Below are 288358 nucleotides of genomic sequence, written 5' to 3'. Positions count from 1 at the left end.
TAGTAGTAGTAGTAGTACTAGTAGTAATAGTAGTAGTAGTAATAGTAGTAGTAGTAATAGTAGTAGTAGTAGTAGTAGTAGTAGCAATAGTAGTAGTAGTAGCAATAGTAGTAGTAGTAGCAATAGTAGTAGTAGTAGCAATAGTAGTAGTAGTAGCAATAGTAGTAATAGTAGTAGTAGTAGTAGTAGTAGTAGTAGCAGTAGCAGTAATAGTAGTAGTAATAATAGTAGTAATAGTAGCAGTAGCAGCAGCAGTAGCAGTAGCAGTAGTAATAGTAGTAGTAGCAGTAGCAGTAGTTTATTTAATGACGCTTTCAACTCCATAAATTATTTAGTATCATAATTCAACCTGGACTATAAATAGCCGAAGAAATTGTGCTTGGAATCGTCTACCAGGGGCAGTGTACTTTCACGTGCCGTAAATATTCGAGACGGGCCTCTCATCTTCACTTTCCAAATTAAGTACATGCATTAAAGTAATACTTTGTTCAATTTTAAAATTTCATAATGTAAGAAGTCTAAATTACAAAATACATAATTATAACAAGAATTTTCTGTTTAATATTTAATCAGCTCTCACAAATCCCCAGAAATATTTGTGTTCGTCGTGCTATAAATATTAGAGCGGAATTATGCAATATCTTATTTCCGACTTGAAAACATAAGATTTTGGATTGAATACATCTCTCGGAATTCATTAGATTGCCTGGATATTGATATTGTTTAGTATCCACTGGCATATTAATATTCAGAAAACCCGCCACTGGAAATCCGACTGTTAAGTACTTGTCCCGACAAAGTAATGAAAAAGTATGGTCCCTTGCATGAATCCTTTGCTTCTCTTAAATATTTTTTTTTTCTTTGTCATTTAATCGGTCGTCTAGACTACACACTCGTCCTTGAACGGGAATCAGCGGCCTTCCTCCGGTTATTGCGGGGACCTACTTTGGATATTAAACAGGACTGAACAGAGCTTGCTGGGCCAAATATCCGATCACGGCCCTCGCGGAATGAATGAAGATTTTCTGCCTATCGAATTAATTTATACACGTGTCTGATTTTAGAATTAATGTAAAATATTAATCTCAGTGTGGATTTAGGAAGGGGAGGTCATGCATTAATGCAATCTTCACCATAAAACAGATCTTAGAAAGGAAAAAAAAATAATTTGCCAACCTTTATCCTATGTATTTCTAGACTACGAGAAGGCATATGGCAGAGTTGTTGTTTTTTTATTGGGTTATTTTACGACGCTGTATCAACATCTAGGTTATTTAGCGTCTGAATGATATTAAGGTGATAATTCCGGTGAAATGAGTCCGGGGTCCAGCACCGAAAGTTACCCATCATTTGCTCGTATTGGGTTGAGGGAAAACCCCGGAAAAACCCCAACCAGGTAACTTGCCCCGACCGGGATTCGAACCCGGGCTACCTGTTTCGCAGCCAGACGCGCTGACCGGAGTTGTTGTTTAGTCAACTGTCCTAAGACAGATCTGAACCTCATAAGTGATACCAAGGCACCACTTATGAGGCAACTAGGCCAGGAGATAATGGGGTAGGGTGGCCAGTTCCTTTCCCCTTCCATTGCATACATCGTCGACTACTTACATATTGCACTAATGACAGAGTTCTAAGAACAAAATTATGTAACATCTTAAATGAATATAATTTATCTATGGACTTAATAAATGTTATGAAATCATTATAGCTTTGATTCAACAAATATAATAGTCAGTAGTGATAATAAAAATAAGATCCTAGAGAAATGAGAAATGACAAATCCGGAAAGCATATACCTTTGAAATAGTTTATAAATACTGTTTTATTTGAAGATGACCCGGTTTTGATAACAAATTTAGAAGATTCTCTACAGGAAAATAGAACTAAATTAAACAGATTATTAAGGACATAGAACAAGTTCATGAATTTAAATATCTTGGTTGTACTATTTAAACACATTCACTTAATACTGATCTAGAAGAGAATGTCTAAAAATACAATAAATTAAACAGATACAGTAAATAGATATTTCGGAAAGAAAATAAAACAAGATCTAAAATCATAATGCTTAAATTATATCTAAACCGGTCTTATGTTACGGAAGAGAAAGATGAGTGATTAGACGAGATGAAAGAATGATATAAACATCAGAAATAAGATTTTTAAGACACACTCTAGAGTAACATTAAGGGATAGAATGAGAAACAACCACATAAGTAAGGAACAAAACAAAAAATTTGGTGGAAGGAATTCAATAAGTATCGGCAGCATTAGTATGCATGTACAAAGGATGCCTTATGAACGATTTCCAAGGCAAGCATATTTATATAAACCCCAAAGCAAACGAGATATTAGACGTTCACAAATGAGATGAACTTCACAATTTAATTAGCCTCGGAACGGGAACTACCCATCCTTGATAGGAGAAGAAAGAAGAAAAAGAAGAAGTAGTAAAATGTCACATTCGCCTGAAATTCATATTGCATGAGAAGCGGCCGGAAGCCTAATGGAAGTCTTCAAATCTTGAATTGCCGCCTACTATCTGTTTTTTTTTAATCATTAAATGAAATCTGAAAAAAATTGCATAGTGATACTGCAATAGTACATTATGCAACGAGCCTATAATGGTAGTAATTAAGACGCGAGTATGTTTGTTTATGAAACGAGCGCAAGCGAGTTCTATAATTTTCATACGAGCGTCTTAATTATCATTATAGGCAAGTTTCATACGACTTTTTATGCTCGACCATATTTCTAACTTGAAATTATTCATAAGTATTCATGTTATGGTTATGTAAGTGAGAAGCGGAACTGACCTGAATTGTGAGATGTGCGCAGACGCGAAAGTATTGATTTTTTCCGAGGCACGAATGTCATTGACCTTGATATAATCTAGAGAATAACATGAACATTAGTCTTGATATAACCTGGAAATTGATTTAGAATTGAAAAACGAGATGACAAATTGAATTTATTTGAATATTATTTACAATTAACGCTAATTATTATAGTAACAGAACATAACGTTCTGCGACAGTGTTGGATTTCCAGCCTCCTTGACGTTTCACTAGTTATCTTTCGATTGCATATCCGAGAATAATCGATACTTGCGCTTTCATATTGCTACAATGGTGTTTTCTGATTGGTGGAACACCTGAACTTTAATGAATAGGTGTACTTTAATGAGGTCCATTAAAGGGCTGCTACCAGGTGTATAATTACTACATTTCGACTTGGTCGAGCATAAAATCATTACATGAAATCTGAAAAAAAAAAAAAAAAAACAAAAAAAACAAAAAAAAAACAAATGCATAGTGATACTGCAAAAATATATTTAGACATACTGTCTCTCTGTCTGTTTGTTTGTTTGTTTGTTTGTCTGTCTATTTGTTTGTTTGCCTGTCTCTCTGTGTAGCGATTTCTCCAAACTATTGGTTGATTTTTTTTTATATTCATTATTGACAAGAATTTATCTGGAAATGATGCACATAAAAAGTAATAACTTTAGCAAAAATTGATTCTTTATTTGAAATAAAAATTAGTGACGAACCAGTAAGCCACCGGCGGCGTAGCTCAGTCGACTGAGGTGCTTGCCTGCCAATCCGGAGTTGCGCTCGGCCGTGGGTTTGATGCCCGCTTGGGCTTATTGTCTAGTTGGATTTTTTCCGTGGTTTTCCCTAACCGTAAACTTAATGTCAGGTAATCTGTGGTGAATCATCGGCTTCATCTCCCCAAATACTATCTCACTATCACCATTCTCATCGACGCTAAATAACCGAGTAGTTGATACAGCGTCATTAAATAATCAACTAAAAGTATATATAAAAAAAAGAAAACGTACCAGTCTAAATCAAATCTGACGATTTTGTTAATGAATTTTCGTTTCATCTGACAATTAAAACGGTGTGATTCGGTTAAGAAACGATTCACTAAGAGTCTGAACCAAAATGTAAAACCAATGCAGCTTTTTATCATAGCATGAGTCAAGGTCCCAGATAATGAAACATTTTTTAAAACTAATTTATTGATCGATCAGCGCATGTAGCACTACACACATTATTTCTAAATAAAATATAAATATAATACATGACACTGAATTGAGGGCAGCCTAGATTGGGCTCCTCAATGAACAAAAATAATTGTTAATAAATAATTATTTACATAGGTTAATAATAATAATAATAATAATAATAATAATAATAATTTATTTATTTATTTAATCTGGCAGAGCTAAGGCCAGTAGGCCTTCTCTTCCGCCCAGCCAGACTCTAATTCTAATTGAATACAATTGCTTACATAGTTATTACATTAATATCTAGACCGTAAAACAACATGAAAGTAAATAATGAAAGTTGGATAACTAATGTTAGTGTGACAATAATAAACATTGGTAAAAATAGTTAATAATAATACTAATAATAATAATAATAATAATAATAATAATAATAATGAGATAATGGTGTGATGATAAATTTTGATTATAATATGAGGTCCATTGGAAGTCGGCTCTTGATTCTGGTGGGAAATGTGGATAAACAAATTTTATTCCAATAATATTTCAACCACGAATCCTCTCCAAATTAATAAAAAAATATAAAAAATTGTATTGGATTTATAGTTTGGGTTTAAACATATTAAACACTATTTAATCTGTATTCACTCTCAATTTTAATTTTTGTTTGTATTGGAATCCCCTCCTGAGCACGAGTCTTACTCATTCAGGAGTGGGCTAGTTTATCTTTCATTGTATTTATTAATTTGTATTCATTTCAAACTTACCAGTAATAAAATAAATAAATTAATTAATTAATACATTTCCAATAGCGAATACTTTTTGCGTCCTTCATCGGAGAGTGTTCATCTACTGGCTGTTCATTTCAAAGTGTGTCATGACGTCACTGTTGATGAGTCAGCGATTTTAAACGAGTTTCAGCTTTTATGTCAGAGAAGTTGCCTATCAATCAAGGCGTTCAATCTGAACTTGAGAACGTGTACGGTATAACTTGAACGTCGTAGCAACAGATGGCGGTGTGTGTGCTACCATAACCTCTTTCGAACTGTGTTTTGCGCGGGCAAGTCGTACGCAAGGTATGTGTTATCATCGGTTGCGTACGGCAACATTCCTCAGTACAAATCAAATGCTCCGTGTCCATGTTGACCGTCGAAATTAATGTCAACAAATACGTAAGTAATCGTCTTAACCCTCTCCCCATATCTCGACAGTAAGAAAAAAACTCACCTCAGTACATGTTTCGAAACAGTTCACATTCCTGCCACTACCGGGGTTACCGTTCGTATCGGTAAGTACTCTTTAGAATGAACGCCGTACTTTCTAGGCAACTTCTCTGGCACATAGGTAATACACCTCTGCGGAAGTGTAGGAAGATTGAATTCTCTAGGCTCATCGACTAGCCGCATGACGGCATACAGCGAGCCATGACACACTTTGAACTGAACACGCAGTATAAGCAACGCTCCTGAAGCTGCAGTTCTTTCTGTCGCCGTAGCTCTAGTCTTTGTGACACCTTCGGAGGTAAACTGTGTTATAACATCGTATGATGGTGATGATTAACGGAGCAAAGATGGAATGTCGGTAGTGGAAATGAGACTACTCCACGAAAACATATACCACCAAGCACCGTCTTTTTCCACCACAAATTCCAGTGAGACATGCCGAATCTCATGTTAAAATTAATATTTCTACACATAATAGGCCTATGTTATAATATCATTTGCAATGTTATTATAAGAACCTATCTTCTTGCCAAAAATTACTGCAAATACTAGTGTGATCCTTTCTAACGGATTATCGGTTACTAGTTGCAGAGCCCTCTTGGTAAGAGTGGGTAAATTTTCATAGGTGTAAGATATAAAGTAGACCGCTAGCAAACATGATCGGCAACATAGTTCGCGACAAGTCCGCTTGAGTGTGGGTTTGTTGCTACCAAGTTGCAGGCTCCTGAAGAAGTACCCAAAAGCCGCCTCGGACAGAGCATATCGCCGCCAACAAGTCGAAACTCGTTGCCAATGGACCAGAAAGGCAAAATTTTGAGCTACTGTAGATGAATTTCTCGTGTCAAACTACGATAAGAAATGCTAGTTGAAGTTGAGTTAAAATAATGTTATAGGGTAGAGTAGCATAAATCGCACCGCTTCCTAAATGGCACCACTGCTAGTTTAAAACAAGTTACTGTAGTAGTGTGGCATCTAGTGGTATTGTTACAATCTACAATATGAACTTCCACCATGTCACTTGATTTCTGCCACTTCTTTGTGCTAGAAACGTGGTGATAGAGTATTTAATATAATCGCTCAGGTGGATGTAAATTTAGCTAACATTTTGTAACTAAATAAACGGATTTGTATGCAAAGGAATCCATAATCTTAAGATGTTATTGGTTAAAAGAAATATTAAAGAACTTTTAACTTATTACGATTTTCGAACATATGGTGATTATAGGCTAGAATGAAGGAAATAATAACCTATGACGTAGTTTCTTAATTCGCACCACTTTATAGGTGCCTAATTCGCACCGGTGCAATATGAGCAACTGTAGCGATTATAGCCGGACAAAAGAAGGCCCAAAAATTTTAACTGAACGAGGAATGCATCAGGTGTGTGCAATATGAAGTGGTGAAAAGAGCGTTACTACAACAAGTGTATGTTGTACAAGCGTACCAGATATTTTGTGCCACCTATGAAAATTTTTAAACGTCAAACAGTGCATCCTACATTATCAGGTGGTGTTCTTCCAGGTTCGTTATTTGTTTGCTCTGATTCAGATTACATCAACAGTGAACTATTTGTCGAATAGCTCAAACATTTTATTTGCCACTCAAACCTGCCATAGAAAAAGGTGCTGCTTCTGTATGTCCATCTATACGACCCATTCGAAAAATTTAGAAGCTAGATTATCTCGGGAAAATGATGTGCTCCTATTTCAGCTTCCTCGTCATAATACTCAGAGGCCCAGCCTTTAGTCTTTTCTATCTTCAAACCATTTCAGATAGCTATATCATGAAGCAGTTCTTAGGTGGCTTCGAGATAATCGTGGAGAAAAGGTGACGCAGTTTGCAGTTTGAACTGCCTGGTGAAGCACATGGCAAATGTTTAACAATAAAAAACCCATTCAGGAAGTTTAAATGTTGGGTAATTTATGCTCTATTTTTTTCAATTTCAATTGAAGATGCGTTACTCTCTTTCATTAGTTTCAATAAACTTGTAATTTGCATTTGTTGCATTATTCATATCAAATACTGTTCAATATGTTCAATATTAAAAGCTTTCCTTCATCCTGTTCCCTGCAGTTAAAGAGGTGCGATTTAAGAAACCGCAGGTGCTATTTAGGAAACTAGTTGCGTAAATGGCACCACTTATAAGTGTCTCGGAAATGTCATTCTACTTCAAAAATATTAAATCAAATTCAAGGATTCTTTTTTACATGAAAGGTAAATGTTCTGGGAATGTATTTCTGTAAAGGAATGCAGAAAATAAAAATTGTATTGTTCAATAAAAATTATAAATGCTAAAGTGGTGCGATATACGCAACCTTACCCTACGTTATTTTCACGTATATATTTTTTTAATTTTGTTAGTTTTACATTTGTGTTGCACTAGAAAAATAATAAAGATTGATTTGACAAGGTGTTTCTGGAATAAGCTATCCTAGCAGCTGTGGCAGAATGATAAGATTTTCGTAATCTCTTCCCGTAGCAAAAACTTCAATGTTGCTTCTAATATTCTTCTGTGCTGACTGACTCTCCCTGCGTCTCGATGCTGGGCTCCACAACATTATTTAAGAGCGTGGCAAAAGTAGTATCATCCATTCTTAAATAGATCTGTAAGTTATTTGGCTCCATTGATTTCAGTCCTCGCAACTGATTCATGTGTGTATATTTTCTGTCATTTAAAAGCTATTGCTTTGTCCATATTCTTCCTTCATTTCTAGTCTTTTCCATTGCTATTTTCAGGCCTAGGTACAGTTATCAGTTTCTGTTCCTTTGACGTTCATTTTAAATAAAAACGGTGAGTGGTCAACAGAACATAGTACGTTGACTAACATGTTCGTTAGTAAGGAGCCTCCTTAACCCAGAATAATCTTGAAATCTCATTATAGTTCGCTAATATCTTTTTAACATTCATGTTATTTTTAAAATTTAGGTTTTCGTAAATAGGACAATAATGTTAAAAATTAAAATGTACGAACATCTACTCCATTTCAATTTGTACAAAATTATATAGATTTTCTTAAGCGTACTTACTTATTTACTTACTTACTTACTTACTTACTTACTTACTTACTTACTTTTAAGGAACCCGAAGGCTCATTGCCGCCCTCACATAAGCCCGCCATTGATCCCTATCCTGAGCAAGATTAATCCAGTCTCTATCATCATATCTCACCTCCCTCAAATCCATTTTAATATTATCTTCCTATCTACGTCTCGGCCTCCCCAAAGGTCTTTTTCCCTCCGGCCTCTCAACTAACACTCTATATGCATTTTCCGAGGCTTATTTGAAGGTTTCGTAACAAGCTGTTTTTTACTGTAATGGGTTGTTAGCCCTTCGCCCAACCTCCAAGCTGGAGGACCACCCCTCATCGGCTCTCCGCAACTGCTTATTCGATATATTCGCAGCTACCCTCCATATCTGGTGGCCGTCTCCTCGATCCGCAACCTGAGGACGTGCCATGCCGTGGTGATAGGGACCCAAAATACATGGTTTTCTTAAGCGTGCAATTTATAAATGAAGTTAAGTAGCTTTCTTGGGGATATTATATTTTCATTTAAGTCCATACTATATATTTTATTCATATATCTTTCGGAAATAGTCGAATAAAATAAACTACCTCGGTTTTTCTAGCCTGTCATTCAGAGACAGTATTACTTCACATACTACAGATAAGTCTTCGAGATTCACGGTCTTTGCGAAAAAAATATAAGTTTCTTACTAAAGATTTTACCACTTTTATTAGAACCCATTAGCCTAGGCCGGGCTTGAACTCGCCAAGTTTAAATCTAACAGCTAGCATGCTAAGCACTAAGCAATCGAGAGCGAGTATTTAAAATGGCATACTAAAATCTCTTTCGTCTCTATTTAAAATCGAATAATTTCTCATTGGGCCTACATAATGTTGAACATTTTAACGACAGCATGAGCATAATATATGAGTAATCTTATACTGGTGTTCATTTCAAAGTGTGTCATGACGTCACTGTTGATGAGTCAGCGATTTGAAGCGAGTTTCAGCTTTTATGTCAGAGAAGTTGCCTATTAATCAAGGCGTTCAATCTGAACTTGAGAACGTGTACGGTATAACTTGAACGTCGTAGCAACAGATGGCAGTGTGTGTGCTACCATAACCTCTTTCGAACTGTGTTTTGCGCGGGCAAGTCATACGCAGGGTATGACGGCAACATTCCACAATACAAATCAAATGCTCCGTGTCCATGTTGACCGTCCAAGTTGATATCAACAAATACGTAAGTAATCGTCTTAACCCTCTCCACATATCCCGACAGTAAGAAAAAAACTCACCTCAATACGTGTTTCCAAACAGTTCACATTCCTGCCACTACACGCGTTACCGTACGTTTCGGTAAATACTCTTCAGAATGAACGCCGTACTTGCCAGGCAACTTCTCTGGCACATATGTAATACGCCTCTGCGGAAGTGTAGGAAGATTGAATTCTCTAGGCTCATCGACTAGCCACATGACGGCATACAGCGAACCATGACACACTTTGAACTGAACACGTAGTATATTATTTATATCATGAAAGTCTACAATACTGAATTTATGAAAAGACGAGATATGGAAAAGAATATTGTAATAATTTATACCTGCCTATTATTTACATATGATAAGGTTCGTGCTGTAAGTAGAAAAGGTGAAAAAATAAAAGAGCCATGTCGATAAGTAGTATTTTTGAACATTTTATTATTATAGAAGAGGCACAAGAATATGATAGGGATAATAGAATATGTTGTGAATGTCATGCTTGGACGTAAAACTACGATTCTGTATTCTGATCAGTAGGTCGTCAAGCCTATTACATTAAAATCGCTCATAACTTTTGAACAAGAAATAATTAATATAGCGAAAATAAAAGTATATCACCGCGTACACAAAGGAGTTCTGCAATCACAAACGTTTTCACGAAACCAGTCGGACCCCCATAACCAGCGTAACTTGTAGGGTAAACCATGCCTCGCTGTTTTCCAGTGGAAATTGTATGCTGGTAATTCCGTGAACTCTGAACTGATCCGGACGTGTAAAGTGTCGATCAATCGAGCGTGACGAGATCTACTAAATAAAGACAAAGAAAATGATCCGGGGTACATTGGACACACAACTTAAAAAAATTAGCGTGAAAATTTGTGAACTTTCCATGTCTCGAAATTGAAACGTTGAGAGAAAGCAAAAGTGAAGACGAGTGCAACAGGAGGAAAGGGCATAGCAAGACGAATGAAATAAGCTCAAGATGACCGCTGCGAAGTATACTGATGTTCAAAGGTATCTGACATTACTACTGTTGGTGTAAGAGTGGATTGTTTAGTTATTACTTCTATGAATAGATGGCGAAGATAATAGTCACTGTTGCCAATCGTAGGTAAATATACCCGTGTTATATAGAATTCAATGTTTCATTCTACTCTATTGATTATAAAACAAGACTGAGTTTGGCTGTAAATTGCTGATAGTTTATGCTTAATCTACATATTCATTTTCCCTGCCACCTATTGAGAAGTAGCAAAACTCTTTCAAAGTTTGTCAATTTTTCATATCTTTGGTTATGGCTTATCCCGTTGTTAGAAAGTTCACTTATTTACACGATAAAAAAATCGTAGGTCGGAAACCTTTGAACGTCAGTGTACAAGTGACGACATAGAGAGCGGAAGAGAACTGTCGCAGCCGTCTACATCGGCTCAAACAGTGAATTCGGGTACTGTACATTTACACCAGATGGGGCATGATGGTTACCCAGACATGGAGACTGGCAAACCTTCCGGCTCACTTCACTAGTGAACCACAGCTGTACTTTCCAACGGTGAGTACTTCGAATTTTGATTATTCCCCTATAGGAGTAGCCCGTTGAAACCGCAGGTCACTTTGCCACCTACGACGTTGTTTGAGCTGAATCTACTTGGTACTGACATGGTGTGGTGGTCGTGGTGATGATGAAGATGAAGTAGTCAGTTAAATCTCGGCAGGTGAAACGTGAAAACTTGTCTCAGTAACCGTCTTTAATTACTCCTCCTACCAGGACTTCAACCCTGATCGCCGATATGAAAAATTGAACATTTAGCCTTTCAGCTAACGATGCGTCTACCGTGAATTGGATTAATGTCCACTAATAATGTAAAAGTGTCCGTCCGCCATTAAAGCGCAAAGAAAGCAGGAAGGTACATCGTCCATACTTTCTTCATCTTGGCTTTAGAAGGATATTATTTGGTCAGCACTACTCTCCGGCTCCCTTCATCTGTTAAAGGCTGGTACACAATAAACCGGGAACGAGAACCAGAGTGAAAACGAGAAGCAGAGAACGTGAATATGAAATTTTTTGATTCACAATAAACCGAGAACATATACGGCTATGCATATCGACATGCATGTCAATAACGATATGTAAAGTCGATATTACGCATTCTGATGTTATTTGTGTATAATTGACCAATGGCGTTCTCTCATGAGTACAAGGCAGCCAACATAAACACAGGTTAACCAACTTCAAAATTTCAACGGTACTATAAATATGCCCATGCATCTTTATTATCACAACCTATTTTAAGTCTACCATAACGTAAAATAATTAGAGAAGAAACATTTATAATAGAACAAAAATGAACACAACAGTAGTTATTGAATTGAAGCATGAATATGTACTGTAGTGTGTAATACAACCAATACAGTAATAAAATATGGTTCACTTACGATCGATGTTCAAAGATGCAGCTATTGAAAGTCACGTGTTCTCCTTCATTTTCTCATCTTTATACGAGGCGCGCCGCTTATCGTAAACTTGAGGATTTTCCTCAACACTCAATATTAGAATGTCATCAAATAAAACTTGCTCCATGATGCACAGCACAGAACAAAATAATGCATAGGTTATGTCACGGTCTTCTTGCTACAAAATATACGACAAAATAGCTTTCAGATGGCAATCAATGAGCTAGACTTCTAGCTCGTTGATGGCAATAGAATGAATCTAGTGGGCTGTGATCGGAAACGTGAACGCCAAAGTTGAAACTTGGCCAATTCTCCGTTCCCGATCCCGGGCTCCGGCAAGCTTTTCGTTAATTGTGAATGCTCACAGTTAACTGTACACATTTTAACAATTTTACCGTTTTCGTTTTCGTTCCGATTCTCGTTTCCGGTTTATTGTGAACCAGCCTTAAGACGCACAGGAAACAGAAGAAGGTTATAGGGTCAGAATCAAAGTTTGCCTTCCTTTATCCCAGTAAAGACCCGATACTAAGTTATGTATGTGTCTGGAGTCATTTTGAAAGTTACGAGATGATAAAAAAATCAGCCTTTTTTTCAGGTTTGAACTCAGCCTCTTCCATACATTAGTCTGTCGCTCAACGGACAGAATTAACTCGGCCCTTTGAATAGTGGTAATAGACTCTTAGGGCCATATTCATAGACATTCTTAGCGCGGGCTTCCGGTGGATGATCAGCGAACTAACGTTTTTCGTATTCAGAAACCAGTGTTAGCGATATGATGTATGATATGATATGATGTGATATGATATGATATGATATGATATGATATGATATGATATGATATGATATGATATGATATGATATATGATATGATATGATATATGATATATGATATGATATGATGTGATGTGATATGATATATGATATGATATGATATATGATATGATATGATATGATATGATATGATATGATATGATATGATATGATATGATATATGATATGATATGATATGATATGATATGATATGATATGATATGATATGATATGATATGATATGATATGATATGATATATGATATGATATATGGTATGATATGATATGATATGATATGATATGATATGATATATGATATGATATGATATATGATATGATATGATATGATATGATATGATATGATATGATATGATATGATATGATATGATATGATATGATATGATATGATATGATATGAATCCTGTACAATAATCACTCGATAGCCGGGGCTATCTTAGCACGCTCGTAGCGCGGGCTAGCGAAATGTCTATGCATAGCACCCTATAACTTTAGTAAATAGCCTAGGCCAGCGTTTCTCAAACTTTTTTGAAGTAGGGACCTTTTTTTTAAGTCAGAAAAGTTCCGCGGACCACCTTACTCTTGTTCCGTTCGAAAGAAAATTTATCATTTTTGTAGCATATTTTAATACCAATATACTTATATTTTAAAACAGAATTAGTCTATTTAATTACAATACTTTTCTAATTATGTTTTTGTAGCCAATCACAAGTAACTTATAACAAATTCTGTGCAATGTTGATTCATCGCTTGCATGTTAGCAGTTAGTTGCTTGAAATCCTTCTTATGTGGTACACGCTAGTAGTTGTCCATGTCTGTGTTAAATAGTGTCCATTATAAATAATGGAAAACTGGCTTCGATCCGGATCTTTGAAAAGAAAGGAACATGATGATACGCTTCATTTATGCAGTGATAATAGTTTAGAAGCTGTGTGTGAATAAATATATTAATACCAGTGATTATAGTGCCATTAAAGAAATATCTAGTCCTAATGGTACCTATTCAAAGAAAAAATACTTTCGTAAACATGATAAAAGTTATTTGGAATTTGGATTTACTTGGTGTGGCAATGAGAGTGAACCAAAACCTCGGTGCATTGTTGTTTGTTAAGAAGTGCTTTCAAACGAGTGTATGAAACCCTCGAAATTGAAACGGTTCTTAGAGACGAAACACGCAAGTGCAAAAAGTAATTCTGTCGAATTTTAAAATCGTCATCTGGGAAAACAAATAACAAATTAATGCAGAAACATGCCCGATTTTCAACAAGTAAAGATGCAATTTGGCACTTTCTATTAATGGTTTACGACGTATAGTACGTGCCCATTTCAATATGCAGACTAGGTGTCGGCAAAACTATTAAGAAAGTCATCAATACATGAAAAAGTTCGGTACTTTGGTCCTTTGATATGAATTCGGGTGGTCCCTGGCTGGGTTGCAGGTTCGGCGGCAGATATGCAGAGAAAAGATGGCGAGGAACGCCACGTTCATAGTGCTTTAAATCCCTCTTTTGTTGCTGAGAATAGAGTGGGAAGTGGGTAGACGGGTAGGGTAAGAAATTTAATACAATATTAGTACTGGAAAAAAAAATAAAAGGCGATTTCCATGTGTAATTTCCAAACTCTGAGATTTTCAGCTATAGTGTGATACACAATTGGTTTGAATTGTTTCTTCTGTTTTTTTTAAGGACCACAAGGGCAGAACTCGAAGACCACAGGTGGTCCGCGGACCATAGTTTGTGAAACGCTGGCCTAGGCCAATATTTTATTTGGAATATTCCACGCATTATATTTTTTAAAGAAGTGTATACATAGGTATTACTTACTTACTTACTTACTTACTTACTTACTGGCTTTTAAGTAACCCGGAGGTTCATTGCCGCCCTCACATAAGCCCGCCATCGGTCCCTATCCTGAGCAAGATTAATCCAATCTCTATTATCATATCTCACCTCCCTCAAATCCATTTTAATATTATCTTCCCATCTACGTCTCGGCCTCCCTAAAGGTCTTTTTCCCTCCGGCCTCCCAACTAAACACTCTATATGCATTTCTGAATTCGACCATACGTGCTACATGCTCTGCCCATCTCAAACGTCTGGATTTAATGTTCCTAATTATGTCAGGTGAAGAATACAATGCGTGCAGTTCTGTGTTGTGTAACTTTCTCCATTCTCCTGTAACTTCATCCCTCTTAGCCCCAAATATTTTCCTAAGCACCTTATTCTCAAACATCCTTAACCTATGTTCCTCCCTCAGAGTTAGAGTCCAAGTTTCACAACCATATAGAACAACCGGTAATATAACTGTTTTATAAATTCTAACTTTCAGATTTTTTGACAGCAGACTGGATGATAAAAGTTTCTCAACCGAATAATAACACGCATTTCCCATATTTATTCTGTGTTTAATTTCTTCCCGAGTATCATTTATATTTGTTACTGTTGCTCCAAGATATTTGAACTTCTCCATCTCTTCAAAAGATAAATTTCCAATTTTTATATTTCCATTTCATACAATATTCTCGTCACGAGACATAATCATATACTTTGTCTTTTCGGGATTTACTTCCAAACCTATCTCTTTACTTGCTTCCAGTAAAATTCCCGTGTTTTCCCTAATCGTTTGTGGATTTTCTCCTAACATATTCACGTCATCCGCATAGACAAGCAGCTGATGTAACCCGTTCAATTCCAAACCCTCTCTGTTATCCTGGACTTTCCTAATAGCATACTCTAGAGCAAAGTTAAAAAGTAAAGGTGATAGTGCATCTCCTTGCTTCAGCCCACAGTGAATTGGAAACGCATCTGACAGAAACTGACCTATACGAACTCTGCTGTACGTTTCACTGAGACACATTTTAATTAATCATACATAGGTATACACTTCTTTAAAAATATAATGCGTGGAATATTCCAAAGAAAAAGCTATGATGGGACATTACCGGGCTATTCATTCATTCATTCGTTCATTCATTCATTCATTTATCCATTCATTCATTCATTCATTCATTCATTCATATCTATGTAAAAATCCACTATATCTAAATTCCAATAGAAATGAGAATGAAAAAGTTCACAGGGTTCAATCCTTGATAATGATTGTATACCCCTACATACAGTCTAGCCATGCGTGGCTAACTGGTTCAATGCTCGCTTCACAGTAAATCACTGCAGGTAAACATTGCAATCAGAGTGATTCTTGTTTCGACTAGACACTTGTTTCCTCTCATTTATGCTGCTAAGAGGATTCAAGATCCATTATCAATTCTACCATTCCTTCTAAAATCTGCATCATTTCACAAATTTGCTCTCTGCGTGTGTCTACCTCTTTAGAAAAGAAATAAGCATCTACAGCCTGAATAGCTTATCTTCTGACACGCTGTCTCATACATATCTTGTGTCAAATAGTGGGCATGTCAAGGAATGGACAATTTTTAAATTTCAGTTGACCTATACTTTTGATCTCGCCACGCTATAGACAATAAATTATCCTCTACCAAGAAGGTGCTCGCAGAATATCTTCTCAAGATCACGGCGTGTGCAGTATTCCGTATCTGTGTCCTTCGTCTTGCAAGTACAGTTACGTCGCCTGTCCACGTAAACCGACACTTCTGCGGTGGCTACGTGAGCTACTCAATCAGCCTTATCATACAGACGGTCCGCATTCGAATCCCAGTTAGGCCAGGCATTTTTCATTTATAGTGACAGGCAAGGCCTCAGTTGCAGTTTTTTTTCGGGATCTCCCTTACTCCCTTAAAATCAATACATTTAAGGAAAGGTTGCGAAGATTAGACTGAAAATGTAATTGGAGGTGTAGTGTAATTATTTGTGTCATGTAACTAATTGAGTTGATATATAATTAATTAAGTTGATATGTAATTAATTAAGATGATATGTAATTTAGTTGATATGTAAATAAATTAGGGTGTTATGTAATTAATTAAGATGATATGTAATTAAGTTGGTATGTAATTAATTAAGGTGATATGTAATTAATTAAGATGATATGTAATTAAGTTGGTATGTAATTAATTAAGGTGATATGTAATTATTTAAATTGGTAATAGTTGGGTGAAATAGAAGTACTTAAAAGTTAGATTTACTTTTGCATATCGTAGGCGTTATTATAGAATAGTGTTTAGTTATAGTCCTAGGTTTATTGCATCTAATATTTATAGATTTACGTTTATTTTATTTTATTTCTGTAATGGTAATTAGGTCTATTGTATATTATATATCACTGCCACAGGGTGTATACCCAATTGTAGTATTAATAAATAAATAAATATACATACATACATACATACACACATACATACATACATACATACATACATACATACATACATACATACATACATACATACATACATACATACATACATACATACTTCAAATAGACCCAAAATCATTCCTCCAGCATCTTTGCACTATATTATCATATCCATCAGCATTTCTCCGATCACCGGTCGGCGACACGTGTCTGTAAGTTTGCCTCCATGCACTCTGAATAAGCAGTGGGCCTTAGCATAGTCGATGGGTGTGGATGAGAATGCGCCTAGCTGAGATTTAACACAATTGACCAGGAAATAGTCTTAAGTCCAAGTTGTCACGTCTCCTGTATACAGGGTAGAAGAGTTCAACTGTGCAAATTGAAAGGGACAATAGAATAAATTAATAGTACATTATGCAACGAGCCTACAATGGTAGTAATTAAGACGCAAGTATGTTTGTTTATGAAACGAGCGCAAGCGAGTTTCATAATTTTCATACTTTCATACGGCAAGTTTCATACGACTTTTAATGCTCGACCATATTTCTAACTTGAAATTATTCAAAATTGGGTCTTCTTATGGTTATGTGCGAACTGACCTGAATTGTGAGATGTGCGCAGACGCGAAAGTATTGATTTTTTCCGAGGCCGAATGTCATTGAATAAGATGAACATTAGTCTGATATAACCTGGAATTGAAAAACGAGATGACAAATTGAATTTATTTGAATATTATTTACAATTAACGCTAAGTATTATAGTAACAGAACATAACCTTCTGTGACAGTATTGGATTTCCAGCCTCCGTGACTTTTCGCTAATTGTCTTTCGATTGCATATCCGAGAATAATCGATACTTGCGGTTTTATAACGGTACAAAGCTGACTTGTCATGGGCTGAACACCTGAACTTTAATGAATAGGTGTACTTTAATGACATGCATTGAAGGGCTACTACCAGGTGTATAATTACTACATTTCGGCATGGTCGAGCATAAAATAAATAAAAAATTCTAGTATGCGTTTTGTAATTAAGTGCAAGGTTAATTAAAAAATTAGGGTGAAAGTTTGCGTAGTTTGACAACAGTGCATCGCCAGTTAACCTAGGATTACACACACGAACTCAGGTTTCAATAGCAGCATTCCATCCCTTAAATCACTGCAGTAGGATTTCCAGAATTCTTAATGGCAAAATCAACGATGTGTGTTAATATTTTCATTTAATTTGCAAGAAAACTGCAAAAGGATAAAGAATTATCAGTTTCTGTAATGATAAAAATAAAAGTCAGAATCGTACGAATAGTAATAGTAGTATTTATTCCATATTTATAAACCCTATTTTACATATACGGTCTTACTAATAAACCGTGTATAGTTTTTATACGAGACTTATGCAGAGTTGAGACAGAAAACTTTACTAATAAACCATGCATAAGCAATGGATGTATAAACAGGCTGTAACTATACAACGGGAATTGCTTTGCAGTAGTTATATACACGAAACCCCTTGTTTAAGAGTTGTATATAGAGAAAAAATGGCCGCCTCTCTAACAGCTGTTTGTATCGACTGTCATTTTGTGATGGCTGCCTTGTAACCACAGAAGAACAAACCAAAGATCACAGAATAATTAGAATAACATTGGTGTAGCTTGTACTCTTTGACCAAAATATAGTGTGGTAATCGATTAGAGCCAGTTGTTGTATCGATACTTAACATGCCACACTAAAGCGCTCTACCGGATGCAATAGAGAACCTCAGATATTCTATTACCTTTCGTAACGAAGTAATGACGAAACTATGACGTAGGTGTGTAACAGTTATACTGTTATACACAACGTATGTAGTGATTATTAGTAAGGAATTTACACACAACTTATAAACGAGCTACTCATTGTATAAGACAGTTAAACGTCTGTATATAGAGTTTTTATTAGTAAGACCGATAGTATATTAGGGTTATATTTTAAACTAATCATAACAAATTGAAACTTACAAAGTAGTACTTATCGAGTAAAATAGTGTTAAATTTTAGGGGAAAACTATTCATTTGGGACTATTATATAGCATTAGAATTTTTGTTATACTCTATTTAAGGAATAAGCTGTTAAAATCTGCACAGTTATATTATTTCCACTCTGTATTAATCAAATAAGCACTTCAAAGGTGCACTGAATGACCGCTTCATCACGAACAACTCACCGTTTACATCGCCACTTAACTTCAAGAATTTAGTCTATCGGTCCGTTTCGCTCACACCAATATAGGATTTTCATGGTCATCGAGACATCCTTGTCATGTATTCAGCACGGTGCAAGTTCATCGCACAAAGCAATGTGAATACTGTACATACTTGTAAATGTCCACCTTCTGCCGAGATTCGAATCCAGAGATTTTGCAGAACAAGAGTGAGGACAAGGGAAAGAAAATATTTTTAAATTTTTAAATAGAAGTGAGGGATATTTATTACTCAACGTTGTGGTCTGTGTAAAATTCAGAATGTGATGAAATTTTAGGAGCGAGAACTGAATCTGGTTTAAGATTTAGTGATACTGTTCGTTCAAAATATATGCTACTGATATACTCATATTACTTGTAGTTTAAAAGAACTCTCCAATGTCCAAGACTCTGTTAGTCGACAATCGTAAGTCTATTTCCTTGAAATGAATTGCTTGAAGTGTTTCACGTACATTGCATCTGTTATGTTGATAACTTAATTGATGCGCGACTGAATATTGGATAAACTTGAATCACTGAACTAAGTTATCCTACGTCTTTACAAAATTATACTCTCCAAATCATATTCGCATGCAATTTAGTCAAATAGAGTACTAGTTTAGTCATAAGTTATATATATATATATATTTAGCGTCTGAATGAAAAGAAGGTGATAATGCCGGTGAAATGAGTCCGGGATCCAGTGTGGTGTAGTCACATAAACTGTAAATGTTAGGGTTCGTTCGGAACCTAAGTCCCGAAATGATGACTCGAAGAAATTGTAGAGTATATTTATTATAATATATACAAAATACAGATACTGAGCTCAACTGTAGAGCTCCCAGTAGCAAAAGGCCCCTCTGGTAATGAATTCCATGCTTATATTATCCGAGGAAATGAAAAACTCCACCCTATGAGGTCATCAATAGCCAATAGTAGGCATGTATGGATAACATCTTTTAAGTTTATCACATGAGTGCTGTTTACTCTGACCATCTTACTTGTGATGAGAGAGTTAATGTTATTGTGGCCCTCTGCGCGTGATTTAAGATTGTTTATACACGTGCACTACAGACTACTCATGCGGGCGACTTCATTTCCTCGTGATATTGATACAACTAGACTCAGCTTGTTCCATGAACATAATACAGATTAATAATATATAATATTAATTCTAAATACAATATTAATTCGATAGATAGGTAATCATATCTGGTTATGCCTCTATATATGACACGCCCCTCCTTATTAAAAGTTTTACAATCTTTGTGAAGTTAAACTTTTCTTTTTGTCCAGTGAATTGGATCTTGAAGTGATTTTGTCATCCTACGTGACTGAGTGTTTGATGATAGTGATTCTAATGATTGAGCTTTAATCTGTTCTAACATTTCTGATACTTCTTCTTTTCGAATTGGTTGCTTTATTAGAGGGTCGTGTTTTTTTTTGATTTTGGTATTAGTTCTAATTTTATATTTTCATGTTCATCTTCCGAACTAGTATATGAATCATTTTGACAAACAGTAGTCTTTTGTCCATACTGTTGATTTTTAATTATAATAGGCCTGCAGCATGATGAACAACCTTTCTTACAGTCCCTAATTGCATCTTGCCAATTACAATATCTGAATAACCATAACCCACATTTACGACAACTAGAACAACAACAACAACACAAGCATAATGCAATACTAATTCCAAACACAGTACTACAGTAAAACCAAGTAGAGTATGAATACCAGAAAGATTGATATTCTATTTTATCTTCCTCCTTTTTAATTTGTTGTTGAATGTCATCTATTCTTATTCCCATGTACTTAAAGTCTGAGGTTGATGAAAGGATATTTGGATAAGGAAGTGACATTTTTATTTTTGGAATAACCTCTTCTTCCATTTTAGTGAGACAACAATCTATATCCATTGGTACAAGAGGAATAATGTCTGTTGTTGAGTGGTTCATTACTTCATGTTTTATTGGAAATATCATTCCAACTGACGTTATTCCTTTACACTGTATGGGAAGTACCAATTTACCTCTCTTATACAATTTCACTTTTTCCTTCACTTCATCGTCACACACAAAAGTTATATCATCTACTTGTGAGGTTACATACAACTATTCATTACTTGGTGCCAAAGGAATCCAAATGGTTTCGCTTAACATCATGTATTGTTCTAGATTTATACATTCTTCAGGATAAACTTGAGTTGACGGATGTATGAGCCCTGTCATACAGTCTCGTGTATTGAATAAATTTATGGGTATATTTTCAATGCATACTAAATATTTTAGTCCTGCCTTCTTACATTGATCAATTTGTCGTTGATTTAGATAAGCATATTTTGTCTTTATAGCGTTTGTAGCTATGTATTCCGTGCGAGGTTGAATAAATTTTGAAGTTTTATTATTCGGTAATTTTATTGGAAATGGAATCATATCATATAGACTGAATTTTTCTCTTTGCACAAGTGGTACCTTTACCCTATAAACTATCGACGTAGAAGATTTGAAAATTGTTGCAGTTAGAATTTGGTCAACCTGATCGTTTGAAAAAGGTGGTAATTGCAATTCTGGGGGAACTGCATTAGCCAAAAGATTCTTAATTTTTACGTAAGTTATTACCTGCGGCTGAATGATTCCTTGTCTTCCATTTACTACCATTGTTATTAGCAATGTGTAATACTCAAAGCAATCATGATATCCTAATTCTATATGTTTAATTATCAAATTAATTTTGGTTATCACGTCATTTTCATGTAACGTTTCTTTCCATTTCTCTCCCCATGTATTAGTAACTGTCTCAAAATTCTTTATTATTTCTTTCTCATTTAACGTTACTTCCGTGACTGTTTCGTTGATACTGATCAAACTAGACTTCAGTATTGTTAATTGATCTGAGCTTAATTGCAAAAACTTCAATTGTTCCGCCTGCATTTGATCCATTTTACTTTTATAGGTTTCAATTTCAGCTTCTGTTGCGGTTCCAAACAAAATACGAAATGTTTCTCCTACAAAACCTAACATTGATCTTTTGCGTCTCTGCTGGTTAGGACCAATAATTTCATCTAGAGTGACTTTTAATTGTTGGACACCAAACTTTCTTGATCTTATGTCAGTCAACCCTTGCTCACAATCGGTTTTATGAAACCATGTAAAATCCTTTATGGCTTTACATTCTTGTTCTAATCTTGTAATGCCCTTTTGCAATGTGTCATACAAATGTTGCACAGATTTTAAATCTACGTACGTGATTACGTCCCAAGAGTATGGCGTAAACCACACATCATTTACATGATTAAAATATAAACCTGTTTGTCCTGAAATTTCGTCATTCTGTATTCTAATACCTTCACTTACTCCTATGTATCCTAGAATCATTGCTATATAGAGAGTCATCAGCATGATGCTCTGCAACAAACAAAACAACATTGTCTTATTCTTTACTATTGTTACTCTGTTAATATGTACTATAGACCTCTTACGACCTGTTCCACCTATTTTACACAGTTCCACGTTTACTCCTTGTAAACCCCTTACTTCATATGGTCCCCTTATCTTATTCTTTACATATTTTTACTCTGTTAATATTCACTATAGACCTCTTACGACCTGTTCCACCTATTTTACACAGTTCCACGTTTACTCCTTGTAAACCCCTTACTTCATATGGTCCCCTTATCTTATTCTTTACATATTTTTACTCTGTTAATATTCACTATAGATCTCTTACGACCTGTTCCACCTATTTTACACAGTTCTACGTTTACTCCTTGTAAACCCATTACTTCGTATGGTCCCTCCCACAAAGGATCCAATTTTTTCCTGTTTTCTTTCCTAACGTAGACATTCATGCCTACTGTTATCTTTATTTCCTTTTGTTTCCCATTGAATTCTTGAACTCTATGTTCCTTACTCTGGATTAATAACTCTCTGGCTTCTTGCCATGTTATTCTCATTCTCTGTTTAAACGTTGCAACAAAATCATCATAGTTATACAGAATCCCTGCCTTTTTCTGTAACTTCCCTGGGATATTTGCTATCCTTCCGTACATTACTTCATAGGGGGTATATTTCGTACTACTATGGGGCGTAGTATTGTAAGTAAATACTGCGAATGGCAACCACTTGTCCCATTCATCCTGTTTCTTAGTACAATAACATCTTAAATATTCGACCAACACCTTGTGAGCTCTTTCGAGACTTCCATTTGACTCAGGGTGATATGCACTGGTATGAATTTTATCAATTTTAAGAAGTTTACATATTTCATGAAATACCTTACTCATGAACTGGCTTCCTTGGTCTGTTAAAATTACATGACATATTCCAAATTGTAAAATTATATTATTTACAAAGGCTTGAGTTACAGATTCTACTGTCATGTCTATCATAGGTACTGCTATAATATATTTACTTAACATGTCCTGACATGTTAATATATATTTATTACCGTCCAGTGATTGTGTTAAAGGACCCACAATATCTAGTGCTATTTTATCCCAAACGTTTTCTGGAGTGTCTGTTATTTGCATTGGTGCCTTAGGAATAACCTGTTGTGTTTTATTTACTTGACATGTTTTACAGTTTCTAATATAGTTAGTAATGTCTTTTAACATATCAGGCCAACTACAATATAACTTAATTCGTTCATAAGTCCTTTGCACTCCTTGATGACCACCAATAGGACATTCGTGAAGTTCTTTCATTATTCTGTATCTTCTGTCCTCATCCATTTCCAAAGTTTTCCTTTCTACATCTACATTGAAAGTTAGTCTACTCAAACAATCGGCATTCACATTTCTCTTTCCTGCTTTGTGAATGACTTCAAAGTCATATTCCTCTAACAAAAGCCTCCATCGTAATATTCTTGAACCTGGATCTTTTACGTTCATCATCCATTTTAAGGGCTGATGATCAGTTACTAATGTAAATTTAGTCCCTAACAAATATGGTCGAAAATGTTTACAAGCCCATATTATGGCTAATAACTCTTTATCTGTTGTGCTATAATTTAATTCTGCTCCATTCAAGGTCCTAGATGCATAAGCTATCGGTTTATCTTTTCTAATTATTCCTTGACTTAAGATAGCTCCTATTGCCACGTTACTAGCATCCGTAGTTAATACAAATGGTTTTGTAAAATCAGGAAATTGAAGAACGGGAGCTTCCGATAGTGCTCGTTTCAGTCTTTGAAAACTCTTCTCTTCTTCTTCAGACCATTGCCATGATTTACCTTTCTTTAACAGATCATTTAAAGATTTGGAAATTTTACTAAAATTCACTATAAATTTTCGATAATACCCAGCTAGTCCTAAAAACGACTTTACATCTTTAGCATTCTTGGGTGTAGGGAATTCTTGAATTACTTTTACTTTATCATTATCAGGGCTAATCCCTTCCTTGGTTATAATATGTCCCAAATATTTTAATTCTTCTTTCAGAAATTCGCATTTGTCTGGCTCTATCTGAACTTGATACTGTCGGAATAGGTCAAACACAGATCGCAATCGTGTATGATGTTCCTCTAATGTTTCTCCAGCTATTATTAAATCATCTACATAAACAAAACAACGTGTCCCTATCATATGTGAGAGAATAGTATTCATGAAGCGTTGGAATGTGGCTGGAGCCGATTTTAATCCAAACGGCATTCTCTTAAATTCAAAGTGTCCGCTAGTTGTACTAAATGCTGTTTTGCACTGATCTTCCTTTGCTAAAGGAATTTGCCAATATCCACTGGCACAGTCTAAGGCAGAAAAGTATCGTGCCCTTCCTAATTTATCTAAAATATCTTGAATATTTGGCAGTGGGAAACTATCCCCTATCGTCTCGTTATTTAATTGTCTAAAGTCAACACAGATACGCCATTTTCTTTTCCCCGACGCATCTATTTTCTTCGGTACTACTAACAGTGGAAAATTCCAAGGACTTTGACTTGGTTTGATTATGTCCTGTTCTAACATAATTTCTACTTGTTTTTGTACTTCATCCTGATGGGCTTTTGGTAACCTATAATTCTTTAATGTCAGAGGTTTATGCGGATTAATATGAGGAGTTGGAATAGTATGTGCCAAACCTTTTACTTCGGTTAGTCTATCTCCTGGCAATCTGAATATATCATTATATTCTTGACATAAAGATAATAGTTCCTCTTTCCCTTCTTTCACGTGTGCTAGTCTGATAGTTTGCTGTAAATGTTTTAGTCGGTCGGTTCCATATAGCGGTTTAAGATGAGTATTGCACAATAATTTCTCTAATACTGGGACTTCCGTTATGGTTTCTTCACTTTCTGACAAGTTAATTACAGAGACCATAAATGTATTATCCGTGCAAGATACTATACCTTCCGCGACATACACTTTGTCATTAAGTTGTTGTTTAGGACAATATCTGTCTCCTATTTCTTGGGTAGGAAATGCGATAATAGTTTCACTCATTTTAGGTATTAAGTATGTTTGTGGAATTCTTTCATTATTGGATTGCCTTATCCAATCTCTACCTAATATCATATGAATGTTTGAATTTGGTAATTTTGGTATAACATATAATTTTGTCTTAACTCCCGCTATTTCCATATCAACCCATCCTTTTATATTCATAGTTTTACCCGTAATCCCCTTCACTTCCATGGGTTCAACATTAATTGAAATATGTGAATGTACTTTGTCAGCTAGTATGAATGAAAGACCAGAGCCTGTATCAATTAATGCAGTGCACATCCCCTTTATGTCCTTATTTTCTAACTTTATTAGAAATTCGTGCTGTTGTTGACAGTCTTGCGTAGTACAACAACACAGCCTCGACTGCGCAGGTGTGTCGATATCTAGTTTCCCTGACTTGAGTTACTTCCCCTGGAAGATCCTCGGTTTCCTCGTAGACCACCCCTATTTGATCTACAATCCCTTGTATTGTGCCCTATGCGTTTGCAATAGTCACATACTGGTGTGGAACATTCCCTCGCGAAATGTCCTATCTTATTGCATTTATAACACCCCTTTGTGTCCACCATGTGAACATTTTCTCTTTTAATCCTATTTCCTTGAACGTTCTGTGGGAAACGTTTCTGTACGGCATTCATGCCCTTATCCTGTATTTTTACGTTAGACCTACGGTCACAATCCTCAATGACTGCTCTATCTATTACCTCTTTCAATGACATTTTCTCCGATACCATTTTAACTGCTTCTCTTACTGCATCATGCAAAATTCCATTTATGAATACATTTCTACCTAGTTTAATAATAATATTCTGTCCTCCTTGTTTCTCTGCATTACTCCACTCTGTTGTAAAACGGGCAGTACTATCAATTGTGGCTTGAATCAACTGTTCCACTCTAGCCCCCCATTGAGTTATGCTTTCATTGGGTTTTTGTTTCACTTGACACAATTGAGTAGTATAGTAAGCAAAAGTTCTTTGAACAGAAAAATGAGTTTCAAGTTTCTCTTTTATTTCAGCCCAAGACGTTATAGTGGATGGACGAATGTTCAAAGTACGTTTAGCATTACCAGTGATTTTGGCCAAAATGTATTTTACTAAAATAGGTTTTTGATCAACATGAACAAGTGATTCTGCTGCCTCTACATTGTCAATAAATTCAGTTAAGGTAGAAGGTTCGCCCGAGAAACCTTTCTCAAATAATTTAGCTGCCGCAGTAATAGAGAATTCATTTGTTACTTGACGTTGTCTTAACAAAGTTGCTATTTGTTCTTCAAGAAGTGCTATGCGTTCTTCATTTTCAGGTATCAAATTATTTGGTTCTGCCATTATTGTAGATCTAACGGGCCCTTTGTATTCTGTGAAATATACTATAATCTTAGGAAGATATATGAAGGATTGACGACGTTCCTCGGAACTAGTAGACAAAACTCACCCAGTAACTAGTGACTGTTGAACGAAGGCGCGCTCCCATCGAACGTGGATCCTCGGACTTCGGTTGTCAGGGCAGTCGTCCAGTGAGGCTGCTACGCGGGTCGCCAACGGCTGGAAGTGCCGGAAACCTTGGTGAGTGACGGGCACCCCGAAGAGGAAGAGCTGAAGCAGGAACAACCGGCTCGCAGCTAGGGCTGTTGTAACTTCTTCGTCGTGGAACAACCAGGATCGATGAAAACAGCAAAGTGTTGAAAAGAATATCCTCTACGATGAATTAGTTGTTAATATGTCGATCATCATCACACCGTCGCTGCCACCAAGATGGTTTATGTGGTGTAGTCACATAAACTGTAAATGTTAGGGTTCGTTCGGAACCTAAGTCCCGAAATGATGACTCGAAGAAATTGTAGAGTATATTTATTATAATATATACAAAATACAGATACTGAGCTCAACTGTAGAGCTCCCAGTAGCAAAAGGCCCCTCTGGTAATGAATTCCATGCTTATATTATCCGAGGAAATGAAAAACTCCACCCTATGAGGTCATCAATAGCCAATAGTAGGCATGTATGGATAACATCTTTTAAGTTTATCACATGAGTGCTGTTTACTCTGACCATCTTACTTGTGATGAGAGAGTTAATGTTATTGTGGCCCTCTGCGCGTGATTTAAGATTGTTTATACACGTGCACTACAGACTACTCATGCGGGCGACTTCATTTCCTCGTGATATTGATACAACTAGACTCAGCTTGTTCCATGAACATAATACAGATTAATAATATATAATATTAATTCTAAATACAATATTAATTCGATAGATAGGTAATCATATCTGGTTATGCCTCTATATATGACACCAGCACCGATTTTTACCCAGCATTTGCTCCTATTGGGTTCAGGGAAAAACCCGGAAAAAATCTCAACCAGGTAACTTGCCCCGACCGGGATTCGAACCCGGGCCACCTGGTTCCGCGGCCAAACGCTCTAACCGTTACTCTAGGTGTGAAGAAAACAATGTTATGTATGGCCTATATTGTATGGGTAATTTCAGTATCTGAGTTTGTAAATCAAACTGAATAAAGAAGTTTCTGTCTTACGTCAACGCACTATCCACGAACGTCTGTGCGGAAACCACAAACCGCAATACGACCACAGAACATTCCAGTCGCAGTAGACTGTCGTGAGCATCAAACCTCGTGTCTGAAATATGCAACTCGTATTGCACCGTACGTGCAAACATATAGCATACGTACAAGGGCGAGGGACTCCTCCCTGAGCCGTGGCTTCACAGTCAATCAGGTTTGATGTAGGGTCAACGTTTTGGAAATGTCGTGTAGTGTAGTCATTTAACCCCGCGGACGAGCACATGTGACCTTCGACCCCTCTCTGTGTCTTTCCTGTTGCAGAGGGGCGGATGGCCTTGTCCGAACGCTACTTCGGTTCACACTGGGACAAAAAGGACAAGTTTCCGGTATCTCAGTTAAGAGTTCCGACGGAAGAATAAAGAGCATTGCTATTTATGTCCCTCTCATTAATAATTTATTGGTCCTAAACGACGCTATTTGCAGAGGTTCCTCGGTGTCAGTAAGGTGACACAATGGTAGACTATAGTATTGAGCGTGCAAGGAACCGAAATGTTCGAACGAAATTTCTGCGTGTGTTACTACAAATTTCACACGATCTTCTGGGGGGCGTATACTGGTTAAAGGGTTTGGGCTACGGCTGACCCTATTATTACACAAAATATATCTAACAATTACTTTAATTTTAATTACTATGGTAAAACTAATAATACAAAATTATTACATTATGTTATATTATAAACTTTTCTTTTGTAATTTCCTTGGGCTACCGCCGGTAGCCCCGGTAGCCCGCAAAATACGCCCCTACCGGGTTCTGGGAAACATTAGCCATAGCTTAGTTACAGGACAGCTTCTTGCCAAAGAAATCGTAGTTCGGTTCTCGATATCCATTCATTCATAAAACTACTCAGGATGCAATTGAAGAATTATTGAGAACTATATATACATCCTCTGATAATAGAAATTATACATATGCTATATTTAATGATTTAAGTAAGGCATTTGATTCCATTCCCTATGATATATTGTTAATGAAACTTGCATACTATGGGATAAGGGGGATAGAACAAAAATTTTTCCGTTCATATTTGCTTGGACGTTCCAATATTGTTGATGTAAATGGAAAAAGAATTGCTGTAGCTCCAATTAAATGTGGTGTTCCTCAGGGCTCTATTCTTGGTCCATTCTTGTTTCTTATTATGATAAATGACTTGCCATACAATGTGTCGGCTAAAACTATAATGTATGCTGACGATACAACTTTTGTTATCACACATAATAATACTGCTGAGTTAGATTTTATGAAGCAAGCTGTATTTACTGAAATAAGAAAGTGGTTTCCAATTAATGGATTTATTATTAATGATGAAAAAACTCATGTGTTAAATCTAAGTTTGAAACAAACCCAAAATAATGTGATAAATGAATCTGTAAAGATGCTGGGTATGTATTTGGATCCTAAACTAAAGTGGAATAGCCATGTCAGTTATGTATGTAAAAGAATTTCTAGAGTAATTTATCTCTTGAGAAGTATCATGTACAAGATTCCCAAACATTATTTAAAACAAGTTTACTATGCACTATTTGAAAGTGTTATTAGATATGGATTATTTTTATATGGAAATAGTTCCGACCTTCCAAACATTCTGTTACTGCAGAAAAAGGCAGTTCGTATTATAACAATGTCACCACCCAGACTATCATGTAGATCTCTTTTCAAAAATGAAAAGATCATGACAGTCTACAATTTATATATTTTTGAACTTTTAATGTATGTAAACAAGAATATTACTAATTATACAAGTATAGTAGATCTGCATCGCTATGAAACAAGAAATAATGATCAATTAAATGTACCACATGTCAGGTTGCAAAAAACACAATCAAGCTACGTAATTACTGCAATAAAAGTATATAATAAGATACCTACAAATATAAAGACACTTAATGAAACACAATTTAAATTTCAGATTAAAGATGGCTACAAAATAATCCCTTTTATAATATGAATGAATTTTTTGAAAATGATGTAGTATTTTAGTTAAATGTTATTATTTTTACTCTTTTAATATTTTAAATATTGACACATTGTTTTTTATATTATCACATTGACGAGGCATTGAATATGAATATGAATATTCATAGTTTTCTGCCAAAGGCCAGGTCTTTCACTGCAAACCCAGCCTTTTTGCCTTTCTTGTCTCCGCATATGATCCATATATTTTAAAATATCGTCTGTCATCTGATATCTTCTTCTGCTCCGAACTCTTCTCCCGTTCACCATTCCTTGCATTCCATCATTCAGTAGGCAGTTTCTTCTCAGCCAGTGACCCAACCAATTCCTTTTCCTGTTCCTGATCACTCCCCTAAAGGACAAGCAGTGGTAGAGCTCAGTAGTAGAGCTTTCGGCTGCAGGTCGAGAGATGTCCGATTCGAACTCTGGTGAGATCTAATTCTTTTAATTACATATAATTCTTATTTGTTTCATATAGTTGTCAGTAAAATAGTTATTGAAGCAATTTATTTCATATTTGTGTACGTTTCTTAACCAAAAAACTAATTTTTAAAAGTAGACCTGCCATTGATGCATCATTATGTATGTTTGCGATTGTGACTTCTAATGTAACAGTTGTAAGTCTGTGTTAAAAATCATTTTTGCACTAGTGCTAAAAGTACTTTTCGCATGTCACTGCATAATAGTAAATTATAACACGCTTGCCTAGAATTATAGAATCTGTTTTCAAGAATGGCGTTCTAAAATCTTTTTCTAGAGTGTTGAATATTAGATGCAAAAAATATTAAAGCAAATCAGCAATAAGTTACAAAACTACTGGGTGTAGTAGGTCTGACGATTATTGTCTAATGCAGACGTCTCCAAAACCGTACTCGCGAGTAAGCCCCTGAACGGAACCGAAGCCAGTACGTAATGAGCATGCTCCGCCTCACCCATCCCACCTGTACTGTACTCAATGTTTATGCGCAAACGAAGAGCTGGCGGACTGCCATTATCACTGTATTGGTCGGCGTGTTCCACCGTTTCACAATATCTTCTAATCATGGACGTAGTACATTCGAAGAGGAAGAGAAATTTTTTGTGTTAGTGGGGAGAATGTGAATGCTTAATTTGTTCGAAAATTCTTAACGGTTTGTTAAAATTCAACATGCGACGACAATACTCGACTCTTCACAAAGAATATCATGTAATTATAGGCATGCTGGACATGTGAAAATAATTTATTTTGGGGCTATCTGTATAACTGTTGGTTATACATAATAATCAGTATATTACACTACGTTTACTCTCAGTTCCGCATGACATACTTATAGTTTTTTATTTAATTTTAGGTGAAATGCTTAGGCCTACAAATATTTTGATAAATATAAAACAAGAAAATAAAAACACAAATCATACACGTGTTCTCAGTCTTAAAAAAAAAAAAAAAAAAAAAAAAAAAAAACTTCTTTCTAGCTATGTTCTAGCTTGGAATATTAGAAAATCAATGAAACCCTTTACAGAAGCATCATTTGTAAAATCGTGCATACAGAACGCTACTGAAATACTGTGTCCAGAACAAAGTCAAAGTTTAAGAAAATTAAATTATTTCTAGTTACAGTTCAGAAAAGGAATTTCAAAATTGTAAATGTAATTTAATCTGAAGTGGAAACCACAATTAACCAGTTTGTAGCTTACTCACTTGCATTGGACGAAAGCACAGATAGAAATGACGGAGCTCACCTAGCCATTTTCATCCGAGGAGTTAATGAACATTTTACTGTGTCTGAATGTCTTCTAGATGTAATTACAAGATGTAACTGGAGAAGGTCTTTTCCAAGCACTGCAAGGCACCATAGAACAGAAGAGATTGAATTTGCAATGACTTGTGTCAGTAGCAACAGAAGGGGCTCCAGCTTCATAGTATGTCAAAACAATATACAAAAGTATGGTATTTCTTATTCTTTTGATGCTATTATTTGTAAACTTAAGCAGACCGTTGCCGCGATCCCCCACTGACCGCTCCCATCTGTTGAGGTACGTGTCTCTTCCCCTTCTCTAGCCTTACAGCACACTGTGTTCGGCGGGCAGCATCAAGAGCACGAATGACGATGCGCTTTTTGGAGACCTCTGGTCTAATGAAATCGACAAATACTCGAATGTGAAAGATCTGAATAATAATTATCAGGTTCCTGAAGTTTGTGAACAACATATTTGAGAAACATTCTGCATTGCATGTGAATGTTAGACAATGTCTATGGTATTGACTAAAGGACAAGTGTTCACGCATTATGAAATTTTTGTGTTAGTAGTAACGCACTTACACATGCATTGACTGACACGACGAATGAAGTTAATTGTCCATTTCAAATTTTCAGTTGACCTCCGCAAGTAGAAATTTCGTGATGATCCTGATGGTGACGAGAAATCCATGGGACACTTTAGAATGTAGTCTTTGCTGCAGCAGAAGAACCAACGAGTGGTAAGTAAATATTGTATTGTATACCTATTTAACTTGATTTGTACTAGTGGTATTACCTTTAGATTAAGTATGATAATTTAATAGCGTGATAATTCAAGTATGTTCGCTTTCAATTGCGGATAATGGAGACAGCGATTGGAATTGTTAAGATAGAAAACGATATTAATAATCCAATTAACATAAAATGCAGTATCAACAAAACTTCATTATTCCGCTACTCAGAAATGTTTCCGTCGGCCGAAGTATCAGCACAAGAAACATACAACCGCACATGTTCTTTTTTCACTGCGCTCACTAATGATATGCGCCTTGTTTGTAACATCGCCTGTCTTTACGAACGATCAAGCCGACATCGACGATGAATGGCGGTTAAGCAAACTTTGCTCATTCTAAATTTAGACAGGTAGACTACTCGTATATGCATTGCTCCTTTTTCTATTAAAAGTTTCCTTCGCCATTGCTATCATCTTTTTACCTTCCTGGCAACAGCTAATGTTACTTCTTACAGTACACCCATTCGAGCATTGAAGTAAATGGAGAGGGCATTCGATACTATTCTACCGGAAGAAATTGCCACCACAATAACAGCGCTGTCCGATCAGCTGATATAGGGCAAATCATTACACAGTGTACTTTACAAGGTATTACGAATATAGTGATAGCGTATCCTAGAATGTATTAAGTTAAAAAAAAATTGGTAGATCCTAATTTAACAACTCCCTTGTTTTATTGTGCGTACTGCTAGCTTGTTTTATAGTACAAAATGAAATATCGTAAAGATTTCTTTACTTGCTAGCACACCTGACGAAAGGGTTAAGGAAACAGAACAAGTCTTGTCTTTTTTCTAAGTATGAATCATTGAAATATTATATACGACTTAAATAATTTACATTTATGGTACATTCTCATGCTTCTGTTACGGGTGCTTTGAAGTTATTCTTCACAATTTATTATTAATAACCAACACAAATCAAATACAGCACAGGTATAGTTTAAAATGCATTAAACAGAACTTTATTAGAAAGCACAGTAATTACGCGCAAAAGTTCCATATTTTAATCAAACTTTATTCCATAATGTAAAAATCAATAATTCCTATAACTTATGTTTACTACATACATTAATGTTGAAAGTATTGTTTTGATTTATATAAATGTTTGATTTTGAAATAAGCATACATGAATGATCTATGTATGAAAGACAGGCAACGGTTAGATTAAAATATATGTAAAGATTACTAACAAGTGGCGTAAATAAATTGACATGAATAAACACAGTTTAAAGGCAATAGTGTTCTTTCTTTTGTTAACTCCTTTCTTTAAATCTTACTTAATACATTTTTCAGTAACTTCTAACTTCAATTTCCTTAAAAAAAAAGTCGATAGTAAAAGTGTCTCGTATTTTCATAAGGAATTTATGGCAAACTTAATCATTAAATAACATCATCGTGCTTTAATCCAGTGCAGTGGGGTTATTAATGCATCAAGTGTATCCGCCTATGAAATATGACCGTGATTTCTATTTGTTGTGCTCAAATTAAAACCAATATCTTATATTCCACTAGATGTACACTAATTTTCCCATACTCGGCCTCCATACCATACAGCTTCCCTGCCCTACATCAGCTGATTTATTCCGGTGCCACTACCCAGCAAGCCTTGTTTCTTCTATCTTCTTTTCGAAGGTACACCCCAAGTATTTGAAAATATTCACATGCTCTGCCTCATTTCGAATTCGCATATTTACTTTCTTTATTTTTCTCCCGATAACCATGGTCTTCATCTTTTTTACATTTATCTTCTTCCCATACTGCTGTCATTTAGCTGCGGTAACATATCCTTTACTACAGACCTGCACAAAGTTTGCGCTCTCTGAGCCGGCTCACAGCTCATGAGCGGAATGCAGATATTAGCTGCGCTCTGTATAAGGGTGGACTGGAAGAAGGGGTGATCTCGTACAAAATACATACAAAAGGAAGTACTATTACGAGTGTTTATGAAATGAATTCCCGTTCAGTCTTTGCAAAACTATCTTGGACTATTATTAATTAATAAGGAAATATTTATTTTACAGAAATAATAGAAATTCTATAGCTACTTAAATGTACAATATCATTTTGTTATATTTTTATTTATCAGTACCGGTACATCAAAACGAGGTTTATGCTGTTGGCAGCTGAAAGGAACAGTAGCCTACTGATCGTAATGAAACATCAGTTACAGATGTTCGAGATCTGCCTTTATTAAAGTTGATTATAGAAAACAGTTACTCACAAATATAAATGTTGAGCCAAACATAGCAATCATTTTCACAGCCAGCCTGTGTAGTCGTGGATATCATTGCTAATGTTTAGTCTTGAAAAACTCAACCAGGCTAGTAGTATTATTCAAATGATCTTTAGCCCTTAGGTCACAATGAAGATCAATAAGTTCGAGCTGTAAATCGTTAAATGTTAAATGTTACGTTCCGTCTTTTAGATTCCTCCATACTGTACTGTAGCAGTAGGTAAGCAACATGAAACAGTTACTGAGAATAGGCCTACACACTGCACTCCACTAGATAACAGTGGTCGTTTCCTCTCCTCTACCTATAGCAAGTCTATGTCATTCTGACGTATCTTCCTCTCCGTTTCGGAGAGCGGAAAACACGGATCTCCCGCTCCGATAGAGCGCGCGAGCTCGTTGAGCGCTGTTTGTGCAGGTATGCTTTACTATCATCTCTTCCGCTAATAACGCAATAATATCAGCAAATCTTGTGCACTTTATTCATCTTCCTCCTACTATCACCTCCCCAGTGTTCTGAAACCAGTTCTTAATAAATTCCCCAAGTAGATGTTGAACAGGGTAGGTGATAAAGGGCATCCTTGTCATATTCCTCTCCCTATTCCACTTCCCTCTGACATTTCTTCTCCTATCCCGATTTTGATGGACAAAATGAATTGAAAATGTCTCAGCCGGAAATCGAACCAGTGGAATGCGAAACAGAAGTCACCCCATGAACCTGTAAGCGAGAACGTGCATAGCAACAGAGAGGCCTACTCGTCAGCTGGGCTCGCGTGACCCATCAAGTGCGTCGGGAATTAACGAATTTTAATTCAAAGGGGCCTTGTACCGTAACATCTGATAACGCTGGTCAAGGGCGTTTCGTTAGGGGTTGCACGTGCCCACGGCAGTGTGGGAGGGGTATTTCCCCTTCAGCGTCTTATCCCGCTCCCTCTACAGCAACCAACTTGATTAACTGAACAGCTGACCTGAGGAGAATTTCGCACTAAAGTATTCCTTTTCGGAATGATTCATCTAACGCACTTACAATATTATATCAATTTAATATATTTGTGTTTGTATTCTGGTTTGCAAAACTGGCAGTAATCTGTACTAATAATAAATCTGTAGCCGAAATTTTTCTGGTAATTTTCGATTTTCCAAAAATAATTGGTCCTAACATATATAATTAACCGGCCTGAAACCGAAAATCGTTTTTTGTTGTTGACATTTTTGTTTGTATGTCTGGATGTTTGTTACCTTTTCACGTGATAATGACTGCACCGATTTATTTGAAAATTGGAATATAAATTAAGTTCGTTGTAACTTAGGATTTAGGCTATATGGCATTCAAAATATTTTATTTAAAAGGGGGGTTATAAGGGGGCTTGGATTAAATAAATCGAAATATCTCCCTTATTATTAATTTTCATCAAAAATATTACATAACAAAAGTTTCTTTAAAAATAATTTCCGATAAGTTTTATTCCATGCAAAATTTTGATAGGACTGATATTTAATAAGATAAATGATTTTCAAAATTACAATAACATCGTCATCTAAGGCGGTGTAATGAAATAAAAAACAAATGACTTCGTCTATAAGGGGCCTTGGACAACGACAATCGAAAGCTATGAAACATAGTCTACAGAGAATGTTTCTGTGTTTGTACGAAGTAATATCGGAAGCTAAATTAACCGATTTGTATAATTAATTATTAATTCACCATTGGAAAGTGTAGTTTCTCTAGATGGACAAAATTCTGTAATGTTATTACAGTAACTTCTGAGTGAATCGAGCACAGGAAAGATTAAAATAGCTTCTTATGCGCAGAAAACTTGATAGGCATTCGTTTCCTGTATTTCCTAAAATAAGTTTTATGACCAAATGAGTGGTCTCTGGATCAAAATGATTGCATTTTAATTTTTTTAATACAATTTAAATTAACGATTTATTCTTCTATCAAACACGAATGTTCCCTGGATCAAACGTCCTGTTTTAATTATGTAATTACTTTATATTTATTTCTAACGGGTGCAGCGGAGCGCACGGGTACGGCTAGTTTTAAATATAATTGTCTTCCATATTACACATTTATTCTAATGTAATAAAATGTGTTTTAAAAATTGTTCACTCATGAGATGATCGTATAATACTCTGTCTTAATTTCAATCTTCATCGCTGGGAAGCAAGAAGAATGTTGAATGTACAGCAAACGGACACTGCGGGAAAACATTAATTAATATACTGATATGTTCTTAAAGGTCTCGGTGTGATTATTTGACGTACTGTCAAAATCATTGTTGGGCTTCCTAATCGAATTGCTATAGACCCGTCGCTCTTATTTTCGGCAGCCAATCACTTTGGAGATCGGCTAGATTTAAACGTGTGCGTCTTGTGATTCGCTGATGATGACGTTATGCATTTCCTAAAGCTCGATAATCGCCCGCCATTTTGGCTCTTTCGTTGGCGTTCGCAGAAAGCACACGAAGACGTTATTTGCCGCTCAATTATGTGCTGAATTACAGTGCGTTTGATTGATTATCATAGGAGCCACGACATGATAATGTTTAACGGTGTGGCAAATAGATTCCTCGTATGGTAGCTCGGCAACGAAAGAACAAAAATGGCGAACGATACTACCTACCTAGACTTTATAGAGCCTTCACTTCCTAAGACGTAAGAAAAGAGGAGGAGTCACGCCGGGTATAACAGCGTCGCGACTATAGCTCTATTTGTAAATCATGTGGGTTCAGATTAGTTAACTGTACGTGGGAAGCTCCATTGCAGCATATTTCTGTAGTCCACAAATTATTAGAGCGTGATGATCCTCGATTTTGGAAAGTTTTTGATTCTAAAGAGGAAATTAAAACTAGCCTGGCTCATTTAAATGTTAATGAGAACAATCTTTTAATGAATGGTCCTCTTTGTCTTAGCAGTATATTGGAATACTGGAGTTAAGCATTTTGCTGAATACACGTAGGCTAATAATTTATGTCTGAAAAAATCACCTTAACTTTTTCAGAATTGGTTATTATCGCCGCGGCCTCATGCTTAACATGTCGGCATCATACAATAACGTGCGGTGTGCTTTTAAAACATAATTTTGCCGACCGATTGTTGCTCTGTAGGTTTCACTCTAAGCGTCACGTTGTCACGTCTACTTCCTCGATAAGAATAAGCACTATTTTGTTAGTTTGTTATATTGTTAAATGGCTATTATTATTATTATTATTATTATTATTATTATTATTATTATTATTATTATTATTATTGTTTCATATACGAGTACGTTGACATTCTTAACTCTTAATAATAATTTTTAATCACATACCTCAATGTTTGTCCTCAGCACAAGACATTGCAACCTCGGTTTTAATCCACGTGGATTAGACAAGTAGGTGTCATTTTATAATGGAAGCAGCGTATTGGTTGCAACACTGAAATTGAGGCGAGTGATTGGAGCGGCGACACAAGAAATTGAAAACAATAATACAATTAAATTTCAAAGACCTGTCGAATCTTACGTACGAGGCCGCTCAAAGACCTGCGAATGTTAAGCATGAGACCGCGGCGATAATACCTTTCTAAAATTGAATGTAAATTACGCCAACCTAAATGAAGTTCCAGGTAATAATGGAGGAAGAAATGACACTTCCCTTTGCAGAAGATGTGCGAAGGAGATTGAAACTCAAAGTCACGTGTTTGGTGCTTGTCTATTTAATTCTCTCCTAATTAACCAAAGACGCCACAAGATTAAACTTTCACTCTCCAAGTTGTTGAAAAAAAGAGGACTCGAATGTTATGAAGTTCATGCAGTTGATAGCAATGGCATGCATCGTTTTGTAAACATTGTGCAATTTCATCAAACTTTGTTCAGTAATCACAGGTAACATTTGTTTTGTAAACAAGCTTTCATTATTTTTGTGTAAAAGAAACTATCACATTATAGGGGTGAATTTAGATAAATTTAACAAGTATATTTCTATCCAACAAATTTTGATCAAATTTTGTGCAGAAGTTGAGGTAACTTATTTGTTTTGTAACAAGACACAACGCTTTCTCTGGAGTTAGTGGAGTAGGCTTTTTGGCAACTGATATATACAGTACACTCTTTTTATTTCGTGGCATGCCTTGATATAGCAACTGTAATGTCCTTGATAAGTTCAGCACCATCTCTTTTTCCTTGATCTCTCAAGATCATCTGTGAGAGAAAGGGAAGTTCTGCTTGTTTTGGGATTGCAGTATGTTTATAGTTTTGCTTCTCTCAGACATTTCAGAAGATTAAGAAAAAAGTTTCCTTGGTTTGCACTGTCTCTCACTTTTTCCAACAGATGATCGAATGATAACACTGACATTCTGGAGTTCTGAAAAAATGTATCTTCATAGACTCAAAGCTCGTGAAAAAGGCAATGAAATTGACCATATTGCGCTCGTTGCGTAAGAATACGATGTGTCGAATATTTTCTGTTTAACACGCCTCTTTCTACGACGGAGAAGAAGTAATAAAAGAAATTCTTCCTCGACGTCCATTTTTATAATGCGAGTGAATAATGACACACCTTTTGCCGTTCGTCTGCCGTCGGAAGCGACATACAAAGCCCGTATCGACTGCGTCGCTCATATCGACTGCTTCTGCCGTCGAAGAGTCGCACATGACTGCTTTTTGCAGTCGACCTTGGCGACTAAAACTCGCTTGTGTGTAAGGGAACTTAGTGTCGGAAAAGCACCGAACTTATTTTTAACTTAAGGAAATTTTTTGCAGGAACGTGTAAAATCGGAAAACGAAAGTTTCAAAATACTGAGTGGTTGTGCATATTAGCTTTTCTGACTGACCTTTTAGAACATCTTTACATTCTTAATTTCAGAGTTCAAGATAAGGAACAGAACTTCACAGAGCTTATGAGTCACAGTGTTTCGTTCAGGCAAAAGCTAATTAATTATCTTTAAAGAAGATGTTTATAAAAATGACACAAAACATTTCAAATGCAGCTCTACGATGAATCTATGAAGATGTTAATCTTTTTCCATTTTCTGAATACGTGGTTTTCTGATTTTGATGAACTAAAACCTAGATTTCGTCTGTTTAACAACCCTGTTGAAGCATCTCCCTTTGATGAGGATCCAGGTCTGCAGATGGACCTTTGTGATTTCTAAAGTGACTTTTCTTTTCTTATATCAATGACAAATTGTCAACAATTGAGTTTTGAAGACTAGTTAACAAGGAACAGTATTCAAAATTGCGAAATATGCTTTGAAAATGAAGTCCATATTTGATAGCACATACATGTGTGAATGTGCATTTTGTATCATGAAATTTAAGAAAAAAACCAAGCAGAAGAATAGAGTGCAACTTGCCACTACAGAGCTCAATTTTTTTATTATGCGCAGCTGATTGTTATCTTTATATTCTTTGAGTTTGTAAAATTTAATATAAGACAAAATTTATCATATTCATTTTCATATTCCAATACTTACAATAATTTAAAAGTTTTTGTAAAATTCCGGACTGCGAATTAACTTTCAAAGTTTCACCTAGCCCTTCAACCAAGAATAGTTGGACCTCACTGCCCTATAGTGTTTGTGATGCCACGAATTATTAAAGGCTGTGTGATGTATCTTGTCTCACTGTGAAAAGAGAGAGAAAGGAGATATGTTTTACTTCGTCTGTGTTGTTATGGCGATAGGGGGAGTGGAGTGGTGCCGTTCATCCATCCAGTGGTGGAAGGGACTAGCTGATACATTCTGTAGCGCAAAATAAAATAACAAAATATCTCTCTTCGTACTGTGTAGTTCCGTCACTGAGCTTGTCTTTCAAGAAACTGAGTTTCGGTAGTCTGTACAATAACAAGATTTTGAAAGGAATCCTGAAAATTTACACCCCTCCTATAATTTCCACCCCTCATTTGAAGGGACTTGGTTTTATTGCTACTGAGACAAGATAAACCTTACCAGGTAAAGATTCATTCACCTATCTCCATCCCAAATTATAATTGTATAATAGATTTTGAAGTTGCATTGCATAAGGGCTTCGATACGTGCTCTCAGAAAGGAAAATAACTGAATCTTACCACATGACAAGGGTGCTAAGCCCCATATCTGTGCTGGACGGAACAGTCTTAGGTACTCCCCTACCAATCCTACTTCATTGTTGTGTTATCGCATTATCGTCGCCCCGCTGGCTGTGAATAGCTTATTTAATTTGAAATGGTCGTTACATGAAGAGCTGCATTACTAAGCCTTTCCAGCGCTAGTCTGAAGTTCGCATCTTGACCGGAAAGATGCAGGAACTATACATAATAGCAAGTCACTATCGGTCTGATCGCAATTAAGAGAGAGTGAGCCTGATAACGCGTGCGTGTGTTGCATGTCTCACGCGGTGACCCAGTTAACATCTTCAAGGCAAGAGAACATGCCATCCAGTGGGGAGGGTCCCGGTACCGTCCCGGCACATTAATAAATTCTATTTAATATATTTTATAACTCCATTCTGTATACTTATACATACATACTTACTTACTTACTTATTGGCTTTTAAGAAACTCGGAGGTTCATTGCCGCCCTCACATAAGCCCGCCATTGGTCCCTATCCTGAGCAAGATTAATCCATTCTCTATCATCATATCCCACCTCCCTCAAATCCATTTTAATATTATCCTCCCATCTACGTCTCGGCGTCCCTAAAGATCTTTTTCCCTCCGGCCTCCCAACTAACACTCTATATGCATTTCTGGATTCGCCCATATGTGCTACATGCCCTGCCCATCTCAAACATCTGGATTTAATGTTCCTAATTATGTCAGGTGAAGAATACAATGCGTGCAGTTCTGTGTTGTGTAACTTTCTCCATTCTCCTGTAACTTCATCCCTTGTAGCCCCAAATATTTTCCTAAGCACTTTATTCTCAAACACCCTTAACCTGTGTTCCTCTCTCCAAGTGAGAGTCCAAGTTTCACCGACATAAAGAACAACCGGTAATATAATTGTTTTATAAATTCTACTTTTCACATTTTTTGACAGCAGACTGGATGACAAAAGCTTCTCAACCGAATAATAACAGGCATTTCCCATATTTATTCTGCGTTTAATTTCCTCCCGAGTGTCATTTATATTTGTTACTGTTATATTTGAACTTCTCCACCTCTTCAAAAGATAAATTTCCAATTTTTATATTTCCATTTCGTACAATATTCTCGTTACGAGACATAATCATACACTTGTCTTTTCGGGATTTACTACCAAACCTATCTCTTTACTTGCTTCCAATAAAATTCCCGTGTTTTCCCTAATCGTTTGTGGATTTTCTCCTAACATACTCACGTCATCCGCATAGACAAGCAGCTGATGTAACCCGTTCAATTCCAAACACTCTCTCTTATCCTGAACTTTCCTAATGGCATACTCTAGAGCAAAGTTAAAAAGTAAAGGTGATAGTGCATCTCCTTGCTTTAGCCCACAGTGAATTAGAAACGCATCTGATAGAAACTGACCTATACGAACTCTGCTGTACGTTTCACTGAAACACATTTTAATTAATCGAACTAGTTTCTTGAGAATACCAAATTCAATAAGAATATCATATAAAACTTCTCCCTTAACCGAGTCATATGCCTTTTTGAAATCTATGACTAACTGATGCACTGTACCCTTATACTCCCATTTTTTTCTCCCTTGTCTGTCGAATACAAAATATCTGGTCAATAGTTGATCTATTATGCCTAAAACCACAATGATGATCCCCAATAATTTCATCTACGTATAGAGTTAATCTTCTCAAAATAATATTGGACAAAATTTTGTACTCCGTCAACAAAAGTGATATTCCTCGAAAGTTACTACAGTTAGTCTTGTCCCTCTTCTTAAAGATAGGTACGATTATGGACTCCTTACATACTTAAGAAAAATTTGTGTAAGGCGTTTTGAAAAATATATTACATTTTTTGTTGTAAGGTGCTGGAGAAACGGTTTTTTATTCTTCAATTTTTGAAAATTGCTCGTTTGACAGAGTGAAAAATTTTATTCTCGGGGAGAAGAAATCTGTAAGAGGGATTTACGTGTATATCGAATGGCAAAATGTTTATCAAAAGATTGATAATTTGGTTTGTCCGTGTTCTTTTCCCTTCATTCAGAATGCAATGGTAGGTAATATTCTTCTGCTTTTCGGAAAAAGTACTTTAACTTAAATAAAACGTGATCCACAATAATTTACTGGTTTTCATCATCCTTATAATCACAATCTTCATCATTAACAGCAATTATGCATTAAACCTATAAAGCTCGATCCAATCTCACGAGGAATGACATTTTTTAATCCAAGCAGTTCGTTTGCCTTTTTAATCGTGCATTTAAGTTTTCGGTTTTCGATTGTGTTGCATTGTATTTACATTTTTCAGCTTTCTTTTGCCAATTACATAATTATGCAGAATTGCCCAAATCTTCAGGAAAACCAGTATATTTCAGACTTTCTGAACATGTCCCTCTACTTTAAATGTGGACGAGTGATTTTTAAGTTAATAAGAAATGCAAGCAAATATCGTATTTTATTGAAAACAGAGACTGTAGCTCAATCAGTTCCCGATTTATGACTATTTTATCTTTTTTTTGATACCGGTACTCAAAAATAAGCATTTTTTCTACAACCAAAGTATCTATATAACTTATAATTAAAAAACTGTTATAACACAGGATATTGATTGTTACTTAGATGCTAGGAGATACGAAAAGCTTCAAAATGACGGTTATTCTAAGTCTCTAAAGGAGTTTTGACTCATTTTGCTAGCATTTTTGTACGGAAGCAGCTAGCGCTGTACAGCTATCATAGCTGGATTCTTTGCAAAAGAAAACCAGAAAAATAGCCGCATCTGCAACGCTGTAACTTACTTACTTACTTACTTACAAATGGCTTTTAAGGAACCTGGAGGTTCATTGCCGCCCTCACATATGCCCAGCATCGGTCCCTATCCTGTGGAAGATTAATCCAGTCTCTATCATCACACCCCACCTCCCTCAAATCAATTTTAATATTATCCTCCCATCTACGTCTCGGCCTCCCTAAAGGTCTTTTTCCCTCCGGTCTCCCAACTAACACTCTATATGCATTTCTGGATTCGCCCATACGTGCTACATGCCCTGCTCATCTCAAACGTCTGGATTTGATGTTCCTAATTATGTCAGGTGAAGAATACAATGCGTGCAGTTCTGTGTTGTGTAACTTTCTCCATTCTCCTGTAGCTTCATCCCGCTTAGCCCCAAATATTTTCCTAAGCACCTTATTCTCAAACACCCTTAACCTATGTTCCTCTCTCAGAGTGAGAGTCCAAGTTTCACAACCATACAGAAGAACCGGTAATATAACTGTTTTATAAATTCTAAAACGCTGTAACTACTTTGATTAAAAAGAAATTGTACCGATTCAATGTTTGCCGTTTTTAGGCTTAATTTAACGAAAAAGACATTTTACTAAAATGCTGGAAAAATGACTTAGGAACTTGAAATAATCATCATTTCAAAGTTTCTATTATCTTCTAGCAATAAAGTAACAATCAATGCCCTGTAATTGTAAACGTTTGCTTCCTGAAACATATGCATACTTTTGGATGTGCAAAAAGACGAAAAAAAATTATAACTGAGGAAGTAATTGAGTTACAGTTCCCAAATGTTCAACAAAATATATTAGTAATTGATTAACTAGCGGACTTACTCGTGTTAATTATGTAACTCTGTGCGGCTTACACCTGTTTCGGTGCTTCATCACACCATCCTCAGAGCCTACTAGATCTCGGCGTCATCTCGAACTTCTCTGCCTGTTATGTGGGTGCGTTTGATTGTTGAAAGGTGTTGAAGAGTGGAGTCAAATAGTGTGTGTGTACTGAAATTGATTTGTGTGTTGAAAATTTGATCGGGGTGTGTTTTAGTGTGTTTGTATGTGTAGAATTTCCATGTAACTCAACACACTAGAACAATACGAAATATACAAATACACTAAAACACACCCCGATCAAATTCTCAACACGCAGATCAATTTCAGTATACACACACTATTTGACTCCACTTTTCAACACCTTTCAACAATCAAACGCACCCACATAATAGGCAAAGAGGTTCGAGATGACTCCGAGATCTAGTAGGCTCTGAGGATGGTGTGATGAAGCACCGAAACAGCTGTAAGCCGCACAGACTTACATAATTAACACGAGTAAGTCCGCTAGTTAATCAATTAATTATATTCAAGTGTTAAAAGTAGTGTACGCAAGATTCAAAATGGAAAATATATTAATTTGCGTCCTTTATTTTAGTAACATTTAACATCACTCATACGTAGGACACTCCCAGAATACCTGAAATACATATATTGGTGTCCCTAAACTTTCTGGCATTACTTCAGAAGAGCCAAAGCTACCATCGTCTTATAGAAACTTAATGACGGTTCTTTTCCTTCGTATTATTTAAATTGATTCGCATCATTAAAAATGTCTTTTAAGAAAAGCTACCGTAAGTTAGTTTTATTAATTTCGTTTACTCTTATTTTCCTGGAACTTATCGGTAACATCTCCAGAGCTATCGGCGTAGTTCAGATGCCAGCACATTTGCTTACTGATCCGAAGTTGTGTTCGAGCGTGTGGGTGGTTTTGATTTCCGTTTGGGTTGATTATGTAGTTGATTTTACGGTTTCCAGTCTCCAATGTTTTGGAACTGAAGAAAGGTTACATTTTCACGGAAAATTAGTACAACCTTCAGGGTCACCTAATCTGTTGAGTCCATTATGCCTGGATACTCTACACCAGCGTTTCTCAAACTATGGTCCGCGGACCACTTGTGGTCCTCGAAATCTGCCCTTGTGGTCCTTCAAAAAAGACAGAAGAAAAAATAAAATTCAAACGAATTGCGTATCACACTATAGCTTAAAATCTCAGAGTTTGAAAATGACAATCGAATTTCACTTTTTCTCCCAGTGCTGACATTTTATGAAATTTATTACCCTACACGTCTATCGGCTTCCCACTCTACTATCAGCAACAAAAGAGGGACATTTTTTCCCTGCACATCTGGCGCCGCGCCTGTAACCCAGCCAGGGACCACCCGAATTCCTAACAGAGGACCAAAGTACCGAACCTTAATTCAATTTTAAAATAAAGTATACTGGTATTAAAATATGCTATGAAAATGATAAATTTGCTTTCGAAGGGAACAAGAGTAAGGTGGTCCGCGGAACAGTTCTGACTTTAAAAAGTGGTCCCCACTTCAAAAAAGTTTGAGAAACGCTGATCTACACAAATCTGCTCTTTTACGTCGAAACTGATAATCAGATTGCACTCTTTCAATCTGCGTTGATTATTGTGAATTACCCACACGAATGTTTAGCAAATCCGAAAAGAATTTAGGTACCGGTAGACCATAAATAAGACATGTTATGGACTTTACAATGGTTTAAGTTATGTCCCTTCTTTAAGGATTTTTGGCAATCCATACAGACTGGAGATTCCTGAGGAATAATTTTTTTAATAATTTAACCTGGTAGTTTGGATTACTTTGTAAGTTAGATGGTCCTTCTTTCTACTTTTCATGTGTAACGTTTATAGATATTCAACTACCTACACTGATAGAAAAAATGTAAGGACTTGATTTTATGGAACGGAAATTACACTGACGTCATTCGACATTGGTTACCATGGAAATCCTTATGTCATATCCGGTAAATACAAGAATATGAACGAATCCATTTCTGTAGAAAGGGACAGTCTGTATGTGTAGGACCTATATATATATATATATATATATATATATATATATATATACCTATAGGTCCATACCTGTGGAGTAACGGTTAGCGAGTCTAGACGCGAAATCAGGTGGCCCGGGTTCGATTCCCGGTCGGGGCAAGTTACCTGGTTGAGGTTTTTTCTGGGGTTTTCCATCAACACAATATGAGCAAATGCTGGATAACTTTCGGTGCTGGACCCCGGATTCATTTCACCGGCATTATCACCTTCATCTCATTCAGACGCTAAATAACCTAAGCTGTTGATAAAGCGTCGTAAAATAGCCTACTAAGAATACACCTATAGAAAGTTAATACAAGTTTGACATTACTCACATAGAGATGGATAAATAACAATAAAAGTGTTTACAGGATATCCTCATATCATAACATCATACCAGTTAATTCTTAATAATCGGTGGCACAAAATAGTAATATGCGTTACAAGAGCGGTATGTTGAAGTTTTCATGCTTGAGGAAAAGTTTGAAAAAGCGAAACGTAGTTGAGCTTTTTTTAATTTCCGAGAATTGAAAGAAAACATACCGCTCGTGTATCGTACATTATTTTGTGCGAAGATCGTTTATTACATACATGAAAGAGGAATTTCTAATTAGTTGCAATGAAATCTCCATCTTGGTTTCTGTTCAATGACGGCAATTTTGGAAAACAAAAATATCTATCTTCAACATTGTTCCTTTAAAATGTTTTCTGTGTTTACTATACTCCAGCAAGCCGTGATATAGGCCTACGTCTGTCTTTCCCCCCCCCCCCCCAGTCTATAAATGCGAACTTAAAACAAACGGCTTCCTTAATGTTACATGCATCACGAAATGCAGTAACTTCAGTGGAGTTGTAGAGTTTACTTAATTTTTGCAAATATTTAAAAACAATAATTAACAGTGCAATTTAGGTGAAATTGCAGTGGTAAGTTTCCAATTTATAATTATTACTATGTTAAACGTCTCTAAAAATAATATGTTAAATACCTAAAGCAGTAAATTGAATATGTCGCTTAAGCGGTAAGAAGAGGGGAATTGTTATATGTGTTACGTTGGGAATACTGAATGTGGTATTTCACACTTACCGCGTATTGGTTCTGTGCGGAAAACAAGCAAATACGCACGATCTCGCACAAAAGTAACAATGCTTTCATCTGCCGAAAGAACCATAATATTATTATAATTTCTTAAGGCAGAAGGGCATATTTATGTAAATTGGATATATTGCTTCGAGTATTTGAGGTTTTCAAATTTTAACCTTTATTTTTCATTTGGGATAAAACTAGTAGCTTTTGCGTACAAATTTGAGGTAAATTTACAGGACTGAAAACGTTACCCATGGTAGAGAATTTTGGTGGATGGCGTTTGGTATTGGATGCAACAGATAGCTTCTCCTTTTCTTGTCTTCTCTGATGTTGAGTAAGCTACTTTCGAAACGTTCCACATCTAATAGCACGATGTAAAATCCTGGCAATCTCACACCAGTTAAACATCGTGAAAGTTCAAAATCATATTTAACACTAACCTTGATTGGTGCGCTTATCATTTTGATAAGTTTTAAGTATTCAAATTGTATTTAAGTTCCCACGAATATATACTATAATATTTATATACAGTAGAACTTGGTTATAGCGACCTCGTTTTGTGCGACACCTCGCCTATAACGTCAAATATTCTGTGGTCCAACTAATGCCCCATAAGACATATGCTTTTCTACCTTGCTTAATACGACAAACGCATATGCGTCTACCTCGCATATAACGTCACTTTCAACCTCAGTTTGGAATAAGATTTTCTAAGAACCAAAGTATTTTAAGAAATATTTTGTTGAAATCTGACCCTGACAAATTCTTTACAGTCTCCTTCTGTCATAGACCTCTGGAATACAGGCGGATTCCCCACCCCATTGTAACCTGCCCGAATTCATGCGGTATTAGATCAGTTTCGACAGGAAGTTGTCACTAAGTGCACGCATTTTAATGCAGTATGGCCACTAAAAGAAGTGAGTGACGCTTTAGTAGTCATTAGAATTATGAACATGTTCTATGAAGCTAGGAAAGGGAGCAGTGAAATTGCAACTTTAATTATGAACATAGAACGTAATTGAGCCCTAGAAAGTGTGTATTGGGCAAGTAGAAGACAACAGTGTAAAATGACTGATTACTTCACTTCTAAGTAAAGTAGTTTGGTGAGTACTGAACAAACTATTTTAATGCAGAATACTGTATTTATTTATAATTGTAGGTCTACGTGTATTTTATTATGTTCATTGTAAGCTTAAAAGTCAATACATAAATCTAAAATAATTTTGTTTTATTTTTCATTTTCCACCTCACTCGATTGATAATGTGAATCTCGGTTACTACGACACTCGTTTATAACAACATAATTTTTAAGGTCCCTTGGATGTCGTTATAACCAAGTTCTACTGTAATACATTTGTTGTAAAAATTTTAATGTCTTGGAGGGCGTGTCATATTATATAAAGATTTAGAAGGGAGTACATTAACTCAGGACAAAGTTGCTTTAATTTAAACTACTACGATTCTAAAATGGAAGGAATTGTTTTTATTGTCACTTTTCTTAGACAGAAACATAATTTCAAGCATATTTCCTATTTTTCCGACACATGGCTTATGAAATAAAACATAATCATTTTTTTCTATTCCTGTAACATTTATTTAGCTTTTTGTCGTAAGACTTTGATCTTGCTCGTCAGAAACAATTTTTTATTAACTTCCATTCATGTGTTGTGAAACAATTAACTGGCTAATAAAAGATTCATTATTTAGCTTTGTTTACATATCAAGAGAGAGTATAAATATACAGGGTGAACCAGACAAGACTAGACTCCTGACTGCACTCACGGCGGCTGATTCATACGTAGCGATGCTACCATATGAGGAGGATTCATTCCGCGCTTTTGAGGTTAGTATTGTGTAATGATGTACTTACCGAATTCACAATTCATGTTCGAAATGACGTCCTTGTGATATCTGACAGACTGCACGTAAGTTCGTTCTCCGAAATCACTATCCCAGTAACGACTGTTTTGAGTGTTCACGTAACCACTATGATGTAACCAAGCTTCGTCACTATAAAAATTAAGGTGGGGTCAAGTAGTCCATCATACACTGACTGTTAGAACCACATGCAAAACCTAAGTCTGCTTTGATAATCGGGTTCCGTTAACCTCTGAACTACACTAATTGTTTCGTACCTCTTATCACTGAAGACTGTGTCACACCTACCTGCTGAGCTACATGGCGGGATGATGTCGCAGGACTTCTCTCTAGTTGGTGGCCAGTTTCATCTAACATCTCAGTGAGAACACGCTTCACACATGTTCGTTTCTTATCCAATACTGATGCAGTTGTACGAAATTTCTTTACTAAATTCAAAATGATTGCTTTATAAGGCTCTGGCGAATCAGGGAATGATTGATGGCAGTTTGTTACAACTGTTCTCCAAGATTCGTATTTCACAAAGTAGTCGTAAATAAACACTCGTTGTTTAAGGCTATATTTCAGAATCGACTCAGTACTGCACTCTAAATGTGTGAATGTGTTTACTTAACTAAACATGAAGCGTACGCGAGCAAGAGATCTTATCACTGCGATGACGTAGCAGTTATTACGCATACGACTTTTAGCTGATGCCGGTCTAGCCCTGGCTGACTCACTCTGTATTATCTATGAAACAAGAATGTTAGATTTCACTTCCATCTCTTATTAGGAACAAGCTACCGTATACTTCCCTTTCAGAAACTGTAAGGCGAAGTCTCTTCACATGTGTAGGCCTACAGGTCATTTATGGTAAAAACATTTACACTTCATTTAATGCTATACCTGAAGAGCCATGGTAACACCAGTTCGAGTTCTTCCAGGACGTTTCACAGGCACATCCCACTGCAGACACTGTAGTGAGTTTGAATCCCTACCTCATGTGCTTGGGAGGTGTCCTCAGAGAGAAATCTTAAGAATAAAACGACATAACATCATTCGTTCCTTTTTTGCTGCTGCTCTCCGAAACAAAGGTTTGGGAATTTGACTGATCAAAATAGCGTACGGAGGATTGACAACATCGCCATCAGTAGGAAAAAATCTGTAGCAGAGATCATCGATCTTACAATGCGCTTTGAACAATCCAAAGCACAACCTATGGATGTTGATAAAGAGAAAAAAGAAATATACGAGTCAACAATACCTTACTTCCATAACAAATACAACGAGCAGGGTATCACAGTGATAGATCTGTTGTTGGGGTCCCGAGGAACAGTCCCTAAATTTTTTGTGACGTGGAAAGGAAAATATAAATTAGGCAAAGATATTGAGGACGAAATTTTTCAAAACATAATTAAATACTCAGTTGCCATGTTAAAAATCATCTATATGGTAAACACTCCACATAATTGTAAAAATTATATAATTGTGAATGAAAATCTGTATTTTTATCTATTAATTTGAGAAAAAATCGTTAAATTTTATGTATATATATATTTTTTCATGTCTTCATTCATCTACAACTATTATTGCAATTGTGTGTTATTCTGTATCTGTAGGTAAGCCTTGGAAGGTCAGATAGTAAAAAAGAAAAATACTTTATTAATTTTATGTTGTTTCACGAATAAAACTGAAAATTTGATCTTATTAAATCTGTTGAGAGCGGCAGTGAACAAAGTGCATGTCTTCAAGAGTTTTGTTCAACACTGCACCCTCGATATTCAGAGGACTTAGCAATTAAGAATAGCTGCTATATAAAGATATCAATTTCGTATCATCTGTTATTAGGCCTATTGCTTGTTCTGAGAAAATAAACTTTAAATTTGAAGCCTCTGAAATCGGAGATCTTGTCTAACGTTTACTAAACAGAAGCACAGGTCTTTATAACATAACATAACAATGTAGTTCGTTCTTTTATTCATTAGAGCAGCGTTTCTCAAACTATGGTCCACGGACCACCTGTGGTCCTCCAGTTCTGCCCTTGTGGTCCTTCAAAAAAGACAGAAGAAAAAATAAAATTCAAACGAATTGTGTATCGCACTATAGCAGAAAATCTCAGAGTTAGGAAATGGCACATGGCAATCATCTTTCACTTTTTCTCCCAGTACTACTATTTTATGAAATTTCTTACCCTACCCGTCTACCGACTTCCCACTCTACTCAGCAACAAAAGAGGGATTTAAGGCACTATGAACGTGGCATTTCTCGCCATCTTTTCCTGCATATCTGGCACCGAGCCTGTAACCCCGCCAGGGACCACCTGAATTCATAACAGAGGACCAAAGTACCGACACTCAGTCTGCACATTGAAATGGGCACGTACTGTACGTCGTACACCAGTAATAGAACGTCCCAAATTGCATCTTTACTTGTTGAAAATCGGTCATGTTTCTGTATTAATTTTTTTTATTTCTTTTTCCAGATGACGATAAGAAATTTTAGACTCCGCCTATTTGAAATCCAACAGGTCTACTTGCGTGTTTCGTCTCTAAGTGCTGTTTCAATTTCGCGGGTTTCATATACCCGTTTGGAAGCACTTCGTAACAAACAACGCACTCACTGTCATTGCCACACCAAGTAAATCCAAGTTCCAAATAACTCTTGTCATATTTACAAAAGCATTTTTTTAATAGCTACCACTAGGACTAGATATTTCTTTAATGGCACTATAATTAATATATTTCTTCACACACAGCTTCCGAACTATTAGCACTGCCTAAATGAAGCGTATCATCATGTTACTTTCTTATATAAAAATCCGGGTCGAAGGCAGTTTTCAATTATTTATAATGGGCACTATTTAACAGAGACATGGACAACTACTACCGTGTACCACATAAGAAGGACTTCAAACAACTGCTAACAGGCAAGGGAGGAATCAACACTGCACAGAATTTGTTATAAGGTACTTGTGATTGGCTACAAAAATATAATTGAAAAGTATTGTAATTAATTAATTCTACTTTAAAATATAAATAAACTGGTATTAAAATATGCTACAGAAATAAAAATTTTCTTTCGGAGGGAACAAGAGCAAGGTGGTCCGCGGAACTGTTCTGACTTAAAAAAGTGGTCCCCACTTCAAAAAAGTTTGAGAAACGCTGCATTAGAGTATTTCTCGGACGGAGATGATGGTTCAGTGTTAAGCAAATATTCCACGATGATAATGCTTTTCGTAGGAAAGAATGTACTGCATATATACGCAAATCTTACTAATGTACCCCACAACGGTGGTCTAGTGGCTAGAGGCTGCAATTAAAGGCTTAGTCCTATGAACTCAGATTCGATTCCCGGAGTATATAACTTGTGTTGGGCAAATGTGTGGTGCAGATAACACAGGGGTTTTCTCCGGAAGCTCCGATTCCCCTATGGCATCCTAACAAATCTCCACTTCATCTCATCGTGGGTATAGCGTAGACCAGCCTCCTACGGCGCACCCTGGGCAACGACTCTGTCGGTAAATTGGACATCTTGAGAGCATACAAAAAAAAAAACGGAAATCTTGTAAGCACCAAATTCATTAGTGGTGATTTCTTCAGTAGCTCTCTCGAACTAATGGAGAATTTATCCAGTTTCTTTTCACTCGTTAACTTATATCCATTTCAAAAGTTCCTTATTTCCAACTTATGCAACAGAAGAAACACACATTTTATCAGACTTCACTACTGATTTACGGAAAGTGATAAGGGAGGTAGAATAGGACAATCAAACAGGAGTTTCACAATTGTTTCATTTTTAAATTTATTTATATTCAAAAATGGTTGAGAACAAATTGTAAAAAATACTTTACCCTTTTACCAGTTTTTTTTTCTTACAAAAAGATATCACCATTCCGTGATTATGATTGATATAAGAAATAAGACAAAAATATTTTGGTTCTTTTTGTTGTAACACAACCAACACGCAGAATTTACTGAGACACAACGAAACGAATCACAATAATAGTATCCACAGTGACATGTATCACAATAATTGTTATAGCGAATTTCTGTGTTAGACCGACTATCGCTCTTGAGTGAAACAACTCACGGCAGGTGACAACAGGAGTCCACCATCAGGGTCTCTCTCTCGAGCCCTCGTTGAGACATTTGTGAGAGCCATCACACACATCTACCACTGCATTGGTTCATTGATTCTCTAATTAATCATAGATTATTATTATTATTATTATTATTATTATCATTATTATCATTATTATAATTAACATATAGTGAATCTGTCCGTCCTTTCATGTATCATATGTTTATAGCATATTGTCAAAAATGGATCAACGAAATTATTAATTTCTGTTAATTTTATTTCTACACAAATAATAATTCAACTATTAAATACAGAAATTTCTAAATTGCTCAAAGTCCAACGATTTGCATCGAAATATTCCATAGAAATGACACCTTAATTTCTTTGCATATAAGTACAGCTAGCCGATAATAATATTTTGGAGTATGAAGTAGGAATAAACTACAACATCTTGAATTTTTGCGGACAGTCCCTTAAAAATATTAATAGCAGGAGAAAAAGTATGACATGATATGTTACTTTAAACATTTTACTAAAGCAAACAGTGATAAAACGTTACTCTTTTCCAAAAACCAGTAGAGTACGAAATCATATTTTTATATTTAAAAATATTAATAGCAGAGGGAAAGGTATGGCATCATAAATTTCTTTAAACATTTTACTAAAGTGAAAACTGATAAAATCTTACTTTATGTACAAAATCACATTTTCACATTTTATAGATGTATTTTGTCGTATTACTTCTGCACAATGGTTTACAGTACTGCAAACTAAACATTATGATAAGCTTCATCATCATAATTTTCGTTATCATTGTCATTGCAAATATCATCAGTATTGTCATTATTACAATTATTATTTTAATTGTTACTATTATTTGTTTTATGACCTTCTGTCTTTGGAATCGTTTCTTCCAAACTAGGAGGCATTCTGTGAAAAGAAGAATTTAGATCGTATGCTGATTTTAACGTTACATGTGATAATTTTATTCCACTTTTAATTTATGTAACTCTGGTAAAATATTCTGTTACCAGTACAACAAAGTTCTTTTACAGATAATTAATTCTGTTCAATCGTAAAATCCCAGCTGTATAATGTGCATTTAATATAAAGTATATTTCAAGATACCGTATAACATTTCGTTAACAGACAAATAATGTTCATGTCTTAAATTAACATGTTATTGTTCACATTATAAGTACTAATGTAATATGATAAATAAATATAATTATCTTTTCACAAATTTATATCCTGCAGTTTTGAGAAAAATTGGGATAAACTACAATCACATTAATTCGCATGTAGACCTAATTAATTTTCACGATTAATGCTGTGAATTAATTATGACGGAAAACATCCTTCCTGGACAGGAAGAAATATTCTTATATAAACAGTTGCTATAATAATTTTTCATTAATATTGTAGGCCTACATAATTTTTCATACATAAATTCATGTTTCCTATGTGTGGTCACAAACTGAAAAAGGTTTCTAACAAAACCTGACTGAGTAACCAAAAGCTATTGGCGTCATGAGACGTAACTTCGTCAGGCACCTGACTCAGTAACCAAAAGCTATTGGCGTCATGAGACGTAACTTCGTCAGGCACCTGACTCAGTAACCAAAAGCTATTGGCGTCATGAGACGTAACTTCGTCAGGCACCTGACTCAGTAACCAAAAGGTATTGGCGTCATGAGACGTAACTTCGCCAGGCACAAGGGACTGGGGAATCTGATGAAAATATGCAGAGAAATTGAGTTTAGTAGATGCTAACGTCAAATTAAGATGCAAAATATGATTTTTCTTGTGCCACATTTCCCATCTTAAAATGGTAAACGCCGCGGCATGGAAGTTTTGCCAAGTATTCACGTAGTAGGGGAGAGTCGGGTAGTATCGGACATCAGGTAATATCGGACAGTGAGTTTCTTTCATCTACCACACGATGATAGTACCTGATTAACATGGTTACGTTTCTGTGATGTCACATAGAGAAACGTAACCATGTCATTCAGGTACTACCATTCGGTGGTAGATGAAAGAAACGCACTGTCCGATACTACCCGATGTCCGATACTACCCGACTCTCCCCTACGCAAAGTTTAACATTCTAACATGATAAAATTTCTATAAAACAAAGAAACCTGTCAAGCATGTCTGTTACTACAGGCTTCCTGACTCCTAAAAAAATGGTATATAATTTTAATAGTTTCTGTTTTACGAGAATTTAGCCAAAGTGAAGGATAATTTTTAATACCTAAAAAAAATATAGATTTTAAAATATCATATGTTATCCAGTTTTACTCTCCATTATCATTGACCCACGAGCGAACCTCGGCCTTTTGAGTCAGCACAATATTTTTCATTTACTTATGACCGCCTACTTTGTATGAATACAAATATATATATTTGTTATAGTTTCATTATAATTTATTTAATATAATATTTACAATTCAGTGTTCTTTTCTCTTATTTCTTTCTCATATAGATCAGTTCTTCTGATAGATTAGTTCTTTTTCCATATATTTACATTGTTTACATTACAATCAATAAGTAAGACTTAAATATTTTCATCCTCAGTGTTTCTTTTTAAATAAAACGATGTGATAAAAGTGGTGACTATATTTTACGCCATGTCATATTGAGAGTTAAATAGATTCTCAATAATAATGTTAACATTTATAATTAAATTTAGAGGGGTTAAAAATTCTAATGGTCTTCATTTTAAAATACTTAACATCAGGTATTCTTAACTATTCACAATTTTTTTCTGGAATAAAGCGTAGATTATATTCTTACTTTTTTTACAATATTAAAATTTCAATAATATAAACAAAGAAAGATAAAATTTATCATTGTGTTAAAATTTCTCGTAACAGTGAGTAGGCTATATAATCATTCAAAAATGCATGATAGGAGTTTGTGTGAAATTATTTTATGAACCAACGAGTAAAGCCTTGTAATGTACCTCACAGAAGGTCCCAACCCAAGTAAAAATACTGATTTCACTTTCACCAAATCATCTTACAGACTGGCATAAAAATAAATAAAACCACTTGTGGGAATTTGTCTCGAGTCGCTTGGTGGTACTGTGTAGTCCCTGCGCGAGAGCGGTCCTGGGTTTGACTTTATTTCTCCCATATTATCATATATTTAAAAGGAACAAGTTAGATCGTTTTATTATCACTATTATCTTAAAGTAGCGTTGCGCTGCACCCCGACACCAAGGAGATCTTATTCAGCCACAGGAAACTAATACATTATTAAGTATTCTTAACACTTAAAATTATCTTGGAAATTGGCGCCATCGTAGAGAGGAGAGGAGATGACGTCATTCCCTATACATAGCTAATGAGAACACAAACCGTGATTAGTTCTTTAGTGCTCCACTGGGTGGCACTACAAATGAACTCGAGCCCTTAAAAGCAGCCAAGTCGTTAAAAACTGTTGCTCGGTGCCTGTCTTACGACAGTGCGAACTGATCGAAATGGCTGCGTTCGTTTCTAAAACTAGCCTATCTTTGAGACAATGGTATTCCAAGTGTTTACGTGAAGTGTGAAGAATTGTAGTACGTGGGATCTCTATTCCAGAATAGGTTTAACAAACATACATCTAATTGCAGTCATTTTCTCTCCTTATCCATCAAGACATAAAATAGGCTACTCTTACGTAAAGTCATTCTCATCAATGTATGCGTTTCAGTTGATTAATATTTTTAAATTAATGTTTGAGTGAGACATTCATTAAAATTATCAATATTATATGTGCAAAGTTAGTAAAATGAATAAGACTGAAGTTTTGGAAACTCCAGTAATTCACAATTTAAACGTTCTTACGAGAGTGAAAATCAATAAAAATTAATTTCAAAAAAGAAAGCAAACGGGTAAGTTACTAATAATAAAACTTTAAGTTGATGAATCTAGGAAAAAGGTAAATGATTTTAATTACAACAAATTTACTAGGCCTATATTTTGTGGTAGGAGAATATTTACGTTGTAAATATCAGTCTTAAATCCCACAGTGAAACATACAAGTTGAGTCACATGACAGGCACCAAGCGGGTGTAGAACTGAGCAGTTTGCGATGAAGGCGATCGGCCCGCAAATACGTATCAACTCAAATCCTAGAAGCTTTGGTACGTTTCATAGTTCACGTGCACAGACACTTTGCACAGCGTTTAGCGTGGAATTACCTACATCACAGAAATAAGACAGCAGCAGAAAGAAAACGTCGCAAAGGCTGCCTCGCTTTGAAGGGCTCGCAGTGGACGGAACAGAGGGGCTTACCCAGTGATGTGCAGCATAGAAAGACCGAATTTGAAGTATTGCAGATCACAGATACATTAAAGCAGGATAAAGGAAAATGTTGTTCGGCCCCCTCACACTTCGCCGCCGCAGATATACACATTTTGTTTTAAATTACAAATCAGAATCAAAGTTTGTTTACTAAAATAATATCACAATACACGGCATTAACGATAATGCCTCTTTCCATATTTTTCTTTGCATCTGCTTTAAATGGTTTACCAACATGTCGAACAATAAATTGTGTAATCGTAAAGGCACACGTGTGGCCCGTCGCACCCCGAGTCGAGGTCCATCTTGAAGGAGACGATGTGCCCCCACGACAGACTCTGTCCGCAGAAGACATAAATTACGTATATCAATTAGAAAGATTGGCTCCTCGCCGCAAGTACTGTGTGGACGGACAAACTGCGTTGTGGTGACGTGCCCGGGCACCACCCCCGCGTCGTGGTGACGTTTTGTACAAATTTTGGATTTGGCACAGGCACCGGCTCGCGGCACATCTCCTTCTCTAGGAACAGCCGCAGCGGTCCACCACCATGCCGGGCAGCAGGCCGTAGATGATGTTGTACTCGTTGTCGAAGTACAGCATGGAGATGGGCGACATCTTGCGCGGGGCGCAGCAGGGCCCGGCGGTGCCGGACGGGTTGGCCAGGGCCACGATGTGCGTGTGCGGGTACTTCTGCAGGAACACGTACGGGCACTCCCCCGAGCAGTAGTTGGCCTCGTACTTCTTGGGCGCGATGATCCAGTCCCAGCCGAACTCCTCGAAGTCCACGGTCAGCGGGTAGCGACAGCATCGCGTCTCCTCCGACGTTTCGTCGCAGTTGAGGCCGATGGTGCGCTTCGTCCGGTGCTTCCGCCCGTCCGCCGTGTACAGTTCTATGAACGGGACCTGCGCAGACAACAACACACTATATATAACACACTGTGCCGTGCTTTATCATAATTCGAAAGCAATTCATTTATTAATTAATTGTCTAGGCCAGTCATGTCAATTGATGCCTATAGGAGCAAGCGCGCGCTTTAGAGCTCAGGAGAGCCTGAGCGCTTTACAGCGGAATGGAAAGAGACAGACGAAAGAGGTAGTATATGCCGCTTGGTCCAGCTATATTGAGGGATGGCCAGCACTGATTCAATAGATAAAGGGAAGAGAAATTATTAAAACTGTATCCATGTTAATTTTTAGATTTGTCTGAGAAGTATGAGTGCGAAAAATTGTAAATTTAAATTTATATACTATAATTGCATAGTTGACATAAGACAAATTGTATTGTATAATTATTAATTTCAATTCAGGAATCCGCCCCTGAGCACGAGTTCTCCTCTTTCAGGGGCGAGCTAAAGTTTTTTTCTGTATATATTATATGTTATAATTATTAGCAAAATAATAAATAAAATAAAATAAAATAAATTATAAGAATGTAAATTTAATTGTATTTTTCGTTTTTTACAAGTATGATTTTTTTGTTAAAAAAATATTTTCTCAACTTCCTTTATAGAAAAGTGAAATTTTCAGATATATGCCTATTTATTTAGTAGCCTTACAGAATGGTTTCATAAATCTAATATACCGTAAATACGTATTACTGAAGATAGTGTACCGGTATTGAAAATTTTGAAAATATTCGCATGGAAATTGTTTGTAAGGAAATGAATTAACAAAGCAACTACTGTTACATCATAAGGAAAAGGTATGTGCTTATGTGTTGTATAGCTTCAGCACATTTCGAGAAAATAATTTAATATTCTGATGATAGGAAGTTGCTCACGAATATCACCTTAAAAAGCATAATGCGATGAGAGTTTTGTTACGGAATATTAGTTACAATTAAAACATATACTGTACAGCACCTAGGTAACTTTGTTTTGTACTATAATATTGTTTTCATTAGTTTATTGATTACTCTTATAAGCCTAAAGGTACCATCAATGCGAATTCCAACTTATCATGTCATACTCAATCCCTTTTTTTGGGATAACACTTTCTTTATGAATAATGTGTTTCATCCATTTAGTACAGTATAGTTGTACTTCTATGGAGTTTATGTCAATATTTCTTCTTAACTCTTTATTATGTTATTAACATTTAAAAATACAACTGCAATATTAAGAAATTGGTGTTGGTACCTTTGTTTTACAGACAATATAGATAATATCAAACAGAAAGAAGCCATATAAAAATAACGAAATAAAATTTCACGTTCCGTCTGAAGTTTGTGCACCACTGTTTTCTTAATCCAAACAGGCTGCTTACTCATATACACAACCCCTCCTCTTTCCATACTTAGCGCTTGATGCCCGCGCTCGACCTCAAGGTCAGAAAGATGCGCTTGCTTTCACATCACTGGTCTAGGCACTTAAATATACATTAGACGCTTCAGTATCCAACCAGCGTAACTCAGCTGTAACGAGCTGGTACCATAATCCGAGACCATACTCTGGCGTGGATTTGAATCCGACTTGGACCTATTATCTGATTAGGCTTTTTCCAACTATAAAGCAAATGTTAGGTAAAAAAAAACAATATTCGTACTCTGAAAATGTTCGTTCTACGTTACAAGACATTACTGGAGCAAACCAGAAATATGATACAGTATTTATCACTATCATCAGACGAACAACTACTTTGTGAATCTAATAGTGTATCTCGTACTTACTTACTTACAAATGGCTTTTAAGGAACCCGAAGGTTCATTACCGCCCTCACATAAGCCCTCCATCGGTCTCTATCCTGTGCAAGATTAATCCAGTCTCTATCATCATATCCCACCTTCCTCAAATCCATTTTAATATTATCCTCCCATCTACGTCTCGGCCTCCCTAAAGGTCTTTTTCCCTCCGGTCTCCCAACTAAAACTCTATATGCATTTCTGGATTCGCCCATACGTGCTACATGCCCTGCCCATATCAAACGTCTGGATTTAATGTTTCTAATTATGTCAGGTGACGAATACAATGCGTGCAGTTCTGTGTTGTGTAACTTTCTCCATTCTCCTGTAACTTCATCCCTTTTAGCCCCAAATATTTTCCGAAGTATCTTATTCTCAAACACCCTTAACCTATGTTCTTCTCTCAAAGTGAGAGTCCAAGTTTCAGAACCATACAGAACAACCGGTAATATAACTGTTTTATAAATTCTAACTTTCAGATTTTTTGAGAGCAGACTAGATGACAAAAGATTCTCAACCGAATAATTTTTTTAATTGGGTTATTTTACGACGCTTTATCAACATCTAGGTTATTTAGCGTCTGAATGATATGAAGGTGATAATGCCGGTGAAATGAGTCCGGGGTCCAGCACCGAAAGTTACCCAGCATTTGCTCGTTCAACCAAATAATAACAGGCATTTCCCATATTTATGCTGCGTTTAATTTCCTCCCGAGTATAATTTATATTTGTTACTGTTGCTCCAAGATATTTGAATTTTTCCACCTCTTCGTATAATATTTTCGTCACGAGACATAATCATATACTTTGTCTTTTCGGGATTTACTTCCAAACCTATCTCTTTACTTGCTTCAAGTAAAATTCCCGTATTTTCCCTAATCGTTTGTGGATTTTCTCCTAACATATTCACGTCATCCGCATAGACAAGCAGCTGATGTAACCCGTTCAATTCCAAACCCTCTCTGTTATCCTGGACTTTCCTAATGGCATACTCTAGAGCAAAGTTAAAAAGTAAAGAACGTTTCGTATACTCAAGAAAAATGAAAAGTAAAGAACTCTTTCTACCCTTCCATCCTGAGTAAGTACTTCGGTCAGTATACGTTAAGGGCAGTTCTAATAGGTATGAATTGAATTGAATTTGTAAGAGAAGGCTCTACATTCAAACAGTGGCATCTGACCCTCAAGCTCTGCGCATTCCCAAACCCACACTGGGTTCGCTGCGTAACCAGGTTTTGAGCAGACAACCCCACTCGTCACTGGGCCAGCCCCCTCCGGGAAATGCTTTGGAATGATGACCGATTGGAGAGATTAACGGAATGATGTAAATATTTAATATGGAGAAACGGGAGAACTCCGAGAAAAACCCCAACTGCGACCTTGAGCGCCATAAGTGTCATATGATTTTTTCAACAGTAATCTTACTAGAGGTTTTGATTTATCTAGAGATAATGAAAACTCGAGTGGGATTTAATTGACTATTACACGATTAGAAGAAAGTATATGAAGATTAGAAGTAACGAGGTAATATATATGATCTAGGTTACTAGTCAAGAAGGCTTTGTTGAATCAGTTTCATTTTTATTAAAAAGTTGCATTTCACTTCAATTATCCGGATCCCAGTAATCAATGTCACTTGACAGATGATTTTCAATAAATCTTAGTATTAAACAATCTCTGATACGTGACTATTCATAATATCATATAGCAGAAGCTATAACATAGCCTATTATAAACAACTGTTACAAAAGTTTTAATTAGGGATGATTAAATAAACAAGAAAAGTTTTAATTAACGATGTTGAAATAAAAAATAAACATTAATAATTTTAAAAGGAGCAATTATTGAAAGTACAATTTTCAAATTTGATTGTTTTAGTGGTTGGTGGTTCAGTTGATGTTATATTAGACGTGTGTGTGTAAAAGAAGTGGAACTCGTTGATGTACATGTTGTATTCCTCAACTTATTCAGGATTTCCGAATGTGCTCTTCATTTATTTGTAAATAGGACTTCAGGGAAGATGCTTAGCTATGACCAGTGATCTTTATTAATTATTGTTCTTGAATGCCAATGCGAGTCATATTTGAAAGTGCTGTGTATCGACTGGAGTGGTTTGTAATTTTGTTTTTTTGTTTTTTTTTTTTTTGACGTCCAGACCAATGTAGTTTGAAATGTTGGAAAACAAAGAAACAAATGCTAGGGTAGTGATAAAAATAAACAAATGCTAGGGACGCGATAAAATTAAACAAATTCTAGGGACGCGATAAAATTGTGCGATAAGCAGCCATTATTGGTTGAAAGATGTCCTTTCGTACCGTTTTATTGGTCAAAAGCAGTATGACGTAGTAAAAGTGTAGGCCTAATAGTCAATAAAAAATCCCAGGCCTGACAGGGAATCGAAGCCGGACCGCCTGCGTGACAGGCTGAAGGTCTGTCCACTTAGCTACCGCAGGGATAAACTGTATGTTACGTAGCGTCGATGGAATTGGTGATAGCGAAGAGGCATTCGGTGACATAAGGTCGTAGGTTCTTCATAGATTACTCGACATTACGTTTGGGAAAACCTGGGCTAAAACCCAAGCAGGAATCGAACCGACGCCCTAGTGCAGCTCAGGATAAGCAGGCAAACGTCAGCCGACTGAGTTACGCCGCGCCGATGCGGTGGTTCAATGACGTTGAATCTCTGATTAAGTGAATTTATAAAATATAGTTTCGCAGTTCATTTTCTTTATATTTTGTTTGTATTTATATAGTTTCATATATTATATTTCTTCAAATAGGTATACGCAATTTCTAATAATTATTAGCTCTACATAGTAAAAGGTACACGAGACATCAAAACAGATTAGTCAACGCACAGTAGAGACTTAAGAAGAGACGTGTTATGTAACATGCGGATGTAGCTGACAAATGATATACTGGTGACAATATCCGATATGTTTTTGTAATGTCTGTCGAACTTCAACTCTCAATCAGTGAAGCTTTAAACAGTTATTGAGACATCGATACGATGTTTATTTTGAGTAATAAGTGAGACACTTTGCTGTGAATCATGATCTAGGGTTTGCAATTAAAAATTCAGCTGATCCAGATTCGATTCCCGAGGAAGAATGTATATTCTTCCTTGAGGTGTGAGATTTCTTGAGTTTCTGCACTATGCACAGTGAAATCGTTCAATCATAAAAATACTCTAGCGTCAGGAAATAGAATTATGTCACTTTTAACAGTCTCTAAATCGAAACTGACCAAGAAGTACGGTCATGAAAACATTCCTTAAGGATGTAGGGGAGAGTCGGATAGTATCGGACAGTGCGTTTTTTTCATCTACCACCATATGGTAGTACCTGAATGACATGGTTACGTTTCTCTATGCGACATCACAGAAACGTAACCATGTCAATCAGGTACTATCATCGTGTGGTAGATGAAAGAAACTCATTGTCCGATATTACCCGATGTCCGATACTACCCGACTCTCCCCTATGTACATTTGAAGAACTATGAAGAGGCTGAAAAAACCGCCCAGAATAGACTTGCATGGAATGAATTGATCATAGGGATGAATCAGTCGCAAGACAGAATCCACTGAATCAAATGAAATCAGAATTAAATTTTCGGTAAAGCTTTTTTTTTTTTTTTCCTAGAATACATTACTCGAAAATGGTGATTAGTCGAGTGACATTTGCCAATAATTTTTAAAATGTAAGGATTTATTAGAAAAGCGAAAAATTCAATCGGTACTTTTCCTTGAAACTACAAATCGGGACAATTCCGCTTCTTAAAACGTATGGCGTGCTTCATGATATTCACTATAGTATAAGTGAAAGAGACTAAAAGATATATATACACCATGGTTACAAATTATTGGACGATTTCAGAAGGCTATATTTTCATTAATATTGAATATAAATGCATGATCTTACCATCATTTGAAACAGGGAAGTTTGAAGTTTATACTGACTTTAGAAAATTTAAATTTAAGCACACTTAAATGCCATCGACCTGGATCGGGATTAAACCCGCAATCTCAAGCACAGAAGGCCAGCGCTATACCGACTACGCTATCTTGGCCGACCTGACCTTAGATGCACTCGATGTGAGCCTCACGTGTAATACGACAGAAGTCCAGGCGGTGATCCCATTCATGCCAAACCCTCTCAAGCATGTCTTGTGTGACGTTTCTGATTGCTGTGTGAATGCGCCTTCTCAATTCGGCCAACGTCGCTGGAAGTGGAGGTAAGTAAACATTGTTCTCGACGAAACCCCACAGAAAGTAGGTGTTGATTTAGGAAAATTGGCTAATGCCACAACTCACGGACGAGGAGAAACAGGGGTTCATTTTCCAACAAGACGGAGCTCCTTCACATTGGCATACGGAAGTCCGGAGGTACCTAAATCAACACCTACCAGGTCGATGGATTGGTCGTGCAACGGAGCAGACAGCATCTTCTGTTCATGGCCACCGGATTTCACAGTGTGATTTCTTTCTGTGGGGTTTCGTCAAGGACAATGTTTACATATCTCCGCTTCCAGCGACACTGGCCGAATTGAGAAGTCTCATTAACACAGCTATCAGGAACGTCACACAAGACATGGTTGAGAGCTTTTGGCAAAAATGGAATCACTGCCTGGATTTCTACCGTATTACATGTGGGGCTGCATCGAGTATATCTAGTCAGTATAAAACTTCAAACTTCTCTCTTTCAAATGGTGGTAAGATCATGTATTTATGTTCAATATTGATGAAAATATAGCCTTTTGAAATTGTCCAATAATTTGTAACCACGGTGTACTTTAGGGACTTCATAAGCTAATTTGACGGCTTTGGCGCTGAAATCGCATAAAATATATTGTATTATGAAACGAATAACGCAATATGAAACTATAATATTTGGCCACTTGATTAATATAATGATACTGTTCCAAGTTAATTTGTGAAGTTGTTTACTTAACCCGCGACTTCTTAATTTGTATATCAGTTATATATAGAAAATTATTGCACTAGATTTAATTTATTATATTTGTGTTCGGAAGTGAAATGAAGTGTTATGAGATCATTAGGATCAACATGTAAGAAAACGCAATTGCTTTACACGCGCACTGGAGATAATGGGATCAATGGCTATTTTTACAAAAGTACTTCCTCTGTTAAACGCAGAAAAGTGCCTGACAATAAATAAGGATAAACAGAAACTGATAATACAGTAAATCGAATAACCAACATAAAATCATTGACAGTTTCTTTTGGACTATGAACATCGACAATTCCGCCTCTCTGTTTCAGTAGGTACCGTCGGGTGTGAAACGGTCAAAGAACAAAACTGACCATTCACTATACTCTAAAGGTTGCATTGATGACGTGGTGCTTGATCATGAATAACCGATTAATCATGTTAAATGTACATTTGTTTACCACATAGACTGCGAATTATTATTTGTTGACTTACGTCACATTTTACATTTATGGCAATTGGATACATACGTTTTGTACTATTTACTAGTGGCGTGTGCAGCAAATGCTGCAAACTAAGTTCATTAGACGTTCAAATAAACATTTTTCAGATTTATTTTCAATGAAGAATACCAGACATTCTGAAAGTTATTTGCTTCCATAATAATGAAAGATTCTCTCGAGCCAATACTGAAGAGAACCACGCATATATCTACACACACCGCCATTAAATATATGAAAAAGTCCCAACCCCACTTGATTAATAACTATAAAAATATTTTATTTTTAATAATATTATTATCTTACGTAAATTTTATAGCTTTCAGTAACATATACTATATAGCCGCCACTCAGTAAAATATAGAAATGAAAATCTAATTTAAGTTATTCTCTACATCTACTTACATGTATATAACCCCAAAACGTTTCACTTTCATATAGTCAATATAGCATTAATATGTATAATTAATGAAAAATAGTCACATCACGGCATTAACTACAATAATATTTCATTTCTAATAGTAAATAATGTCATCAAACCACTTCAAGTTTTGTAGTTTTTAATATCCAATACACAGCTGTACCCAGAAAATTACACAACACAGAATAGAACCTATAAATTATTTTTAATAAGTTAAGTTTTTAATAACCAATTTAATTTGAGCTCTAAATATGTCAGCATTCTTGCAGATCATGGCCTTCGTGTAATATTGTTTACTGTAGTTTACTGTAGTGTGTGTTTTGTTTTATTCTGAAATGCAACACGGCCGACTTGATGCTCGCTTCGCTTCTCCTGAATGCAATTAGCTAGTTCTCAAAACTGACGACAGATGGATTTTGTAAAATAGGATAATTATGTAGGAAAATTGACATTTCACTGAAAACTACTATTTTTCCGAAAAACTTTGGGTTCCAAGCTTCAAAATGAGGGGCCATTTATTAAAATCCGTTCAGCCGTTTTCCCGTAATTTCCATTACCAGTTCAAATTATATAGATTATCTCAATGGAAATATAAAGAGTGCAGCAATAATTAACTATCGATTACAGCAGATAAAATAAGTAAAATGTAGCAAACAAAATGCTGCATTGCCTTAAAATGTCACTGAATGTCGACGAAAATCATACCAAAACTTCAGAATAAGAAACCGGTAGTTTGATTTCCTATAATTACAAGTGTATTCATATTCAGATAATGATTATTATAATTTATTTTTTTTGGTAATTTTTTACATTGCTATAATAATGTCAACTGTTCAAATTGGCGTATTTTCCAAGGAAATATACGCATTACATTACACTTGGAATTAAGCGAGAAATTCATAAACATTTCCAGTATGTTTCTTCAAATATTTAGCGAAAATTGAGGCGGTAGCCGGAAAATGGGTCTACAGGTCTATAGGCCTTTTTTTCGGGAGAATGTTTTATTTGATTCTCGTTTTAAAATATACTTGCTTACGTAGTTTCGTTTCAATATCTCGTCAACAGAGGGCAGGGTAGCTAATTGAATGAACTCATGCCCCTTGCGTAGTTGTGGAACTCAGCAAACATCAGTGAAGATGATCCTCAAAGTGAGTGTGAGTCCATCCAGGATGTGCACTGAAGTGTAAACTGAACTCTCAAGATAAACTTTGAAGTGAGTGTGAATCCATTCTAGATTAATACTGAATAACCTGTAATCTGTATTCTGTAACCAACAGATATTCTTGAATTTTACGTTTTCGGTACAATTTATGACGTAACTATGAGATATACTTACTTACTTACTTACTTACTTACTTACTGGCTTTTAAGGAACCCGGAGGTTCATTGCCGCCCTCACATAAGCCCGCCATTGGTCCCTATCCTCAGTAAGATTAATCCATTCTCTATCATCATATCCCACCTCTCTCAAATCCACTTTAATATTACCTTTCCATCTACGTCTCGGCCTCCCTAAAGGTATTTTTCCCTCCGGCCTCCCAACTAACACTCTATATGCATTTATGGATTCGCCCATACGTGCTACATGCCCTACCCATCTCAAACGTCTGGATTTTATGTTCCTAATTATGTCAGGTGAAAAATACAATGCGTGCAGTTCTGTGTTGTGTAACTTTCTCCATTCTCCTGTAACTTCATCCCTCTTAGCCCCAAATATTTTCCTAAGAACCATATTCTCAGACACCCTTAATCTCTATTCCTCTCTCAAAGTGAGAGTCTAAGTTTCATAACCATACAGAACAACCGGTAATATAACTGTTTTATAAATTCTAACTATCAGATTTTTCGACAACGGACTGGATGATAAAATTTTCTCAACCGAATAATAACAGGCATTTCCCATATTTATTCTGTGTTTAATTTCCTCCCGAGTATCATTTATATTTGTTACTGTTGCTCCCAGGTAGTTGAACTTCTCCACCTCTTCAAAAGATAAATTTCCAATTTTTATATTTCCATTTCGTACAATATTCTCGTCACGAGACATAACTTAATCATATACTTTGTCTTTTCGGGATTTACTTCCAAACCTATCTCTTTACTTGCTTCCAGTAAAATTCCCGTGTTTTCCCTAATCGTTTGTGGATTTTCTCCTAACATATTCCCGTCATCCGCATAGACAAGCAGCTGATGTAAACTATGAGATATGAAGAGTACAGGGGAAAAAGGGGGGATGTCCACTTTCAGGCAAAATTCAGATTTCCATTCCCTTATATACTTCATATGAAGTGAATTCATTCTACACTTAGAACAGGGGAAGAAAGTTCTTAGTCACAGAATAACTGCTGGTTAAATTCTCAGTATTATATTCGGAATGATAGAGTTTCACATTTTAAAATTGGTTTCCTGAGAATTGTTTAAAAGTGGACATCCCCCCTTTTTCCCCTGTACTCTTCATATATGTAAGATATATAATTTTAAATAATTTTGAACTTGTAAACCTCTGTAATGTGCGTTGTTCAATGCTGATGTTTAATTTCTGCTAAAATATAATCACATTCAAAGTATTTTGATAAAATAAACTTATCTGGAAAAAGGGCCTATAAAATGCTCTAATAAAATATATATACTTATAATAACACTACAGTATTAAAATCAGAATGCATTATTTAACAAAATCTTGTAGACAAATATTAACGTAACAGTATGTAAATTGTTATTTTGGTAAAAGTGCATTCAAATCGCAATTACATAAAAATAAATATTTCAATCTTTGTTTCCTTGAAACATGACTTTTGCTTATGGGCCCTTTTTCCGGCTATCGCCTCAATTTCAGATGATCTAAATAGTGCTTCTGTTTGAAGTAGAAAGAAATGTGGACTATTTAAACGTTCGGATTGGACTTCTTTCATTGCTGGCGAAAAAAGTATATATATATATATAGAAGGTACTTAGTGACAGTAATGTTACAGAGCAAATCCTTAAGATAAAAGAAACAGAATTTTCCTTTACTATTTTGCATTGTTTCTTTTTATTTAGTAGCCTATACTGCAGACGGACAATAGTAAGATAGCTTACAGTTAATATTTCATTTTCATGAGTCAAATTTGAACACAATAAAATGAAGTTAAGGAACTTAATTGTTGTATTATTAATTGTTATGTTTACGTCATCAATTCTTATTCTTAGTACACATACTCGTATTTCTACCTAATACCATATTTTCTCGAATACCCCGCGCCCTCGATTAAGCCTCGCACCCCACTTTCGAAAGGCAAAAAAATAATAATAATAATAATAGAAATTCTAATTACCGGAATAAAACTTTCAACGAATCTATTCACAACAAATAAAAAACAATTAAACACAATATAATCCTGATATCGCACTCGGCGAAGATTCTTCTGCGAATACTGAATCGACGTTTATATTCTGAGATGAAAGAACAGTTGGAAGAAGAGCAGTTTGGCTTCAGGAAGGGAAAAGGTACGAGAGATGCAATTGAGCTAATACGAACAATCGGCGAAAGATACCTAGAGAAGAATAAAGAAGTATATATAGAATTTGTGGACTTAGAAAAGGCGTTTGAAAGAGTAGGTTGGAATAAACTGATGGAGATTCTAAAGAAAATTGACATGGATTGGAAAGAGAGGAGGCTATCCAGTAATCTTTATATGAAACGAGTCAAAGTCAGGATAGGAGAAGAAATGTCAGAAGGAAGTGAAATAGGGAGAGGAGTACGACAAGGACGCCCTTTATCACCTACCCTGTTTAACATATTTGGAGGATTTAGTGAAGGACTATTTGAGAACATGGGAGAGTGATAGTAGGAGGAAGAAGAATAAAGTGTGTAAGATCTGCTGATGATATGACGTTGTTAGCAGAGAAGATGATATTAAGCGATATGCTACAGGAGCTAAATGGCAGCTGTATGGAATGAAGATAAATGCAAACAAGACAAAGACCATGGTCATAGGAAGAAAAATAAAGAAGGTAAACTTGCGAATTCTAAATGAGGCAGTAAAGTAAGTGGACAGCTTCAGATACTTGGGGTGTACTATAAACAGTAACATGAGCTGCTGAAAAGTCAAAAAGAGAATAGCAATGGCAAAGGAAGCTTTTAATAGAGAAAGGAGTATCTTCTGCGAATCTCTGGAGAAAGAACTTAGGAAGAGACTAGTGAAGTGCTTTGTGTGGAGTGTAACATTGCATGGGGCAAAAACATGGACATTACGACGAAGTGAAGAGAAGCGAATAGAAGCATTTGAAATGTGGGTATGGAGAAGAATGGAGTGTGTGAAATGGATAGACAGAGTAAGAAACGAAGCTGTGTTAGAAAGAATGGATGAAAAAAGAACGATGCTGAAACTGATCAGGAAGATGAAAAGGAATTGGCTGGGTCACTGGTTGAGAAGAAACTGTCTACTGAAGGATGCACTGGAAGGAATGGTGAACGGGAGAAGAGGTCGTGGCAGAAGAAGATATCTGATGATTGATGACATTAAGATATATGGATCATGTGCGGAGACAAACAGGAAGGCAGAAAATAGGAAAGACTGGAGAATGCTGGGTTTGCAATGAAAGACCTGCCCTTGGGCAGAACACTATGAATGAATGAATGAATAGTTCAGTTAACAAAAAATAAATAAATTTTCTCCTGAAACAGAACTCATTTGAAACCCATCCTATGTGCACGCACTGCATGCATGTCGGTTATCTTGCTTAATCAGTCGTTTACTCGATATCTTGCAATATTAACAGCATGCGTCATGTTTCCATGTTCCTCCACGTCTTTGGTAATTTTGAGTTTTTCGCTGCAAGTAAAGGATCGAAATTTCATACCTTTAGTATGCATAGTAGGCCTACTCACTTTCAGAATTGAAAATACAGGGACATCATTTTATTTTTACTTTAATTTTTATTGTACCTGAGTTTTTGAATGTACTTCACTCCCACCCCTTCTACTAGTAAATTTCCAACTGTTCTCAACACAGAACCAAGCGTATACAGTCAAAGTCGCCTTACTGTCATAGTAAACACAAACAGTACTGAGTTAGTGAGTATAGTAAGTTCGCGTTTTCCAGTGACGAAAGAGCTTTCAATATTGAATCATATTCTCGCACAGGTACTGTCGTCCGTTTGCCTATGTCGCATCCCGGTTTTCCCACCCGCTTCTGCTCACCCCTCTGTAAAGGTTAGTGGCTGGGCTGTCTAAGCTCTTTTCTTAAAACATTAATTTCTGTTAGAAATTGGACGTCTACGTAATATTATACAACTGTTTAAAATAACTTAAAAAGACCTCGTTAATTAATTAACTGTCACGTGATTTCCCTCCTTTCTACGACCCTGCAATAAAACCACTTGAACGGACAGTAGATAGCATGTCTGAGTAATTTTATCTTTGCTGAGCGGGCATAAGTGAAGATTGAATTTACAGTACGTAAGGTACTTTTTTATAGAGTAGGTACAGAATTATTTCAACATGAGTTACTCGTACGAAGGACGAAACTGCTAATTGGAATTAGGTGCAATAGTCTATAGTGCGATAATATGCAAAAAGGAACTGAGGCCTCAATCGAAATGAACGGCCACGATTTTCAAAATTGTGTTTAAATATCCATATTATGATTATTTTTCAATTTAACTTCATTCTCTATATTGTACGGTAATGTGCTGTAGACAGTGTAATATACACTGCATAATGAATACGTCCGAATTGATAGCTCAGTTCGTGAGTGAAAACACTTATTGTTAATACAGTACTGTATTTTGATTAAAGAAAAAATGAAAATAATCAAACTCAAAATCGCGATATTTCCTACTTTACGTAAATGGATGAACAACTTTTCTTCCCTTCTGTACCTAGTAAAGTGATTTGTTTGTATTTTACGCCAGTACCATCGAACTGCAGTCGTGGAAGGGGGTAGCAGTGTTTCCTGTTCTCAACCGTTAATTCAAAGGTGTAGCCAGGTTAATATTAGAAATGTTAGTAAAAATAAAATGATGATTCTTTATAAGATACACAAACTAGATAATTATCACACTTGAACTTATTTCTGATGCATGTACTGCTAATCCACATGCCATGTACCAATGTTAATATAATTGAAATAACCTCGCGGGAAGATAATGGCATGCGCTACCACCTTAGGTGTTGCGCAGGAGGAAAATTGGACAATGTTGTCAACTTCACTTGAATAACCCGCGTACCTGTATTTATTACTTGCATATTTCGGAAGAAAAGTGCACGGAGTATTCGAAATAATACGGTAGCACTATAATAAAGCATAACTGTATATCTGTAATGCCCATACCAGTATGTATGTATACTCTCATGCTCAGAAATAGCCGGAAAATGTAAACAGTTAACTTGCGCTCCAAGCCTGCTGTCTGAGACAGAATACGTCCTCTTTTATGCTGATAAATAAACACGGCAGACCCAGTGACGGATAGTAGGAAAGAAGCTAGTCTATGCGTATTACCTCTTCTGTAAGGCAGTACATTTAATTAAAGCCGTACAAAAATAAATTAATCCAACTGAGCGACATACAGTAATCAGTCCAGCGGCGGATACATTTTTTTCTTTTTATTTTATTGAGTCATTTTACGACGCTGTATCAACATCTAGGTTATTTAGCGTCAGAATGAAATGAAGGTGATATTGCCGGTGAAATGAGTCCGGGGTCCAGCACCGGAAGTTACCCACCATTAGCTCGTTTTGGGTTGAGGGAATACCCCGGAAAAAACCCCAACCAGGTAACTTGCCCCGACCGGGATTCGAACCCGGGCCACCTGGTTTCGCGGCCAGACGCGCTGACCGTTACAGGTGTGGACAATACATTTGAAGAGTCCACTGCAAGAATGATGGATGTCATTTGGAATACATTTTGCAGGAGAAGTGATTGAAAGTTTGAAATGCTTAGCGCTCAAAGCTTAACTGTGATTTTCCGATCATTACTGGACAATGACTATCAGTGTTAATGCCATATAACTCTCTATGTACATTCTATATGTCTTAAGCTATGCATTGACAGTCTTGGTTCATTTTCGACAAGAAAGTGACATCCATCATTCTTGCAGTGGACTCTTCATTTTATTTAGAGTCAGCTCTTCAGCAAGATGAAGTGTATTAATTGTAAAAATGACTCCAAATTTCTCCTTGATTAACAGAGGACGCATTATAAGTAGGCCTATGAAGTTACAGGAGAATGAAGAAAGTTACACAACGCAGAGCTGCACGCATTATATTCTTTACCTGACATAATTAGGAACATTAAATCCAGACGTTTGAGATGGGCAGGGCATGTAGCACGTATGGGCGAATCCAGAAATGCGTATAGAATGTTAGTTGGGAGGTAGGAGGGAAAAAGACCTTTGGGGAGGCCGAGACGTAGATGGGAGGATAATATTAAAATGGATTTGAGGGACGTGGGATATGATGGTAGAGACTGGATTAATCTTTCTTAGGATAGGGACCGATTGCGGTTTTATGTGAGGGCGGCAATGAACCTCCCGGTTCCTTAAAAGCCATAAGTAAGTAAATAGATAAGTTTTATCTTAAGAATCTTATATGTCGGATGATAAAATTAATAATCCGTAGCAGTTTATGCTGATTTTTCAAAGACTTAAAATATGGATTGTATTAAGTTAGCTGCTCAGACTCGAAAAGGAGTCAGAATGTCCCATCCGAAATGATTACGAGGAAAATAACAAGCGCTTGTCGGGGTGACTGTACCGCTCTTTGTCCCCAAGTTATCACTGTAATGTTCGCCACGTGCGACCGATCATCAGGCCAGAAACACTTTGCGGCGCACAACACATACTCAGACACAATAAACACACTTCTGCTGCTCCTTCATTATTCGTGCAATTGCGACGAAGGAAGACCTTGCATGAAGATGCATTAGGCAAATAACCTCTCCCAGCACGCCTCCAAATCAATTGGTTGTTCTTTATTTAATGGCATTTTCTAAGCTATGGCGGCAATTCAGTGACGATGGAGTAATATTCTGTCGTGCAAAGAGGAGTGAGAAATGGGAATTACAATGAAAACGAAAGATCTCGTGATAAATAGATCGACTATTGATAAGATTTTTTTGTATTCGACAGATATTGGAGAAAAATGGTATATAAGGGCACAGTACAACAGTTATTCATAGATTTCAAAACTCGTATATCTCGGTTAAGAGAGAAGTTTTATTGCATTTGGTATTCCTGAGAAACTAGTTCGATTAATTAAATGTGTCTCAGTGAAACGTACAGCAGAGTCCGTATAGGCCAGCTTCTGTCTGATGTTTTTCCAATTCAATGTGGCCTAAACCAAGGAGATGCACTATCATCTTTACTTTTTAACTTTGCTCTAGAATATACCATTACGAAAGACGAGGATAACAGATAGGATTTGGAATGAACGAATTACATCAGCTGCTTATTTATGACGTGAATATGTTAGGAGAAACTAGGTACAAAAAGCTACTAGGGAAAACACGGGAATTTTACTTGAAGCAAGTAAAGAGATAGGTTTGGAAGTAAATTCCGAAAAGACAAAGTATTATGATTATGTTTCGTGACCAGAACATAGTACGAAATGTAAATATAAAAATTGGAAATTTATCCTTTGAAGAGATGGAAAAATTCAAATATCTTGGAGCAACAATAACAAATATAAATGACACTCGAGAGGAAATTAAACGTAGAATAAATTTGTGTTCTTTGGGTAAAGGGAGATAAGTCGTAAAAAATGTGTTTGGAGGAAATTGAAAATTAAATTTCGGACCCTAATTGCAAATAATTTTCTACACAAATAACACACATCAACTGTTAGTATTCTTTTGATTTTTGCACACTCACTTGTATAATTTAACTTCTGTGTTCGTCTTGGGAACAAAATTCCATCTGCACAAAATAATGACTTATCCCCCTTTACCCAAACACCATAGAAATATAGAAAATGCCTGTTATTATTCGATTGAGAAGCTTTTATCATCCAGTTTCCTCTAAAAAAAGCTGAAAGTTATATTTATAAAAAAGTTATATTACCGGTTGTTCTGTATGGTTGTGGAACTTGGACTCTCACTTTGAGAGAGGAACAGAGGTTAAGGGTGTTTGAGAATAAGGTGCTTAAGAAAATATTTGGGGCTAAGAGGGATGATGTTACAGAAAACTGGAGAAAGTTACATAACGCATAACTGCACGCATTATATTCTTCACCTGACATAATTAGGAACATTAAATCCAGAAGTTTGAGATGGGCAGGACATGTAGCACGTATCGGCGAATCCAGAAATGCATATAGAATATTAGTTGGGAAGTCGGAGGGGAAAAATACCTTTGGGGAGGCCAAGACGTAGATGGGAGGATAATATTAAAATTAATTTGAGTGAGGTGGGATATGATGATAGAGTCTGGATTAATCTTGCACAGGATAGGGACCAATGGAGGGCATATGTGAGGACTGCAATGAACCTGTGGGTTCCTTAAAAGCCATTTGTAAGTAATTATTGTTATTATTATTATTATTATTATTATTATTATTATTATTAATTATCTAAAAATCAATTAAGAAGGAAGATTCCATTTTTTAAATTGGTTCATCTGTACATGGAAGAGAGAAACATATTTTTATGTGAAAAGTGATGATTGATGGTATCGTGTGGTTATCATGATGATCCCTTTAGCCAGTATAATCTATTGTCAATAAGAATACCGAAAACGTACCCTCTTAGGAACGGTGTTACTTCTTTTATGTTTAGGATTGTATTGAGTTTACTTCTGTTCAGCGTAAAATATAAAATTTCTAATATCCTAAATAAGCATTGCTTATAAAATAAGCACGCATTGTATTCTTCACCTGACATAATTAGGAACATTAAATCCAGACGTTTGAGATGGGCAGGGCATGTAGCACGTATGGGCGAATCCAGAAATGCATATAGGGTGTTAATTGGGAGGCCGGAGGGAAAAATACCTTTGGGGAGGCCGAGACGTAGATGGAAAGATAATATTAAAATGGATTAGGATAGAGACCAATGGCGGGCTTATGTGAGGGCGGCAATGAACCTCCGGGTTCCTTAAAAGCCAATAAGCAAGTAAGTAAATATAAAATAATTTTATCTTGCTAATTGTCAACAATCGTCCGCTCGGAATTAAATCATACGATCAATTCATTCTTCATATTTGTGATAAATTTGAGTCAATTTTATAACTTCATTACAAACAGGATTGTGTGGACTTGTGGTGGACTTGACGCAAAACCACTTTTTACATAATTTTATGACAACCACGCACAAGAGGACCCAGTTGGGCCGTACGGCTACGGGACAAGGAACGCAAGAGGAGAACGACTGGTACAATTCGCCACAGAACAGAGAATGGTGATACTAAACACGTTCTTCAGAAAGCGTAGCGAAGCAAGGTGGACCTGGAGACACCCCAACGGCACGACAAAAAACGAACTGGACTACATACTAACCGACAGCCTAGCAGGTACGAGGGACATACAAGTCGTACCAAACCTGAAATTCTCGACGGATCACAGAATGGTACGCGCCACAGTGAATATAAAGAGAAACAGAAGACATTTTGGGAAGACAATAGCGAGCACCATTGACAGCCTAGATAGGCACACTTTCGGCCTTGCACTACAGGAACGACTACAAGAAGTGGACCTATCCTCCCAGCGCGACCCACAGGATCTATACAACTCCATCGAAGCGGCCCTTACCCAAGCATCAATCACAGCCAGGAGAACAAATAGAACTAGAGAAAACAGTTCCAAGCTCAGCCCGTTAACAATTGCATTAATTGAACATAGGAAGAGATTATATCCAAGCAGGGATGAAAACGAGGACAATAAAAATCAGTACGCAGAGATTGATAGGCAAACAAAAAAGGGGATCAGAAGGGACGTACGTGAACACAACACAGAGGCAGTAAGAGCAATACTGGAATCATCCAAATCAACAAGAAAAGCAAGAAAACAGAGAGGAAGTGGGAAGCAATGGCTCTTGGGAGCACGGGGACCCAGAGACAACCGTCTAACAGAAAGAGAAGACATTGCGACGGCAGCCACAAACTACTACAGATCACTATACACCAGCTCCAAACAGGAAGCGAATCCAAGCGACAGTATTCAGATGAACAACGTAGACGACAACGAGGTCCCACCAATACTTCAAAGCGAGGTCAGGACAGCGATAGGGGAACTCAAATCCGGAAAAGCGCCCGGAGAAGACAACATCCACAACGAACACCTGAAACTCGGTCAAGACTCTTTGCTAACACCGCTCACCGCAGTCTTCAACGAAATACTCAAATCGGAAACAGTACCCCACCAATGGAAGACAAGCAAAATTATTCTACTCCACAAAAAAGGTGCCAAGGACGACCTGAACAACTACCGTCCAATCAGCCTGATGTCAAATATCTACAAGCTGTTCTCTAAGATAATCACAAGGAGACTCACGAAAGTACTGGATGACAACCAAGCTCCAGACCAAGCTGGATTTCGCTCAGGTTACAGCACGGTGGATCATCTACAGACAATCAACCAGGTCATAGAGAAAACGGACGAATTCAATATTCCCCTCTACCTCGCATTTATAGATTTCAAGAAAGCATTTGACTCGGTAGAACACTCCTGTGTATTACAGGCGCTGAGCAACCAGGGAGTCGAGCACAAATATAACAACATCCTAACTAAGCTCTACGGAGACTCGCACGCCACCGTGATGACAGAACGAGAAGGACAAACATTCAGAATAGAAAGAGGAATCCGACAAGGGGATCCCATCTCACCAAAGCTATTTACTAGCCTCCTTGAAGACATATTCCGTAAGCTAAAGTGGAAGAAAAAACATGGAATCAATATAGACGGATATCGGCTCACGAACCTAAGATTCGCGGATGACATCGTACTTTTCGCTAAAAACGCCACCGACCTACAAGAGATGATACAGGAACTAAGCGATTGCAGCGCACACGCAGGCCTAAGCATGAACATGGAAAAAAACCCAAGTCATGACGAACAGCCAACCACAACCAATCCAAGTCAACGCAACCAGATTACAGTACGTGGAAGATTACATCTATCTGGGCCAATTGGTCGGATTCAAAAGCTGCATGACGAGAGAACTAAAAAGAAGAATTGCATCAGCATGGAGAGCTTTCTGGTCACTGCAATTCATACTCCTTGACAAGAAACTGAACCGCAAACTAAAGCTGGAGGTGCTGCAATCCTGTATCCTCCCAACCTTACTTTACGGCTGTCAGACCTGGAAACTGACCGTGAACCAGAAGACACAGATCCAGGTCTGCCAACACAAAATGGAGAGGAAAATCCTAGGATTCTCCCTCAGAGACAAGATTTCCAACACCAGACTCAAGCAGATGACAAAACACCAGAGACATGGCACACCAAGGGGAGCGCCTGAAATGGAAATGGGGAGGCCACTTGTCGAGACTTCAAGGCTGCAGATGGGCGCATATTTCCACCACGTGGGATTCACGCATCGGGAGGCGAAACCGAGGAAGACCTGGGACCAGATGGGCGGACTTCTTCAAGAGCCTAGCTGGACCCCTGTGGTCCAGAACAGCCAAGAACCGAGAAGAATGGAGATCGCTACAGTTTGCCAGTATCGAGTGAGAGTGCAAGTGTACACACACGAACGATGAACAAAACTTATATAGAACTGAATCTACCGTCATGCGGATTAGCTCACCGCATGATCTCTAAAGAGCTCCCCTTTTTAGGAGGCCATAGCCCTTCACGGGAAATCCAAAGGCTATTTCATTCATTTCATTCATTCATACCACCATGTCCCGCACCGTGTTGTCGCGGTCTAAGGCAGCCCGCATAGGACTCGCGTTACGGAATGCGCGCTAGTTCGAGGCCTAATGGGGGAAGAAATTTTCTCATGAAATTTTGGCCAGTGTATGGGATCGGTGCCCACCCAGCATCGTGATGCACTTCGGGAGTTACAATAGGTAGCGAAATCCGGTTGCGAATACCAGCTATAACGGCTGGGGGGATCATCGTGCTAACCACACGATACCTCCATTCTGGTTGGATGATCGTCCACCTCTACTTCTGCATGTGGGCGTGAGGCCAGCAGCCGGCTGGTCGGTCTGGGCCCTTCATGGGCTGTAGCGCCACGGATTATTATTATACTACCAGACACTGTGCGTGCATGGGAGAGAATATTCCCTGCACAAACCAACAATCGGATCCGACATTTTAAACGCTACTACTCAACCATGGTTGAAGTTACAATAATAATATAATTCATAGTAATAATATTTTATCATGATTATTATAACTATCATGGAGCTGTGAAGTGCGATCCATTCAGGCCTCAGTCATCCTAAAGTCTCTCCAGGAGACTCGCTTGATTTCTTCCACACCGTGGTATGTATTTTAGAATTAACTGTGGAATTCCGTCCCTGTTCATTCTTCCTTACAAGAATATTTTGCTAAATATACTGTCTACAACTTCAGGTCATGGATTAAAATTGACAGACATTTTGCTGTCAAATGAGGACACTATCCACAGCTTGTGATACAATTCATGCTCTCAGGCACCTCTTGCTACTTTGATCTCCTTGTTTATCATTACATTTTGGCTTCCAAGTTCTATTTGCATCACATTGCCTTATCTGTATATCACATGATACGATATTATTGTTTATTTATTGCTACGCTTGTTTTCCAAGTGACCAACGTCCTGCTTTTATAAGCTGTTTTTATAATTTCATTTCTTTCCTTAAAAATGTACAATTTTCATTGAAAACCGAGTAGTACACAAATTCAATGCGATAGTTAGTTATTTAGCGACGCTGTATTAAATACTAGATAAATTTGGGGTCGATGGAATTGGTGATAACGAGATAGTATTTGGCGAGGAGAATCCGGGGATTCGACACATGATTACATGGCATTCACCTTACAGTTGGAAAAACTTCAGAAAAAAACTAACCGGTAATCAGATCAAGTAGAAATCAAAGTCATGCCCCAACCTAACTTCGGATCTATAGACAAACACGCTATCGCCTGAGCTACAGCGATGGATAATAGGATAATTATGACTCCTGTAATAGATAAATAATGTGTTAGTTTTACATACCTAGAATATGCCATTAGGAAAGTTCAGGATAACACAGAGGGTTTGGAATTGAACGGGTTACATCAGCTTCTTGTCTATGCGGATGACGTGAATATGTTAGGAGAAAATCCACAAACGATTAGGGAAAATACGAAAATTCTACTTGAACCAAGTAAAGCGATAGGATTGGAAGTAAATCCCGAAAAGACTAAGTATATGATTATGTCTCGTGACCAGAATATTGTACGAAATGGAACTATAAAAATTGGAGATTTATCCTTCGAAGAGGTAGAAAAATTCAAATATCTTGGAGCAACAGTAACAAATCTAAATGACACTCGGGAGGAAATTAAACGCAGAATAAATATGGGAAATGCCTGTTATTATTCGGTTGAGAAGCTTTTGTCATCTAGTCTTATGTCAAAAAGTCTGAAAGTTAGAATTTATAAAACAGTTATATTACCGGTTGTTTTGTATGGTTGTGAAACTTGGACTCTCACTTTGAGAGAGGAACAGAGATTAAGGGTGTTTGAGAATAAGGTTCTTAGGAAAATATTTGGGGCTAAGAGGGATGAAGTTACAGGAGAATGGAGAAAGTTACACAACGCAGAGCTGCACGCATTCTATACTTCACCTGACATAATTAGGAACATAAAATCCAGACGTTTGAGATGGGCAGGACATGTAGCACGTATGGGCGAATCCAGAAATGCATATAGAGTGTTAGTTGGGAGGCCGGAGGGAAAAAGACCTTTGGGGAGGCCGAGACGTAGATGGGAAGATAATATTAAAATGGATTTGAGGGAGGTAGGATATGATGGTAGAGACTGGATTAATCTTGCTCAGGATAGGGACCAATGGCGGGCTTATGTGAGGGCGGCAATGAACCTACGGGTTCTTTAAAAGCCAGTAAGTAAGTAAGTAAGTTAGTTTTACATACACTGTGTCCGAGTAGTATATGTATTTTTTTAATTATGGTTTATTTAACGGCCCTCGGAACAGCAGAGGTTATATCAGAGTCGCCGGTGTGCTGGAATTTTGTCCCGCAGGAGTTCTTTTAATACCAGTAAATCTACTGACATGAGCCTGTCGCATTTAAGCACACTTAAATGCCATCAACCTGGGCCGCAACCTCGAGCACAGAAGGCCAGCGCTATACCGATACCGAGGCCGACGAGTAGTATATATATATATATATATATATATATATATATATATATATATATATATATATTTGTTATTGTGAAGTTTATTTTAATTCAGCATTATGGACTTTTTCACTGTACACTAAACGGACTCGCGCTTCGCTTGGCTTTTCGAAGGTTGAACCCAGAACGGGTCCGCACTTCAGGAGAAGCTTCGAGCAAGGAATGTGAGTTTTCCCCATTTTTACAACTAACCCCCAACACGGAAACGGCCGGTCAATGACTATAATCTTTTCGCTGTAAGAAAAATCCTAATGTAAACAATAGCATGTGACTGAAGTGAGGCTTCATTGGCCACTGTTTGGCGCCATTATTCTCAGTACGTATTCCCGCCTACTGTTGTACATTCTGTTTCATGTTAAATATCTCCCGTTTCTCATCAAGTAGGTCACTACTATGCATTCGTTTGCTTAGGAAACATTTATTTTATAATTACTGTAATTAAATTATTTTTAAGTCTTATGTCTTCACAATGGACAGTTGAGAAAGCAAAAACCATACTTCAGTACCACGTGCTTATGTGAACAACTACGATCTCAAGTGACGCCAGCTTGTTACAAGAACAGACTACCTCGGTATTACTGTTGGTATTCATCCGCGTTCATAGTACATAACAAAATATAAAAGTAGCTTTTCTTTTACATAGCGTTTTACATATGAGTAAAGTTAAATGTTTCATCGTATTTAACAACTAGAATTCAATGTTTTATTTTCAAATAATACAAGGTTGTGGTTTCCAAATACGAACTATATTTTCCTGCGTCATGTGAGTGTTTCGACTGGAAGCCAATCACGGATATGACAGCAACGTGCTTATGTTTACATTAGGATTTTTCTTACAGCGAAAACAGTGTAAGTCTTGTTTGTCGCAGCCGGCCAATGACACCATCCCCACCCACCTCCTCCTTCACAGGAGCTGAGTTACTAATTGGCTCTCTCCTCTTACCCCGCAAGGATCATACCCCTCGCAGGTATCCTCTCGTGAAATTTGGATAGGCTTGGCTTGGCCTAAAGCGTCCTATATTGTGTTACGTCGAATCCGATGCTGACAGGTGGGCCGTTCTGCCTCAGCTACTGATAGAGCCAGGTTCCATCCGCAGACAAGTAGCTTGATAAGTTCCAAGACCCGGAGCCCCATGCCCTTTCTATATCAGCATCGGAAACTCAGAATTTCACTCCCAGTCTATTTTTACTATGGCAGATGATAGATGAACTGAAATTTACATTTATTAAAAAAAAATCGTTATTGTTAAGTAGCGTAGGTTGTATTAGATTATGCTCATTTTTTTTTTCGTTTAACATTTATAAGCCAGAGTTTACTATCTTAAGATATTCTGTTACTGGATTGACGATACTGTGTATACGCGCTGAAAACTCTTTATCAATTCGGTGAGGTTTTTTGGTTTGTTCGCTACAATTTTGCTGCCACACAGCAATAAAATCTTACTTCCCTATATTTCCAAATATGTATCTTTGAAAGAGACTTCACCGTTTAGATTTTTCAGATCATGAATTTTGTAGGCTAGTTTTGAAGTTATAAGAATACAAGAAAATATTATTAATAAACTCGTCATAGTTGTATCTTTCATTAATTCATATTTGTTTTAAAGTAGATGGATGGATTTATTGAGTAATATTATACATACAGATTTTATATTATCATAATTTTCTCTAAAATCCAATGCACGGGTCTTCCGACCGTACGTGCTTTGTACCCAAAACAAGTCCTCCTTTGTAGGTTTCCCCCCCCCACCTATGATTACAGGCAACTACTCTCTAAAATAACACACATATTAAAATGTAAATGGCACAATAAAACACATTATATAATATATCCTAACCTAAAAGACATAAAAGCGTACAGTTGGCTCAATACTATCATCCCTTCCTCAGTTCGCGTCACAAACTTCAACAGCTGAGGTTCTGCTCTTTCTCGCCTTCAAGAGGAACAAACCAATCTTATGTTCCCATTCCCTGTTCCCCATGAGGTCAAGATATGCAAGCGAATTCCTGAGATACAACGAATGCTTGAACGAAAGTTTAGAATTCAAACTGATCATTTTCACAAAACTGATAATTGTGATTATTATTTGATAATTTGCATGTAATGTCCTCTAAAAATATGTGCACAATTAACTTAATTTTAATCCTGGCGCACATGTAACATCAAACGACAAACAGCGCTGCATAAGAGTACTTCACTCACCCTGGCACCTTCTTCCTCCTCGTGGTCCGTGACGACAATCTGGCGATCTCGTTCGTCTGTGGCGTGTAGTACAATGCCGTGGTTCTCCTTGGGATTCTCGAACCACTTGGTTAACAGGTCCTCGACGTTCAGCGCCACCCAGCCCCCGCGACCCGACGGACGTCTCACTAATGATTTGACTTCTATCTTCATGATGGGGGACTCGGACGGCGACCCTCCTCCCCGCAGCACCTTCATCACGCTGATGTTCACCTGAGAAAGAGATGGGACATTGAGGGCTTGACTGTAAGGTGCATAGTAATCACAAAGAAAGTGCACGCCCACCTAGAAGCTGCGATATCTTCTTATGAATAAGTTATAAATCAGTTATAAGCTGTAAATAAGTAATGAGATCACTCTCTTTCAGGGGAGTGCTAGAATTTTGTACATCACAATTTCATTGTAATATATTTTATGCTCGACCATGCCGAAATGTAGTAATTATACACTTGGTAGCAGCCCTTTAATGGACCTCATTAAAGTTCACCTATTCATTAAAGTTCAGGTGTTCCACCATTGTAGCCATATGAAAGCGCAAGTATCGATTATTCTCGGATATGCAATCGAAAGACAACTAGTGAAACGTCACGAAGGCTGGAAATCCAATACTGTCGCAGAAGGTTATGTTCTGTTACTATAATAATTAGCGTTAATTGTAAATAATATTCAAATAAATTCAATTTGTCATCTCGTTTTTCAGTGTCTAAATCAATTTCCAGGTTATATCAAGATTAATGTTTATTTTACTCTCTAGATTACATCAAGGTCAATGACATTTATCTCTCGGAAAAAATCAATACTTTTGCGCCTGCGCACATCTCACAATTTACGAGATATTGCACAAGGTCAGTTCCGCTCCCCAGTCAGATAAGAATAACATGAATACTTATGAATAATTTCAAGTTAGAAATATGGTCGAGCATAAAAAGTCGTATGAAACTTGCCTATAATGGTAGTAATTAAGACGCTGGTATGAAAATTATGAAACTCGCTTGCGCTCGTTTCATAAACATACTCGCGTCTTAATTACTACCATTATAGGCTCGTTGCATAATGTACTATTTACTGGCAATAAAGTTATTAAAAACTTAAAAACATAAACTTAATATCAGCATGGACACAATTTGCATGCATTTGGATACGGTGAGGAAAGTATAGAACTATTTCGTCAATGAGAATTTTAGAAAATATGTATCAAATATTCCAACACCAGCATACATCAATGCAAGCGTACAAAAGGGCTGTGGATTGCTTCAAATATTAGTTCCACTCATAAGGAATATCGCTTTCTTTAAGTTTGGTGTTCTGTAAGGTTTTAATGGTTTTCTTTAGTGGCGTAATGCATTTACAGGACACTATGGTTTTTATTACGCATTGTCATTATGTGATAGTATTTAATTGTTAACACAAAGAATATGAAATGGAGATGATAAAGTTTGAATTTAAGAATCCTTTTAAAGCACCATAGGAAACAAGATTATAACGCTGCCATTGGATCCGTTACCCAGCGTTATAAAGATAAATTAATGAGTTTAACAGTTAAAATATATATCAGATGTCTCTGAAATTAACAATACCATGCAATATAAACTGAAAGTATGCGATTATAATTAATGAAATAGCAAAGAGAAACTTCATTAAACATATGTCACTACTATCCCTCTTTGTAAATTGATCGGTGTTGATTCCACGAACTAACAGAATGCGTTAGTCCCCTCCGTAACTGCTTTGATACCCTCAGTGCCGCGCTCCGTAATCGCCTACGATGTCTTGTATATAACGACAGTGGCGACACTAGCGCTCAGCGGTCATTAATATTGAATGCGTAGTACAAACATAAGAGTGCCTATTTATGTAGAAACGGCAACACTAGGATTTGGTAGTGAAACATTTGCAAACATATTAGATGTAGTTGTTAATATATCTTTGCTGAGTTTCACAGGACTGACTCAGCGATGAACTTAGGAACCCCATACAGTAAATTAAAGTTTGCTAGAAAAATTACAAGGGATAAATCGAAAGACTGCAAAACGATAGGTTACCGAAATCAGCAGTGACTTACAAGTTGTTTTGTAGGTTTGAAACTAACAAATTGCACAATACTCCTCGCTGCAGACTTCGTTTTCTTGAACATAACTGTAGCTCATTTAGGACAAATTGTACAAATTACTTCACAATAATTTAATTAATTTAACATTGGATTGAACGAGCTGGTCGGCAAGAATGGTACCGATGTACGAAGTCGATAGAAAAAGCGAAAATAAACTTCACTTTATTCATATTTACTCATATAAAGTCTCCAAAGTTTAATTAACAGACGGAATTCTCACTGTATGGAGTCAAGGTGCTCTGATGCGTGAGTAAGTAAGTACCGGATAACCGATCCAGAGTTTCTCTCTCACTGTATGAACCGCTTTTGTTCCCAAGTAAGTATGAGTAGTGACTAATTTGTCACTATAATTTCTCTTTCATCATAATACGAGATAAACAAACCTTCGCTGTACCACTGTGTGATATTTCTATTGTCGATTCACCAACGCAAGAAAGCAACAATCGACCATGTTCTTTGTTCATTCCTTGCGTACTGGAGTAAAGAAGGTATAATTATCTGTACGAGTGAACTAAGCTCGTTTGCGCATGAGTGAGACAAGAAGTTCACTCCACACGTTTTAAAATACATTATTCAATATTGTTAAAGACCAACAAGCAGGCTGTGTTCGTCTTATTTCTTCTTTGTGCAGTCTTCAATTCTACGGGGCTTCGTACTTCACCCTTGTCTTGCTTTCAGATATTCAAATGAAGAAAATCTCATCGATAGAATTGGCGTCTGGAAAGGTTCCCAGAATGCTGGCTGCGTTCCCACGTTGGATGGCTATTCCTATTCGGTGCCGTAGGTAATTGGTGCAGTGAGGGTCTCTAGTAACAGTCACCAAACTTCTACCAATTTCGGAAACTAGGTCTTTTGCTTCTTTACACCAGGAGCCTATTGTTTCGACAGCGAAGACGATGAAGATGTAATTGTCTACTAGATGTACGTATTTGCGACGTTTAATGCGTACGGCAGATTCTGCTGCAGAGCTAGCGAGTTTAGAAGTTGACGGCAAGTGGGATGGAGCTAAGGTCGTATCCCACATTAGTGATTTTCCTCTGCTCCATGGGACCAAGGTTAATCCATCAGGGTGCTTACCATCCGTGCGACTAATCCCAGAGGGTTCTAAAATAGCAGGGATATCAGAAGATGTTAATGCTCTCTTGATTATGTCGTTAATTGTTGAATGTCTATAAAAACGTCCCTTACTCTTGACACAGCTCAAAGCATGATGACCGAAAGTGTCGACAGCTTCCCCACATACACATTTATGTGGTACGCAGATTTTACATCCAAGATGTAGAGCGACTGCAGTCTTAAAAGTCTTGTTGTCCATCAGCGTTCCAATATTTGGGGAAGGTAGAGCTTGTAGCCAGGAACCCGCTTCTATTTCTTGTAGAGCCAAAAGTCGAGTTAAAGTGATTACGGTATTTCCATAGTGATAAAATGAGAGCTCCACGTTCATTGAGAGAAGTTCTAGCTTCCATTGCCACTGTCTTAAAAATAGAAACTTTATGGGCCTGCCTATTGTAACGCTGTAAGAAGACGAACACGGACATTGAGTTCTGAAGTATTGATACATATTATACACCATTCCTAGCGTTCGTTATGTAATACTGCAATATTAACTTCTTACATTGTAATATTCGATCAAGCAATACGTAGAAAATACCGAAACAAAATTTAAAATATGCTCTCTTTATCACCCAAAAAAGTATAGAAACGCAAATTGGCTAAGGCAGCGTTGAAAAATGTCTGAGAAACACTGGGCTAAAGAATTCAACGTCGTTTTCTTCCTCCTATGTTGCATCCATATTAAGTGGGATTCAGCCGCAAGTTATATCTTCTGTTCTCTAATGAACAAAGAACATATTGTGTGTGAATATCTAGTGCTGGTGCACCCACTGACAAAAAAATTCTGTTTTATTCATCTTGTATGTTTTTACTTGAGAACTGTTGGCGAACAACACAAATACATTAATAGATCTCATTTAGATCATTGCGTTGTATTTCTGAAAAGACTACTGCACTTCTAACGTGTGACTAGACGAGTCAACAAGCAGCCACCTCCATTAAACTTATTCTTTTATTATCTTTGAAGACGTATCTTCGGAGAAATCATTATTACGCGCATTAAGAGCTCAGTCTGTGTGTTATGTAACATTTGATTGAGCGTAATCCAAGTTGCAATTGTTACGTTTTCCGCTGTGCGTTCCGTTCTCAATTTACGAATATTTATGAATGAGTCTCTGATGTAATAATAATAATAATAATAATAATAATAATAATAATAATAATAATCATCATCATCATCATCATCATCATCCTTCACGAATTAGGCCTCGGCCCCATCTACTTCTAATTCTTCTAAAATTTCTTCATTCCTTTTTCGGTCTGAAAGAGTATATCCTGCTGTCCTCCTGAAAAATTTCATTTCCGTTGCTTTGATTCTGTTCATGTATTTTTTCTTTAATGTCTAAATCTCGCTTCCCTATAAAAGGGAGTGTAATGCTAGTGTATTATATATTTTTATTCTTGTAGATTTTTGTATTAATTTAGCTTTTGATGTACTGTTTATTATTCCTAGAATTTGTGTAAATTTGGTAATTTTCTTGTTCACATCTTTTTCATTTTGATAAGATATTTCACAACCCATATAATTGAAATTTTGTACTTGTTCGAGGCATTGGTTATTGTATATTATCTTACTTCTGACTGAGTCTTGTCCTAAAAATGCCATTATTTTTTATTTTTGTACTGAAATTTCCATCCTAAAATCTTTTAATATTTTATTTAATGTATATAATCCTCTTTGTAAATTATCCTCTGAATTGGAAATTATGACTTGATCATCGGCATAGAGTAAGGTATTTAATGTTAGAGCACTGGTTATTTTGACCAATCACAAAGAATACTACTACTACGACTACTACTACTACTACTATTTCTACTACTACTACTACTACTACTATTACTAATAATAATAATAATAATAATAATAATAATAATAATAATCTATACTAATAATAAATTTGTAGCCGAAATTTTTCTGGTAATTTTCGATTTTCCAAAAATAATTGGTCCTAACATACATAATTAACCACCCTGAAACCGAAAATCGCTTTTTTGAAATTTTTGTTTGTATGTCTGTCTGTCTGTCTGTCTGTCTGTCTGTATGTTTGTTACCTTTTCACGCGATAATGGCTGAACCAATTTCGATGAAAATTGTAATATAAATTAAGTTCGTTATAACTTAGATTTTAGGCTATATGGCATTCAAAATACGTTATTTAAAAAGGGGGTTATAAGGGGGCCTCAATTAAATAAATCGAAATATCTCGCTTATTATCGATTTTTGTGAAAAATGTTACATAACAAAAGTTTCTTTACAAATGATTTCTGATAAGTTTTATTCTTTGAACAATTTTGATAGGACTGATATTTAATGAGATAAATGAGTTTTAAAATTAAAATAACTGCCATCTAAGGCGGTGTATTGAAATAAAAAACAAATGACTTCGTCTATAAGGGGCCTTGGACACAACAATCGAAAGCTATGAAACATAGCCTACAGAGAATGTTTCTGTGTTTGTATGAAGTAATATAGGAAGCTAAATTAACCGATTTGTATAATTAATTATTATTTCATCATTGGAAAGTGTAGTTTCTCTGGATGGACATAATGCTATAATGTTATTACAGTAACTTGTGAGTGAATTGAGGACAGGTAAGATTAAAATAGCTTCTTATGCACAGAAAACTTGATAGGTTATTCTGTATATTCATTTCCTGTATTTCTTATAATAATGTTTATGAACATATTCATTTTTATCTCAGAGAATTAACGAACAACGAGAGTGCATTGATTTAGTATGCAGTAATAGTACGTTAGCTTAGCAATCCATTATTTTATAATTCAAATTTTAACTATGCTCAATTGAATCGTGTTAAAATATGTACATAAAATACATATGCAATAAATGCAATGCAAAAAAATTGGGTAATGAGCCAAGCAGATTATGTTGCCCTGTTGTAAAAGTTGTTCCTCCTGAGATTCAAGAGCTCCCACAACAAATTAAAAACTTTCTAATTCGAGTACATCCGTTATCAACACACTTTTTCATAATATAATATAATATAAACATAATAATAAATCTGTAGCCAAAATTTTTGTGTTAATTTTCGCTTTTCCAAAAATAATTGGTAATAACAATTAAGAAACATGTTAAAGGAATTGTCACTGCACCAAATGAGTGGTCTCTGGATGAAAATGATCGCATTTTAATATTTTAAATACAATTTAAATTAAGTAACATATTAAACGATTTATCCTTCTATCAAACACGAATGTTCCCTGGATCAAATGTTCTATTTTAATTATGTAATTACTTTATATTTATTTCTAACGGGTGCAGCGGAGCGCATGGGTACGGCTAGTAATAATAATAATAAGCTGTACATCAATAGACAGAAACTATACATAGTGGAAACATATGGGAATGAATTAATGATATACCCTACACAATGCTATAGAAGAGAAAACTAGGAGTAAAGAGAGAAATGTTATAGGGAACAGTGTATATAAAGTAATATCACAGATGATAATGTTAGTAACAGTATTATGTAAATCAGTAAATTCACAGCCAGTGTTAATACTGTAGGGTAAAACACTAGAAATATCTTTCATGGATTGCCTCACCATAGGAAATCAACGAGCCACACTTCCTTCAGTTGGAGGCCATTACTCAATAGGGATCTACTGGTTATCTTACCTAGAGTATAGGCTAAATCATTTCACAGCAGAATAATGTGGAATTTGTGCTGAAAGAAAATATTCATATCATATTTCTACGTACAACATAGACTTCTGTGAACTCTCTCCATCAGAATTTTGCTTCCGGCAGAGCTTAAAGGTTAGCATGACTTATTTAAATGACAGTAACACATATCTGCGTTAGAGATATTTATAGACTACTTTAAGGAATTAATAATTATATGAAGAGAAATTAAATTAATATTTTCATTGCGACAATATAACCATATAGGCCTACATTGCCGAATATTCAATGTGACTTGCTGCTGTTTCATGATCGGGTAATAAATCGTTAATTGTCGTCAGCAAGATCCCCGAATTTGCCGTAACATAGACTATACCTATAAAATAGTAATATGCGTTACAAGAGCGGTATGTTGAAGTTGTCATGTACGAGGAAAAGTTTGAAAAAGCGAAACGTAGTTGAGCTTTTTTAATTTCCGAGAAATGAAAGAAAACATACCGCTCGTGTATCGTACATTATTTTGTGCGAAGATCGTTTATTACATACCTCAAAGAGGAATTTCTAATTAGTTGCAATAAAATCTCTATCTTGGTTTCTGTTCAATGACGGCAAATTTGCAAAACAAAAATATCTATCTTCAACATTGTTGCTTTAAAATGTTTTCTGTGTTTACTATACTCCAGCAGGCCGTGATATACGTCTGTCTTTTTTTCCCCCAATCTATGATGAGTCTGGAATCTTGTTGATTTTTTCACGGCTTCCTTAATGTTACTTGCATCACGAATGCAGTAACTTTAGTGGAGTTGTAGAGTTTACTTAATTTTTGCAAATATTTAAAAACTATAATTAACAGTGCAATTTAGGTGAAATTACAGTGGTAAGTTTCCAATTTATAATTATTACTATATTGAACGTCTCTAAAAATAATATGTTAAAAGTCTAAAGCAGTAAAATCAATATGTCACTAAAGCGGTAAGAAGAGGGAAATTGTTATGTGTGTTAGGTTGGGAATACTGAATGTGGAATTTTAGACTTTCCGCGGATTGGTTTTGTGTGGAAACCAATACGCGGTAAGTGTGAAATACCACATTCAGTATTCCCAACGTAACACACATAACAATTTCCCTCTTCTTACCGCTTAAGCGCGACATTCATTTTACTGCTTTAGGCTTTTAACATATTATTTTTAGAGACGTTTAACATAGTAATAATTATAAATTGGAAACTTACCACTGCAATTTCACCTAAATTGCAATGTTAATTATTGTTTTTAAATATTTGCAAAAATTAAGTAAAGTCTACTACTCCACGAAGCTTATTGCATTCCTGATACAAGTAACATTAAGGAAGCCGTGAAAAAATCAACGAGATTCCAGATGCCGATGTTATTACTGCAATATGTTATATAAATAATATTGTTAGAATATTAAAATGAAAAATAAATCATTACATATCCTTACCGTTTGTTTTAAGTTCGCATTTATAGACTGGGGGGGGGGGGAAGAGAGACGTATATCACGGCCTGCTGGAGTATAGTAAACACAGAAAACATTTTACAGCAACAATGTTGAAGAAAGATAATTTTTGCGTCATTAAACAGAAACCAACATGGAGATTTCATTGCAACTAATTAGAAATTCGTCTTTCAGGTATGTAATAAACGACCTTCGCACAAAATAATGTACGATACACGAGCGGTATGTTTGTTTTCATGTTCTCGGAAATTAAAAAAGTTCAATTACGTTTCGCTTTTTCAGTCTTTTCCTCGAACATGAAAACGTCAACATACCGCTCTTGTAACGCATATTACTATTGCATACTGCGGGGCATGAAAAAATGACATTTTACAGATTACAATTAAGCTAAATTGTTCGGGGTGATCAACTGACTGTAACTGTCACAGCAGTCACTAATGACATCACCTATCCTAGTTTCTGAATTCGTCGTTACCGCAGACCCCTTTGTCAAGTAGTACGGGGAGTCGCAGACGACCGGCAGGGGTTACTCCCCATGAAGAAGTGCCGTTATAGCGTCTCGACGTCGGTGCATCCCGCTAATGAGCTATAGACTATGTGAGTCTCCCTGAAGTTGCACGGGAGTCTAAGAGTACATGCAGGAGGGGGCAATTACCAGAGGCACAGACCATCCCCCATCGCTCCCGATTCCTCCGCCCGGGGACTCTGGCGCCGGGGCGTCGGCTTGCTCCTCGTGGTTGTGCCTGGAGCCGTGCTGGTAGTGCGTTCCCCTCAGGTACACCCATAGTTGCGCCTTCAGTACTTTGTTCCTCATGACCTTTTCCGAAAATCGGAAGTACTGTACGTCCTGCCCCTTCGGTCCATGGCGTAGCTTTGGATCTGAAACAAATAATTATTTCATTACCTGTAACGTGATTCTGAAGGAAAAATTTTTTAAAATTAAATTTCAAGACGTCTAAAATTTTCCCATTTCGTTCATAACAGTTATTTATGACAAAAGTGTTAAACGTGTCATTTTATTTTGCGAGTCCGAGTGTAGCAAATCTACGAACACAGTAAAATAGCACATTATGCAACGAGCCTATAATGGTAGTAATTAAGACGCAAGTATGTTTGTTTATGAAACGAGCGCAAGCGAGTTTCATAATTTTCATACGAGCGTCTTAATTACCATTATAGGCAAGTTTCATACGACTTTTTATGCTCGACCATATTTCTAACTTAAAATTATTCAAAATTAGGTCATGTTATGGTTATGTGCGAACTGACCTGAATTGTGAGATGTGCGCAGACGCGAAAGTATTGATTTTTTCCTAGGCCGAATGTCATTGACCTTGATAGAGAATAAGATGAACATTAGTCTGATATAACCTGGAAATTGATTTAGAATTGAAAAACGAGATGACAAATTGAATTTATTTGAATATTATTTACAATTAACGCTAACTATTATAGTAACAGAACATAACCTTCTGCGACAGTATTGGATTTCCAGCCTCCGTGACTTTTCGCTAATTGTCTTTCGATTGCATATCCGAGAATAATCGATACTTGCGGTTTTATAACGGTACAAAGGTGACTTGTCATTGGCTGAACACCTGAACTTTAATGAATAGGTGTACTTTAATGAGGTGCATTAAAGGGCTACTACCAGGTGTATAATTACTACATTTCGGCATGGTCGAGCATAAATATTTTTAAAACATAGGTTTATATGATACTTCAATTTTTAACACAGCCATTGCTAAAAGTAAAACATCTAAACGTTGTTTGTTAGTTATTCAGAGTTTGAAAATCTCTTGTGTAATTTAAAAAAAATGAATATTGCTTCGGAAAACGAAGAAAGTAAACTGGATAAATTTAATATTCGAGAAGAAAAATTCGCTCCGGCGCCGGGGATCGAACCCAGGTCCTTGGTTCTACGTACCAAGCGCTCTGACCACTGAGCTACGCCGAATTCAATCCACAGCACCGGCCCGAATTTTCCTCCTTCAGTGTTTCCCTTTGTAGCCTGACCCCGAGTTAGGCATGTACGTTGACGTTTTATGTCCAAGTCAACTGTCATTATACAAGGGGCGCACTCAGCTGAGTGACTATTTGGCCGGGATTCCGCAGTTAAGTGCTCAGTAATCTGTACAGAAATAGGCACTGCTAGCTATGAGAATATTACGAGAAATATTACATAGAACCAAGGACCCGGGTTCGATCCCCGGCGCCGGAGCGAATTTTTCTCCTCGAATATTAATTGTCAATATTACAGATATTCTGTAGGACAAATTAATAAAATCTTAATATGGATAAATTTAATAAGCTGTAGGTAGAGCATTTTCACAATTCTGAAAAAATACAGCACCAGTATTTGCACACACAAAAAAAAGACAGGACAGCGCATGGCAAGGAAGAAACACCTAGTCCTTTGGACGGAAAATAAATCTCTTCCATTTCTCACTCTAGGAATCTAACCACAGTCCGCTTTGATGGAAAGCGCATACACAGCGAACGAAGACACTCTTAACTTATAAATGTTAAATTATTCATAATTATTTTCATGTAGAACATCAAGCGATTTTTAACTTAAAATTAACCTCTACTGGTGTGTCTAGATCATACCTTCAAAAACAGCGCTCAACGAGCGGGAGAGCCGTGTTTACCGCTCGCCGAAACGGAGAGGAAGATACGTCAGAATGACATAGACTTGCTATAGGTAGAGGAGAGGAAAACGACCACTCAGTTATCTAGTGGAGTGCAGTGTGTAGGCCTATTCTCAGTAACTGTTCCTACTGCTTACCTACTGCTAGGAATCTAAAAGACGGAACATAACATTTAACATTTAACGATTTACAGCTCGAACTTATTGATCTTCAATGTGACCTAAGGGCTAAAGATCGTTTGAATAATACTACTAGTCTGGTTGAGTTTTACAAGACTAAACATTAGCAATAATATCCACGACTACACAGGTTGGCTGCGAAAATGATTGCTAGGTTTGGCTCAACATTTATATTTGTGAGCAACTGTTTTCTATAATCAACTTTAATAAAGGCAGACATCGAACATCTGTAACTGATATTTCATTACGATCAGTAGGCTACTGTTCCTTTCAGCTGCCAACAGCATAAAAACTCGTTTTGATGTATTGATAAATAAAAATATAACAAAATGATATTGTACATTTAAGTAACTATAGAATTTCTATTATTTCTGTAAAATAAATATTTCTTTATTAATTAATAATAGTCCAAGATAGTTTTGCAAACACTGAAGGGGAATTCATTTCATAATCACTCGTAATAGTACTTCTTTTTGTGTATATTTTGTACGAGATCACCCCTTCTTCAGTCCACCCTTATACAGAGCGCAGCTAATAGCTGCATTCCGCTCGTGAGCTGTGAGCCGGCTCGGAGAGCGCTAACCTTGTGCAGGCCTGGTCTAGATGAATAGATTTACGTTTTTAAGGAATCTACAGTTCTTATAAAAACATCCGAAGAAGATTTCGTAAACTAATGTTAGATAACTACACATTATGGGTCTCCTTAGTTAAGGGGTCAGGACGATACAAGCCCGAAAATCTCACTAGATCCTATACTTCAATTTTACTCGAAAGAAATAAAACCACTAGAAAATCTTAAATATATTTTCGGACGTATAATAACAGAAAATTCTCGAATAGCACAATATGAATTACGAGCCAATTTGGCTCAGTCGCGAGAGGGACTAGTGGCGAACAGCATGGAAGCGTAGGTCGCTGGTTCGATCCTAGACAAAGAAAACATATTTTCCAACAATTTCCAGTGATTGTTTATTTTATTTTACGCAAGAAGGGTCTGTAGGCGAGTACCATAGTCTCGAATAGGCTTGTTGTGCCTTGTCACCACTACTTTTAAGTGGGAATGGTTGTTGAGTATAAATGGCCGCTTTCTTGTAGATATCGTGCCTTAGGTCTGTGGTACCTCTGTTGACTCAGCCATGTAGGCCCAAGGTTCGGTGAAATCCCGCTATAGCGCCCTTTGAGCCAACGAGTGCGTATTACGCTTCCTCACTGATGCCATCTGTACTTCAGTCACAATACCATATCCAGCTGCTCCATTTTGGGTAGACACTATTCGAATGATTGTGAATATTGAAATTTAGAGTGGCAGTGGAATGATGGAGAAAAACGGGAGAACCCCCAATAAACTCTCAGGAGCCTTAGCTTTGTCCACCACAAATACGACTCCGCCATCGTTGGATTTCAACCCGGGCCCCCAGTTATGATACGCCAGCGCTCTTCCAACTGAACTACAAAGGCGACCTTCTCAAAATGTCACTACTACTACTACTACCAAAGTGTTTCACAAGCACAGCTCTTAGCCATGGTATAGTCGCGACGCTGTTATTTCCGGCGTGACTCCGCCTCTTTGCTTACGTCTTAGGAAGTGAAGGCTCTATAATATCTAGGTAGGTAGTATCGTTCGCCATTTTTGTTCTTTCGTTCCCGAGCTACCATACGAGGAATCTATTTGCCACACCGTTAAACATTATCATGTCGTAGCTCCTATGATAATAAATCAAACGCACTGTAATTCAGCAAATAATTGAGCGGCAAATAACGTCTTCGTATGCTTTCTGCGAACGCCAACGAAAGAGCCAAAATGGCGGGCGATTATACTAAGTATTTACCAACCCTTAAGAAATGAATAACGTCTTCATAAGCGAATCACAAGACGCACACGTTTAAATGTAGCCGACCTGCAATGCGATTGGCTGCCGGAAATTAGAGCGACGGGACTATACCTACTTTGGTCCAAGGTTATATAATAAAATACCGGTAATTGAAAAATACCCAAATTTGGAAAATTTTAGTATCAGAAATTTCAAAAATAGCGTTAGAAATTTAATTCTTAAAGAATATATATTGATTTAATATGTGTATGTATTTATATGATTTAAATTGTTAAAATTGAAATTGTATTTTTAAAGTTAATTTATTCCTTTAATTTTTTTTTCTTAACCCAGTTTTTGTGTCAAATAATTATCTTTTTTTGTGTTAAGTATGTGTTTAGATAACTCCCTGAGCACGAGTTTTTACTCCAGAGAAGAATTAAGATTGTATTTTTGTACATGCTATTTTACTAACAATAAACTACGTACATGCGTTAAGTGAACATATGTTAGGACTGGTCTTCCGCCGTAGCGTCGTAGTCTAAGCAATCATACGTGGACTCGGGTTACGGAATGAGCATTGGTTCAATTCTTCCTAGGGGAAGAAATTTTCTCATGAAATTTCGGCCGGTGTATGGGACCGATGTCGATCCAGCATCGTGATGAATTTGGGGATCTAGGTAGGTAGTGCAATCCGATTCCGCGAAGCAGCTATAACGGCAGGGATATCATCGTGCTAATCACACATCTGGTCGTTCATCTCTGCTGAGGCATGTGGACGTGAAGTTACAGTCGGTTGGTCGGCCTTGATCTCTTTTTTTTTGTAGTTTATTTTACGACGCTCTATCAACATCTTAGGTTATTTAGCGTCTGAATGAGATGAAATTGATAATGCCGGTGAAATGAGCCCGGGGTCCAGCACCGAAACTTACCCAGCATTTGCTCATATGGGTTGAGGGAAAACCCCGGAAAAAATCTCAACCAGGTAACTTGCCCCGACCGGTAATCGAACCCGGGCCACCTGGTTTCATGGCCAGACGCGCTAGCCGTTACTCCACAGGTGTCGACGCTTTGATCTCTATGGGCTGTCACGTCCAGGATTATTATTATTATTATTATTATTATTATTATTATTATTATTATTATTATTATTATTAGTAGTAGTAGTAGTAGTAGTAGTAGTATTATGTTAAGACTAACCACACATATTATCCAATACCGTCGTGGTTAGTACAAAAACAATAACGTTTCCAGTTATCGTTATGAGAGGGGACTTGGCGATCAAGTTTTAAGTTCATGAACTTACATTATATATTTATGTACGAACATACGTATGTCTTATTTATTATTTATTTATTTTGAAGCGGATTCACAATGCTTAAGAATTAAAATATTTAATTATGGTATTAGAATTTTAAGCAAGTTACAAATAATAATTGTTATCATTCTTATTATAAATATTATTCATAAATAGGGAGCGGATTTTTATGTGCTAAAAATTTAAATATATTTATTTTTTATGTGCTAAAAAGTACAAAAATATTTGCTAAAAATAAAAAAATATATTTTTTTAATATGACAAAAATACCTTACTTAGCTTGGAAAAAAAAAAGTTACTAGGTACTCATCAACCACACTTGAGTGCTAGTAGTTGGCAGAGAATTGCAGTGAACAAACACATTCTGGAATTTGTCCCTTAGTAATTGTGCTTCTGAACCTGGTAGCGAGTCTAGTTTAATTTTCACGGCACGCACCTCTCTGTTTCAGACAACAGGTTTTTGGATGTTTCGAGTTTTTTTTATGGTGTCACACAAAAACCTTAGATTTGCTAATAGAAAAGCCAAATCGTTTTTTCAACAACCATCTTTCAGTATATCTTGAAGGATATCGATTGACGAAGCCGATAACAGGGAATCACAACAAGACTTATTACCTTACTTGATGGACATGAGCGAGAGGCGAGAGCTTTGTTTAAATTAAATAATGTTCATACCCGAGCTCTTATCTGTTATGTTTCACAAACAAAGCGTTGAATGAAATCATCTTCAGCAACAATAAACATTCCTAATTATGTGTTGCAAGATCTCTCCTCCTTGTCCATGTTAATTTATTCTCTAATAATAATACTGATATGTTGCCTAGTAGTTCTCAGAACTTGAGGCGATAGTATTACATCACACAGCGCTTAGAAACCGAAGCAGCCAAGAATTCTTAAAAAGATAACGTACTTCTGAGTTACACAATTAATTTAGTTTTAAAATGTTTAAAAGTTCTTGTAAAAAATTATTTAAGTAAAAAACTCCAATATTTATGTGTTTATAATAGATTTCCTGAAAATATATATTTACATAATTTTTTTGTGAAAATATGTGTTTTTATGTGAAATAAAATTCGGGTTTTAAACTTGAAACTTCATGTTCGGAATTTTTAACTTTGTTAATTGTGTTTTATCACACGCAAAAATAATAATTACATAGGAATCCGCTCCTTATTCATAAAAATAAAATAATACACTATATTCAAATATTAAGTAATACAAGGCTTGGAAAAAATAAAGTTACAAAATATTAAAGCAGTTTATAAAAAATAATAACGTAAGTAATGTCCATCCTACCCAGTTATCGCCTGGCTTAGTTACCTCATGAATGATGCCTTATTAGTGTTACTTATGACTGAAGTTCCAACCTGTCTTCGGAAACCTGTTTTCAGACGGTTGACAAATCAACAATAATAACAAAAGTAAGGTCTATCTATTAGTCCCCGTTCAGGGGAGGGCACGGACTGGACATCCTCGCACGCAGACCGCCCAGGTGGACCCATTGTAACATAAATGAAATAAGCCACCGGCGTGGCTCAGTCTTTTAAGGCGGTCTGACGCGGGTTTGATCCCCGCTTGGGCTGATTACCTGGTTGGGTTTTTTCCGAGGTTTTTCCCAACCGTAAGGTGAATGCCAGGTAATCTATGGGGAATCCTCGGCCTCATCTCGCCAAATTCCATCTCGCTATCACCAAGCTCATGGACGCTAAATAACCTAGTAGTTGATACAGCGTCGTTAAATAACCAAATAAAAAATGAAGTCCGTATATGCTTTAAAATTACGCGTTACAGTGAACATAAAAAAATGCATGCATCACTGGTAAAAATGAATTATGAAATAACGACATTAAAAAGACGTAAATAATACAAGCGAATGTAACCTACTCATCAAAGTTGCCTTTTCTTTAGTTCTAAATGTTTTGAATTAATTAATTAATTTATTTATTTATTATTTTGCTAATAATTGCAACATAAAATATAATATATACAGAAAAACTTTAGCTCGCCCCTGAAAGAGTAGAACTCGTGCTCAGGGGCGGATTCCTGAATTGAAATTAATAATTATACAATACAATTTGTCTTATGTCTACTATGCAATTATAGTATATACATTTAAATTTACAATTTTTCAATTTTTATAAAATCCATACATAACTTTTTGAATTTAATACTAGAACTATTAGGATTGACAAGATTAGGATATTTAAATATAAATTTGTTATATATTCTTGGGCCTAAATTACTACTATGATTAAATACTGTAACAGTGTTGCATTTTGTTTAAAACAATCGTAATGTATTCATACCTTTTGTTTCATAACTATGAGAATACAATTCAAAATTATTTCGATTTTTATGTATGAATTTTATCAATACAATATAATAAATTTGTCTTACGTTAAGTACATTAAAGTCTAAAAACAAATTTTGAGATGGAAAATCAATAGGTTTATGAAGACATATTTTAATTATTTTCTTCTGTAATAAATAAAGTGTATTAAATTGGATTTAAATGAGCTACCCCATCCTATAATTCCATACATAATTACCGATTGAAATAAAGTTAAATATATTGTGCGTAATAAACGTATTGACAAGTAATTCCTCAATAAAACAAAATAATATACTATTTTACGTAATTTATTACAAAGGTAATCAAAATATGCCCGTGAAGTGATTGTCATTGCATTTCCTTGTTAGAAGGTTGTATTCGAAATAATCTCTCATAGCTACAATGTATTATTGTAACAAATTTCAACTTGGTCTCGACTGAACTTGAAGTTGGGTCTCCTGTTAAAACCAAATGCACTACTAGCTGATTGTACAGGGACATCATTTTATTTTTACTTCAATTTTTATTGTACCTGAGTTTTTTAATGTACTTCACTCCCACCCCTTCTATTAATGAAGTTCAACCGTCTTCCACACAGATCCAAGTCATAGTAGCCTTACCGTCACAGTACGTTCCAAAAATATGTTCGCGTTTTCCAATGACGAAAGAGCTTTCAATATTGCATCATTTTCGCACAGGTACTGTCGTCCATTTGCCTACGTCGCATTCAGGTTTTCCCCATCAGCTTCTATTCGCCTCTCGGTAAAGGCTAGTGGCTGGGCTGTCTTAGCTCTTTTCTGAGAACATTAATTTCTGTTAGGAATTGGACATATACGTAATATTATACCCATACAACTGTTTAAAATAACTTAAATAAAAGGGCCTCGTTAAGTAATTAACTGTCACGTGATTTCCTTCCTTTCTACGATCCTGCTACATAATCACTTGGACGGACAGTAGATAGAATGTCTGAGTAATTTTATCTTTTCGGATCGAGCAGAAGTGAAGATTGAATTTACAGTACGTAAGGTACTCTTTTATAGAGTAGGTACAGAATTATTTCAACATGAGTTAGGGCTACTAGTACGAAGGACGAAACTGGTAATTGGAATTAGATACATTAATCGAAATGAACCGCCATCATTTTGAAAAATGTGTTTAAATATCCATATTATGATTATTTTTCAATTTAATTTCATTGTCTATAGTGTACGCTAATGTACTATAGACACTCTAATATACACTGCATAATGAATACGTCCGTATGGACAGCTCAGTTCGTGAGTAAAAACACTCATTGTTAATACAGTACTGTATTTTGATTAAACAAAAACCCAATGAAAATTATCAAACTCAAAAGCTTGATATTTCATAGTTTACGTAAATGGATGAATTACTTTTCTTCCCTCCTATACCTAGTAAAGTGATTTGTTTGTATATTACGCCATCGAACTCCAGTCATGGAAGGGGTTAGCAGCCGATGATTCAAAGGTATAGGCAGGTTAATATCAGAAATGTTAGTAAAAATAAAATGATGTCCCTGTATAAAACAGCAACTCTCTATTGCCATGAATGTTAATAAATTAGAAGGACGTTAAGAGATATTTGAGAAATCTCCCTGTTTGTAAAGTGAACTATGCCATGTGTTTATGTAACTTTAAAAAGTGACTGATGTTAGGGTCTAATCTAGACAGCTCACTCCAGTACATACGTACCTAATGCCGCAATCGACTTGCATGGCTTTCTTTCTAATATCTCCTCAGCAACAGACACCCAAACAATCCTGTTATCAAGCGACAGTGGCATTGAACTCAAGTGCAGCCCAATAATATTGGTAGAAAATGAAAGTAGAGGCTTGACTGCCGATGTTGAAGTGTTAAACAGGGCCCGCTTGAACCGAGAAGGACTTACATGCGACTTAATTCACACTTGCACTGCACCTCTTCCAAACAAGGGGTTAAAGCATGAGTTCTGGGGTGGACAGGTGAAGTTAGCAGTAACTTACATAAAAAAGTGGGGACCGTTTTTTGTCATACTTGAATATTTAATCGCTCTGAAGGCAGGTATTTTTAAAATCCACCTAAAGGGATTTAATGCAGGTAAGGGGGTCCGATCCAAACACCGTGCGTGAATTAATGTGGGGTTGTCCTTGAAATACGTGTGAGGTCACACTGTAAAAAATGTCGGAGCTATTTTTATTTGCTTTAATCATATTAAATATCGGAATGCACCACGAGATGGAGTAGCCGGCCCATCAGCTTGCTACCTGATCTGTGCGAAACAAAATGTTTACACTTCAGGTGGTAAATCTAGTCACAATATAGGCGCACAGTTCCTAAACTAAAATTATTATTATTTCCTTCATTTTGTTTGTTTATTCTTTTCTCAAGGATTTAAAATAGTGTTACTTAATGTTATATTTATTTCGGCCATTCTCTTTTTCAAACACTTATTTATTACTTTTCATCTGTGTTACTTTTTATATCTGCCTTTCTTTTTCTTTCCATTCTTTCTTCCTCTCCCTATAACATAGCTCTAGTAAACTAGTATTAAATTAATTGTCATAATTTAATTAACTAGCTGTCTCAATTTTTACACAACGCAGAGCTGCACGTATTGTATTCTTCACCTGACATAATTAGGAACATTAAATTCAGACGTTTGAGATGGGCAGAGCATGTAGCACGTATGGGCGAATCCAGAAATGCACATAGAGTGTTAGTTGGGAGGGCGGAGGGAAAAAAGACCTTTGGGGAGGCCGAGACGTAGATGGGAAGATAATATAAAAATGGATTTGAGGGAGGTGGGACATGATTGTAGAGACTGGATTAATCTTGCTCAGGATAGGTACCGATGGCGAACTTATGTGAGGGCGGAAATGAACCTGTGGGTTCCTTAAAAGCCATAAGTAAGTAAGTAAGTAATTCTCAACTTAATTATAACTCTGTACATATTACATATAGACTGAATTGAATTATATTAGCTAATAAATTAAATTATTACTTTTTGGTATACGCTTTATCTCTAAATAAATATATATTAGTCGTTAAATTTTTACTGAAAAATATTGCTGAATAATCTTTAGTATATTGTAAATATTCATAATTTAAAATATAGACCTATGTAAGTCACTGTATTTATTAAGGCTGGTTGAGTGGAAGAGAAGGCCTTGCTGCCTTAATTTTGCCAACATAATAAAACATTCTATTGTCTATTGTCTCTCCCCTCTCCTTTTCAACTTTTTTTTCTTTCTCCCAATCCTCTTTTTATTCCTTTCCTTCTTTCTTTCCATTGCTGGTAAAATTCATGTTCTGGGAGTAATAAGTTAATCAAGAAGTAAAATATCGCTGCAATCGAAAAGTATTGGGAATAAATTTGAATAAGGAACAAAAAAAAAAGTTTCCTTCCCAGGTAGGATTCGAACCACGAAAGTCTTAGTTACCAGTCTATCGTGCTCTGGAGTGAACAAGGCTCTGAAATCAGCTACAAGGGTCGGTCCGGTATTTTTTGCCACTACTATACGTAGAAGACATAAGGCGGCCACACAATGCAATACCAGCGACCGACGTGAGGTTATATGACACCGAGTTTGCGCAGGATATCACAATGACGATAGATATAAAACCATGTCCTACGCAGACTTCGAACCCTCGACCTTGACTTTCACGTAGCGTTTAATGTGCTCAGCTTGCCCGCTGCGAACACTGCGACAGATTCAATCTAATGGAAGTAATGCGTGGCGCGAAACTGATATTTGGAACATTTCTGCTTACATGCATGCACCAGTCACATCATGTGATGTCGAGAGATCGTTCCCGGCATTTAAACTAAAGGCTGGTTCACAATAAACCGGGAACAAAAACGAAAACGAGAACGAGAACAGAAATATTGTTAAAATAAATGCATTTAAATGTGAATATTCACAATTAACTATTGTGAATGCTCACATTTAAATACATTCATTTAAAATTATTTCCGTTCTCATTTTTGTTGTCGTTTCCGTTTCCGGTTTATTGTGAACCAGCCTTAATTCTGACAGATAAGCGGAGAAGTTTCACAGCAGAGAACCTGGAGAAATCTTTGGTTGTTTACTGCTATAATAATTACGTGAGAAGAGAGGAAAGTTTTTTTAAAAAGTTAGAAAATTGGAGTTGTGCCAATTCAAATTTGTACGTAAAATAAGTAATTAATACATTTACAAAAATAGATTTAATAAATATGACTATGGCTTGACGACAACAATTACTTTAATTTATTTTCATTCATAATCATAGATTATTAAACCAAATAAACCTCTAAAGTGTATTTTCTACTGCATATATTTCAATTTTTAGAACGTAGGCTATTTCAACAGATTTTACTGCATAGTTGCATACATATATTCATGATTTTTAATGCATGAAGTGTTCCGTGATCTAATAATAATAATAATAATAATAATAATAATAATAATAATAATAATATTCTTTATTTCAGTAGGTTATTTTACGACGCTTTATCAACAGCTAAGGTTATTTAGCGTCTGAATGAGATGAAGGTGATAATGCCGGTGAAATGAGTCAGGGGTCCAACACCGAAAGTTACCCAGCATTTGCTCATATTGGGTTAACGGAAAACCCCGGAAAAAACCTCAACCAGATGACTTGACCCGACCGGGAATCGAACCCATGCCACCTGGTTTCGCAGCTAGACGCGCTAACCGTTACTCCACAGGTGTGGACAATAATAATAATAATAATAATAATAATAATAATAATAATAATAATAATAATAATGATGTGTAAGAAGGGTACAGTGCATCAGTTATTCACAGATTTCAAAAAGGTATGTGACTCGGTTAAGAGAGAAGTTTTATATGATATTCTTATTGAATTTGATATTCCCAAGAAACTAGTTCGATTGATTAAAATGTGTCTCAGTGAAACATACAGCACAGTTCGTATAGGTCAGTTTCTGTCTGGTGCGTTTCCAATTCACTGTGGGCTAAAGCAAGGAGATGCACTATCACCTTTACTTTTTAACTCTGCTCTAGAGTATGCCATTAGGAAAGTCCAGGATAACAGAGAGGGTTTGGAATTGAACGGGTTACATCAGCTGCTTGTCTATGCGGATGACGTGAATATGTTAGGAGAAAATCTGCAAACGATGAGGGAAAACACGGGAATTTTACTAGAAGCAAGTAAAGAGATAGGTTTGGAAGTAAATCCCGAAAAGACAAAGTATATGATTATGTTTCGTGACGAGAATATTGTACGAAATGAAAATATAAAAATAGTAAATTTATCTTTTGAAGAGGTGGAGAAGTTCAAATATCTTGGAGCAACAGTAACAAATATAAATGATACTCGGGAGGAAATTAAACATAGAATAAATATGGGAAATGCCTGTTATTATTCGGTTGAGAAGCTTTTATCATCTAGTCTGCTGTCAAAAAATCTGAAAGTTAGAATTTATAAAACAGTTATATTACCGGTTGTTCTGTATGGTTGTGAAACTTGAACTCTCACTTTGACAGAGGAACATAGGTTAAGGGTGTTTGAGAATAAGGTGCTTAGGAAAATATTTGGGGCTAAGAGGGATGAAGTTACAGGAGAATGGAGAAAGTTACACAACACAGAACTGCACGCATTGTATTCTTCACCTGACATAATTAGGAACATTAAATCCAGACGTTTGAGATGGGCAGGGCATGTAGCACGTATGGGCGAATCCAGAAATGTATATAGAGTGTTAGTTGGGAGGCCGGAGAGAAAAAGACCTTTAGGGAGGCCGAGACGTAGATGGGAAGATAATATTAAAATGGATTTGAGGGAGGTGGGATATGATGATAGAGAATGGATTAATTTTGCTCAGGATAGGGACCAATGGCGGGCTTATGTGAGGGCGGCAATGAACCTCCGGGTTCCTTAAAAGCCAATAAGTAAGTAAGTAATGGTAATAATATAATCAAAGAATAAACCACATAATTGAAGATGTATTACTTTATCATAGTCCCACTGTCATCTAATTCGCAGTCAACTAAACATATACGGGGTGTTTCAATCTGAGATCAGTCCTTTCGGCGCGCGGCGCCTTTTCTATGGTTAGCTACGGTACGCTACAACTATTGGCCACGCTTCGCGCTCTGTTGACGCTGGTAATGTTATGTACTCACCCAATGTAACCAACAACATGCTGAAACTGCCCGCCGTTCTTTTGTGCATATTTTTGGCACAGATTAACCTCAGATAAGACATTGCACTGTAATTTCTTTTTCTCTTTCTTGCATTGGTTTCATATTCATAACAAATTATCCATGTAATAAGTACTATTCAAAATTTTGTTTTTGTGAATGCTATACTTTATCTTCTAGGCAATCCCTGTTGGATAATAATGATAATAATCACTCGTTCAAGTTCCTGACGAAAAATAGAGGCTGTCTCCTGACTGATATTTTGCTTGAGATTTAACGCACATGGGTTTGTCCTGTACACTTTACCATTCAATTAATTCTGACGATAAAAATCACAGTGGGACACGTCGGAAGATTGAAGGAGCCATAGATTAACACTAAAGGCTGGTTCACAATAAACCGGGAACGAGAACCAGAATAAAAAACTAGAAGCAGAGGACGTGATTATAAAAAATTTTGATTCACAATAAACCGAGAACGTAGACGACTATGCATATCGATATGTATGTCAATAACGATATATAAAGTCGATATTACGCATTGTGATGTTATTTGTGTATTATTGACCAATGGCGTTCTCTCATGAGTACAAGGCAGCCAACACAAACACAGGTTAACCAACTTCGAAATTTCAACTGAAACGTTTCATTACATTACGGTACTATAAATATGCCCATGCATCTTTATTATCACAACCTATTTTAAGTCTACCATAACGTAAAATAATTAGAGAAGAAACATTTGTAATGGAACAAAAATGAACACAACAGTAGTTATTGAATTGAAACATGAATATGTAATGTGTAATACAACCAATACAGTAATAACATATGATTCACTTACGATCGGTGTTCAAAGATGCAGCTATTGAAAGCCACGTATTCTCCTTCATTTTCTCATTTTTATACGAGCCGCGCCGCTTATCGTAAACGTGAGGATTTTCCTCAACACTCAATATTAGAATCTCATCAAATAAACCTTGCTCCATGATGCACAGCACAGAACAAAATAATGCATAGGTTATGTCACGGTCTTCTTGCTACAAAATATACGACGACAAAATAGCTTTTAGATGGCAATAGAATGAATCTAGTGGGCTGTGATCGGAAACGTGAACGCCAAAGTTGAAACTTGGCCAACTCTCCGTTCCCGATCTCGGGCTCCGGCAAGCTTTTCGTTAATTGTGAATGCTCACATTTAAATGTATACATTTTAACAATTTTACTGTTTTCGTTTTCGTTCCGATTATTTATTGTGAACCAGCCTTTATGAGTAATGTCGCTGATCTGGAATACTTGATTAATTTCTCGTAGGAAAACATTCGCTTTATATGTGATAGCGAAATCCTGTCCAAAGAATGTGTAATTTTCTTCCATCTTGGTCAACTCTTGAAAAATGAGTGTAAATCAGATTTGCATACCTATCGGCATTAGTTATTTCTTGAAGAAAATAATCCTACAATTTTTCCCTCTCATGACACATCATAGACCAACTTTCTCCGCCATGTACGGGAACCTTGTGAATAATGTTCGATTTTTCAATGAACAAATAATGGTAATTTTGTGAATTTCCGTAGCCGTAGAGATGGAATCAAGCATCGTCGGAGAAGAAAAATGATGCGGGTCTTTTTCTTCATCATGCATGTCATTCATAATCCATTCACAAATGTACTCTCTCTCCAGGATGGCTCGGTTGTAGTACATGTCACACACCAATTTCGTGTGGTTTAATTTTCAGCAGCACTGTAACAATGCGCGCGGAAGGACGAGAAATGCCCGTTTGTTTATTGAGCAAGTCGCATAATGGATTCTTAAGGGAATTTTTCAAGTGGTAGCCAATTTTATCCGTTCATTTCAATAAAATCCTTTTCTACTTTCTGCGCTTCTTATCTGTAGTAGGCTACTTCCAGGCTTCCGACGACCTGGAATCTTCACATAAGGAATAAATCGTTCTGCAAATAACCTTCGAACAAAGCGAACGAACTCTGTACGTAACAATTATGTATGAAAACACGATGTTCCAAAGAAAACCTAAACTCAGCTATATTGCACACTTTTTAAAGAAACACTCATTCTGGATATAAACATACCTTGTTCAAAGTAGTTGAATGACTTTTTTTTTTAATTTAGACCGGCCAGAGGCCGTTTACCAAAGTTATCTTTGTTTTCTGTTTCCTTTTTCCTTTGTTTCCTTTGTTTTTACTTACACTAAACACAATACCCATGCCCGAGGCGGGACTCGAACCCACAACCCTTCAGACCAAGCGATAGAGACATGCCGTGCCCCTACCGCTTGAGCCATCCGGGCCGGCTGACTGAGACTTAGTGCTGCGCATGATTAGGTTGTTTGCGCGCTTACAATCGGAGACCTCCGGATTACCTCCGTTTGATGCCGCGCAGGTTGTACATATATGTGCTGTGGCGCAGATATACATTTTCCGCTGAGCATTCCTTTATTCGGATCATGTAGTGATTCGAATTCAAGGATTTTTTTCAATAAGTGTGTATTTTTTTGTTATTTTCTCATTTCTATATACAAATTGGAAATTTAACCTTTGAAGAGGTGGAAAAATTCAAATATCTGGGAGCAACAGTAACAAATATAAATGATACTCGGGAGGAAATTAAACACAGAATAATTATGGGAAATGCCTGTTATTATTCGGTTGAGAAGCTTTTATAATCCAGTCTGCTGTCAAAAAATCTGAAAGTTAGAATTTATAAAACAGTTATATTACCGGTTGTTCTTCATGGTTGTGAAACTTGGACTCTCACTTTGAGAGAGGAACATACTTTAAGGGTGTTTGAGAATAAGGTGCTTCGGAAAATATTTGGGGCTAAGAGGGATGAAGTTACAGCAGAATTGAGAAAGTTACATAACACAGAACTGCACGCATTGTATTCTTCACCTGACATAATTAGGAACATTAAATCCAGATGTTTGAGATGGGCAGGGCATGTAGTACGTATGGGAGAATCGAGAAAAGCATATAGAGTGTTAGTTGGGAGGCCGGAGGGAAAAATATCTTTGGGGAGGCCGAGACGTAGATGGGAAGATAATATTAAAATGGATTTGAGGGAGGTGGGATATGATGATGGAGACTGGATTAATCTTGCTCAGGATAGGGACCTATGGCGGGCTTATGTGAGGGCGGCAATGAACCTCCGGGTTCCTTAAAAGCCAGTAAGTAGTAGTAGTAGTAGTAGTAGTAGTAGTAGTAGTACTAATAATAATAATAATAAGAAGAAGAAGAAGAAGAAGAAGAAGAAGAAGAATCGGACTGCACATCATTTCAATTATATCTATCATCTAAGTCAGTTATTTCTGAAAATTATATAGAAGGCTATAGAAGGTTACATTTCCTCCACTGTGGAAATCAAGTCGTTTTATCGTTATGTACACTAGTCCGTCGTATTTACAACTTAAGTGAACAGTCGAGAGATAGGAATGGACGCATTGACAAGTTGTAATCTTCAAAAAACTATCATAAAAATGAAGAACAATAATATCAATCACAATAATAATACTGATAATAGTCCGCCGTTGTGGTTATGTGAATAGCGTGTGTGCTTCCGAAGCAAGCAGTCCGAGGTTCGATTCCCGAAAGAAATTTATCTTCCGTTCACGGGACTGGGAGTTTGTCCGTTGATTTGTGATTGTCGTGTGATGTCTCTGCGGTGGCTCTGCGTCATGCCGATCCCATATCCATGGAGGCCCGCATTTGTGGAATATCTAGTATACGGTCTGAAGAATCTCCCTCCCCTACCCGTAATGGTGTGTAATTCGGAGAAAAGAGGAGGTTGAACAGAGTAAGACAGAAAGAAAGAAACAATGCTAATAACAACAATAATAATGTAGTATTGATTCTGAGAATGATAGTTATAACGATAGTCATTATTTATGATTATTTTCGCATAAGATCTGTATTTCTATAAGAAAATCTTAGAGGGTATAAAATTATTTTCGTTCCACTGTTCGTTAATCTGTTATGATTAATGATGTAGGGTAACAGTGGTGTAGAGACTCATTTCCCTCTAAAATGGATCACACTATTAATTAACCAAAGTTAACTTATATCGTATATGCTTGAACTACTTTGGAGATGACACCACCAAGAAGACCAGAACGCAGATGGTCGATAATATTTGAATTGATTACGGTGGAGTGGATTTAAGGTATTTTAACAGGATTGATCTGACTGCAGATAAGATTCATTGGAATGTTTATACGAGAAGGAAGGGGTTAGAAAATGTCGGCACATCTCTGGGAAAGCCCCTCTAAGATATTAGCTAATTAGAGGAAGGATGCATTGCTTATCTGCTCGGTTGAGAAAGTTTTAGGTTATAAAAGTACTGATCCAATAAGAATACAGACATTACAGAATAGCCAACTCTTTCTAATTCGACCAACAACAAAATTAAAATAAGACCTGAATGAAAGCATGACTCATACTCATTACTAGACCGCGGTACTTCGTGCAATTGTAGGCTTTTATTGATTTGGCATATTGTAAAAGTAAAAATGGATTTTTGCTGATCATGGTTTATACGTTCGAATGAAGCCAACTTTATTTTTCATAAAATGCATATTTTGAGGGTTTTCGCTTTTAAATGCATATATATTTTTATTTTGCATATTTAAATGCATAATATTAACATAGTTTCTTGTTTTGCCCGATTTATTATCTAATTTCAAAATTAAAAATAAGAGTAATTTCCAAGAAATATAACAATTATATGAGAAATAAAATCAATAATTATTATTTAATTACTGTTGAGGACATGAAATTGCTGCGACGACAATGGATACTTGTCCCTAATGTATAAGTTGCGTCGTTTTTCCACCATGGCGTAGGCTATCTATTGCTTTGTGTACATACTAATCGTGCAAGTGTAATGTTTCAGGAGTCAGGGCGAAAATACGCATCGCCTAGATGTCATTCAGACTTTTACCACATTTTACTAAAATAGTACATTATGCAACGAGCCTATAATGGTAGTAATTAAGACGCGAGGATGTTTATGAAACGAGCGCAAGCGAGTTTCATAATTTTCATACGAGCGTCTTAATTATCATTATAGGCAAGTTTCATACGACTTTTTATGCTCGACCATATTTCTAACTTGAAATTATTCATAAGTAGCCTATTCATGTTATTGTTATGTGAGTGAGTGCAATAGCCTACCTCTTAAATTGTGAGATGTGCGCAGACGCGAAAGTATTGATTTTTTTTTTTTCCGGGAAAAGAATGTCGACGACCTTGATATAATCTAGAGAGCAAGATAAACATTAGTTTTGATATAACCTTGAAATTCAATTCGGCATTGAAAAACGAGATGACAAATTGAATTTATTTGAATATTATTTACAATTAACGCTAATTATTATAGTAACAGACATAACCTTCTGCGACAGTATTGGATTTCCAGCCTCCGTGACGTTTCGAGATTTGTCTTTCGATTGCATATATAAGAATAATCGAAAACCTGAACTTTAATGAATAGATGTACTTTAATGACATGCATTAAATGACTGCTACCAGGTCTATAATTACTACATTTCGGCATGGTCGAGCATAAAGTATGTATTTAGACACTTGCGACAATAAAGCCACGTCTTGTGGCTACGACGATAATTCTGCTAGTGCACCCCGATTTCATAGAAACAAAACTCAATATATTTAAACACCTGCGACAGTGAAGTCTCGTAGAGTGTAAATTTTTATTTCAGCAAGATTTATTGCACAATCAAGCTAAGAACCAGTGCATAATTGATCTCACAACTTTAACTGTCGACATGCAGAAAGAAAAAATAGCAGAAAAGATTTATTGAAGAAATGAGTCTGTGAAGACAAATGGTTTTCTACTGATGGGAAAATCGACTTCTGTGCAATAAGACTTCTTAACACTTAGGCCCGGTTTCTTCAACCTTTGTTAAATTATAACGGTGTGTTATTCCATTTTAACTGTAAACTTAACAGTTGAAGCATTTCTTCAACTACTGTTAGTACTAACAGGCTGTTAAAACCTATGTTAATTTAACTGCCCAATTTCATGCAGTTAAATCACTTAACTCTCTATTAGCATAGAAGTACCCAATATGGCTGGTGCGTTAGATGCTGAACTTATATATCTGGATTATTTAGAAAATTATATCCATGAATACATAAACAGAGGGGTTGATTTCAGTGATTTGAAAGACCAGAAGTTCATACAAAGGTATAGGCTATTTTCTGCCAAGCCTCACTTTTCGCTTTCAATGTAGATCCGTTTGTTTGTTTATTCTCATTAATTAGTTTATACTGGGAAATAATTTCCAGCAGAAGGTTTCTTTCGAACGGAGAGAAATTAGTCCCAAGATTTCTTTTTGTTCCAGTGTTTTCCATTTCATAACAGCAATACCAATACGCCGCTCCACGCTATTGTTATACAGACGAGGAAAGAAGCAGAAACCAAACCTGAGAGAATAGAAAGATTTCTATCCTCTATCAACGGGAACAAGCGAGAATCGCAATTGTCAGAGTTCAGAAAACAGAAGTGAGCCTATACTTGGTTATAGGTTATGATTAAACTCTTGAATCTCTGGTCCTAACAGAGAGTTAACAAACAGAATGTTAAAATGTGAAATGTAAAGTTGAAGAAACGCAATATATATAACAGCAATTCATACTTTTAACTTACAGTTAATTTACGCTATGTAGGTGCATTTTAACAAAGGTTGAAGAAACCGGGCCTTATTGTTTTAAATTATTTTAATTTGAATCGTATCATTGAAACTCTAAAATGCACTTTACTGCATGTATTTTAATTTTTAGCGCATATTTCAACAGTTTTTACTGCATAGTTGCATGCATATTTTCGGGTTTTTCAGTTCCGTGGTCTACTCATTACACTTGATATTCCTATGACAGCCACGAGGAAGAAGGAATGAGGGACGGTCCTACTTAACATGTCAGGATTTGTCGAAGAGGTATTCCTCCTCTTGACTGAAGTTCTTTAATTTATTGAAGAAATTATATATTTAAACAAATGTGTGGCTGTGTTTATATCTCTCCATCAGGAATAAGTAGGTATACTTACTTACTTACTTACTTACTTACTTACTTACTTACTTACTTACTTACTTACTGGCTTTTAAGGAACCCGGAGGTTCATTGCCGCCCTCACATAAGCCCACCATTGGTCCCTATCCTGAGCAAGATTAATCCAGTCTCTACCCATCTATGTCTCGGCCTCCCCAAAGGTCTTTTTCCCTCCGGCCTCCCAACTAACACTCTATATGCATTTCTGGATTCGCCCATATGTGCTACATGTCCTGCCCATCTCAAACGTCTGGATTTAATGTTCCTAATTATGTCAGGTGAAGTATACAATACGTGCAGCTCTGCGTTGTGTAACTTTCTCCATTCTGCTGTAACTTCATCCCTCTTAGCCCCAAATATTTTCCTAAGCACCTTATTCTCAAACACCCTTAACCTATGTTCCTCTCTCAAAGTGAGAGTCCAAGTTTCACAACCATACAGAACAACCGGTAATATAACTGTTTTATAAATTCTAACTTTCAGACTTTTTGACAGAAGACTAGATGATAAAAGCTTCTCAACCGAATAATAACACGCATTTCCCATATTTAGTCTGCGTTTAATTTCCTCCCGAGTGTCATTTATATTTGTTACTGTTGCTCCAAGATATTTGAATTTTTCCACCTTTTCGAAGGATCAATCTCCAATTTATATAGTTCCATTTCGTACAATATTCTGGTCACGAGACATAATCATATACTTAGTCTTTTCGGGATTTACTTCCAACCCTATCGCTTTACTTGCTTCAGCTAGAATTTCCGCGTTTTCCCTAATCGTTTGTGGATTTTCTCCTAACATATTCACGTCATCCGCATAGACAAGAAGCTGATGTAACCCGTTCAATTCCAAACCCTCTAAATTATCCTGAACTTTCCTAATGGCATATTCTAGAGCAAAGTTAAAACGTAAAGGTGATAGTGCATCTCCCTGCTTTAGCCCGCAGTGAATTGGAAAAGCATCAGATAGAAACTGGCCTATACGGACTCTGCTGTAAGTTTCACTAAGACACATTTTAATTAATCGAACTAGTTTCTTGGGAATACCAAATTCAATAAGAATATTAAATAAAACCTCTTGGTTAATAAGTAGGTATATATAAATAAAAAAATTAAAAATGGCAACTTAATCATATTAAACGTTATCTTTTAATTGCAGTTTCGCTATAGAAAAATTGAATTAACACAAAAATACAAAAATTATATTGTTCTCAATTTCGTCCCCAGATCAGAATAAAGAACTCGCTAAGGAACGAAATTACGAACATCTTAAATTATATAATGGAGCTTTGTTCTTAGGTCACATAGAGGTCAAACAACTGACAGTTACATGGCTTTGAAAAAGACAGGTTATTATATATTCTATTATTTTCCAGTGCTTAAATTACTCGCAAGGTACTAAGACTCGCATATCTGAACGTTCTCATAAAATATCTTATTTAATAACCGACCACAATGAAGGTGTTTCCTCTTCAACTTCTCACGAATTACTAGTACTAGCACTTCGTTACGCCAAAGTTCCAGATTCATCGATTGTGTTAAGTCCCGATTTGTCGTTGACAAACAAGGGGATGGAATTAGTCCAGAGGACAAAATATTACTTCACACTGCACATGAAAATGGAACAAGTCAACATTGCCTCTTGGAAAAGAGAAACAAAGGAGAATATCATTGTTGTTGTTCTTATGATGATGATGTGATGCTGGTAGTGGTAGTGGTGGTGATGTTGATGATTATAATAGTTATGATGACGTTTATTTTTGTTAGTGTGATTACATTGCGGCAAACACATTTGTTTCTCATGGGTGCGAGGACACAGTGGAACAGAAGGAAATGAAAGGGCTGATGAACTGGCAAAGAGTGCTGCAGTTTCGAACTTAAATTTGAGCTATAGTCTATGTCCTTATTCATATGCAAAAAGAAAAATAAATGAGCACATAATAAATAGGTGGAACAATCAGTGGCTGTGCAGTACAAAGGGTTCAGTTACGAGAGAAATCTTCTTTCCCAGCGTCGACACCCGTTTAAATAGAAACCAAATAATACCAGATTTCATATTAACACAATTTTTATCGGGTCATGGGAAATTTGGGGCTTACCTAGAACGATTTAAATTGCATAAGGACAATGGCTATTTATGTATCTGTGAGGAAGAGCAGACTGTGGATCACCTTCTGTTTCATTGTCCAGTGTTCGAAAACAAAAGATTTATTTTGGTCGGACATTTACATTTTTGTAATATAATATATGACAAACCACTATTCAATTTGTTCACAAAAACGTGCTGCTATAAAGAGTTTTGTAATTTTATATGTAATATATTTAAGAACTTGTAAATAATTCAAATTATTGTAGTATATATAATTGTTAATTGTAAATAGCAAGACTGGGTAACCCACGTCAATGTAAGTCTATATGTAATATATCAAAGAACTTGTAAACAATTCAAATTATTGTAGTATATATGTGTTAATTTTAAGTAGCAAGACTGGGTTACCCACGTCAATGTAATTTTATATGTAATTAATTTAAGAACCTGTAAATAATTCAAACTATTGTAGTAGATATGTGTTAAATTTAAGTAGCAAGACTGGGTTATCCACGTCAAATGAATTTTCATTATAATAATATAAACTCAGGCTATAACTATAACCCTAATGTACTTTCGGGTAAAATAGGGTTCAAGGAAATGTATATTCAAATAATAAAAATAATATAGCTTATTGTTGCTATTAATAATGCCATCAATTCGTATGTTTGGAAATTGAACCGCAGATGTTGTCTTCAATCTAGTCACACTTTCCTGAAATCAATTCGAATATATAGCGGAGATTGTGACCGGCATAAAAAAATTCCTGATGTCAGGAGTTATTCCGAACCGTCATTAGTTTCTTTGGCACCCTTGGGCAAGATCTAGGGTCGGAGTTGCAGCAAGACAGGCCTTAGTAAAGCTAACGCACCCTGACCAAACAGAAGCGAGTCGGAAGTAACACAGCTGACCCATATTGCAGCTGCAGTGACGTCACCCATGCGAATTGCGAATACGCTCTTTCGTGTAAAATGTTGGCTCAATGGCAGTTGTAATGATGAAGCGACAAAAACCAGCGATGCTGAAGAAATCGAGAATATGGAAAGACAGACCTATCCTAGTTTTCTTTCCGTGAGAGAATGCAGTTTGCAGAGTTGGCATGCCTGAGGGCGCATTCCGTTTGGTAATGATGACCCTACATCGAATCCCGAAGCCAGAAGATCTGACAGATTTGTAGAAGAGATTCTTCGTGCATCTTTCTTTTACTCAAATTTAGCATAAACACAAGAGAGCGTTAATATTACTCATAAATAGTTTGATCCAGAAGGAGAAAAGCTGTGATGTGTATGGTCCTTTATAATTATTTCATTCCCTTAATAAAAAAAATTCTATACCGCTTTTACGGTGCCGGACCCTTTACATCCGGAGGTTACATTTGTTGTTTTATATTTGATTTTACATTGTTGACATTTCGGACTTTATACATCCGAATATTTTATAAAATTTTATGGTTTTCAAATATGATTCACAAGTTATCTCTGGTGGCCTTAGTTTTATTGTTTTATTTGTTCGTCTTGAATACCACCTAGTGTGGTAGAATTGCTCACTTTTATGATTCTGTAGAAATCACCTTATGTATACAGCATTTGTGTGCCTCGTTTTATCGTGACAACGCTTTTTAGTTCTTTTAGCACTCTGATTATTATATTATTTATGTATTTGTTATATTAAGAATTTTAGATAAGGGCGCAAATAGCCATAGTAGCCGACGCGCCCTTCTTAAACCCTACTACTACTTTTACGGAGCCAAATGGATTGATAAATACAGATTTAATTTTCAATGCGTTGTATTAAACATCGTTTCAGTTTATGCACGCTGAAGAGCGAAAAAAAAAAATTAATTTGACTATTACACTTTTACTACGTCACACTACTTTTGACCAGTAAAACGGTACGAAAGGACGTCTTTCAACCAATCATGGCTGCTTACCGCACAATTTTATCGCGTCCTTGCATTTGTTTAATTTTATCGCGTCCCTAGCATTTGTTTATTTTTATCACTACCCTAGCATTTGTTTCTTTGTTTGGCAACATTTCAAATTGCACTGGTCTGGACGTCAACAAACAGAAAATTACAAACCACTCCAGTCGATGCACAGCACTTTCAAATATGACTCACATTGGCATTCAAGAACAAGGATTAATCAAGATCACTGGTCATAGCTATGCTTCTTCCCTGAAACCCTATTTACAAATAAATGAAGAGCACCATTCGGAAATCCTGAATAAGTTGAGGGATACACCATGTACATCACCGAGTTCACTTCTTTTACGCACACGTCCAATATAACATCAACTGAACCACCAACCGCTAAAACATTCAAGTTTGAAAATTGTACCTACTTTCAATAATTGTTTCTTTTAAAATTATTCATGTTTATTTTTTTATTTCATCGTCGTTAATTAAAATGTTTCTTCTTTATTTCATCATCCCTAATTAAAACTTTTCTAACACTCGTTTATATTATTTAGGTTATGTTATAGCTTCTGCTAAATTATGATATTATGAATAATCACGTATCAGAGATTGTTTAATATTAAGATTTATTGAAAATCATCTTCAAGTACGAGCAAATGCTGGGTAACTTTCGGTGCTGGACCCCGGACTCATTTCACCGGCATTATCACCTTCATTTCATTCAGACGCTAAATAACCTAGATGTTGATAGAGCGTCGTAAAATAACCCAATAAAATAAAAAATAAATCATCTTCAAGTGACGTTGATTACTGGGATCGGGATAATTGAAGTGGAATGCAACTGTTTTAATAAAAATGAAACTGAATCAACAAAGCCTTCTTGACCAGCAACCGTCCACAGAGTTCAATGAAGATTCCATAGTTGGCACAACTGGTAAGAAAACAGCTATTCATAACATACTACTGCCATCTACTAGCGTAATACAGTATTTATAATGTTGAGATGGTACAAATTTGAAGACAATTTTGTATTTTCGTGAGTCAATTAATATTTTATTGTATTGGAGTACTTCGTTACTTCTAATCTTTATATACTTAATTCTAATCGTGTAATAGTCAATTAAATCCCACTCGAGTTTTGATTTTCTCTAGATAAATCAAAACCTCTAGTGAGATTACTGTTGAAAATCGATTCGTACATAAGTAAGAGACTGAAGAAAAGTATGAACCTGAAGTAAAATTCTGTTGTACGTCAGTTTCCCCCCCCCCTGTAAAGATTTAACTGAATCGTAGTGCTTCCTTCTTCGTATAGAAGGTAGGGAATTTTAAGTGAAATACTTTTAAATGAAATAAAATCATATACTGTTAATCAAACCTATATTTAAAAGTCTCAACAGCTTATTAATTATATTAAACCTTACGACTTCCTTTATTTACACAATTTAAACTACTACTTCTTAAAAATTACATCCTTAAGGAAAGCCCCGCTCTCGTTGTAAATGATCTGTTACAGTCTCTCACGGAAACTCGCCGTAACACGAACTTGTAATTCTGGGCCAATGTTGCCAACTTTACACAGAATCTTCTCTAACTCTTCAGTTTTATTATTTTAGTTGAGTTGCAGTAGAATGGATGAACGCGACAACACTCTCCCGTTGCAGATATCGATAAGAAGTCTTTGAGGAATTTGGCACTGCGACTTCAGATTTCATCTCCACAAAATCCAGTTAGTCCAAAAGTTGAATCAGTATTACAAAAATATTCGTTTAGAGCAGTGGTTCCCAAAGTGTGAGTCGCGATCTTATGGGGGGGGGGGTTGTGTAAAGGGCCGAGGGGGGCCACGAGATGATTTACAAAATAAATAAAAAACGCCTTATTAACATACATTTATTATATATTTAGAAACATAAAAATGTACAACAATTAACATAAAAAGTAAAAAAAAAAAAAACAGCTTCAGTATTTATGAAGCATACAATAATTTAATGCGATAAATGTACCTGTTTTTCAGAAAGTAGCTTCTTGAATATTGCATTTTTTGTCAAGGTATCCGGCTTTATACCAGCCACATTTAAACATATTTACATATCTCGGAGATGAGAACTGATTATGTGTTAAGGACTGCAATTTTATCACATTATATTTACGATGCAATATAATATTCGTGCCGAGACCACCTCTGTGGTGTAGGGATCAGCATGCTGGTCGCTTATGCAGAGGGCCCGGGTTCGATTCCCGGTCGGGTTGAATTTCCTGGTTGAGGTTTTTCAGGGTTTTTCCTCAACCGTAAGGCAAATGCCAGGAAATTCGGGCCACAACATCCCTGAAAATCACCGGCCTCATTCATCACCGAAATCATATTCATAACAAATCAGTAACATATATATACAGTCGCCATCTAGTTCACAACAATAGAACCAGTCTCAACAATAGTACACAGGCCTTCGGATTTCAACCAAAGATTAACTCGCGATATGACCAAAAGATGTTAAAGCGAGTATAAATAACAGCGAGGAAAAAAAATATATATATATATATATTTTAGTGTCAAGTAACAAAACACTATCAGAGAACTTCCGAAGGAAATTTTTCCAAGGCCTAACGTCATAAACGTCAAGAGGCTGCAGAATCGGAGCTGTGTGCTTTGGAATTGTTAACACTTCCAATGTTTTACCTTCTGGAGTTTTTCTTTCTATAGCCTGTCTACCCCGGTAACTGGTCCACGAGTTTACCAAAAGAATGATATGATCACTGACAGATGGAATATATACTTAAAACCACTCGAAGAAGTTAGTCCCTGATTTTGAGGGCAATGCATAAACATTTTGGGCCTTAAATATATTTTTCTTCTTCACGATGGAAATGGAGATATGAGACATGAGTGTCAAGCGATTATTTTGAAAAAATATATCTCGAAAGCTAGGCCCCCTCCGGATATAGAAATGTATAAGGATTTTAAAGGCATGTTGGGTCCGTTAAGTATAGTATCAATCAAATAGTGTAAGTTCTTACAGTCAATTACTTAACAATATTACATGCATTGAACCTTTATGCTATTACATGAAATAGTATTTACAAATTATGACAAACGTTTTCACCAATAAATTTGGCATCTTCAGGTCACATTAAAAACATATTAACATGAAATGAACACTTAAGATATTCCAGTTAAACACAATCGTTAAAAATTAAAAACTGGTATAAAAGGCAGTCTGACTAATATGCCATTAAAATACGTGTAGCAAAATGATGTTACCAAGATGTACAGATGTACAGAAATGAATCCGGTTTATCCACTAGGTTTGCCTGGTACACAGTTTTCTTCATCTACTACAATCCACTGTAAAGTTCAGTCGTGTTGCTGCATCAATGGACTCACGTCAACTTCTCCTCAACCTTCTCGTAAGTATCGTTAATTCACGACATCAAATTTATATCCTTTCTAAAAAAAAAATTTTTTATTAAAGAAAAATTCTTTCACATTACTCTTTACAGTGCTTTAATTCCATATGTTCATAAACAGCAACACGATCGTCCTATATATTGTAACATATCATCATTTTGGGAACTACATCTGCATATACTTGAAGATTGGCATGCCTTCTGTCTTCGTTATGTATACTTCCATGTTAATACATGTAACGCTTTGAGTATATCCCCACAAGTTAAATATTTAGGCATTATTATTGACCAACATTTAAAATGGGACAAGCATATCTCCTTTCTGTGTAACAGATTGCGTAAAACAATCCACAAATTTTCCATTCTACGCTCTTATTTACCTGTTTATGTTCTGCGTACTGTGTACTTAGCTCTGTTTCAATCAATAATTCAGTATGGTATTTTAGGTTGGGGAGGAATGGCTAAATCGACTCTCCATCCTTTAAATTTGCTCCAAAAAAGAATTATCAAAAATTTGTCTATATAAACCTTTTCATTACCCTTCAAAATTAATTTTTCAGGAATTTGGTTTATAAAATATAGAACAAATTTATAAACAAACATTCCATAAAAACCACAATTAATTTAAATTTGATCCTCATGAATATCATACGAGACAAAACTACAGTTTCTTTCTAAATACTCCCAAATGCCATACAACTGCTGGATTAAAACACAGCAGAAATTTTGGACCCAAAATATATAATACATTAATTAGAGCTTACCCTGAGCTAAGTACACTGAACACACATAGATTTAAGAAACAAATCAGATTAATTATTTAATTGTTTAAGCTAATTGAGTTAAAAATTGATACTCTAATATTTATGTACTTTTGTATTTTCTATTTGTATATAGACCCTATTATTACATGCTGTATTATTTTACCATTTATTGATGTTATTGTGCTCAATGAACTCTCTTAATTTTGTGATATATTTTGTATAACTGTTCTGAACTGCGCCCGAGCACGAGCTTCTGCTCTTTCGGGCTGCAATGCCTAATGTAGCTCAAGTGTATAGTATTAAATAAATGAAAAAAAATACAGTGTTATCAGCATATTCCACGACATCTTGGTTACATCGTTTTGCTACATGTATTTTAATGGCATATTACTCAGACTGCCTTTTATACCAGATTTTAATTTCTAACGATTGTGTTTAACTGGAATATCTTAAGTGTTCATTTTATGTTAATATGTTTTTAATGTGACCTGAAGATGCCAAATTTATTGGTGAAAACGTTTGTCATAATTTGTAAATACTATTTCATGTAATAACATAAAGGTTCAATGTATGTAATATTGTTAAGTAATTGACTGTAAGAACTTACACTATCTATATATATATCTATATATATATATATATATATATATATATATATAATTTGAACTGGTAATGGAAATTACGGGAAAACGGCTGAACGGATTTTAATGAGTGACCCCTCATTTTCATGCCTGGCATCCAACGTTTATCGGAAAAATAGTAGTTTTCATTGAAATGTCAATTTTCCTACATAATTTTCCTATTTTCCAAAATCCATCTGTTGTCAGTTTTGAGAACTAATTTTATTGAATCACGGCCGACTTGATTGAATTTCAGAACAAAACACACACTACAATAAACAATAAGCTATTACACGAAGGCCATGACCTGCAGGATTGCCGACATATTTAGAGCTCAATTCAATTTGTTATTAAAAACTGATCCTGCAGTGTATAATTTTCTGAGTACAGCTGTGTATTGGATATTCAAATCTACGAAACTTGAGTGATGACATTATTACCATTAGAAATTAAATATTATTATAGTTAATATCATGATGCATCTATTTTTCATTAATTGTACATAATATTTATGCTATATTGATGACATGAAAGTGAAACGTTTTGAGGTTATGTAAGTAAATGTAGAGAATATCTTAATTTAGATCTTCATTTCTATAATTTACTGAGTGGCTGCTATATATAACTACAAAACTTAAGTAAGATAATAATGTTGTTATTAAAAATCAAATATTTTTATACTTATTAACCCAGTGGGGTTGGGTCTTTTTCATATACTTAATGGCGGTGTACTGTAGATATTGATATGTGACATTGTCTTCAGTATTGGCCCGAGAGAGCGCAAAAATTACAGATTCTAAGGAAAGATGAAAAGGTATTACTTACTGATAAAATAAGAGGCCTAGAAAATTTTGTAGTCTCCAGATCATTTCAGCAAGATCTCTTAGTAGGATAAAATGATTTTACGCTCTACATTTCAAGTTCTACATGCAGCAGCTATACGAAAATGCTATTGTTCGAAAGCTTAGCAAACCTGACATTTTTTTAACTTTTGCCTACAATCCGCAATGACCTGAAATAGCTACTGCTATCGTCCTGACATTGATACTTGCGTTTTCGCGTTGAAACTCAAAAACTGAAGTTGGATAGGTTCAGGAAAAAGTATTTGGCCTAAAAAAATCCATTCAGAGGGAATATGTTTCATTATTATGGAAGCAAATAACTGTCAAAAAGACAAGTATTCTTCATTGAAAATATATCTGAAAAATGTTTATTTGAACGTCTAATGAACTTAGTTTGCAGCAGCATTTGCTGCACAAGCCACTAGTTTAAATATATAGGGAGATTTCTTATTTCAAGTGAAAAGCATGGTAGAAAATCGTTGTGAAAATCCATTATCACTTGGTGAGCCTTCCTGTAGCCGATACGAGGGATTTTGTTCCTCAGCCGTCGCCGCATAGAACATCGCCGGAAGTGATGGCGCTAGAACTGCAATATCTCCGTTGCCTGTTAATTCTGCAAGTGCTGAATACATTATGAAGATTAATTAAGGACCCAAGGCTACCAAATTTCTGCTCATGTGGCGCTGGATGTTAACTGCGGAGTATTGACCAATGACCTCTTCCAATAGAAGAATGCTGCACTTGGTCCTTGCATCGGATTGCACCAACTTGATGAATGCAATTGCTGGTGCAAGGGGTCGCCACGGGTCAGGGCAATCTGCGCTGCGATCGTGGAAACGAGAAAAAAAGTCACTCTTTTGTCTCCACGTGAGCAGGAATCATACGGCAGTAATGTACGAGTAGGGTTGGTTCGCGCCATCGCCATGTTTGGTATATTAACTACAACTAAAGCACCAGAATTATGTAGTTCAAAAATGATTAGCGTTAAAATAAAAATAAAAATACAATTATTCAAGAAATATTGGATAGTCTTGTGAATTTTCTAACTTTATGGTTATCAGACTGATAAACCTCAGACGTCTGTGAAGATTGCCGTATCGGGAAGAGAAAGACCTTCCAAATTTCAAAAAAAAAAAAAAAAAAAAAAAAAAAAAAACTTGATGCTTCAATGTCGCTAGCAACATCTACAGGGACATCATTTTATTTTTACTAACATTTTTAATATTAACCTGGCTATATCTTTGGATTAAAGGTCCAGAACCGGAAACACCGCTTGCTCCCCCTTCCAAGACTGGAGTTCGAAGATACTGGCGTAAAATACAAATCACTTTACTAGGTATAGGAGGGATGAAAAGTAGTTCATCCATTTACTTAAATTAGGAAATATCGCAATTTTGAGTATGATAATTTTCATTAGGTTTATATTTAATCAAAATACAGTACTGTATTAACACTTAGTGTTTTTACTCACGAATTGAACTATCCATTCGGACGTATTAATTATGCAGTGTATATTGTACTGTTACAGCACATTGGCGTACAATATAGAGAATGAAGTTAAATTGAAAAATAATCGTAATACGGATATTTGAACACATTTTTGAAAATGGTGGCCGTTCATTTCGATACAGGCTTCAGTTATTGTGTGCATATTATCGCACTATAGACTATTGTACCTAATTCCAATTACCAGTTTCGTCCTTCGTACGAGTAACTCATGTTGAAATAATTCTATACATACTCTATAAAAGAGTACCTTACGTAATGTAAATTTAATCTTCACTTCTGCCCGATCGAAAAGATAAAATTACTCAGAAATGCTATCTACTGTCCGTTCAAGTGGTTTTGTCGCAGGATCGTAGATTTTGTTTTTATTTTTATTTTATTGGGTTATTTTACGACGCTGTATCAACATCTAGGTTATTTAGCGTCTGAATGAAATGAAGGTGATAATGCCGGTGAAATGAGTCCGGAGTCCAGCACTGAAAGTTACCCAGCATTTGCTCGTATTGGGTTGAGGGAAAACCCCGGAAAAAACCTCAACCAGGTAACTAGCCCCGATCGGGATTCGAACCCGGGCCACCTGGTTTCGCGGCCAGACGCGCTGACCGTTACTCCACAGGTGTGGACAGGGTCGTAGAAGGGGGGGGGAAATCACGTGAGAGATAACTACTTTCCGAGGCCCTTTTATTTAAGTTATTTTAAACAGTTATATAATATTACGTAGACGTCCAATTCCTAACAGAAATTAATGTTTTCAGAAAAGAGCTAAGACAGCCCAGCTACTAGACTTTACAGAGGGGCGAACAGAAGCAGGTGGGGGAAACCGGGATGCGACGTAGGCAAACGGACGACAGTACCTGTGCGAAAATATGATTCAATATTGAAAGCTCTTTCATCACTGGCAAACACGAACATATTTCTGGAACGTACTATACTCACTAACTCAGTACTGCATACGCGGTCTTGGTTCTGTGTGGAGAACGGTTGTAAGTTTACTAGTAGAGGAGGTGGGAGTGAAGTACATTCAAAAACTCAGGTACAATAAAAATTGAAGTAAAAATAAAATGATGTCTCTGTATAATGTAGTTATTGACTCTGTATCTAGCTCATAATGAAGAAAGAGGTCATTTCCACCCGGCCTCATAAGAAGTTCAACGAAATGTTGTTCGGCTGGCAAGAAAACGTAAATTAAGTGATTGGTTGATCTGGACAATGCGAAAAATTGTCGAGAAAGGTTATAAATTCAAATCTCATAAAAATTCGACACTCTGTATTAGGAACCGAAGCTTTAACTGTTTAAGAGGATACATACCCCTTCGAGAGTCAAAAAATTGATTTTCCATTTTTCTTTATTAATTGAATTCGAACTCTAAGCTTTATAACTGTGAAATAAATTTTAAGATATCTATAAACTAGACAAAGTTGTGCATTAAAATTTCTTCCCATGCAAATACAGTATCAGCCAGCAATTGTATTGTTCATTAGTAATTTATTTATGAACTTTTACCTTTATATTTGTGAAAGGAATTTTAAGATGTCTATAAAATTGACCAAGTTATGCATTAAAATGTCCTACTATGCAAATACGATACGAGCCAGCAATGTGCAATTGTATCGTTCATTTTGTCAAAACTGCATTTTTAAAACTGTTTAAATCATATCTTCCATAGCTTTTTTAAGTAATTGCATGGCATTTTGCATAGATCCTTTTCTTTGCAAGATTAACAAACTGTGACTCAATCTTTAATATTTCTTGAACAGAAATTAATAGTTGGTGTCACAATGTCAAAAAAGAAACACTCGTTATATACTCATTTATTATAATAATAGCATATTTTTATATAAATTTTCATTTGAAGTTACACGTAATACTGCCTTTCTTGTTTCTAGGTCAGATAGATATTTGTTTCGACAGATTTCGTTTAAGTTTCTCAATTACCGCCATATATTCAGAAACTATTGTGTCAGTTTATATTTTACGTAGAATTTATTTAGCTACATTTCATTCTATTCTTTAGTATGGAATATTAGAACGGAAGAATGTTTGTAATTCTTGAAATTAGTTTATTAAACTTTGTACACAAAAATTGTAATAAATTCAAATTGTATCATCATAAATACAGAATTATAAATTCGACTTAACCGAGGAACCGAAATATTCCTCGGAACGGCTATTAATCACGGCATCTACTTTGATCCACCGGACAACAAACTAGAAAAATATCCAACCTTACAAAATGTCAAATGTCAGTAAAATCGAAAACAGCCGTTTGAAATATTATTTTTAAAGATTATGTATTTGTTTAATGTGTGTGTATTTGTGTAAATAATATTCAAAATTATTTTAAATTTATATTATTTCTATGTGAATTAAATTTTAAATTTTAAACTCTTTTGCATCTTGCATTTGTTAAATGTGTGAGAATTGCTTCCTAAACATGATTTTTACTATTTTAGGTTTGCGCTAGAAGATTGATTCCTGTTTACATTTGTATAAGTGTACATAGCTTCTAGCAATAAATTTATGTTTTTATATTTAACTGATAATTATATATAACGGGAAAAAGGATGTATTTGAATAAAATACATCTCCAGATATGGCCGATAAAGACTTTCGTAGACTCTTCTAGCTTCACATTGTCTAGAATTCCATTTCCGTGGTTGGAACACCTGTACGATCAAAATTATCTCCGGTAATGAGTGTAGAAGAAGTCTAGCGGCGTTTAAATCTGATGTAGGCAAATTATGACCCAAGAAATTAGACGCTGCCCCTTTCAATCAAGTTTCATTATAGTGTCATAAATCTAGTTTTTTCCCATGTCCTTTCTGAAGAAAATAATGTAATCAAAGAAACTGTTTATATTCTCATGTCAAAAACTCCCCTCAATCTGCGAACAAAGTTAAATATCCACAATCGATAGAGAAAAACAAAAAATAGCTTCCCACAATAATTGTAAGGTTGTAAAAACTTATTTTGAATGTTGTATTGAGAAACAACGTTGTGTACTTTGAAAGAATAGTTGAGTTGTTGTCCTCTGTGGATGCCAACACTGTCACGTGACATACGACATAATGCAATACATTCTGTGCGCTTCGCCAACTGAGTGATCACACTATACTCATGGCCGGGAGCTAATCAATTTTTCGAAATTCCAAGTCTTAGTTACGGAGCCTTACAGTTGATATGCGACGCTAATTTGTAACGTGAAATGTTCAAGTGGACACCTATTAGGGACAAATATCATCTACCATTTCTATAATACTAGTGACTTGTGCAGCAAGTGCTGCGAACTAAGTTCATTAGACGTTCAAATAAAAATTTTTCAGTTTTATTTTCATGAATACCAGGCATTTTGAAAGTTATTTGCTTCCATAATAATGATGTATATTCCCTCTGAATGTGTTTTATGCCAAATACTTTTTCTTGAACCTATTCACCTTCAGTTTTTGAGTTTCAACGCGAAAACACAAGTAACAATGTCAGGACGATCAGTGGGTTTTTCATGTGAGAGTAAAGCAATAGCTATTTCAGGTCATTGTGGATTGTAGGTGAAACTTAAAAAAAAAAAAAAAAGTCAGGTTTGCTATGCTTTCGAACAATAGACATAGGGTAAACTGGGGTCTGTTGGACAGTCGGGCATGTTGGACACTCTGCACTTTAACGTGTTACCTCGCCACTTGTGGGCACCACATTCTGCTAGAAGTCAATGACGGAAGTAGCCACGAGTGGAGCTACTTCCGTCATTGACTTCTAGCAGAATGTGGTGCCCACAAGTGGCGAGGTAACACGTTAAAATGCAGAGTGTACAACATGCCCGACTGTCCAACAGACCCTAGTTTACCCTAGCATCTTGGTATAGCTGCTGCATGTTTCGTAAACTACCTTGAAATATAGAGGGTAAAATCATTTATCCTGATAAGAGATCTTGCTGAAATGATCGGGAGACTACAAAATTTTGTAGGTCTCTTATTTTATCAGTAAGTAATACCTTTTGGTCGTTCCTTAGGAACTCTAATTTTTGCGCTCTCTCGAGCCAATAGTGAAGAGAATGACGCATATAAATATCTAACCACACCGCCATTAAGTATATGAAAAAGACCCAACCTCACTTGATTAATAACTATAAAAATATTTGATTTTTAATAACAGTATTATTATCTTACGTAAGTTTTATAGTTTTCAGTAACATATACTATAAATACCATATAGCCGCCAGTCAGTAAATTATAGAAATCAAGATCTAATTTAAGATATTCTCTACATCTACTTATATAACCCCAAAACGTTTCACTTTCATATCATCAATAAAGCATTAATATGTATAATTAATGAAAAATAGTCACATCATGGTATTAACTATAATAATATTTTATTTATAATTGTAATAATGTTATCAAACCACCTCAAATTTTGTAGTTTTTAATATACAATACTGTACTCAGAAAATTACATACCACAGAATCAGACCTGTAAAGTATTTTTAGCAAGTCTTGAAGTTTTTAATAACCAATTTAATTTGAGTTCTAAATATGTCAGCATTCTTGCAGATCATGGCCTTCGTGTAATATTGTTTACTGTAGAGTGTGTTTTGTTTTATTCTGAAATGAATTAGTTAGTGACGACAGATGGATTTTATAAAATAGGAAAATGATGTTGAAAAATTGACATTTCACTGAAAACTACTATTTTTCTGAAAAACGTTGGGTTCCAAGCTTCAAAATGAGGGGTCATTTATTAAAATCCGTTCAGCCGTTTTCCCGTAATTTCCATTACCAGTTCAAATTATATATATATATATATATATATATATATATATATATATATATATATATATACTGTAGATTCTACGTTCGTCTTGATCCTTAGCAACCCACAACATATCATTCTTGGAGAAATAAATGACTACTAATATACAGTACGTAGTCTTGATTATTCAATGAGGATGGCGAGACCTCACACTCCATAATGTCTAACAGAAGAAGTAAAATGACCGGCAGAGGAGGAGAGAAGTATAATATTGCTATTTAACCAATGCAAGAAATCTCATTTCACGCTTCTTTTCAAGTTGGGCAGAGGTAGAACGCTTCAGACAGCCCAACGTCAACACAAGCGTGTACTGAGATCTCTGTCATTGGCTGAATAGCAATTATATTTTTCTTCTTCTCTGCCGGCAATGTTTACTTCTCTTGTCAGACATTATGGAACGAAGTATAGTGGCTTGAGCAGCGAATTCTACATTTATTTTCTTGCATTCATTAAAAGCACAAGTTCTTTATTTTATGACTGATCATACCCGTGCGCTTCCCTGCGCTTGTTAAAAAAATGTCATAACTTAAATCTATTATATTTTAAAATACAGCGTTGTTATTACTTAATGAATAATTAACACATTATAAATTGTAAGTCGTTTGAATCATTTTCAAAGTTATATTTAAAAACTATGAATGTAACTGTTATTATCATGCAATACTTTCTGGAGTTGTTCAGTCAATTCTACTTTTAAGCTTAGTACTAGACTATATTAGACCTAACGGACAGTTGGTCAAGATCTGAAACAAAATATATTTTGTAAGAAATGAGAGCTGGAAGAAGACTTCCAATTAAATAATAAGCTTCTCATTGGACTTTACAAATGTTGGCATAGGACTGCCTTCGTGTATTTCTTTTGCATCAAACGATACAATTTGGAACAATTTATTATTGTTGTTCTGTGTACTCCTATAAGTAAGTTTGTCATTGGTTTGGGGCTCTTGAATCTCAGGAAGAACATTTTCAGAAGCAAAACATAATCTGTTTGGTTCATTGACCCATTATTTGCAATGCGTTTATTCACATTGCATCCATTTTACCAATTTTAAAGATCAATTTAATACATCTTGATTACACAACTTTTAACACTGTATCACTTCGGAATATGTATGATAAGACTTTCTTGTGTTAAATTCTAACGTACCTTGTTTACATGTTTCGACCTTTTATGGGCTATCCTCAGAACTGGTAGTTGTTGGTCTTGGCGCCTCTTGTTTTGTTTCCTGTGAGGGTGTATTCGTGTGGTGTAATGTAGAGTCAAAGAGTGTATGTGTTCTGAAATTGAGTTGTGTGTTGAGAATTTCGTTGGGGTGTATTTTGTGTGTCTGTATATTTCATATTGTTCTAGTATATTTAGTTTCTGGCTTTTTGGTTAGATGTGTAGTATCTACATGTCTGTGTTGATGTCTCTGTGGGTGTAGTTAGCATTTGTGATGTGTTCTGCATATGTAACACCTGCAACAACTTCTACATAAGACACACAAGCAGATCATTTCAAACACGTTACAAAGAACACATCACAACCATAACAAAATTACAAAACACCTCCATATATGCAGAACACATCACAAATGCTAACCACACCCACAGAGACATCAACAGAGACATGGAAATACTACACATCCAGCCAAAAAGCCAGAAACTAAACACACTAGAACAATATGAAATATACAGTCACACGAAAACACATCCCAACGAAATTCTCAACACACAACTCAATTTCAGAACACACACACTCTTTGACTCTACATTACACCACACGAACACACTCTCACAGGAAACAAAACAAGAGGCGCCAAGACCAACAACGACCAGTTCTGAGGATGACCCATAAAAGGTCGAAACATGTAAACAAGGTACGTTAGAATTTAACACAAGAATGTCTTATCATACATATTCCGAAATCAATTTAATGTTGAAAGAAGCCGGATGACTTCAGGTGAGACTTGTGGTCTTATATTTGTTTCTTACTTCTGGAACAGTGTACAATGGATCATGGTGTAGACCAGATCTGGGCATAAAGGGGAAGGAAAAAGTAAAGAAGATATGCCGCCCATGTCCGTTTCCCTTCACCACTTTAGAAACGAGCAAATACCGCAGTGGTGGATTTTGATGCAAGTCTTAAGTATACAATTCGTCACTCAGCAATACTTGCCTTCAGGTCTACTCGCACATAGTGGAATGTGGAATGGGGACTTAAGGTGTAGTCTGCAGTACTCATTAACGCTCAGGTCCCGTGCAGACTTAATAAAAACAGTTTAATGTCTATGAGAAGTTAGCAAATGAAGAGTCCACTGCAAGAATGATGGATGTCACTTTCTTGTCAAAAATGAACCAAGACTGTCAATGCATAGCTTGAGACATATAGATTGTACATAGAGAGTTATATGGCATTAACACTGATAGTCATTGTCCAGTAATCATCGGAAAATCACAGTTAAGCTTTGAGCGCTAAGCATTTCAAAATTTCAATTGCTTCTCCTGCAAAATGTATTCCAAATGACATCCATCATTCTTGCAGTGGACTCTTCACATGTATATACTGTATTATTGTTTACTTCCTACAATAAACAACTCAGTTACTTATTTTTCATTTCTCACGTTTGAAAGTCTCTTATATCTCAACAGGTAAATCCATAGTCGTCCTTGGAGGGTTTAATAAAGAATTACAGAGCATGGAAGTTTTGCAATTGAAGTGACTCATGAGGTCGCATTTAGCACTGTGGTCGTCGTCAGATCTGTGGTTCGATTATGCATAATTTTATACGAATTCCATTTCCTTTGTTGGCTTCTCGAGACACGCATTGAATGAAATGGCATTACACCGTGAACTTCTCTTTTACTTAGTTTAGTATTCAGAGAGTTTGCGGTTTTATTCACCATAGCGTTACGTAATTTTTTCCTTCCACCCTATTCATAAAATAAGTCACATGCTTATACTTCATGGGTGAAGAATAATGAATGAATTGTGATAAGCACACTTTTAATGATACTGAAAATATACTGTTAATTTCTCACTCTTCTACTCGAATTACATTTCGTTTAAGATTCAGAAATAACTCGTGTATACCGGTAGTGATATTCTCTTAATTGCAGAAGTTATCTTGATCTCGTCTTTCAATCCCTTTTTAATGTTCTCCCTCATCCCCATGTTCATCTGTGTTTAAACACTAACCTCAGTACTGCTGTTCATTTACAACAATGGCGGGCATTCCTGCGGCATTGCCGCAGTGATGTCAGACCTCAGCGAAGCATCAAACTTACCCCCTACCTTCCCCTTTCCCCACTCCATGAAAATACTGCGCGTGTACGTGGCGGATTATAGTGGACTGCTGTACTTCGGAGCTTCATTAGTGATACAATGTCTTTCGCAGAATCGTATGAATCGAGAGGATATCACACTTACAAGAAAGGCGGTTCTTTTATTTCTCAAGTTTAGGATTAGTTACAAATATTTAGGATGCGAACTTAAATATGTATATTCTTAAAATAGATCACCTGTTATACGAGTTCAAAGAACACAGATTCAGTGATTTTCAAAGGATGGAGAAAGATTTCAATATTTTTGCCACTCCTTTTCATGTTTAAATTGCAAATGTTATCCCAGAATTGCAGTTAGAGGTACTGGATTTGCAGAATGATGGCTTCTTGAAAGCAGAATGTGAAAGTCTCCTGGGGGCTAAAATTTTTTTAAAAGATGTCCAGTACTACATATCCACTGCTTAGACAGTTTGCTTCAAAAATAATGAGTACCGTCATTTCCTATAACTATGGTCCTGGAACATAACTATTGTCCACGATACAACTATTCAAATCTTGTACTCCATAACGTAGTACGTCGTTTATCTATATTTTTGCTGTACTGTAGTTTGAATTCAAGTCACTGCAGCTATCAACAAACGGTCTGTGTTACTTCTACAATGATCTTTGAATGGTTGTATCGTAGATCATAGTAGTTGTGTTCCAGGACCACAGTTACGGGAAATGACGTATGTATTCATCAACCTACCAGTGCGAACAGCTGTTTTGTAAAATGAAATTTATAAAGTCCGGTCACAGTTCCCGCTTAAGCGATGCTCATCTCCTTGCGCAACTGGAAATAGCTTGCACAGATATAAATCCCAATTTCAAATAAATTTCTTTGAAAAATGATTAATTAAATATCACGTGAATGGACTATTCGAATTACATATGGTAGGTAGGAGTGTAATGGCGCAACTGTCTGTAAATCCGTCACTGCACTGTAGAGTGCAACCCCTTCCACAGTATGTAGTTGCCATTTAAATCCTGTCTCGTGGGTTGCGTTCATTTTGCCCACCACTGATTTACAACTTCATTAAAATCAGCATTCTTGTTCATTCTCATGATAATGTTGGTCTCCATCTTGATAATCATCCTTATCGCCATTCAATTTTAATTTCATGTTCAGTAATCGTCGTTTCTGCGCTTATTTCACCGATGCGATGTGTAAAATCTCCTTTGAAATTTTGGAGATGTTTTGAGTAGGTTACAGACAATTGACATTAAGTGCTCGTTCTTCTTCTCGTTGCCCTATTAATTCAGTTTGTAATTTCATTATTTTTCATCTGTCAGCATTCAATAATTGCATATTTAATGGTAAGAAGTTCAATAGTCGGATCTTTCTATAAGTAGTAATGAAGATTGAAATGAAGACATTCAAGAAAGATTATAAACATAAACCTTAATAGAAATAATAACTCAATACTCGGCTGACCTCGTTAGCAGGATTCCAAATTAAGGAATATTGAAGGAAGTTCGAAGTCAAAAATCTTCAGGACTAATAAAGGAAGGAAGTTCAAAGGAAAACTGATGTTAGTCAAGTTTTAAAATCGTAACTGGGTTGATGATAAGAAGAATAAAATATGGTTTACGATGACTGCCAGAACAATGAAAACTTTAGAGATATGTAAGTATGATTAACATGATTAGGCCTATTATTAACTCGATGATAGTGGTGATGGTAATGAAATTAAATTATGGTTTATTTAACGATTCTCGCAACTGCAGAGGTTATATCAGTGTCGCCGGTGTGCCGGAATTTCGTCCCGCGGGAATTTTACATGCCAGTAAATCTACTGACATGAGCCTGTCCCATTTAAACACATTAAATACCACCGACCTGGGCCGGGATCGAATCCGCAACCTCGAGCACAGAAGGCCAGCGCTATACTGACTACGCTACCCAGACCGACGTAATGGTAATGGTGATTATGATTATGTACTTGAATTTTAATTATAGTTTGTGTCTTTTCATTGCCTCTAAATATGGTCAACTAAGATCTTCTTGGATTTTGCTAGTTCTGTAGTGCCTAATTTTGTTTCTGAGGTGGGAGCATCTAGAAGAGCATGTCCCCGATGAGGAGATGAGTGCCGAGGTTGACGGTTTCAGGAGTTTAGTTTTAACATGTATAAGAAAAGGTCAGTAATATTGTCTTGGTGCCCTGGATTTACTCTCCTTTCGAAGGAGTCCTTCCAAATATTTTTGTTGTTCTTAAAAATCCGTCCCGTTGGCCGGGTTTGAACCCGAGAACCTCGCACCACACAGTGATAATGATGACAATTTGATCACTGGGAATGACTGAATTTCCATCCTGATGTTTGTACAACTGGGTAGTTTTCTTGACGCTGGTTGCCCACACGTGACATCGCAGAACATAACATAGACAGTGGGATGACAAACTATAAATCACGCACAAACCAAGAAGTCACGTGCTGATGTAAGTAATGATCAAAGTTAATTAAAGTACAAGACAAGAGCATACTTAAGGCTATTTTTCATTTCTCGATTAACCCGTATAAGAGCAATTACACGTAAGTTTTCGGCATTGACACATGTAACAAGGAGTAGCAGCAAAGTGCATGTTATGCATATGAGACCGCGATGGCTGCAAGCTGTTGGCCCTCTAACGCGACATCGTGGCGACAGTTCCAATTACGACACACAACTGGTGAACTGTACAGTAATTGTGCTATCATGCAAACTTTCTGTACACAATTGCATTTTAGTACTACAGACATTAGCATTACGTTCTGAGGTGTAAGAATTGTTTCTGAATAATTAGACGGGCTGATAAATATGGCATATTTCTTGCTATAGGGGAGGGATGTCGAACAGCGCTCTCGAGCTGTGAACTGCAGAGCCTTCACTCCTCCCTTACCGTTCAACGGTTGAACACAGATAGCAGACAGACCGGCCGAATGATCGTAAACAAAAGCGGAACTGCGGCTGCTGGTACTTTGATAACTTTTATACATCTTACCAATTGATTAGGAACTCAGTTCAGATTTGCACTTGACGAACTCTGATAAACAAAGAATGTAGCCTACCTGAGGACGAATTATGATGATGATGATGATGATGATGATAATAATAATAATAATAATAATAATAATAATAATAATAATAATAGAGTTTTATCTACTAGGTCATTCCATAAATGTTGTTCGTTAGTGACGGAAATAAATAATAATAATAATAATAATAATAATAATAATAATGTTGTTAATATCATATTTAAAATATCAACTTAGCCTGTATGTGTTGTAGCAGTGCAACTTCAAGTTCAAAAACATAAATTGTTTTGATGTATAAAATTAATTACTTTGAGCGTGACTTCAAATTTGTTCATAGTTTTTGTTATAGATTCAAAAATATCTTCCCCTCGAGTTTGATCCTTTAGAGAAATGACATCTACAAGGTCTCCATGAACATTGAAATCTGAATCGACACTCCTTATGAATATACTGTAGCTAGCTGCGCCGTATCTTTCCCGTCGGTACTTTCATCAAGAGCTATAGTGAGTAATAAATGAAAAAAGTTTTCATTCTTGCTATCAGTTGTTCTTCCAAGTTATCCCCCATTTATGATACGCGCTCTGCAACAATATTACGAGACAAACATCTCTTTTGCAGCAGCTATGAGGCAGCCTTTCACAAATTCTCCATCAGTAAACAGCTTTGAAGCCGTTGCAATAATTTCACAAATTTTGTAGCTAGCATGAACCAAGTGTATTCTAACACCCGATGATGATGGAAGGTTTTCTGAATTCAATCTTGATTTTAATTCTTCTACAGCCTTTTCACGAGTGAAACCGGATAACTTTACTGGTCCATAAGCTTCAGCATGACGTGTGGCATTAAAATGCCTTTTAATATTATGATGTCTAATGTATCCAAGTTCCTTTCTACATATTAAGCAATATGCCTCTCCGTCCTTTAAGATAAATAAATATTTATCTGTCCACTCACTGTTGAATCGTCGTTCCATATCCATACCAGCCGCCAGAGTTGATAAACACTGCGTACAGAACACTGCTACAGCGAGCTGACTGATTGTCGTTTCAGCTCAGCTACGGTAGGAAACAGTATTAATCGTTTCACAGTTTGAGAGCGCTGTTCGACATCCCTGCTATAGGGGAACAACTTACAAAACTTCGTTGGTCTGCGCATGCGTCAATCTTAAAGAGTGACACAATATACTATTCACCTCCTCCTTCCTAATTGTCAGCCAATAGTAGCGCGTACTGATAGCAGTGATACGTCAGATGACTTGTCAGTCTGTAGCGACAATGGTTCAGATTAATGGAGGGAAACTCCAGACTCCGCCTACAGCACAGCGGTAAGGTTTAGTAATCTCCTACAACGGAGTTTTGCCAATTATAGGCCTATATTAATATAAGTTGCTGGTAAGAAATTTGCACATTTATTTATTTTCAGCATGTAAGTATTCCTTAACTTGTGTTTCTTCCTTGTTGTGTAAGCGATGGCATAGCGTCGTGCTGTCTGCATGGCCAATGAGTCTCTATATTATTGGATGTTTAATTTAAGTTGGATCAATTCTCCAAATTTCATTGTGATCACCAAGAGATAATGACATGATTAGTCTTGGACTTTCGTTGCAAATTAAAATCTAAAAATGGAAAAGATTATGTTGTTTGATAAATATGTAGTTACTGCATGTTTGATGATACAAAGTTTTGTCGATTATGTATTGTGAATTTTCAAAAAAATTATGCCAGATAAATTCAATGTTGATAAAATTGAACATTTGTCAGTGATAAAGTACCTATTTTTTTTTAAAGTTGTCCGGAAAGGAAATTTTTGTAGTTATGGTAGATACATTGAGGAATCATTGTCCTCTGTACGCAGCATAAAAATAGGGTGGAGGAATTTATGGAACCAATGATGAACACCGTGTTTGAAGGCCTGTTTCTGTGACCATTCCAGAAAATATGAAGTATCGACAATTAGTGTTCAAACGGACATCAGAGACTGAAAATTTCCTATGAACGTGTCTTTCACATCGTAAATAATACTACAGTATTTAGGTATGAGAAAATTATTTGCCAAGTTGATGCCTAAAATGCCTGAACGCTATCAGAAACGATTCATAGTGATAATTTCCAAGTTGCTTTTCTGCCGCCTTGGGATGACTCCTTCCAAGTGTATAGATGCTGTAGTAACTGTGAACGAAACATAGATTCATCATTACGATCCTAAACCAAAGAACAATCGAAAGAATGGAAACAGCCTGGTTCTTCCCGCTCAAAGAATTTTCGCGTTCAAAAAATCGCCAGGAAGATTGTTCCTCTTATCCTCTCATCAGTTATTTTGGAGCAAAGAAGGAAATAATTATGACAGACTATTTAGAACAAGGTAAAACTAAGACGAGAACGTTTTATTTTTCATATAAGCCATTCAGTAGGCCTATCTCGTGAAACTTACCTGCGCGTCAGGGGAAGAAGAATGTGGACCGAGAAGCTTCCTTTCCTCGCTACGCTCCGACTCGTAGCAAGTGAGCTCACTTGCCCCCATCATGGGGTTCTTACTATATGCTACGGCACGCGCAACCATTTGGTTTCACGAGATAACAAATTACATACAATTAACTAAAAAGTGTGGAAAAACACCGTGATAATATTTATAAAGCTGTAGGTCTACTGTTCTTGGAATATAATACATCCTCTCAGAAGTCCATAATTTCGTTGCAAAAAATTGGTGACTTTAGCTTTAAATTGATTGGCCATCCCCCATATTCGCCAGATGTAGCCCCATCTGATCGCCACGTAATTCCGAAATCGTCCGCCTCTGCTTCGGCACGTGGACGTGAGGCCAGCAGCCGGCTGGTCGGTCTTGGTCCTTTAAAGGGCTGTAGCGCCATGGTGTAATAATAGAGTATAAGTTTAATTTTATTTTAACGTCACAATGTTTTCTCTTTATTTGTCGTATATAATAATACAGTATGTTTTATTTTATTTTAACGTGTTATTATTCGGTTGAGAAGCTCTCATCACCCAGTCTGCTTTCCAAAAATCTGAAAGTTAGAATTTATAAAACAGTTATATTACCGGTTCTTCTGTATGGCTGTGAAACTTTGACTCTCACTCTGAGAGAGGAACATAGGTTAAGGGTGTTTGAGAATAAGGTGCTTAGGAAAATATTTGGGGCTAAACGGGATGAAGTTACAGGAGAATGGAGAAAGTTACACAACACAGAACTGCACGCATTGTATTGTTCACCTGACATAATTAGGAACATTAAATCCAGACGTTTGAGATGGGCAGGGCATGTAGCACGTATGAGCGAATCCAGAAATGCATATAGAGTGTTAGTTGGGAGACCGGAGGGAAAAAGACCTTTAGGGAGGCCGAGACGTAGATGGGAGGATAATATTAAAATGGATTTGAGGGAGGTGGAGTATGATGATAGAGACTGGATTAATCTTGCACAGGGATAGGGACCGCTGGCGGGCTTATGTGAGGGCGGCAATGAACCTACGGGTTCCTTAAAAGCCAGTAAGTAAGTAAGTAAGTATTCTGGAGCTGCAAATATTAATTTCCATGTATAAGCCTAATGAAAGTCAGCTATTCTTTTCTATTAGTTCCCTTAAGGGGCTGGGGACTTCTCTCGCACGTAGGCCGCTTGGGTGGGCCCGCTGTACTACCCGGAATGGAATTGTGTGCATGCCCTAAGCCCCTCCGCATTACAGACTCCCCTGCGCGCCGTCTCCAAACTCCCCTACAGCATACAGAATCCTTTCACCATTTCGCGTAGGTATCACCCCGATCCCTCAACCCCGGTCCCACGAGACCAGGGAAGAGCTACGATACATAGCAACTAATGAGCACTTACCACGGTGTCCAAGTTCGGTGGGGCCCGCAGACGTCTCTACAGCGGAGCAAGCCCGAAATGTGGAAAAGAGACGGAGATCATGATGAAAGAGGGGAAGTGTAATTATCAGGGACGACACTTTGTCCCAGCGTGGACGGATTTTAGGTTGGTTGTTGCTTGCCTATATTGACGTCACGGAGGCCATGGGTTCGAAGGTACTGCACTGTGACAGGAAAGGGCAACCTGTGTGTGCTGCACCGGAGAACGAACGTACATAGTTTGACTTGTTTAGAATTCGAACCTACGCTGCTCTCTGACACTACCTGCTTGTAGTGGCTTACCTATAGTTCCTAAGTACTACTGGTGCCGTTGTCACTTAATGGCAAGGTGGTTGTGATCGTGACTCTGTGTGCAGTAGTGTAAACATAATACAATGTAGTCATACAAGAGTCTAAACTGAATGCAATTGCAACTGCGATTGGAAGTGAGTATTTTAGTGTGGAGGGCGACAACATATTATGCTGTAAAGTGTACAACATAGAACTAAAGGTAAACGTTCGTAAAGATTTGCAAAATCATTGTGAAATGAAAAAGCATAGTGAACGTTTGCCATTATTTCTCTCATCTGCACGGTTTACAAACTTTGAGTTTTATAATGATTTTGCGAGATGATGGTATCGGCGAATGGTCCAATACGCAAGCTCGGTAATCCACATTTTCAGCAGTTTATGGAAAAATACACGTCTAGAAAACTGCCTAGTATAACATCAATGCGTACAGCCTATTTATCGTCTGTATTCGAAAAACTCTGAACCCATTCGAAAAGCTGGAGGTAGTAACAAAATATTTGTATCTATAGATGAGACATCGGATGCTGTGGGGCGATAAGTAGCTCACGTTGGTGTAGGAGTGATGTCCTCCAATGAACCAGGAAAGAAATTTTTGTTGACATCGGAAATACTAGAAAAGTAAACAGTGCAACTAATGTTAATCTTTTTGGGATGCACCTATGTATAACATCGTGCAATGTTGAGCAAACTTTCTCGCAGTACAAGCATATTTTTAGTGAAAACAGAAGGAGTTTCACTTTTTCACACTTAAAAATGCATAGTGATATATATTGTAACGGACTACAGTTTGTATCAGAATAATGTACGTAACTCGATTGCAAATACTTGTGTGTAATTTGACTAACTCGTCGTTTTTGTAAATATGTGTAAGTAATATTGTAAACATACTGATCAAGGCATATGCTAGGCGCATACATACTATATGGCAGTGGTAACCTGTAGAAACGTTGCATTTTCGTTCCGCCGATCTATACCAACAAACAGTCGCGTGCTGTCGCTGGACTGCTCCTATCAACTAGTAAACACAGGTACTCTATACACCAGTACCAGTGAACCTCGTGGCGAACTGGGACAAAGTGTCGTCCCTAGTAATTATGATGACGAAATGAGTCCGAAAGTTACCCAGGAATTCTGCTTCAATTGGTTGAGGGAAAACCTCCAAAAAACATCAACCAGTTAACTTTTCCCAACCATAATTTCAACCAGAGTCCGTTCGTTTCACGGTCAGACATAATAATTGTTCCTCCACGTCGTTGGACAATCAGAGATAGAGAAAAGAAATTAATCTTAACTTTATCATCCATTTTATTTCCCCTATTTATCATTCTTTTACCTGGAGATGCAGTCTGACAGTTCTACTGCAAAATATATTAATGATAATGCTGATGATAATAAAATAAACTGTGATAGAATCATTGAGTCCACACCTGTGGAGTAACGGTCAGCGCGTCTGGCTGCGAAACCAGGTGGCCCGGGTTCGAATCCCGGTCTGGGCAAGTTACCTGGTTGAGGTTCAACTCAATACGAGCAAATGCTGGGTAATTTTCGGTGCTGGACCCCGGATTCATTTCACCGGCATTATCACCTTCATTTCATTCAGAAGCTAAATAACCTGAGATGTTGATACAGCGTCGTAAAATAACCCAAAAAAAATAGAATCATTGAAACTGTGGTCTCCACATGATGAAGCTCTCAAGAATTTTGAATTGCGAATTTTGCATTAGATATATCGGCTTATTAAAAGAACAAGATACGTCCAGGAATACAAAGTTTGCCATAAAAATGAAAACTTCATTTTACTAATGTCAAGAGATTGTTTTAATTTCTTTCATTTACATTTCTTGACAATGTTTATTTCGAAATATAACAGATCAGTCCAGTTTAGAGCCTTTCGCAAATACCCGTATGTTGGTTTTTCTCGTTAGACGCAAATCATGCCGGAGTAAATTATTATGATTGGATATCAAAATAGTGGTCATATTTGAGTTCAAGCTAGTTTTACATAAATAAACCCCCCTCCCACTTTAGTGAACGAAGTATTTTTACATTAAATTGATATACAAATCTTAACAAAAGTGTCACAAATTTAAAAGCGCCATAATTTTTTTAACAAATCCATATACTTGTACACGTGTAACCAAGCTTTTCAGTAACACTGTGCTAAGCCACATATTCTACTGTAGATAAAATACCGATAATACTAACAAAGAAAAATATTAATTTTATTACGAGTAGATTAGGAGTATTGCAGAGTTCATATTCTAAAACAGCAGGTAATATTTCTCCTCTTTCTGATTTACAAAAATTTTTAGAAATTTTCAGTACTTAATATCTCAAAATCAGTAAGTTGATTATGGAGACAGAAAAAACATTCCAATCTCTCTCAAACGTCGATTAAAAATTATAATCTACAAAGAGGAGTTCACATAGGGAAGCTTTGTTAATAAAATGTACACTCAAAATATTTCCTTTTTTAAATCATACGTCACATATGTTGTTTTCAAAAAATAAATTCTTGAGTCGTTAACCAACTATTTGGAATCGCTCTATGAGCTTCAGGGCCGACATAAGCCTTAACACGACTTTCTCCGGGAGAGAAGTAAAGTTCGGAATTTACGGCGAATGAAAGAACCCTGACCCTGAAAGATTGTTCCAGGAAAAATATATCGGCCATTTCCCTTCCACACTGAATTAAGACGCTGAATAACCGCCTCAGTTGAAAACACCTTTAAATATACTCGTACTACTACTGCATACTTCCGATTAATACGTTATGTGCCTTGCGGAATGAAATAAGAATAGAATTATTTTCTTTCACTTTCAGCAATTTGTTTACCTTTTCATAGTAATATTGTTCGTCTTTGTCAGATAACACGGGCTGTTCCATCTCAAATCGACCGAAATATAGAGAAAATTGACCTTGCAATTTTTAAATACAATGAAACTTTTTCTGTCTGTTGACAATTGTGATACAATGCTTTGTGCAAAGCTTGAGGCATCAGAACTTCATAGTGTTTAAATTAAAAATATTTAAATTTATCGTATTTTCATAAAATTAGCAACTTTAAACTGTTGTGGCTGCGAAACCCTTTCACCCAATGATCAAAATCATGGTTTATTTTGATGCTGAGAAATTAAAGTTTATATTGACATGTAAACAGTTTTTCTTACCTTTTACGGAAATGGAGAAATTTAGATTTTTCTTCATTAAGACGCTTTTGACCACGAAAAAATATTTTTAAAATATATGGTTAGATTCCGCATTGAAAGTACAAATAAACACGTATTTTTACTGGTGCACCGTTGATAAGAAAGTATTGAAAATATCAAATAAAGAAAATAAATAGTCTAGTACGCGCGTGAAGTAACCAGCTGACTGTGAGGAGGGAGCTAGCCGAGACAAGCAAGACCAGGAGACAAACACATGATGTTTCGTCTAGTAGCGCATAGCTGGGCTAGCTTTATCACAAATTTTCATAAACACAGGAGTAAAATGACGCCCAACGTTCGCTTATCTTCAGCTCTCGGCCAGTGCGTGCGATACTGCGCCGTTCAAGTCTAGGCGTGTGAAAATAATTTATTTAATACCTTCGAAACTTATTTCCGAACCACTAAGCACACAATGCCGAATCCCTCTTAATAATGCAAGGTTTTTCCTCAATATTTTTAAACATTTTTAAAAATGGCCAAAAAGCCTAAAAGCAAGTAAAATCAGATTATCTGTCTCTCTGTATACAGTAAAAATAAGGATTACTTCTTAACATAGATAGATAGTTTATTTTGCAAAAACATGTGAAACATGTATGGCATCGTCATATACAATTTAAAATACATGTTATCATACAATGGATACAAATTAAGATACATGAATATTAAAAAACTCATCGACATCATACAACGGATTTGCCAATAATATAGTCCTAATTCGTGTCCTAAACACTCGTAATGGACGATTCCTTATATCAACAGGTAGATATTAAATAATTTAAAAGCAAAGAATAAAAAACTGTTTTGAGTAATACTGTATTTACATTTGTCAATATATAAATTTGTATTATTTCTTGTAGAATATTTATGAAGAGAAGTACATGCTATGTAATTATTAATGTTATTCCGAATGTAAAGGAGACAGGCCAATACATACATAGACGGCAATGTCAAAATTTGTGACCTTATAAAAAGAGGTTTACAGTGAGTCGTATTTGATACTCCATAAATTAATCTTAAAGCTTTCTTTTGTAATATGAAAAGAGCTTGAGCAGAAGTATGGTGACCCCAAAGAATAATACAATAATTTAAATGACTTTGTATATGGCTATGAAAAATTGTAAACAATACCTTGTTATTTTGCAATTCATTTTTAATTTTCAGAGAAGTCTATATTGTATTTTAAAAGTATTTATTTCAGTCACTGACTTCACGGCATATGTTTAAGGTGCTACACCTTTACATTACATATTTAAAAGACGTATGAACGTTTTCGTTGGTCTACGCCAACATTATCAGGTACGAAGTACATTTCAGCAATATCAATGCTCTCTACATAATAACTACAAATACAAAACATATTTAGTGGCATGCAAAATGAGACATATTAAAAACCAACATTGCTGTGATACACATTGACATTCTATATGACTACCTTGATTGTCACTTACTTAAAATACACGTATAGATTACAAGTAAGTAAGTGACAATCAAGGCAGTCATATAGAATGTCAATGTGTATCACAGCAATGTTGGTTTTTAATATGTCTCATTTTGCATGCCACTAAATATGTTTTGTATTTGTAGATATTATGTAGAGAGCATTGATATTGCTGAAATGTACTTCGTATCTGATGATGTTGGCGTAGACCAACGAAAACGTTCATACGTCTTTTAAATATGTAATGTAAAGGTGTAGCACCTTAAACATATGCTGTGAAGTCAGTGACTGAAATAAATACTTTTAAAATACCTTGTTAGGTAAATTATTCCTTAACAACCTTAACATATATAGATCTTTACTTATAACATATATAGACCTAACAAATGTCAGCTTCAAAATGAGCTTCCGTTCAATGTTCTGCAGTAAATGGTTCCAGAGTTCTGAGCGCTGAAAGAGGCTTGTTTTTATAAAATACGCTAAATTTGTCGCTCAATATTAGGAAAACCGTTTGACTTTCGATAGTATATTTTTGAAAATGCACTGTCCTCAGCACCTTGCATAAATAGGGAAAAAATTAGAGTATTAAAAAAATGCGAAGTTTTTTACTGATCGATTTCATATGGAATAGCCCACACCTTCTTGAAGACCATTTCGGAGTATCAGTCAAGTAACAAGAATGATAGCACATGATTCTTAACAGTTCACAGTATCGAAGATTATAAAACTAATTAGCGAAGAAAGTGGGAGACGCGGTTGGATATATCATTTTTTGCAAGCGAGCGCGAGTGATTTGATTGTGCCCCAATTTGCTTGTGCGTGACGTGCTGGTGGAGCCGGTCAGTCTGGCTCCACCTCAGTTGAGAGAGAACTGCAGTCCATGATGCACTTTTTTGTTCTCTGTGTCAAGGTTTCTCCTTAAAGAGCTAGACCTCAGTAATGCAGCGGTCACCGCTGTGCTGTATTGCGCGAGGCGAAAACATCGCACGCAAGCACATAAATCCTTTGGGCCCGTCCCTTATTCTTCTTTCCATCGCTTCATCCTCTCTCTGCCTCCTACTTCACCGCTACACTTCTTCTCTCTTATCTTCCTCTTTCTCGTGCTGCGCTGTTTCGTATTCCACATTAGTCACAATGGCTTGTAAAGCGACTACAGTAGAATAGCACTAGTGATACAAGATATTTGGATAAGTTTCAGTGAGATATATGCACGTGTGTCTGCTATGAGACTCTGAACGCTTGAAGCCTTCCTCCCTTCCTATATAGCAGGCATGTCAATTGATGCCCACAGGAGAAAGAGCGCGCTTTAGAGCCCAAGAGAGCCTGAGAGCTTTACAGCGGAAAGGAAAGAGACAGACGAAAGAGGTGGTAGCTATATGCCGCTTGGTCGAGCTATATTCAGGGATGGCCAGCACTGATTCAATAGATAAAGGGAAGAGAACTTATTAAAACTGTATCCATGTTAATTTTTAGATTTGCCTGAGAAGTATAAGTGCATTATAAGAATGTAAGTTTTAATGTTAATACTCATTTTTCACAAGTTTGATTTTTTTATTCAAAAGAAATATTTTCTCAACTTTGTTTTATAGAAAAGTGAAATTTTTAGGTATAGGCCTATTTATTTAGTAGCCTTACAGAATGTTTTCGTAAATCTAATATACCGTATCTACGTATTACTGAAGATAGTGTATTGAAAATTCTGAAAATATTCGCATGGAAATTGTTTGTAAGGAAATGAATTAACAAAGCAACTATTGTTACATCATAAGCAAAAGATACGTGCCCATGTGTTGTAAAAATGTCAGCTTTATAGCTTCAGCAGATTTCGAGAAAATAATGTAATATTCTGATGATGGGAAGTTGCTCACAAATATCATCTTCAAAGCATAATGCGATAAGAGTTTTGTTATGTAATATTAGTTACGCTTAAAACAGATACAGTACCTAGGTAACTTTGCTTTGCACTGTAATATCGTTTTGATTAGTTTATTGATTACTTTTGTAAGGCTAAAGACACCATCAATACAAATTCCAACTTATCATGTCATACTCAATCTCATTCTTTGGAATATCACTTTCTTTATGAATGATGTGTTTCATCCACTTAATACAGTACAATATTATACTACTATGGAATTTAAGTGAATATTCCTTCTTAACTCTCTATTATGTTATTAAGATTTAAAACACAAGTGCAATATTAAGAAATCAGTGTTAGTACTTTTGTTTTACAGACAATATAGATAATATTAAACAGAAAGAAGCCATATAAAAATAACGACATAAAATTTCACGTTCCGTTTGAAGTTTGTGCACCACTGTTTTCTTAATCCTACAGGTTGCTTATTCATATACACAACCCTTCCTCTTTCCATACTTAGCGCTTGCTGCCCGCGCACGACGTCAAGGTCAGAAAAATGCGCTTGCTTTGACATCACTGCCATATAGTTAACCCTTTCATTCACTGCGTCCTCTACAGAGTACAGCAACTTCAATGTCGCTTCATGGACAGCTGTTCACAGGTCCTTTTAGTCACCTTGTCCTCTCAAGTGAACAGTTCATATCTGGAAATCTAGGCATCATGCTGTAAAAATGAGACTGTGGGCAATTCACAAAACCTTAAAAGGAGTCAAGAACAAACAATTAGACTTGTCTAAGCAAAAACATAATTCTTGACTGAAAGGGTTAAACACATGGAAATACGTTTTATGGTGTCATATATAGACCGAGGATTTACCCATATATACGCACTAAAACTGCCAAAATGTGCATGCAACTATGCACTGAAAACCTTAGAAATATGCACTTAAATAAGCACTAAAACTGGAAAAAAATAAGCTGACTGTGGAACGATTTAGTGCACTCTTAATGAGAGATTCAGCTAACTTCTCACTAAGGGGTATGCTACTAGAGCTAAATGACAGCTGTGAACAATATGGGATGAAGATAAATGCAAACAGGACGAACAACATAGTTACCGGAAGAAAAATGAAGGAGATAAACTTTCGAATTCAAAATGAGGTTGTAGAAAAGGTGGACAGCTTCAAATACTTGGGGTGTACTATAAGTAGTAACATAAGCTGTTGTCAGAAGTCAAAAGGAGGATAGCAATGACAAAGGAAGCTTTTAATAGGAAAAGGTACGGCAGGCATCTGGAAAAAAACTAAGAAAGAGACTAGTGAAGTGCTTTGTGTGGAGTGAAACATTTACGCAGCAGAATCATGGACATTACGACAAAGTGAAGGGAAATGTCTAGAAGCATTTGAAATGTGGATATGGAAAAGAATGGAGAGTGTGAAATGGACAGACAGAATAAGAAATGAAACTGTGCTAGAAAGAGTGGGTGAAGAAAGAATAATGCTGAAGCTGATCAGGAAGATAAAAAGAAGTTGGCTGTGCCACTCGTTAAGAAGAAGCTGCCTACCGTTGGAAAGTGGCTGTTAATGACACGAGAGCTAAAGATTTCTCTAATTAATTGTTTTCCAGGGGTGTATATGCGGGACGATAATGAAGATTATGTCAGCATAGTAGAATAACGGGTACCGCAGGATTCCCTTGTCTAAAACACGTTAGTTATTCACTTTCTTTCTAATCTTGTATGAATTTTAATTTTTACCCCCTGACAGCTAATAGCTTGGTCACAAATTTATAATTCCCCTAACTCTGGTTCGATCCCCGACACGAACTGAATGGTACTTATGATGGGCAAAATAGGAGGATAAGAATTTTCCCCGGAGCTCTCCCGTTTCTCTTAACATTTCAAACTTATGCCAGGAGCGGTATTCAATTCGACTTACTTTCTTCATTTCACGCCATATGAAATGCTCACGACCGACCGTCAGTCGTAGACCTCAGAGGGCGAGACCCGTAGTACACGGGAGTGTTCCCCATAATAGTAGGAGATTTGCTAGCATACGAGGGATGGTTGAAGGACGCCTAGCTGGAGGAAAAGCTGGTACTCGAAAATAGTTGTGATGTTTAGTGATTGTTTCGGAACTACTTCTGCGGCATATATATACTGAAAACCCACTCTACACATCACCCCTACCTTCTGAGGGTTGTATATAGGTCTATAGAGCATACCTGCACAAACAGCGCTCAACGAGCGCGCGCGTTCGTTCGGAGCGGGAGAGCCATGCTTACCGCTCGCCGAAACGGAGAGGAAGATACGTCAGAATGACATAGACTTATTGTAGGTAGAGGGGAGGGAAACAACCACTCAGCTATCTAGTGGAGTGCAGTGTGTATTCTCAGTGACTGTTTCACGTTGCTTACCTACTGCTACAGTACAGTATGGAGGAATCTAAAAGACGGAAAAATGATCATCAGGCAAATTTGTTCAATGTTGCATGGGAAAATGCTTATTTTTTTCATAGCTGGATTAAATACTCAGTGCCTTTTCTGCCACAACATTTTCAAAGGTGGAAAGAAACATAACATAATGCGTCGTTACGAGTCCAGACATAATAGTACATTATGCAACGAGCCTATAATGATAGTAATTAAAAAGCGAGTATGGATGTTTATGAAACGAGCGCAAGCGAGTTTCATCATTTTCATACGAGCTTCTTAATTACCATTATAGGCGAGTTTCATACGACTTTTTATGCTCGACCATATTTCTAACTTGAAATTATTCAGACGTATAATATTTTATTTGTATCTGACAAGATCGGAAGTGACCTTGTTCTAGGTCGTGAATTGTGAGATGTGCGCAGAAGCGAAAGTATTGATTTTTTCCGAGGAACAATAAAGTCAATGACATTGTGTAATCCCGTTAAACTTGGTATAACCTTGATTATTGAATTCGACATTGAAAAACGAGATGACAAATTGAATTTATTTCAATATTATTTACAATTAACGCTAATTATTATAGTAACAGAACATAACCTTCTGCGACAGTATTGGATTTCCAGCCTCCGTGACTTTTCGCTAATTCTCTTTCGATTGCATATCCGAGAATAATCGATACTTGGGGTTTTATAACGGTACAAAGCTGACTTGTTATTCGCTGAACATCTGTAAGCTGAGTTGTCATTGGCTGAAAACACCTGTACTTTAATGAGTAAGTGTACTTTAATGACATGCATTAAAGGACTGCTACCAGGTGTATAATTACTACATTTCGGCATGGTCGAGCATAAAGATATTTACGATTGTTTTGTTACTGAAGATCGCAGTGAAAAGGTTCAGGACTTGGAAACTGCATTATTACCCGAGGTAGATACAGTGTATTTATTTTTTATGATTTTGAAATACATTGCCTTATCAGAGATACTTTCTTAATTACTTCTATGCCCTAGGTTGCGGGTTCGATTCCGGGCCAGGTCGATTGCATTTAAGTGTGCTTAAATGCGACAGGTTCATGTCAGTAGATTTACTGGCATGTAAAAGAACTCCTGCGGGACAAAATTTCGGTACACGGGCGACGCTGATATAACTTCGGCAGTTGCGAGAGTCGTTAAATAGGCCTAAAACACAACATTTAACGATTTACAGCTCGAATTTATTGATCTTCATTGTGACCTAAGGGCTAAAGATCGTTTGAATAATACTACTAGCCTGGTTGAGTTTTATTAGAGCTAAACCTCAGCAATAATATCCACGACTATACAGGATAGCTGTGAAAATGTTTGGCTCAACATTTATATTTGTGAGCAACTGTTTTCTATTATCAATTTTAATAAAGGCAGACATCGAACATCTGTAACTGATGTTTCATTGCGATCAGTAGGCTACTGTTACTTTCAGCTGCCAACAGCATAAAACTTCGTTTTGATGTACTGATAAATAAAAATATAACAATGATATTGCACATTTAAGTAGGTATAGAATGTATATTATTTCTGTAAAATAAATATTTCTTTATTAATTAATAATAGTCCAAGATATTTTTGCAAACACTGGACGGGAATTCATTTCACAAACACTCGTAATAGTATTTCCTTTTTTGTATATTTTGTACGAGATCATCCCTTCTTCCAGTCCACCTTTATACAGAGCGCAGCTAATATCTGCATTCCGCTCGTGAGCTGTGAGCCGGCTCGGAGAGCGCAAACCTTGTGCAGGCCTGCTATAGAGGATCATTCATGATCTACATGCAGAAGAAATTTCGCATGCCCCTTCTGTACACACATAACGTTAATTTTTATGGAGGCGTGAGAACTTGGAATGATTCCTACAGTATGAAAGAATATTCTTTTCCGAAATAAATTAAATAGAATAATATTTTTAGATTTTCTTGACTACTTTCACATATTTTCTTGTAAATAATATGTTTGTAAGATTTTATAGAATACGCTCTCTTATTTTCCTGTGATATGAGGTTTGTCTTGCGGTATTATGTATTTTGCCGCGCGGTATGCTTGTTTCCGGCCACCAGGCTTGTGGGTGGGCCCAGAATAATGCTGGGGGATAAGTACCTCTCTGTTCCTTATGAACCACTTTAAACTAATGGAGGCCATGTACTTTCGTGTGCAGTTTCCATGAGAGACTGCTGCCGCTGCTGCACATTGCAGCCTTGTCTAATTACAGTTTATTTGGACTTGGTCTGTTTCTCAGAAACAGGGCCACTCACAACAAGGGATGTGTGTATAAAGAATCATGAAGATCTAATCTTAGATAATATGTCTTCTTCTCAGCCTGTGTGCGTAAAAGTTCATGACGCACAAGGCCATTACGCACGAAATACTTTATATTATTTTAAAGATCTCTGTTGTTTTATGAGCATGCGAAATGAATTTCTTGGTACATGAAACATTTGAATGCAAGTGTTTCAAGAACTATCTTCCTACGCTGAATAATTTTGATCTAGATAATGTACTACTTTCTTTCAATGGCATACGCTATAGCGAACTCCATCACACGAACGTTTGCAGAATTGTAATTATCGTCTAACTTCGTTCACATTAAGAGCCCCTTCAGACGAGGCCACTTTTTGAAGCGCTGCCGCTTGTGAATAATGGTATAAATGAGGGCCTTCAGACGCTGTCACAGCCACAGAATAGTGGTGCTGCAGACGGTCTGAGTGGTTGGCTTCGCCGCTGCTGGCGGCCACTGAAAATGGCGCTTTCCGTCGCAACACATGGCATTACATTGTAGGTTTCATACGGGGCCACAGCCACACCATTATTTCAGTGGCGCGTGAGTGGCGCTGCTAACGGACGATTGTTGGGACACCAATTCCTTACACCGCCTCGACAGTAGAGACCTACAGCCTATTGTGCCACGGTGTCTTTTTTCAAATGTCATTGGTAATTCCTACTAGAAGCTCTTGAAAAGATTTCTTAAATATGCAAAAATGCGAAAATGATGTAAATCATCAACTAAAGTATGAAACAGTCCTCGATTCTGTCTTTCCAAAACCAATGGATGGACCCAGACTCTTCTTCTATTTTTACGTTAATCTTTCTCCATATGAACAAAGTTGCCAAAAGTATATCTCCCTCTATGTCCATGTTCACTGGAAGACTGAAAAATTTTCTACAAAAATTTAGTATATTAAGCAGTTTGCTGCGCCACTAACGAGTCACTAGTGACGCTGCTAAGTGGCCTCGTCTGAAGGGGTCCTAAAGCATAAAAATGAATTTCATAGGTCAAAATATTCTTACGTCTCGAGATCGTTCCAATACGTAGACTATTACTGTTTTTACAGTAATGCCATAATGTACTCTTCAAACTTGATATTTAGGATTTGTATTAAGTTAAACTGTCTAAACTCGGTTACAGATAAAGTGAGTCACCTTTAGAGATATGAGATCTTATGTTTTGACGATGATTGTGTTGAAAGGAATTTTGGGATTCCAATCTGTAGGCCAATTGGGATTTGAATAGCTCCAAGAAACTTAAGAGCAAATGGAAAAGTGTTAGAAGAATGGCAATCCAACGAAATTTTTAAAATTCACTATTTCAAATTTAAATAATTTTTACTTAATGTACAGCGTTATATCTATTGGTAAATAAGGTAATATGTAACAGGTATTCAACAGTGTTTGTGGCTATTGCAACTTCAATTAACCATTCCTTATTATGAATTTTCCCTGCTTAGATTGCATATGAAGAGTCCACTGCAAGAATGATGGATATCACTTTTTTGTCGAAAATGAACCACGACTGTCAATGCCTAGCTTAAGACATATAGAATGTACATACGAGTAGATAGTTACATGGGATTAACACTGATAGTCATTGTCCAGTAATGATCGGAAAATCACAGTCAAGCTTTGAGCGCTAAGCATTTCAAACTTTCAATCACTTCTCCTGCAAAATGTATTCCAAATGACATCCATCATTCTTGCAGTGGACTTTCATATCTTAGTGAACCAAGATTAATAATTTCACTGCTTCTTATAAAAACAGAAATACTTTATTGATAGGGAAATTTTACAGAAATTACAGAATTGAGGACCGTTTTTGCAAAACTTGCTAACTGCAAAATTTGCCAAATTGAGATTTTGATGGATTCGTTATCATAAGGCAGGCCTCTACATGATGTTCAAGGTGTCTTAGTAAAATTGGGTTATTTCTCTTCATTGTAGTGTGTCAAAGTGTGATCGTTTTTTCAAAACTTGCTTTCTGCTTTAAGTGAAAACTTGCTTACTATAGTGTTTTGTCTCTCCTGTAAAATTTAGTTTTTTTCAGCTAGCAAGTTCTGCAAAAACTGTCCTCAATTATGTTTATTAATTTTCTTTATAACATACTTATAAACTTAAGGTCATCAATTTATCTTACGTGAAAACAAGTTATGGAGCAAAATTTTCCACAGCCTCTTTCCAGTACTTTGCCACTTAGTTTATATTCGCATACAAAACGTATTTATTTTATAGTAAAATCTTATTAAAGTAGATCGAACATTGATTAATTATTGGTGGTAGGAAATTACAGCATTAATAATATTAGACTGAAGAAATAAACTGAATTAGGAAAGAATAACTTTGACGCATTTACGGTAGCCTATCAGTTCCTGTGAAGTAGTGCGAGGAAAACAGGACGTATAGCAAAAACAGACCACAATTTCAAGTCAGTTATTGTTCAACTACTTGCAGCATTACAAGTTTCCGTTTTTGATACTGTATTGCAATGAAGTTATTTGCTTTCTTTTTTGTGGGAAGGAGGGGGAATGTAACATCGAGAGTAGCATGGAACGACAGCGTGTTCTTGTAGTAACTATAATTATTAAACTGCACACTATTGGGTTTATTTTTAACTCCAGAAATAAACTTAAACGTATTCTTTTTCTGCTCAACATTCTTCTAATGTTTTCTAGAGTATGGCTTTGTGTGTGATAAATGCATCATCGAAAATAATGTGAGAATTACTTTATCTACCAGATTATATTTTACTTTACCGACAATATGGTATCAGGAGTGCTCTGCTGGAAAATATTCTTATGCAATTTCATTAATTCGTGTCCTACCATAGGGTACATCTTTCACTGCAAACCCAGCATTCTCTAATATTTCCTAGTCTCCGCATATGATCCATGTATCTTAATATTGTCTATCATTTGACATCTTCTTCTCCCACTAACTTTTCTTCCGTTCACCATTCCTTCCAGTGCATCCTTCAATCTGTCCTCCATGTTCTCCAGACCTCAATTCGGCCGAATTTTGGTTGTGGGGTCACCTAAATGAATGAGTTTTTGTGGGCCACTCTACAGCAATTGAAAGATGCAGTTCTTAAAGAAATACGAATATTCCAGGACATTTTCTGTGAAATGCTGTACATGATATATAGAAAGAATGATCATTTTTCAACAAACGACGACGGACATATTCAATATGTTTTGTAATATTGTAAAATAAGCCCCAAAGATTGCCTAAGAATAATGTTTTTATTGTATCTCTGAAATATTATAATCGTTACAAAGTTTTAAAATTTTACTTTTCAATAATGTTATAAGAGAGTAAAAACGTACAGCGCCCTCGAAAACGTTAAAATCACTAGTAAATGACGGAACCGAACAGAAATGCGCCAGATACATGTAATATTATTATTATTATTATTATTATTATTATTATTATTATTATTACTATTATTTCACTAGTAGCCTAAATGACGGGACCGAACAGAAATGCGCCAAATACATGTAATATTATTATTATTATTATTATTATTATTATTATTATTTTATCATCAACATCACCACCATCATCTTCATGGCGATAGTCTTTTCCTTTGAGTTTAATTAACTCTTAGATTTTCGCAGTCTCTTCAATCCGACACAGTATGACACTTTGTGTGAGTTATGACAAGCCATCGTCAAGACTACGACAGCGAAGGACAATATTTTTTAAAAGAAAGTCATCCATGTGCTATACTTGATCCAAAACCACGATAATAACAGATACAATCTCAGTGGTTCAACTTGTTTCTCTTGCACACTTACCAGCCGGAGGAGTTTATTCATTTATCCCCATTGAAAAGAAAAGTCTGCATTATACTGTATTCTACTGAAATCATACAGTTAGTGTGTGAATTTAATGAAGAAGATTCGAAAAGGACGCTTACATAACTAGGTAAACGACCTTTCAATTGCACATATACTTTTAGTGTGAAAGTTTTCAAGTTACACAAGATAAGAGAAGTAATTTGAATGTTTGGAATAACTGTTTAAATGTGTTCTGTTGGTGTTTATGATTGATAAGATAACTTAATTAGTCTCCACAATACTGTACGTTCAGTTTATGCTAACACTTTCTATCAAACTGTCGCTGGAATGTAGATAAAGTGAAGGATTCCCAGTGGTTTACCCGAGAGATCATTAATTTTAGTGCTCTTATCAAAACCAAATGCCATACAGAAATGACATGGAACAGAGATGAAAAAAAGTTACTGCTCAGAGTGAATACCACAGCTATAACACAAATTTCTAGGAAGATTGGCCTTTCACGTTTCATCGCCTCTACATCTGAGAAGTGTTGTCTATATTCGGTTTAGTTCGCACGGTAAATAGATAGAATCATACGGAACGTATGCATTGAAATATTTAACTATACGAAATTCTCTCTGTTGTTCATTTTTGGAGCACTGGAAATTTCGAGCCACCATGCCATTCTAAAACTGCAGTCTGTGCATTATTGAATTCGTCACATTTCACTTCCTTACTCGCAGTGAAGTGTTGCTGAACTTTGCTCGCATGCTCTGGGGTTTGTTCCTCAAAAGCAATGGTGGGCATTCCTGCGGCATTGCCGCAGTGACGTCAGACCTCAGCGAAGCATCAAACTTGTCCCCTACCTTCCCCTTCCCCCACTCCATGAAAATACTGCGCGTGTACGTGGCGGATTATACTGGATTGCTGTACTTCGGACCTTCATTAGTGATACATTGTCTTTCGCAGAATCATATGAATCGAGAGGTTATCACACTTACAAGAAAGGCGGTTCTTTCATTTCCCATGTTTAGGATTAGTTACAAATATTCAGGACGCGAACTTAAATATGTACATTCTTAAAATAGATCACCTGTTATACGAGTTCAAAGAACACACATTCAGTGATTTTCAAAGGATGGAGAAAGATTTCAATATTTTTGCCACTCCTTTTCATGTTTAAATTGAAAATGTTATCCCAGAATTGCAGTTAGAGATACTGGATTTGCAGAATGATAGCTTCTTCAAAGCAGAATGTGAAGGTCTACTGGGGGCTAATTTTTTTAAAAAAGATGTCCAGTACTACATATCCACTGCTTAGACAGTTTGCTCACAAATAATGAGTAGCGTCATTTCCCATAACTATTGTCCACGATACAACTATTCAGATTTTGTACTCCATAACGTAGTACCTCGTTTATGTATATTCTTGCTGTACTGTAGTTTGAATTCAAGTTACTGCAGCTATCTACGAACGGTCTATGTTACTTCTACAATGATCTTTGAATGGTTGTATCGTGGACCATAGTTGTGTTCCAGGACCATAGTTATGGAAAATGCCGGTATGTATTCATCAATCTACCAGTGCGAACAGCTGTTTTCTAAAATGAAATTTATAAAGTCCGCTTAAGCGATGCTCAACTCCTTGCGCAACTGAAAATAGCATGCACAGATATAAATCCCAATTTCGAAGAAATTGCTTTGAAAAATGATTAATTAAATATCATGTGAATGGACTATTCTAATTACATATGGTAGGTAGGAGTGTAGTGGCGCAACTTTCTAAATCCGTCACGGCATTGTAGAGTGCAACCCCTCTCACAGTATGTAGCTGCCATTTAAATCCTGTCTTGTGGGTTGCGTTCATTTTGCCCACCACTGCTCAAAAGAATGGTCAATACTTTACAAATTACAAATAAAAGTTATTGTAAAATATGGATTTGTATTTTTCTGTTCAACAATGAACTCGTAAAAGTTACGCATTATTAGCAAAGAACTATAAATTACATTATAAAAACAATTAAAAGTTGACGCTTCATTGTTGCGATGTCATATATTAGATGGCAACTAAACAAACAAAACTCTTTATTTTTTTCGGAAATAGAGATGCGTGAAAACTCCTATGTGATGCATAAGGCATTTTCAGGCCAGTAGACAGCTAATATAAATGTTTATTTCGTTCATAGCTTCGACCTACAAACTGAAGATTTTGAAACTCCGTACATGTCTGCAATACCATGATACTGATCGCTATGGCCTAATTATTGCAACATAAATAGTAACTCATTTTTTCGCAAACAGTGCTTTGCTTCTCTTCTTTGGATTATCTTAACATACGTCCAATATCTTTTAGAAGTTCTTCTATTTCCATTTATCTTAATCTGAAACGTTCACTGTATTCGAATGTAACACTAAAAGTAAAATTTATACGTCGTCTATAAACACAGTGATTCCTATTATTATCAATGTCACTGTCATTGTCACTAGCCCACATTTTAATATTATTAATTATTGAATATATCTAAATATAGATAGGCATTATTACTATTTAATACGAGAACAATTCGTACCGGCACCGGGAATCGAACCCAGCACCTCTCAGCTCTGCGCGCTAAGCGCTCTTTCCAACTGAGCTATGCCGGGACACGATCCACGGCGCCGGCCGAACCCCTCTCGTAATGCTTTTACGGCCTTACTACCTACATTTGAGACGATACAAGTCATATATGCAGGAGCGCATATTTAAATGACTTTGTGGCCATATTCAACATCAGTTCGTGACAACTGCTAACAGTTAATACATCACATATTCATTTTTGTATGAGGTCTCGCCCATCTCATTGAATACTACACGGCTATTATGAAATAGCCAATGTATTATTACTATTTAATACGAGAAAAATTCGTACCGGCACCGGGAATCGAACACAGGACCTCTCAGCTCTGCGCGCTAAGCGCTCTTTCCAACTGAGCTATGCCGGGACACGATCCATGGCGCCGGCCGAACCCCTCTCGTAATGCTTTTACGACCTTACTACCTGCATTTGAGACGATATAAGTCATATATGCAGGAGCGCATATTTAAATTGCTTTGTGGCCATACGAATTTTTCTCGTATTAAATAGTAATAATACATAGTGGCTATTTCATAATAGCCGTGTAGTATTCAATGAGGTGGGCGAGACCTCATACAAAAATGAATATGTGATGTATAGATAGGCATATTTAAAACAGAACCAATACTTATTAGTTTCCTCACATTAGTAAGAAAATTTGTATTTGTTACAAGTAAGTACATTGAAACTTCTCTTAACGTACACTTTTCGATCGTGGACACTTTGAAATTCCCCTGCTGAACTACATGCGCTCTTATGGGAAAATGCCTTCTCAATACACGGGCAGCTATATAAACATATTCTTTACTTTACAATTTCTTAATAGCGGACATGAAACGCACTTAAGACGTCAACAGCGATATGGTAACCCTACTTGTACTTTCTCAAAGCCTTGGGATGTGTCTACGTCTCTCTCGTAGGAGATGTTCTGTGATCACTGTGGATGAAGATAAATTATGTCCTAAATGCTAGCTAAGTAGTACGTTCCTTTGAATAAAAATTACGAAAACATTAATTTTGTGCTGGGAAATATTTGTTTAAAAAGTCACCTTATAAAAGCCATTTATTTTGTTACATCTTTGTACTTTGATATCGGTTTCACAAATATATTCCGAATATAATTGTTTTCGATATGCAAAAGTGGATACCAGTTCAGTTCGACTACTTGTATTTCAGTTTCAAGTTTCAATCTCAATAGTCTTTTCAACACAGTGCTTGCTTTTGTTTTATACATAGGTATTTTCTTACTGTACATACGAACAATTAGGCTTATATTTAGTCTGTGAGTTTTCTGTAATCCTCTTCCTTTTCAGTAAATTGTTTTAATATTATTTCATCTATAGGCCAATATATTCTCGTATTTTTCAAGAGAGAGACATACCTTCTGTACTTTTCAAGGGCAGATCCAATTCTTTTTAGCTGTGATGAAGGGTAGGGGGGAATAACGCCTTCTGCAGAAATGATGATGGGAATTACGGAGACATGTTATTATTTTCAGAGTAGTTTAACTTCATCTGCCAACGACTTGCATTTCTTTTTTTTCTCTCTCTCGCTCTTCTATACTGTATCTGTGCCGTCTGCAGACGGTATACCAAGTATTGGTTAGAAATATTGCATTTAATGTTTTATTTGTGAGCGTTGCACGGGGTTCATTATGTACTTTTATAGTATCTGTCGCAATATATCTGTTCCAATACCATTTCTATGGAAAGATTGCCGAACTATATTCATAGTAATATAACTGTTTTATAAATTCTAACTTTCTGTATGGTCGTGAAACTTGGACTCTCAATTTGAGAGAGAAACAGAGATTAAGGGTGTTTGAGAATAAGGTTCTTAGGAAAATATTTGGGGCTAAGAGGGATGAAGTTACAGGAGAATGGAGAAAGTTACACAACACAGAACTGCACGCATTGTATTCTTCACCTGACATAATTAGGAACAGACGTTTGAGATGGGTACGGCATGTAGCACGTATGGGCGAATCCAGAAATGCATATAGTGTGTTAGACCGGAGCAAAAATTCCTTTGGGGAGTCCGAGACGTAGATGGGAGGATAATATTAAAATGAATTTGAGGGAGGTGGGATATGATGATAGAGAGTGGATTAATCTTGCACAGGATAGGGACCGATGGTGGTCTTATTTGAGGGCGGCAATGAACCTGCGGGTTCCTTTAAAGCCATTTGTAAGTAAGGTGTATTATTATGATTATTATTATTATTATTATTATTATTATTATTATTATTATTATTATTATTACGATTGACCATTAAACCGTTCTCTGTGGTCTATTACTTACCATGTTGACCGTTGGATCCGAGTTTTCAGCTTCAAACCCGGCCGACGATTATGGAATTTAAAGAGCGATAAAATGGTTTCTTCCTGGAGACAAGTAAAGCTAAGGGCCCTGTGTTGTAGGTTTACGGCACATAAAAGATATCTGGTTTCTGATAGAGGGCTACAGACAAAAATTTTCGGTCATTTCTCACCTACGTTGAACTTCACTGAATAGCTTCTGGTGTTGAAAGCATCGTTAAATAAAAATTGTAACTGCAACTACGATATTTAGCTTTTTATTGCTGGACATATTTGTTCTCTAATAGCCTACACGTAGCGGAACTCTTTGGCATGACGCGAAGTTGCCACCTCGACTCGACTTTCTTATATGAAACTTAACGCAGGTCCACTGTCAAATCTCTGATTCATAGTCCATTAGTGAGGCAAAGCGTTGCATTCTTACCGGTTATCTTGATGATTTAGTATTCGGTCCATAAATAAGCTCATATTTTACGTTAATGGTAATTCTTCTTCATCCATGAATTATGATTTATACCACTATTCGGCTCACTGCACTGACATATTCGTGGCCATGGCTCTTGCCACTTCATCTACATCTTATCTCATATTGACAGCAATTCGCATGGGACTTGATCGCGTGGTTACCTTTTTGCATCGACGTGAATGGGTAGACAGTCTGTCCCCTGTAAATATTGATCAATACTTCTGAACTAGATTAATGATGTCTTGGAATGAGACATTTCTCCAGGGAGTATTCGCCCCCCCCCTCATGAGAAGTTCCCTCTACTTAAAATTAATGAACCATGTGTTTGATGTTTTATTAAGTACATTCTTTATCTATACTAATAATAAATCTGTAGCCGAAATTTTTCTGGTAATTTTCGATTTTCCAAAAATAATTGGTCCTAACATATATAATTAACCACCCTGAAACCGAAAATCGCATTTTTGACATTTTTGTTTGTATGTCTGTCTGTATGTTTGTTACCTTTTCACGCGATAATGGCTGAACGGATTTTGATGAAAATTGAAATATATATTAAGTTCGTTGTAATTTAGATTTTAGGCTATATGGCATTTCAAAAATACTTCATTTAACGGGACCTGAATTAAATCGAAATATCTCGCTTATTAATACTTTTTTGTGAAAAATGTTACATAACAAAAGTTTCTTTAAAAATGATTTCCGATAAGTTTTATTCTATGCAAAATTTGGTAGGTCTGATAGACTTTTAAAATAACAATACAATACGTTTTCACTGCCGCCTCAGATTGTAGAGTTGTTGTTCCTGCAGTAATTCCCCATGTGCAAAATATAAAATTTTTGAGTAGGCAATGGCAATGGTACATAGGAGATCGTGAATTCTTTCATTTTCGAAAGAAAGAAATATAATTACATATCACTGTTTATGCTGTATCACTATTTAAGTTATATGAAGGTTTCAGAACCATAGTGGGCCAAGCGCCATTTACTGAAGACATAGAAAACAAGTGTTAAAATTAAGTTATTACAATAATTCAATGGAACCATATAGCAAGTAATATAAAGTTTACACATTAGAACTAAGTGATATGTCAATCTTCATTAAACTATTGCGTGTAATAACAAATAAGAAACATGTTAAAGGAATTGTCATTGCACCAAATGAGTGCTCTCTGAACCAAAATGATCGCAATTTAATTATTTAAATACAATTTCAATTAAGTAACATATTAAACGATTTATCCTTCTAACAAACACGAATGTTCCCTGGATCAAACGTCCTATTTTAATTATGTAATTACTTTATATTTATTTCTAACAAGTGCAGCGGAGCGCACGGGTACGGCTAGCTTTAAATAATAATTAATGAATAGTATGAAATACTGACATTTTATATTGTAAAATTATTTCCTCACTATGGTGAAGAATCGGTAGAAAGGAAAAAAATTCTCTCCTACACCGGGACTCGAACTCGTGTTTCTAGCTTTATGTGCTGGCGCGTTATCCACTAAGCCACACCAGATTCAAGTTCCGATGCCGGATTGAACCCCTCTCATTTTTTAGTTCTACCTACTGTGTTCCCCTTTGTTGGCCTACCCTCGTGTACCGTGTCAGTAGACACAATGTGCAACCACAAGTACAGAGGTGCACCCATTACGAGTGGCTGAGTGGGAACACAGTAGGTAGAACCATGGATGAATACAGTATATAATAGGATGCGAAACTTACTGAGTTTCCCGTAACACATACTAGAGGCGCTGTTGTAGAAATTGATCTTGCTGCCACCTGTTAGAGGGAGGGGCGTTATTACATCTAGCAGTGCACCAAGTAGCGAAAAGAGTAACTAATTACGCCATGCATTTAGCAGCGCACCTGGTGACGAAAATGTTAAACTGTGCAGAGAGTAGTCCCTCCCATTCTCATCGATATTCAAAACTAACCCAATTTAAAATAAAACATATACATTTTTATTCCTCACAGCATCTTCTATCTACTGAAAATTCTTACCGGAGCCAACAGGAAGATAAAAGAGACGATCTATTTTACACTAGTCAATTAAAATATAACCAGACAGAGACAAAAAATAAAGCAAAAGGTTAGATAATTGGGATTGTATTCTTTGGGTATTTATTATACAGCGCAATGGAAAAGTGTGCAAGAACTACTTAGATAGTTCAATTTATTATTTCACTATTACTTTACAACACATTCAACAACACTTTTTACAACGTCCATAAACATCATTGTTTAACATACACTGCTTATACACACACGTAGTATCACCTCGAGCAATATCTCGAATGAATAAATAGAGAACTCTGGGTAATGTACCCAACACGTAGTTCTAATGTTCACCACCTACAACGTTGGGCGCTGATCATCTTATTTGAGCCCCCTCCCGCCAGATGGTGGTGACCGTAGTTTCGCATCCTATTAGGCCTATATATTTATTCATGGTAGAACTTTAAAATGAGAGGGATTGGATCCGACATCGGAACTTGAATCCTGTGTGGATTAGCGGATAAAGCGCCTGCACGTAAAGCTGGGAACCCGGGTTCGAGTCCTTGTGCCGGAGAGAATTTTTCTCCGTTCTACCGATTCTTCACCATATGGAAACGCAGAATTACTGCACTGAAATTCCATATGTACTTCGGCACATCATAGTAATATAATAGTAATACTTCATTAGCTAAATTTACCGTCTTATAACTGGAAAAGATTCTTGTCAATGTCATTCTTGCATTATCTTCTTCCTTGTCGTGAGTTCTAAATTTAAGGAACAGCTTCCTCGGCTTAGTCTATCTACTGTATATGATGTAATAATAATAACAACTTGGTAATTCGAAATATAATAATTACTTGAAAACTTATATCCATAATATGAAATTTAACGAGGTTTAATATGCAAACGTTTTTAATAATCAATCTGATGAGAGATTTGGCGCAACTTAATTATGCAATTTGCAGCCAATTTATAAATTACGGTAAACAACTCAGCGAGCTGATTCCGAAAATCTGTTTTTTGCCACGATCACGGATTAATTTCCTGCAACACATAGGCGCTGTTTAAGCGGACTTAAAATATCATCATCTATAACGTACACACCAATATGTGAATCTGACACGACCAATTCCAAGCATCGATCTCCCCAAATTTTTTCAGATAATTACTCCTAAATTATTAGGTACTTAATTAAAGGGGGATCAAAAGCTACAGGAATTATATTATTATTCTACCTATCAGGATTTAGGCCTAATATAGGAGAGAGTCGGTTAGTATCGGACATCGGGTAATATCGGACAGTGAGTTTCTTTCATCTACCACACGATGATAGTACATGATTGACATGGTTACGTTTCTGTGATGTCGCATAGAGAAACGTAACCATGTCATTCGGGTACTACCATATGGTGGTAGATGAAAGAAACGCACTGTCCGATATTACCCGATGTCCGTTACTACCCGATTCTCCCCTAACTATTCCGGGGCTGAAGATTGCTCACTACATCTCCTCTATGGGCGTCCTATGCCTCTACGTCCTAATCTATTGATTTGTAAAATAATGCCTGCTATAAAAATCTTTATGCTCGACCATGCCGAAATGTAGTAATTATACACCTGGTAGCAGACCTTTAATGCATGTCATTAAAGTACACCTACTCATTAATGGTCAGGTCTTTCAGCCAATGACGACTCAGGTTACAACTGTTCAGCCAATGACAGGTCAGCTTTCTACCGTTATAAAACCGCAAGTATCGATTATTCTCGGATATGCAATCGAAAGAGAATTAGCGAAAAGTCACGGAGACTGGAAATCCAATACTGCCGCAGAAGGTTATGTTCTGTTACTATAATAATTAGCGTTAATTGTAAATAATATTCAAATAAATTCAATTTGTCATCTCGTTTTTCAATGTCTAATTTAATTTCAATATTATCTCTGTAGGTTCTTATGGCCTAGCAAGGTCAATATGGATATCTGTTCCTCGGAAAAAATCAATACTTTCGCGTCTGCGCACATCTCACAACATACGCTGAAGGTTAGATAGAATTAAAATTAATAATATCAAGTTATAAATATGGTCGAGCATAAAAAGTCGTATGAAACTCGCCTATAATGGTAATTAAGAAGCTCGTATGAAAATTATGGAACTCGCTTGCGCTCATTTCATAAATATCCATACTCACTTCTTAATTACCTTCATTATAGGCTAGTTGCATAATGTACTATTAAGGTGACATTCGAAGAACATGGTCCTTCTATTTTTGTCGATATGTTGTATCACACCTATTATATTATTCTCATCCAACACTTTTCATCTTAAAGTCAGAGATTCGGAGATATGATAACAGCATGCCAGTAATAGTAGATAGATGGATTTATTGAGTAATATTATACCTACAGATTTTATATTATCATAATTTTCTCTAAAATCCAATGCACGGGTCTTCCGACCGTACGTGCTTTGTACCCAAAACAAGTCCTCCTTTGTAGGTTCCCCCCCCTACCAATGATTACATCCAACTACTCTCTAAAAGAACACACATATTAAAATGGAAATGGCACAATAAAACACATTATATAATATATCCTAACCTAAAAGACATAAAAGTGTACAGTTGGGTGGATATTATTATCCCTTCCTCAGTTCGCATCGCAAACTTCAACAGCTGAAGTTCTAATCTGTCTCGCCTTCAAGAGGAACAATCCAGTCTTTTGTTCCTATTCTCTATATGTCAGTAATAACTGATAGTGCATTTGTCGAAAATATGAGGAGAAAACGAGCCTCAAGAGGACCTTTCTTTGTCCATCACTAACGTCTTTTCGCAAAAATCTTACAAAATTTACTTTTCTCTTTCTTCTCTTGTGTTTTGATTCTGAAGACGTATATGTAAAACATGGCTTCGTTCACTTTAAGGGCCTTTAGGTCTATGAAATACAAGTATAAAACGGTTAATTATTTTTTAGAGGATCCTACAGTTAGGAAGTAGAGATTAGTAGTTTCAGTGTTTTGTCTGGAAGGCTTCCTGCGAAAATTCATTATTGCATCGGCAAATACCTCATCATATTTTGAATTAATGGCAAAAGTGACTGTACACTTTGGTTCACAGTGTCCAAGGGGGAGGAAGTCACCACTAGGCTACCCTAGATTATACAGCCTAGGGGTCGCCGCAAGACTAAAAGAGAGCATAAAAATGAGGCGCTATAGAGATAGAAGTGAGAAATCTTATTAACAATAATAGTTTATAATAGTAACATAACTAGTGGCTTGTGCAGCAAATGCTGCAAACTAAGTTCATTAGACGTTCAAATAAACATTTTTCAGATTTATTTTCAATGAATAATACCAGACATTCTGAAAGTTATTTGCTTCCATAATAATGAAAGATACTCTCTCTCGAGCCAATACTGAAGAGAACCACGCATATAAATATCTACACCACACCGCCATTAAATATATGGAAAATACCCAACCCCACTTGATTAATAACTATAAAAATATTTGATTTTAATAATATTATTATCTTACGTAAGTTTTATAGCTTTCAGTAACATATACTATATAGCCGCCACTCAGTAAAATATAGAAATCAAAATCTAATTTAAGTTATTCTCTACACCTACTTATATAACCCCAAAACGTTTCACTTTCATATCATCAATATAGCATTAATATGTATAATTAATGAAAAATAGTCACATCACGGCATTAACTACAATAATATTTCATTTCTAATAGTAATAATGTCATCAAACCACCTCAAGTTTTGTAGTTTTTAATATCCAATACACAGCTGTACCCAGAAAATTACACACCACTGAATCGAACCTGTAAATTATTTGTAGTAAGTTAAGTTTTTAATAACCAATTTAATTTGAGCTCTAAATATGTCAGCATTCTTGCAGATCATGGCCTTCGTGTAATATTGTTTACTGTATTGTGTATTTTGTTTTATTCTGAAATGCAACTCGGCCGACTTGATGCTCGCTTCGCTGCTCCTGAATGCAATTAGCTAGTTCTCAAAACTGACGACAGATGGATTTTGGAAAATAGGAAAATTATGTAGGAAAATTGACATTTCACTGAAAACTACTATTTATCCGAAAAACTTTGGGTTCCAAGCTTCAAAATGAGGGACCATTTATTAAAATCCGTTCAGCCGTTTTCCCGTAATTTCCATTACCAGTTCAAATTATATATATAGATAATAACAATAACAGCAGGGCGTGAAACCGTGGTTACTCTAGGGTCCCAAATTTTGTATCTCCCCTACCAGTGTTTATTCCCATTTCGTAACTTTATTATTGTTACCTCACGATCTGCAACAACATCTAAAGTTCATAATGGATTCTGCATATTTATATATCTGTACTATAATTTCGTTTTGTGCGATGTCTTTCACATACTGTATGTATCGATACATCACATCGTCTGTGTTATGCTGTATTCGTACTGGCTCAGAGGTTTCATCATTTTCATATTAAACGTGGACGGACTGCTGTACCCGACCGATTTCTGGCGCCAGAGGAATCTAATCGCACGCTAGAGAGGAAAAACGTGCTCCTTAATGGAGGCTTCATGTATCACCTTTCTTTCTGTGAACTTCGGTAGCTTGGTAACAAATATGAGATCCACTTCTCCAACCTTGAATCATTTACATTATAAAAGCTGAGGCAGAACGGCTCCCGGATTCCATAATGGTGTTAGGAACATACGGCCCGTGCATTATTATTCAAGACCATCATCTCCACACAGCAGTGAAATTTACTCAGAATCGTTAGAGATGATTTAAAGAAAATCACCATTTTGTTTTATGCTTCGGGTGAAGTAGGTAAAGTACCCTTAATTTTGTGCTTCATCATTGTAACTAAAGGCCACAATTTCAGTGTATACAAGGCACGATAATCCAGTTCACTTTATTTTAGGACCGTTTCCTTTAAAAGACTGACATAAAGCTGTTTTCACAATAGTATAACCTAAATGTTATATTTCTGTTGTAAAGTATCTGATGCAGCTCTTGTGATCACATCTTTTAATCCGGAGGAACTCGCACGTGTTTCGTTATTTCTTTTATATATAACTGGTGGTGACTGGTTTGGCCACTCGCATATCTTGCTGACAATATGTTGTTATTCTCGTATTGTATACGTATCAACAACAATAATTACTTATAATGGGCCTGGGATTATACAATTATCTCGCTTACGTTATCGCCTAAAGGCTGGTTCACAATAAACTGGAAACGAGAATCGGAACGAAAACGAAAACAGTAAAATTGTTAAAAATGTGTACATTTAAATGTGAGCATTCACAATTAACGAAAAGCTTCCCGGAGCCCGGGATCGGGAACGGAGAGTTGGCCAAGTTTCAACTTTGCCGTTCACGTTTCCGATCACAGCCCACTAGATTCATTCTATTGCCATCTAAAAGCTATTTTTTCGTCGTATATTTTGTAGCAAGAAACCCGTGACATACCTATGCATTATTTTGTTCTGTGCTGTGCATCATGGAGCAAGTTTTATTTGATGAGATTCTAATATTGAGTGTTGAGGAAAATCCTCAAGTTTACGATAAGCGGCGCGTCTCGTATAATGATGAGAAAATAAAGGAGAATACGTGGCTTTCAATAGCTGCATCTTTGAACACCGATCAGAAGCGAATCATATTTTATTACTGTATTGGTTGTGTTACACACTACATATTCATGCTTCAATTCAATAACTACTGTTGTGTTCATTTTTGCTCTATTACAAATGTTTCTTCTCTAATTATTTTACGTTATGGTAGACTTAAAATATGTTGTGATAATGAAGATGCATGGGCATATTTATAGTACCGTACAAAATGAAATGTTTCAGTTGAAATTTCGAAGTTTGTTAACCTATGTTATGTTGGCTGCTTTGTACTCATCAGAGAACGTCATTGGTCAATTATACACAAATATCATTAGAATGCGTAATATCGACTTTACATATCCTTATTGACATACATATCGATATGCATAGTCGTCTATGTTCTCGGTTTATTGTGAATAAAAAATTTTCATATTCACGTCCTCTGCTTCTCGTTTTCATTCTTGTTCTCGTTCCCGGTTTATTGTGAAATAGCCTTTACTCTCAATGTTAGCATTGTTTTATTGAATCTATTATAATAAATGTAGAGAGATAAGTACAGTGTCTTTGAAAGACCTTGGTCTAGAACCTGTGCAAGAACATGAAAAGGCGGTACACAAATTCGTCTTTTCAAAGAACTCGTAAGCTCTATGAAGCATTTTTGTTCCAAAACTAGACCGCACTGAAAAACACTAAAAAAAAATTAGAGTTCGAAGTCTACATGAAAATTGTACAAGACCGAAATATAAGCATTAGCTCTCTTGTGAGAAGTGCTACAAACTTCTGTACAACAATCACATTTATGTGATCAGTAGGATCCGGATTCTTAAGTGTCGACTGATTTTATTCCCTATTATTAAGTTAATGAAATGTTACAACTTTTATATATTTTGCGCTTAGTGAAGCAAATGCGTTAATTTTGTTCATCATAGAAATGCGTAGAAGTAATGTCTTAAATTACGTAAAACTCTGTACAAATTTGTTCAACTGCGTCGCTTTATGCCAGTGAAACTATTGAAAACAATATTTTTAGCCCTAGTTCAGTCTATAATACAGTATGGAATTATAGGACGGGGTGGATTATCACAGAGTACCATTCGCCCATTAATATTACTACATAAAAGAATTATTAAAATATGTTTAAGAAGAAAACTTGATCATCCAACTCATCTCATATATAAAGAATTTAATGTTTTAAATATCAAGCAAATTTATATGTATACTATTTTGAATCACTACCATAAATATCAAGCTAAATTCATATCATCCGATCACGGCCACAACACAAGAAGATACAATATTTCGCTCCCCCTCATTGAACCAAAATGTAAGACTAAAGCAGGTCTAAGGCACAGTTCTAATTACGGTCCAAGATTATATAATGATTTTATAAAGAGGAATCCTAAACTAAAATTATTAAACAATATAGTATTCAAAAAACAAGTGCTTGAACTGTTTTTAAAATTATAATCATGTAAATTCTTATTCTTTCTTTATTTTTTTTTTCTGTCACCTTAACAATGTTGTATCCTTAGCTTAGTATGTTTATGTATACTGTAGGCTATGATACCGTTGGTTTGTTTGTTTGTTTTTGTTTTTATTCTTATTCTTTTTAAACTTTATGTGTTGTGATGATGATGATGATTATTATTAGGCTCATTATTATTATTATTATTATTATTATTATAATTATTATTATTATTTCCTTTTATTTTTTTTCTTCTGTCCAGTTTTCATTCTTGGCCACACCCGACCTCAAGCATCTTGCTTTTTCGGGTGTGACCCAGTTACATTGTATTTATACAATAAATTGTAATATGTAGGCTATTTTACTATGAGATTGTTAATCAATTTCGAATTTTGAAGAATATTCATATACGAATATTACAATAATATTGTAAAATATTTGTTATTGTATGTAATTTTTGCTTGCAATAAAATCTTTATAAATATTAAAAACAAAATGTCAGATCCTAAAATTACAAACAAAAATCAATTATTCTTTGAAGGTGGAACAAATTACATGGATTTCATTGGATCTAGAAAACTCTAAAACGGTGCATCCATCCTAAAATGTCGAAAATCATTGCTTTTGAGATAATGTTTTTCTCTCTCACATTTTGCTGCATATTTTTTTGAACTGAACTATACCGTATTTTTTTTATAAAATGCATCCATCACATACGCGCGCGCATATACGAGTATAAGCACATACACAAAGCGAGAACGAGAGAGAGAGAGAAATATGTGAAGTAGTGCATTGTCACCATAAAGTTGTAACTGTTGATGTAATGTAACGGAATTCATTGCTGCGTCACATCTTCGATTTTGATTTCCGCATCGTTTTACTACTGCTGCGTTAGTACGCGTTTTATTTCGTCATTCTTTTGAGGTCTATAAATCTGTGGATTTGCAAAGCAAAAAATAACATATTACTGTGGCAATCAATCGCCACCGATGAATGAAAGAGTAATCATTTTACCAGACATGACAAAAACAAGGACGGTAGTACTTTTAAACTATTTTGTAAATATAATTTTGAATTCGTTGTTTTGAATTTTTCTCCGTAGTTTCATACATAAATTGTATTCTGAAGTCGTTTTTTCCGTGTAGCTTAAAAAATAGAACGACGAACAGATCTGAAGTTCCAGGCTTCTCACAAGGGAAGGGTTTCGGATCGAACAGGAATTTTTGGTTAAAAATTTGTACAGACGCTTACTTCACAATGGTGATGAAGACCGTAAAAGCATTCATTTGTGTAACTCTCCGTTTGGTCGGTACAGGTGAATACACTTCTTTAAAAATGTACCCTACATGAGGATTCTCTATAAAATACATGAAACAGCATGAAGCAGAGCAATAAGCACAACACACAAAAGCAACACCTGAACAATCTTCTGAACTGAACCACACTCCAGTGCTGAAAAATCAAATGCCACCTGAATTATATTTTTGAAGTCCAAGACTTGTACACAATTCACGTAACCAGCTGACAGCCGGGAATACTGAAGCATAGGGCGGTATACTGGAGCAGACAACTGGTTATGAATAACAGAGTGCATTTTCATTATAAACATTCGATTTCCCAAGTTAAGTTCTGGATTCTCAGCAAGAATCCTTATGCAATCTGTTACCCTTCGAGCATATATTTTGTATTGTCTAAGGAAATAGATATTCAGAGGCTGGATATATTTAGTTTTTTAGGTGGAATAATCATACAATCTATGTCCTAGGCTTGGAATGATTTATTTATTAAGGTTGTGTCTTTGTGCGTATTCAATGACTCACACAACAGTCTAAATTTTTGATTAGCTGCAATATTTTCAGACAGAACGTTGGAGACAAATGTTCTCAAATGGGTTTACACATTTTACCACTCGCACTAGTTTCTAGGCTATGTTAGCCTTACGGGTAAGGTGTCCCATTCCCTTAACTTGTGCAGTGCTCTCCCCACCCCTCAACTTGTACAGTGCTCGAACAGACAAACCACACATTACACAAACGAATGATTTTGGGAGCTTTACAGAGATGTAAAGATGGGCCTGTAAATAAATTTTGGATACGAAATTCCTGTTCGAGCCGAAACCCTTCCCTTGCCAGTAAAAATCAGTTATTCTATCGCAATAAATTAAACTACAGGATTGGTCAAAATTGACACACCATAGGCTGGATTACAATATTCGCTCCATGTGATGGCCACCAGTGTCACACCCATGTCTTGCTGGATGTGAGTCACAAAGTACGGCGCTTTGAGGAAATTCGCTATTTGTCCCTGATTTTCACACTGTACACTTTTGCTTTGAGATAGCTCCATACTGCAAAATACATTCGATTGAAATCAGGCGATCGGGAAGTCCATTCACGTGCTCTCCTGCGGCCAATCCATTGACGGAAGTTCTCATCCAGTGAATGACGTAAGCCTAACCGCCTGCGTGCAAAGGTTTTCGGAATGGTGCCTTTCGTTCCGAAAAAGAGACCACAAACTATGATTTTTTCAATATTGTATTTCGCAGATAGGTACTGAATCGTGGGCTCGTTGGACTTTCTTTTTCTCTTCGTTCACTTCAGATAGTTGAGTGGCTGAGACTTCAAATCTAATCGTAGGATCAATTATTTCGCCTGTGATGGGCGAAGTATATGATTATGTCTCATGACGAGAATAATGTACGAAATGGAAATATAAAAATTGGAAATTTATCTTTTCAAGAGGTGGAGAAGTTCAAATATCTGGGAGCAACAGTAACAAATATAAATTATACTCGGGAGGAAATTAAACACAGAATAAATATGGGAAATGGCTGTTATTATTCGGTCGAGAAACTTTTATCATCCAGACTGCTGTCGAAAAATCTGAAAGTTAGAATTTATAAAACAGTTAGGGATCAATTGCGGGCTTATGTGAGGGCGGCAATGAACCTCCGGGTTCCTTAAAAGCCAGTAAGTAAGTAAGTGTATCTATTTCTATTTATAGCTATGATATCGATCCTACGTTTGCTCCCACATCAGCAGTACAATGAACTTTCTCGTGAACTTCTGGATTTTTGGATCGAAGTGCATCTGCGATCATAAAACGTATGGTCCACACCTGTGGAGTAACGGTCAGCGCGTCTGGCCGCGAAATCAGGTGGCCCGGGTTCGAATCCCGGTCGGGGCAAGTTACCTGGTTGAGGTTTTTTCCGGGGTTTTCCCTCAACCCAATACGAGCAAATGTTGGGTAACTTTCGGTGCTGGACCCCGGACTCATTTCACCGGCATTATCACCTTCATTTCATTCAAACGCTAAATAACCTAGATGTTGATAAAGCATCGTAAAATAACCCAATAAAATAAAAATAGAACGTATTGTGTTGTGACCCTAGGACTCGCGTTACGGAATGCGCGCTGGTTCGAGTCCTCATGGGGGAAGAAATTTTCTCATGAAATTTCGGCCAGTGTATGGGACCGATGCCCACCCAGCATCGTGATGCACTTGGGGAGCTACGATAGGTAGCGAAATCCGGTTGGGAATACCAGCTATAACGGCTGGGGGGATCATCGTGCTAACCAAACGATATCTCCATTCTGGTTGGATGATCGTCCACCTCTGCTTCGGCATGTGGGCGTGCAGCCGGCTAGTCGGTCTAGGCCCTTCACGGGCTGTAGCGCCATGGATTATTATTATTATTATTATTATTATTATTATTATTATTATTATTATGGTGTTGATGACGTTTTACTCGAGTACTTCTCCCGAGCACATGTGGTAAAGTTTCATACTCACTGCAATGCCTACAGTGGGTTGTGCGACCAGGGACAGAACGTAGCTGGTGCCACCATCGCAATCAATATTGCATGTATTGCTTAACCAGCTTTTTTATTAAACGCTAAAAGTGACATCACCAATAATAATAACATAAATAATATTAACAAAATTTTATTAATATATATATAGACTATAAGATATAGGTACGTAACTGGGGTCAAATTCACACGAACCCTCGTATGAATGAAATGTTGCGACTCCTGCAACTTGTAAAGAATGCATACTTTATAGATATTCAATTCATAACTATCAATGTCGTACTGTTCATTATTTTCATTGGACAAAGATTCGAATTACTAAAAGAAAACTACGAAGTCACGTAAAAAACTCATCTCAAACATCTTAACATTTGAAAGGATTCATTAATAATATCTTACTGTAGTAAATTATATAAGAATTTGTAATATAATTTATGAATAAGCCTTTATTTCCTTACTACATGAATCAAGTTAATTCAATTTTAGTTACAAATGCAAATTGCGTTGTGTCATTTTTTGCTTTTTTATAGACTGATTTACGACAGAAGCACAATCAAATGAATCTTCAAGTCACGATTCAGCGTAGCGAAAATATCTTCTTGAATTGTGCAAGCAATTATAATATACTGTATTACATTAATTAGATATAATTGTACTTGACGCAATATTGATAACACAAATGCAAGCAAATCGATTCTAAGAAGGACACATTTCACTGAGAAAATAAAATTCCTTTGTCAAATAGCTAGTGCAGTGTACGTCAGCACTCGCTGAAATGGGTAACGGGTAAGGAGTGTATCGAAATATGCTCCGTCGTGCAGAAGGGAGAGGGAGGAAGCATACCCGCCAGCAGCCACGGATGCACGTGTTAAGTTTATAACCAAATCATGTCTACTGTATTTATAACAACAGTAGTTATGATATTCTTATTGAAATTGGTATTCCCAAGAAACTAGTTCGATTAATTAAAATGTGTCTTAGTGAAACGTACAGCAGAGTTCGTATAGGTCAGTTTCTGTCAGATGCGTTTCCAATTCACTGTGGGCTAAACCAAGAAAATGCACTATCACCTTTACTTTTTAACTTTGCTCTAGAGTAGGCCTATGGCATTAGGAAAGTCCAGGATAACAGAGAGGGTTTGGAATTGAATGGGTTACATCAGCTGCTTGTCAATGCGGATGACGTGAATATGTTAAGAGAAAATCCACAAAAAAATTAGGGAAAAACACGGGAATTTTACTGGAAGCAAGTAAAGAGATAGGTTTGGAAGAAAATCCCGAAAAGACAAAGTACATGATTATGTCTCGTGACGAGAATATTGTACGAAATGGAAATACAAAAATTGGAAATTTATCTTTTGAAGAGGTGGAGAAGTTCAAATATAAATGATACTCGGGAGGAAATTAAACACAGAATAAATATGGGAAATGCCTGTTATTATTCGGTTGAGAAGCTTTCATTCATCCAGTCTGCTGTCAAAAAATCTGAAAGTTAGAATTTATAAAACATTTATATTACCGGTTGTTATTTATGGTTGTGAAACTTGGACTCTCACTTTGAGAGAGGAACATAGGTTAAGGGTATTTGAGAATAAGGTGCTTAGGAAAATATTTGGGGCTAAGAGGGATGAAGTTACAGGAGAATGGAGAAAGTTACACAACGCAGAACTGCACGCATTGTATTCTTCACCTGACATAATTAGGAACATTAAATCCAGACGTTTGAGATGGGCAGGGCATTTAGCACGTATGGGCGAATCCAGAAATGCATATAGATTGTTAGTTGGGAGGCCGGAGGGAAAAAGATCTTTAGGGAGGCCGAGACATAGATGGGAGGATAATATTAAAATGGATTTGAGGGAGGTGGGATATGATGATAGAGAATGGATTAATCTTGCTCAGGATAGGGACCAATGGCGGACTTAAGTGAGGGCGGCAATGAACCTCCGGGTTAATTAAAAGCCAGTAAGTAAGTAGTACTATTGTTTTAATACTACTGATCACCTTTCGAATGTGGATTTAATCCGAAAAGATTGGAAATTTATACTTCCGAGGCTTACGGTTTTCCTCGTTACGGATCTACATTCACTTTTTATTACCTTTCCTGTTGATGGTACCGAAACGTAACTTAGAAACTTCGGATATTTCTACGGTGCAAGAAGCTGAAAATTTCACACTACGTTAAATATTGTGAAAATATCAATCATAACCGCTGTATTGTAGTTTAGAATTTTTTGCTTTTATTAATATTTGAAAAACATTACGTGTCGTTCTCAAGTTCCCTCACTCTAATTTCTGAGAGGGACGAAAATAGCACGACTGATGTAATTACACTATGCTTTCATTTGAAGGTGAGAAATAAAAAGAGAACTTGAACTTGACCGACATATAAATTACGAGTGTAACGCCTTGCATGTGTCAAAGGTTCTGCAGATACTGGCGAGTGCGATGACTGACAACAGCATTGCTGATGGTCAGTGCACCGCCGTGACTGCCACATGGCTTACGAGGTCCTTGGTTCTTATTCCTGGGTGATAACTGAGTCCGTTCATTCCTACCATTTCCTCTATATATAACGTAAAAAATAAAAATTACAATTTTATTAACTTAATTCGATCTTTGTTGCCAATAGTGTATTCACTCCTGTTGCCAAGCAAGAGTAACTTAATTGCATGTTCAGATTAAATCTATTGATTTTATTTTACTGCAATCCTTTGCCTTATATCTTTTCATTATGTCTTTTACATTCTTGTAACTAAGAATAAGGACCTTTCAGAACTCACAATGGAGTTGCTCAACTAAAGTAATTCCATAGAGCAACGAAGGAAAAGAACAGCATTAAATCCTTATTGACTTCAAGCGATATGGAGAAAAAATGCTACTTAAGTTGAAACGAAATGGAACAGTATTAATGGGGGAAAAAAAATAAAATTCATGAATACTTTGATAAAATAACATTAAAAACTCCAATTAGTGGAATACCTCTAGAATAAGAAATAAAGTTTAATTGCGTAACTTTAAAAATACGTAACATTAGAAATAAAACAAATTATGTTTAGATGTATAAAATCCTTGGCCATTTTTCAGTCTATCATTCAATATGACATTATTGTTTGGGGTGGAAGTAGAAAAATTAATCTTAGTCCGTTAAATTTGCTACAAAAACGAATAATTAAAATTTGTTTGAAGAAACGTTTCGATTATCCAACTAAATTAATTTATTCTGAATTTAATGTATTTAATATTGAACAAATTTATAAGTATACGCTGTTAAAATGTTATCATAAAAATCGTAATAAGTTTATATTAGACACATAATTATGACACAAGACGAAATAATAATTCAACATTAGTAGAACCTAAATGTTTCACATTTCCTGGTCTAAAGCATAACATTAATTTTGATCCTCGGTTGTATAATTCTTTAGCTAAATTACACCCAGAACTTCTTACATGTAACCTACTAACATACAACTAGAAAATTAGAAACGTGTTGATGTTTTCAATTTGATTAAATAAATTTATAACCTATCTGTATGAATTAAATATAATATAAATAAATTTAGCTTCCCTTATGAAAAGGTTGCCAGATTTGACAAAGCGTATTACATATAATTTTGAAACACACCTAAAAGGTAAAATGATATACATTTGAAACGGTTAGGGAACCGAATATACAAAATGTCAAAAAAATTTACACCCAAGTGGCGTTTGTGCTCATTTACAGTGAAGAAAAGGGGGAAAAAATATCTTCAGATAAGTTAGAATGATTTGAATGCCATATACCGCGTGAAAAATAATAGTACGGATTTACTGGCATTGATATCTAAACCAATCCACGGCCATCGGTTAAGATAACTTGAAATTTCCATTATCACTCCCATACAAATGATTTCTCAATATCTCAACCGATCCTTTGAGGGCACTAATGGCTATTTCCTTCACAATGCTGTGTGTTAGCCCCAGGTTTATACATTTGTTGGCAAAGAAGGAGGTTATGGTACCTCGTGCTCCCACCATCAGACCTATTAAATCATTGTGGGACAGGCTATATTATATTTGTATTCTGTAATTTCGGAATATATATTTTTTTTTCATAAATTGTCCTACTTTATTCACGTATGATATTATTCTTCGGTATGTTAATATTATATTATATAATTTCATTGCAGCTGTAATTTTAATTTTAGTTCCTATTTTATTTTATTTTCCATATTCCTCTTATATTAATAATATATCTGATATATTAATAATATATCTACTAACTCCGACCGAACACGAGCGCTGCTCATTTGGTCCTCAAATTTTGTTAATATTATTATATCCTCTTTTATATTGATTGTATTATTTTATTTCTCTTTTCGTTGTTGTTATTATATTCTATATTCTATTCTGACAGTGATATCATACGTAGAACCTAGACTATAAATCAAGCAATGAAACGAGAATAAACTTTCCGGAATTAAATTTGTTTGGTTCTTCGCCGTGTTGTGGAACTTGGCATTTCTACCGTTTCGGAATTATGTACAGGTTCCATCATCAGGGCGATAGATTAGACTCCTTACTCCAGGGAAAATCGTACAAATATTTGGAGCAGCCGGTCGTAAAGAGCCTAATAGTACATTATGCAACGAGCCTATAATGGTAGTAACTAAGACGCGAGTATGTTTTTTTATGAAACGAGCGCAAGCGAGTTTCATAATTTTCATACGAGCGTCTTAATTACCATTATAGGCAAGTTTCATACGACTTTTTATGCTCGACCATATTTCTAACCTGAAATTATTCGTAAGTATTCATGTTATTCTTATCTGACTGGGGAGCGGAACTGACCTTGTAAATATCTCGTAAATTGTGAGATGTGCGCAGACGCGAAAGTATTGATTTTTTCCGATAAACAAATGTCATTGACCTTGATATAATCTAGAGAGGAAAATAAACATTAATCTTGATATAACCTTCAAATTGATTTAGACATTGAAAAACGAGATGACAAATTGAATTTATTTGAATATTATTTACAATTAACGCTAATTATTATAGTAACAGAACATAACCTTCTGCGACAGTATTGGATTTCCAGCCTCCGCGACGTTTCGCTAGTTGTCTTTCGATTGCATATCCGAGAATAATAGATACTTGAGCTTTCATATTGCTACAATGGTGTTTTCTGATTGGTGGAACACCTGAACTTTAATGAATAGGTGTACTTTAATGAGGTCCATTAAAGGGCTGCTACCAGGTGTATAATTACTACATTTAGGCATGGTCGAGCATAAAAGAATAAAGGCCACCAGCGTAGCGCGTTTGCCTGCTGGTCCTAGGCTGCACTCGGGCTGATTCTATGGCGAATCCTCGGGCCCATTTTGTCAAATACGAGTACCATCTCGCTACCAACAATTTCATCGACGCTAAATAACCTAATAGTTGATACAATGTCGTTAAATAGCCTTTTAGAAACTATCAGTAGTATGAATTAATTTTTATTAGATACAAGCAATGAATCAATGATTAAAGAATAGTTTTAATACATGAAAACTAGTTTTCAGAACAGCGTTTCGATATTAAATCGAGGGAAAAAAAATTCGGAAAAGTTGCAGCTCATCATTATGCAGGTCTCATGCAGTGTGTTTACACTCAATGTTTTCTCCTGATCAGGGAACTGAGCAAATAAAACCATTTAGGCAGGTGATCTCTGGCTTTTCTCCAAGTTACAAGGAACAGCGCATGCACTGAATTACAAGTTATTTCCATGCTAAATAAGTATTTTTTTTTTGTAATATCAAGATTGAAAACAAGTAGCAAACATAAATGCGATTAGCACATAACAGAAATACTCTAGCGTAATATTTTTTGCCGTAATTACAGATAATATTAAGTATGGATTTTCTCGAAAGAATTTTATACGAGCAAATAGCAGACTTTGTATTACATCAAGCATGAGAGGATAATCTATTACGCATTTACCGCCTTACTTTATTCCATGGTACTTAAACGTTAGTCATTTATACATAGGACATACAGGGTGAACCTAAGCAATGTCATTCAATTCAAGGGGGGGGGGGAGTCATTCTTTGAGACATTTCAAATAAAAAAAGTGTAATACAATTTCGCTCGTTTTTGCTTCCTTTTCGAGATAAAAGTTGTTTTATATGAAACATTTCATAGCGTATTTTGGGAAAGCCATTGATTTAATTCCCACTATGCTCAGTCAATTTAAGATAGCAGGGTATTATGGTAATAAATGATTGAAAGAATTTTAGTTTTATTCTTTAATGTGCAGAAATTTGATCCTAACAAATGTAACATTTTAAAATTTCTTTTCAGAACGAAAAGTTACATTTGTTTAGATCAAATTTCTACACATTTAAAGGACAAAACTAAAATTCTTTCAATCATTTACTATCATAATACACTGCTCTCTTAAATTGACTGAGCATATTGAGAATTAATTCAATAGCTTTTCCAAATACGCTATGAAACGTTTCATATAATAGTAATATGCGTTACAAGAGCGGTATGTTGAAGTTTTCATGTTCGAGGAAAAGTTTGAAAAAGCGAAACGTAGTTGAGCTTTTTTAATTTCCGAGAATTGAAAGAAAACGTACCGCTCGTGTATCGTACATTATTTTGTGCGAAGATCGTTTATTACATACCTGAAAGAGGAATTTCTAATTAGTTGCAATGAAATCTCCATCTTGGTTTCTGTTCAATGACGGCAAATTTGCAAAACAAAAATATCTATCTTCAACACTGTTGCTTTAAAATGTTTTCTGTGTTTACTATACTCCAGCAGGCCGTGATATACGTCTGTCTTTTTTTTCCCCCAATCTGTGATGAGTCTGGAATCTTGTTGATTTTTTCACGGCTTCCTTAATGTTACTTGCATCACGAATGCAGTAACTTTAGTGGAGTTGTAGAGTTTACTTAATTTTTACAAATATTTGAAAACAATAATTAACAATGCAATTTAGGTGAAATTGCAGTGGTAAGTTTCCAATTTATAATTATTACTATATTGAACGTCTCTAAAATAATATGTTAAAAGCCTAAAGCAGTAAAATCAATATGTCACTTAAGCGGTAAGAAGAGGGAAATTGTTATGTGTGTTAGGTTTGGAATACTGAATGTGGAATTTTAGACTTTCCGCGGATTGGTTTTGTGCGGAAACCAAGCAAATACGCACGATCTCGCACAAAATAATTTTTATCTCGAAAGGGAAGCAAAAACGAGCAAAATTGTCTTAAATAATTTTTGTTTCAAATCATCATCAAATGCTCTTCGGATTAGGCCGTTGAGTCTGTTCCGTCTGCTGGATTCAGCTGGTCCCTCCAACGCTTCTCCGGTCTGCCGATGTTTCTCCTTCCTCTTGGTGTGTAGTTTAGGATATTTTGTGGTATTCATTCTGGAGACATTCTGATCACATGGTCGTACCAATTTCTTCTGTATGTATCTAGAATTGTAGTTATGTTTTGTATTTTTAATATGTTGTGAATTTCCTCGTTTCTTTGGTGATCAAGAAGTGTATAACCTGCTAGTGGCCTTAAGAGTCGCATCTCTGCTGCTTCTAGTCTTCTGATCTGCTGTGAGGTGAGTGTCCATGTTTCAGAACCAAATAATAGTGTTGGTACGATTAGTGTTTTGTAAAATTTTAAAACAGTCTCAGTTCTAACCTTCTTCAACAGTCGAATGTTAAATGTTATGTTTTATTTAACGACGCTCGCAACTGCAGAGGTTATATCAGCGTCGCCGGATGTGCCGGAATTTTGTCCCGCAGGAGTTCTTTTACATACCAGTAGATCTACTGACATGAGCCTGTCGCATTTACGCACACTTAAATGCCATCGACCTGGCCCGGGATCGAACCCGCAACCTTGGGCATAGAAGGCCAGCGCTATAACAACTCGCCAACCAGGTCGACTCAACAGTCGATGAAAGAGTAATGGAACGGAGAAAAATTCTCTCCGGCGCCGGGATTTGAACCCGAGTTTTCAGCTCTACGTGCTGACGCTTTATCCACTAAGCCACATCGGATTCCACCCCGGCGTCGGAAGAATCGTCTCAGTTTTAAGTTCCAACTCTTGGGTTCCCTCTACTGGCCGCCCTCTGCACTACGTCATAGATATCTATGAACCTAGGACCGAAGTCCACACATATGCTGAGGTGCACTCGTAATGAGTGACTAGTTGGCCGGGATCCGACGGAATAAGCGCCGTCTTAAATCACGAAGTGATTTACGCATATCATATATATTATTATAATGTACCGAAGTACATATGATATTTCCAGGCAGATTTTCTGCCTCATCATACTATGAAAGAGTAATGGAGCGGAGAAAAATTCTCTCTGTGGACTTCGGTCCTAGGTTCATAGATATCTATGACGTAGTGCAGAGGGCGGCCACTAGAGGGAACCCAAGAGTTGGAACTTAAAACTGAGACGATTCTTCCGACGCCGGGGTGGAATCCGGTGTGGCTTAGTGGATAAAGCGTCAGCACGTAGAGCTGAAAACCCGGGTTCAAATCCCGGTGCCGGAGAGAATTTTTCTCCGTTCCATTACTCTTTCATCGTATGATGATGCAGAAAATCTGCCTGGAAATATCATACATTATAATAATATATATTCTTCAACAGTGTTCTTTTAGTAGTGCTTATGAGTTACTGATATTTAGCCATTTCATTGTCAAAATCCTTAGGGGAAATGTGAGATAGGTTGCAACCTAAATAATCAAAAGAATTAACTTGTTCTAATATATGATTATCTACACCTATTTTTGATCCGATGGAATTTTACCCAGAGAATGCTAAAACCTTGTTTTATTTATTTTTTTTTTAATTTTAAAATTATATGTTTTCGAAAGTTTTTCTAATTTGTATATTGCTCTTTGCATATTATCTTCCGAGTCGGCAACTACGATTTGGTCATCTGCAAACAGTAATGTGTTTAAGGTTGTATCATTTAGCAAATAATGTGTGTTCAATTGTTCTTTTGCATTCCCTGGTCAACTCATCTACATATAAATTAAAATAATAGTGGGGATAGTGGACAGCCTTGTTTCACTCCTTGTGTTGGTTTCCTTGAATTTTTGGAGGTTTTATTTTTTATTCTCAGACTAATTTCTGTATTTATATACATGCTTTGTATTGCTCTTATTAAATTTTGTGGTATACTTTTCAATTGTAGGATTGTCCATAGCTTTCTCCTGTTCACATTGTCGAATGCCTTTTCATAGTCTATAAATGTTATAAATGTGGATACATTGAATTCGCGATGTTTTTCTATTAGTTGTGACACTGAGAATACAGTCTATGCACGATCTGTTGCATCTAAACCCATTGTTTGAAATATATCAAAGAATAATCCCTTGAAATTAATGGCATTACTTACGGTTCATAGTGTATATGGGCTACGTATTTTAAAATTATATATATTAACAATATAGAAAATCTTCTTTTTTTCGACAAAAGGATAGGTAATTACTTCCATTCATTGGTCCAAACAGTAGAACGCAAATGGACTTACATTATTGCTCTTGAAGGTTCTCATTTTACAGTGCTTCTTCCTGTATTAAATTTGACTGGTCTTGAAATTTAAGTTTATATATAGGCCTACTTTTTCAATCTTTTTATTTTTTAGAGTTAAAAATATCCCACGCCAAGACGCATCGAATTACGGTCACGTCTCATCTCTGGAAGTCGTAAAGGTAAATGGTTATGGCGGACCTATCTTCTAAAATTGGTCCCCGAGATTGACCTAGTTATATTTTATTATTAATTACAATACCCCTCCCCTAATTACATAACGGAGCCGCTGCCAGTTAACCGCAACAGTGAACTAAAGAGCAAACAAGTCTGGTCACAACAAAGTAAACAGAGATATTGAGTTTCTGCCTTAATAATAATAATAATAATAATAATAATAATAATAATAATAATAATTTCTCTTTAATTGTGCAATATAATTGTTCCTTGGTACCTTTAAACAATGTCATTATGCCATATTATGCTACTTTAAGGACATAAAAATAGACATCTAAGCTTTTTCACTTCAGGAATTAAATCATTGATAGGCGTTTTCCAAGAGAATAATATATAGTGAGGATCACGTAAGAGTAATTCCTAAAAGATTAATTTGGCTGTCTCTTCAGTGTTGCCAACTAATACTAGATATCACCAAAAGAGAATAAAATCACACAATGCCATATACTATATTAATAATAATAATAATAATAATAATAATAATAATAATAATCACCACGGCATGGCGCGTCCTCAGGTTGCGGATAGAGGAGACGGCCTCCAGATATGGAGGGTAGCTGCGAATATATTGAATAAGCAGTCATGGACAGCCGATAAGGGGTGGTCCTCCAGCTTGGGGGTTGGGCGAAGGGCTAACAACCCATCACCGTAAAAAACAGCTTGTTACGAATCCCTACAATAAAATTGGGAGACCGGAGGGAAAAAGACCTTTGGGGAGGCCGAGACGTAGATGGGAGGATAATATTAAAATGGATTTGAGGGAGGTGGGGTGTGATGATAGAGACTGGATTAATCTTGCTCAGGATAGGGACCGATGGCGGGCTTATGTGAGGGCGGCAATGAACCTTCGGGTTCCTTAAAAGCCATTTGTAAGTAAGTAAGTAAATAATAATAATAACAATAATAATAATAATAATAATAATAATAATAATAATAATATAGTATTAACAATAACGATGTCTTGCTTATTTACATCTCATCTTTATGTTCGGGATGTGTTTTCTGAAAGATTCAATAATTTGTGAAAGAGTATATTTTTCTTCTCGCATATTATGTTAGAAGTTAGTAGATTAGTGTATGGTCTAATATTAAAATGTATTTTGTCTGACAACATGAAATTCATTGCTTTGATTAAACAGTTTGCGAATCACGAGACCTAACCTAAAAATGTATTTTGTTTGATCACGTGAAATGATTAATATGAATTCCGAAAACGAATGCCACTTTGAAATGCATGCTTTAGAATATTTACATACTCCATTATTGTAATAAAAGTCTAAACACGAACGAAATTAAATTAAAATGTGAAATGGTATTTCTATCGATTACTCAAGCGCGTGTATACTTAGCCTACCTGACTCTAATCTTGAAATTGTAACCACAACACAAAGCAACACATACAATAACTATTATGTGTTAATATTAATACTGCTATTAATTATTAGTATGTTAAAATTTCACTAGCTTCCAGTAATGGGCTCAGAAATCTAGAACAATTTGAATTTTCAGAATTTAAACTACTGACAACTTGTGTCACTGTTGCCAACATAACGGTTATAAAATCACTACCAATTGTAGTATTTGTCAGTACCGAAATTCGAAACAAAGTTGGCAAAAGAAAATTCAACCTGCGAACTAGAAAATTACCGTAAGCCACTAGCTTATGTAGTAATGGAGGAAAAATGATTAGGTTTCACCCTTAGGGTATTAAGTAAGCTGATCCGGACTATATATTATGTCGAAGAGTAAAAAATTATTGTCAATAATCATAAAAAAAAAAACTCTTTCACAAATGAGCATGGTGAAGTTTCTAAATCCAATGTCAGAATATCTCTTTGTATGTTTATGCAAAGAAATTTCGTGATTTTGTTGTAAAAGTGATTGAATTTTACGTCAATTCGCAAACAGAGGTATTGCCAAATTCTATCCCCTTTATTTCGAAGTCATGCTCGTATTTAATAGTCACGCTGCTATAATGGCTAGTTAAAAGTAAACTAGTTCCGAAATTAAATATATTATTTGGATTATTTATTTAAATTTTATTGTGAAATATAATTTAATGTAATTTTTTTATTTATTTACTCTTATTATTGGTTTAAATACAATAATTTAAGTATGCAGTTAATAGAAAATTTAACTTCTTTCTTATGCTACAAACTACTTTTATTTTCAATTTAAATTACTGAAGACTGTTGACCTCGTTATCAAAACTAACGGTTTACTTTAAATACCTTGTTTTACTACGCCCTACATATTTAGTGTTAGGAATCTAACCATATATTAATCGTGGTTCTTAAGTTTTGATATTACTTTCTTCTCTCCACCGATCTAGGTCCATGCGTTTATTATCATGAAGGTGGAGAGTGAACCCTTAGCTCTACGCCCATCATAGTAATCTATTACGGTAAACCCTGTTAGGAATACTTTCACTCATATCAGTCAACTCTGCTAAGGTCCGCTGCTTACCCATATTTCATGCAAGTAACCCCACAAGTTCCTAGTCCATCGCCAACCTATCGGAGAAATGCTATGAATATGATAATGCAACGGAAATCGGCCGCAATTATGTGAATGCCTAACATTGGGAAATGGGAGTATCTCGAGAAAAAATCCAACTGTGGCCTTGTCCGCCACAAGTGTCAATATGAATGTTCCAATGAAAAATCCCAGATCTGACCGGTACTCGAATTCGGACCGCCTAGGCCTGCGTGACAATCTGATGGTCTAGATCACTAGGACATAGTATATTCTCCAGAGCTGTTTATACTCACTAGAATTTGCTTAATACTCGTATTTCTCAAGATCAAATTAATAAATTTATAAATCTTCTCACCATTCGTGAGCTGCCACAAGGGACAAAGAGTACTTAACCACAGAAATTTTTACAAGTTCATTGAACCATTGATTTTGTTTTAACAATGAAATTCCTACAAGTATATAGCTGCAAATAATTTTTTTGAGATTAGTGGAAATATACCTATTTTTAGAGAGGTAAGTGTTACAAAAAAGTAAAGAATGCTACTGAACTTAGTTTGATCGAATATAGGTGATTCTTCAGGAGAGCAATTGATCCTTTCAATGCAGCTAAGGTTACAATAGGAATAATAGATATAGGTATTCCAAGCCTCTTAAATACATCTTTCATGAAGAGAGTAGCGGTACCTCTTGCTCCGATTACTTCAAGCTCTTTTAACTGGTATTTTTGGAGGTAATAGGGAATGGTAGGATTGTAGATATTATTTTTTTCCTTATCCACTTCTGCTGGTTGTTCCTCATCCGTTTCGAAACGCACAGTGGGATCAATTATGTATCCAGATCTTGTAGATTCCTTGAAAGCTATTATATGTATGCGCCGTGTACTGCCAGTGACGGAGAGACCATGTACTTCTTCAAAGGTATTGTAATCGGCATCTTTAAGGGCAGTGGCTATAATTGACCGTGCTTAGTGGTGTCTAGCGTTTCGCAGAGCTTCGCCGTGCGGACAGGATCCCAGGACATGTGCAAGAGTTTCAACCTCGTTGTGGCAATGCCTACAACGGTTGTCCTGAGATCTTCCCGGCACTTATTTGCTCCCACTCAAATTTCACTTTCAATTCTGAGCAAATAGGCCAACCTTAGTGTTGCATGCTGTATTCTTATTCGAATTAATGTTCGTTGAATCTCGGAAACCGTCTATGGCAACAGTTCTTATTTTATCATTCTTTAAATTTCTAGGTAATGGCATAAAATATACCAAATAATTTCCTTCAAAATTTCTTATTACAACCTTACCATCAGTTCGAAACGCTCTTTGAAAATTTGCTTAGCGGTAAATTCTGCAAAGAAAAATTACCTACAAAAATTTAACTCCAATACAAACTACGACACAAAAAAAAAAAAAACGAAGTAATTACTATATCTTTCTACTAGTGAATTAATAAATTTTATGCTCGACCATGCCGAAATGTAGTAATTATACACCTGGTAGCAGTCCTTTAATGCATGTCATTAAAGTACACCTATTCATTAAAGTTCAGGTTTTCGATTATTCTCGGATATGCAATCGAAAGACAACTAGGGAAATGTCACGGAGGCTGGAAATCCAATACTGTCGCAGAAGGTTATATTCTGTTACTATAATAATTAGCGTTAATTGTAAATAATATTCAAATAAATTCAATTTGTCATCTCGTTTTTCAATTCTAAATCAATTTCCAGGTTATGTCAAGACTGATGTTCTCTAGGTTATATCAAGGTCAATGATATTCGTGCCTCGGAAAAAATCAATACTTTTGCGTCTGCGCACATCTCACAATTCAGGTCAGTTCCGTTCGTCACTTAACATACCACAACATGAAAACTTATGAATAATTTCAAGTTAGAAATATGGTCGAGCATAAAAAGTCGTATGAAACTTGCCTATAATGGTAATTAAGACGCTCGTATGAAAATTATGAAACTCGCTTGCGCTCGTTTTATAAACAAACATACTTGCGTCTTAATTACTACCATTATAGGCTCGTTGCATAATGTACTATTGTATATCTTAAAGAAGATACGCTACGTCACATTCTACATTACAATAGAGACAGATTGGTAACTTATGTAACAATTCAGCTAGATCATTGTATATAATTCAGTATGATTATTTATAGTGTAAGACAGTGTATCTGTATTTGATCTACATGACAAGTAACGGGAAGTGATCGACCACGGAGAGCTGTGTCAAGCACGTGTACTCCAATAGTCTAACAAAGAAGCCACTCAACGAAAGGTTTCGTATTATTTTAGTAGTTATTTTTGTGCCTTGTAATTCACATTTTCATCTCTTTTTTACTTAAGATTTCATTCAGAGTACTTAGTCGAGTACGACGTTTCGACCAAATAATTTTCGAAATTCTCTTGTTAGTCTTCGCATCATCTTCACGCATGTGATGTATTTTGTTTTATTGAGGAATTACTTGTCAATAAGTTTATTACGCACAATATATTTAACTTTATTTCAATCGGTAATTATTTATGGAATTATAGGATGGGGTAGCTCATTTAAATCCAATTTTAATCCACTTTATTTATTACAGAAGAAAATAATTAAAATATGTCTTCATAAACCTATTGATTTTCCATCTCAAAATTTGTTTCTAGACTTTAATGTACTTAACGTAAGACAAATTTATTATATTGTATTAATAAAATTCATACATAAAAATCGAAATAATTTTGAATTGTATTCTCATAGTTATGAAACAAAAGGTATGAATTCTTTAAGACTGTTTGAACCAAAATGCAACACTGTTACAGTATTTAATCATAGTAGTAATTTAGGCCCAAGAATATATAACAAATTTATATTTAAATATCCTAATCTTGTCAATTCTAATAGTTCTAATATTAAATTTAAAAAGTTATGTATGGATTTTATAAAAATTGAAAAATTGTAAATTTAAATTTATATACTATAATTGCACAGTAGACATAAGACAAATTGTATTGTATAATTATTAATTTCAATTCAGGAATCCGGCCCTGAGCACGAGTTCTATTCTTTCAGGGGCGAGCTAAAGTTTTTCTGTATATATTACATTTTATGTTACAATTATTAGCAAAATAATAAATAAATAAATATATACTAAATAAATTATTATATTCTTAAAACTTTGAATTTCATCATCCCACTGTCTTACCGACGGAACGAAAGACAATTTGTCGTATCTTCCCACGCTCCGCGCCTCATGGATAAATTCGTTTGATGTCTGGGAGATTTGAATGAGCGAGTTTCGCGTCAAATAATCTGCGCAGCTGAAATTCCCGTGAGGAAACTAAGAATGTAACTTGAGCACGCAGTTGTGAGGTGCAATCCACGTTGTTGCGAAAATATGAAACCTCTTCATCTGCACTCCCTAACACACGAGGAAGTAACGCCATTCTCTGGTAAACAGGTGTACAGTATATGATAATTCCATTTTACGCGAGATTGTAATGGCTTATTAACATCAGTTTTGAGATCCAAGCACATTCTCGGAAACCCAATCATAAAGGAGACTTTGGTTCCGATATGTCAGCATTCAATCTGCAAGCTGTCACTGTGACGAACAGACGTACGTAACGAATACGAGACAGGCTTGAATCGGATGTCGCGAAACTTGAAATCTGACGTGTTTACACACCAACACGACCCGGGTAAGATGACGGATGTTAGGCAATAATGTTCCGGTATTCAACGTGCCTCGTATATTCTCACGTCTGATTCATTACTGTTTCAGCAACGTCTGATTGAGGTATACGTACACCTTTACATACAAAAAATTTTGTTTTGTATAATTTTGCTCTGTAAAATTTTTATACAATTGAGAATGGTACCAGAAAGACAATGAAGTGAACAGATCCCTTGAAGTTATGTCTAAATTGTTTTTAAAAATTATTTTGTTTATAATTTTGACATGCAACTTGAAACATGATAGCTCATGCAGTTTTTAAGATAGAGCCACAGTTTTTTCACTGTTTTATAGCTAAAACTATTCTTTAGTACCTGACATAGAGCTATTTTTTATTTTTATTTACATTAATTAAATATTACCATATATGGAACTTACATAATGTTTGATGTTGCATAAATCATGTAAAAAATCCATAGACAATTATTAATTATATTAATGTTATTTTACTCATTGTCAGGCACTGGGGGACATTTCAAGCTTCAAAATGACACCAATATCTTCTTGGTATCACCATATTTGACTGAGATATCATGTTTGAAAGAATTAAATATTTTAAAATTACTATTTACAAGAAATGAGCCACAAACTTTCAGAGCCTAGAAGACTCCATCATCATATGTCACCCCTTAAGCAGCTTCATGTCGGTCCAGTTTCAGCTTCTTTCTGCCTCTCAAATACCTCCGCCTTGTTTTAACTCCAGGTGTTGAATGTTTTTTTTTTTTTTTTTTTTTTTTGCATTTTTGTCCCTATTTCCATTGATGCAACAAATCCTGCGATGGCGTTTGTCCCAGGGTTTATGCCCATCCTCCTCAGAATTGTAATTTCTACTTTTGAACTCTTATTAAAACGACGTACAACATCATTGACACGCAAATTTACAGTTTTGTGACTAACAGTAAAAGATTATAAATTACTTCATTATGTAAAAAAGTTTTTTCAATCTAATGATCATGCCCGGATATCTATGCATCTATTTCGGGACTAGAAAGAAGTTTATTTTACAAGCAATGCTGGACGAGGGGATTGACTGCTACGAAGATCACTCCAAAAGTAAGTGACCGTGGCTGATGACGCAGCATTTTGGAAAATGGGATTTATCTGAAAAACCATAAGGCATAAATCGAAAGTTCTTATATAAAATTAAAGAGGAGAAAATTCTCTATTAAAATAGTTATATTTTGAAAATTCTAATTCTTCATCATTTTTTGCGTTTTGTGGGTGTAGGCCTACATATACCTTAATAAAAAAAATATAAATGACATGCAAATGACACTGTCCGTCGTTATGACTATTGTGGCGCTTCCCAACCAAACGGTCCGAGATTCGATTTCGTGAGTGGGCAATCGATGAAATGTATCTTCCTTCTACGGCTAAGTATTTGTCCGTTGTATTGTGATTGTCTTGTGATGCCTCAGAGGTGGTCCTGCGTCATGCCGATCCCACGACCGAGGAGGCCGGCATTTGTGAAATGTCTAGTGTACGTTTAGATGAATCTTCCTATCCGCATTGGTGTGTAAGTTTGATAAAAAAAAAAAGGGATGCTGCATTGGAGTTAAATCGCTCGCTTGAATTCGGTCGAATGTCGCACGCTCGAGTGAGATAAGATCGGTCGTGATACGCTCGTAATAAATAGAAGCACAGTACAAGGTCATCTCACCGACATGTCTTATCTTGTATGGAAGGCGACAGATAAGATACACATAAGTTTTGCTCACATGGTAAAAATAAGCCTTTATTTTCTGCGTTTATGACAAACGTCTAATGGAACGTACCAAAACTGGAACATGAAGTTATAAATAAAGTAGTATGAAAAACTTCGATATACAGTTATTATTCCTAATTAATAATAATTCAATGATAGGTCCATACATAGTGTTCCGCCTATATACTGCGACAATGTAGAAACGTTTTACAAAATATTACTATATATCAATAAATTAATAACAATATTAATACAGAGATAACGTCACAGAAAATATAATAAAACGAATAATCATGCTGCACAACTGTTACAGACGCAAAGATTGATCCACTAATTATTAGAGACTATTATTATTATTACTAGAAAACTTGATACAGTTCTTGCATTATCGTGATTGTGTTCTCCGTTTATAACAATTACATTTACATCCAATAACATCTATCAGGTATGGCAAAAACAAAATCACTCCTGTGTGGGAAGGAAAAAAAAAAAAAACAAAAAAAATTTACCTACAACATTTATATTACATTTTAAAGCAAGTTTTGTAGTTGTACTATTCAGAGGTTAGTTAAACACTGCAAAGTTTTGAAATGATAAACATCTATGATGTTACTACACAGTTCATCACTGTAACAAGAACAAATGTCTAACGCTCGGCTTATACCGTTCGAGGATTTATCGCTCGCGACAATTTTACCCATCATGCATGTGCGCTACCTATCTGATTATGCTATGAACTATTTGGCGCTCGAGCGAAAACGTCCGATGCAGACCTCTGGAAGATACAAACATATTAAGAAAAAAGTAAGTGGCACTTAAAAGGTTTCAACCACTCTTCGGACTGTTGACTAAATATACAACAAGCCTACAGATTTTGCCGTGTAAATTCACTTCTCTATCATTTTAATAGAACATTAACGCCTAAATGACCATTTTCGTTCAGGGTAGTAAGAAACATGCTCCAATGATATTATTTAAAGGACGCCCATGTGAGTGAAAAAATAATGTATTATGCACTCAGACAAGAAGATGAACTTTCGTTTTCTGTATTGAACATAAAAGGCATTACTATTTCATAATGTTAGAAAGTAAGATATTTTATGTAATAGGGTAAATTAGGGTCTGTTGGACAGTCGGGCATGTTGGACACTATGTACTTTAACGTGTTACCTCGCCACTTGTGGGCACCACATTCTGCTAGAAGTCAATGACGGAAGTAGCCACACTCGTTGCTACTTACGTCATTACTTCTAGCAGAATTTGGTGCCCACAAGTGGCGAGGTAACACGTTAAAGTACATAGTGTCCAACAGGCCCGACTGCCCAACAGACCCTAATTTACCCTATGTATCTTGTACGTTTTAGGGTGAACTTCTCTGTGATTATGCACAGTTTTACATAAAATATATTGCATTATTTTATATTTCGTATATTTTAGTCATTTCTTCATCCCTTCCAGCCAAATATCAGACCAAGTGGTCCGTTACGGTCTCATGCCATCTCTTAACCGCACATCAACAGATCCGACCCATCTTAGTTTATGGCAACAAAGCATGGATTATTTACCATAAAATGCGACGTTTTTAGAATTACAACACCACAGATGAGGTTTATGAGAAGTATTGCTGGCTATACGAGATGGTATCTGAAAAGGAACGAGGACATCTTGAAGGAATTAAAAATTGAACCGGTTCTAAAATACAATGGGAAATAATTGAGGAAAAGCTGGAAGGACCACATACATGTAAAGAGAATTGCGGTCATCTCTAATATTTTTATACTCTGTTTATTAAAAATGGGCATTTATACGTTAAAAGTTCTTAGTGCTTTATAATGAGGTTTTAAGCATATTTCCTTCTTTCCGTGTAGGCCTATTAGTTAGATCTGTATGAGACTAATAAGATTCTCTGGAAATTCATCCAATAATAACAAGCGGTGTTTAAAAATAGTGTCCACTAATCCTTCAGGAAAGATGAATATTCCCTATGTTGTCTTTTGTAACTGGAGTGGTAAGAACTTCGAGTGAAATTGCTACCAAAAGTGCATACGATTCATATACAGGAATCTTGATATTGTCTATCATCTGATATCTTCTTCTGCCGCGAACTTTTCTCCCATTCATCATTCCTTCCAGTGTATCCTTCAGTAGGCAGTTTCTTTTTAGCCAGTGATTCAGCCAATTTCTTTTCCTTCCCTGATCAGTTTGATCATTTTACTCTCTCCATCCACTCTTTTTTTATTATTTTATTGGGTTATTTTACGACGCTGTATCAACATCTAGGTTATTTAGCGTCTGAATTAAATGAAGGTGATAATGCCGGTGAAATGAGTCCGGGGTCCAGCGCCGAAAGTTACCCAGCATTTGCTCGTATTGGGTTGAGGGAAAACCCCGGAAAAACCTCAACCAGGTAAGTTGTCCCGACCGGGATACGAACCCGGGCCACCTGGTTTCGCGGCCAGACGCGCTGACCGTTACTCCACAGGTGTGGACTCCACTCTTTTTAGGAGAGCTTCATTTGTTATTCTATCAATCCCTTTCTACTCTTCATTCTTCTCCAAATCCACATTTTCATGTGTTAGAAGTCGTTTCTTTTCACTTCATCGTAATGTCCAAGTTTATGCTTCTTCAGTTCTTTTTCCGCAGAATATGCACCCTTACCACTGCTATTTTCCTTTTGACTTCCTGGCAGCAGCTTATGTTACTACTTATAGTACACCCAAGTAGGCCTATTTGAAGCTGTCCCACTTGTTCCATTGCCTCATTTCGAACTCGCAAGTTTACCTTCTTTATTTTTCTTCTAATGACTATGGTCTTAGTCTTGTTTGCATTTATCATCTCATACTGCTCACAGCTGTCATTTAGCCCTTAGTATCACCTCCTCTTCTACTAAGAACGCTATTCTTCTTCTTACTATCTCCCCTCCATGTACTGAAAAAGTTCTTCCCTAAATTCTCGAAGTTAATCTTGAACAGTGTAGAATTATTATTATTATTATTATTATTATTATTATTATTATTATTATTATTACTTACGTAATTACAAATGGCTTTTAAGGAACCCGTAGGTTCATTGCAGCTCTCACATAAGCCCGCCGTTGGTTCCTGACCTGTGCAAGATTAATCCAGTCCCCATCACCATATCTCACCTCCCTCAATTCCATTTTAATATTATTCTCCCATCTACGTCTCGGTCTCCCCAAAGGTCTTATTCCCTCCGACCTCCCAACTAACACTCTAGATGCATTTCTGGATTCGCGAAAAGCTAACAACCCATCACCGTAAAAAACACTTTGTTACGAAACCATACAATTATTATTATTATTATTATTATTATTATTATTATTATTATTATTATTATTATTATATAAGGTGTTCAGGAAAATATTTGGGCCTAAGAGGGATGAAGCTACAGGAGAATGGAGAAAGTTACACAACAAAGAACTGCACGCATTATATTCTTCACCTGATATAATTAGGAACATTAAATCCAAACGTTTGAGATGGGCAGGGCATGTAGCACGTATGAACGAATCCAGAAATTCATGTAGAGTGTTAGTTGAGAGGCCGGAGGGAAGACCTTTGGGGAGGCCGAGACGTAGATGGGAAGATAATATTAAAATGGATTTGAGGGAGGTGGGATATGATGATAGAGACTGGATTAATCTTGTTCAGGGTAGGGACCAATGGCGGCAATGAACCTCCGGGTTCCTTAAAAGCCAGTAAGTATGTAAGTAAGTATTATTATATAGGAACCATTTCTATTTTCTGAATTTAATAATTCACAAAAGTGAAATTATCGACATTTCCTACAGTTAAATATTTGTCCTCCGTGGTTTAGCGGATACCCATATAGCCATTGAATTACAGGTTCGTGGGTTCAAACCCAGCCCAGATGATGGAGTTTGAACGACGATAAAATCCTTAGCATGACTTCCTCCGGGAGGGTAGCGAAGCTCAGAAACTCATGTCGTAGATTTACGGCAATTAAAAGAAACCTGTCCCTGATAAAGTGTTTCAAACAAAATTTGTCGGCTGTCTCTCGCCATATTCAATTCAGACTGTGAATAATGTCTGCTGCTAAAATCACCGTTAAATTATACACCACTACTACTATTGCTACTACTAAAATAATGTTTAAATTTTAGCTAACAATCTTAATCATGAGGTATCTTCAATCTAATTCTTCTTTCGTTACGTAAGGTAGGTGTCCGTGATATGGCCATGCTAAGGTTTGAGAATTTTTCTAGCCGCCATTTTTTTTTAAATGTAAACCACTTTTTTCTTACTCGTTCTCAGTCTAATGGACTTTCTTAAAACAATTTCCCTTCCCCATAAAAATAGCTTTAATTGTCCAAAAAGTCCCAAATTCCAAAAGTCTACCTAGTGGCCATATCAGGAACATGTGCATATGATATGGCCACCCTTGTTCCATGTTCTACAAATCGTGATTGTTTTCAGTTTGATAGCGCAGTTGTGCTAAAATTAAATAATGTTGATGTAAAATGAAGGAAAATGACACTTAATCATCTTTTTTATAATTCAAAAGTGTAGTCAAAACAGGTTTTTCCATAAAAAAAAGTTGTTTTTCTTAAAATACAAAATTTTTGCGTAATCCCAGCTATAAGGCATGTAAATTTGTCAGGTGAAAAAAATTAAAGTGAAATGAACTTGATATGGCCATGGTGCATTTGATATGGCCGTATCAGGAGCAGGTAAGCTTTCACGAAAATCGTTTGATTATGAACAACTCGTAAAAGATACGCCATCAACGACAACACCAATCAACAGAACATTAAAAACTGAATGGAGTATGATGGTTTTCATGAAACAAGTATTTGAAAAACATGCATAAAACAAAGGAGACTTACCAGAGTAAAATAAGAAGAGGTCACATGAAAACCTCAAAACAGGCAACTGACGCCATATTGCTCAACCTGACTGGATGGAAAACGATCAAGTAACATACTAGGATGCCCTTTCACTGGATGCTGCTGCAATTTAGCGGATTTTTTGGTTAACTAACTCACAATAGAGGGGTGGCCATATTAGGAACAAGGCCATAACAGGAGCACCCACCTTATCCGAAACTTTATTACGTGTGCAAGGCATCAGACGAAAGGTCGCAGATGAGTTACTTAACTAGATTCAAAATCAAGATTCGAACAAGAATTCATATTCTGCAAAAGTTAATTTTCCTCTCTAATGGTCACAGAAAGCCGTTATAAGTCTTCCTGTGGACGAAACGAGCCCGAGTGCCGGAACTTTGAAAAGAGGTAACAATGCAGCACTGCAATAATAATGGCTGGATTTTTAATTTCTTTCGTTTCCTGATATACCTAAAAGAACTGCATAGTACTGTTATTTAGCCCTTCTCTGCTGAGAAAGAAAACCAATGTACTAAATCCTGAACTTCAGCGGAAACACAAACTGTGAAAAATGCAACTGAATTAATGTCTCTGTCACCCACGTAGATGCAACGATTACGAAACTCGCTGATTAAACTAGGTCAAGAGAACTGAATCATCACCAATTTAAGTATCCCCTCAGTCATATAATATTATATGAACACAAAAATGCCTTGTCATTCCCTGTTCTGTAAGGTCTATGGTGTAAATTGTGTAGATTGTTCGTTAATGTGTTTTACGAAATGTTATATATGTCGGACGATATAATTTATCGTCATACCTTCAAGAATTTTACAAAAAGCTGGAAACTGAATCAGTACACGTCATCGCAACAATTCTTCCTTAGTTGAACTTCGTCCGTTTGCGATGCTGCATCCCAAGTGGCAACACGATTCATTTATAGTAATTCTTGGAAGCTGTTAAACGGTACTATACTCTCTATCTACTTTCATCTAACTGGGTCCAGCCGTACCTCTCAGCTGACGACTTCTCTCACACTGAAGATCCAGAATATTGTTCGTGATAAACACTCTACGATTTATGATGGTTAAACTTAATTCGAGATCATTTGGACATGTTCTTTTCAACTGATTGGAGGAGGAAGAGAAAGTTAAAGACGAAGTGCAGTGGGAATGAAGGGATATCAAGAGCTACCAAGATAAAGACGATGAGGAGTTTAAGATGGATATAAAGATCAACTGGTAGAAAATATTGAGTGGGATGAAGATGATCTTTCTTTTTAGCCTGTTTCCACAGATAAGTCGGCCCATTGTTTTGCAGTGCCTTTCAAGATTCCTCTTTGTACTAGAAAGATTATTTCTGACAATCCTGATAATTACACTTTCGTCCAGTCTGGATACATTACTATTAGAGTCTTCCCTACGTCTCCTACTCATTCGCCTATTAGCATGATATTGCAGTGTTCTCTAATATCTCGGCTTCTAACATGGGTTCTTCTCTTGTATCACCCCTTATTTCTGCAGCGTACTATTGTCATTAATTCTGACCTTAGAAGACGAAGAGGGAAATGAAGTTGGATACGAAGAGGGAATGAAATTGAATACGAAGAGGGAAAGAGGGAAATGAAGTTGAATGCGAAGAGGGAAATGAAGCTGAGTGCGAAGAGGAAAATAAGTTGAATGCGAATAGGGAAATGAAGTTGAATGCGAATAGGGAAAGAGGGAAATGAAGTTGAATACGAAGAGGGAAATGAAGCTGAGTGCGAAGAGGAAAATAAGGTAAATGCAAATAGGGAAATGAAGTTTAATGTGAATAGGGAAAGAGGGAAATGAAGTTGAATACGAAGAGGGAAATGAAGCTGAGTGCGAAGAGGAAAATAAGTTGAATGCAAATAGGGAAATGAAGTTGAATGTGAATAGGGAAAGAGGGAAATGAAGTTGAATACGAAGAGGGAAATGAAGCTGAGTGCGAAGAGGAAAATAAGTTGAATGCAAATAGGGAAATGAAGTTGAATGCGAAGAGGAAAATAAGTTGAATGCGAATAGGGAAATGAAGTTGAATGCGAATAGGAAAAGAGGGAAATGAAGTTGAATGCGAAGAGGGAAATGAAGTTGATGCGAATAGGGAAATGAAGTTGAATGCGAATAGGGAAATGAAGTTGAATGCGAATAGGGAAAGAGGGAAATGAAGTTGAATGCGAATAGGGAAATGAAGTTGAATGCGAATAGGGAAAGAGGGAAATGAAGTTGGATGCGAATAGGGAAATGAAGTTGAATGCGAATAGGGAAATGAAGCTGAATACGAAGAGGGAATGAAGTACAATACGAAGTGGGAAATGAAGCTGAGTGCGAAGAGGAAAATAAGTTGAATGTGAATAGGGAAATGAAGTTGAATGCGAATAGGAAAAGAGGGAAGTGAAGTTGAATGCGAAGAGCGAAATGAAGCTGAGTGCGAAGAGGAAAATAAGTTGAATGCGAATAGGGAAATGAAGTTGAATGCGAATAGGGAAACAGGGAAATGAAGTTGAATGCGAAGAGGGAAATAAGTTTAATGCGAATAGGGAAACAGGGAAATGAAGTTGAATGCGAATAGGGAAATGAAGTTGAATGTGAATAGGTAAACAGGGAAATGAAGTTGAATGCGAAGAGGGAAATAAGTTGAATGCGAATAGGGAAATGAAGTTGAATGCGAATAGGGAAACAGGGAAATGAAGTTGAATGCGAATAGGGAAATGAAGTTGAATGCGACAAGGGAAATAAGTTGAATGCGAATAGAGAAATGAAGTTGAATGCGAATAGGAAAATGAAGCTGAGTACGACAAGGGAAATAAGTTGAATGCGAATAGAGAAATGAAGTTGAATGCGAATAGGAAAATGAAGCTGAGTGCGAAGAGGAAAATAAGTTGAATGCGAATAGGGAAATGAAGTTGAATGCCAATAGGGAAATGAAGCTGAGTGCGAAGAGGAAAATCAGTTGAATGCGAATAGGGAAATGAAGCTGAGTGCGAATAGGGAAAGAGGGAAATGAAGTTGAATGCGAATAGGGAAATGAAGCTGAGTGCGAATAGGGAAAGAGGGAAATGAAGTTGAATGCGAAGAGGGAAATAAGTTCAATGCGAATAGGGAAATGAAGTTGAATACGAAGAGGGAATGAAGTTCAATACGAAGTGGAAAATGAAGCTCAGTGCGAAGAGGAAAATAAGTTGAATGCGAATAGGGATATGAAGTTGAATGCGAATAGGGAAATAAGTTGAATGCGAATAGGGAAAGAGGGAAATGAAGTTGAATGCGAAGAGGGAAATAAGTTCAATGCGAATAGGGAAATGAAGTTGAATGCGAATAGGGAAATGAAGCTGAGTGCGAAGAGGAAAATAAGTTGAATGCGAATAGGGAAATGAACCTGAGTGCGAAGATGAAAATAAGTTGAATGCGAATAGGGAAATGAAGTTGAATGCGAATAGGGAAATGAAGCTGAGTGCGAAGAGGAAAATAAGTTGAATGCGAATAGGGAAATGAAGTTGAATGCGAATAGGGAAATGAAGCTGAGTGCGAAGATGAAAATAAGTTGAATGCGAATAGGGAAATGAAGTTGCATGCGAATAGGGAAATGAAGTTGATTGCGAATAGGGAAATGAAGCTGAGTGCGAAGAGGAAAATAAGTTGAATGCGAATAGGGAAATGAAGTTGAATGCGAATAGGGAAATGAAGCTGAGTGCGAAGAGGAAAATAAGTTGAATGCGAATAGGGAAATGAAGTTGAATGCGAATAGGGAAAGAGGGAAATGAAGTTGAATGCGAAGAGGGAAATAAGTTCAATGCGAATAGGGAAATGAAGTTGAATACGAAGAGGGAATGAAGTTGAATGCGAATAGGGAAATGAAGTTGAATGCGAATTGGGAAATGAAGTTGAATGCGAATAGGGAAATGAAGTTGAATGCGAATAGGGAAATGAAGTTGAATGCGATTTGGGAAATGAAGTTGAATGCGAATAGGAAAAGAGGGAAGTGAAGTTGAATGCGAAGAGGGAAATGAAGCTGAGTGCGAAGAGGAAAATAAGTTGAATGCGAATAGGGAAATGAAGTTGAATGCGAATAGGGAAACAGGGAAATGAAGTTGAATGCGAAGAGGGAAATAAGTTGAATGAGAATAGGGAAACAGGGAAATGAAGTTGAATGCGAATAGGGAAATGAAGTTGAATGCGAATAGGGAAACAGGGAAATGAAGTTGAATGCGAAGAGGGAAATAAGTTGAATGCGAATAGGGAAATGAAGTTGAATGCGAATAGGGAAACAGGGAAATGAAGTAGAATGCGAACAGGGAAATGAAGTTGAATGCGACAAGGGAAATAAGTTGAATGCGAATAGAGAAATGAAGTTGAATGCGAATAGGAAAATGAAGCTGAGTGCGACAAGGGAAATAAGTTGAATGCGAATAGAGAAATGAAGTTGAATGCGAATAGGAAAATGAAGCTGAGTGCGAAGAGGAAAATAAGTTGAATGCGAATAGGGAAATGAAGTTGAATGCGAATAGGGAAACAGGGAAATGAAGTTGAATGCGAAGAGGGAAATAAGTTGAATGCGAATAGGGAAACAGGGAAATGAAGTTGAATGCGAATAGGGAAACAGGGAAATGAAGTTGAATGCGAAGAAGGAAATAAGTTGAATGCAAATAGGGAAACAGGGAAATGAAGTTGAACGCGAATAGGGAAATGAAGTTGAATGCGACAAGGGAAATAAGTTGAATGCGAATAGAGAAATGAAGTTGAATGCGAATAGGAAAATGAAGCTGAGTGCGACAAGGGAAATAAGTTGAATGCGAATAGAGAAATGAAGTTGAATGCGAATAGGAAAATGAAGCTGAGTGCGAAGAGGAAAATAAGTTGAATGCGAATAGGGAAATGAAGTTGAATGCGAATAGGGAAACAGGGAAATGAAGTTGAATGCGAAGAGGGAAATAAGTTGAATGAGAATAGGGAAACAGGGAAATGAAGTTGAATGCGAATAGGGAAATGAAGTTGAATGCGAAGAGGGAAATAAGTTGAATGAGAATAGGGAAACAGGGAAATGAAGTTGAATGCGAATAGGGAAATGAAGTTGAATGCGGAGAGGGAAATAAGTTGAATGCGGAGAGGGAAATAAGTTGAATGCGAATAGGGAAATGAAGTTGAATGCGAATAGGGAAATGAAGTTGAATGCGAATAGGGAAAGAGGGAAATGAAGTTGAATGCGAAGAGGGAAATAAGTTCAATGCGAATAGGGAAATGAAGTTGAATGCGAAGAGGAAAATAAGTTGAATGCGAATAGGGAAATGAAGTTGAATGCGAATAGGGAAATGAAGCTGAGTGCGAAGAGGAAAATAAGTTGAATGCGAATAGGGAAATGAAGTTGAATGCGAATAGGGAAAGAGGGAAATGAAGTTGAATGCGAAGAGGGAAATAAGTTCAATGCGAATAGGGAAATGAAGTTGAATACGAAGAGGGAATGAAGTACAATACGAAGTGGAAAATGAAGCTCAGTGCGAAGAGGAAAATAAGTTGAATGGGAATAGGGAAATGAAGTTGAATGCGAATCGGGAAATGAAGTTGAATGCGAATTGGGAAATGAAGTTGAATGCGAACAGAGGAGTGTAGTTGAATACTAAGAGAGACATTAAATTAAATACGAACGTGAAAAAAGAAACTAAGTTGAAGATGAAATGCACGAAATATAATCTGAAGAAAAAGATAATTGAAGTCCGTGGAAGTAAAAAGGAATACGAATAATAAGGATGAATCTGAAAGTTGAAATTGAAAAAGAGAGAGATGGGGTTAATGTGGACGAAGTTAAAGACGAAATAGGAGGCTAAGTTGAAGACGTGAGAGGAAAATAAGTTGAAGACGAAGGAAAAGACGAAGGGGACAAATGTACAGGAAGATGAAGACTAAAACGGAAGTCAATAAGATGAAGGGGACAAATGTACAGGAAGATGAAGACTAAAACGGAAGTCAATAAGATGAAGAAGTAGATTAAGATGAAGGTAGCCTAAATACGAAGACAAAGGGGGAAGAAGATGAATGCGGACGTTAGCTTATAGTGAACAGTGCATATTCCCAGACTGTACCCAAATCCTTGAAAATAGAAATGTTTGTAGATAATAGGAAATGACTTAAATAGAATAGCTTCAAAATATTACTAGAAAGCTTGTGAGAATCGATTAACACATTTATAATGTTGCGACTATGGAAAGAGAATAACAAGAATAAACATTGATGTGCCTTTATTATGTATAGTAATCATACAAAAACAAAGAACAGATTATTTGGCAGAGGAATTATATCAGTGACACGGAAAGTTTTGTTGACGGAGAAGAATCGGGTGCCGACCTCTCACTAAATACGTCATGACGTGAACTTTCACTGCGCTGTACCAATGTTAACCTTTATTCTTCCGTGTTCAAAATCTCCCTTTCTCCATTGCACCCAGGTAATTACTTGTGCTTTATGCAACCCGACCTTTGCTAATGCACTGGTCTACCGATTTAGGTTGGAGGAGTGAACATCTCGTTTTCTGGATAAGATCTTGTAAGCACCGTGTGGTAGTAACTTGCGAAGAACTCGTTCTGTTACCATTTGATGCTAGTAGTGCTAAAGGGAAAGTTGTAAGTTTAAATCTTATTTCAAAAAATGTTATACGAGTATTATAGAATAATAACCCTATGAAGTAAACAATGAAAGGCAGATTGAGCATTGTTCCTTATACTAAAAAAATATTTTGAAATTAGAATAAGAATGTGACAATATTTGTAATTTCTTGTGACAGTCATCATCACATGATAGCTATTAGCGTCTTTATATTATTCAAAGAACGTGAGTGAAGAAATCGTGTATTAGACCTATGCACTCAGACAAGAAGATGAACTTTCGTTTTCTGAATTGTACATAAAAGGCACCTTTTACACCTTTTACTCGTAATTGAGTAGCATATGTTTGGGGTTTTTTGCTTAATGCATATAGCAACATCATAGATCCCTACTTACTTACTTACTGGCTTTTAAGGAACCCGAAGGTTCATTGCCGCCCTCACATAAGCCCGCCATTGGTCCCTATCCTGAGCAAGATTTATCCATTCTCTATCATCATATCCCACCTCCCTCAAATCCATTTTAATATTACCTTCCCATCTACGTCTTGGCCTCCCAAAAGGTCTTTTTCCCTCCGGCCTCCCAACTAACACTCTATATGCATTTCTGGATTCGTCCATACGTGCTGCATGCCCTGCCCATCTCAAACGTCTGGATTTAATGTTCCTAATTATGTCAGGTGAAGAATACAATGCGTGCAGTTCTGTGTTGTGTAACTTTCTCAATTCTCCTGTAACTTCATCCCTCTTAGCCCCAAATATTTTCCCAAGAACCTTATTCTCAAACACCCTTAATCTCTGTTCCTATCTCAAAGTGAGAGTCCAAGTTTCACAACCATACAGTACAACCGGTAATATAACTGTTTTATAAATTCTAACTTTCAGATTTTTCGACAGCAGACTGGATGATAAAAGTTTCTCAACCGAATAATAACAGGCATTTCCCATACTTATTCTGTGTTTAATTTCCTCCCGAGTATCATTTATATTTGTTACTGTTGCTCCCAGATATTTGAACTTCTCCACCTCTTCAAAAGATAAATTTCCAATTTTTATATTTCCATTTCGTACAATATTCTCGTCACGAGACATAATCATATACTTCATCATAGGTCCCAATATTTTAAATTAATGCATTTTCATTTTCTTTTCTTTTTATATGAAAATTCTTGGTAATAGGCCTACCTCGGATGTATTCAGAAACCGTACGCATTTCAAGATCGTCGTACATCTTTACTTTGTAGAAGTCATAACCTCATATTATTCGAAATGCTTTATTTAGGGACCACTTGTTGGTGGTGCAAGATAGTATACGGTGCAAACCCCAAGATGGTGCAGCATATGTCATCAAGCTTCGAATGTATAGTTTATACAATAAATGTATGTATATATATATATAATATATATATATGTATATATATAACAATTTTCAGTTAATCTTATTCAACTACAGTATGTATCTGATTTGTCGTCCAGATGGCTCTGAGCTTAAAATTTTGTTAACGGACAACCAAATAGGCTAAATTAACGATCAAATGAAAGTTTTCTCTTCTTTTTAAGTAACGCATGGTTAATGTGAAAGATGTTAATTTTTTTTTTTTACGTGCTTAAAATATTTAGAGACTAATTCTTGCAGATGACACGAAAGATTCTACTGGATGAATTACTGCTTCGGATCTGGGAAAATAGTACCCAATTTTTGGAAGAGTAGAAGAAGTGGAGAAGGGGAAGTTTATGCAGTATCTGTTCCTCCCCCCCCCCCAAAACATACCGTTTCAAAAACACTAAAGTAGCTTTCCCCTCTTGGTTCCTCCAGAATAGCAATCACGAAGATGCAGAAACATTCGCGCTTATTGCAAGACTCCACTTCCATCTAACGGACAAGGAAGGTACTACGTTGGTTCGCAGGTTTGCAGCACTTCAGGAGCGAAACTGACGAGGTCATCGTGGACAGGACTTGTGCTATAGGCCTATTTTTAAGACTCGTTTTTTGTACAGTCCCAGCGTCCAGCTCTTTTTCAAGGTCCGCACACAAATTTTGCAAGACAAGTTTAATTAAAGCGAATATTATTGCTGGAATAATCGAAGGACGTGACGAGTCTTGATGGCTCTAACATTTGGACGCTGATCTTTCATGCTTCAACTCTTCGAACCTAAATGGTTCAAATTTTCTGTCACAATTTCATATTCATATCGGCCTTCTCCTCCTCCTATGCCACTAAAGCCCATGCGTGCATCTGCATCCATACACACTTACACATAAGTTATATCTTAATAACGCACTGCAGTGGGAATACGAAGTCGAATCTTCACCCAAGGCAAAGCGGTACATCACATCGACATCGGACAAACGTCAATGCCTAGACAGGATTCCAAATCACAACGATGGCTTCTGCGCAGAGTCAAAGCTATTTATTAAAAAAAAGGCATTATTAAAGTAATTACCTGTAATTTAGGTTGCTTAACAAATATTAAACGAAATTTTGACGCGAAAAACCTGACCAGCTTATCGTAATTTATTTTATGCTCGACCATGCCGAAATGTACTAATTATACACCTGGTAGCAGTACTTTAATGCATGTCATTAAAGTACACCTACTCATTAAAGTACAGGTCTTCAGCCAATGATAACTCAGCTTACATGTGTTCATCCAATAACAAGTGAGCTTTTTACCGTTATAAAACCGCAAGTATCGATTATTCTCGGATATGCAATCGAAAGAGATTTAGCGAGAAGTCACGGAGGCTGGAAATCCAATACTGTCGCAGAAGGTTATGTTCTGTTAGCGTTAATTGTCAATAATATTCAAATAAATTCAATTTGTCATCTCGTTTTTCAATGTCGAATTCAATAATCAAGGTTATAATATTATAATATTATCAAGTTTAACGGGATTACATCAAGGTCAATGACTTTATTGTACCTCGACAAAAATAAATACTTTCGCGTCTGCGCACATCTCACAATTCACGACCTAGAACAAGGTCACTTCCGATCTTGTCAGATACAAATAAAATGTATACATCTGAATACCGGTAATTTCAAGTTAGAAATATGGTCGAGTATAAAAAGTCGTATGAAACTCGCTTGCGCTCGTTTCATAAACATCCATACTCGCTTCTTAATTACTATCATTATAGGCTCGTTGCATAATGTACTATTAATTTAACAATTCAGTAAACAAAATACAGAGTTTGACGTGTAAGCCTGCTTAAGTTTATAGTTTTCTCGTATATCCTTTGTACCTATAGCTCTATGATTAGAAATATCCACGATTTTATTGAACTATAAGCTATGAATTCCCGCGCCATTGCGTCGTGGTCTGGTTGGGTGATATTTCACCTCTGCGGAAACATGTGGATGAGAGGCCAGCAGGCTCTTAATGGATCGTTGAGTTATGGATATATTTTTATTTTCTTCATTGATTTATTTTTACTTTATTTATAATTTTTTTATAAGATACGAAACCTGTGTGCAGATACTTCGTTCTCTATTGGCTAAGGTTGTTCAAAATTCTTCATTTACTACACGAATTAGTGAGTTAGCTTAATATTAGTAGATGATAATTTGAAATATTAAATGCCGATTTTAGCAAAACTCAAAAGTTCAAAAGTTTTATGATTCAGGACCTATTAAATGGAGCTCAAGTATTTTATATTCCTTTAAATGTTTACTAGGTAGTTGCGGTTTTTTAAATGTATACAGTTTGTAGAATATTTGTGTATATACTCAGTATACATGTATATTTTTTGTGTATATAGAGTTTATTTAGGTATGTATGCATGTATATTTGTAGTATGTGTATAAGATTGTTTGCATGTAAAGTATCTAAGTATTTATTTATCTAAGGTTGTATGTGTGTATGTATGTCTATACAGGATGTAACAAAAATGTATGTCAAAACTTTAGGGACATACTCCTCACATTTAGATGATGAAATTATGTTATATGATCATGGGTCCGGAAACATTTTATTTCTTTGTTAGAGCGCAGGCTAGTTAGTGTGGAATGCCATCATAACTTCGTGTAACAACTCCACACCAGAACAATCTGATTACGTCATGTAGAAGCTCTTGGTTACCTCTGGTTAGAATGTAATTACACATAGGTGGAGTTGAGGTGGGGATGATGTACCGTACATTTTCTTTCTGTATATTTCCCACAGTTCTGCTATTCAGTGTTCTGTTACACAAAAAAAAAAAACAAACAAACAAAATGGCTTGCTCTTCATACAATGTAAGCAGGGTTTATGAAAGTAGCTCTAACAAGGAAGTCAAGCATTTACGGACCCATGCTCATATAACATATTTTCATCCTCTACGTGAGAGGAATGTTTCTTAAAGTTTTGACATAATTTTGTTACACCCTGTATACAATGTATGTATGTATGAATGTATGTATGTATGCGTGCGTGCGTCCGTTATATTTGTAATATTCGTAAGTATGATCATGTTTCCCCGTCTTTCCAAACTCTGTCTTGGCTAAGGCTAAGCGATCGACGAGCCCTGCATTCTCTTGTTCTCTTATTTCAAATTCTGCGCACCGCTACCCCAACCTATTTGGCTTCTCGTTTTCAAAATTTATCCGCATATCATCAGCTAAGTACAAGATCTCATCATAACAATTTACTCATTATACCCTACCACAAGACATCTTTATATGCTTCATCTTATACAGTTTCAGTTGCTATAACTTCATTTAGGTCAAAATTACATAAATTCTTACTTAACAAATTAATTGCTGATTAATATTTATTACATACAATGAAACTAACATCTATCCATTCGTATTATTATCATTAATTTCTCTAAATAGATTTACAAAACCTCTAATGGCAATTACATTAATATTCTCATTACAGAAATATATTTTAGATTTATATTTTTTTTCTCCCTGTAACATAGTTCTACGAAGCTTATATTAAATTACTTTTCATCATTTTACTAGCTATCTCAAATCTCAAATTAATTATAATTGATTGAATTAAATTAGCTCATAAATTAAGTTACTACTTTACCTTATAGGTTTGTCTAAATTTAAATAAATATATAGTCTACTAGTAGTTAAAACTTAACTGAAGAATATTGCTGGAGAACCTTTTAAGTGTAGTGTAAATATTAGTAATTTAAATATGTATTGTATTGATTAAGACTGGTTGAGTGGAAGAGACGGCCTTATGGCCTTAACTCTGCCAGCGAAAATAAAACATTATTATTATTATTATTGTTATTATTATTATTATTATTATTATTATTATTATTATTATTATTATTATTAATATTATGTACAGTAGGTATGGAACTCAATTTTACAAGTAATTTTTAACCTTAGACTCAAAATTAATTTCTTTATGACCTTATTTAATTTGACTCAGTTAAAATGTTTGAAGGTTCGGGTGTATATAGACATATAAATATTGAAATAACTTCCTCTGTTTTAGAGTCGCCAGCCACATAGAGAATTGGACACAATTGCCTCACTTCTCATATATCTTTACGTTGCCAGTAATTGTCATAAATGAAACGGCACGAAGCTGAGCGTGTAACCACTCGTATATCTGTCTGTCTGTCTATTTGGCCTGCGTTTGTGTGTAAGTGAGCATATGCAAGCCGTACATGTACCTACTTGCAGGTATTTGTGTGTGTATGCGCTGCAGGAATGGATGTGATTGTGTCTTCATTCTCCTTAAAGTGTAGACGATGTTCAGGCAGGGTAACAATATTATGAATCTGTACCAATACTGCAATGGGTTAGTACCAGAATCAGAAACGCATCTGCTTGAATAAATACTGGTGTTGCATTCCTAGAAATGAAGTTTACTACCAGACATTTATGTAAATTATGTACAGTCCGAACAAAAATGATCGACTCTTGAAGTTCCTTACAGAGCATGATTCACACCATAACGATTTAACAGCGGTTTTCAACTCAGTACTACATGAAGATATTTCACAACTAATGCAAATAGCACGAAGTTAATCTGAAAATAAGATTAAATTATTGTCTAAGAGTCATTATGTAACAAACACGACACAGTACGACACCTCTGATTATGATAATAGTATAGTAATTACAGCCAATAACTCCAACACATTCCAATCTTCTACAGAGGAAATTCTCTTCAAAATATGGGACTGGTTCTGAGTAAATAAATTGGTATTAAATTGTAACAAAACTAACATAATTCAATTTAAATCCTGTCCAAATTCAACCTCGCAAATTTCTAACGTAATAATTAATAATAGATCCCTATTACAAAAAAAAAACAACAACCAAATTTCTTGGCTTAAAAATCGATAATGTGTTAAATTGGAAATATAATATTAAAGAAATTACCCCCAAACTAAATTCAGCTTGTTTTGATATTAGATCTATGCAAAAGATAGTAAATATCAATACTTTAAAAACAATATACTTTGCATACTTCCACTCGGTAATGAGTTTTGGAATAATATTCTGGGGAAATTCCACAGATAGTAACAATATATTTCTATTACAAAAAAGAGTAATTAGAATAATATTAGGTGCCAAATCTAGGGAATCTTGTAGGACTATTTTCAAAAAACTACAAATAATGCCCATGGCTTGTCAGTATTTCTTTTCATTAATAATCTTCCTCGTATGTAATCGTGAAAACTTTGTAACTGATTCAACAGTTCATAGCATAAATACAAGTTAAAAAATGACTTTCATACTCCATCGGCAAGTCTATCGTGCTATCAAAAAGGAGTGCGTTATATGACAGTAAAAATTTTTAACAGCCTCCCTATCGATATAAAAAATGGAACTCAAAACATAAAATTATTTAGAGCCAAATTGAAGAAGTACCTAATTTCTCACGCCTTCTATTCTGTAGGTGAATTCATGACATTCGATAACACTTCATGAAATTGATACTAAAACTTTGTGTTGTACTAGTAGACTATACCGCAAATCTCGTCTGTATATATTTCATCTAGACTGTGACTATAAATTAAGATTTTATAATAGTATTAAGTTTTTTTACTTGTTCCATATTCTAGCTGTAAGCAATGTATAAATGCCATGGAATGTTAATAAATACAATACAATACAATTCATTGCAAGTATTTCAATATCTCTGTGCTAGCGTGTTTGCTCGCAGACTACGAAGTTCAGGGTTCGGATACTGCTGAGGAAATAACCTGCATAATATTAACAAATTAGATTTCGTTCTCCAGCATCCTATTTTACTGCAATATTTATAAATATTCAGTATTAAGAATGGATTAATCTTCATCGCATCTTTTAAAATACCTTTGGGGTTACAACACTCGAAGCAAAATGAATTTCAATAGCTTCAAAAGCGATCTCTTGTGTACCACCGCTTTGGAGCACAGAGCATGCGCAGTGCGTTGAATCTGGATCAAAATTCAGACAAGACATCTTTTTCTAGAACTGTACATTGTTTTACTCTACATAAAAGTGGTATATTTTATTTCCGCTTAATAGGGTAATATTATGTAACAAAAAAGTAACTGACTAGACAAAAATTTCAGTTAATTTCGACCTGAAGTTTAGTAACTATGCTGTAGAATTATCATGTGTTACTTGTTAAACTAAAATAATGACAACAGTCCATGCTTTTTTCTTTCAGTAATGCTAATGTTATTACGATTAGTACCATTACTGCCTTTTTAGAATAATTTTGCTAGAGGAATAGATTCTGATGACGGATTGAATATATAAAGTAGAAAAAAAAATGAGTCGCTACACTCCATCAGATTAAAGTGTAACACTGGAGAGAACTTGTTTCTCAGACAGTTTTTTAATTAAGCTCGTCCTTATTCAGTTGGACTAGATTACTAGAGGATTTTTAATGCTCTATCAAATATTGGTAAACAATGAATATTTTTGTGACAAAAACGATAGGTCCTTATTGTATTGCTGTTCAAGCAATAGTACTTTTAAAAACAATGTTCGTATTGTATTTGAGAGTTCGATGGTCACGATCGATTTTCTTCATTACTCCAAAAGACTTGTACTTGTACTGGCTTTTAAGGATCCCGGAGGTTCTTCGCCGCCCTCACATAAGCCCGCCATTGGTCCCTATCCTGAGCAACATTAATCCATTCTCTATCATCATATCCCACCTCCCTCAAATCCATTTTATTATTATCCTCCCACCTACGTCTCGGTCTCCCCAAAGGTCTTTTTCCCTCCGGTCTCCCAACTAACACTCTATATGCATTTCTGGATTCGCCCATACGTGCTACATGCCCTGCCCATCTCAGACGTCTGGATTTAATGTTCCTAATTATGTCAGGTGAAGAATACAATGCGTGCAGTTCTGTGTTGTGTAACTTTCTCTATTCTCCTGTAACTTCATTCCTCTTAGCCCCAAATATTTTCCTAAGCACCTTATTCTCAAACACCCTTAACCTACGTTCCTCTCTCAAAGTGAGAGTCCAAGTTTCACAACCATAAAGAACAACCGGTAATATAACTGTTTTATAAATTATAACTTTCAAATTTTTTGACAGCAGACTGGATGATAAAAGTTTCTCAACCGAATAATAACACGCATTTCCCACATTTATTCTGTGTTTAATTTCCTCCCGAGTATCATTTATATTTGTTACTGTTGCTCCAAGATATTTGAACTTCTCCACCTCTTCAAAAGATAAATTTCCAATTTTTATATTTCCACTTCGTACAATATTCTCGTCACGAGACATAATAATATACTTTGTCTTTTCGGGATGTACTTCCAAATCTATCTCTTTAAGAATAGAGTTAGAAATAAAAAACGGGATGAAATTGGCGTAATCCAAACAAAATTATTTAAAAAACGGTTAATTTGGCATGTCAATATTCAAAGAATGTCCAATACAAGACTTAGACAAAGTAACTGTTTGATTGAAAATCTCCTGGAAAGATGAAACGCAAGGCCAATAAGAACGTGGGAGAATGGTATGAACGAAGCTATCAAGAGGAGGGGTATTCTCTGTGGTATATCGGAGGATCGAGAAGCCTGGAGATAGGAATTCAGAAGACGTAGTCATACCACAGTCTAGTATATACAGTCACGAAGCTCAATACGTAGTAAATATGCATACATTAGATAGTTGCTCACCACTAGGATCGCTAATATCGCCTCATTACAGGCAATGCAAAATAGTACCGGCACAGTCTATTGTTTCTAGCACCCTCAAAACTCAAGCTTCGTGACTGTATATAGTAGACTGTGGTCATACGTCAAAGAATCGATGCTGTACAGTATATCAGGAGTCGTCATCTCAGTGCACTATGGTGCAGGCACAGTTTGCTCGCTGCTCAGTTCTATCCCTTGAACATCAACTGTGCAGCAGGAGGTGGGGGGAAGGAATCTGGTGATGGCAGTGGCGTCCGTTCACTTGTTCAACCCTTTTAATCAGTCTTTAATAATTATAATAAACACGGAAGAAGCATGTACCTAATTTATTTTAAGAGAAACTGTGTAATAAGTAAACCACTTTTCAGTTTAAGAAAAGAAACCAGTTGTATTTTTCCGTTACGCATTTTAACGGTTTTGAAAGTAAATAGTTTTTTTTTTTCATATTAAAGTAATTGAGAACTTACAGATCTATAATGCATTTTCACTGTTACAAAATATTAAACAAATCGAATCCATTAGTAATATTTAAATCATGTCATCCTATTCCTTTGTTCAAGTGTCGTCAATAAAATAAAATAAATTATCCATTTTTTATCTGACACTATAACAAAACCAATTGTTTCTCATTATGAAAAACATATTAAACATATCTTTTCTGTTAAAAGACTGAAGTAAATTATTTTGTGCGAGATCGTGCGTATTTGCTTGTTTTCCTCACAGAACCAATACGCGGTAAGTGTGAAATACCGCATTCAGTATTCCCAACCTAACACACATAACAATTTCCCTCTTCTTACCGCTTAAGCGCCACATTCATTTTACTGCTTTAGGCTTTTAACATATTATTTTTAGAGACGTTTAACATAGTAATAATTATAAATTGGAAACTTACCACTGCAATTTTAATTAATTGCAATGTTAATTATTGTTTTTTTAAATATTTGCAAAAATTAAATAAAGTCTACTATACTACTCCACGAAACTTATTGCATTCCTGATACAAGTAACATTAAGGAAGCCGTGAAAAAATCAACTAGATTCCAGTTGCCGATGTTATTACTGCAATATGTTATATAAATAATATTGTTAAAATATTAAAATGAAAAATAAAACATTACATAACCTTACCCCTTGTTTTAAGTTCGCATTTATAGACTGGGGGAAAAAAAGACAGACGTATATCACGGCCTGCTGGAGTATAGTAAAGACAGAAAACATTTTATAGCAACAATGTTGAAGAAAGATATTTTGGTGTTCCGAAGTTGCCGTCATTAAACAGAAACCAAGATGGAGATTTCATTGCAACTAATTAGAAATTCGTCTTTCAGGTATGTAATAAACGATCTTTGCACAAAATAATGTACGATACACGAGCGGTATGTTTGTTTTCATGTTCTCGGAAATTAAAAAAGCTCAACTACGTTTCGCTTTTTCAATCTTTTCCTCGACCATGAAAACGTCAACATACCGTTCTTGTAACGTATATTACTATTATTACAATGTAAATAACAAATGATAAAAATTATTTTCGCTGTTCATTAACATTGGTTTTCCTGGATTTTTAAATCACTTTTCAGTTTAAGACAACAAAGAAGTTGTACTTTTTCGTTATGTATTGCAACGGTTTTTAAAGCAAATAGTTTTTCTTTTTTATATTAAAGTAATTGAGAACTTACAGACCTATAATGCATGTTCACTGTTACAAAATATTAAACAAATCGAATCCATTACCGGTACTAATATTTAAATCATATCGTCCTATTCCTTTGTTCAAGTATCGTCAATAAAATAAAATTATCCATTCTTTATCTGACACTATATATCACAAAACCAATTATTTGTTATTATGTGTAACATATGAAATATATTATCTTTTCTGTTACAAGACTGAAGTAGGCCTACATTATTTTATTACAATGTAAATAACAAATGATAAAAATTATTTTCGCTGATCATTAGCATTGGTTTTCCTGGATTTTTTAATTAGTTTTTCCCTCACTAAGTGGTCAATGTTAGGTGTCAATGCTCGTGTAGAACACAATCGAAGAAGACATTGTAAATTATGGTCAGAAAGTTGACTTCTGTGATGGGATGCGTTGGCTTGTCTCGACACACTGCACACTACTACCTCCTCAGCCAGCGTCTCGGCGCTCCGAACTAGCATGCAGGCCAGTCGACGATGGCTGCTGTATATTATAAGAGCCGACGCGACGTTCTTCTGTTCTAGTCATGAGTCCAATTCTGATTTTAAAATATCGAGGCAAGAATATGGCAAGGGTACGAACAAGTGCAGCTAGATAAAATCATTGATATCTTGGATTAAAGAACATTAAAGATGGCACGGCAAGATGTTCTAAATGTTTCGTTTCAAACACGTGACAAATATACGTACATGACACTAGTTCTAGCAATATAGAAACCACAGAGGGCAGGTAGATAATGCGAGAGAAAAAAAATCAAGGTGATCATGTATCTCCGTGAAAGTTAATGGTCCTAAAATTGTGGTCAGAGGGTTCTAAATATCTCGTTCACTTACACGTGACAAGTTTACACACATTGCAGCTTCACTTTGATGATGGAGAAACTATCCTGGTGGAAACATGCAGAGGATAGACCGAGACGAGGTCGGGGGTTGTAAACGTTACGTAACAAGTACACACATTACGGCATTTGTTTTACACTTTATTGTAAACAAAGAAATTGCTAAGGACAGGTACTATACTTCTTCTTCTGACTTTCCGGATTACACACTTTTGTCTGTTTCCGTTCACTGTTCTAACCAATAATATCTAATAATAATAATAATAATAATAATAATAATAATAATAATAATAATAATAATAATAATAATAGTAATTGTAATAATAATAATAATAATAATAATAATAATAATAAAACCTTTACTTTTTAACTTTGCTCTACAGTATGCCATTAGGAAAGTCCAGGATAACAGAGAGGGTTTGGAATTGCACGGGTTACATCAGCTGCTTGTGTATGCGGATGACGTGAATATGTTAGGAGAAAAACCACAAACGATTAGGGAAAACACGGGAATTTTACAGGAAGCAAGTAAAGAGATAGGTTTGGAAGTAAATCCCGAAAAGACTAAGTATATGATTATGACTCGTGACGGGAATATTGAACGAAATGGAAATATAAAAATTGGAAATTTATCTTTTGAAGAGGTGGAGAAGTTCAAATATCTTGGAGCACCAGTAACAAATATAAATGATACTCGGGAGGACATTAAACACAGAATAAATATGGGAAATGCCTGTTATTATTCTGTTGAGAATCTTTTATCATCCAGTCTGTTGTCAAAAAATCTGAAAATTAGAATTTATAAAACAGTTATATTACCAGTTGTTCTTCATGGTTGTGAAACTTGGACTCTCACTTTGAGAGAGGAACATAGGTTAAGGGTGTTTGAGAATAAGGTGCTTAGGAAAATATTTGGGGCTAAGAGGGATGAAGTTACAGGAGAATGGAGAAAGTTACACAACACACGCATTGTATTCTTCACCTGACATGATTAGGAACATTAAATCCAGACGTTTGAGATGGGCAGGGCATGTAGCACGTATGGGCGAATTCAGAAATGCATATAGAGTGTTAGTTGGAAGGCCGGAGGGAAAAAGACCTTTGGGTAGGCCGAGACGTAGATGGGAAGATAATATTAAAATGGATTTGAGGGAGGTGGGATATGATGATAGAGACTGGATTAATCTTGCTCAGGATAGGGACCAATGGCGGGCTTATGTGAGGGCGGCAATGAACCTCCGGGTTCCTTAAAAGCCAGTAAGTAAGTAATAATAATAAATTTATCACATTGTCATGATCATCAGAACAATTGAATACCTCCCGGAATAAGGGCATAGTACATTGTTTCCCTGTGTAATTAGACTCTTATTCCTGGGAATATTCAATTATCCTTTTAATCGTTATCGTCTTCTCATTCATCACCGTCATAATCTATCTTTAAGGACTGAGTCCTTCGGTTCGTTTCGTCCTTATTCGTGTGATAATAGTGATTAGACGTGAACAAATAGCGTGCGTCTCTGATCACTCGGTCAGTAAGTCGCAACTGCAGTGTAGCAGAAACACAAGATAAGAAGCATAATGGGGAGAGAGAGAGAGAGAAATCGCCAGATGTAAAAACATTTTATGAATAAATTTTAAAAAGTAATAAAAAGTTTCGGCAGATATGAATTGTTATCGCTATTATTTTATTCACTCGAATTTGAAAACACGTTAAAAGGACATTTTATACTTTCACGGTGAACGTTATGGGAATTAGATTTTTTATTTATTTATTTATTTATTTAATTATTTATTTATTTATTTATTTATTTATTTATCTATCTATTTATCTTTTTATTTATTTATTTATTTAACCTGGTAGAGATAAGGACATCAGGCCTTCTCTTCCCCTCTACCAGGGGATTACAACTACAATTACAATTATAATTACAATTAATATTGAATTTACAAATACAATAAAAATCAAAGTACTAAAAAATTAACAGACTAATAAAAGCTAGACAGTTCATTGTAAAAATTAAGAAGAGAGAAATTTTTTTTTTATTAACTAAGTAAAAATTAAACCTACTCTACGCAGTAAGAAAATGCTTAATAAATTTGCTTTTGAACGCTACTAAATTCCGACAGTCTCTGATGTCACTGGGTAGGGTATTCCACAAGCGAGAAAGCGAGATTGTGTATGATGATGAATACGATGTTGTCTTATGTGTTGGTATGGCTAGTATGAGGCTATTTTGCATGCGTGTGAAGAGGTTATGAAATGATGACAGGTAACTGAAACGGGAGGCAAGGTACGTAGGTGTAGAGGTGTGAAGGACTTGGAAAAGGAGAACGAGAAATGAAAATTTCTACGTTCGTTAAGCCGTAGCCAGCATAATTCGATTAAAAAGACACAATGAATCATAGTAAAAAGTAGTAATTCGTGGCGCGACCACCCATAAAGGGCTAAGGCCCCACACACGACTGCTGGCCTCACGTCCACATGCCTCAGCAGAGGTGAACCATCATCCAATCAGTACAAGAGTAACGTGCAGTCAGCAAGATGAATCCCAGCTGTTGTAGCTGAGTTTCGTAACCGGACTTTGCTACAGACCGATTATTTAGTCCTGACAGCTCAGCGACACGAAAGAGGGGAAATAATAAGAGTAGTGGGGAGAGTTCAGGAGTAGATATAAGGGCGAGAGGTCGGTAAAGGAATGCAGTACAGCTTAACATACCACTCTACAGCACGCATGACATCCGATCGCTCCGAAGGCAAGCGAGTTAATGATCCAAACACCCCTTGGCGTAACTAAATGGACTCGCCTGACCCAGGCGCACATCTCCGGCGACTGTCAGGACTAAATGATCGTACTGTACCTATCATTCATCATTTAGTGTTTTGCCCAAGGGCAGGTCTTTCACTGCAAACCCAGCTTTCTCCAATCTTTCCTATTTTTTGTCTTCCTCTTTGTTTCCTCATATGATCCATATATCTTAATATTGCTACTATTTTTAGTAGGTTATTTTACGACGCTTTATCAACAGCTTTGGTTATTTAGCGTCTGAATGAGATGAAGATGATAATGCCGATGAAATGAGTCCGAGGTCCAACACCGAAACTTACCCAGCATTTGATCATATTGGGTTGAGGGAAAACCCCGGAAAAAACCTCAACCAGGTAACTTGTCCTGACCGGGAATCGAACCCGGGCCACCTGGTTTCGCGGCTAGACGTGCTAACCGTTACTCCACAATATTGCTACTAGCGCACTTCCCAAATTCATCACGATGCTGGCCGAAATTTCATGAGAAAATTCCTTCCTCTTGAGAACTCGAACCCGTGCCCTCCCCATTCCGTAACGCGAGTCGAGGCATGATGTCTTACGTGGGACATACTTGCATCATATCACTTCTGTTAGAAGTAGAAAAAGGAGTAAATTATACTTTCTGTAAATTAGAGAAAACCACTTCCTTGTCGTACTTTTAGCAATAGCATTAGGATCATACACAGCACAAATTGTTTTGGCCGCTGCTGTTGCATTTGATCCTCGGTTAAACTCGGTGACGGAAATGTTCAAATTTCTTTACTTGATACTCCGTCTTGTTTCGACTTCAAATATCCAGCTTGTGTCCAGAATACTGTTTTCACCAACACAAAACAGTTTATGGAATACTTAAATGTTACATTTTTGGCACACGTACATGGAAACTGATGGAGGGTGTTGCTGATAGGAGAATGGATCTTGAATTAATAACATTTTCGGATGCAACATGGTTCGAATTTCACAAAACAACTGGTACTGAAAAGCATAAAACTCCCGGCTTGTGCATGAAGTCCCACTAAAAATTATTAGAGCTTATTTAAGACATTTTTGAAGATAGAGTTATCAACAGCGAGTTGTTGCCCCCCTCGTAATCCCGATCTCATTTCAAGTGATGTGATTTTTATTTGTTGGGGAACTTAAAAGGCAAAACACAAAACAGGTAACTAATCAACAACAATGGAATAATGAACAATAACGAACTTGCATTTCTACCAACTCGTAAAACAACAAACACTAGAAAAACGCTACGAACGTAGCACCAATCCAATACTAATAATATTCTTTGAGACTAGTGGCCTGTGGCAGCAAATGCTGCTTGTTGATTTTCGACAAATATAACAGTTATTATTATTATTATTATTATTATTATTATTATTATTATTATTATTATTATTATTATTATTAGCCGATGATTTAAAAATATTTAGGGAAATTAATAGTCTTGCTGATTGCCATTTACTTCAAAATGATATACATGCCATTCAATGTTGGTCTGATTATAACGGTATGAAAATTAATATTTCTAAAACATGCGTTATCTCTTTCTCTAGGAAGACAACTACATTGAAGTTTAACTATTCGCTATCGAATGCCGCCATAATCAGGAAGGACTGTATAAAGGATCTCGGTATATATCTTGATTCTAAATGGTACTTTCATGACCATGTTGATCATTTATTTAATCATTCACTAAGAATTCTTGGTCTCATTAGGTCTATTACTTATTCCTTTTCCTCTCCTGATACACTACTTACATTATATTATGTTTTAGTAAGGTCTAAATTAAAATATGCATCTGTTGCGTGGAACTCTGTTACTTATACTGATTCAGCTAAACTAGAAAATATCCTAAGAAAATTTATTTCTCTTTGTGCATTCAGATTTGTACCTAACTTCTCTTCTTTAAATTATGAACTATCTAGTAAATATTTTAACTGTACCAGTCTGTATTCGAGACGTCAGGATATTGATTACACTTTCTTTAATAATGCTATTAATGATGTCATTGATTGTGATTCTTTTATACAGTACATAACACCTACCTTAGAATTCCCGTGAAAAGTTTTCGTGGTCAAAGAATTTTCTTCACTAAATTATTTAAATCCCTTTCTCCAATAGCCAGGTGTATTAAAAGTGCTAATTTGCAAGATCTGATTTGATTTTACTTATGCATGATATGTATATCATTACTTGTTATTTAATATCTTTTATTATTTGTTAGATATTGCCATTTATTTTGTTGCATTTGATGAATGATTAATGTTGACCATTATATTGATTGTATTTCATCTCACTGCCATTTTCTGTCATTCATTCTCATAATCATTTGTTTTGTTTTGTTTTTTATTTTGTGCTAAACTGTAATTGGCTTTGTGCTGTTGTTTTGCACATTAATATTCGAAATAAATAAATAAATAATCAAAGAATAAGAACAAAATAATGGTGATATGCCCTGAATAATTTATTCCTGGTTGTGAAGCTGTCCTAATGTGATGTAGGAATAATTTTGGTATATACACGCAGCTGAGAAAAGGACAGTAAACCGTTGTGAGTGCATTAATTAAAATGTTCATTCATATGACTATTATCACTCCTTTAAAATGAACAGCTTGACAATGACTGCATGTATCATTTATTGGACTTCCGTCATAATGCTTACACAGTCTTCATTTACAATGTCCCGTCTTGATGCATTGTTCATGGTACCAATATCGTTTATACAGACACGGGTCTTCCATACCTTGAAACAATAATATTTCTCTAAGTCCTACCACGTTTCCTTGGACGGCCGCAGGCACTCATTATGAAAGGATCCCCTTTAAGTGCAGAATGTGAAACTTTAAAATGTCATGAATTTTTCCATAGTAAAATTCGCCATTTACACTCAGCTTCATACTAATGGAGCCATATATCATCGGCAAGGAAACGAATTCATGTGGGTCTCACAAACTTTGAAATGTTTTTCTGTAATTTCTCAATGTTTCAGTGTACGGTACCCGGCCACATTATTATAATCACTCACATTTTTATTTTATGCTCGACCATGCCGAAATGTAGTAATTATACACCTGGTAGCAGTCCTTTAATGCATGTCATTAAAGTACACCTATTCATTAAAGTTCAGGTTTTCGATTATTCTCGGATATGCAATCGAAAGACAACGAGGGAAACGTCACGGAGGCTGGAAATCCAATACTTTCGCAGAAGGTTATGTTCTGTTACTATAATAATTAGCGTTAATTGTAAATAATATTCAAATAAATTCAATTTGTCATCTCGTTTTTCAATTCTAAATCAATTTCCAGGTTATATAAAAATTAGTTCATCTTATTCTCTAGACTATATCAAAGTCAATGACATTATTGTTCCTCGGAAAAAATCAATACTTTCACGTCTGCGCACATCTCACAATTTACGAGCTATGCACAAGGTCACTTCCGCTCTTCAGTCAGATGCGAATAAAATGAATACTTCTGAATAATTTCAAGTTAGAAATATGGTCGAGCATAAAAAGTCGTATGAAACTTGCCTATAATGGTAATTAAGACGCTCGTATGAAAATTAAACAAACATACTCGCGTCTTAATTACTATCATTATAGGCTCGTTGCATAATGTACTAATACTTTACTTATTACTTCTTCATTTCAATTCTGTAATAGTTTTTATGCATTTTATATTAGGAATTCACATGACATATTGTATTTTAAACAATATTAAGTAAAATCACAAATTATAACAATGTTAATTCAATAAATATTGATAAATAACCACTCTTCGTATTTTTACAGAAATTTCAGTATTTCATACGGTCTCCTTTGGCATCAATTACGGCTTGAATTCTCCTTGGCACGCTTGCAGTACAGGACTGTATTGCTTCCTGGATCCTCTCATCGTGATTACAAACATGTACTAGCCTTTCAGTAAGTCGAACTTTGGTAGTAGTGATTTCTTTTGCCATCTCTCTTTTTACGAGTTTCCAGACGTTCTCAATGGGATTCCCTCCAAATACAGAACAATATGTTTGGCACGCAATTGGAAGGAGTGTAATTTTATTATTAACATTAGTAACAATAAAGTACATAGACACACGCCCGGCAACAATATAAAGCTAAAATCTTCAGAAGAAATAAAATGACATTCAGAAGTGGTTATAATACAGGGTGGTCCAAAAGTCCCCATCCATTTCCATGCGCACTGTTCAAAACATACAGAGGTGAGCCTACCTGGAGAGAAATAAAAAATAGGTTGCAGCCGCCAAATTACTCTTCAAGGAACGACCACTCATATAAATTGAGGGAAAGAAGACAGAGGACGGACACTGGAAAGTTTTCTTTTCTCAATCGTACTATCAGGGACTGGAATGCTTTACCTGCAGACTTACTAAAGGCTTTACCAACAACCAAAAATGTATTTAAAATAGGCTTAAAGACTTTACTAATACACGGTAATTATACACAGTAGTTTTTTAAGGGTGTAAGTGATATTTTGTTATTGAAGTGTTGTATCAGTGAAGAATTATGTTGTGTCAGTGAAGTGTGTTGTGTAAGTGAAACGTGTTCCTGTCAGTGAAGCTTTATAGTTTATAGTGGCAGTGAAATGTTTTTGAAGTGTTAGTGAAATCAGGATAGAATCAGTGAAATGTGTCGTAGTTCCAGTGCAGTGAGTGAGTTGACAGCGAAATGAGTGTAATGTTTATTTTATTGGGTTATTTTACGACGCTGTATCAACATCTCAGGTTATTTAGCGTCTGAATGAAATGAAGGTGATAATGCCGGTGAAATGAGTCCGGGGTCCAGCACCGAAAGTTACCCAGCATTTGCTCATATTGGGTTGAGGGAAAACCCCGGAAAAAACCTCAACCAGGTAACTTGCCCCAACCGGGATTCGAACCCGGGCCACCTGCTTTCGCAGCCAGACGCGCTGACCGTTACTCCACAGGTGTGGACTGAGTGTAATGTTGAAAGGTTCTTGTGCAGATATGAACTTATCATACTCGTGGGTTTTAGTTCGAACTTAGGTTTAAGATACAAATTAGATAAATTTTAAATGTTATTTTAAGTGATCGTGCTTTATTTAATTTAGGATATTCCCTGTTATTATTATTATTATTATTATTATTATTATTATTATTAATTATTCTTAGTATTAATTATTAGTATTATTAATTGTATTTTTAATTAATAAGTTTATTATTGTCATTATTGAGTGTAATTAGTTACCACTGCCATCGGGTATATACCCATTGCAGTGTAAATAAATACATCGGCAATATTTTCTTTTTATTTCAGTTTAATCAAGAAGTATGCTTACTATTGAAGAACAAATAACATTTGTTTCCGCGCGATTGCGATTTTTAAGCTATGAACAAGTGCGTCAGGAGTGTGAACGAAAATTTCACAAACCAGAACCTACTAGAGCCAATATTTGAATGTTAGTGAACAAATTCAAAACAACAGGAAGTTTTCTTGAAGAAAAGCGTTCCCGCAGACCACAAATCTCTGCAAATGATGTTTCATTTCTTCGGCATGCTACTGAACGCAGTCCAGGCGCTTCGACTCGCCGCCTCAGTAATGAACTGGACATTGCCAGGACAACAGTCTGGAGAGTTCTGCAGTTTACACTCCACAAACGTGCGTACCATCTGCAAGTGCTGCATCATTTAGAACAGGAAGATTATGCTGCCCGTTAGGCTATGTGCCATGATCTGCTTCAGGCTGTTGCTAATGAGAATGTAATGAACCGTATCCTTTTAAGTGACAAGGCTAAATTTCATACTTGTGGTCGTGTGAATAAGCGTGTGGAATATGGGCCGACGAGCAACCTAGTGCTACTTACGAATGGCAAAGGGATACATCCAGAATTACTGGTCCATACATCATGTTTCAAGGATCCACAGTCATTGGAGTCACATACTTAAACATGCTTCAATTCCTAGAACCACAGCTTACTCAGGATGGTGTATTACACTCTGTTGTCTTTCAGCAAGATGGTGCTCCACCCCACTTCGTTATGATTGTGTGTGACCATCGGAATGAAACCTTTCTGGATCAATGGATCGGCAGAGCTGCGTCAAGGCTGTGGGCGCCACGTTCACCAGACTTAACCTCCACTTTTTTTTTTTTTTTTTTTGCTTGGGATTTTATTAAGTCTCATGTGTACAAGACAAAGATTCGTGACCTTCCTCATTTACAGCAACGCATTTACAAAGCAACAGCAGCTATTACATCACGAAAGCTTCGTAATGCTTTTAGAGAGATAGTGCTACACTCGGAGTAGTGCTTCGAAATGGAAGGGGGGCAAATTGAACTGTGCTGAATATTGTACATAGACTTCTGACAAATAACATATGTAACAATCATTAACGTTGGACCATACTTTCAACGAAATGGATGGAGAGTTTTGGACCACCCGGTAATATGGCCAGGTACTGTATGTGATTTTGCCAAATGAAAAGTTTCTTTAAAGTTATTTCACTTTAACTCCAAGAATGAATAAAATGTTATTTATAACTTTTCATTACTGAACGTATCTACTTTTTCTTGTGTCCTTACACTTATAATAATCGTCGAATAATGTTCATGTTATTTACATGTACTAAACCCAGTGGAATTAATTTCAATTCTAAAAGTAGGTATCCTCTATAGACTATACGTCATGATAGAGTTCCATGCGTTCTTGATATCGGCACTATAATGAGGTAGTTTGATGGACACCACGCTCCGACCGCTTTTTACCTCCAGGAAAGACCAGGTACTTAATTTGATAGACGGCTGAGTGAACTTCAGGACCGCTAAAGGAATTTGGCAAGAAGAAAAATCTGGTCACCATTCAGGATTGAACTCAGGACCTTCCAGCCCGTAGCCAGTTGTAATTTTAATTCTAATGATAATTCCACGTGAACGTTTCTCAGCCAATGAGCAAACTTACTGATACTCAACTGAAGAATGAGGATAGCCCTATACTGAGAGTCAGAAGCTTACTTACTTACAAATGGCTTTTAAGGAACCCGCAGGTTCATTGCCGTCCTCACATAAGCCCGCCATCGGTCCCTATCGTGTGCAAGATTAATTGAGTCTCTATCATATCCCACCTCCCTCAAATCCAATTTAATATTATCCTCCCATCTACTTCTCGGCCTCCCCAAAGGTCTTTTTCCCTCCGGTCTCCCAACTAACACTATATGCATTTCTGGATTCGCCCATACGTGCTATATGCCCTGCCCATCTCAAACGTCTTGATTTAATGTTCCTAATTATGTCAAGTGAAGAATACAATGCGTGCAGTTCTACGTTGTGTAACTTTCTCCATTCTCCTGTAACTTTATCCCTCTTAGCCCCAAATATTTTCCTAAGCACCTTATTCTCAAACACCCTTAATCTCTGTTCCTCTCCCAAAGTGAGAGTCCAAGTTTCTCAACCATACAGAACAACCGGTAATAAAACTGTTTTATAAATTCTAACTTTCAGTTTTTTTTTTTTTTTTTTTTTTACAACAGACTGGGTGACAGAAGCTTCTCAGCCGAATAATAACAAGCATTTCCCATATTTATTCTGCGTTTAATTTCCTCCCAAGTGTCATTTATATTTTTTCCTGTTGCTCCAAGATATTTGAATTTTTCCACCTCTTCGAAAGATAAATGTCCAATTTTTATGTTTCCATTTCATACAATATTCTGGTCATGAGACATAATCATATACTTTGTATTTTCGGGATTTACATCAAACCTATCGCTTTACTTGCTTCAAGTAAAATGATGCTAAAAACTAATACCTGGTAATATTTTATCCTACGTTCATTTGTTTCACTCCAAAGAGCTTTTTAATCCTCTCATCTCTGCTTTTGATTTTATTATTGCCCTCGAAGTTATTAACGGATTAGTACGAAAGGCTAAGCAAACATGGTGAAATTTGAATGTTAAAAATATAGAGAGAATAAATGAAGCTATAGAGGATTTAACACCAACGAACACTAAAAGAAATAAATGAGGATAAAAGCTTCAGCTGAGGGAGTCAAGTTGACGCGAGAAATCATGCGAGATTGGGTGCTGTTGGGAGAAGGAAAGCTGACTGCCGCTTGAGGTAGGAGAAAGAGAAAAGCTGTGAATCATAATCATCTTCGACTGGAATTTTCGACCAGTACTAGACATCACGTAGGAGAGGAGAATCGAGAAGTGAGTTCGCAATAAATTTAATATTTTGAAATGTAAATAAATAAAAATTTCTTCACAATAAAGTGTTATGACATTATAACCTCAAAAGTTTTTCTATGAATTTCATATTTACAGGAAGTTGGTATGTATTTATAATATCTGCTTTCACAGAAAAAATATTTGAATGCACTGATGCAATACAATTCAGTTGTTCGCGTAAGAATTATGCAGTCGAATTTCACATATGCAAAATAGGACAATTTAATTCTGTGGCCGGGAGAAAAAAGGTCTTAAGTCAATTTTTTGTGAAAATGAGATTTTTATATATTCTGAAAGCGGAAACAATTCTCTACAATCTGGTAAAACGGCTAAAGTCAAATAAGGCTCCTGACTGGATTTATAGAGCGTTACCAAATATCCTAAGTACCTTTTGATTCGAGCACACACAGAATAAAGGACTTAAGTATATTTAATAATTTTTTCCTTACAAACATCACATCTTTACTTTCCATGCTTCCCTATTAAAAAGGTCTAACTTATATTTTAGCCATTTTATCACATACTGATGACCTTTCCTTTTAAAACTTTAAGCACCAGGGTAAACAGTCCTATAATTGTTTAAGACCCATTTTCCATTCCTAATAATTTACATTTCTCATTTATTTTGACATGAAAAAGGTCTTATGTTTAATAGTCCCTTCTACTCAGTTTGGCTTCTAGTCTTAAAAGGGCTTAAGTGCGGCTATTTTTGGAAATAATCTAGAAAATTGTTAAATGAGCAGCATTATCTATTTTAGAAGAAATATAAACAAATAATATCCAGGAAAAACCTCTTAATTAAAAACACTCTATAATTGACACCAATTTCAATCTTCTACTGCTTTCCTCAAAAGTTTAAAATTTTTACTTAAGACCTTTTTCCTCCCGGCCACAGAATTTTGCTTTTAAACTCATTTCTTGTCATGAGATAATAAATTGTTTCGACACCGCAGGTATCCAAATAATTATCATGACAAGAAACACTCGTTAAGCCCAATATGACTACCGGAAAACAATCAGTACTTATTGACAGCCTATTACTGTTAATAGTTAAATATAATTATGTTTTTGTATTGTGAAAAGTGTTACATTGCCTTTTGCTGAATGTGTTGTTTCAAATTAATACTTTGCTGTATTTTTAGGAAGAAATATCAATTTCTTGAGGTTTTATTTTAAAGCTCGATTTATTTCTTTTTTATGAATTGGACGGGCTGAGAATCACGTGACAATTGGACACACACTGTGGCATTCGCTTGGTGTCCCGAGCCTATAGGCACGGGGTCAAACTGCCTGGGGTCACGCGCAGACAGTCGGTCGTCTGGCCGTCGGCAGATGAGTGGACGACCAGACAAGAGAAGCCCCACAACACCGCGCCCCTTTTTAAAGTGGACCGATCATTGCATCCAACAGGAGAGACAACATATGACACGGACTTGAAATATTTGCATTTTTAACACTACGAGCCGTTATTTCACTTTGATTCCGTGTTTTTCAATAGTCGTCTGGTTATGTCCAAAATTAATATAATTCGAGAGAAGACAGCTGCCCCCTTTAAGAAAGCTTCACGCTGATTGATAATGAACAATACAAGCAAGGCTAGTTTGCAAAATACAGTTTCACTAACGAATATATTTTGAAGCTAAATGTTTAAGTGCTTCTATGAAGCAGTCCAGATTTCGAAAGATAGATTTTTTCAATATCAGCACAGACTACGCTCTTTTCAGATCGTGAAATGCGATCTATTTAAACATTTGAAAATTATTTAAATATTTGTATAATTAATTTTTTGCTTTTCCATAAACTCTTTAATATTATTTCTATTTTTTTCGGAATATCATACATATATAATTCACAAATGGAATATAAATATGAAATCTCAATACGAAAAAAAAATTACTGTATTTGTAAATTTGTAAATTTAATATTAATTGTAATTATAATTATATAATTACAAACAAACAAGAGAAATAGAAATAAAATAATACAAACAACATAAAACGGGAGATAAAGTAGTATTAACAAAATCTGAGACCGAATGAGCAGCGCTCGTGTTCGGTCGCAGTTCAGATATAATATTAATAGGCCTATAAGAGAAACTAAAATAAAATAAAATAGGAAATAGAATTAAAATTACAGTTACAGAAATTATATAATACAGTATTAATATAAGAGAAATATAGAAAATAAAAAAAATAATAATAATAAAAATAAATAAGTAAAATAAAATAGGAACTAACATTTAAATTACAGCGGCAATGGAATTATATAATATAATATAATATTAACACTAGAGAAGAATAATATCGCACGTAAAAAGTAGGACAATTTAAATATATATATATATATATATATATATATATATATATATATATCAAAATTATAGAATACAAATATAATATAGGTTGATTAATTCATACACATAGGCTATAAATTTATTTAATCAAATTGAAGATATCAACACGTTTCTAATTTTCTTGTTATATGTTAGTGGGTCACATGTTAGACGTTCTTGATGTAATTTAGTTAAAGCATTGCACACTCGAGGGCCAAAATTAATGCTATGCTTTAGACCAGCAGATGTGAGACATTTAGGTTCTACTAATGTTAAATTAATATTTCGTCTTGTGTCATAATTATGTGTCCGTAATACAGACTTATTACGATTTTTATGATAAAATTTTAACAGCGTATAATTATAAATTTTGTTTGTTGTGCATCTTCATTGTGCAAGTAATGACATTAGTGACACCAATTTAGCCAATGCGAGTTCCACAAGCGATAGAAAAATTGTATTTAATTTCTTTCTGTAGTAGCTGAGTGGCTGCATGCACTGACTTGCGTATTAATGTTGTCTCAGTGGTTAGCTTTGCCTCATGTTCGTCACGTGTCCAATGAGTTTTGTCACTCTAGGTTCAGGAAAGAGAGAAGAGAAATATGCGATTGTTATTTTCAATAGTGTAAACTATGATCAGCTGGCGGGACCACAAGTTCATACCGTAAAATTCGGTTAATAGACACACAATTGTGACTTTAAAAAGTTAAAAGTATACAGTCAATATGAATAAATCAGTAAAGCAACAGAATCGTGTTTCCTTAACACTACTAATAGTAACATGATATTCTTCAGAAGCTGAAAAATGTCTAACATCAGAGATCAATATAATGAACAGTAATGATGAAAATATAATTTTCCCCTTTAAAATTTTCTAGAGATCCTTCAGTGGAGCACTGAAACTCGGAATGAGACAAGAGGCCAACAGGCTTGGAGCTCACATATTCAGTTTTTCACAGCCCCTAACTTCCTTGCAAGGACGCGTTTTCGCATACCTTTTAAAGTTTCTCCTCTCATTCATTCAAATTATAATTTTACAATTATTTGCAAAGAGAATTCGCTTCAGAGTCACGTCTTCAGACTTCACACCTGGCCTCGTGGTTGACAACATACCATACAATCATCCTCGATGGCTGTGAAACTTGGACTCTCAATTTGAGAGAGGGACAGAGATGGAGGGTGTTTGAGGATAAGGTTCTTAGGAAAATATTTGGGGCTAAGAGAGATGAAGTTACAGGAGAATGGAGAAAGTTACACAACGCAGAGCTGCACGCATTGTATCCTTCGCCTGACATAATTAGGAACATAAAATCCAGACGTTTAAGATGGGCAGGGCATGTAGCACGTATGGGCGAATACAGAAATGCATATAGAGTGTTAGTTGAGAGGCCGGAGGGAAAAAGACCTTTTTGGGGAGACTGAGACGTAGGTGGGAGGATAATATTAAAATGGATTTGAGGGAGATGGGATATGATGGTAGAGATTGGATTAATCTTGCTCAGGATAGGGACCAAAGGCGGGCTTATGTGAGGGCGGCAATGAACCTTCGGGTTTTTTAAAAGCCAGTAAGTAAGTAAGGCCTATACAGGGTGTATCTAAATTGGTGTCAAATATTTCGGGGACGTGTTCCTAACACCAAAACATTACAAAAAGTTCATATGAACATTGGTCTCAAAATAATTTATTTCAGAGTTACAAGACAAAGTTTAATGTTACAAAAATTGCTGGAAGTGGCTTCCTCCTGCTTCGATGTGTCTCCTAAACCTGCGTTACATGCTCTGGCGTACTCTGTTGAAAATTCCTGGAGTGTTTCGTATTTTGTGAAATCCAGTTTGCATACGCTCTCAGAATATCAACATTAAGCACAGGAGTCGCATAAACCAGACGAAGAAATCCATTGGATTCAAATCAGGCGATCGAGCAGGCCATGCAATGAATCCCCTTCGACCAATACATCTTTGGGGAAATCGATCATTAAAAAATTACGAACTATCAGATTGAAATGAGCTGGAGCAGCATCATGTTAAAACACATTCGTTGGATGACGTCCAGAAGCACATCATCAATTAAATAATGCAAATCATTTGGTTCTGTTCACTCACAGAATACATTTTCTTCTGATTTCTTTGCTCTACAAAATACAAACAAACAAAAAATCATCAAACAATCAGCGGTTAATGAAGGGACAAATCCTTTAATAACTCCCTAACGAATGGTTTTCAGACCCATGTTCTTATTAACTTTTTTAATTGTTTTTATGTTAGGAACACGTCCCCGAAATATTTGACACCAATTTAGATACACCCTGTATATTGTTGGAATTTGGATTCAGTCCATCATATGGTATATCGAAATACTGTAGTATAATTCTGAAAACGTAATTATGGCTGTGATTCAATGGAAAATTCGATATTTGTAGAAAGTTTATTTTTGCCACCACAAAAATGTACTTTTTAATAATAATCATAATCCAGGATGAAATTGAAGCATAATGTTTTCTATTTCGGTCTTAAAATTCAATTCACGCAATATAAATATTGAGGATAAGTTTAGCACTTAATTCTATTTGCTCCTCTGTTTTGGGAAGCAGCATCACTGTCGCCCGCCAGATGGGAACAGGTGTGGAAGACTTACAAATACTGTCATTAGACCCCAGTTCAGCGCAAAGTGGCTTTCAGATTAACATATTGACAACTTGTTACGTAAGATCTGTTGTAATGCTGTATTTAGTGAAAACGTGGGGAAAGTTAATAATCCATAAATGCGGGGTGATTAAAATTCTAGTACACTTGTTATGTTGGACCTGAAAAAGCGGTTAATATATATTTTTTCAGAGTAGAAAGCATTCCTGTGATAATGCGGCCGGGTAGATCAACTGGCTACGGACTAGAAGGTTACTGGGTTCAATCCCGGGTGGTGACGGGATTTTCTCGTTGCTAAATCTTCCAGAACAGTCCCGATTCACTTAGCCTTCTATAAAATTGAATCTCGGATCTTTCTCGGGGGTAAGAGGCGGTCATGGTGCCGACCACACCACCTCATTGTAGTGTCAAGGTCAAGAAAGCATAGAGCTGTTCCTTCATGCTTCCCAAGCGGCTTCAAGGAGTACAGGGAATAACTTTGCCTTTATTCCGTAATAATTTAACCAAAGCTTAGAGATGATAGACAAACTTGAATTCTGCATCATAGTTAACGTAATTGAACTGTAACCTCTACTTCTGTTACCTATTACCATTCACATGGATAATAATCTCAACTGGGACTTGCAAATCACAGAAACCTGCAGAGAAATATATTCTATTATCCATGTGCTAAAAAGGATAAATGTCCATCTCCCCTCTTCCTTAAAAAAGTCCCTTGTGCAGACACTTGTATTTCTCTGTTTTGACTACGCTGACATTTTACTGACTGACCTCTCCAGCGACAACAAAACGAAACTTCAACGTGCTCATAATTTGTGTGTACGTTTTGTAAGCAATGTTTGTAAATATGGAAGCAATAGGTTGGCTTAAACTAGATAAGAAAACACATTTACATTCACTTCTTTTTCTCTTCGAAATCTTGAACTCTTCTATTCCTTCGTACCTGTCGTCTCGCTTCACTTACCTTTCTTCCCACCACAATCTGAACACACGCTCTCGTCATGAAACAATACTAACAATACCATTCCATCGCACCTCCTCATACTCATCCTGTTTCACAATAGCCCTGCCAAGACTCTGGAATTCGCTATCTGCTAGCATCAGGGACTGTCGAAATAAAATTGAATTCAAACGCAAACTTACTAGGCACTTGGTCAGTAGTTGATTTCTTGTAAATAGTTTCCTTAATCTATCACAAAATATTTCAATACCCAGTAATTTCATCACTATACAATTTTGTTATTCTACGTTTAATTTGTAATTCAGTAAATATAAAATATACTTTATTTTTCTATGATAAATTATCTAGCTTTAATTAGTCGGGTAATCTTTTCGTACTTTGATTTTTATTGTAATTGTAATTGTAAATTTAATACTAATTGGAATTTTATTTGTAATTGTAAATTTAATACTAATTGGAATTTTATTTGTAATTGTAAATTTAATACTAATAGTAATTTTATTCTTCATATTATAGTTGGAATCTCCTGGTAGAGGAGCAGAGAAGGCCTGACGGCCTTATCTCTACCAGGTTAAATAAACAAATAAATACTAAATACTAATACTAAATATTAGTGTCTCTTCAGCAAAATGGCTGGTCAGATATGAAACCAACACTGGGTGACAAAGTTTGTCAAAGTACTAATTCGCGAAGTCGAACATTTCCTAATGGAACGGTTATAAGAAGCCGATGAAGAGGAATTGAAGAGAAATTATAGAAATTGAATATGTATTTCTTGTACTGCATGTTATATATTCTGTCGTGAGTCTTATCGGACACATGACCAGAAAGACCTATTAATTATTGTGACTGTCTATTAATGGTCCAAAATGAACCATTGAGTGGAAATAAGAAGTCCAAAGAGTCCAATCCATGAATTAGGTTATGTTATTTTAAAAATACCAATTTACTCTTATATTCTCTTTCTAGTAGTTTCCTATTCGAATGCATATAAATAGTGCTTACTTACTTACTTACTTACTTACTTACTTACTTACTTACTGGCTTTTAAGGAACCCGGAGGTTCATTGCCGCCCTCGCATAAGCCCGCCATTGGTCCCTATCCTGAGCAAGATTAATCCATTCTCTACCATCATATCCCACCTCCCTCAAGTCCATTTTAATATTATCTTCCCACCTACGTCTCGGCGTCCCCAAAGGTCTTTTTCCCTCCGGCCTCCCAACTAACACTCTATATGCATTTCTGGATTCGCCCATACGTGCTACGTGTCCTGCCCATCTCAAACGTCTGGATTTTATGTTCCTAATTATGTCAGGTGAAGTATACAATGCGTGCAGCTCTGCGTTGTGTAACTTTCTCCATTCTCCTGTAACTTCACCGCTTAGCCCCAAATATTTTCCTAAGCACCTTATTCTCAAACACCCTTAACCTATGTTCCTCTCTCAAAGTGAGAGTCCAAGTTTCACAACCATACAGAACAACCGGTAATATAACTGTTTTATAAATTCTAACTTTCAGATTTTTTGACAGAAGACTAGATGACAAAAGCTGCTCAATCGAATAATAACAGACATTTCCCATATTTATTCTGCGTTTAATTTCCTCCCGAGTATCATTTATATTTGTTACTGTTGCTCCAAGATATTTGAATTTTTCCACCTCTTCGAAGGATAAATCTCCAATTTTTATAGTTCCATTTCGTATATAAATAGTGCTATATGACCTAATTCAATTAGATACGTCGTTAACTGAGGAAATAAGAATAGAGACTAACAGACATGTCGCAGAATTGAATACATTGATATCCTGAGCTCAACTGAGTGCATATTCACTTTGTGTACTTACAGCAAGCCTACGCAAAGAACAACAGGTATGTGTAAAGGTCAAATGTATTATAAGTAACAAGGGTTCGATTAAATGCTGCTCCTATTCATTTCACCATAAACGCTTACGCACGCATGCAAATACGGTGCATATATACGTACATGCATACAAGTACTGAAGCAGTTCTAGAGATTTCTATCGCTCATAAAGCGTTTCATGCACTTAGAAATAAAAAGGAGAAATAATACTAGAGGAAACCACATTATCCACAGATACGTTGCTTATTTTTACGTTTTTAATAAGATCTAGCACACACGTACTTCAACAGTAACGAAGAATTTTTTAGAAACAATTATTTTCAGTACTAAAGCGAACTGAAGTCAGGCCTACATACAAAGAAACGTAACCAATGAGAAATATAACTTCGTATGAAGACATCAGTTAGGTTCGGTACAATATCCCACGAACTTACTTGTACAGAGGGCTTTGATTTATTCTTCTAGAAATTGATGGTGGTTAATTAAGGCTTGATACGAATACAGACCAATAGATCTGAGGTTAAAAGTTGGTCGATGGTGACCGATTTGTTTGTTGGTGCCATCACATGTCGACAGGCGGATAGCTTTATTATGCTGCATATCTTTTCGTAGATCTATGTGTGGGTGGTGCGAGAAACAAAAAGAACACAAGAATAACAAGGAGAATACGAGGAGAACAAGAAGAAGAAGAAGAACAAGAAGAAGAAGAAGAAGAAGGAGAAGAAGAAGATAAACATAGGAAGAATAAAAGGAATACAGGAATATATGAAAATAACGAATCACAAGGATAACAAGGAAACAAGGAGAAGTCCACACCTATGGAGTAACGGTCAGCGCGTCTGGCTGCGAAACCAGGTGGCCCGGGTTCGATTCCCGGTCGGGGCAAGTTACCTGGTTGAGGTTTTTTCCGGGTTTTCCCTCAACCCAATGCGAGCAAATGCTGGGTAACTTTAGGTGCTGGACCCCGGATTCATTTCACTGGCATTATCACCTTCATTTCATTCAGACGCTAAATAACCAACATGTTGATACAGCGTCGTAAAATAACCCAATAAAATAAAAAACAAGGAGAAAAAGAGAAAGACAATTAGAACAAGGGAACACAAAGAGAACAATAGAAATATTAGAACAACAATGAGAAAAGTGGGATGACAAGGATGAAACAAGGGGACGTAAGAAGAGTAAAACAAGGATAACAAAAGGAAGACGATAAAAACAAGGGGAATGCAAGGTGAACAAGGGAGGGATTGCATTTTTACGTGACAGTCAATTCCCAAGTTACCCCGCCCTCATAATTGGTAAGGAGAAAGACGTAGTTCTACGTAAAAATCCCTTCGAACAGAAAGTAAAACAGGGAGTCTCCACTTAAGGGAAGGCAGAGGTGAAATTTTCGAACAAAACTGAAGAAAAAATGAAAATTTGGTTTTTTTCAATTTTTGTTATCTTTATTTTCATATTCCGATGTTAGTTTTTGATTTTGTGCCCTTAAAAGTATGAAATTAAAACCAAGATAACTGTATTACTATATTATTCCCATAATAAACTAATACTTATCATTATTTATATACCTTCTCTGAACATATAAATAAAAAGAAATAATGAAAATTTCTTACAATATGGTGCATGGAGCATTTTATATCAAACGATATAAAGTTGTATAAAATTATTAATATTTACAGAACTATTGTACTGAAAATGTTGAAACTTGGTATGTCCATTACTAATAACATACATAGTATCCTTGATCAATTTCAAACAAATCGGATAAATTTTGTGGATTTTGAAATATTCACCTCTGCCTCCCTTTAAAATAACCCTGCAATGGTCTTTCTGTACGTAGCAAGTCAGGCAAGAAGTTCAAATGTTGTTGAAACTACCATCGTGAGTTCGAATCCTATCTTGAGGACGGATGTTTATTCTTTGTTACTGTGATATTCTTTATCGTCGTTCTGATCCTGCAAAAACTTTCGGAACGATCCCGAAGTTCACTCCTCCTCCTTCCAAATTGTGTACCGGGTCTTGTCCGGAGGTAAAAGGCGATCACACCACTTCTTTCTAATGCCAAAGTCAAGAAAACATGGAGCTCTACTTCCATGTCCACCAAATGCCTTGTTGCGCACATAGGAGATATCTTTAATTGATTGTTTCACGAGGAATGGATTCTTGCACTTAGGCCGTTATTTGGCCATTGTACGCCCAGTATGCGATGCTTGTCTAAGACGGATGGCCCGGGTGATATTCATGAATCCGACGCTGATAGGCAGGCCATCTTCCCGGATCCTGCAGGCAAGGTCCCATCGGTTACTGACGAGCCCGAACCCGAAGCTCGGAGCCCCAAGCCCTTGGAATTAAGGCTGGTTCACAATAAACCGGAAACGAGAATCGGAACGAAAACGAAAACGGTAAAATTGTTAAAATGTATACATTTAAATGTGAGCATTCACAATTAACGAAAAGCTTGCCGGAGCCCGGGATCGGGAACGGAGAGTTGGCCAAGTTTCAACTTTGGCGTTCACGTTTCCGATCACAGCCCATTAGATTCATTGTATTGCCATCTAAAACCTATTTTGTTGTCGTATATTTTGTAGAAAGAAGATCGTGACATAACCTATGCATTATTTTGTTCTGTGCTGTGCAGCATGCAGCAAGTTTCATTTGATGAGATTCTAATATTGAGTGTTGAGGAAAATCCTCACGTTTACGATAAGCGGCGCGCCTCGTATAAAGATGAGAAAATTAAGGAGAATACGTGGCTTTAAATAGCTGCATCTTTGAACACGATCGTAAGTGAACCATATTTTATACTGTATTGGTTGTATTACACACTACATATTCATGCTTCAATTCAATAACTACTGTTGTGTTCATTTTTGTTCTATTACAAATGTTTCTTCTCTAATTATTTTACGTTATGGTAGACTTAAAATATGTAGGTTGTGATAATAAAGATGCATGGGCATATTTATAGTACCGTACCTAATGAAATGTTTCAGTTGAAATTTCGAAGTTGGTTAACCTGTGTTTATGTTGGCTGGCTTGTACTCATGAGAGAACGCCATTGGTCAATTATACACAAATATCATCAGAATGCGTAATATCGACTTTACATATCTTATTGACATGCATATCGATATGCAGAGTCGTCTACGTTCTCGGTTTATTGTGAATCAAAAATTTTCATATTCACGTCCTCTGCTTTTCGTTTTCATTCTGGTTCCCGTTTCCGGTTTATTGTGAACCAGCCTTTACTCTTTTTATGCGATATAGTTTTATTTAAAATAATACCACATTTTCCATTTTGTTCGATGTTACGAAGTAAAGGATGGCATCAGTGTCAAGTGATAAGGACTTCAACTAGATATTTTGTGTACGTAGATTCTCCAGTCGTTCTGTCTGTGCTAGTAGTTAAAACCTCAAATTGTTGTAATAACGTGAACAGATCTTCAGTTTATATTTTAATACAAAGTGATTCATATAAAATGGGTGTGTTTCTAGTGGAAAATTACTGCCGATCAAACTCCATCGTTGTCACACAAAGGCCATTTTAGAGAGAATACGGAGTTTGCTCAATCCTCCGAAGAGAGACACAATACTGGCCAAAATTAGAACATCGGAAACAAGAGAATCTTTATTGAACGAGACCGGCAAGCATCGGACATCTCGCCTGGCCAACATAGCAGATGATGTTAGAAACACACGCTGAGAAATTTTTTCGGTATTTTGATCACAAACAACAACATATTAACAACAGTAAGTGGAAGAGAAGCGACATCACACACATCAGATGAATCTCTTAGCTGATCACAAGTTTCTTTGATTATAGAGTAATTCCTAAAAATTTGTGGCCACCCAAATCACCTGAACTAACGTCACAGGATTATTTCTTGTGGGGTTATCTTAAAAGTAAAGTTTATAAGAATCGAACACTAACATAATATACGCATCTATAGTTTAAAGTACGAATCTATAGTTTGGAACCCTCACTATCACTCGCACTCGGTCATTCTAGAGAGAGTACAGAATAAAATCCTAAAACTGCTATATATGAAAAAACATTCATGTTACAACATACTCCAATCTTATGAATCCATGCTGGTTGAATTTAATGTACCATCCCTCAGTAGTCTCAGGAAGAGCACAACAACTGTATTTGTTCGAAACCATAAATGGCTTAATAGACAACCCTGATCTTCTACAGCTAATTAGGTTCAATATTGGTGAATCAAATTTGAGAAAGCGACCTCTCTTTTACGTACAGACAACAAAAACACTATCTCATAAAATGTCTCCTCTTTTATTAATGCTTCGAAATTACAATCGTCTATCAAATAAACAGGATTTAGATTTTTCGTTATCGTACAATATGTACAAGGAAAAGTTATGTAAAGCATTACTTGAAACACATGTTCTGTGTTGGTGAGTTTTTGAATAAATTAATTGAGCCTATTGGGCCTGCTGTGTAGTGCTGTATATTGAATTTATTAACATGGTGTTGTATTTGCGCTGCAATTTGCCAATTATAGCTACGCCTACATTTTGCATTTTTGGCTGTGATGTCTGTACTTGGCTCTTTTTGATTTGTTTTTATTTGGTCTTTCTCATTTATATCTGTATCTGTGTCTTTTATTTAGATGGTATCTATTTTTTTTCTTCTCTTTTCCATTTTTAATTTGTAATTGCACTTGTATCTGTTTTACCTCTTTTTTCGTGTTTATGCAATTCTACGTTTTTTCATCTATACTGTCTATTGTAATTGGGGCTTTGCCCTGTTATGGACATAAATAGATAAATAAATAAATAAAAATGATTTGAAGGACAATATAATTGGCGAAATCCGTGGAATTAACGAGGAAATGTTGCAGTGCACTGCGATAAACATGGAGCGATGTGTACACAGTAAGGAGAAGCTCATTTTCAACATTTACTGTGAAGATAAACAATTCTCGCAGAGATGCTTTGCATTTAGAAAGACGTTGCACCTTCGTGACTTCTATCAAACAGATATAGAAAGATTTTATTTTTTAATAGCTTAGGTATTGATCGATCAGCTCATTTAGCGTTTTACGGACCACTTCTAAATAAATTAAATAAACAAATACAAGCAACGTTTAGAAAATCACACGTTTTATGTGAATCACTCTGTATAATGTTTTCACTTTTCCAGAAACGTTTAACTTGTACGAGTATTAACATTTTAACATAGTATTTCTAATTTATTTTACGAAAATTTTTCATCGATGTGGATTTAAAATTGTGTGTAAATTTGATATACAAATTTCATAACTATTCTGATAAAAATTTTAAATTCAATAGTTTTATAAGTCTTCGTTTAAAATGGAGCAAAAGTACTGAACTGAATTTTAAAGATGGTATGTCTCTTTTTCTCATAGTTATTGTAAAAATGTTTCTTTAAAATCAAACATTAAACATTTAACATTTAAAGATGGAACGTACTCTAGCCATTGTAAGCAATTTAATAAATAATTTATTATCGAATTTTGCTTTCATATTTTGACATGGTCTCTACACGTAACCTTATATTATCATAATTTTTATTTTTAGAGTGCAAGAGAAGGAAAGCTTTACAGTGACACACTTAAATTTCAGCTTATTCTCGACATCAGCAAATTTTTATTGTTGTTGCAATCCGGCAAGTTGGCAATCTTGTGTCCTCCACATTGATGGCACGCGACACGCCAAGAATTCAGTTCTCAAAAATGCTCCAACTCAGCAATACCATCGCATATTACAACCTTCAGTAAGCATTTATGTAGAAATAATAACTTGTCCAACATAGTGCAAAATTGTTACATAGCCCTACATGTCCTGTTTACACCTTTATTTCTTCCTTTGTCATTACTTTCTGAATAGCCAGGCGGTATTGGGATCTGAGACATTGTAGGAAGAAGAAAAAGAAGTAACACCGACAAACAGAACATTCCGAAGCAGATAAAGCAAACAATTCCTTGTCTTAAAATATTTTAATTTTGTCATTCACATTTTAAATTGTAAAGTTAAGTTCAGTGTTGCCAGATTGGGTTTTTTTCCAAAATGGGGGATGGTAAACAAGTGGGTGAAAAGTTTGAGGGAACACTTTTGAAGAGATGATTTGGGGAAAATTTGGATAAGTTTTTTTTATTTATTTGGTTAATGCAAAATACTGTACTTGTAACTCCATTTATATTTATTTTATTGTATTCTTTTTACTTTTAATTCTATATTTACTATTTCTTTCTGTTACAATAAATTATGAAATGTTTAACTAGACAAGTCCTGTCATCCTGCGAATCTTAAGTATCAGTAATACAACTTTTGTATAAAACAATCAGTAACAGGTTTATTGCCGAAAATAATATCTCAGTTTAATTTATTAATTTTAGATTTTAATCTCAGCGATGTTCTGAATACTTTTCCCTGCACTATTATTATTATTATTATTATTATTACTACTACTACTACTACTACTACTACTACTACTACTACTACTACTACTACTACTACTACTACTACTACTACTATTAGTCTATTTTTTCTTTTTTTACTTGAAGCGAGTAAAGAGATAGGTTTCGGAGTAAATCGCGGAAACACAAAGTATATGATGATTATGGCTCGTGACCAAAATATTGTACGAAACGAAAATATAAAAATTGTAAATTTGTCCTTTGAAGAGGTGGAAAAATTCAAATATCTTGGCGCAACAGTAACAATTATAAATGACACTCGGGAGGAAATTAAACACAGAATAAATATGGGTAAAGCCTGTTGTTATTCAGTTGAGAAGCTTCTGTCATCCAGTCTGCTCTCAAAAAATCTGAAAGTTAGAATTTATAAAACAGTTATATTACCGGTTGTTCTGTACAGTTGTGAAACTTGGACTCTCACTTTGAAGAGGAACAGAAGTTAAGGGTGTTTGAGAATAAGGTGCTTAGATTCGAAGCAATTTTTGTGTCTTACGTTATATTGGCAGCTGGATTTTTATCTCATTTTTTCTTTACAGAATTTATCCGTGTAAAAATATTCAAAGCAGATTTGAACTCGGTGTGGGCGGTCCCATGTGAGTACCTATTTCGGATCCTTTTCGCCTGCACCAGACGGGCACATAATGAAACATTCGTGAATAATAATAATAATAATAATAATAATAAAAATAATAACAATAATAAATATAATAATAATAATTATAATAATAATAATAATAATAATAATAAGTATAGAGTAGTAATTATAATTATGACTGAATTTTTATATATGCCCTAAGGGGATAGCCTTGAGGGTAATATTTTTCTTAATACTTTGGAGAACTGGGTTTGATCATGAAAGCGGCTGTCCTGACTCAAAATAAAGGCTCGTAAGATCACCCAGTAATATCCTATTTAATGAAATCACGCTGTTATCCCTAAGGAAATTTCTGTGTTGTTTGGGTAAAGAGAGATAAATCATAAAAATGAGTTTTGAGATAAATTAAAATTAAACTTCGAACTCTTATTGAAAATTCTAGTATTTTTTTTTTTTATTTTTACACGCCCACTTGTATAATTTAACTGTGTGTTCATCTGGGGAACAAAATTCCATCTGCACAAGAGACTGACAACCCCCTTTACCCGAATACTACATATTTAGTCTTAAAATCAACAAAATTGGATCAAAATATTATAAATCAATATCCAAATGTAAGAAAGAATAATTAATTCTTCGTATTTCCCCAAATATAAATTAATTAAATTGAAATTGTTAGGAACGAAATCGTTACATTTTATAATAATTAATCTTTTGTTAAAAGGCCATATATTAATAAAATGTTATATGTTTGTAACGTACAGTATAATATTTAAGAACAGATATCTATCTGATGCTTTTCCAATTCACTGCGGGCTAAAGCAGGGAGATGCACTATCACCTTTACTTTTTAACTTCGCTCTAGAATATGCCATTAGGAAAGTTCAGGATAATACAGAGGGTTTGGAATTGAACGGGTTACATCAGCTTCTTGTCTATGCGGATGACGTGCATATGTTAGGAGAAAATCCACAAACGATTAGGGAAAACACGGAAATTCTACTTGAAGCAAGTAAAGCGATAGGATTAGAAGTAAATCCCGAAAAGACTAAGTATATGATTATGTCTCGTGACCAGAATATTGTACGAAATGGAACTATAAAAATTGGAGATTTATCCTTTGAAGAGGTGGAAAAATTCAAATATCTTGGAGTAACAGTAACAAATATAAATGACACTCGGGAGGAAATTAAACGCAGACTAAATATGGGAAATGCGTGTTATTATTCGGTTGAGAAGCTTTTGTCATCTAGTCTTCTGTCAAAAAATCTGAAAGTTAGAATTTATAAAACAGTTATATTGCCGGTTGTTCTGTGTGGTTGTGAAACATGGACTCTAACTTTGAGAGAGGATCATAGGTTAAGGGTGTTTGAGAATAAGGTTCTTAGGAAAATATTTGGGGCTAAGAGGGATGAAGTTACAGGAGAATGGAGAAAGTTACACAACGCAGAGCTGCACGCATTGTATACTTCACCTGACATAATTAGGACCATAAAATCCAGACGTTTGAGATGGGCAGGACACGTAGCTCGTATGGGCAAATCCAGAAATGTATATAGAGTGTTAGTTGGGAGGCCGGAGGGAAAAAGACCTTTGGGGAGGCCGAGACGTAGGTGGGAAGATAATATTAAAATGGATTTGAAGGAGGTGGGATATGATGGTAGAGACTGGATTAATCTTGCTCAGGATAGGGACCAACGGCGGGCTTATGTGAGGGCGGCAATGAACCTCCGGGTTCTTTAAAAGCCAGTAAGTAAGTATCTATGCCATAACAGCCTTAACTGGCTAACGCTCGTATTGAACTCAGCTCCTCAATTATATTAAAATAAAATTATCAAACATAGGTCATATCTATTCACTTTTCATAGAATTCTATAACCCTATAACATATTACGAAAGTTCATGTCGTGATGATATTACGCAATGAATTAAAACGAATAAGTACTGTACACTCTTTTCAGCAGCTATGCAATACATGAACTTTGCTACATCTTCAAAGGATAATTACAGAATTGTTTTTCCTCATTTGGTGTGCATTCTGTTTACGAGACATGAGTTATGAGTAGATATGAACTAAAAAATACGAATAATTAATTTTATGACCAAAACACTAATTTCTTAGAATCGCAGAGCACTCAAGAGTTGCGCGAGTCGCTGTTTGTTTACACAGAGAGTGAATCACTGCTTTATCGAGAACCGTCTCCCTGGATTCCGAAAACTCTCTCGCGCGCATGTGGGAAGGTCGGACAGACAATGCAATGCCCTCACCGAATTATCTGCAAAGCCAGGGCAGACTGCCACCGCTGCTGCTGTGTAATATATTCAGAGTTCAATGTCTACTTTTTTTCTCTATTTTAAATGACTGGCGATATGTTGACGTCATCTGATTTTCATTCCTTGGCCGCCGCCTGGGTGTCCACGTGTCTCTTGACCTTCGCTGGCGGTTCCGTTGTGGCCTGCAAATCAACCGTGTTCCATCCCGTGTTCCAACTCGTTGTCACAGGAACATTTTTCCGGTAATCCGGTCACATTTTGCAAAGCGCCTCGAAGCGTGTTGCTTTCCATTTGCTTCTTGTTTCCATGTCATGGATTCATATTATGTAATCATATTCAAATCAAGCCACCGGCGTGGCTCAGTCGGTTAAGGCGCTTGCCTGCCCGTCTGAAGTTGCGTTCGGGCGCGGGTTCGAGCCCCGCTTGGGCTGATTACCTGGTTGGGTTTTTTCCGAGGTTTTCCGCAACCGTAATGTGAATACAAGGTAATCTCTGGCGAATCCTCGGCCTCATCTCGCCAAATATCATTTCGCTATCACCAATCTCATCGACGCTAAATAACCTGGTAGTTGATACAGCGTCGTTAAATAACCAACTAAAATAAAAAAAAATATTAAAATCAAAAAATCCGCATAACAGCCGTGGCGAAAATGCGACTCACGAGCACATTGTGGCTCACAGTGCATTTCCCTTGCTTCCTACCTACAACCCCCTCCCTCTCACTCACTGGAGTCAAACCCCGTTCCATTTGTATTTGTCTCTGACCTGCGAGTGGCGTATCGTCGCAATGTCTCTCTCGAAACCATGTACCTCTATAAAAACGAAAGTTTCAAGTAGGATGGGAAGATGCATTTTTTTGCTGACAATATGATGAGAATATTAAATGTATGATTTGTTCACAAGTATTACGAGGAAACGGTTGTATAACTTAAAATGGCATTATACTACACGTCACTCATGAAACATTAAAAGGTTAAGTGTTATTATTATTATTATTATTATTATTATTATTATTATTATTATCTCTGTACGTCGATTCTTTTTCAACAGATGTACGAATATTTATTTTTGTAGGTTATTTTACGACGCTTTGTCAACATCTTAGGTTATTTAGCGTCTGAATGAGATGAAAGTGATAATGCCGGTGAAATGAGTCCGGGGTCCAACACCGGAAGTTACCCAGCATTTGCTCATATTGGGTTGAGGGAAAACCCCGGAAAAACCTCAACCAGGTAACTTGCCCCGACCGGGAATCGAACCCGGGCCACCTGGTTTCGCGGCCAGACGTGCTAACCGTTACTCCACAGGTGTGGCATGTACGAATAATGCGGTTAGATCTTCAATTTAAACTCACAGATTTACAATGTGATGTTAGATGAAAGCTAGCTGTAAGGACTTGACAAATGTTGAACTTTTCAAATCTTTGGCAAAAAATAAATATTTGAAGCTTCGTTCTTTAGCTTGCTTTGTTGAAGCCATGTTCGCTACAACCTACGTTTGTGAAAAATTTTTTTCAACAATGAAAATAATAAAAATCAAATTTAGATCACGACTGACAGACAAATACCTTCGTGATCAACTACGACTTGTAGTAAGTGACATAATTCCTGATTTTGAAACCTGTCGCAGAGACATTCTGAAGACAATTAATTTTAGGTCGTGATAATGTGTCCTATGTTTTCTTGTTCATTTCTTTCTTCGTTACACGTACTAAACATTAGTTTGTAGCCTTGTACTGTATATAACTTTATTTAAGTGCTTGACGTAAGGAAAATGAAAAACTGTTAATGTCAGACAGTTGCTTTACTTCCCCTTCATGCATCCGCCTCCCTCCATATGTGCTATGCACGTTGCAGCTTACACAGTGGCTCGGCGCACTATGGCATTTTCGCCACGGCTCGCATAAACTAAAGATTCTACCGCTTCCAGGACAGACAAAAATCATACAACATGCAGGTAAAAAGGACTCGGTCTTTATTGATGAATTATAGGCCACTAGTTCTGAGCCCCCTATGTTATGCGTGGACGAATGGTCACAGAAGCAACTTGTTTTACAACTTTCTTTTCAGCGATCTGTTTGTACAGTAGGCCTATTAGTGGTTGTTTGACAAGAAAGGAATTCACTTTAAAGCCTCACTATAAACCATCAATATCTCTTAATATTTACATCACTCTTAAATACTTTTTATGCTCGACCATGCGGAAATATAGTAATTTACAGTTCATTTTTGTTCAGATAAGTCTAGTAATATAGTACAAAATATATATAAGTTCAATCATAAGACATATCTATTTGCAAATGTTTATTTGCTATGAAGATATTAAATTTATATTAACGTTTTCGCCTTATTTGGCATCATCGGATATAATAAAATACGTGATCTGAAACTTGAATAAATTGATAAACAAACAGTACAATATACATAATAAATGAATCTTCATGAGTTTTATGTATGAAGCTGTATATAAGGTTGTTATAATTGATTTTAATACAAATACAAGATTGAAAGAATTGAAAGTAGTTGTATATACATATAACTCATGTTACAGGTATACATACAAAATTAATAGTGAGCAATTAAATTATGCAAGTATCGGCGGTGTTAAAAACATCAATTAAATTTGATTATGAATGAAAATGAAGAAATCATAGATTTAAAATTTTCAAAGGGTAAAATGTGTTAAAATATTATATAATTATTGTAATACTATGTTACAAATCTTGTGTTTTATGTTGACAATTAATCATTATCAAGAACATATGCTTGTGGTTTCTGCTGTGACATAGTATGTGTACGCTTAGATTTGGACATGAATATTCTATTTGATATTAATGCGTGCTAACATAGTTGTCATTGGTGGTATGTTCTGCGTAGTCATAGTTACCAGGAACTGTATATACGGAGATACTTTGTATATATGTGCCTCTATTTGTTTGTAGATGTGTGTTGCTCGGTGGTTTGAAGCGTACGGAAATGTATTAATTATAAACCTGGTAGCAGACCTTTAATGGACCTCATTAAAGTACACCTATTCATTAAAGTTCAGGTGTTTCCCCAATCAGAAAACACCATTGTAGCAATATGAAAGTGCAAGTATCGATTATTCTCGCATATGCAATCGAAAGACAACTAGCGAAAAGTCACGGAGGCTGGAAATCCAATACTGTCGCAGAAGGTTATGTTCTGTTACTATAATAATTAGCGTTAATCGTAAATAATATTCAAATAAATTCAATTTGTCATCTCGTTTTTCAATGTCTAAACCAATTTCAAGGTTATATCAAGATTAATGTTTATTTTACTCTCTAGATTATATCAAGGTCAATGACATTTGTGTCTCGGAAAAAATCAATACTTTCGCGTCTGCGCACATCTCACAATTTACGAGGTATTGCACAAGATCAGTTCCGCTCCCCAGTCAGATAAGAATAACATGAATACTTATGAATAATTTCAAGTTAGAAATATGGTCGAGCATAAAAAGTCGTATGAAACTTGCCTATAATAGTAATTAAGACGCTCGTATTAAAATTATGAAACTCGCTTGCGCTCGTTTCATAAACATACTCGCGTCTTAATTACTACCATTATAGGCTCGTTGCATAATGTACTATTTTCGTAAATAGAAAAATATTAGAAGTAACTTTAATACACGAATAGCTATTTAGTATGAATAGACAGAATTAAAGACATAATACTGGTATTTTTAAACTATACAATTGAGGAGCATAGTATCAAAATTAGACAAGTCCATTTTTTTCGATTTCGAGATATCGATTGTTTCTTATAGAATTTTGTACGCTGAATGCGATTCTGGAATTGTTTAGGTTAAAAAAAGGACAGAACAAAGTAAAAATAGCAGTTAATTGTGCGCTTTAGAATCAAAATGTAGACAACTCCACAGTGGCTTGGTTTCAAATTAGGACAATTCCTTCAGTAACCAATGAGAAGCCCGCATTCGTACCACATTTTCCCATCACGCATCGCGAATCCAACATGGCTGATTGTTTATATAATCGGTTTGTGGATGAACAAGCCTATTTTACGTAAATTTTCCTCAAAAGGAAGCGAGGAAGCTTCGTTTGGTTTAAAAAACAGACAACTCCACTTTAAATATGGCTTCATTTGGTTTCAAAAACAAACAACTCCATAATTTAGTTTTAGAGAAAAACTGTACGCGGAGCATTATCCGTAACATGTTAAGAGAGCTAAATCTTATTGTTTGAATGTCTGTGTTTTTCTTGTGACAGTCTGATGCATATGTACTGAATTCGCGTTGATTTGTTGTGCAATTGTACATTTGTTTTGTAACCGCCACGGTGGTCTAGTAGCTAGAGCGATATACTTATACCGCAATCCTTTGGGCCTGGGGCCGATCCCCGGCGCACCCCCCATTTATAATTTGTGTTGGACAAGCCCTTGGTCCAGGTAATATAGGGGTTTTCTCCGGGAGCTCCGGTTCCCCTGTGATATCGCAACAAATCTTCATCATTAACTCATCGCAGGTGTAGCGTAGACTTTATGGCACACTTGGGTAATGACTCTGTTGGTAAATTGATTTACACAACTGGCTTCATATGGATGAATGACGAATAGTCAAGTACACGCCATTAATAAAAAAAATGTTTTGTTTAGTAGTTACTACACGTAGATTCCGTCATCTGGTTATATCCACAGGGCCTGAAGATCATTTACTTACCCAGCCAGATCTGCTATGCCTAAAGACAGCAAGGAATCCACATCTGCTATATATGTATGTAATTATGAACAATATGGTCTACTAACACAGTTGAAGTCAAATTAAAGTATAATTATTGACAGGAAAAGGTAGGATAGAGTAACATAAACCGCACCGCTTCCTAAATCGCACCACTGCTAGTTTAAAACAAATTACTATAGTAGTGTGGCATCTAGTGGTATTGTTACAATCTACCGTATGAACTTCCACCATGTCACTTGATTTCTGCCACTTCTTTGTGTCAGCAGCGTGGTGATAGTGTATCTAATATAATCCCTCAGGTGGATGTATATTTAGCTAACATTTTGTAACTAAATAACGGATATGTATGCAAAGGAAACCATAATCTTAAGATGTTATTCGTTTAAAGAGGTATTAAAGAACATTAAACTTAGTAGGATTTTCGAATATGTGGTGATTATAGGCTAGAATGAAGGAAATAATAACTTATGGCGTAGTTTCTCAATTCGCACCACTTTGTAGGTGCCTAATTCGCACCGATGCGATATGAGCAACTGTAGCAATTCTAACCGTACAAAAGAAGGCCCCAACAATTTTAACTGAACTAGGAATGCATCAGGTGGGTGCAATATCAAGTGGTGAAAAGGGCGTTAATACAACAAGTGTGTGTTGTACAAGCGCACCAGATATTTTGTGCCACCTATGATAATTTTTAAACGTCAAACAGCGCATCCTACATTATCAGCTGGTGCTCCTCCAGGATCGTTAATAATTGTTTGCTCTGAGTCAGGTTACATCAACAGTGAACTATTTGACGAATAGCTCAAACATTTTATTTGGCACTCAAACTGCCATAGAAAAAAGTGCTGCTTCTGTATGTCGACCTATACGATCCATTCCAAAAATTTAGAAGCTAGATTATCTCGGGAAAATGGTATGCTCCTGTTTCAGCTTCCTCGTCATAATACTCATAGGCCCAGCCTTTAGATGTTTAGATCATTTCAGACAGCTACATCATGAAGCAGTTCTTAGGTGGCTTCGAGATAATCGTGAAGAAAAGGTGACGCAGTTTACAGTCTGAACTGCCTGGTGAAGCACATGGTAAACGTATAACAATAAAAAAACGCATTCAGAAAGTTTAAATGTTACGTAATTTACGCTCTATATTTTCAATTTCATTTGAAGATGCGTTACTCTCTATCATTAATTTCAATAAACTTGTAATTTGCATTTATTACATTAGCCATTCAAATACTCTTCAATATGTTCAATATTAAAAGCTTTCCTTCATCCTGTTCCCTGCAGATAAAGAGGTGCGATTTAAGAAACCGCAGGTGCTATTTAGGAAACTATTTGCCTAAATGGCACCACTGACATGTGTTTCGAAAATGACATTTTAATTTTAAAATATTAAATCAAATTCAAGGATTCTTTTTTACATCAAAGGTAAATGTTCTGGGAATGTATCTCTGTAAAGGAATGCAGAAAATAAGAACTGTACTGTTCAATAAAAATTATAAATGCTAAAGTGGTGCGATATAGGCAACCTTACCCTATGAAATGAAACATATAATTACACATAAAAATCTTCTGTCTTCAAATCATCAAGTCTGAGGATGGAATCTGTACGTAGTTTAGAATGTCACAGACAGTAAATCTCAGACAGGTAATAATCTCATAAAAATAAACTGAAGTTCAGTAATTTTTAAAGTGGATAGTAATTTTTGCGCCTGCCTATATACTAAACAAAATAGATATTTGACGTAATAAAGTACAATGCGAATTACACGTATTTACAGCCGTTATGTTCAGTGACGAGCTTTTTACGTTGTGTATGCCAATGTTCCGTAACAACAGAAGACAGGGCGGACGGACGAGAAATATTACCCACTCAAGAAAGATTCTATCGTAAGGAAGTAATTACTGTTATAGAAGATCCAGGTCAATTTCTAAGGCTATAATCTCTTGTTTGAAGACAATTACTGCTGGGGTCTGTAGAGGTCACAACATTGTACTTTTTACGGTTTCATGTGAACTAATTATTCAGTCTCGTACGTTACATTGTTATACAATTCATGCATATTCAAATATCTAAGATAAAGTCGATGAATGTAAAATATGGTACATGCATAAAAGGTCAATGATTTTAAAGCACTGTCGCTTCCATTCCGCAACAGAACGCAAATCAGCACAATACGGGCCTGTACGTTAAAACAGCTGAATGTACATAAACGTTAACATTCCGAGCTTATCCACAAATGCATTTCTGTCACTTGGCTGAACTTCTTTTTCTTCCGGCAAAGAGAAAAGTAAATCCACAAGCACAAAACGAGAGTTTCGAAGCTAAACTTAACAGTCGCGATATCTGTGTGAAGTTATATCAATGTCAGTGTGTTTATATATGCAACTAATATCTGTTGACATTCTCTTATGAACGCGTACGCGTTTTATTTTGGAACTCATTAAAGAATATCATGTCATTTCTCCTCAAACGGCTCAAGTCTGTCCTTGGCCGCGAAAAATAAAGGCTGGTTCACAATAAACCGGAAACGAGAATCGGAACGAAAACGAAAACGGTAAAATTGTTAAAATGTATACATTTAAATGTGAGCATTCACAATTAACGAAAAGCTTGCCGGAGCCCGAGATCGGGAACGGATAGTTGGCCAAGTTTCAACTTTGGCGTTCACGTTTCCGATCACAGCCCACTAGATTCATTCTATTGCCATCGAAAAGCTATTTTATCGTCGTATATTTTGTAGCAAGAAGACCGTGACATAACTTATGCATTATTTTGTTCTGTGCTGTGCATCATGGAGCAAGTTTTATTTGATGAGATTATAATATTGAAATCCTCACATTTACGATAAGCGGCGCGCCTCGTATAAATATGGGAAAATGAAGGCGAATACGTGGCTTTCAATAGCTGCATCTTTGAACACCGATCGTAAGTGAATCATATTTTATTACTGTATTGGTTGTATTACACATTACATATTCACGCTTCAATTCAATAACTACTGTTGTGTTCATTTTTGTTCAATTACAAATGTTTCTTCTCTAATTATTTTACGTTATAGTAGACTTAAAATAGGTTGTGATAATAAAGATGCATGGGCATATTTATAGTACCGTACCTAATGAAATGTTTCAGTTGAAATTTCGAAGTTGGTTAACCTGTGTTTATGTTGGCTGAATTGTACTCATGAGAGAACGCCATTGGTAATTATACACAAATAACATCAGAATGCTTAATATCGACTTTACATACCGTTATTGACATACATATCGATATGCATAGTTGTCTACGTTCTCGGTTATTGTGAATCAAAAATTTTCATATTCACGTCCTCTGCTTCTCGTTTACATTCTGGTTCTCGTTCCCGGTTTATTGTGAACCAGCCTTAACTCGTGGTATAAGGAATACAATGTGAGAAGGTTTCTTCAGGTTATTCTTGTGCCTTTCCTCAATTCTACCGGCCTCCATAATCGTATTCATGGCTGTCGCCTCGTGAGAAAGTGCTTGATCTAGCTAGGCAACATATCTGACTTCTGGCATATAGTAGGAGCTTCATATCTGGCTAGTTACTTGAGCTAAATAACAAATTAAAGGTTAGACTTTTGTCAGACAGGGTAGTCCATATGTTGGAGAATGTTAGATAAATTGTAATCAACAAATTTCCTTTGGGGATAATAAATGCGTGAGCTGTGTGACGCCTATAATATGTAGGAACGCGAGCGGTTTTACTTTCTCATTGTATGAAGTACAGCCTACGTGCAAGTACTGTGATGCTGAAAATATCGCAGAAGGACACGTTTCTAGCATCACTGATAGCCAAAAAGTGATTTTGAGCATACCACCTATTGTCTGTGGACAGCGATTTCTCTTAAACCACTGGACGATTTTTTCATATCCTGTAGGGTAAGGAAAGGTATTTTCGTGATATAGGTTATTCGTGATCATTTTTGCAAAAACTTTCAAGAACATGCCTACTGTAGAAAATATTTCTAGTCGTCTGCTAGTAATACTGCATTGTTTCACTGATGGCAAAACATGATTGATTCCATCTTAGATTGTTTGTGCTGGCCATGACAGAAAGTTGTATCACAATCTAATATATACAGTGACAAAGCTTGAGTTTTGAGGGTGCTAGGAACAATAGACTGTGCTGGTACTATTTCGCATTGTCTGTAATGAGGCGATAGTAGCGATCCTAATGGCTAGCAACTATCTATGGATGCATATTTACTACGTATTGAGCTTCGTGACTGTATATACTAGACTGTGGTTGTATTGTGCGCTGCATATTTTCTTGAGAATTTCTGTAGTTATTGAACTGTTTGTACTGGTGCAATGATTACTGCACACATATTTTAAGTAAGAAGTTCATACTTCTACTATACTGTAGTACTTGAGTTCCTCTAGCTGTACATATATTTAGATTATATTACTGATGTTAATGACGTTAATTAAAGCTTAGGAAATGGAAGCGATTTCTTAGTTTTCTTCTCGTGAAAGTGATAGCGGCCGAATAAGCCTCAGTATTTCGGCCCATGGCAAGGTTTCTGTACCTTTGTCAGAAAAACTTATTTGAAGAAAAAATTACGCATAAATCGTAATTAATTCTATCTATTTTTTTATTAATTTAGTGCCTATCACGAAATTACCTACCCTATTTTGATTTTAGGTCTAACATAGGAAAAGAGATAATTAAATGCAGGAAATACGGTGCAATCAACTATTGCAGGCACCAAAATGGTGAGGGAGCAGAAAGTATAAAGCTAGAAAAAAATGGATGTGTCATGGAGTTTACTCAAAGATTTCATGAGCAGAAATGATGGTAATGGAAATCAGACTCTTAAATTAGGAAGGCTTTTTGATCTTATGCCTGATCTGGACGTTCGGCTGTATTTTAATTATACGAGAGTGGATCGGAAAGTAACGCACAATAATAAAAAAAAACATTTAATAGGTAAATAAAAATAAAAAAATACCCAAATGAACTCACATCTTTCATCTTTCTACATATGCACCAAGTTTCTCAACACGTTTCTCCCATCGTGGTTCCAGTTTCAGTATACCCCGTTCATAGAAGTCCGTTCGGTTGGAGTATAGCCATCTGCGGACAGTTGATTGCATTTCTGCATCGGTCGCAAAGCGATGGTTGGCCAGAAATTTCTTCATGGGACCACACAGATGAAAGTGTGACGGTGTAAGGTCTGGACTGTATGGTGAATGCTGGAGCACCTCCCAACCAAATGTGATGATTTTCTCACGAACAGAAGCCGAAACATTGGGGCGAACATGAAGAAGTTTGACATCGTCAGCATTAATGTTACGGCGTTTGTCACGAAGGGCACGACGCAACTTTACCAAAGCTTGAATGTAGGCTGCAACATTTACAGTGGTCTCGTGTTTAGCAAAGTCCACCAACAAAACACCATGGATATCCCAGAACACTGTCACCAGCACTTTCTTTGCAGATTGCGTCACTTTGAATTTTTTTCATTACTTGGGAAGCAGCATGTTTCCACTCCATAGAGGCCTGCTTTGTTTCGGGCGTGTAGTGATATGGCCAGGACTCATCACCAGTGACAATTGCTTCCAGAAATTCATGTCCTTCCCCATCGTAACGCCTTAAGTGGTCCAAGCATGTCATCATTCGCTGGTCCTTGTGGTCGTCTGTCAGGTTCTTAGGCACCCAGCGGGCACTAACTTTATGAAATATCAATGTGTCATGCACGATATCGTACACCACACCGTATGAAATGTTGAGCTGCTGAGATAAGGTTCGCAGTTAGATCTGCCGGTCGTTCAAAATTGCCACCTCAAGGTCTGTGACATTCAGCTGGGTTGCAGCTGTTACCGGCAGCCCGGAACGTGGCGAATCACAAAGGTTCTCACGGCCGTCTGAGAAGAATGCACACCACCTGGAGATATTGCTACAGTCCATACAGTCTTCCCCGTACAGTCACCATGTCCCTGTGAATTTCACTCGGGTTATGTCCTTTAACCCACAAAAATCTCACAACACCTCGCTGCTCTTCACAAGTTGACGATAGTAACATGCGCTCCATCTTTGTTGTGCATACGCTTCTCTCGTTAGAGCTGCACATGCAAAACAAATTGTGTCTGTAGTGAAAACTTAAAACTATATCTCTGTAAAATGTCAACATTTCAGCTGCAATACCAACGCAGAAAAAAATTATTGTGCGTTACTTTCCGATCCACCCTCGTATTATACAAATCCAAGAGTTGGGATTTGGCTTGACGGTGCCAATTATGAAAGTGGCACACCAGATGGCCAGGAATGTCAGATGAGAATATTTGTTGAATGCAGATAGCGAAAGTGCCAGGTAATGATGGTGACTTCATTTTAAACAGAGGTAAAATCTCACAATAAGGGCTTCTAAAACTCTTGCTGTTAAGAACTCACAAGAGTCGTAAATGTGTTTATGTTTCATATTTTTTTCTTTGTTTAATGTTTTTTTAGATGTTTTAGAGACTTTTGTGCTGACGATCTCTTATTTTTACATCAACACTCCCTGTAAAATGTTCAAATTAATCAAAATAGGCCTCTCTCTACATAACGGACATAAATGTGCTTATGTTTCATATTTTATTCTTTGTTTCATGTGTTGTTCTTTATTGAGCCTAATATATTTTAAAGACAGTAGTCTAGAAGATTTTTTTTTCATGAACAATCCTATGAACTGTTATAAATGATGAAATATTTTATATCATTGAAATACATTTATAGGTTTGCATAAATAAGAGGTCATCAAATAGTTTAGTGTTTAAATAACTATTGTGAATTTATATAAATATACAGTAGGCCTAATATGAAATAACTATGTATTCCTTTCATTCACGAAATTGCCTTACCACTATCACGAAATTAGATACCCCATCACTAAATTACCTACCAAACATACACATTTTCAATCCTATTTTCTATTAACAATTAGAATTTAAAAAATAGAGCACACCTCTCTGTTACATATTTTGTTACAATAATGCCATAGAAATAGAAAAATATAGTATCATTCCCAACATGGGGAAAAACTAGCCATAATATTAAAAATATCGTGAAAATACCTTTCCTTACCCTATCTACAAACCAATTAATCGCGCGAATTACGCACGTATTATAATATTTTGTTAAAATAGTAAATAGATATTATTGCATTACTAATTTCATTGTTTGTGCCTGGATATATTATTCTGATTTTCATAGAGATATGAAAGTATAGATGCTTATCGGATGAAACACGGAGCATCCCTAAGTACTTCAGTCCAAGTGGCTTTTTGTGCATCCGTGATGAAATGAGTTGCGTGTCGACTGTGCTGCCTGGCTATTCCGGCCTTACAATCCGCCATACTATGCAGTCCTCTCCAGCTTTCGATTCCGTATACCATACCGCTGGTGACCTGCCTTACCTCGTTACACACACTCAGTCTGATCCGTTTGTGAAAATATAAAAGGAAATCGCTATATATTAAGAGTGATACAAAAGTAATTTATATAACAAGAGCATGATCTTGGTAATCATGGCACGAAACGCTCACGCGCTAATTTTCACGAGTGCTTATAATGAAGATTATACACGAGTTACATACTAGTAATATGCGTTACAAGAGCGGTATGTTGAAGTTTTCATGTTCGAGGAAAAGTTTGAAAAAGCGAAACGTAGTTGAGCTTTTTAATTTCCGAGAATTGAAAGAAAACATATCGCTCGTGTATCGTACATTATTTTGTGCGAAGATCGTTTATTACATACCTGAAAGAGGAATTTCTAATTAGTTGCAATGAAACCTCCATCTTGGTTTCTGTTCAATGACGGCAAATTTGCAAAACAAAAATATCTATCTTCAACATTTTTGTTTTAAAATGTTTTCTGTGTACTATACTCCAGCAGGCCGTGATATACGTCTGTCTTCCCCCCCCCCCGTCTATAAATGCGAACTTAAAACAAACGGTAAGGTTATGTAATGATTTATTTTTCATTTTAATATTTTAACAATATTATTTATATAACATATTGCAGTAATAACATCGGCAAGTTGATTTGTTGATTTTTTCACGGCTTCCTTAATGTTACTTGCATCACGAATGCAGTAACTTTAGTGGAGTTGTAGAGTTTACTTAATTTTTGCAAATATTTAAAAACAATAATTAACAGTGCAATTTAGATGAAATTGCAGTGGTAAGTTTCCAATTTATAATTATTACTATATTGAACGTCTCTAAAATAATATGTTAAAAGCCTAAAGCAGTAAAGTCAATATGTCACTTAAGCGGTAAGAAGAGGGAAATTGTTATGTGTGTTCGGTTCGGAATACTGAATGTGGAATTTTAGGCTTTCCGCGGATTGCTTTTGTGCGGAAACCAAGCAAATACGCACAATCTCGCACAAAAAGTTTTAGTCTATGTTATTCTAGCATTAAAATATGTAAAAAAAAAACTATTATAGATTTACAAAATGAGGCCACGATATAGGCCCCCCCCCCTCTGAATAACGCATGAACGGTTAATTTGCGGACCAAATGTTTATTGGAGCTTTTGCTTCCTTCAGTTCGTAGTCCTATATAAGATATATGGATCATATGCTAAGACAAATAGGAAGTTTTTGCCTTTTATACAAGTCTATGAGTAGTCACTCACCGTCACTGCCATCTATCAATCTGTGGACAAAACACGAGGAACACCTATCATGGCGGATATCCGATTCTGAGTCACGCAACACAGGAATCACCCTATTTTTCGAGACGGAGATGATAATGAAATTGAAATTGTGGAGAATATTGATGTAATGACAAGGAAGAAACAGAAGAACCCCGAAGAAAACCCTCACAACCTTGGCATTGTCCACCACAAATAAAATTCCGCCATCGCCAAGAATTTAACTGGGACTCGTCGTCGTAAACCAGCGCTGCCAACTGAACTACTAAGACCGATATTCTGATTGCCATAGTAGAACTGTAGATTTGAAACGTACATTATTAATCATGTGATATCTATCGCTGTCAAGTTTAATTTTTCTGATTGTCTGAGAGATTTAACTGAACACTATGTTTTATAAATATTTTTATGCTCGACCATGCCGAAATGTAGTAATTATACACCTGGTAGCAGCCCTTTAATGAACCTCATTAAAGTACATCTATTCATTAAAGTTCAGGTGTTCCACCAATCAGAAAATACCATTGTAGCAATAGGAAAGCGCAAGTATCGATTATTCTCGGATATGCAATCGAAAGACAACTAGTTCTGTTACTATAATAATTAGCGTTAATTGTAAATAATATTCAAATAAATTCAATTTGTCATCTCGTTTTTCAATGTCTAATTCAATTTCAAGGTTATATAAAGATTAATGTTTATTTTACTCTCTAGATTATATCAAGGTCAATGACATTTGTTTCTCGGAAAAAAATCAATACTTTCGCGACTGCGCACATCTCACAATTTACGAGGTATTGCACAAGATCAGTTCTGCTCCTCAGTCAGATAAGAATAACATGAATACTTATTAATAATTTCAAGTTAGAAATATGGTCGAGCATAAAAAGTCGTATGAAGCTTGACTATAATGGTAATTAAGACGCTCGTATGAAAATTATGAAACTCGCGTCTTAATTACTACCATTATAGGCTCGTTGCATAATGTACTAATTATTACTTTATAAATCATATACGTAATAATTTCATTCGATGTCAAGTTTCAAAGTGATATTGTCGTAGTAATTTAATGCGACGGTATATATTATGTGATTGCTATCTGTAACAAGATCCATTATTGTAATTCTTGTTGTACTCTTTATTATTGAAATGTACTATTTCTCGGTGTTTCGAAGCGTTATCGTTTGAGTTCATTTGTAAATTACTAGCATTATTTTAATTGTACATTTCGATGAAGTAACTAAATCATTAAAATAACTTTATGCAATGATACTCCAAACATTATTCATAAATGATACTTTAAACACTATTCACATTTTCGTCAGCGCCTACAACTTTAAGAGCAGAGCGCCAGTCTCGCGTGCACGTCGGAAAAGTTGCCGTACAGCACGGCGCTTCCTATTAAGTGCGTACGGTAGATAAGTAACTTCGGGAGAGAACATGAAAGAGGTCATTAAGTCAAGTGAAATGAAAGGTCTGTACTTGAATAATTACTTAATAAAAGTTCCTCACTAATAATGGGGACCGGTTTTCACTATGTTTAACCACAAGTCTCATTATATAGAGGTGAGCGGTCTACACTACACTTTTGTGTCAAATACGTTTTTCGTGGTAGTGAATTAATGGATTTATTAAATTAAAACTGTTGACTCCTTGCATTCAAAAATCTTTCTCAAACTTCTTCCTCACACGTGGGCTAAGCTTTAATAATTTGTTTTGTTACGTTTAGTAGTTTTTGTCAAAGTTGGAGGGAATGAAGAAGTGAACGTATTTGTCATTTAATCTTCTGCTAGTTTCTTGTTATTAAAATCAATTTGTCTGCGGTCAACATTCCTCGATTTCTGTGGTTTATTCTAAATTTTGTTAGGATTAAAATTCGGCATTATACATTCACAAAGAGTGAAACATTTTGACCATGAGACCAACATGGAAAAAGCAATATTTGACGTTCCTTACAGCTGAAATTAGGGGAGAGTCGGGTAGTATCGGACATCGGGTAATATCGGACACTGAGTTTCTTTCATCTACCACACGATGATAGTACCTGATTGACATGGATACGTTTCTGTGATGTTGCGTAGAGAAACGTAACCATGTCATTCAGGTACTACCATATGGTGGTAGATGAAAGAAACGCACTGTCCGATACTACCCGATGTCCGATACTACCCGACTCTCCCCTAATGCAAGTACTACGTTACAAATTTTATTAATGGAACGACAAGTGAAATTTAATACCGAAGCTGAAACAAACTAATATCCTAACATAATGAGATTATACCAAAGATGAATTAAATGGAATAGATGATGATGATAGTGGTGGTCGTGGTTATTAGAATGATGATAGTGGTGGTGATGGTAACGATGATAATGTTGATTACATACACTGTCACTAAGCGAAAAGAAACATAGTTTTATGTTTATGACGAACTTAAAAAGATAAACCGGTAAGTATGAATCATTAACACTATTATTCTATGCGTATGTGAATAATGGGGGAAACATAAATATGAAAGAGTACACAGTATTTAATAATGAAAATTTTATGCTCAATGAAGGGATGTTTGAGATTAGAGCACATTCAGGATTACAAAATAACAAAGGTATTTTGATAATATTTAAACCCATTAATAGAACAACGTAAGAATAAAGAGGAATACAGCGACAACCTCTGAGAGTGTATTTTAATCGCCTACAACTAAAATAAATACAGGGACAACTAGAAAAAGAAGGAAATTTAAGAGACGTAGGATATGGTGACGATGGCGATGGTGATGATGGTGGTAGTGGTGGCGTTGATATATGACAACGGCGATAATGGTGATAGTGGTGGCTTTGTTATATGACGACGGTGATAATGGTGGTAGTGGTGATGGCGGTGGCGTTGATGTATGACAGTAATAATGGTGATAGTGGTGGCGTTGATATATGACGACGATGATAATGGTGATAGTGGTGATGGCGGTGGCGTTGATATATGACAGTAATAATGGTGATAGTGGTGGCGTTGATATATGACAACGGCGATAATGGTGATAGTGGTGGCTTTGTTATATGACGACGGTGATAATGGTGGTAGTGGTGATGGCGGTGGCGTTGATATATGACAGTAATAATGGTGATAGTGGTGGCGTTGATATATGACGACGATGATAATGGTGATAGTGGTGATGGCGGTGGCGTTGATATATGACAGTAATAATGGTGATAGTGGTGGCGTTGATATATGACGACGATGATAATGGTGATAGTGGTGACGGTGTTATATGACGACTGTGATGATGGTGGTAGTGATGGCGTTATATGATGACTATGGTGGCAGTGGTGGTAGTGACGATGTTGATGTTTGCACTGGTGGTGACGTTGATATGGTGACGGTGATGGTGATGGTAGCAGTGATAGTGACGATGGTGGTAGTGGTGGAGCTGATATGGAGACATGACGTTGGTGATGATGGTAGTGCTGGTGTTGATATGGTGATAACAGTGCTGATGATGGAATTGGTCAAAGTAGTGGTGGTGGTGTTGGTGACGATGATAATGGTATTGCTGGTAATAGTGGTAGTGGTGGTAGTGATGATGTTGGTGGTAGAGGTGGAACTTATATGTTAAAAACGACAATGGTGATGGTTGAGGTAGTGGTGAAGCTCGTGTGGTTAAAACGACGATGGCCATGGTGGTGGAAGTGGTAAAGCTCATATGGCGAAAACGACGATGGTGATGGTTGTGGTAGTGGTGAAGATCATATGGTGAAATCGACTATGGTGATGGTTGTGGTAGTGGTAAGGCTCATATGGTGAAAACGACGATGGTGATAGTGGTGGTAGTGGTGAAGATCATATGGTGAAAACGACTATGGTGATGGTAGTGGTAGTGGTGAAGATCATATGGTGAAAACGACGATGGTGATGGTAGTGGTTGTGGTGAAGATCATATGGTGAAAACGACTATGCTGATGGTTGTGGTAGTGGTAAGGCTCATATGGTGAAAACGACTATAGTGATGGTAGTGGTGAAGCTCATATGGTGAAATAGACGATGGTCATGGTGGTGGTAGTGGCGAAGCTCATATGATGAAAACGACGACGGTGATGGTGGTGGTAGTGGTGAAGCTCATATGGTGAAATAGACGATGGTCATGGTGGTGGTAGTGGCGAAGCTCATATGATAAAAACGACGACGGTGATGGTGGTGGTAGTGGTGAAGCTCATATGGTGAAATATATGATGGTGATGATTGTGGTAGTGGTGAAGCTCATATGGTGAAAACGACGATGTTGATGGTTGTGGTAGTGGTGAAGATCATATGGTGAAATAGACGATGGTCATGGTGGTAGTAATGGCGAAGCTCATATGATGAAAACGACGACGGTGATGGTGGTGGTAGTGGTGAAGCTCATATGGTGAAATATATGATGGTGATGATTGTGGTAGTGGTGAAGCTCATATGGTGAAAACGACGATGTTGATGGTTGTGGTAGTGGTGAAGATCATATGGTGAAATAGACGATGGTCATGGTGGTAGTAGTGGCGAAGCTCATATGATGAAAACGACGACGGTGATGGTTGTGGTAGTGGTGAAGATCATATGGTGAAAACGACGATCTTGATGGTTGTGGTAGTGGCGAAGCTCATATGGTGAAAACGACGATGGTGATGGTTGTGGTAGTGGCGAAGCTCATATGGTGAAAACGACGATCTTGATGGTTGTGGTAGTGGTGAAGCTCATATGGTGAAAACGACGATGGTGATGGTTGTGGTAGTGGTGAAGATCATATGGTGAAAACGACGATGGTGATGGTTGTGGTAGTGGTGAAGCTCATATGGTGAAAACGACGATCTTGATGGTTGTGGTAGTGTTGAAGCTCATATGGTGAAAACGACGATCTTGATGGTTGTGGTAGTGTTGAAGCTCATATGGTGAAAACGACGATGGTGATGGTTGTGGTAGTGGTGAAGATCATATGGTGAAAACGACGATCTTGATGGTTGTGGTAGTGTTGAAGCTCATATGGTGAAAACGACGATGGTGATGGTTGTGGTAGTGGTGAAGCTCATATGGTGTAAACGACGATGGTGATGGTTGTGGTAGTAGTGAAGTTCATATAGTAACGATAACGATGGTGATGATGGTGGCAGTGGTAGTGATGGTGTTTGAAGTGATGTAATTGACATGTATTGACGAGGGTGATGATGATGGTGGTATTTGTGCTGATGGTGGTGGTGGTAGTGGTTGTGATAGTTGTGTTGGTAGTGGTGGTCGTGATGATGGTAATGACGATATGATATTGACAGTGATGATGGCAACGATGGTTTTGGTTGTGGTGGTGGTGGTAGTGACATGATGTTTCTAGTGGTAGCTTTGATATGGTGACCACCACGATTGTGACTATGCTTTTGGTTTATGACGGTGATGGTAGTAGTGTTGGTAGTTGTGACTGATGATGTTAGTAGTGGCGTTGATATAGTGATGGTGATCATGGGTTGAGGGTAATAGTGGTAGTGTTAGTGGTAACTGTGATTATGGAGGTAATGGTGGTTTTTAAATGGCGACGATGTTAATGATATTGGTATTGGTGGTGGTGACGACGATGATATTGATAGCGGTGGAGACGAAGATCGTGTTAGTGATGGTGGTGATTATAACGAATACAACAGTGGATTCCTGTGAAGGACTATGATATAGAATTGGTTATTTTTTATATTCGTATGAATTGTTCCATTTTCATTACAGTTCGCAGATAGTCTTAGTCGGTGAATGACCGCTCTATCACATTTTACAAGTCATGAAACTTTTGAGGTGACAACACCTGTTGCACTGAGTGAGTATGCAGAGTATGCACCAGTGAATTGTAACTTCATAATTCTATATCTTCAAACACGGTGGAGATGCAGGAAGTATGCAATGAGCTGTGAAGGACTGTGAAGGGGTGGCCTATACAAGAATAGTGATTTGGTGCATAATCACTGGTTTGGTCTGTACTTCTTAAAATTTACCCGCCTTATTCGACTCTCTTTTTTCCTAAACCTGAGAGAAATTGATCGTTCTTGCCACTATTTAAGGTTACTATAATTTCTTTTAACCTGTTGTGCAGAATGCCTAATTGCTACCGACAGTCTTGTGCTTACTTTGGGACACTGGAAAAATACTTTTTTTTATTTACATGCTGCCTGAAATCTGGCATAATTACTAAGTATATTTTGTACTCTTGTAGAAAGTTAAGTTTAAATTTGTGAATAAAAGGCAAATAATTCATAATTTTATTATTTTCTTTCTCCATTTTTTCTTTCTTTCTTTCTTTCTCCTCTCTTTTTTTTCATTCATAACTCTTCTTTATTTACTAGTCGATGCGTCAATACCTTATTCATAGAATATTATATATTTTTATTTAACACCAGACCAACAAATAGAATTCCCGTGATGTTGAATAGAAACATAGCATTAAATTTACTGCATACATTACACAACGGCTAGCATGAATGAATCATTATGAATACAAAAAGCCACAATCTTAATATTAACAGAAATCAGCTGAATTGGATATTCGTAATATTAAAACAAATCCCGTTAAAAAAATATCTTCCCTAGTAGCAGAGTCGGTGCGTACCGGAATTGTTGAGATAAACGCAGTGGTGTCGCCTGTCGATCGTAGTTTCAAGTTTGAATCTCTCTTCTTGTCTTTAATTCCCGCATAACTCAATATCTACGTTATTATATTTCTATACGTAATCCGATGGAATATTTTTACTACACCTGCTCTCTAATGCTGTCGACTATGTGAAATAAAATTAGATTTATTCTGACGTCAATCTATCTCTTTTGTAAAAATGTATTGTACTACATTTAAAATTGAAATATAGATTATATATTGAATTTGTTTTGCTGCAAAATCAAGTTTAATTTATTGTTTTATTAAATATTTAGTGTGTTTAATTGTCAACTAGCAATAGAGCGACTTTCAAATTATGGTATACGTATAGGCCTACCTCTTGATTCTTTGTTAAAGCAAGGGAAATAGTATTGAAAAAAACGCAGTAATAAAAATTGAAACAGTGCAAGTAATGAATGAGTATTATTTATATGAAGGCGTTTCCAATGAGTTCAGTCTTACATATAATATACAGTAATTATAAAATTGGAGTTCATAGAAAGTCAACATACAATCAGATTATGTTGGAACATGTTGAGCATATTTCATCAGCAACAGATCAAAATAATAAGATGCTTTATCAGAACATCATTAATAATAAATTCTATGTTATTTACATAACTATCAATTCTGCAGTGCTTGGGAAAAGTGACATAAGTCAGTTTCCACAAACCTTTTTTGATAATTTATTGACAACTTACACAGGTTTATGTCGATTTGATTTTTTTCTGTATGAATTATTGTAATGGGAGGAATACCTATGTATTTTTTTCCAAGCGAACAGATGTTCCGTAAGTTGACAATAAATTACCAAAAAAGGTTTGTGGAAACTGACTTGTGTCACTTTTCCCGAGCACTACAAACTGTTCCCCTTAAAGAAGTGCCAAAGAAAAGAGAGGACTGACTCACATGGCTGGGGGAAAGCGATGACCCTCTCGGTGCGCGCGTGGTAGTCGTCCTCCTCGTCCTGCACCACACTGGTCGAGGTCCGCACGGGCTCGTCCCCCTGCATGCCGGGGGCAGCGCCTCCCGCGGGCTGGTTCTGCTCGTAGATCTGCAGCAGGTGGTGCAGCGGGGGGATCTTGGGCAGCTGGCGCCCCGTGGTGTTGGGCGCGTGCTTCATGCCCAGCTTGCTCAGGATCTCCTCCTTGATGGTCTGCAGGCTCAGGTTGCGCAGGCCCTCCCGGAAGATGCAGGACTGGCAGCCGGGCAGCGGGGTGGTCATCTCCTGCTCGTCCTCCGACTCGACGCCCGCGACCGACGCCGGCGGCGGCGCCGTCGGCGGGTCCTGTCTGCCGCCGCCGTCCTTTCTCTTGCCGGGCCGCGCGCCCGCCGCCCTCGCGATGCCGTGGGGGGCGCCGGCGGTAGCGTTCGCGAGCGCGGTGTCACCGAGCGCGGGGCACACACACCAACACACGACGACGAGCACTGTGGCCGCGACGACGGCAGCCCGACACCCCGACCTCCGCCGACCGCGCCTCTGCTGCCGGCCGCCGCCGTCCTCTTCCTCGTCCTCCTCCTTGTCGTGGTGTCGCGGATGGAGCCGCTCCCGCAACGTGGTCATGACGTGACGCTGGCCGCCACACAACTGCAGATCGCGGAGGAGAGGTTAGTGAGTGCGGTGATCTCGTGCCGGCGAGGGGCGGGGAGGAGCTGCGAGAGAGGAGGGGATGACGGTGCACCCGTACTTATCAGCAAGGTGCTCCGCGAGATAAGAGCGAGCAGTGCGTGGAGGCAGGGGAGGCAGCGAGCGGTGAACACCGAGGCAGGCGGATTGTGGCCGACGCTGTGCCACTCGCCGCCGCTTATATAGGATATCGCCTGTCCACTTCCCTCCCCCCGCGCGCGAGTGCCCGACTGCCGCTCGCTCTCTGCAATAGCGGCATAGGTTTTTTTCACGAAACTCGACAAAAATCCCGTTCCGGTGCACCGGAAATGCTCCGTCACGACAGTTGCATTATGCAGCGCTGCCCCCTCCCCGCCGCCCTTTCGGATTTCACGAATCGCAGCGCCTTCTGATGCCGCTCACCAGAACCCGCGCTCCGGCAACGGATGCGTGCTCTCCGGAGCCGTGATTGACTCGAGTGCTCATGAGCCATATTGCACGCACCTGCGCTTTGTACGTGCACCAGGCGCCGGTTCAACGATCGGCCGCCCCGCCGCCCCGCCGCACGCACTCCGGCGGAGGTGCGTTGCTACCCGCTGCAATGAATAAAGGTGATTATTTACACCGTCTTTTTCTACAAGGCTTTAGAACGTAAGCTGAGAGATCATTTTCGGATATGTACAGATTCGGATATAAAAGACCAGCAAAATGTGATGCTAATGATTTATTTCCGCGCAGAGTTAACTAAATCAGTAGACAAAGATGTCCCAACACAGAGCGCGATGCAATGAAATGCTCTTCGTAGCTCGCTGCATTTAAAGTAATGAGAGATATTAAGATAGGCCTACCTAGCGCTCTCACTGTAAATCCTCCTCCACACCTGCACGGTATCCATCTCTTCTGTTGTCAGTGATTCTGGTCAAATTCTTCGTCGACTAACTCTAACAAACCAAACTATGCACCTAAAGTATATGTCATATAAATAGAAGAATCATTTTTCTTCATTTTTTTTTCACTCTAGAAACTTGATGTGTACAGTGTCTCAAAATTTAAAGCATCTTCTCATAAATCCTAACTACAGGACGTTTCAGAACTATTTTACGAATGATATTGTTTGTCTTCTGTCAAAAATTTTTTGTTTAATAGGTGTTCGATCCTAATCCGTTGGGTCGCTGTAGATATCTATAATACAGCTGACTATTCAGATTCATTCATTCATTCATTTATTTTATTCCATAGATCTTACATTAGCAATGAAGCTTTAAGATGTGGAACAAATCAAAAGTTTACAATATTACAATTACAATTTTTACAAATTTTTATAGTTTTACAATTAATAATTTTCTACAATTTTAACAATTTTGTGCAATTTTTTACAATATTTTGGCGAGATGTAGTGAGATGAGCTGAGGTCCGAGGATTCGCCAAAATATTATCCGGAATTTGCCTTTTGGTTTGGGGAAAACCTCGGAAAAACCCAACCAGGTAATCAAAATCAAAGGGGGGTAATCTAATCAAAGGGGTTGATGCCAAGGCCTCGCCATAGACCATCCGGCTTCAGTCCCACGGCTGAGTTATGAGGATGGAATAATTAACACTACATATTATACTGTACAAAATGCACCCGTACTATTCTTTGTAGTAGTGTCACGCGCTGTGTTCACGAACAAAAGACTTTGCTCGCCTTCGAAATTAAACACACGCGACTTCAACATTCAACGAAGATAGTGGAAGGTAATACAGGGAGGTTGAGCGATCCTAGACCCCTAAGCGATCCAATTTATCAGTGCCCCTGGTACCTCTACAATATTTTCTACACATAAAATATTTCTCTTTACCTCCTCCATCACCCCTGAGCTGTTGTAAACAACCTTCTGAAACACTCTGTACATTTGTTCGGAATTAAGCAGCAACTCAAGTAGTAATTTTTACTGCGTACAGTTATTATTTATTTATTTTATTTATTTATTTATTATTTTGCTAATAATTATAACACAACATATATTATATATATAAAAAAAACTTTAGCTCCCCCTGAAAGAGAACTCGTGCTCAGGGGTGGATTCCTGAATTGAAATTAATAAGTTTACAATACAATTTGTCTTATGTCTACTATGCAATTATAGTATATAAATTTAAATTTACAATTTTTAAATTTTTATAAAATCCATACATAACTTTTTAAATTTAATATTAGAACTATTAGAATTAACAAGATTATGATATTTAAATATAAATTTGTTATATATTCTTGGATCTAAATTACTACTATGATTAAATACTGTAACAGTGTTGCATTTTGGTTCAAACAATCGTATATTAATACTGTATATTTCAACAACTGTAAGTGCATGTGTGTATACAGATTTTCTGAATTTTTGTACATAAACTTCCGCAGTCTAACAATAACGAACAGAAGATGTCACTCTATAATAATCCAAAGGCACAAAATCTCCGATCCAACTGACAGAGGAGATTCTCTAAGAGATGAGAAGATATTATTTTGTCGTATAAGTTCATGCTACGTAGTAATTGAGTGTTTTGGTAATTCCATACCCTTGTTTTTATGTTTTACAAATACAGTCTCTACCAAAAGTCTAAGGACACCGCTTCATAAGTGATGTTTCACTCCTGTCCTTATACTTATGTGAAACCCCCTGATGTTTATACAGGGACCAAATGCCTGTGAAAAGTGAATTTTTTACTGCAAACCCCATCTGTCTATCTTCCAAATTGCGGATTATATAACAATTTATCTGTTAAGAAACTTAGTGAAAAATTACATATTTTGTAGGAAAAAAATAATTACTCCAGAATGAGGTGACTTAGATCAATGGATTTTGGAATGAGTTAGACATTATCTCCAGTCATTCTTTCACATCCCAATAATCTGCGACTTCACGTCCACACTCACTGAATTTCGACGTATTTTCATTTTTTTTTCAAGGAAGAAATCCAACCTTTCTATATTTGGAGCAAACTCCACAGCTGAATACTAAAAATGGAGGGAATAAACAGATTGGCCAATGTTACCAACTCGCAATATTGTGATGTAAATGACAGTGGCGGACTCGGGACCATTTGTCGCGAATTTCAAGCTCAAGAAAATGTTATAAAACGGCAGTTTTTTCTAAAGGAAAAAAAAATCTGAATTACAATGCCTACGCGAACTGTCACAATTTGTTTTTTAAATAAAAAGCAATAATTGCACAAGAAGTCTTTCAGATATGTCAAACTCTGTCCCAAAATTCACTGATCTAAGACAATCCATTCTGGAGTACTTAATTTTGTTCATTAAAAATATGTAATTTTTCAATAAGATTCATAACAGACAAATTGTTATATACTCCACAGTCCGGAAGGGAGATTGATTGGGTTTGCAGTAAAAAACTTCACTTTTCACAGACATTTGGTCCCTGTATAAACATCAGAGGGTTTTGCATAGGTATAAGGATAGGAGTGAAACATCACTTATGGACGGGTGCCCTTAAACTTTTGGACAACAAACAAGGAGTAGGAGATGAACATAAAAACATTGATGAATAAGAAGATGAACGGTGCTAAGCTTGCAGGAGAAGAAGAACAAAGACGAAATTGTAGGCAGTGGTTAACATGCGGAAGAAATATTGAAGTTAAAAATAGACAGCATAATGGGGACTACGTAGTACCAAGATTATCATGGGAATAAAGAGAGTGACTGATTTTCCATTAAATTGTAAATTAATAAGAATATTGAGATCGTGTTTAGACAGAGATGAATATGTGGACGGTCGGTCAGCGCTTCTGGCTGCGAAACCAGGTGGCCCGGGTCCGAATCCCGGTCGGGGCAAGTTACCTGGTTGAAGTTTCTCCGGGGTTTTCCCTCAACCCAATACGAGAAAATCCTGGGTAACTTTCGGTGCTGGACCCCGGACTCATTTCACCGGCATTAACACCTTCATATCATTCACACGCTAAATAACCTAGTGTTGATACAGCGTCGTAAAATAACCCAATAAAAAAAAAACGTGGACGGGCGTGAATTTGAGGATGAGGCAGAACATTGAGAAGGTATTATTATTATCATTATTATTATTATTATTATTATTTTTCTGTCAGATGCTTTTCCAATTCACTGTGGGCTAAAGCAAGGAGATGCACTATCACCTTTACTTTTTAACTTTGCTCTAGATTATGCCATTAGGAAAGTTCAGGATAACAGAGAGGGTTTGGAATTGAATGGGTTACATCAGCTGCTTGTCTATGCGGAGGGCGTGAATATGTTAGGAGAAAATCCACAAACGATAAGGGAAATACGAGAATTTTACTGGAAGCAAGTAAAGAGATAGGTTTGGAAGTAAATCCCGAAAAGACAAAGTATATGATTAGGTCTCGTGACCAAAATATTGTACGAAATGGAAATATAAAAATTGGAAATTTATATTTTGAAGAGGTGGAGAAGTTCAAATATCTGGGAGCAACAGTAACAAATATAAATGATACTCGGGAGGAAATTAAACATAGAATAAATATGGGAAATGCCTGTTATTATTCGGTCGAGAAACTTTTATCATCCAGTCTACTGTCGAAAAATCTGAAAGTTAGAGTTTATAAAACAGTTATATTACCGGTTGTTCTGTATGGTTGTGAAACTTGGACTCTCACTTTGAGAGAGGAACATAGGTTAAGGGTGTTTGAGAATAAGGTGCTTAGAAAAATATCTGGGGCTAAGAGGGATGAAGTTACAGGAGAATGGAGAAAGTTATACAACACAGAACTGCACGCATTGTATTCTTCACCTGACATAATTAGGGACATTAAATCCAGATGTTTGAGATGGGCAGGGCATATAGCACGTATGGGCGAATCCAGAAATGCATATAGAGTGTTAGTTGGGAGGCCGGAGGGAAAAAGACCTTTAGGGAGGCCGAGACGTAGATGGGAAGATAATATTAAAATGGATTTGAGGGAGGTGGGATATCATGATAGAGAATGGATTAATCTTGCTCAGGATAGGGACCAATGGCGGGCTTATGTGAGGGCGGCAATGAACCTCCGGGTTCCTTGAAAACCAGTAAGTAAGTATAATCCAGTTAATGAAGAAGAATATCAATGATAATTAGTTGGATTTGAGGACATCAAAGTCACGACTGTACCGAGTGCGGAAATAGTCTTATATTACGATACAAGGTTGTTAAGTGCTTTTACAAAATCGAGCAAAAGCGAGTTTTGAAATTTCCGAGATTTTTTAATGCACTGTTACAAACTCTGAAGTATGATAGAGTATGAGTAGAACAAATTAAACAATTTCAGACAAGAAGAGCTTACATATTTCTCTAGAGGCCTAGATTTCTAAATGCCAAAGTCAATTATTCATGGCAGTGCCTTTTAGTGATGTATTGACAAGTCTGTAATGACGAAAGAAAGTGAAATAAAAACGGTACGAGTATAATATAACATAATATTGTTTTATTTGAAGTTCAGTCTAATTGACATATCATAAGTTTAAAATCAATGACATTTACATATGTAAATGATCATTGTGTATTACGAAAATTAAAGCAAACGTTTCGCCCTTCGGGCATCATCAGGCATTTTGTATACAATATCTTGTACATTTTTAAGTCTTTGTTGTGGAATGTGTTCAAACTGATTAAACATAACCTTTATATAATATAATAATAAAACAACTATTTTATGATTGACTTATGATGAGTAACGATCTAAAATATAAAAATACAGGTATAAAATTTAATATATGTAATAAAATTGTGGCTGAACAGTTGGTCTTATGTTTAAATTATAACATTATACAATTGCAAACATGATAAAAACCATTTGATTCCTCTTTAAACTTCATAATAGCTTCATTAGTTGGATGTTTTACTGTGAGCCTTGGTCTCAATGGTTCATCACTCGATTTTATGGTGAAATCATTATTTAAGAACGTGTGTACTGCACTGGGTTATCTATGTTGACATTTTCATGAAACAATTTTGTGGAACTGGGTTTTATTATGAATTAGATAGTCATTCATCATAAGTCAATCATAAAATAGTTGTTTTATTATTATATAAAGGTTGTGTTTAATCAGTTTGTACACATTCCACAACATTATATTATATTATATTATATTATATTATATTATATTATATTATATTATATTATATTATATTATATTATATTATATTATATTATATTATATTATATTATATTATATTATATTATATTATATTATATTATATTATATTATATTATATTATATTATATTATATTATATTATATTATATTATATTATATTATATTATATTATATTATATTATATTATATTATATTATATTATATTATATTATATTATATTATATTATATTATACTGAGTATCTGAATATATTTTTCATCATGCTTTCTAAGGTACGAGTATGCCTTACATTCTAAGTACAGTTTCATACTGCACTGGTTTTAAAAACTTTTCCACAATCGTAACAACGGCTGACCAATCAATGCGAAGGGCCTGACAGACGCTCGAAGATTCCACGTGCAAGCTGGCGATGGCCTCAAAACAATGTTCTTGGATAACACGAAAACGCGTGTTGCATTTGAAATGTAAACAAGAACAATAAAATTGTTGCTTTCTGGTGAAAGGGTCATGAGATTAAGCGGTACGTTCAAACACCACCAGAATTATAAGACTCTCCTGCATTGGTGAAACCCAAATCTCACAAATGATGCACATTTGCCTGTCTGTCAGGCGTTACAACAACAAAGAATTTCGGCCCCTCGAAAAGTAACTAAGCATTTTCGACCCTGACTTTCTTATCACTCACTTTCTCTCTTATATCGAATTATGCACACTTCATCCCACTATTATTTATTCGCTCGTTTCCATACTCTCTCTCGCTATCATAATACGTATTAATACTCGATCACAACGCGATAACACGCTAGAAATTCCACTTCACACATCAGCTCTGTATTCCTCATCTTTCACTGTTGCTACCTCTCGTCACTGGAACTCTCTGCCGCCTGAAGTCAAGGGCTGCCGAACATTGAAATCTTATGACGAGTTGCCAAACTGCCTTACTATTATGACAAGTGTTGTATTGCATGTTTCCACGTATTCACATTTTTTTTTGTTCTCGTGATATTTAACTTATTTTATATTTTTGTTTTCATATTTTCCGATAATGGTATATCTATAATGTGATAAGTTGAGCTATATATAATCATAATTTTCCTTACTGTGTGTACTTAGAAATATTGTATTCATTGTATGCTTTGTACTGCACTATTTTATTATTACTATTAGTATTATTATTATCATTATTATTATTACTACTATTCTTTTTTATCATTATTATTATTATTAATTGTCTTATTTTTTATACTTTGTATGTCTCATTTATTTTGACCTGCTGTTCACATTTTATTATGCTTTTTTCTTTCTTTCTGTATGTTATATATTATGTCTGATTTCTACTTACTTGTTGTTTACATTTTATTATTATTATCTTATTAAGTTTTGTGTGTAAAATTGTAGTGTACTCTGTAAATTTATAGTGTTTTTTGTAACGCAGTTTTACTCCTGGTTGAGTGATAGAGAAGGCCGTATGGCCTTAACTCTGCCAGGTTAAATAAATCTTTATTATTATTATTCTTATTCTTATTATTATTATTATTATTATTATTATTATTATTATTATTATCAGAAATTGTTTATTTCGACCTACTCTATCACTCCTCAGAGTTAGTAGAAGTAGTTTTTCCGCACTTGTAAAAGCCAACGTATTTGAAGATCTCCGCTATGCGTTGGATCTTCTACAGTTAGTATCAGATTTCGCGTTTGTACAGCCGAACCTACTCTGGATAGTCTTTGCATTTTAAAGTTTGATAAATAATCTGCGATGGTAAATCGTAATACCGGGCAATGAAATTAGATACAGTACATAAAATATTGCGATCATCGTAATTTCAAGAAGGTCTGAAGATAGCTACACTGCTGAAGTGCATTCTTATTGTGTGTCATTACTGAAGAGTCGGTGATTTATGAAGTTGGAACCTACACTATTACCGGCGTGAAAGTTACGGGCGAAATTTGCATGTGCGTAGGAATGATGAGTATCCTCTTACATTAAGGCGTTCCTCACATCTTTTATGCCTTTCGCAAAAATTCCGTACTTCATGTTCCAAATGATATTTACGATTATGACTTATTTCCTTCAACTCTCATTCAAAAGAAATAGCCTACATATATAAAATTAATTTCTGTAATCCTGTAATTGCGCAAAATGTTGCTATGTACTTGCTACTGTGAGAATAGTTGGGATTGTAAGGATATTTGAGATTTGAAATAAAGCTTTGATATTCTTCGTTCCTGTCTTTATACTTTCTACATTTAAATTTAACAAGGCGGAACCTTCTCGTTTATTACTACATAATAATATTGCTTTTTCACTTTATGAGGCATAGTCTCGATACAACAATGCAAATTTCTAGTCGAAACGATTGGCGCAATACGCCAATGGGTTGTTTCATTGTAATTAATAATAATAATAATTATTATTATTATTATTAGTATTATTATTATTATTATTATTATTATTATTATTGTTATTATTATTATTATTATTATAGTCGCGACGCTGTTATTCCCGGCGTGACTCCTTCTCTTAGCTTACGTCTTAGGAAGTCAAGGCTCTATAAAGTCTAGGTAGGTAGTATCGTTCGCCATTTTTGTTCTTTCCTTGCCGAGCTACCAGACGAGGGATCTATTTGCCACACCGTTAAACATTATTATGTCGTAGCTCCTATGATAATAAATCAAAAGCACTGTAATTCAGCAAATAATTGAGCGGCAAATAACGCCCTCGTGTGCTTTCTGCGAACGCCAACGAAAGAGCCAAAATGGCGGGTGATTATAGATTAAGTATTTATCCAGCCTTAGGAAATGCTTTACATCTTCATCAGCGAATCACAAGACGCATACGTTTGAATGTAGCCGACCTGCAACGTGATTGGCTGCCGGAAATTAGAGCGACGGGACTATATATATATTATAATATCCCATTACAGAATGGATTCATTTGGAAATTAATACAAAAGTTAAGTAAGTTAGAAATGTTACTATTTGTCTTTACAATCCCCGGATTTATTAATAACCCTACTTGTGCCTAATTTTTCATTCAATTAAAATGAAGTTGAATATTTCGTTAAGCTTCTGCATGTTAAAAATGATTTCATTACCAGTATCGATTTGTTGAAATGTATTATTTTATATTTTTTTATCTTAATTTCCCAATTTAAAATAAAAAATTTGTTTATTTGTTATTATTATTATTATTATTATTATTATTATTATTATTATTATTATTATTATTATTCCAGACGTTTGAGATGGACAGGGCATGTAGCACGTATGGGCGAATCCAGAAATGCATATAGAGTGTTAGTTGGGAGACCGGAGGGAAAAAGACCTTTGGGGGGGCCGAGACGTAGATGGGAGGATAATATTAAAATGGATTTGAGGGAGGTGGGATATGATGGTAGGGAGTGATTTAATCTTGCTCAGGATAGGGACCGATGGTGGGCTTATGTGAGGGCGGGAATGAACCTGCGGGTTCCTTAAAAGCCATTTTTAAGTAATCATTATTATTATTATTATTATTATTATTATTATTATATACCGCTCTTTCATTTTAAAACTTCCCAGTCTAAATGACTATTTATTTCAATTAAATCTAATTGAGCAAAAAGACAATAAATGCATACTTCCACCACTTCACTGAATGTTGTCTGCGCCCAGCAATTCGTCGGGAAAATTTACGTTGTTGGTATCACATTCGATTGTGTGGACTGACAATTTTGGTCATTCTTCGCTCAAGGGTTGTTGAGCAGAAGGTAGTGAGACACAATGGAAACATCCGCCACATGTTCCTGGTATGAGATAGTGTCATTTCGATCTACTCTCGAAGAAGGAAGAAGCGCTTTCCAGACCTCGATAGTAAGCCTATAATTTCTATTTTAATGTGATTCGAACTGGCTAATAACGAAACCCCAGATTGCGTTCGTCAATATAATTTTTGCAGTGAGTCAGTGACGAATATGAGTATAATCTCGGTGGACTGTGACTATCATAATTATGTATATTGTCTTGTTTATATGTTAGAGGTCTTTTGTCACTAAAAATATATCTTATGTAATTAAATAAACAAAATATGAAATAAAACATTAATTATATTTATCTTTTGAAGAGGTGGAGAAGTTCAAATATCTTGGAGCAACAGTAACAAATATAAATGATACTCGGGAGGAAATTAAACACAGGATAAATATGGAAAAAGCTGTTATTATTCGGTTGAGAAGCTTTTGTCATCCAGTCTGCTGTCGAAAATTCTGAAAGTTAGAATTTATAAAACAGTTATATTACCGGTTGTTCTTTATGGTTGTGAAACTTGGACTCTCACTTTGAGAGAGGAACATAGGTTAAGGATGTTTGAAAATAAGGTGCTTAAGAAAATATTTGGGGCTAAGAGGGATGAAGTTACAGGAGAATGGAGAAAGTTATACAACACAGAACTGCACGCATTGTATTCTTCACCTGACATAATTAGGAACATTAAATCCAGACGTTTGAGATGGGCAGGGCATGTAGCACGTATGGGCGAATCCAGAAATGCATATAGAGTGTTAGTTGGGAAGCCGGAGGGAAAAAGACCTTTAGGGAGGCCGAGACGTAGATGGGAAGATAATATTAAAATGGATTTGAGGGAGGTGGGATATGATGATATAGACTGGATTAATCTTGCTCAGAATAGGAACCAATGGCGAGCTTATGTGAGGGCGGCAATGAACCTCCGGATTCTTTAAAAGCCAGTAAGTAAGTAAGTAAAATGTAAGAAACTCGTAAAATACCTCAAGCAATACATAGCCAATTATAGTCGTTAATGAAATATAGCCGCATCAGCTGTCTTAGATTTAACATTATTTTGCACGACATGCCTAGAGTAAAGAAATGTTTCGTCATCTTTACGTCATCAAGTGTTTCAGTTGCACGTCATAGTGACCCCATATCTCACAAGTCTCCGCATGCAATGCATCTACTTAAAAAAAATGTCAGACCTAAGAAAATTTCACATTTTGACTTTACACGGAGAAAATTCGTCACGGAACAGTACAAATCCACAGGGATTTTCAAATAATTTAACAACTATACAGGGTGATTAAAAAATCCTGCGACATATACAAACTCCATTATTACATTATTATTGCAGATAACGAAAAATGAAAGGAGAGGAAAGTTGTTGGAAGTAGGATAACTTTCCCCTTTTTTGCTATCTGCACTATAATCCCGTCGCTCTAATTTCCGGCAGCCAATCGCGTTGCAGGTCGGCTACATTTAAACATGTGCGTCTTGTGATTCGCTTTTGAAGACGTTATTCATTTCTTAAGGCTCGAAAAATACTTAATATAATCGCCCGCCATTTTGGCTCTTTCGTTGGCATTCGCAGAAAGCACACGAAGACGTTATTTGCCGCTCAATTATTTGCTGAATTACAGTGCGTTTGATTTATTATCATAAGAGCTACGACATGATAATGTTTAACGGTGTGGCAAATAGATTCCTCGTATGGTAGCTCGGCAACGAAAGAACAAAAATAGCGAACGATACTACCTACCTAAACTTTATAGAGCGTTCACCTCCTAAGACGTAAGCAAAGAGGAGGAGTCACGCCGGTAATAACAGCGTCGCGACTATACTGCGTGTTCAGTTCAAAGTGTGTCATGGCTCGCTGTACGCCGTCACGTGGCTGGTCGATGAGCCTAGAGAATTCAATCTTCCTACACTTCCTCAGAGGTGTATTACTTATCTGCCAGAGAAGTTGCCTAGCAAGTACGGCGTCCATTCAGAAGAGTACTTACCGATACGTATGGTAACGCCGATAGAGGCAGGAATGTGAACTGTTTCGAAACATGTACTGAGGTGAGTTTTTTCTTACTGTCGGGATATGGGGAGAGGGTTAAGACAATTACTTACGTATTTGTTGACATTAACTTCGACGGTCAACATGGACATGGAGCATTTGATTTGTGTTGTGGAATGTTGCCATACGCAACCGATGATAACAAATACCCTGCGTACCACTTGCTCGCGCAAAACACAGTTCTAAAGACGTTATGGTAGCACACAGACCGTACAGACCGCCATCTGTTGCTACGACGTTCAAGTTATACCGTACACGTTCTCAAGTTCAGATGGAACGCCTTGATTAATAGGCAACTTCTCTGACACAAAAGCTGAAACTCGCTTCAAATCGCTGACTCATCAACAGTGACGACATGGCACACTTTGAAATGAACACTCAGTAGTAACGGAGTTTGTCTATGTCACCGGACTTTTGAATCAACCTGTATATGGTTTATAGCTTGAATGCAATTCTCTTTGTTACAACTGTACTGAAATACTATAAATGGAATGATTACTAGTTTAAAAGATGTACAATTGTAAAGAAATAGAAAATGATGTTAAAAATTGCTGAGTATTGTTCAAGAGATGATGTGACCTGATTTCTATTCGGTGCAATCTCTGTACAAGATCAAGGATCACCCTCGAGATCAAGGATTTGATATATCGTTCTTGTTCTGACTTAAAAGAGCCAGTATTTCACCGAATGTTTGAAAAACAGAGCACGTATTTACCTCAGTAAATAGTAAGTGAGCTATAAGTCTTGATCACTTTTGCTTTATTTACAATTTCAAACAAGCCTCTTTGGTTTTGTGCTGAAAGAACACAAATTCCGAACAAGCGGCAGACAAAAGGAAACTCGTCTATTACCGCCCGCTCAGTCCGTGCCTCAATGAACACGGCGATCCGTTATCAATTAATTCATTAATTCATTCATGTGTATTCAGTGATTACTGAATCCGGCACACAGCAGCTGTATTAACCGAGTCCATCGCTACAGGTGGCCAAAAGGAGCCCAAGCTTTCATAATAACTTCGCACTCGTGGAGACGTAGGAATTCAGCCTCGGCGCACTCAGGTGACGATGATTCTTATCAAAGGGAACAGCAGGTGTTCGCTGTCTTCCAATCAATATGAACTCCCACCTCTTCTCCTTCTTTCTTCTAATCAGGCTAGATGTATGCCTTTTCTTCGGCATATATCTTGATTTCCATGCTACGTCCAGGGTTTCTTTGGATTCTGTATAATTAACTGCCCCTCGGGTAAGGGGAAACGTGTATGAATTTCATTTCCCCCCTTTCTTTTTCAGATGCGTGTAATATTTATGCCATGAGCACTCCATGTGAAACAAATCGTATAGAAAGTGAGTATTTTAGAAGAAAATATGCTATAATCTCATAATAAGGTACACGTGCCAAATAACGCCACCTTAACACTTCAGTCACTTTTGCTCTGGAAATAAGTTATGTACAAAGACAAAAGTTATGACAAAGAAACTTTAATCTTATCTTTATAAAATAGAATAATTATCATTGTGATATTATATACTGGAGAAGACAACTCAAATAGGAAAACTTTGTATACTGGCGTTATTAGGAACAGCTTGTCCAATTAATGCCACCTATTTTCTAGTAACCTGTACACTTATATTTATTATTGAATTATTTTTCCTAAGCAACACGAATTGAACTAAGCAACTACATTTGAGTTTCTGTTAATACAAAGTACAAAATCACTATTCATGTGCTAAAAAGGATAAATGTTCATCTTCCCTCTTGCTTAAAAAAGTCCCTTGTGCAGACCCTTGTATTTCCCTATTTTGACTATGCTGACATTTTACTGACTGACCTTTCCAGCGACAACAAAATGAAACTTCAACGTGCTCATAATTTGTGTGTACGTTTTGTAAGCAATGTTCGTAAATATGATCATATTACCCCATCCCTGGAAGCAATAGGTTGGCTTAAACTAGATAAGAAAAGAAATTTACATTCACTTCTCTTTCTCTTCGAAATCTTGAACTCTTCTATTCCTTCGTACCTGTCGTCTCGCTTCACTTACCTTTCTTCCCACCACAATCTGAACACACGCTCTCGCCATGAAACAATACTAACAATACCATCCCATCGCACCTCCTCATACTCATCCTCTTTCACAATAGCCCTGCCAAGACTCTGGAATTCGTTACCTGCTAGCATCAGGGACTGTCGAAATAAAATTCAATTCAAACGCAAACTTACTAGGCACTTGGTCAGTAATAGAGACTCGTTCAGACATGGTTTCTTGTAAATAGTTCTTTTAATCTACCACAAAATATCTCAATATCCGGTAATTTCATCACTATAGAATTTTGTTATTGTAGGTTTAATTTGTAATTTAGTAAATACAAAAATATTCTTTGTTCTTAACTTCTATGATAAAATGTCTAGCTTTCATTAATCAGGTATTCTTGTCGTACTTTAATTTTTATTGTAATTGTAATTGTAAATTTAATATTAATTGTAATCTTATTGTTCATGTTATAGTTGTAATCCCCTGGTAGAGGGGCAGAGAAGGCCTGACGGCCTTATCTCTACCAGGTTAAATAAATAAATCTAAATCTAAAAAAAATCTAAAGAAATATTCTTGATCTGAAGCTGAAACACCAGATGAATTAGGAACATACGTTTTCAGGTAACTCCTTACTTAAAAAAATAGATAACGAGAGACAGTAGAAAGTTATAAACACAAAAGCATTAACCTTAGTTAAACATGAATGTTTTCCACAAGTAAAACAAAAAAAAAATTAAGAGTATGATAAGCAATTGAACAAATATCATCACTGTATACATTCTGGACATTTGTAAGTTGAAAGGTTAGGGTTTTTCCTTATGTTTCCACACATATCATGTAAATACCTCACACAATATGAATATAACAGCAATGAAAGTACTATTAAAAAAACTGAGGACTATCGTTAAAAAAATGAATACCACACTAACATAACTTAAATTTTTATCTGTAGACCTTTAACGCCACGTGGCGTTAAAGCGCTACTGAGTACTTGATTATGTTATAGATAGCAAATACTTTGTCTGCATAGAAGAATGTTTAAGGATCACGAAAATATGTAGTTTAATATAGTTATTATTTTCTCAACACACAAAATAAAATATTACCTCTTATCTTGATATAAGAACAGATTTTCATTATCAACACACAATAGCAAAATGCTGGAATATCATGTCACTCGTAAATGTCAGCGGACAGCTAGTAACTCATTTCATCACTACATGGCAAGCGAATGCAGGCTACAGTAGTGCACTACCAAACTCAGGTGTCGTTAACAAGAATTAATAGGGTGGCATCGAAGATATACATGGTGCTATTTGTCTCTGGAACCTTATATATCAGAAAATGTAAGAAATTTCATTCTTCTCTTAAAAAATTATAAAAAAATATAGATAACATACATACATACATACATACATACATACATACATACATACATACATACATACATACATACATACATACATAGTGTTCTTCATATCTCAGGTCTTTCACTGCAAACACAGCATTCTCCAATATTTCCTATTTTCCACCATCCTCTTAGTCTCCGCATATGATCTTAATGTCGTGTATCATCTGACATCTTCTTCTACCTCGAACTCTTCTCCCTTTCACCATTCCTTCCAATGCATCCTTCAGTAGGTAGTTTCTTCTTAGCTAGTGACCCAACCGATTAATTTTTCTCTTCCTGATCACTTTCAGCATCATTCTTTCTTCATCCACTCTTTCCAACACAGTTTCTTTTCTCATTCTATCTGTCCATTTCACACGCTCCTTCCTTCTTCATATCCACATTTCAAATGCTTCTCGTTGCTTTTCTTCACTTCGTTGTAGTGTCCATATTTGTGCTCCATACAGTGTAACACTCCATACAAAGCACTTCGCTAGTCCCTTCCAAAGTATTTTAATATGCCAGGTGACCTGATTATGTCATCTCATTACTGTAACGTCACAGCATATGATACTCCAACAGCATTTATATGTTTCAGACATTTTGAAACATTTTTGCGTTTCATATTTACATTCTTGCTAGCTTCTTTTTTGTCATCTATTGTAGAAATCTACTATAATATCTACTCCTACTCAAAAATGCTAACGTGAAAATTTTTCTTCTAACGTATTGTGCCAATGTGCATCAATCTTATGTGCTCAGGATATTATGTGACATTTCACGGTTCACTTTTTCATTTTATGGATCGATTTGAACTTTTTCTCTATTCTAACATCAGAACAAGAAAAAAGTCTAATAAACATGGGTCCTAAAATTAATACCTTCCGAGATATGAGTACTTGTTCATCAACATCATAGCAGTTTCTCAGTGTGATTACTGATTACCATTAAAAAAACATTCAATATTATGAGGGGGGGGGGTATTCATCAAAACCAAAAAAATTCTAATAATCATGGACTCTAAAATTAATGTCTTCCGAGATGAGTATTGTTCAGTGACATGATCGGAGATGTTCCATTGAAAAAAGAATTCATATTATGAGAGGTGGTAATATTCATCATTACAAGATAAAAAAGTATAACAGACATAGATCCTGAAATTAAATTTTGTACGAAACACAACCACTTAGTCTAAAAAAGAATCTTATTCAGACGCTTGTAATGCCCCATTTTGATTATTGCGATTCCTTGCTAACTAATGTAAGTTCACTCTTAGCTGAGAGACTACAACGTGTTCATAATGTATGCATACAATTCATCTGCAATACTCGTAAATTTGACCATATAACACCTTCCCTCCAGTTACTTTCATGGGTGCGTCTGAAGGAACGAAGAACAATACATTCACTGTCTCTTCTGTTTAGAATCATGCATACTTCTACTCCGAATTATCTGTTATCGCGCTTTCAATTTCTTACAACTCTTCGAAACCGACATTAAGCACTTCTTTCTATCCCTCATCATATAACGTCTTTATACTCATATTCCTATACTGTAGAAATACCTCGCCTCTGGAATTCGTTACCTATTGACGTCAGGGACTGCCGGACTTTATAACAATTCAAAATTAAATTGGAAAATTTTGTCTTAGTTAATGTTTTTTAGGTATTGCTAGAAGTATTAATTTGTTTTTTTTTTTCTTTTTTTTTTAATCTAGATTAAAATTGCAAGTTTCTTGTTTATGTTAGTTAATTAGTTAGGATACAATTAATTATGATACTTAATCACTCATTTAAAGTTTGTGTGACTGCAACCTGTGTATATTTTTGTGTGGCTTTACTTTGTTTGTGGTGTTTTTTTTTTCTCTCTCTCTCTCTTTAATTGTTGTGTTGCTTTACTTTGTATATAGTGTATTTTTTTTCTGTTTATTTCTATTATTGAATTTGTATTCCTGGTGTTGTGGAAGAGAAGGCCTGATGGCCTTAACTACACCAGAATAAATAAATAAATAAATAAATAAACAAATAAACAAAAACTTTGAAATTGGTATTGTACGGACAGCATATCTGATTTCTTTGCTTGTTTCTTATTGAGTATACAGTTTCATATCGGAAATGCAGTAAACAAAAGAGTAATGAGGTTTGATTTCCTAATACATAGGGCAGAAGGATGCGTTACAATGAATGCAAATCACATTCAGCATCTGCTATGCTGTTGGTGAATAAGTACTGATGTCTCGTAAAATATTCATTTTAAGACGCATGTTTATGAGACTTTTATTCTTGCATGATGCTACCCTTAAAACATATTGAATGCTTTTTAAACACCCTGTATATGGAGGCCTAATCTTCATAATTTTACCCAAAAGATGGTGATATCATGTATACGTAAAAGTTTGCTTCTTATTTCAAATTTAAAGTGTAGGTCTAATTTATATTGGACGCGAACATTCTGTAAGATTGTATTCATGCATTGTCCGAAAATAGTTCTGCGATGTAAATTTCGCCATATAATAATATATAATTTCGGAATTTCAAACACACCTTTGCAAATATATATTCATTGCTATATTATCATTCTCTCTTATTACTGCTACTAATACTATGAATAAATGCATCATGTTCAAGTCTCGTAGAGTTTTCTTCCTTCATGGACAACTGTCTTCTTAGTAGCAATAACAATACTTTATTACTATTATTATAATGCATGTATAAAACATGTTTTTCCTATTCACTTCACCATAATAAGTAAGTCATGTCTATATAAACAAACTTTTCCATTTTTGTATTTTCAGGACTTTCTTAACGTCTACAAAAATATCTTAATTTTGAAATCCCAAATTTTCTTTCTTTTATCATGTATTCAGTAATTATCTTTGTTAGTCTTCCTGGTTTATATCTCTTGTATGTCCAATCCATCTAAGACTCCTGTTTTAACTTTGACCACAATTTTAATTTCTTTGCATTTTCCAAAATTATTTAATTTTCTTTTAATTCTATATTCTCAGGTAACAAGACTCCTTCCAAAATTTTTAGTTTTTACTGTATATTATATTATATTATATTATATTATATTATATTATATTATATTATATTATATTATATTATATTATATTATATTATATTATATTATATTATATTATATTATATTATATTATATTATATTATATTATATTATATTATATTTTATGCTCGACCATGCCGAAATGTAGTAATTATACACCTGGTAGCAGCCCTTTAATGGACCTCATTAAAGCACACCTATTCATTAAAGTTCAGGTGTTCCACCAATCAGAAAATACCATTGTAGCAATATGAAAGCGCAAGTATCGATTAGTCTCGGATATGCAATCGAAAGACAACTAGCGCGAGATTAGACAATATTAAACTCAGTCGAAAAAAACAACACACAAATTAACATCAATTCACCGTCATCTTCCAGCCTTTCACAAAGCACATTCCCTCAAATTCATTTCACCAATTGCCGGAAAAAATAAATGTGGTCGAGCATAAAAAGTCGTATGAAACTTGACTATAATGGTAATTAAGACGCTCGTATGAAAACATACTCGAGTCTTAATTACTACCATTATAGACTCGTTGCATAAGGTACTAATATTATATTATATTATATTATATTATATTATATTATATTATATTATATTATATTATATTATATATATTTTTTAGTAAGGGACAAACTAGAAATTAGCAACAAAACTAAAGGATGCGAAAAACTGTCTACAGCTCTACACGAAATAAAATATTTCTTCCAACGATTTAGATTCTGGAAAAGTCCCCATAACACTTATAGCGTTCCCTCGTTGAATGGCAATACTAATTCTTTGGCGGAGGAAAGCCGTAGAGCGAGAGTCACCGTTAAGTGCTGATAAATACTTGCCGATATCAGAAGTTAACAACTTCGCCTCGGAACACCATGGGCCCATAGATTCTACGGCGAAAACGACAAAATTATATCGATCCAGAAGTTCGAGATACTTATTGCGTTTAATTGTCACAGCAGATGCAGCGGCTGACCCAGCGAGTTTGGAAGTTTTGGGCAAATAAGAAGAAGCGAAGGTGTTATAACAAGTGGCATCCCATAAATTAAATTATATAATTATATTATATTATATTATATTATATTATATTATATTATATTATATTATATTATATTATATTATATTATATTATATTATATTATATTATATTATATTATATTATATTATATTATATTATATTATATTATATTATATTATATTATATTATTATTCATATGTATCATGATGCCCCTTTGGTATATAAATAATACTGAAAATTTATTTGCGGAACTACTCATCAGCAGGTTCGCACTTGTCACAGGAAAATTTTCTTAGTGACGTCTCCTTGGGAAAGTACGTAATTGAAATTCTCTTGCTGAGTTCCACCAATAAGACAGATGCACAGTATCGATTGGCGTGGAGATCAGAATAGATGAAGGGATTCAAAGTTTATGAACTGCTACTACAATTACTACTTCCGTATTGCAATTAATGCGTATTGTGTGTATAGGTGGGACCCTTAACTTCCCTCTACCCTGTCTGTCTGCATGGCCTGTAATAGGATGCTTACCTTTACCTTTTTACTACTACGTAGTAGCTAACGACGAAGCTCAGGCTGTAGCGTGTTAACCTTCTGATCTGGGACTGCGCTCGGGAGTAGGTTCGATTCCCACTTGGGCTGACTGCCTGGTTGGGATTTTTCTGAGGTTTCTGCAACTGTAAGGCGAATGTCAGATAATCATGACGAATCCTCACCCTAATCTCGTCATATATAATTTCGCTATGGCTAATTTCGTCGATGCTGAATGACCTAGCAGTTGAACATCGTCGTTCAAAAACCGAGTAAGAAACTAAGTTATTATTGCTACTATGAAACTTGGTTAAAGATAGTATTGGAATACCATAGCACACGGAGTATAGTGAGAGTTCAGCGTGCCTTCGGACGGGAGTTTGAGCACTCGTACCTACTGACAAGGAGATTCTGAGGTCGTACAATACACACCAGCTACGTTCCTGTAAGTTCGCCTTAATTCTCTAAATGCTGTAGAATTCACACCATTTAATATGATTTGTTTCTATTTAATGACAAGTGATACAACGGAAACAGGATCTTTTTTTTTTTCTTATGGTGCCATCTACTGTTTTCCGCAAAGAATTACAATTACACATCCTCTAAAATTCTTTGAGTTGTTCTTTCTATCAGCACAGCAGCGGTATGAATTTCGTAATACGCTTAGTTACAAAATTATAGCAGTTTATAATCACGGAATGTTTCTATAGATACAGTGTGCAATTTTTCAGTCAAGGGGGAAGAGGGGGTACATCTGAACAGTTTTTCTATTTACATCTTTTAATCACGTCCATTATCATTTTTTTTACTTTAAATGATACAGAATTATAAGACATTGCTTAATTAACACCTTCACATTTTATTTTTGCAGAAATTACATATTACTTGAAACGTAAATTAAGTCAGAAGTTCTAACTCTTGTAACGTGTTCAGAATTGACCCATGTATGGGGCACATTTGAACAGGTATGAGATACATTTGAATAATGTACAAATCATCTGTTAAACAGCTAATTAACGCTCAAAAATATCACAAAGAGCACATTACTTTGGTTATTTTTTCTTTAAAACTTCTTAAGTCCACATAAACACGAAACTGGTGGTATAGTATTTCCATCTACATTTAATATCACACAGACTGTTATCATAGTTCCTCGTTTAGCTGGGATTGCCTATCCTAATTTCCATGCTCCAAATTCAGCGACAACTTTTGGAGCTTGCAAAACTGCTGAAAGATCCATTTTACCTAAGTTTCATGTCTATTGCTTGTGAATTATCCAAATTGCAGAATCCTTTCATAATTATCATAAAAACTCAATTACATTGATTTTGTTGACCTCTGTACCTCTTGACAGACTAGTGTCCTCAGGTTTCACAACTGTTGCAAGATCCATTTTACCTAAGTTTCATGTCCTATCTCTTGTGAATTATCCAGATTGCAGATTTCTTTCATAATTATCATAAAACTCAATTACATTGATATTGTTGACCTCTCTACCTCTTGACAGACTGGTGTCCTCAGGTTTCACAACTGTTGCAAGATCCATTTTACCTAAGCTTCATGTCCTATCTCTTGTGAATTATCCAGATTGCAGATTTCTTTCATAATTATCATAAAACTCAATTACATTGATTTTGTTGACCTCTGTACCTCTTGACAGACTAGTGTCCTTAGGTTTCACAACTGTTGCAAGATCCATTTTACCTAAGTTTCATGTCCTATCTTTTGTGAATTATCCTGATTGTAGGTCCCTTTCATAATTATCATAAAAACTCAATTACATTGATATTGTTGACCTCTGTACCTCTTGACAGACTAGTGTCCTCAGGTTTCACAACTGTTGCAAGATCCATTTTACCTAAGTTTCATGTCCTATCTCTTGTGAATTATCCAGATTGCAGATTTCTTTCATAATTATCATAAAACTCAATTACATTGATATTGTTGACCTCTCTACCTCTTGACAGACTGGTGTTTTCAGGTTGCACAACTGTTGCAAGACCCTTTTACCTAAGTTTCATGTCCTATCTCTTGTGAATTATCCAGATTGCAGATTTCTTTTATAATTATCATAAAAACTCAATTACATTGATTTTGTTGACCTCTGTACCTCTTGACAGACTAGTGTCCTCAGGTTTCACAACTGTTGCAATATCCATTTTACCTAAGTTTCATGTCCTATCTCTTGTGAATTATCCAGATTGCAGATTTCTTTCATAATTATCATAAAACTCAATTATATTGATATTGTTGACATCTCTACCTCTTGACAGACTGGTGTTTTCAGGTTGCACAACTGTTGCAAGACCCTTTTACGTAAGTTTCATGTCCTATCTTTTGTGAATTATCCTGATTGTAGGTCCCTTTCATAATTATCATAAAAACTCAATTACATTGATATTGTTGACCTCTCTACCTCTTGACAGACTGGCGTTTTCAGATTGCACAACTGTTGCAAGACCCTTTTACGTAAGTTTCATGTCCTATCTTTTGTGAATTATCCTGATTGTAGGTCCCTTTCATAATTATCATAAAAACTCAATTACATTGATATTGTTGACATCTCTACCTCTTGACACACTGGTGTTTTCAGATTGCACAACTGTTGCAAGACCCCTTTACGTAAGTTTCATGTCCTATCTTTTGTGAATTATCCTGATTGTAGGTCCCTTTCATAATTATCATAAAAACTCAATTACATTGATATTGTTGACCTCTCTACCTCTTGACAGACTGATGTTTTCAGATTGCACAACTGTTGCAAGACCCTTTTACGTAAGTTTCATGTCCTATCTTTTGTGAATTATCCTGATTGTAGGTCCCTTTCATAATTATCATAAAAACTCAATTACATTGATATTGTTGACATCTCTACCTCTTGACAGACTGGTGTTTTCAGATTGCACAACTGTTGCAAGACCCTTTTACGTAAGTTTCATGTCCTACCTTTTGTGAATTATCCTAATTGTAGGTCCCTTTCATAATTATCATAAAAACTCAATTACATTGATATTGTTGACCTCTCTACCTCTTGACAGACTGATGTTTTCAGGTTGCACAACTGTTGCAAGACCCTTTTACGTAAGTTTCATGTCCTATCTTTTGTGAATTATCCAGATTGCAGAACCCCTTCATAATTATCATAAAAACTCGGTTAGACCTACATTGATTTTGTTGACCGCTGTACCTCTTGACAGACTGGTGTCCTCAGGTTTCACAACTGTTGCAAGACCCATTTTACCAAAGTTTCATGTCCTATTTCTTGTGAATTATTCAGATTGCAGAACCCCTTCATTATTATCATAAAAACTCGATTAGACCTACATTGATTTTGTTGACCGCTGTACCTCTTGACAGACTGGTGTTTTCAGGTTGCACAACTGTTGCAAGACACATTTTACCAAAGTTTCATGTCCTATCTCTTGTGAATTATCCAGATTGCAGAACCCCTTCATAATTATCATAAAAACTCGATTATACCTACATTGATTTTGTTGACCGCTGTACCTCTTGACAGATTGGTGTTTTCAGGTTGCACAATTGTTGCAAGACCCATTTTACCAAAGTTTCATGTCCTATCTCTTGTGAATTATCCAGATTGCAGAACCCCTTCATAATTATCATAAAAACTCTATTAGACCTACATTGATTTTGTTGACCGCTGTACCTCTTGACAGACTGGTGTTTTCAGGTTGCACAACTGTTGCAAAACCCATTTTACCTAAGCTTCATGTCCTATCTCTTGTGAATTATCCAGATTGCAGAACCCTTTCATATTTATCATAAAAACTCAATTACATTGATTTTGTTGACCTCGGTACCTCTTGACAGACCGGTGTTTTCAGGTTGCACAACTGTTGCAAGACCCATTTTATCTAAGTTTCATGTCCTATCTCTTGTGAATTATCCAGATTGCAGATACCTTTAATAATTATCATAAAAACTCAATTACATTGATTTTGTTGACCGCTGTACCTCTTGACAGACTGGTGTTTTCAGGTTGTGTAAATGTTGCATGACCCATTTTACCTAAGTTTCATGTCCTATCTCTTGAG

At 36.0% G+C, this 288358-nt stretch overlaps 1 protein-coding gene across 1 annotated transcript; it reads right to left on the bottom strand.

The window, feature by feature from the left end:
- Positions 1-57551: 57551 nt before the first annotated feature.
- On the bottom strand, positions 57552-264562 carry myo (growth/differentiation factor myoglianin). Its single transcript, XM_069822369.1, has 4 exons — positions 263617-264562; positions 93129-93352; positions 84093-84344; positions 57552-58936 (listed from the first exon to the last, which is right to left on the bottom strand). The coding sequence occupies exons 1-4, from the start codon at positions 264269-264271 to the stop codon at positions 58553-58555; spliced, it is 1515 nt and encodes a 504-aa protein (XP_069678470.1). The 5' UTR covers positions 264272-264562; the 3' UTR covers positions 57552-58552.
- Positions 264563-288358: the final 23796 nt, after the last annotated feature.

This window comes from Periplaneta americana, chromosome 3, assembly GCF_040183065.1.
Source record: "Periplaneta americana isolate PAMFEO1 chromosome 3, P.americana_PAMFEO1_priV1, whole genome shotgun sequence".
Taxonomy (NCBI): Eukaryota; Metazoa; Arthropoda; class Insecta; order Blattodea; family Blattidae; genus Periplaneta; species Periplaneta americana.
Note: the sequence above shows the minus strand (reverse complement) of the source record. Positions and strands in the feature narration are given on the sequence as shown.

Excerpts from the sequence above, each read along its gene's own strand:
- myo (XM_069822369.1), bottom strand. The coding sequence starts at position 264,271 with ATGACCACGTTGCGGGAGCGGCTCCATCCGCGACACCACGACAAGGAG. Across the intron at positions 93,353-263,616 it reads CATCGCTTTCCCCCAGCCAT|ATCCAAAGCTACGCCATGGA; the intron begins GTGAGTCAGTCC and ends TATTTGTTTCAG. Across the intron at positions 84,345-93,128 it reads GGGGATGGTCTGTGCCTCTG|GTGAACATCAGCGTGATGAA; the intron begins GTAATTGCCCCC and ends TCTCTTTCTCAG.